The sequence below is a fragment of the Macaca fascicularis genome, chromosome 19 (genome assembly GCF_037993035.2).
Source record: "Macaca fascicularis isolate 582-1 chromosome 19, T2T-MFA8v1.1".
In the NCBI taxonomy this organism is placed as follows: domain Eukaryota; kingdom Metazoa; phylum Chordata; class Mammalia; order Primates; family Cercopithecidae; genus Macaca; species Macaca fascicularis.
In genome coordinates this window covers 43,133,742-43,408,775 of record NC_088393.1, presented here as the reverse complement: position 1 = coordinate 43,408,775, position 275,034 = coordinate 43,133,742, and the positions used below count along the sequence as shown (strand labels likewise).

Here is a 275,034-nt window from a genome sequence, read left to right as displayed (position 1 = left end):
CAGAGCGGCACCGAAGCCAAGTTCTGGACCCCGAACCAAGGGCAGGCCCGGTTCCCAATCACAACCCGCAACTCCTGCGGGCTTCCCACCCGCTGTGTGAACCATCCACCCATTCTCCACCCACGGAAACTGAGATAATAAATACGTATTGTTTTGAACTGTGTAGCCGGGCACTGTGGCTCACGCCTGTAATCCCAGCACTTTGGGAGGCTGAGGCTGGCGGATCACCTGAATTCAGGAGTTCGAGACCAGCCTGGTCACGGTGGCAAAACCCCATCTCTACTAAAAATACAAAAATTAGCCAGGCGTGGTTGCAGGCGCCCGTAATCTCAGCTACTTGGGAGGCTGAGGCAGGAGAATCTCTTGAACCTGGGAGGCGGAGGTTGCAGTGAGCCGAGATCGTGCCACTGCACTCCAGCCTTGATGACAGAGCAAGACTCCGTCTCAAAAAAATAAATAATAAACATTATATGTTATAGCATTCCAACAACAAAAAAAATTGAATGTGTATTTATATGTTTCTAAAATATAAGGACTTTTTTTTTTTTTTCTCTTGAGACACAGTTTCACTCTGTCACCCAGGCTGGAGTGAAACCTTGTCTTGAAAAAAAAAAAAGCCGGGCGCGGTGGCTCAAGCCTGTAATCCCAGCACTTTGGGAGGCCGAGGCGGGCGGATCACAAGGTCAGGAGATCGAGACCACAGTGAAACCCCGTCTCTACTAAAAATACAAAAAATTAGCCGGGCGCGGTTGTGGGCGCCTGTAGTCCCAGCTACTCGGGAGGCTGACGCAGGAGAATGGCGTGAACCCGGGAGGCGGAGCTTGCAGTGAGCCGAGATCGCGCCACTGCACTCCAGCCTGGGAGACAGAGCGAGACTCCGTCTCAAAAAAAAAAAAAAAAAGAAAAAGAAAAAAAAAGAAAAAAAAAGAAAAAAAAAAAAGGCATAAATTTAAAAATATTTGTTTAGCTCAAGATCGAAATAAGATCTCTATATTGAGATCTGTTGGTATGTAAAATCTGTGTATTTATTTATTTATTTGGTTCGATCTCAGCTCACTGCAACCACCGCCTCCCAGGTTCAAGCAACTCTCCTGCCTCAGCCTCCTGAGTAGCTAGGATTATAGGCACCCACCACTACACCGGGCTAATATTTTTGTATTTTTAGTAGAGATGGGATTTCACCATGTTGGCCAGGCTGGTTTTGAACTCCTGACCTCAAGTGATCCGTCTGCCTCAGCTTCCCAAAGTGCTGGGATTACAGGCGTGAGCCACCACGCCCGGTGATTCTGTGTTCTTTAAACCACGTATGTCTGTGCTTTTTTGTTCTAGAAGCTTCATGTAAACCGATACAGAGGAGCAGAGATGACATCCCCAGCTGGCCCTCTATACTGAGTTTGAGCTCATTTGTCCCGCAAGTTGACAAAACCATTCCTAAATGAGACCTGTGCTATGGCAGCAGCAGTTTTTGTTGTTTGGTTTAGAGACAGGGACTCGCTCTGTCGCTCAGGCTGGGATTACAGGTGTGAGCCGCTGTGCCAGCTGCTTCATTGCTTTTGACACGGACATATTTTTCCAGACCTCCTGGCACCTTGGAGTTTAATCCAGGAACTTTGTCCAGGCTGTAACCAAAGACTTTGTGTTGAGATAAGAGAAATTTTATTACTCTCTTGAGTTGAAGCAATTAACTAGATAATGATTACAGCTGTATACACGGAGAACAGAGAAGAGGCGGATGCAGTGAGCCAGAAGCGAGAAGATGATGGTGGGCAGGACCCGGGGAAGGTGCTGGGGAGGAGGAGGAGAAGTGGGTGGAATGAGACCTGGGATTCCCTCCCAGGAATTGGGATTGGAGGGATGGTAGGGAGCAGTGCTGAAGTTCCAGGCAGTTGCCACGCCAGACCCTATCCATGAGTGGCAAACTCAAATGCCTACAGACCAGGCAAGAAATAGGAATAAGTGAAATAGATGGAAGACAGGGGTTGGTGGGGACTTTGGTGAAGTAGAAATGCATGACCCTCTGTCAAGTAGCTTTTGTTGTATTAAAAAACACGGCCAGGTGTGGTGTCCTCACCCCTGTAATTCCCAGCACTTTGGAAGGCTGAGGTGAGTGGATCACTGGAGGCCAGGAGTTTGAGACCAGCCTGGCCAACATAGTGAAACCCCATCTTTATTAATGATACAAAAATTAGCCAGGCATGGTGGCACATGCCTGTAATCCCAGCTGCTCGGGAGGCTGAGGTAGAATTGCTTGAACCTGGGAGGTGGAGGTTGCAGTGAGCCACGGCCGCACCACTGCACTCCAGCCTGGGAAACAGAGTGAAACTGTTTCAAAAACAAAAAAACAAAAAAACAGGCCGGGCACAGTGGCTCGCGCCTGTAATCCCTGCACTACGGGAGGCTGAGGCGGGTGGATCACCTGAGGTCAGGAGTTCGAGACCAATCTGGCCAACATGATGAAACCCTGTCTCTACTAAAAATACAAAAAAAATTAGCCAGGCGTGGTGGCAGGCGCCTGTAATCCCAGTTACTCAAGAGGCCTGAGACAGGAGAATCACTTGAACCCAGGAGGCAGAGGTTGCAGTGAGCAGAGATTGTGCCACTGAACTCCAGCCTGGCAACAAAGCGAGACTCCATTTCAAAAAAAAGAAAAGAAACTTGAGCCCAGCTTACAGCTAGTTTGTACATCATGCCAGTACCACTCAAAAGTGGACAATGGCAGCATTACAACCTCCCTTAGGGATGAACCTGAAGGGCAGTGGTCAGAACTTCATGCAGGTTGGGTGTGGTGGTGCACACCTGTAGTCCCAGCTACCTCGGAGGCTGAGGCGGGAGAATCGCTTCAACCCGGGAGGTGGAGGTTGCAGTGAGCTGAGATTGTGCCACTGAACTCTGCCTGAGCAACAGAGCGAGACTCTTCTCAAAAAAAAAGAATTTCATGCTGCACATTTAGTTGTCCAGTATGCCTGCAGGGAGAAGTGGCCGGAAGTATAGATCCATACTAATTTATGGGCAGTTGCTAATGGTTTGGGTGGATGGTCAAGTACGTGGAAGGAAGAAGACTGAAAGATTAATGACAAGGAAGCCTGGAGAAGTATATGGATGGGCCTCTCAGACTCTGCACAGACTGTGAAGATATTTGTGTCCTATAGGGGTGCCCACCCAAAGGCAGCCACTGCAATGAAAATTCCTTTTTTTTTGAGATGGAATCTTCCTCTGTTGCCCAGGTTGGAGTACAATGGCACAATCTTGGCTCACTGCAACCTCTGCCTCCCAGGTTGAAGTGATTCTCCCAACTCAATCTCCCAAGTAGCTAGGACTACAGGCGCCTGCCACCACACGTGGCTAATTGTTGTATTTTTAGTAGAGACAGGGTTTCATCATGTTGGCCAGGCTGGTCTCAAACTCCTGACCTCAGGCAATCCACCCGCCTCAGCCTCCCAAAGTGCTAGGATTACAGGCGTGAGCCACCGCACCCAGCCAAAAATTTTTGTTTTTTTGAGACAGAGTCTCGCTCTCTCGCCCAGGCTGGAGTGCGGGTGGTACAATCTCGGCTCACTGCAAGCTCCACCTCCCAGGTTCACGCCATTCTCCTGCCTCAGTCTCCCAAGTAGCTGGGACTACAGGCACCTGCCACCACGCCCGGCTAATTTTCTGTATTTTCAGTAGAGATGGGGTTTCACCGTGTTAGCCAGGATGGTCTCCATCTCCTGACCTCATGATTCACCCGCCTCGGTCTCCCAGAGTGCTGGGATTACAGGCGTGAGCCACTGTGCCTGGCCCAACAATTCTTAATGATCAGGCAGACAAGATGACACTTGTGTACATGAGAGTCAGGCTCTTTTCCCAGCCACCCTAATGCTTGCTCAATGAGTCCATGAACAAAGTGGTCATAGTGGCAAAGATGGATGCTATGCATGGGTTCAGCAACATCAGCTTTCCCTTGCCATGGCTGTCCTGGCTACTGTTACTGCTGAGTGCCTAATCTGCCAACACCAGAGACCAACACTGAGCCCCAATATGGCACCATTCCCTGGGGATCAGTCTGCTACCTGGTGGCGAGTTGATTACCTTGGACCTCTTCCGTCATAAAGAGGGCAAAGATTTGTCCTCACTGGAATAGACAGATATCCGGAACATGAACTTCCTTCCCTGCCTTTAATGTGTTTGTTGTCACCACCATCTGCAGACTCAAAGCATGCTCATCCACCATCATGGCATGCCACACAGCATTGCCTCAGAACAAGAAATCCATCTGAGGCTGGGTGCGGTGGCTCACACCTGTAATCCCAGCACTTTGGGAGGCTGAGGTGGGAGCATCACTTGAGACCATGAGTTTGAGACCAGTTTGGGCAACATAGTGAGACCCTGTCTCTACTAAGAATACCAAAAAAATTAAAATTAAGCGAGCATAATGGTACGCACCTGTAGTGTCCCAGTTACTTAAGAAGCTGAGTTGAGAGGATCACTTTGGCCGAGGAGATCAAGGTTTCAGTGAGCTATGATGGTGCCACTGCACCCCAGCCTGAGTGACAGACCAAGACCTTATTAAAAAAAAAAAAAAAAAAAAATCATTTGAAAGTGAAGGAAGTGCAGCAATGGGCTCCTGCCTATGGAATCTTATAGAATCTTACTATCTTCCCCATCACCCAGAAGCAACCGGCCTAACTGAACGGTAGAATGAGTCAGCAATGACTCCATTAAAGTACCAACTGGGAAACAATACCCTGCAAAAATGGGATTGTCTTACAGGACATGGCCTGTGCTTTGCATGAGAGACCTCTCTATCACGTTTCCCCATAGTGAGAATTTATGGGACTGGGAGTCAGGGAGAAAGTGAGTAGAAATGGTTCCTCTCTCTGTTACGCACAATAACTTGAAGAATCGCTTCCCTCCTCAATAGCTTTGAGCTCTGCTAGTTTAGAGATTTTGGTCCGCATGGAGAGGAATGCTTCCACTGAGCACACAATGGATCCAAGAACTGGGAGATAAGACTTCTACCTGAACATTTTGAGGTCCTTGTGTCACTGAACCAACAGGCAAATAAATAAATAAATAAATAAATAAATAAAATAAAGAAAAGAAAAAGAGGCCGAGCACAGTGGCTCACGCCTGTAATCCCAGCACTTTGGGAGGCCGGGGCAGATGGATCACCTGAGGTCAGGAGTTTGAGACCATCCTGGCCAACATGGTGAAACCTCGTCTCTACTAAAATACAAAAAACTAGCCAGGCATAGTGTCATGCACCTGTAGTCCCAGCCACTCAGGAGGCTGAGGCAGGGGAATCACTTGATTCCTGGGTAGGAGGCAGAGATTGTAGTGAGCTGAGATCGTGCCACTGCACTCCAGCCTGGTGACAGAGCAAGACTGTCTCAAAAAAAAAAAAAAAAGAGAAAAGAAAAAGAAAAAGACAATTAAGACAGTCAAAACTATGGTATTAACTTTGTTTTTTGTTTTTGTTTTTTGTTTTTTGAGACCGAGTCTTGCTGTTACCCAGGTTGGAGTGCAACGGCACAGTCTCAGCTCACTGCAACCTCCACCTTCCAGGTTCACGCCATTCTCCTGCCTCAGCCACCCGAGTAGCTGGGACTATAGGCGCCCGCCACCATGCCCAGATAATTTTTTGTATTTTTAGTAAAGACAGGGTTTCACTGTGTTAGCCAGGATGGTCTCCATCTCCTGACCTCGTGATCCGCCCGACTTAGCCTCCTAAAGTGCTGGGATTATAGGCACGAGCCAACGCGCCAGGCCTAACTTTGTTTTTTCTTTTTGTTTGAGATGGAGTCTCGCTCTGTTGCCCAGGCTGGAGTGCAATGGCGTAATCTCCGCTCAGTGCAACCTCCACCTCCCAGGTTCAAGTGATTTTCGTGGTTCAGCCTCCCAAGTATCGGGGATTACAGGCACCCGCTTGGCTAATTTTTGTATTTTTAATAGAGACAGGGTTTTGCCATGTTGGCCAGGCTGGTCTTGAACACCTGACCTCAGGTGATCCACCCGCTTTGGCCTCCCAAAGTGTCGGGATTACAGGCGTGAGCCACTGCGCCCGGCCCCCGTGGTATTAACTTTGTGTTAAGAGAATCTGTGGATACTTGGTATTTTAAGAATCTGTAATATTTAAGGCAAACTGGCCTATTCAAACGACAGGTCAATCTTGTAATTCCATTGTAAAATGTGGAATTCAGTTGGTGACTAAGACTTACTTGAAATCTGTTTATGTACAGTTTATGAATTTTTGATTCATAAAAGTTATTTAAGAATTGAAGAGTCATCTGTTCATCTGGTAAGTCAGCCTACTTTGGCTTTTTTTTTTTTTTTTTTCTGAGACAGAATCTCACTCTGTCACCCAAGCTGGAATATAGTGGTGCAATCTTGGCTCACTGCAGCCTCTGCCTCTTGTTTTCAAACGATTTTTGTGCCTCAGCCTCCCAAGTAGCTGGGATTACAGGCACCCGGGACTACACCTGGCTAATTTTAGTATTTTTAGTAGAGACAGGGTTTTGTCATGTTGACCAGGCTGGTCTTGAACTCCCAGCCTCAAGTGATCCACCTACCTTGGTCTCCCAAAGTGCTAGGATTACAGGCGTGAGCCACCACGCCTGGCCCTACTTGTGGCTCTTAAATGGAAAAACCTAACATTAAATTTACAAGCATAGTTTGAAAGTGTTAAAGGAATTTAATAGTTATAAAACCCCTCTTTAAAAGAGACTGTGGCTGGAAGTGGTGGTTTGGGCGTGTAATCCCAGCACTTTCGAAGGCCAAGGCGGGCAGATCACCTGAGGTCGGGAGTTTGAGACCAGCCTGGCCAACATGGTGTAACCCTGTCTCTACTAAAAAATACAGAAATTAGCCGGGTGTGGTGGCGGGTGCCTGTAATCCCAGCTACTTTGGAGGCTGAGGTACAAAAATTGCCCAAACCTGGGAGGCAGAAGGTTTCAGTGAGCCAAGGTCGTACCACTGTACTCCAAGGTGTGCAACAGAGCAAGACTGTCTAAAATAAATAAATAAATAAATAAATAAGACAGATTGTTAAAAACCTTTTAGAAGCTGGGTGTAGTGGCTCATACCTCTAATTCCACCACTTTGGGAGACAGAGGTGGGAACATTACTTGGAGGAGTTGGAGACCACCCTGGGCAACACTGTAAGACGCTGCCTCAAAAACAAACAAACATTGTCTATTGGCTGGGTGCGGTGGCTCACGCCTGTAATCCCAGCACTTTGAGAGGTCGAGGCTAGCGGATTTCTCATGCTCAGGAGTTCGAGACCAGCCTGGACAACATGGTGAAACCCAGCCTCTACAAAAAAACACAAAAATTAGTTGGGCATGGTGGTATGCACCTGTAAGTCCCAACCACTCAGGAGGCTGAGGCAGGAGGATCGCTGAACCCAGGAGGTCGAGGCTGCAGTGAGCTATGATCACACCACTGTACTCCAGCCTGTGCAACAGAGCAAAACCCTGTCTGAAAAGAAAAAAAAAAAGAAGAAAAAAGAAAACCTTTTAGACTAGGCCAGGATCTTTCCTGGTTGCTAAAACCATTAGGACAACTGTGCCGCACCCCGCTGCCTGCCAGAATTAGAGAGCTATAAATACATACGATGTGTTTCTTAGGGTAACATAGAATACCGTTTCACCCCCAAGGACTTCAGCTTATGTTTCCTAAAAACAAGGTCATTTAACGTCTCAACAAATCTCCGAGAAAGATCCTGCCTTAGCCCTCACATTACAGATACGGAAACAGGCTCGGAGGTGCAATCTCTGGCTGTGTAGACAGAACAGGGAGTTGGAACTCGGCCTTATGCCTTTCCCTCCTCACTCTCACATACCAGCGGGCAGGGAGAGATCCAGGGAGGAGTTGCACTTGCCCCCCCGGAAATCTCCAAAAATCTGCAAAAACGGATTCCCTGGTACCGCTTTCCGCTCCTGTCCCAACAGAAATTCCGAGACCGAAAGGGGTGCGCGTTGCGGCCCGGGGTGAGGGTCTGGACCGCTTCCTCCTAGGTGGACAAATCGAGTAGCGGGACTCCCCCCACCCCACCCCAGCCCCAGCCCCGCCGCGTCCCCAGCTGTCACGCTGCGCGCAGCGGGCGGGGTCTGGAGTTCCTGGACAGGAGAGGGCCATGCGTGTCCTTGGGCGGAGAGGGGAGGTGACTCCGGCGGAAGAGGACGAGGCAGAATGCAGGCCCTGCGGGTGAGGCCCCCACGGGCTGGGCCGGGGCCCCCCACCCAGAAAACCCCGCCCTAATACGCGACTCTCCAAGTACCCCCGCATCTGGGGCCTTGGAACGTGAGCCCCCTTCAGGGCCTGGGACTCCCCGCTAAACAACCTGGGTCCCCTCCCCCACAATCCACTCTTCAGAGACAACTGGGGACCCCCACTCCAGCCCAAAGCCCCGCGTTTGAACTTAACATCTCGGGAACCCTTAACACCGGAAACGGAAACGTAACATCCTGGCCTCACCCAGGGCTTCTCAGGCAGCCTGGACGCTCCCGGGACCTCCATTCCGGTCCCCACGTTCCCGGGACCTGGTTTCCTCCCTTTAATCCAGGAAACCCTCCCCCGACAAAAATCTCAGGTCTTAGACCCCACAGAACAAAGTCCTTCTGGGTCCTCTCCCTTCCAGGACCCTCTAGGCAGCCCGGTCACCTCCAGGTCAGACTCTAGGGCGAGTCCCCTCCTCACCCAGGCTGGCAGTTCGCGGGTAATAAAATCCAAGTTATCACCCTCCTCGCCTTTGGGACGGTCGCTAGGGATGGGGCTGTCCCCACGTCCAGGTCTCAGAGAGCGGGGTCCCCCTTCAGGACACCCCTCCAGGTGCCTCCAATACCCGCCCACCTCCCACCCCACAGGTCTCCCGGGCACTGATCCGCTCCTTCAGCTCCACCGCCCGGAACCGCTTCCAGAACCGAGTGCCCGAGAAACAGAAGCTCTTCCAGGTGGGCGGGGCGGGGCTGGGGGTGGGGGGATCCGACGCGCCGACGCGCAGAGCACGGGGCAGGCGGGGCGCCCTCAAGGGAGCAGCCGGCACCCTTCTCATCAGACACCCCCACATCCAGGAGGACAATGACATCCCGTTGTACCTGAAGGGCGGCTTCGTTGACAACATCCTATACCGAGTGACAATGGCGCTGGGTCTGGGAGGTGAGCGCAGGGCACAACCCGGCCGAGCTGCCGGGGAGGCGGGGCTGGACCCAGGGTAGGAGGCGGCTGGTTTCTGGCCAGGACTGACCAGGATCTGGGTTGGGGGTTGGCGTTTAGGAAGGGGGTGGAGTACTGAGCTGGAGGGAGGGGAGTAATAGGGCTTGGGCTCGTGTCCCAGGATGGGGGCTGGGCTAGTAGTGGGACTGAGGCCCAGGGAGGAGTTGGGGAGGAAGCTCCCAGCCTGATCTAGATCAATGCCAGGGGCCTTTACAATAGGAGTCCAATCTGGGAAGGGAGCTGGAGCCCAAACTAGAGCTGGGGTCCAGGCTGGAACTCCGGAGTCTGAAGAAGGCCTTAAAAGCCCAGGATGTCCAGGGAGGGGATTAGGTCTCATTCTGTCTCCCTCGCTTCCCCTTTCTAGGCTCTGTCTACAGCCTGTACTGCCTTGGCTGGGCCTCCTTCCCCAGGAATTAAGACCAGGAAGCCTGGGGGGCCTGAGGGACTTGAACAAGTGTCAATAAACGCTGGCCTCTGTGTGTGTGTGTATGTGTGTGTCCACCCCTTCCCCGCCAAGCCCATACTCCCACCAGCCAGCGATCTCTGCCTTGTGGACTGCGCACTACTCCCAGCCCTCAGTGCCTCACACTGGACCAGGGCTACTCCTAGGATGTCGCTGCCTCTGGGCCCTCTGCTGGGTACCCCAAACAGCACACATAGGCTGCCCCTCGGGACCCGCGGACATGGGGTGGTGTCCTCAAGTGGGAAGGAAGACACTGACCATGGTCCATGACACAACAGAGGCAGAGGCCTCTGTTGTGGATGGAGAAGCTGCAAGAGGGGCAAACATGGCCTTGGGAGACAGGGCCAGGAGTGGTATTAAGGCCTCCCTCCAGCCCAGACTCTGGAAGCAGAAGCAGAGATCACGGGGCCTTCTGGGTCCTGTCTCAGCCTCCACAGCTCAGGATGAGAAAAAAAATACAGATAAGAAAAAGACAAGGAGATCCACAGATCCAGCCCTGGGGATGAATCTACGACCTCCCCAGTTCCCCAGGACCCAGAGCCCAAGCTCCTCCCTCCTCTCTCAGATCAGATCAGGAGGCAGATCGCATAGAGATCAGCAACCAGGTCATGTTTATTTCCTCCTGGGCCTGGCAGTCTGGGAGCAGAATATAGACAAAGGCACTGGGGCGCCTGGGTCTGGCACGGTCTGGAGCTTGGCCGCCTGGGTGGCAACTATGAAGGGTGTGCCAGGGCGTGCAGGGACTGGAGTCATCCTCCCAGAACCGAGAGAGGGCCCTCTGGGCATGGAGGCATCACAAATGGTAGGCTTGGCACAGATACAGGGGAGAGGTTACGGAGCGGGTGTGTGCAGGGCCTGGTGGGAGTGGGGAGACCCTTGGACAGAGCTTGTTAGAGTGTTCTAGAGTCAAGGGAAACTCCAGGCAGGCATATTGGGCCCTGGATGTTGAGAAGCTGGGTAACAAGTGCTGGGAGAACAAAAGCTGTGGGTCGGCAGGCCCCACAAAGATGTGACTGCAGACAGGATGGGCCCTGGGAGAGACCGAGGCTCCAGGTGACTCCTATAGCGAGGCGGTGAGGGGGTGGGTCTGGGGCTCCAGTTCAGGAATACATAGTCAGCTGCAGCCACTGGGGAGAGGAGGGTGGAGAGTGAGGACAGGGAACCCCAGAGCACCAGCCCCTCTGCCCTCACCCAGGGACTGCTGGCAAAATAGGAGGGAGGGGACTGCAGCTCAGAGCTGGTATGAAGGGCCAAGGGGTGGGGTCCCCCCAGGCACCCGTACCCCAAGATGGGGGTTCTTACCTCCTGGATGTTCACCTGGATTTGTCCAGTGCCATCTTTGTCAAGAGATTTGAAGGCACCTGGAGGAGGAGATGGGGAGATTTAGGGGTAGGGAAGGAAGGAGACTGGTTTTTAGCATAATAACATTACACAAATATATGGGATGACAATAATAGCAGCTGGTACTTCACCGAGTATTTACTGTGTGCCCAGCTGTGGGGAAAAGATAGATCAGCCTGTTACTGTGTTTATATAGAAAGAAGTAGACATGGCCGGGCGCGGTGGCTCAAGCCTGTAATCCCAGCACTTTGGGAGGCCGAGGCGGGCGGATCACAAGGTCAGGAGATCGAGACCACAGTGAAACCCCGTCTCTACTAAAAATACAAAAAATTAGCTGGGCGCGGTGGCGGGCGCCTGTAGTCCTAGCTACTCAGGAGGCTGAGGCAGGAGAATGGCGTGAACCCAGGAGGCGGAGCTTGCAGTGAGCCGAGATCGCGCCACTGCACTCCAGCCTGGGCAACAGCGTGAGACTCCGTCTCAAAAAAAAAAAAAAAAAAAAAAAAAAAAGAAAGAAGTAGACATAAGAGACTCCATTTGGTTCTGTATTTGAGATGCTGTTAATCTGTGACCCTACCCCTAACCCTGTCCTTGCAAGAGATATGTGCCGTGGTGACTCAAGGTTTAACAGATTTCGGGCTGTGCAGGGTGTGCTTTGTTTAACAAGTGCCTGAAGGCAGCTTGCTGGTTAAAAGTCGTCAACATTCGTTAATCTCAAGTATCCAGGGACACATACACTGTGGAAAGTCACAGGGACCTCTTCCTAGGAAAGCTAGGTATTGTCCAAGGTTTCTGCCCCTGTGATAGTCTGAAATAAGGCCTTGTGGGAAGGGAAAGACCTGAGCGTCCCCCAGCCTGACACCCGTGAAGGGTCTGTGCTGAGGAGGACTAGTACAAGAGGAAAGAAGGCCTTTTGGCAGTTGAGATAGAGAAAAGCATCTGTCTCCTGCCCGTCCCTGGGCAATGGAACATCTCGGTGTAAAACCTGATTGTATGTTCTATTTACTGAGAAAGGAGAAAACCTCCTTAGGGCTGAAGGTGGGACGGGGGCTAGCTAGCGGCAATGGTGCTCTTTATGCACTACAAAGGTTTACGGAGATGTTTGCATATGCGTATCAAGGCACAGCACTTTTCCTTAAACTTATGTCACAGAGATCTTTATTCATATGTCTCACTGCTGACCTTCTCCCTATATGATCCTATTATCCTGCCACTTCCCTTTTTCTCAGATGGTAAAGATAATGATCAATAAATACTGAGGGAACTCAGAGACGGTGCCGGCGCGGGTCCTCTGTATGCTGAGCGCCGGTCCCCTGTGCCCACTTTTTCCTTCTCTATACTTTGTCTCTGTGTCTCATTTCTTTTCTCAAGTCTCTCGTTCCACCTAACGAGAAACGCCCACAGGTGTGGAGGGGCAGGCCACCCCTTCACCCAGCTCAGTGTAAAGTGCTTTCCAGGTATTAGCTCATTTAATCCAACTCTGTGAGATAAGTGTCATTTTAAAATGAAGCACAGGCTGGGCATGGTGGTTCACACCTGTAATCCCAACACTTTGGAAGGCCGAGATGGGAGGATCAATTGAGCCCTAATCTGGGCAACAGACACCTCATCTCTGTTTTTTAAAAAAACTAAAAATTAAGAAAAGGAAAAGAAAAAAAAAAAAAAAAATGAGGCAGAGAAGGGAGGGGCCATGCCCTAGGTCACACAGCAAGAAAGTGAAGAAATGAGGATTGGAATCCAAGCTGTTACCCTCCTCAATAATGGCCTCTGTGTACTGATATCACCTCTGCCCAGCCCCAGCCTCCTACTGACATCTATGCTCCATCCTCTCCAGTTCCAAGACTAACAGGCTACTAGAGGGAGGCTCTGCACTCTCTACTTCCTGCCCCTAGAGTCTTACAGGTAGGTCCCCACATCTGCCCTGAAACTTCACTCCATGTTCCCCACCCACAGGGAATCTAGACACAATGACTACACTATCATCACTCAGTTACCACAACCCTCAGGTGTCCACACCCACAGCCTCCTGCACTCCCTGGCTGCCTTTTGTTTTTTTTTTTTTTTTTTGAGACAGAGTCCCACTGTGTTGCCCAGGCTGGAGTGCAGTGGCACAATCTTGGCTCACTGCAACCTCTGCCTCCCAGGTTCAAGTGATTCTCCGGCCTCAGCCTCCTGAGTAGCTGGGACTATAGGCGTGCACCACCACACCCAGCTAATTTTTTTGTATTTTTAGTAGAGACGGGGTTTCACTATTTTGGCCAGGCTGGCCTCAAACTCCTGACATCAGGTGATCTGCCCACCTTGGCCTCCCAAAGTGCTGGGATTACAGGAGTGAGCCACGATGTCTGGCCCTCTTTTTTTTTTTTTTTTTTTTTTGAGACAATGTCTCTGTGGCCCAGGCTGGAGTCCAGTGGCAAGATCATAGCTCACTGCAGCCTCACCCTCCCGGGCTCAAGTGATCCTCCCACCTCAGCCTCCCCAGCAACTGAGACCACAGGCATGTGCCACCACGCCCGGCTACTTTTTTTTTTTTTTTTTTTTGTAGAGATGGGGTCCTACTATGTTGCCTGGGCTGGTCTCAAACGATCCTCCCGACTATTAGCCTTCTTGCTGGTAGATCCAGTGTCTATTTTTTTTTTTTTTTTTTGTAGAGATGGGGTCCTACAATGTTGCCTGGGCTGGTCTCAAACGATCCTCCTGACTATCAGCCTTCTTGCTGGTAGATCCAGTGGCTATTTCCTGGCCCTTCTTATGTGACTTTTGGCCTCATCTCCCCTTTCTGTCCACTTTCTTCAACTCCCTGCTATCTCACATACCTGCTTCTTTTCCTCTGTCACTCTTCATGCATTGTCCTGGCCATGAGATCTTTCTTTCTTTTTTTTCTTTTTTGAGATGGAGTCTCGCTCTTGTCACCCAGGCTGGAGGCTGGAGTGCAATGGCATGATCTCTGCTCATTGCAACCTCCGCTTCCTGGGTTCCAAGCAATTCTCCTTCCCTAAGCTTCCTGAGTAGCTGGGATTACAGGCATGCCCCTACGCCCGGCTAATTTTTGTGTTCTTAGTAGATATGGGGTTTCGCCATGTTGGCCAGGCTGGTCTTGAACTCCTGACCTCAGGTGATACTCCTGCATCGGCCTCCCAAAGTGCTGGGATTATAGGCGTGAGCCACTGTGCCCGGCCTGGAGGCCGAGGGATCTTTCTTTTTTTTTTTTGAGACGGAGTCTCGCTCTGTCACCCAGGCTGGAGTGCAGTGGTGCAATCTCAGCTCACTGCAAGCTCTACCTCCCAGGTTCACGCCATTCTCCTGCCTCAGCCTCCCGAGTAGCTAGGACTACAGTTGCCCACCACCACACCTGGCTAATTTTTTGTATTTTTAGTAGAGATGGGGTTTCACTGTGTTAGCCAGGATGGTCTCGAACTCCTGACCCTCATGATCCGCCCACCTCGGCCTCCCAAAGTGCTGGGATTATAGGCATGAGCCACCGTGCCCGGTAAGGCCAAGGGATCTTTCTAAAGCCAAATCTGACCCTGTCCCTCCCTCTGCCTAGAACCTGCAATGGCTCCCCAATGTCCCTGGTAGAGTCTGAGCACCCCCAAATTTTGCACCCACAATCCTGCATGACCTAATCATGTCCACTGCTCCTAACTTCTCTTACTTAGCTCAGATCTCTGACAGATCCAAGTTCAAATTCCGGCTTTGCAACTTCCTAGCTGGGTGACTATGAGCAAGAGATTTTGCCTCCTTGAACCCTAAGTTCTTCCTCCGTAAAATAAGGACAGTAATTCCTACTTCTCAGCCATGTCTTCAGCATTCAGTACACTAACACTCAGAAGGCCACATGCAATGGCTCATGCCTATAATACCAAGGCTTTGGGAGGCAGAGGTGGGAGGACTGCTGGAGCTCAGGAGCTCAAGACAAGCCTGGGAAACATAGCAAGACCCTGTCTCTACAAAAAATTTTAAAAAATTAGCCAGGCATGGCAGTGTGTGCCTGTACTCCCAGGTATTCGGTAAGCTGAGGCAGGAGGCCTGCTGGAGCCTAGGAGTTGAGGCTGCAGTGAGCTGTGATGGTGCCACTGCACTCCAGCCTGGGCAACAAGAGCAAGACTCTGTCAAAAAGGAAAAAAAAAAGAAAGAAGAGAGAAAGGAAAGGAAAGGAGAGGAGAGGAGAGGAGAGAAAGGAAGAGAAAGGAAGAGAAAAGAAGAGGAAGGCAGGAAGGCAGAAAGAAAAGACAAGAGAAAAGAAAAAAGAAAGAAAAGAAAGCAAGCTAAAAGTACCAGAAGCCCCATCTTCTTTCCCCTTCTAGGCCTTTGCACAGGCTGTTCCCTCCCCCTGCAACAGTATTCCCTACCTGCTCACTAAGTTCTCTCCTCATCCCTCAGGTCCCAATGTTCCCTCTCCAGTGAGCCCTCCCTGACCCCTTGGGCTGCATCAGGTGCCTCCTGGATTGGATTTGCCCTCTAGGCTTCCCCAAGCACAATCTGAGCACACTCTGCTCACTCTTTCCCTCACCAGAGCCCCAGACCCTCAGCCTGTGCTGCCCCCATCACAACCCATCACTCTGCCCTGAGCTTCCCCTCTCAGCCATCACCAGTCTGAACTGTCACTGTCTGGGGACTCGTCTCTCCTCCACTAGACTGTGCGCTCCATGAGGGCAGAAACTGGGGCTGATTCAGTCACCCCTGTGCCCCTAGCATCGCCCACCTCAAAGTCAGGCTTAGAGGAGACTTTGGCCCATAGAGGTCATAGGAATCCCCACCCAGGAAGACAGCTGGGGCATCACTCACGGAACATGGCGTCCAGCCTGACCAAGCAGCTGATGAAGTTGTCAAAATCCATGTTCCCACTTTCATCTGAGTAGCGTCGGATGATCATGTTATAGAGATGCTCATTCAGGTGGAACCCTGAGATGGATTTAGTCCTTCAGGTGTGGGGGCCACATGGCCCAACCCACTCCCATGCCCAGGAGTCAGGCCCAAACCAGCTGAGTAAAGGTTTTCTCACCCATCCCACTCCCAGCCCCACCATGTCCCTGCCAGCCATACCTGCCGCCTCAAAGGCCCCTGGGAGTTCGCTACTGCAAATGGTCCCTGATCGGTCAGTGTCAAACTGTTTGTATATGGCCTGTGGGGACAGAGAGATCGGGTCCAAGTGAGCATTGTAGAGCATGGTATCTCCGTGGCTTGGGGGTCTGGGTGCCAGGGATTTCAGAGGTTGCTACACACCTGCCACCTTTTGATGTTGTTCCACAAGTACTTGAATTCCTCAAAGCCCAGCTTCCCTGTGGTGTCGCTCTGGTGGGAGGGTGTTAAGAAGAGTGACAGCTACACCCAGATGCACGCATCACGTGCACTGTGGACACGACGGTGATACAGCAAGCAGGGGAGCCAGAGCTGAAACTCCAGCTCCCGCTTGGTCCTAGTCGTATCACCTGGTGTGCAGTTTTATTTTTCATTTTATCCATACATATCGTCACTTATATTTCTAAATAAGGATTCTCTTTAAACATAACTAGGCCGGGCGCGGTGGCTCATGCCTGTAATCCCAGCACTTTGGGAAGCCAAGGTGGGTGGATCACAAGGTCAGGAGGTTGAGACCATCCTGGCTAACACAGTGAAACCCCGTCTCTACTAAAAATACAAAAAATTAGCCTGGCGAGGTGGCAGGCGCCTGTAGTCCCAGCTACTCGGGAGGCTGAGGCAGGAGAATGGCATGAGCTCAGGAGGCAGAGCTTGCAGTGAGCTGAGATCACGCCACTGCACTCCAACCTGGGTGACAGAGCGAAACTCCGTCTCAAAAAAGGAACATAACCATGAGGAATTATATTCAACTACTCTAAAGTACACATTCCTTGCCTGAAGAGTTGTTAATTGCTCATTCAGAAAATTCTTGATAGGCCAGGCGCGGTGGCTCCCGCCTGTAATCCCAGCACTTTGGGAGGCTGAAGCAGGTGGTTCACTTGAGGTCAGGAGTTCAAGACCAGCCTGGCCAACATGATGAAATCCCGTCTCTACTAAAAATACAAAAATTGGCCAGGCGTAGTGGCACACACCTGTAATCCCAGCTATTTGGGAGGCTGAGGGAGGAGAATTGCTCAAACGTAGGAGGCGGAGCTTGCAGTGAGCTGAGATGGTACCAATGCACTTCAGCCTGGGAAACAGAGCAAGACTCTGTCTCAAAAAAAAAAAAAAAAAAAAAAAAAAAAGAAAAAAAGAAAAGAAAATTGTGGACAGTAACTCAATTTCATAAATGTTAGGACATGTGAAAAACAAGTGTGTGGCCAGGCATGGTGGCTCATGCCTGTAATCCCAGCACTTTGGGAAGCCAAGGCAGGTGGATCGTTGAGCTCAGGAACATCACTTTCTCACTAAATCTTCGGGACACCAGTTCTACCAGGACTATTTCCAGAGAAAGAAACATATTCAAAGCTGAAAACTCTACCCAATATCATAGTTAAGAGCTAATGTGTACAGACCACATACTATGCGTTATGCACAATGCTAAAACTTTTGCATGTAGCTCCAATTCAGTATCACCATTATCACTCACCCATTTTACAGACAGAGAAACTGAGGCACAGAGAGGTTCAATAACCTGGTTAAGAGGTACAGTTGGGATTGCTTCGCTCTATGCAATATGTCTGTGATTACGTGACATGTATATATGTGTGTGTCTGTACTGCCTTATGTGTTAAATGTGCATAAGGGCAGGCGCAGTGTCTCAAGCCTGTAATCCCAACACTTTGGGAGGCCAAGGCGGGAGGATTGCTTGAGGTCAGGAGTTTGAGACTTGCCAGGTCAATATAGTGAAAGTTTGTCTCCTTATAAACTATTTTTTAAAACAAAAATAAATAAAAATATGCATGCATCAAAGGTCAGCTGATGGCTGGCCCATATACAGATATATGTGTGTTCCTGAGCACACTGCCTCATACACTTTCACGCATGTGGGTGTGCTCTTAGGTGTGTGTGTGTGTACATGTGCATGTGGCTGTTATACATTTAGGTTCCCAAGCCCAAAAGACCTGAGTCCACAGACTGGAGTGACGAAACCTCTGCTCACTGCAACCTCCACCTCCCGGGTTTAAGCTATTCTCCTGCCTCAGCCTCCCAAGTAGCTGAGACTATAGCTGCACACCACCACGCCCGGCTAATTTTTGTATTTTTTAATAGAGATGGGGTTTCACCCTGTTGGCCAGGCTGGTCTCGAACTCCTGACCTCAGGTGATCTGCCCACCTCGGCCTCCCAAAGTGTTGGGATTACAGGCATGAGCCACCACGCCTGACCTTTATCTATAACTTGAGACAAATGACTGCTTCTCTCAGGAAACTGAGCCTCAGTTTCCTCATCTGTAAAATGGAGTATAATAATTGTGCCTGTCCAACAGGGTGGTTGTGAAGGTTCGGTCACTTTATATAATTAAAGTGCCAGCTGTAACAGCTGGCATTGTTATGATTTACTGCCACATGTCTGTAGGTGAGTGTGCTCTGATGAATGCATTTCCACATCTGTGGATATGAAGGCTACACATTGGCTTTCCAAACATACTCTCAAAAAACTCCCTGTGCACCCAGGGCCTCTCCCACACTGCTCCCAAGGATACATCCATCACGGCCACCATGCTGCGACACGTGTCAATGCCAAAACCATCAGTCTTCAGATCAGGGTCTGTGGGCAACAGGTTGAAAGTCAGAGGCCAGAGGCCAAAGCCACTCAGGCCCCTCTGCCTCTAAACCTACCCTATTCCTTGAGCCCGGTCACTTACGTCGTGTCACAACCTTATTGAGAATGTTCATGAGTTCTGTGGCGCTGACCTCCATGTCCTGCAGACGGAAGTTAGGGGCAAGTCAGGCGTGACTGAAGGGTCTGAGAATGTCATGGAGAATGGGAACACTGGGATTGTCACGGTCAAGGGTGTGTGCGCAAGGGCAGCCACAAGGGAAGGGATGGAAGGGTTAGGACGGGGTCAGGGAACCCCAGGTTACTTACATCTCCAGCCAGCTGGGCAAAGAGTCTCCGGAACTGCCGGACCTCCTCACTCTCGTTGGCCTCAATGTTGGAGTAATGTGTGCGTGGGGGCTGCAGAGGGAGGAGAGCTCAGAGCAGGGGGAGGGGAACCCGGCCAGGACGGCTCCCCACACCAAGGCACCCTGGGTGAGAAAGTCAGAGTGGGCTGGGCAGCTTGATGAGAAAAAGAATGAGAGGTGGTAGTGAATGGGTGCGCGTATGTGGGGCATGGCTAAGACCCATGGCGAAGCTGCGGACATGGCACGGGAGGAACTGGCAGAGGAATTTCACAAGAAGGGGAGGAAGGTGGGACTTCTCTACAGGAACAGGAATGGGACCTCGAAGAGGCCTTGGCAGGAGAAGGGGGTCTGGTTGCAGAGTGGGCTTACCGGGGGCTCCGGGTTGTATTGCGCAGCCGCCTCGCTGCGAAGAGATAAGGGGGAGGGGTTAGTGTCGGGGGCGGGGCCTCCAACGGGCAGTACTACAGAACCATCAGCCCCAACGCTCCAGATGTCAGCCGCTATCTTCCTTACTTGGTTGCTGTGCCCTTCATCTGTTCTTGTCCTCATCTGTCCCAATCCACATGGCCCTGGTCGTGCCCCTCTTCTCCCTTCCTCAGGCCAACCCCACCCTTCAGGAGACCCAGAGATCCGTCCCCTGGGAGGCTCCACTCCTGCCAGGCACACCTACCCAGTGGCAGATTCCAGTCATCTCGGCCACCCTCAACCTAAAAATCCCACACAGAATCAAAAACCCCCGCCCCTTGGAGGGCTCACTTCATAGAGGCTCTGCCCCAGCTTCCCAAGGTCTTATCCTCCTTAGGTGCCATCTGCCCAAGACTCTACTCCATGGCCCCCTTCCTAAACACCTGTCTTCCCAACATCCTACCCCAGCCATTGGTCCCCGTCCCTTCAAGGGATCACTGCTCAGTGGCCATGACTAATTAGGCCAACCTGCCCTACCCCTACCAGGGCATTTTTCTCCATTAATCCCGCCAGTTCCCAGCAAGCCCAGCCCATTCTGGGCTATTTCCTCTATCCCATTAGGTCTTGCTTTCTCCTGGGCTCACCTCCTCATTAACCCACCTAAAACCTCTGACCACACTCATAAGTCAAGCCCCGACCGTAAAATGTCACTCAGACGCATTGGCTCCGCCCCTTTAACGTTCATCTCCAGGTTAGCCAATGCAGGCCGGGCCCAGACCCATAAGCCCCACCCTCCAAAACTCCACATCGGTCCCCTCAGGACCACATTGTCCTGGTCCCACACAATCAGACTACTCCCGTATCAAGCCCCGCTCCCAAGGACTGATATCCGCCTCATTGGGGTCCACCCCCTTATAACAGGACTCTCAAACTAGGCCACCCCGGCCTAATTCAGGTACCCAGGTTAGCCTCCAGGTTAATCCTATTATTGTTAGACCACGCCCCTCCCGGACCACGCCCCCTGAGGCACCTCCCATTCACACTTCCAGGCCCCGCCCCTCCGATAGTCGCCGCCTTACCTGATGGCGCTGATGACTCCGCCTAGGATGCGCATGGCAGTTCCACCGCCACCGCCGCCTCCGCCGCCGCCTCCACCACCGCCGCCGCCGCCCCCGGCCCCGCTGATCAGGCCTCCAAGCACATTCCCCAGGCCCCCACCCAGGCCCCCGCCTGCCCCGCCGCCGCCGCCGCCGCCCTTCAAGAACGAGTTAACCAGGAACATGGCTGCGACTCACTGCTGGGGGGAAAAAAGGGGACCAGTGGGTGCTTCGCCCCTGAGCCCACACCCTCCCCTCAAACACGCATTTCCGGCAGCTGGACACGGGAGAAGGGATCTGAGGCCTCCGGATGGGGGTCTGAGTTTGCGAGGGCGGGTTGTCCTCGCAAGGTTTGCAACCTCCTCGGGTCTAAAAGGCACCCGTGGGCTTGAGGGAGCCTGGACTGGGTGCACGCGTTAACGGGAGGGTGTAGGTCTGGTGGGGGTTCTCTTGGTGGGGACCCCAAGTTGGCGTAAGGCGTGCCCGACGTGTCTGGGCGCTAGAATGTGAGATCCAGAGCCCAGACTGAATGTAAAGGTCCTTGGCGGGTCATGGGCGCGGAGCAAACATCCACCGCCTAAAGGGCCCCAGGGCGGGGTTTAGGAAATCCTAAATGTGGGCTTGAGAATTCAGGTATTCCCAGCGGCAGGATTCCAGTGTCACCTCTGGCTTTGTGGGCTCGGGTCTAAGATCGTGGCTGTGAGCCCTGGGTTCCCGGATAATGGGGTCCCTCGCTGGAACTGGGGGCACAGATCTACGATCGTGGTTCAAGACACCCCAAGGAAGAATTCACAGGGTATCTCTGAAACCTATGGGCCTGTATTTTGGATCATGAGACAGAGGGTGGAGAAGTAGGGGACGTCCCCGGGACGGCATGAAAGGGTGTCGAACAGGTCTGAGGGTTCGAATCTGAGACCATGGATCTGGGGGGCTCCTGAGGCCGAGACTTCACGGTTCGCCAGGTCTGGGGGCCGCCAAAGCCGGAATTGCGGGGTGCGGAGGGGGTACGGGCTGGGCGCTTACCACCTCACGCGTCCAAAGGTCTGGGAGTCCGTTCCGCTGCCGCTCCCGGGCCTCCCGCAGCGTCCGGCTCCTGAGGGCGGGGCCGGTGACTCAGGCCGCAACTCTCGGGTCTGACACTGCACCGCGGCCCGGCTGTCTCCCGCGCGGTCCTAGAGCCGAAGCGGACATTGCGCATGCGCACCCCACATCGCCCTGCTAGCGGGACCCGGATTTGGGCCCCGCCCTACACGTTTCCAGCGCCGGAGGTCTTAACCCCGCCCTGACTCGGTAGGCTGGGGTCTTCCCGACACCCCTCAGGTCTGGGTGCAGGCGCCGGGTGATGAGAACTCGGAGGAGACCCACACCCCCCCAGTGTCGTAGTGTGACAGCCCCTAGGGCCTGCCAATATCCTTCCAGGGTGGCAGTTTTCGGTCCGCTCACTAAGGGACTCCGCACGGGCCCTTTCCAGGTGTTGTCGCGACAAACACCTCCTGGAGGCCTGTAGTATGCTTTGGCTCACACGCAGGAGGACAATCGCCCGTGTCTGTGGCGAGGACTGAGGCTGGAGTGCCTTTCCCAGTGCCTGCAGCAGCCCGGATGGCAGTCAAACCGCAGGCAGCGCAGGCGCCGCCTCCCAGGCGAACCTTACCACGTCCCGCCCCAGTCAGGGGCCACATGAATCATTCCTTCCTGGACTGGCCCAAAGGGTGTCCTCAGTATGCTAGTGTCTAAAGAAGGCCCCAGACACAGGAAGATTCCTTTGGCGGCGGCCGGGTTTCTTTATTTACTTAAAAAATATTGTTGTTTTTACGTAATAGAGACGGAGGTCTAGCCATGTTGCTCAGGCTGCTCTTGAACTCCGGGCCTCAAGCCATCTCTGCCCTCAAGCCATCCTCCTGCCTCAGCTTCCCAAAGTACTGGGAGGTACTGGGAATACAGGTATGGGCTACCGGCCTTTTTTTGATTTAATTTAATTTTTAACAATATTGTTTTTACATAGCCTGGTTTTTTTCTTTCTTTTCTTTTTTTTTTTTTTTGAGACAGCATCTTGCTCTGTTGCCCAGGCTGGAGTGCAATGGCGCCATCTTGGCTCACTGCAGTCTCCGCCTCCCAGGTTCAAGCGATTCTCCTGCCTCAACCTCCCGAGTAGCTAGGATTACAGGCGTGCACCACCACGCCCAGCTAATTTTTGTATTTTTGGTAGAGACGGGGTTTCGCCATGTTGACCAGGCTAGTCTCAAACTCCTGATCTTAGGTGATCCACCCGCCTCGGCCTGCCAAAGTGCTGGGATTACAGGCGTGAGCCACAGGTGTCCAGTACTTTTTCAGGACTCCTCAGGGGCAGCTAAATATGGCCCCCAGGCAGGCTGGTTGGCTCTTAGTCCCTACCCTGGAGGCTGGCTAGGCTTGAGTTGAATCCTGGCTATGCCCTGTAATAACTGCACAACCCCAAAACAGTGACTTGATATTCCTGAGCAGCAATTTTCTCATCTGTAAAATGTGATCATGGGTTGCTCCATACCACTAGGCCCCCTATCAAAATTAAATGATATCGGCAGAGCACGGTGGCTCAAGCCTGTAATCCCAGCACTTTGGGAGGCCGAGACTCGTGGATCACGAGGTCAGGAGATTGAGATCATCCTGGCTAACCCAGTGAAACCCCGTCTGTACTAAAAAATTCAAAAAACTAGCCGGGCGAGGTGGCGGGCGCCTGTAGTCCCAGCTACTAGGGAGGCTGAGGCAAGAGAATGGCGTGAATCCGGGAGGCGGAGCTTGCAGTGAGCTGAGATCCGGGCACTGCACTCCAGCCTGGGCGACAGAGCGAGACTCCGTCTCAAAAAAAAAAAAAAAAAAAAAAAATTAAATGATATCTGCAGGAATACTGATTATTAAAAAAAAACTTAAAGCAGTGGCTGGGTGTGATAGTTCATGCCTGTATGCCCTGCACTTTGGGAGGCTGAGGCAGAAGGATCTCTTGAGCTCAGGAGTTCGACTCCAGCCTGGGCAATATAGTGAGAACTTGTCTCTACAAATAATAATAATATAGAAATTAGCTGAGTGTGGTGGCATGTGCCTAGTCCCAGCTACTCTGGAGACAGGTGGGAGGATCACCAGAGCCCAAGAGGCAGAGGTTACAGTGAGCCGAGATCATGCCACTGCACTACAATCTGGGTGACAGAGCGAGACACTGTCTCAAATAAATAAATAGCTGGGCACAGTGACTCACGCCTGAAATCCCAGAATTTTGGGATGCCGAGTTGGGCAGATCACCTGAGGTCAGGAGTTCAAGACAATCTGACTAACATGGAGAAACCCTGTCTCTACTAAAAAATACAAAATTAGCCGGACATGGTGGCACATGCCCGTAATCCCAGTTACTCAGGAGGCTGAGGCAGGAGAATCGCTTGAACCCAGTAGGCAGAGGTTTCAGTGAACCAAGATTGCACCATTGCACTCCAGTCTAGGCAACAAGAGTGAAACTCCATCTCAAATAAATAAATAAATAAATAAATAGGTGATAAATGCTTTGTAAATGCCAGCTATTAGCTCTATGTCTGTGCCCATGCTGCTCCCTCAGCCTGGAGGCCACCTGTATTCCTCAGCTGGTGGACTCTTAGTCATCCTTAAATAATACAAAAACAGGCCGGGTGTGGTGGCTCACGCCTGTAATCCTAGCACTTTGGGAGGCCGAGGCGGGCAGATCACCTGAGGTCAGGAGTTTGAGATCACCCTGGCTAACATGGTGAAATCCCCTGTTTCTACTAAAAATATAAAAAATTAGCTGGGCGTGGTGGCGTGTGCCTGTTATCCCAGCTACTGGGGAGGCTGAGGCAGGAGAACCGCTTGAATCCAGGAGGCAGAGGTTGTAGTGAGTCGAGATCGCGCCATTGCACTCTAGCTTGGGCAACAAGAGCAAAACTGTCTCAAAAAAATAAAAAATAAAAAAAACAGATAACTGTCAAGGACTCCTCCAAGTGCTTGACGTCCATCAGCTCCCTCATTCTCCTAACAGCCCTGTGACATAGATGCTATTTATTATCCCCATTTTACAGAGAAGTAAACCCACTCTGAGGTTAAACCCAGGCAGCCACGCTCCCTAGCCTGTATCCTTAACCACTACCCTTATGCGTTAATAATATAATTAATATAATAGCTCAAATAACAAGATCACAACAGACAAAACTAGTTGCAGCTGATGTTTCCTGAGGCCTTGCTGGGGCCAGGCCAAGGTAACTGCTACACAAGCCTTGTCTGCAAGGCAGGAGAGAGAACGGAGATTCTGAAAGGCAGGGTCACGGAGGGTGGCAGAACCAGATCTGATCCCGGGCTTGGGTGATGACAAATCTTTTGGTGATGACTAATCCAGATTCCCTTCTCACCACACCCCTCCCTGCCAGACTGCTGCAGCTCTCTGCCCTCTCCCGAGGCTCACTTGCTGCCAGCCCTCATGCCCCTGGCCAGGAACTCTCCTGCCACCTTTTTTTTTTCTGGCCTGGTTGTGTAGCTACTCAGGCTGCAGGTGTCACCTCAGGAGTCATCTCTTCCAGAAAGCCCTCCCTGTCTCCACCCAGCCTGAGACTAGGTGGAGCTTCCAGTTATATGCTTTCAAAATGACCTGTACTTTCTCATGGCACTCACTGCCAGTCGTAACCATATTGTCATCTCGTTCTGGCCCCCAACCCCTTATTCCTGGCCAGCCCCAGGTGTTAGGTCTCCATCCTCCTCTCTGTACCACTCATGCCATGGGGTGCCTCCCCTCTATGCACAGCTTAAATCCCATCTCTAGGCTATCAACGCCCAGTTTTTTGTTTTGTTTTGTTTTGTTTTTGAGACGGAATCTTGCTCTGTCACCCAGGCTGGAGTGCAGTGGAGCGATCTTGGCTCACTGCAAGCTCTGCCTCCTGGGTTCACGCCATTCTCCTGCCTCAGCCTCCTGAGTAGCTGGGACTACAGGCATCCGCCACCATGCTGGCTAATTTTTTGTATTTTTAGTAGAGACGGGGTTTCACCATGTTGGCCAGGATGGTCTCGATCGCTTGACCTCGTGATCCACCCGCCTCGGCCTCCCAGAGTGCTGGGATTACAGACATTAGCCAATGCGTCCGGCCCTTAGAGGCATTTTAAGCTTTACATATCCTAAACTGAGCTTCTGACCTTCCTCCAGAACCTGCTCCCTCACCACCTTCCCCACCTAGATTAGTGGCAGCTCTGTCCTTCCAGTGACTTGAGGCCAAACACTCCGGGCTGGTCCTTCACCTCTCTCCTTCACACCCACTCCAGCCTGTCAGCAGATATTATTGGCTCCACCTACAGAAACTAAACTCTTCCCCTCCACGGTCCCCACCCTGGCGCAGCCTCCACCTGGACACCCCACAGCCTTCTCCCTGGTCTCCCTGCTCCCTTCTGTCTGCTCCCCGCTGTCTGCTCCTCTTGTGGAGCCAGAGGAAGCCTGAGACCACCTGAGTCAGGTCAGGGCCCTGCTGCTCAGAGCCCTGCCCTGGCTGCCCCCACTCCAGGAAACAGTCAAAAGTTCTCACAACAGGGCCAGGTGTGGTGGCTCATGCCTGGAATCCCAGCACTTTGGGAGACTGAGGCAGGAGGATCGCTTGAACCCAGGAGTTTGAGACCAGCCTGGGCAACATGGCAAGACCCCATCTCTACAAAAAATACCAAAAACTAGCCAGGTGTGGTGGCATGTGCCTGTAGTCCCAGCTACTCAGGAGTCTGAGGTGGGAGGATCACTTGAGCCCAGGCCCAGGAGGTAGAGGCTGCAGTGAGCCTTGATTGCACCACTGCACGACTGCACTCCATCCAGCCTGGGCAGCAGAGCAAGACTCTGTCTCAAACAACAAAAAAAAAGCGTTCTTATGACAGCCACCAAGTCCCTAGTGATCTTTCCCGTCACCTCCTTGCCCTCATCTCTACTCCCCGGAGAAAGTGAGAAGATGCCTGCCTGGCAGGGTCACCTGCATGTTCCCAGCTGAACACAGACAAAACTCAGCATGGAGGCCCTGCAAGCACAGCAACACCCAAACATTCTATCTCAGGGCAGACATGAAGACATGAGGCCGCCACTCCATTACTAAGACCTTCTCCAGCCCCAGGTCTGGGGAGCAGATCTTTCAAGTCTACACATCTAGTGATCTCTGGAACGTCCTGTCTTTTATCACCCGCTCACACACTGTGTACTTTATTTTTTATTTTATTATTATTATTATTGAGATGGAGTTTCAATTTTGTTGCCCAGGCTGGAGTGCAATGGCATGGTCTTAGCTCACTGCAACCTCCACCTCCTGGGTTCAAGCGATTCTCCTGCCTCAGCCTCCCAAGTAGCTGGGATTACAGGAGTCCGCCACCACACCTGGCTAATTTGTTTGTATTTTTAGTAGAGACAAGGTTTCACCATGTTGGCCAGGCTGGTCTCGAACTCCTGACCTCAGGTGATCCACCCACCTCAGCCTCCCAAAGTGCTTGGATTACAGCACTTTGAGCCACCACTCCCACCCCTGTGTACTTTACGTATTTATCCAGATTTCTGTCTTCTCCACTAGAATGTAAGCTTGCCATGGACCGGGATTTCTCTCTTTTTTTTTTTGGAGATGGAGTTTCACTCTGTTGCCCAGGCTGGAGTGCAGTGGCGCAATCTCGGCTTACTGCAACCTCTACCTCCTGGGTTTAAGCAATTCTCTGCCTCAGCCTCCCGAGTAGCTGGGATTACAGGCGACTGCCACCACACTCAGTTAATTTTTGTATTTTTAGTAGAGATGGGGTTTCACCATCTTGGCCAGGCTTATCTTGAACTCCTGACCTCAGGTGATCCACCCGCTTGGCCTCCCAAAGTGCTGGGATTACAGGTGTGAGCCACCGTGCCCGGCTGGGCCGGGATTTCTATATGTCTTGTTCACTGCTATGTACTTACTCATAGGTATGTATCCAGTTCCTAGAACAGTGGTTGGCACATCATAGGTGCCCAGTAAACGTTTGTTGAATGAATGAATGAATGAATATATTTTGTGTGTATTTTCTCACTGGATTTTCAGCACCAGCAGTGAGACAGTAGGGCAAGCATTACTAATGCCCTCCACCATCTCCTAGGCTCTGTTGAACTCAGGCATAGTTATGTGACTTACTTTGGCCAATAAAACGTAAGTAGAAGTGTTGGATGTAGAACACTTTAAATGCTCCTTGTAGAAGTATTTCAAAACCAGTGCAACCACTGCACTCCAGCCCAGTGGACACAGCAAGACCTTGTGTTTGTGGCCGGCGCAGGGGAAGGCAGTGCAGAATGCTCCATGCTCTGTTTTCTGCTGCCCCGGCCACACTAGGAGCTGAGCAAACCTGGAGGTGCCACATGAAGGAAGAGGGCTGAGCCCTGGCATCGAGGACTTCTGCCCTCAATAGTCACCCAGACCCATAGCTAACTTTGTATGAGCAAAAAATTTTTTTCTTGGCCTGGTGCGGTGGCTCACACCTGTAATTCCAGCACTTTGGGAGGCCAAGGCAGGCAGATCACTAGGTCAGGAAATGGAGACCAGCCTGGCCAATACGGTGAAACCCCATCTCTACTAAAATTACAAAAATTAGCTGGATGTGGTGGTACATGCCTGTAAGCCCAGCTACTGGGGAGGCTGTGGCACGAGAATCACTTGAACCCAGGAGGCAGAGGTTGCAGTGAGCCAAGATTGCAGCACTGGACTCCAGCCTGGTGACAGCAAGACTCCATGTCAAAAAAAGTGAAACAGGGTCTCACTTCATTACCCAGGCTGGAGTGCAGTGGCACAATTATAGCTCACTGCAACCTCAAACTCCTGGGCTCGAGGGATCCTCCTGCCTCAGCCTCCAGAGTAGCTGGGATTACAGGTACACCACCACACCTGAATAATTTTTTTATTTTTTGTGAGGACCAGATCTCACTATGTTGCCCAGGCTGGTCTTGAACTCGTGGCCTCAAGTGATCCTCCCACCTCAGTGCCCCAAAAGTGCTGGGATTACAGGCATGAGTGACCACGCCCAGCCCGTGATTGCTTTATGGCCATGGCTTGCCAAGGCCTCTCACAACCCTCGGAGAAAGAAATTAACATGAGAGGAAGTGGATGTTCAGAGAGAGTCACTTGCCGGAGGCCACACAGTAGATGGCAGAGCATGGCTGATGCCAAGTTGTTATGCGATGACTAATCCGGGTAGCTGTCCGACCTCTGCCTTCCCTTCAGCAGGTCAGCACTGCTCTGTTCCCTCTCCTGTCACCAGGCTTCCTTGCGGCCAGGCTCTTGTACCGGCTGTGACCCTGCAGGATCTCCTCTCCTATTGTTTTTCTTTGGAGTCAATCCCCTGATAAAAATGATTTGCTTGGGCCAGGCGCGGTGGGTGTAATCCCAGCACTTTGGGAGGCCAAGGTGGGTGGATCACTTGAGGTCAGGAGTTCGAGACCAGCCTGGCCAACATGGCAAAACCCCATCTCTACTGAAAATACAGAAAAAAATAACCAGGTGTGGTGGCAGGCACCTGTAATTCCAGCTACTCTGCAGGCTGAGGGAAGAGAATCGCTTGAACCCAGGAGGTGGAGGTTGCAGTGAGCCGAACAAAACAAACAGAAAAAAACAAAACAAAAAAATTATTTGTATGGCCAAACTAGTCAAGCCTCTGAATCTCCCGCTAGGCTCATCTGTGTACTTCCTTGTCAAATCCAGTTTTAGCAAAGAACCCTGCTAAGTCAGTTTAGCAAGAACCCTCTCCCATCTTTGACATCTGATCAGGTTCCTCATCCTCCACCAGCCCCCAAGTGATGTCTGATAACCTGGGCGTGTCTTCAGCAAGAATCCTGTTAGGTTGGTTGAGCCAGAATCCCCCCTTACCCCTGACATTTCGTCTTAGTAACTTTCCATCCACTGCACCCCACCCTGATCCTGGGCTGTGAATTCCTACTTCCCCATGCAGTATTTGGAGTTGAGCCCAACCTGTCTTCCTCACTGCAAGCCCCTGCCACTGTGGCCCCTCTCTCTATCGTAATGGCTCTGAATAAAGCCTTCCTTTCCTGTGCCTTATTTTATTTTATTTATTTATTTGATTTGATTTAATTTAAATTTTTGAGATGGAGTCTCGTTCTGTTGCCTAGGCTAGAGTGCAGTGGCATGATCTCGGCTCACTGCAAACTGCCTCTGGGGTTCAAAAGATTCTCATGCCTCAGCCTCCCCAGTGGCTAGGATTACAGGCGTGGGCTACCACACCCAGCTAATTTTTGTGTTTTTAGTAGAGATGGGGTTTCACTGTTTTGGCCAGGCTGGTCTCGAACTCCTGACCTCAAGTGATCTGCCTGCCTCAACCACCCAAAGTGCTGGGATTACAGGTGGGAGCCACCGTGCCCAGCTCTTCCTGTGCTTTAACAACTGTTGTTGAATAATTTTTTTTTCCTTTTTTTTTTTTTTTGAGACAGGATCATGCTCTGTCATCCAGCCAGACTGGATTGCTGTGGCACAATCTCGGTTCACTGCAACCTAAGCCTCCCGGGTTCAAGTGATTCTCCTGCCTCAGCCTCCCGAGTAACTGGGATTACAGGTGCCTGCCACCACACCTGGCTAATTTTTGTATTTTTAGTAGAGATGGGGTTTCGCTGTGTTGGCCAGGCTGGTCTGGAACTCCTGACCTCGTGATCTGCCTGCCTCAGCCACCGGGGTTCACGCCATTCTTCTGCCTCAGCCTCCCAAGTAGCTGGGACTACAGGTGCCCACCACCATGCCTGGCTAATTTTTTTGTGTTTTTAGTAGAGACAGGGTTTCACCATGTTAGCCCGACTGGTCTTGATCTCCTGACCTTGTGATCCACCCACCTTGGCCTCCCAAAGTGCTGGAATTACAGGCGTGAGCCACCGCTCCTGGCCTAGGAATTTTCATTAATATGCCAGTCCATGATAACCTGTATAAAAGGAACCTCTTGGGCATTACTTTCTGGGTTTTTGGTTTGTTTGTTTTCAGAAACAGGGTCTTGCTCTGTCATCCAGGCTGGAGTGTCGTCGTGTGATCATATATCTCACCACAGCCTCGAATTTCTGGGCTCAAGCTATCTTCCAGCCTCAACCTCCTGAGTAGCTAGGACTGCAGGTGTGTGCCACCATGCCCAGCTAATTAAAAAACTTTTTTTTGTACAGATAAGGTCTCATTATGTTACCTAGACTGGTCTCCTATTCCTGGGCTCAAGAAATCCTCCCCTCTTAGCCTCCCAAAGCAGTGAGATAACATGTGTACCACTGTGCTTGGCCTGAATTTTTAATTTTAAAATATATTTTGTGGGCCGGGCGCGGTGGCTCAAGCCTGTAATCCCAGCACTTTGGGAGGCCGAGACGGGCGGATCACGAGGTCAGGAGATCGAGACCATCCTGGGTAACACAGTGAAACCCCGTCTCTACTAAAAATACAAAAACTGGCCGGGCGCGGTGGCTCACGCCTGTAATCCCAGCACTTTGGGAGGCCGAGGCGGGCGGATCACAAGGTCAGGAGATCGAGACCACGGTGAAACCCCGTCTCTACTAAAAAAAAAAAATACAAAAAATTAGCCGGGCGCGGTTGCGGGCGCCTGTAGTCCCAGCTACTCGGGAGGCTGAGGCAGGAGAATGGCGTCAACCCGGGAGGCGGAGCTTGCAGTGAGCTGAGATCCGGCCACTGCACTCCAGCCTGGGCGACAGAGCGAGACTCCGTCTCAAAAAAAAAAATAAAAAAAAAAAAAAAAAAATAAAAAAATAAAAAAAATAAAAAAAATAAAAATACAAAAACTTAGCCGGGCGAGGTGGCAGGCGCCTGTAGTCCCAGCTACTCGGGAGGCTGAGGCAGGAGAATGGCGTGAACCCGGGAGGTGGAGCTTGCAGTGAGCTGAGATCCGGCCACTGCACTCCAGCCTGGGTGACAGAGCGAGACTCCGTCTCAAAAATAAAATAAAATAAAATAAAATAAATAAATAAATAAAATAAAATATATTTTGTGAGCTGTGCTTAGTAATGCACACCTGTAGTCCTAGCTACTTAAGAGGCTGAGGCAGGAGGATCACTTGAACCTAGGAGTTTGAGACCAGCCTGGGCAACACAGAAAAACTCCATCTTTACACATAATCAAAAAGTTAGCCAGTACTCAGGAGGCTGAGGCATGAGAATCGCTTGAGCCTGGGAAGTTGAGTCTGCAGTGAGCTGTGATTGCGCCACTGCACTCCACTCTGGCTGGGTGACACAGCATGACCCTGTCTTAAAAAAAAAAAAACAAAACAGTCAATTGCTGTCACCTGCAGCCCAGGTGACAGTGCGAGACTCCATATCAAAAAAAAAAAAAAAAAAAAAAAAGAAAGGCTGGGTGCAGTGGCTCACACCTGTAATTCCAGCACTTTGGGAGGCCGAGGCGGGTGGATCACGAGGTCAGGAGATCGAGATCATTCTGGCTAACATAGTGAAACCCCGTCTCTACTAAAAATACAAAAAAATTAGCCGGGTGTGGCAGGGGGTGCATGTAGTCCCAGCTATTCGGGAGGATGAGGCAGAAGAATCACGTGAACCCAGGAGGCAGAGCTTGCAGTGAGCTGAGATTGCGCCACTGCACTCCAGACTGGGTGACAAAGCGAGACTCCATCTCCAAAAGATAATAATAATAATAATAATAATAATAATAATATGCTGAGGTTTATTTTTTATTTTTTATTTTTTTTAGACAGAGTCTTGCTCTGTCACCCAGGCTGGAATGCAATGGCGTGATCTCGGCTCACTGCAACCTCTGCCTCTCAGGTTCAAGCGATTCTCCTGCCTTAGCCTCCTGAGGATTTAGATAATACTTAATGCAGCAGTAGGTAATTGGAATACAGGTGCCTTAGGTGTCTATTACTGCTAGTACATTAACACCAAAATTTAACAATTTAGGCCAGGTGCAGTGGCTCACACCTGTAATCCCAGCATGTTGGGAAGCTGAGGTGGGAAGAGTGCTTAAGGCTGCTCTGACGGCACCTGTGAATGACCACTGCACTACAGGCTGGGCCACAGAACAGACCATTTCTAAAACAAAAAAATCCCCAAACAAGGAGAGGCACAGCAACCAATTAGAAAGGGTCCAGTCAACCTAAGCAGGCATGATAGGGATGGCTCTTCTGCTTGAACAAGGAAAGTCATCTGATATGAAAGTCATCTGATATGAACCAATCTGCTTTTTTTATTTTTCTGTTTCCTTGTTCCTGACGAAGCTACTTTACAAAAACCAACCATTCTGCCATGCCCAGTGCAGCTAGGTGGCATGATGCCCAGTTCATGTATCAATAATAAATGCCAATCATATCTCTAAACTAAATTTGTTGAAAAAAAATTTTTTGGCCGGGCGTGGTGGCTCAAGCCTGTAATCCCAGCACTTTGGGAGGCCGAGACGGGCGAATCACGAGGTCAGGAGATCGAGACCATCCTGGCTAACACGGTGAAACCCCGTCTCTACTAAAAAATACAAAAAAAACTAGCCGGGCGAGGTGGTGGGCCCCTGTAGTCCCAGCTACTCGGGAGGCTGAGGCAGGAGAATGGCGTAAACCCGGGAGGCGGAGCTTGCAGTGAGCTGAGATCCGGCCACTGCACTCCAGCCTGGGCGACAGAGCGAGACTCTGTCTCAAAAAAAAAAAAAAAAAAAAAAAAAAAAAAATTTTTTGAGACAGAGTCTCACTCTGTCACCCAGGCTGGAGTGCAATGGCAGGATCTGGGCTTACTGCAAACTCTGCCTCCTGGGTTCAAGCAATTCTCCTGCCTCAGCCTCCCAAGTAGCTGGGATTACAGGCGCCCACCACCACACTCATGTTATTTTTGTTAGAGATGGGGTTTCGCCATGTTAGCCAGCTGGTCTCCAACTCCTGACCTCAGGTGATCTGCCTGCCTTGGCCTCCCAAAGCGCTGGCTGAAAAAAAAATTTTAATACATGCAATGTTTTTTTTAAATGAATAAACATTTAAAATCCTAAGGTTCTTTTTTTTTTTCTTCGACATGGAATCTCCCTCTGTCACCCAGGCTGGAGTGCAGTGACACTATCTCAGCTTACTGCAACCTCCACCTCCAAGGTTCAAGTGATTCTTCTGCCTCACCCTCCTGAGTAGCTGGGACTACAGGCATGCACCACTATGCCCGGCTAATTTTTGTATTTTTAGTAGAGACGGGGTTTCACTATGTTGGCCAGGCTGGTCTTGAACTCCTGAGCCCATGATCCGCCCGCCTCGGCCTCCCGAAGTGCTGGGATTACAGGCGTGAGCCATGGCACCCAGCCTAAAATTCTAAATTTCTAATGTGGCTAATTTCTACAGATACAACACTCATGAACAAAAGCTCTTTGAGGTCCTCAATAACTTTCAAGAGTGTAAAGAGGTCCTGAGACACAAAAGTTTAAGAGCCGCTTGTCCAGGCTGGGTGTGGTGGCTCACACCTGTAATCCCAGCACTTTGGGAGGCTGAGGCAGGAGGATCAGTTGAGGCCGGGAGTTTGAGACCAGCCTGACCAACATGGTGACACTCTGTCTGTACTAAAAATACAACTTAACTAGGTGTGGTGGCGAACACCTGTAATCTCAGCTATTTGACAGGCTGAAGCAGGAGAATCACTTGAATCAGAAGTTACAGTGGGCCAAGATGACGCCACTGCACTCCAGCCTGGGCAACAGAAAGAGGCTGTCTCAAAAAAAAAAAAAAAAAAAAAAAACACAGAACTGCTCGTCTAAACATCAGCTGTTACTGCAGGACCAGGACACTGAGGTGCAGAATTGCCTTTTGAGTTTAGTAACGAGGAAGGGCTTTTGCAATTATGAAAAAAAAAAAAAAGTTGTTTTTGTGGAGCGGAGAGAGGGAGAAGGAGGAAGTAACATATAACACCAGACCTCTTTTCTGAAGTTTGACTATGGTTTTATAATAGATGGATCAGGCTGACAATGCAATTGACAAAAATTCTCTGCTTTGCTAAACTTTAGTAATGCTTCCAAACCTTCTCCTGGGCCCATGTATTTACTTCCTTGTTTATTTATTTATTTGAGACAGAGTTTCCCTCTTGTTGCCCGGGCTGGATGGAGTGCAGTGGCACGATCTCAATCTCGGCTTACTGCAACTTCTCCCTCCTGGGTTCACGCAATTCTCATGCCTCAGCCTCCTAAATAGCTGGGACAACGCGCCACCACGCCCGGCTAATTTTTGTGTTTCTAGTAGGGATGGTGTTTCATCATGTTGGCTAGGCTGGTCTCAGACTCCTGACCTCAGGTGATCCACCTGCCTCGGCCTCCCAAAGTGCTGGGATTAGAGGCGTGAGCCACCCTGCCTGGCCTGCAGCATTATTTCTTTCCTTTTTTTTTTTTTTTTTTTTTGAGACTGAGTCTTGCTCTGTCACCCAAGCTGGAATGCAGTGTCATGATGTCAGCTCCCTGCAACCTCCTCCTCCAGGGTTCAAGCAATTCTCCTGCCTCAGCCTCCCAAGCAGCTGGGACTACAGGCACATGCTGCCATGTCCAGGTAATTTTTTGTATTTTCGTAGAGATGTGGTTTCACTGGATTACTCAGGCTGGTCTCCAACTCCTGAGCTCAGGCAATCGGCCCGCCTCAGCCTCCCAAAGTGCTGGGATTACAGGCGTGAGCCACGGCGCCCTGCAGCATTCTTTCTAATAAAACTTTTCTTTTTCAAGCTTATGCTGTCCTCAGTAAATTCTTCTTACTGTTAGAAATAAGTTGTCGGTGCCACAGAGAGAGACCAGCACTCAGGAAAAAAGTTTCTTAGCAAGGCAAAGTTTACTTCTGCAGAAGGGTGCTGCCCGGACCTGTACCAAAACCACACCTAACAAAGGAGAGCAGGGGTTTTTAACCCCATTGGCTAGGCTTGGACCTCACAATCTAAGCTGATTCCCATTGGCTATTTCAAATAGAGGCGGGTATGGGTTGCAGCGGCGAGGAGGGGCAGTTTCCCCGGGAAGGACAGTTTCCGCAGGAAGGGCAGTTCACAGAACGAAGGACAAGGAAGTTAGATATTTGAAGAGGAACTCATCCTGTCTAACATTACCAACACTTTAGCTCCCGGGGCTCTGACATCTCGCCCGGCGAAAGAGATTTCTTTTTTTAGATGGAAACGCCTTGTGCTTGAACAGGCTTGGGAGCGGACCAGGAGCCCGGGAAAGGGACCAGTAGAGATGCAGGAGGACAGGAAGGAGGCCCAGCCGGCTCCAGCCACTAAGGGAGCTCGATCGCCTCACTTCCACTGTGGCCAGAAAGTTAGCTTCGGCGCCTCCCCTGGGACGCTGGTTCCCCGCCTCGGATTAAGCTCGGTTGTCTACACCAGATGCCTCGCGCCTGCGCTGTACCGCCCTTAGCGGAGCGCGGAGCCAAATGCCTACATCCCACAATCCCCCGTACCGCCAGGAAGAGCGAGACCTCAGCTTCCAGCTTTGGGCAAGACCAGGCCCAGTTTTCTGGAAAATGCCGTTTGCGTTCCAGGCTGCTTCTGCTGTCTTTGAGACTACGCGTCCCATAATGCACCATGCGCGCAGCGTCTGAACGGTGCGCTGCTGCCCCCTCATGGCAGCTAGGTGGTCATTACCGAGGCTAGGCACGCTAAGGTTGCGGGATCTGGGAGGCTAGCCCAAGTCCTGGGAACTCCTGGGAATTCCCGCCCGACCCCAAACTTTGGGCAGGAAAGGTGGGGTGTTGACGGGAAACGGCGAAAGACTTGCAGACAGGGCCCCTGTGAGGATTAAAGGAAACCAGCCTAGTAACTGCTGGCTGTATACAATCCTTAATAATGTGACACGCCATGCGCTGGTGTCGTGGTGTCGGCCTTTTTTTTTTGAGATGGAATCTCGCTCTGTCACCCAGGCTGGAGTCCAGTGGTGTGAACACAGCTCACTGCAGCTTCTGCCTCCCCAGGCTCAGGTGATCCTACCACCTCGCCTTCCAAGTAGCTGGGACTACAGGTGTGTGCCACCACACCCAGCTAATTTTTTGTTGTATTTTTTGTAGAGATAGGGTTTCTTGCCACGTTGTCCAGGCTGGTCTTAAACTCCTGAACTCAAGTGGTTTGCCCTCCTCGGCCTCCCAAAGTGCTGGGATTATGGGCAGAGCCACCATGCCTGGCTTTTTTTTTTTTTTTTTTGAGACGGAGTCTCACTATCGCCAGGCTGGAGTGCAGTGGCACGATCTCAGCTCACTGCAATCTCCACCTCCCAGGTTCAAGCCATTCTCCTGCTTCAGCCTCCTGAGTAGCTGGGATTACAGGCACATGCCACCACACCCAGCTAACTTTTGTATTTTTAGTAGAGACAGGGTTTCACCATGTTGGCCAGGATGATCTCGATCTCCTGCCTCGACCTCCCAAAATGGTGGGATTACAGGCGTAAGCCACTGTGCTCGGCCTCTTTTTCTTTTTTTTTGGTTTTGAGACAGGGTCTTGCTCTGTCATCCAGGCTGGAATGCAGTGGTGCCATAACTCACTGTAGCGTCGACCTTCTGGGCTCAGGTCATTCTCCCACCTCAGCCTCCCAAGTAGCTGGGACTACAGGCATGCGCCACCATACCTGACTCATTTTTTGTATTTTTGGTATAGATGAAGTTTTGCCATGTTGCCCAGGCTGGTCTCAAACTCCTGGGCTTAAGCGACCTGCCAGCTCAGTCTCTCAAAGTGCTGGGATTACAGGCAAGAGCCACTGTGCCTGGCTGAGTTGTACATCATTTTTAAAGGCAAAGACTATCCCCTCCCTTCCCTTCCCCTTCTTCCTGGTAGCTACAGCAGATGAGGTGGGAATGAGAAGATGGGGGAGTAGCAAGATATAAGGACATGGAGGCTGGCCCCTGATACAGAAGGGTCACTATTTACCCAGTGGGTCCCCAAATCATCAAGTTCTCCAAATCCTTTCCGGGTTTCTAGTGAATTTAATGCACGAGTGTCAAAAATCAATAGCAGAGGAAAAAATGAATAAAATTAAAATGGGGTCAGGAGAAAAGGGCCATGGGCACACACAGGAGGGGCAGTCAGTGGCCGAGTTAGGAGCTGGAGCAGTGGAATTCCTTGGGTGTCATATCTCGTCCAACCCGTAGTCCTCCTCTGGGAAGTCCCCCACCGTCACGACTGCTGGCTTGACAAAGGCGCCATACTTGGCCTGGCATTCGAAGTAGCGTTTCCCATTCACACTGCAGGACAGGATGGGGGTGGGTGTGGTCAGAGGATCCTCACATGGCTCCACTCCAGGTGCTGGCATGGGCAGCTCAGCCAGCAGCATGCATGGACTTACACACAAACGCACGCACAGACACCTGAGTGGGAATTCTTGTTACCTGCCATCATTTTTCCCCAGTGGCTCATCATAGCGGACACCAATCCAGTAGCCAGGCTTGAAATCTGTGAGACCTGCCCACAGAAGAGAAATCCCCATTAAACTTCTGGACATAGAAGAAATCCCATGAAATTTCAGGATCACCCTGGATCCGTGTCGGCCCACGTCTTGGTGAAAACCAATTCTTGCTACCTCCACTGCTACCACTAGAACCATCTCCATCTCCTGTCCAGACTAATATGGTAGCCACTTCGCTGGTGTCCCTGCTCCCGCCCCTGTCCCCCATTCACTGGGTGAAGACACCAGCCAGTGAGGGCTTCATAAAAACCTAAAGTGGATGGCACTGCTGCCTTGCCAGAGGGAGAGGCTTCAGAATAAATCCAACCTGCTGACAGCTTGATCTTGAACTTCTAGCCTCTATTACTGTGAGAAATAACTTTCTTTTAAGTCACCTAGTGAGTGGCACTTTGTTAGCAAACTAATACACAATACTCAGCGACAAAAGACAGCATCCCAATGAAAAAGCAAGCAGAGGAATATACAAGGAACTCAAAGAACTCAACACCCATCCCGCAAAAAAAAAAAAAAAATCCCATTAAAAAGTGGGCAACACGAAGTTGAGGCAGCAGTGAGCCATGATCATGGCCAAAGGATATGAACACACATTCCTCAAAAGATGACACACTGGCCAGGCACGGTGGCTCACGCCTGTAATCCCAGCACTTTAGGAGGCCAAGGAGGGTGGATCACGAGGTCAGGAGATCGAGACCATCCTGGCTAACACGGTGAAACCCCATCTCTACTAAAAATACAAAAAATTAGCCGGGTGTGGTGGCAGGCACCTACAGTCCCAGCTACTCCGTAGGCTGAGGCAGGAAAACCATTTGAACCTGGGAGGCGGAGGTTGCAACGAGCTGAGATCGCACCACTGCACTCCAGCCTGGGCACAAAGCAAGACTACGTCTCAAAAGAAAAAAAAAAAAAAACCCCGACATACTGCTGGGCGCGGTGGCTCATGTTTGTAATCCTAGCCCTTTAGGAGATCCACGAGCCTCAGGTGGATCACTTGAGTCCAGGAGTTTGAGACCAGTCTGGCCAACATGGCAAAACCCTGTCTCTACAAAAAATAAAGAAATTAGCCAGGTGTGGTGGCGCTCGCCTGTAATCCCAGCTACTCGGGAGGCTGAGGCATGAAAATTACTTGAACCCGGGAGGCAGAGGTTGCAGTGAGCTGACAGCACCACTAAACTCCAGCCTGGGTGACGGAGTGGGACTCTGTGTCAAAAAACAAGAAACAAAAGGCAAAGGATCTGAATAGACAATTTCTCCAAAGAAGATACACAAATGGCCATGAAAAGATGCTCAACATCATTAGCCCCCAAAAAAGTGCAAATCAAAACCATAATGATGTTCCCCTTCACACTCAGTGGATGACTATAAGCAAAAGACAGACTAAAGTGCTGGTGAGGATGAGGCCAAGATGGGACTCTTGTGCGCTGCTGGCGGGAATGAAAAATGCTGCAGTGGCTGTGGAAAGCAGTGCGGCAGGTCCTCAAAAAGTCAAGCACAGAGTTACCACGTGGCCCAGGGATTCCATTCCTAGGCACAGATAAATTAAAACAAATGTCCACACAAAAATTTATTTACTTTTTTTGAGATGGAGTCTTGCATGGTCACCCAGGCTGGAGTGGAGTGGCGTGATCTTGGCTCACTGCAACCTCCACCTCCCGGGCTCAAGCGATTCTCCTGCCTCAGCCTTCCGAGTAGCTGGGCTCACAGGCACGTGCCACCACGCCCAGTTAATTTTTGTATTTTTAATAGAGATGGAGTTTCACCATGTTGGCCAGGCTAGTCTCAAACTCCTGACCTCAGGTGATCTGCCAACCTTGACCTCCCAAAGTGCTGGGATTACAGGCATGAGCCACCGCGTCCAGCCACATAGAAATTTATACAAGAATGTTCAGGCCGAGCATGGTGGCTCACGCCTGTAATCCTAGCACTTTGGGAGGCTGAGGCAGGATGATCACTTGAGCAGGAGGAGCTTGGAGACCAGCCTGGGCCACATAGCGAAACCCCATCTCTACAAAAAAACTGCAAACCTTTAGCTGGGGGTGGTGATGAGTGCCTGTAGTCCCAGCTACTCAGGAGGCCGAGGTGGGAGGATGGCTTGAGCCCAAGAGGTTAAGGCTGAAGTGGCCAAGATCACGCCACTGCATTCCAGCCTGGGCAACAGCCACATCCTGTCTCAAATTAGAAAAAAAAAAAAAAAAAAAGAAGAAGAAGATTCATAGCAGCATTATTCATAATAGCCAAAAAGTGGAAATGACCCTAATGTCCACTAACTGGTGACTGGATAAAATGTGGTCTATGCGTTCAATGCAGGACTATTTGGTAACACTGTGGCACTGACACAGACATGCCATGGATGCAACCTGAAAGCATTCTGCTCAGTGGAAGCAGTCAGTCACAGATTGCACGATCCTATTCCTATGAAACATCCGGAATCGGCAAATTAGAGACAGAACGTAAATTAGTGGCTGCAGATGACTGGGGGATGGGTACACACAGGCATAAAGACGGAAATAACAGATAGTGGGGATGCCAGAAGCGGGAGGGTGGTGAGGGTTGAAAAATTACCTATTGGGTACGATGTTCACAATTTGGGTCATGGGTACACTAGAAGCCCAGTCCCCACCCACTAGCAGGCAACACACCCATGTAACAACACCACATGTACCCCCTGAAATCTTTTTTTTTGAGACAGGGTCTCGCTTTGTCACCCAGGCGGCAGTGCAGTGGTGCGATCATTGCTCACTGCAGCCTCACCTCCTCCCACCTCAGCCTCCCAAGTAGCTGGGGTACCTATAGGTGCTCACCACCACACCTGACTAAAGTCTTGTGGGATTTTTTTTTTTTTTTTTTGTAGAGACAGAGTCTCATTATGTTGCCTAGATTGGTCTTAAATTCCTGGGTTTGGCCAGGCGCGGTGGCTCAAGCCTGTAATCCCAGCACTTTGGGAGGCCAAGACGGGCGGATCACGAGGTCAGGAGTTCGAGACCATCCTGGCTAACACGGTGAAACCCCGTCTCTACTAAAAAAAATACAAAAAACTAGCCGGGCGAGGTGGTGGGCGCCTGTAGTCCCGGCTACTCGGGAGGCTGAGGCAGGAGAATGGCGTAAAAACCCGGGAGGCGGAGCTTGCAGTGAGCTGAGATCCGGCCACTGCACTCCACCCTGGGTGACATAGCGAGACTCCGTCTCAAAAAAAAAAAAAAAAAAATTCCTGGGTTCAAGTGATCCTCCTGTCTCAGCCTCCCGAAGTGCTGGAATTACAGGTGTGAGCCACTGCACCCAGCCTTTGTTTTGAGACTGGGTCTTTCTCTGCTGCCCAGGCTGGGGTGCAATGACACAATCATAGCTCACTGTAACCTCCAACTCCCGGGCTCAAGCAAGCCTCCCACCTTGTTCTCCCAAAGTGCTGAGATTACAAGCGTGAGCCATCATGGCTGGCCTGTTCTTTTTTTAAAAAATCCACATTGCGGCCGGGCGCGGTGGCTCAAGCCTGTAATCCCAGCACTTTGGGAGGCCGAGACGGGTGGATCACGAGGTCAGGAGATCGAGACCATCCTGGCTAACACGGTGAAACCCCGTCTCTACTAAAAAAAAAAAATACAAAAAACTAGCCGGGCGAGGTGGCGGGCGCCTGTAGTCCCAGCTACCCGGGAGGCTGAGGCAGGAGAATGGCGTAAACCCGGGAGGCGGAGCTTGCAGTGAGCCGAGATCGCGCCACTGCACTCCAGCCTGGGTGACAGAGCCAGACTCCGTCTCAAAAAAAAAAAAAAAAAAAAAAAAAAAAAAAAATCCACATTGCTCTCCACTGTGACACCACCCTGCCCATGCCCCTGACTTCACTTCTCCCCTCTCCTCCCGCTCCCCTTCCCTGGGTGAACCTCCTACGCTCTGCTCACCCGCACCGGCTACTCCTTCTGGTAGGAACTCTGCCTTCCTTTTCACCTGGCTGCTGCCCCCTTTCCTTCAGATGCTCCCAGGTGCTTCCTCTGGGCTCACACAGCCCCCTGTGTTAGTTCCCCTCACTCCGGCCCTGGTCACGCCGTCCGTTTCCCCACTGCGACTGGCACTGTGCTCCACGCTTCCAAGCGCACAGTCTGCGTGGCTCGGGCCTCTGCTGCCTCCCTCGCTGGACAGATCACTCCACCTGTGCCTCCCACTTCCCTCCACAAACACTGGGCGGTCAGTGTCGGCCGATGGTTCCACCACCTCCAGGGACTGAGATCGTTTCGAACCCCCCCACCCCGCGCCCCAAGGCAGAGCGTGAGGTCTCCGAGGCTCCACTGTGTGCACAACGTCTCCTCCCGGCCTTGCAGCCCGGGACCCCGGGGCCCGCGGACCACGTACCTACATACATGACGGTGCCCCGGCGGGGGGAGTGCCCCGCCGCCCGCACCTCACAGCGGCTGCCCACGGGGATGGAGCTGGCCTGGGCCTTCTCCTCGGCGAGGCGCTGGGCGGCCTCGGCCTCTTGCTGAGCCCGCTCCTCCTCGTTGTAGCGGCCGAGCTTGCTGCGCTTCAGGAAGGAGCGGACCGTGTCTGTGGGCGGAGGGGGCTGGAGTCAGTTAGGGTATCGGCCGGGCCTAACATGATGGCGCTCCACCCACGAAGGGCCCATGTTCATGGAGGAACTCTCTCTTCCAGGTGACAAAGGGCTGTCACCCAAGCCCCAGGTCTCCCACCACAGCCTTAGCCTCTCCCAGGACTCCTAGGGCCTCGCCACAATCAGAAACGGAAGGGGTGCCGCGTGCACCCCTCACCACAGGACCCATGGTCTCTCACCCCTTCAGCACACATCTGCCTTCATCATCCGCCTTCCTTCGGCTCTGAGGCCCCGTCTCCCCCACACTCTGATCCGTCCCAGGTGCCCTCACTGACCGTCACCCTGGCCACTCACATTCCACCTGTGCTGCCCTTCACACCCCATCCGACCTCTCCATGTCTCCTTCTGACCCTGACTGCTGCCCCCAACACCCAGCCCCCACACTTACCCCTCAACTCCCTCCACTTTCCCAGCCCTCCCCCCACCACGTCTGACTGCCCACACCCCCGACACCTCCCGGCCCCCATTCCCACCCCAGACCCCCGCCTGTCCCCACTCCCAGCCTCACCCCTATATCCTCCCAAGCTCTCGGTCCCCACTGCCCACACCACTGGCCTCCCTGCAGTGGCCCTGTCTACCCTGCCCGCCCCCACGCCTGCACATACTCCCTCTGGCCCCCACGCACCTCTCGGCGCCCACCTGCCCGTACCTTGCCTCTGGTCGTAGGCTTCTTGTGAGATCGTGTACTTCTCCACCCGGGACACGTCCTCATACTCACCAAGGCGGGCGCCGCTGTGGTCAATGACCTGTGTGAGAGGAGGGGCTCCGTGGGGATCAGGGTCTGGCCAGGGAAGCCTGGGTGCTGGGTGCAGGGACTTCAGTGTCTCCCATCTGGGAAAAACGCATCTCCCTTCCTCGCCTGTACGGCAGCCTTCTCTCCTCTCCTGAGCCCCGCGGAAGGGAGAAGTAGCTACCTACACTGGCCGCCTCCCCTTCCTCACCCCCATCCAAGCTCCCGGAGACGGCCTCTGTACCCAGAAGTCCCCCACTTGCCGGCATCAACATCACCAAGGGCCCCAAATTCACGGAGTCCAACCAGCAGAGCTCGGGCCTTGCCCACAGCCCTGTGCATGGCGCATCTCCTGCTGGGGCTCTGGGACTCTCCTATGCTGGCCCCAACCACAGGCCCCAGAGCATCTCTTCCTGTTCTGCCCCTCGTATTCATTCACTCATTGGGTTCTGAGCTCCCAGGGGCCCAGCTGGGCCTCATGCTGGGGACTCAGTGCAAACACAGACACACTCTGTCCTCAGGCTGTGCTCATTGTGCAGCGAGAAGGCCAACCACAAAGGAACAGGTACCTGTGAAACACCGGAGGATGGCTATGGAGAAAAATACAACAGAGAAGAGGCTTAAGGAGCGTGGGAGAGCAGGCTTCCCAAAAGAGGGGATGTTTTGAGCCAAGGCCGGAAGGATGAGCATGAATGGCAGGTGCAGATGGCCACAGGTAGAAATGTCCTTCATGCTCTGGAGTGGGGGGTGTGGGTGGGGTGGAGGAAGCCAGAGCGAGAGTGGAAGACACAAGGGACTGCTGTAGACTTTGGGTTTTGTTTTGTTTTTTTTGACGGAGTCTCGCTCTGTCGCCCAGGCTGGAGTGTGGTGGTGCGATCTCAGCTCACTCTGCCTCCCCCTAAGTTCAAGTGATTCTCCTGCCTCAGCCTCCCGGGCAGCTGGGACTACAGGCATGCACCACCACGCCTGGCTAATTTTTGTATTTTTGGTAGAGACGGGGTTTCGCCATGTTGACCAGGCTAGTCTCAAACTCCTGACCTCAAGTGATCTTCCCGCCTCTGCTTCCCAATGTGCTGGGGGGGATTACAGGCATCAGTCACCGACCTGGCCTAGACTTTGGGTTTTATCTGGAGCGAGCTGCCGCCAGGGCACGGCTCTGAGATAAGAGGGCCCTGGCCTGACTCAGGTGGTCCCAGGCTCCCTCTGGCTGAGATGGGGAGCAGGGAGGCCAGGGAAGAAGTTGCCAGGATGGCGAGGTTGGGGGAAGGATGGAGGCTGGACCAAGGTCAGGGAAGTTTTTGTAGATGGAGCCGACAGGATTTGATGAGAGAATGGATGTGGGGGTGAGGGAGAGAGCGGGCCCAAGGAACACCCTGAGGCATTTGGCCTAAGCCACTGGGCTAACATGGCAAAATAGGAATGGGCTTTATTTCCAGATCAAGCATCACTGAGAATTTCTGCTATGTTGAGAATTTTCACAAATTTGAAGTTCTATTATTTTTAAACAATGAATATGGGTGATATTTATTTATTTATTTATTTATTTATTTATTTTTTGAGACAGAGTCTTTGCTCTGTCACCCAAGCTGGGGTGCAGTGGCGCGAACTCAGCTCACTACAAGCTCCGCCTCCTGGGTTTACGCCATTCTCCAACCTCAGCCTCCCGAGTAGCTGGGACTACAGGCGCCCGGCTAGTTTTTTTTGTACTTAGAGACGGGGTTTCACCGTGTTAGCCAGGATGGTCTCGATCTCCTGACCTTGTGATCCGCCCGTCTCGGCCTCCCAAAGTGCTGGGATTACAGGCGTGAGCCACCGCGCCCGGCCCGGGTGATATTTATAAAAAGAATTTTAGAAAACGTAAAAATTCCCCGGTGGCTCCACCTCTGGAACTCCTTCCTTGAGTGGCCTGGGAGGTCTGTGTGTACCTGAACCACCTGGTATGAAACCTGCTCAAAGAAACCACTGCCTATGAGATACCTATGAACACCCGCACCCCTCAGCTTCAGCTGCCCAGGGTGGTCCAAAGGCTCAGTCCTGTGCACCCAGCAGAGGCCTAACCCACAGCTCCAGGCCTCGCCCCCTCATCTGAACTCTCACAGCAGCCCCCTCCTGGTCTTCCTACTCTTCCTGTCCTCCACCATCTGTTCCCCACACACAACCAGAGGGGCACCTGAGCCACGTCAGGGTCCTCCCCGGCTTCCATGCTATTTAACCACAGAAGTGGCCTGTCTTAATCCCCACCATGCTCCCTCCCACCTTGGAGTGTTTGCTGTGCCCCATTCTTAGGGCACCCCTTCTCCATCTTAACTTTTTTTTTTTTTTTTTTTTAAGATAGGATCTCGCTTTATCATCCAAACTGGAGTGCAGTGGCATGATCTCGGCTCACTGCAACTTCCAGCTCCTGGGTTCAAGTGATCCTCCTGCCTCAGCCTCCTGAGTAGCTAGGATTACAGGCAGCTGCCACCACGCCCAGCTGATTTTTGTATTTTTAGTAGAGATGGGGTTTCACCCTCCGTGGGGAAAAGAAAGAGCGATCTGACTGTTACTGTGTCTGTATAGAAAGAAGTAGACATAAGAGACTCCATTTTGTTCTGTATTTGAGATGCTGTTAATCTGTGACCCTACCCCCAACCCTGTCCTTGCTGTGGTGACTCAAGGTTTAACGGATTTTGGGCTGTGCAGGGTGTGCTTTGTTAAACAAGTGCCTGAAGGCAGCTTGCTGGTTAAAAGTCATCACCATTCTCTTAATCTCAAGTACCCAGGGACACATACACTGCGGAAGGTCGCAGGAACCTCTGCCTAGCAAAGCCAGGTATTGTCCAAGGTTTCTCACCATGTGACGGTCTGAAATATGGCCTCGTGGGAAGGGAAAGACCTGATCGTCCCCCAGCCCGACACCCGTGAAGGGTCTGTGCCGAAGAGGACTAGTGTAAGAGGAAAGAAGGTCTCTTGGCAGTTGAGATAGAGAAAAGCATCTGTCTCCTGCCCGTCCCTGGGCAATGAAACATCTCGGTGTAAAACCCGATTGTATGTTCTATTTACTGAGAAAGCAGAAAACCGCCTTACGGCTGAAGGTGGGACTTGCTAGCGCAATGCTGCTCTTTATGCACTAAAAAGGTTTATGGAGATACTTGCATATGCATATCAAGGCACAGCACTTTTCCTTAAACTTATGTCACAGAGATCTTTATTCATATGTCTTACTGCTAACCTTCTCCCTATGATGATCCTCTTATCCTGCCACTTCCCTTTTCTCAGATGGTAAAGATAATGATCAATAAATACTGAGGGAACTCAGAGACCAGTGCTGGTGTGGGTCCTCTGTATGCTTAGCATGGGTCCCCTGGGCCCACTTTTTCCTTCTCTATACTTTATCTCTGTGTCTCATTTCTTTTCTCAAGTCTCTCGTTCCACCTAATGAGAAATGCCCACAGGTGTGGAGGGGCAGGCCACCCCTTCAACCCTCTCTACTAAAGAGAAGTGGTGGCTCACGCCTGTAATCCCAGCATTTCAGGAGGCTGAGGCGGGTGGATCACCTGAGGTCAGGAGTTCGAGACCAGCCTGACTAACATGGTGAAACACCATCTCTAATAAAAATACAAAAATTAGCTGGTCGTAGTGGCGGGCACCTGTAATCCCAGCTACTTAGGAGGCTGAGGCAGGAGAATCGCTTGAACCGGGGAGGCAGCGGTTGCAGTGAGCCGAGATCACACCACTGCACTCTAGCCTGGGGGACAAAGCAAGACTCCATCTCAAAAATAAATAAATTCTACCCTGAAGCTAAGTTTTCTCTTCTGCAAAATGGGGATAATTACATTATCCTTGCGGTCTTACTTTATGGATTCAATTCATCATTCAACAATGATTCACAGGGCTGGGCCAGGTGGCTCACGCCTGTAATCCCAGCACTTTGTGAGGCCAAGGTGGGCGGATCACTTGAGGTCAGGAGTTCAAGACCAGCCTGGCCAATATGGTAAAACCCCGTCTCTACTTAAAATACAAAATTACAAAATTAGCCGGGTGTGGTGGTGCACACCTATAATCCCAGCTACCAGGGCGGCTGAGGCAGGATAATAGCTTGAACCCAGGAGGCAGAGGTTGCAGTGAGCTGAGATCGCACCACTGGATTCCAGCCTGGGGAACAAGGGCCAGAAACTCTGTCTCAAACAAAACAAAACAAAAAACGATTCACGGACTATCCTCCCTGTCCCAGGCACTGTTCCAAGTACTGGGGATACAGCAGTGAATTATAGTGATCAAAATTTCTGCCCTCAGGGCAATCGAATCCGGGGAGGCAGAGAGTAAATAAACCAGATGAGAGAAATCCAGAGTGTGTCAGAGGGGAATCATTGGTAAACACAAAAATCTAAAATAAAGCAAAGAAGGGAAAAAGAATGAGGTGAACATTAACACTGAGGCCAGTGAAGGCTTCGCTAGAATGGTGACACTTTAAGACAGGAAGGAAGGGTGAGGCACGCAGGCATATGACAAAAGAACCATTCAAGTAGAGGATCCAGAGGCAGTGCTCACCTGGGATGTGCAAAGAGCAATGTGGCTGCTACAGACTGAGTGAGGTGGGGAGGGAATAAGGACAGAAAGGGGCCGGGCTTGGTAGTTCACGCCTGTAATCCCAGCACTTTGGTAGGCCAAGGTGAGCTGATCACTCGAGGTCAGGAGTTCCAGACCAGCTTGGCCAACATGGCGAAAACCCGTCTCTACTAAAAATACAAAAATTAGCTGGGTGGGCGCCTGTAATCCCAGCTACTTGGGAGGCTGGGGCATGAGGATCGCTTGAACCCAGGAGGTGAAGGTTGCAGTGAGCCCAGATCGTGCCACTGCACTCCACTCCAGACTGGGCGACAGAGTGAGACACTGGCTCAAAAAAAAAAAAAAAAAAGACAGAAAAGACGTGGTGAGCGGATGCACAAAGTCCTCTGTGTTCTGGCTTATCCCAAGCTGTCCAGCCTGGTCGCTCACTGCGACCTACCTGACATTCTAGGCCTCTGTACCCCCTGCTCCCTCCTTTCCACCTCTTTCTCTTAAGTCACCCTTTCCTCATCCCTCAGCTCAGACATCCCTTCCTCCAGGAAGCCCTCTCTGATTGTCCCAGGTGGTCAGGCACCTCTCCTGGGTGGCCCCAGCCCCCTGGGATTTCCTGATCCCAGCCCAAACCACTCTAGGCTATTCCTGTCTAAAGATGGGTCTGTCACTCCTCAGGCTGCACTGGAGGCTCCACGGGGGCAGGACCTATCTTGCGTATGACTGAGGGCAAAGTCCAGCAAGTGCCTGTTGAATAGCCAAATGAATGGTGGGGCGGGGAAGTGTCCCAGGTAGAGTCCTCACGTGGATGCGGCAGCCGTCATCTACAGGGTAGGAGCCCAGCAGCGCATCCTCTTGATCCAGCTTGCTGTAGAACTTGTCATCAACACCATACAGCTCCAGTTCCATGCAGGAAGCAGGGCTGCCCACCAGCAACTCCAGTTTACACTGCGAGGAGGAGGCAGGGTGAGGAGGAGGAGGCCAGGGGCCCCGCCCCTTGCATCAATGACCATCGCCACGTCCCTGTTCCTCCAAAACACCCCCCAGTCAGGACGCACGGGGCCGCACTCCGGCCCCTAGCCTCTTGCCCCCGCCCTCTGGACCGTCGGATTTTTCGCTGGACCCGCCCCTCGTCTCTTCACTCTCGGGTTCTCTCCGGACCCGCTCCGCCGCGACCGAGTTCCCAGACTCCGCAGCCTGGGATCACCTCCAGGGCCGCCCAGTCGTTCCCCGGTCCCTCCCCGCCTCCCCATTTGGGGAACCCCCCCATTTCTTCTTCGCCCCGCCCCTCCGGACCCCGCCCCTATGGCCACACCTTGAACTCAGCGATGGTGAGGCTGCGGCTGTACCGCTTCTCTGAGCGGAAGGTGTTGAGGGAGCTACTGATGAAAACGGTCACCGTGGGTGCCGACACCCCCGTCACCTCCATCTTGCCGCGCCCTGCCGGGGCCTGCAGCGCGGTCGCTCCGCAGCCGCCACCGCCGCCGCTGCTGGGATATCAGCCCCGCCTCCTGTTCCGGGCCTGACCAATCCGCGCTCTCCTGCCAGGAGCGTCCGCCAATCGCCCCCGTCCCTTCCCCACCGCCAGAAAGAGGGTTCTCCTTATTCCTAGGCTAGCCCAGCCAATCCAGAGAGGCCTTCCATAGTTCACGGTTCTTCCAATAGCGACCGGGAAAGGACCACAGCAAGCGGCGAAGACTGAAGCCGGGAGGGAGGACTGGCAAGAGCTCTCTCAGTGCGCGAAGGGCAACTCGCGCATGCGCGCTGGCCTTCAACCAAGTCAAGCGCCATGGCTTCTTTCCTGGGTGCTCAGCGTTTTGCGGCTTACAGTGCGCATCGTTTTCCTGGCTCTGGCACTCAGATCCATACTATTCTGTAAACTAAGGCGGCGATGCCCAAAAATTGGAAGCAATTACTCTAGGATATCAAAAGATTGACGCAAACCATGAAACCTCTGCGCGGAGAGAGCCGCGCCCAAGGCCGCGGGTAGCCAGCACGTGTGCGCAGCTCCGCCCACTTTTGGCGAAGCACCTAGGCCTGGCCCCTCCCGCGACCTGTAGCGCGGCGGAGCAAGCGCAGAAGGTTGGGCGGGCTGCGCGTCGCCATGGAGCCCGACGGGACCTACGAACCGGGCTTCGTGGGTATTCGCTTCTGCCAGGAATGGTGAGGCGGAGGGAGCGGGTGATGTTAGAAAGGGGGCGAGGAATGGCTCCAGGACTAACCCCTGGCACGTCCCCCTCCCCGTAGTAACAACATGCTGTACCCCAAGGAAGACAAGGAGAACCGCATTCTGCTATACGCGGTGAGCGCTCGGGTCTTCCCCGTCCGGTCCACACAAGTGGCCCCGCCCTGCCCCCTGCCTCTGTGACCGGATTCCCTGTTCGCCCCCCGCTGCACCCCAAGTGATCCTGACTCTCCTGCCCATCACCAAAGACAGTCCTGTCGTCATACCCTCCGGGATCACCCTGCCCTCTCCTCCCAGTCTTATCTGGAATCCCGCCATGACTCCCTTACCCCCACACTCGCCCTCTGGCAGTGCCGGAACTGTGATTACCAGCAGGAGGCCGACAACAGCTGCATCTATGTCAACAAGATCACGCACGAAGTGGAGTGAGTGGCGGGCCCTGAGCTGGGGGCGGGGGTGTTGGCTCTGGAGGCTGGGTCGGAGAGTCATTTTGCACCCCCACGTGCCTGCAGCGAACTGACCCAGATTATCGCCGACGTGTCCCAGGACCCCACGTTGCCGCGGACCGAGGACCACCCGTGCCAAAAGTGAGCGCTCAGCTGGTACTGGGGAGGTAAAGTGAGGCTCGTTCTCACTGGGCGAAGGGAGGAGGGAAGGTTGCCAAGCTTCCAGTGACCGAGCTCCCACCCCCTCAGGTGTGGCCATAAGGAGGCTGTGTTCTTCCAGTCGCACAGTGCCCGGGCCGAGGTAAGTGGCACGAGGGCTTCTTAAGTATCTGGGGCTTATTTGGTCCTTCCCCGGGGCGGGGATATCAATATGGGTGACCCAGCGCTTCTTGGAACTCTGGGCCGGACCCTTACGTATTGGTGAAGTTCTCTTGCCTGTTCTTTTGGGGTGAGGCGCTCCTGGGTCCAAACCCTTCCTAACCATGCATCATTTCTGCCAGGATGCTATGCGCCTGTACTACGTGTGCACAGCCCCACACTGTGGCCACCGCTGGACCGAGTGACCTCCCCTCTCCCCCGAGTGTAATAAACACCAGATTCCATGCGTGAGTTTCCTGTGTTTATTTGCCTCTTGGGGAGGACGCTGGCACACCGTATCAGGCTGCGCGGTGCAGGGCGCGGTGCTGTGCGTAGGTGTCCGGCCGGGAGCTGGTGAAGCCGCAGTCCTCGCACACGTGCAGCTTCTCGCGACGCTCGCGGTAAGCGTAGCTGGCCGGCTGCCCGTGCACCTTAGCAAGGTGAGCTTCCAGGGAGCAGCGCTGCGTAAACGCTTTCCCGCAAGCACTACAGCGGAAGGGCCGGATCCCTGCACAGATGGGCGCAGAGGGGAGGGCTGGACAGAGAGGGCAATGGGCTCTGGACTAAAGCGCCCCTACCCTGCTTTCCAGCCTTGAGCATTTGCGTTCCCTATTCCGAGCTCTTCAGACTCTTCCACCCATGACGCACCATCTGCTACCCTCACCCCGTGCAGACATGGGCCAGACACCTTTGTCCCCACCCTCCCTCACCAGGATGCTCTGTCCCCTGGGGGATGGAGAGGGAGGCCTTCCCTTGCCCTTCGATCTGGAGCCTGAATCGTATAACCGGCATCCGTCTGCACTCTGCATCCCTTGACAGGCCCCTATTTTCCTGCCACCTTACACCCACCCACTGGGGTCCGAGAGACATCATGTCTCGATTCCCCATACCCCACATACACAAACCCCGGACTCTGCACAGCCCAGCACCTCTCTCCATTTCCTTCCATCCCCACCTGGGGCCCAGCAACTTTTCCCTGTCCCTGCCACTGCTCACCAGTGTGAGTCCTCATGTGGCGCTTGAGATCGAAGGCGTCATGAAAGCCCTTGCCACAACAGCGGCACAGGTGGCGGCGCACAGGGCTGTGGCACTTGAGGTGCCTTGTCAGCATGCGCTGCAGAGGGAAGGCCTTAGGGCAGAGCGGGCAGCCCAGCGTCCCTGGGCCCCTGGGAGCAGAGGTCAGGTTGTCCTGTGTGGGCTGCTGGAGGGATGCAAGAGTTATTAGCCCCTCTGGCTGGACCCCACCCACCCTTTGTTACTCTGCAAATGGGTATTTACAGAGTGCCCGGAGCCACCACGGAAGATTAGGAAGGCAGGTGGGAGACAGTGATTAGTGTGTGTACCTGTCACTCTCCAGGGCCTTCCCTCACTATCCCATGGCCCTTACTTTCTCTATACCAATCCCATCTTCTGATGTGACATACACTTTTTTTTTTTTTTTTTTTTTTTTTTTTTTTTTTAAAGACAGAGTCTTGGCCGGGCGCGGTGGCTCAAGCCTGTAATCCCAGCACTTTGGGAGGCCGAGACGGGCGGATCACGAGGTCAGGAGATCGAGACCATCCTGGCTAACACGGTGAAACCCCGTCTCTACTAAAAAATACAAAAAACTAGCCGGGCGCGGTGGCGGGCGCCTGTAGTCCCAACTACTCGGGAGGCTGAGGCAGGAGAATGGCGTGAACCCGGGAGGCGGAGCTTGCAGTGAGCTGAGATCCGGCCACTGCACTCCAGCCTGGGCGGCAGAGCGAGACTCCGTCTCAAAAAAAAAAAAAAAAAAAAAAAAGAAAAAAAAAAAAAAAGACAGAGTCTTGGTGTGTCTCCCAGGCTGGAGTGCAGTGGTACGATCTCAGCTCACTGCAACCTCTGCCTTCCGGGTTCAAGCGATTCTGGTGCTTCAGCCTCCCCATGAGTACACGATTACACGATTATAGGCATGCACCACCATGCCCAGTTAATTTTTGTATTTTTTGTGGAGTTGGGGTTTCACCATGTTGACCAGGCTGGTCTCGAATTCCTGACCTCAAGCAATCCACCTGCCTTGGCCTTGCAAAGTGCTGGGATTACAGGTGTGAGCCACTATGCCCGGTCTACTTTTCTAATTTTACTGGGGTTTTTTTTGTTTGTTTTTGAGATGGAGTCTTGGTCTGTTTCCCAGGCTGGAGTGCAGTGGTGCAATCTCGGCTCACTGCAACCTCTGCCTCCTAGATTCAATTGATTCTCCTGCCTCAGCCTTCTGAGAAGCTGGGATTACAGGCGCGTGCCACCATGCCTGGCTTTTTTTTTTTTTTCTTTAGACAGAATCTCGCTCTGTCACCCAGGCTGGAGTGCAGTGGTGTAATCTCAGTTCACTACAACCGCTGCCTCCCAGGTTCAAGCGATTCTCCTGCCTCGGTCTCCCAAGTAGCTGGGATTACAGGGATGTGCCACCATGTCTGGCTAATTTTTGTAATTTTAGTAAAGATGAGGTTTCAACCTGTTGGCCAGGCTGGTCTCGAACTCATGACCTCAAGTGATCCACCCGCTTCGGCCTCCCAAAGTGCTGGAATTACAGGCTGGCTAATTTTATTGTCTATACCTGCAGCCCCCAACCAGAATATAAGCTCCTTAAAATTGTGGATTTTTGTCTTATTCCCACTGAATATAACGGCCCATCCCTAGAACAGTGCCTGGCTTTCATGAACATACTACATTCCAGCTGGCGCTTTCCTTCCTCCAATGCATGCACAGCTGAAATAGCCCTTATCTCCCATCGCACTCCTGTTGTCCCATGTCCTGACATAAAGCAGTTCATCCACATGTGGGGTTGAATCTTGTTCTGCCCCGCTGGACAGAGAGATCCCTGTGGCTGCCGGCCCTGGTGCCTGGGGTGGGACCTAACGGTAGAGAGCTCACTACTAGGAAAGGAGAGGCATTCCCAACAGAGAGAAGTAGGGGCAGACAGGTCCGGAGGCTGGAGGGCATGTGCAGATGGGCCTGGGGAGCAAGGGACTGTCAGCTTCATTAAGGCTGAGAGCAGGCAGGAGCGAAACAGCTGATTTTGCTGGCCAGCTACACACTCACCGCTGTCCATGGATCCCTGACACTGGACGACTGTTGTGCCGGTGGCCTCCTCAGGCTGCTGCAGTCTGAGGAGAGAAGCCAGATGGTGACGCTTTGCGTCTCTCCTGCCCCTTACCTCCAAGCATGGTGAGGGGCCCACCTGGGATATAGGCATCTCCCCGGAGCTGGTCAGGCAGGTGGCTCCAGTTGGGAGGCTGTGGACGCCGACTCCTGACCAGGAAGGCGCGGGGCATGCCCTCTGGAAGGCTCTCCACACACAGGGGCTGCCTCCACCTGCTGTCAGACCTCAGCCCCAGGATGACTATCCCTGGTGGGAAAGGAGGGGAAGCCGCTGAGGAACCTCATTCTCTTCATGCAAATTTCCTGACTGTCCCTGGGAGTGGACTAAGCTGGCTCGGGTTACTCTTGCCCAGGGACCTGCCCATCTTCTCCCAGGTTTTGGAGGTAACCGTCCAGCTTCTGGGGTGGACAAGCACTAGGACCACCAAGCAGGGCCAGGCAAGGGGAGATGGGCCTGGGGAGCTTTTGGGCATAGGAAGAGGGAACAAGGCTACAGGGGGGTTGAGTGTCTCCCAGGGGTTGAGGGTCTGTTTGCCAGGCAAATCAGTCACCAGGGGACATCCAGCAGCCTGCCTGGTTATTCAAATCACAGCAGCTGTCTGAGGACACTGAAGGGCCCCTCTGCTGTGATTGCCCTGCTCTGTAGGGTGCAGGGAGGACAGCAGATCTGGATAAATCAGGGCAAAATGAGGATCCAGGCTGTGCATCCTCAGGCAGGATGCCCCACCTCTCTGATCTTCAGATTCCCAGGGCTAACATTCAGCCAGAAGCACTGTTCAGGTGTAGCAGGCACTAAAATACTAATTTGTTAATAATCTAGACCCTAGTGACTGCCTGGGACAACACTCTCCCTCCCACAGTCTGGAAAGTAAAAGGGGGTCTCTCTCTCTTTTTTTTTTTTTTTTTTTTTTTTTTTGAGATGGAGTTTCACTCTTGTCACCCACGCTGGAGTGCAGTGTGGCACCATCTTGGCTCACTGGAACCTCCACCTCCCGGGTTCAAATGATTCTCCTGCCTCAGCCTCCCGAGTAACTGGGACTACAGGCATGCACCCCCACGCCCGGCTAATTTTTGTATTTTTGGTAGAGACAGAGTTTCACCATGTTGGCCAGGCTGGTCCTGAACTCCTGACCTCAAGTGGTCCTCCTGCCTCAGCCTCCCAAAGTGCTGGGATTACAGGCATGAGTCACTGCACCTGGCCCAAAGGGAGTCTCTTGACACAGCCAGGGGCTCCCAGGACCCTACCCCGGCACACTGGCCAAGCTCTGTCTACATTTGATTCTTAGCCAAAAGGCCAAGAAGCAATCCAAGCTCTGTCTTTTAAATTTTAATTTTTGTTTTCGAGGCGGAGTCTCGCTCTGTTGCCCAGGCTGGAGTGCAGTGGTGCGATCTCCACTCACTGCAGCCTCTGCCTCCTGGGTTCAAGTGATTTCTGCTGCCTCAGCCTCCCAAGTAGTTGGGACTACAGGTGCGCACCACCCACCCAGCTAATTTTTGTATTTTTAGTAGAGACAGGTTTTAACCATGTTGGCCAGGCTCGTCTCAAACTCCTGACCTCGAGTGATCCACCTGCCTCAGCCTCCCAAAGTGCTGGGATTGCAGGCATGAGCCGCCACACCTGGCCAACTCAACAATTTTCTAAGCTCCAGACCTAGCTTATTGAAAATGATCACGTAAGTCCATGAAGGAGGCACGCCAGTGTCAGCCCAGAATGACCAAGACAGTGAGAGGCAAGTGAGGCAGGGACCCAGCCATGACGGGGTAAAGAGGGGTACTGGGGGACCCGGACAGGCTCCTGATCCAGCCTACCGGAGCAGGGATGGCTTCCTGGATAAGCCCTGAAAGGTTTCAGATGAAAGGGGAGGGTGTGCTAGTCAGAGGGGACATCTGTACAAGGCTTGCTGGTGAGAGTGTTTCTTCATTTCTTCCCATTGCCCAAGAGTCGGTTGTGCCAATTCATTTGGGGAAGCCAGGGTGGCAGTGCTGAGGGTCTGCTGGCCACTCATTGCCACTTGCTCTCTGGAGGACCCAGAGCAAGTGACTTCTTATTGAGCCTTGGTTTCTTCATCTGGAAAATGAGACTAAGGAGTCCCCTCTTCCCAGTTTGTATTGAAGATCCAGGTAGCTTACATGGAGACAATGCTTAGCATGGGGCCTGCCATGTGGCAGACATATAAGCAGTGCTTGGTTAGGAAGGCTTTTTTTTTTTTTTTTTTTTTTTTTTTTTTTTTTGAGACAGGGCCTTGCTTTGTCACCCAGGCTGGAGTGCAGTGGAGTGAACACAGCTCACTGCAGCCTCGAGCTCCTGGGCTCAAGTGATCCTGCCACATCAACCTCCCAAGTAGCTGGGACTACAGGCATGCATCACCACACCTAGCTAATTTTAAAATTTTTTGTAGAGGCAGAGTCTTGCTGTGTTGCCTAGTGCTGGTCTCAAAATCCTGAGCTCAAACTGTCTGCCTGCCTTGGCCTCCCAAAGTGTTGGGATTACAGGAGTGAGCCACCGCATCCCGCTGAGGAACCCCTCCTATGGGCAAGCATCCAGGCCTCAGTTGGGTCATCTGAAAAATGGGGTTTCAGGTGGTGTCTCCATTTTGCGATTGTTGGCTTTCCTGCAGCCCTGACTGGGATGCCTGGCACAGGCCTGAGAGCTCAGGACCCAGGAGCTGTCCTGATGGTATTGCTATGGGGAGGCCAAGGGTAGATGTGGGGGTACAAGCAGGGGGAGAGTTGCAGTGAAAGATGAACTGTTTTCCTTCCAGGGACCCAGTTCTCCAGGAACCCTCTCAGTCCTGTTCTGCCCTGCTCCGTGGCCTAGGAGGTGGACTGGGAGGCGGGGTCACCTGGGCTTCTATGTAGTCTGGCTTCCAGTAGGATTTGGACAATGGGGTGCCCTGCAGGGGGTGAGTAAAGTCAGGGTGTTGATTCTCACTCCCTCCTGTGTGGGAGTCAGGACCACAGCTCCCTCAGCACTACCCTCTCCCTGGGATTTGCCCTTTTGGGTTCTTGTTCCTTCTGTTTGTACCTTGTGGCCTGGGGGTGGTAACAGTTCCCGTGGTGCCAGTCCTGGGGTTCTGCACCAGTCCCGGTGGTTTCCCAGTCCCTGCTGCTCCTTTGCAAACGATCCCTTGGTTAAACTCTTTGGAATATCCCATCTAAGCATGCTGTCATCTTCCTGCTGGGACCCTGTCAACTCCCAAACCGCATGCACACACTCCACCACCGGCAATGGCTTCTTAACCAGGTGGTTTGTCCGAGGAGAAAGTATGGTCCTTCCAGGACAGAGGCTGGCATTTGGAAGAGGGAAGTGGCAGACATGCTGGATCCTCTCTGATTACCAGCCCACTTGCCTTTCTTGCTGAGAGAACCTCTTTGTTTGAGCCGCAACATGCCCAGGACAGGAGAGATGGTCCAAGCACATCAAAGCAATCTCCATTCCTGTTGCCTGGGACTCATCTGACCCCAGATGAAGACTCCCAGGAGACCCCTGGGAGAGATCTGCATTTCTTTTCTGCTGCCCTAGAGGGCGCCCTGCTCTGTGCCTTTGCTCCTGGTTGGACCAGGCCACCCAGCAGCTGGGACCAATAACTTGGGCCTCTGACCCTCATGGAATTACCCTTCCTTCCAATCTGTATCATAGTAGAGCCTTCCGCTCCAAGGAGTAAACGTCTGGAGCCCAAGCTGGAGGGACGTTGGTTACTCTTGATGTCATTGTGCACCTGGCCTCTTCCTCTCCTGCTGTCACCCTCTGTGAGCCCCCTGCACTCCACCTCTAACCTCAGCCTCCCCATAGCAGTACTATCGGGACAGCTACTAGGTCCTGCGCTTCCAGGCCTGTGCCAGGCCCCCCAGTCAGGGCTGCAGGAAAGCCAACAATTGCAAAATGGAGACACCACCTGAGGGTGTGCTGCTGGGTGCCACAGCAGCCGTGTTGCAACCATGAGGCCATAAGCTGGAGACTGAAGCTTGCTCACAGAGGATGATAGAGCAGGAGAGGAAGAGGCCAGGTGCATGATGACATCAAGGGTAACCAACATCCCTCCATCTTGGGCCCTGAAAGCCAGGCGTTTACTCCTTGGAGCGGAGGCTTTACTATGATACAGGTTGGAAGGAAGGGTGATTCCATGAGCGACAGAGGCCCGAGGTGGTCTCCTGGGTGTCCGGGGCATAGGGGGCTGGACACCAAGCTTTGCCCAGGGATGTTGGGCAAGGTTTTGGGCAATGGTGGCCGAACTAGGCAGGTGGGCCTGGGCCTAGGCAGGTGGTCCAAGTTCTGGACCACCTGGACTCCCTGAGGCAAGGAGTCATGAGAAATAAGCAACACTGGACATCACCCCAAACATTAGGAGCAGAGATTTAGAAACAAACCCCAAAAAACAAAACACTGTTCTGGATGTTTCTTGGACTTAAATGTCATGAAGCAACAAGGTCCTGCCTGGTAGGGCCCTGCTCCTCCTCACAACTCATCTCCTGCCCTCCCATTGCTCACTCCATTCGAGCTGTCCTGGCTTTGCCCCTCTTCCTTCCACACAGATCACGTGTGGCTGTCCCTGGGCCCGTGCACTGGCTGTGCTGTCAGCCTGGACATGTTCCTGATATGTCCTCTATCAAGCTTCAGCCCAAATGTCACCTCGGAAAGGCCTTCCCTGACCCTTCACCAGCAATGGATCTCCCCAGCCTACCTAGAATTACGCAGAGCTCTAATTCCTGCATCTGTTTCCCTGTATAGAAGGTAAGTGGCCATGAGGGCAGGTGCAATGCCTGATGTTCCTTCCATTACAGTGCCCGGCACCTGGGTGCGAACTGGCAGGATTTTTTTTTTTTGAGACTTGCTCTGTCACCCAGGCTGGAGTATAATGATGGCGTGATCTCAGCTCACTGCAACCTCTGCCTCCTGGGTTCGAGCGATTCTCCTGCCTCAACCTCCTGAGTAGCTGGGACTACACGTGTGCACCACCACACCCCAGCTAATTTTTGTATTTTTAGTAGAGATGGGGAGATGGGGTTTCGCCACATTGGCCAGACTGATCTTGAACTCCTGACCTCAGGTCATTCGCCCATGTTGGCCTCCCAAAGTGTTTGGATTACAGGCGTAAGCCACTGCGCCCGGCAGAATGTTTTGAACTGCAAGATTGGTCCTGATGTGTGTCATGTCATGGAAACAGAAAACCATGTCCTAGTGTTGAAGGGTCCAGCTCTGCCACCAGGCAAATTTAGGTGAGTCTCAGCTGTGTGAGCCTGGCTGAGCAGGGAAGTGCTCAGAGCATGGTGGGGGAGTGTGGTTTAGGCAAGCCCCTGCTGGCTTCCTTCCTATAGTGACTTGGGACATTGGGAATGTCTGTGTTTACACAAGAGTGGCTTTTTTTTTTTTTTTTTTGAGATGTAGTTTTGCTCGTCACCCAGGCTGGAGTACAATGGTGCAATTCTGGCTCACTGCAATCCCCGCCTCCCAGGTTTAAGCAATTCTCCTTGATTCAGCCACCCAAGTAGCCAGGATTACAGGCGCCCGCCACCACACCTGACTAATTTTTGTATTTTTAGTAGAGACGGGGTTTCACCATGTTGGCCAGGCTGGTCTAGAACTCATGACCTCAGGTGATCCACCCACCTCGGCTTCCCAAAGTGCTGGGATTACAGGCGTGAGCGACCGCACACAGCCAAGAGTGGCTTTTTTAGCAGACACTCCATGTGGCCAGATGCCTGCTGCCTGGGGTAGCTGGTACCAGTGCCGGGAGCTCATGGAATGTAGAACTCCTGAAGGGGAAGCAGTTATCGGTCCCAGCTGCTGGTGGCCTGGGCCTGCTGCCAGGATCATACAGTGGGCAAGCCTGCCTGGGTTTCTTGTTTTACTTTGTTTTGTTTAAAGAGACGGAGTTTTGGCCAGGTGCGGTGGCTCACGCCTGTAATCCCAGCACTTTGGGAGGCCGAGGTGGGTATATCACCCAAGGTCAGGAGTTCGAGACCAGTCTGGCCAACATGGCAAAACCCCATCTCTACTAAAAATACAAAAATCAGCTGGGTATGGTGGTGGGCGCCTGTAATCCCAGCTACTTGGGAGGCTGAGGCAGGAGAATCGCTTGAACCTGGGAGGCAGAGTTTGCAGTGAGCCGAGATCACACCACTGCACTCTAGCCTGGGTGACAGAGCAAGATTCCATCTCAAAAACAAAAATAAATAAAGAAATGGGGTTTCACCAAGTTTCCCAGGCTGGTCTCAAACTCCTGGCCTCAAGCGATCCTCCCACCTCAGCCTCCTGAGTAGCCAGGATTGTAAGTGCAGGCCACCATACCCAGCTTGGGCAAGCCTGTTCATGGGTCTTCAGTTTCCCCTGTTGCAGATGGGGACACCACCACCCTGGACCTTGTGGGATCTACTGTGGCCTTGGCCCAGAGGCCCCGAGTTGTGATGTGGCAAAGCATGGGCTGCTGGGCAAGGTAGGCACATGGTGATCACAGCAGCCCCAGTGAGTTCTCAGGCACTGGCAGGGGTCAGGTAAGAGGGAGGGGCTGGCTCCTCCCTGGGGCACAACTGGGCCCCACTGGGTGAGCACCCCACATTGATCTGTGGCAGCTCTGTGGGCAGTGTGGGAGGACTGGCCCTGATCATGGCTGCAGTTCCTGAACTTCTTGGGAATGCTGGTCCCATGCTCTCCACTGACAGACACAAGTCCTCTGGGCATCACCCTCTACCCTCTCTCCCTGCTTCCACCTGAAGAGGGCTTTGTGGATAGGCCCAAACAGACACCAGGAACCATTCCTCCAAGTTGTCAGTTTATTCGCTTAAAATACCTAAGTCCTTAGAAGCAGCAGGGCTGCGGTGGAGGGGCTGCACCCTCAGTGTCCCCGTGCCTTCCTCCGCACAGCCTGCACCAGCAGCTCCGAGTAGTGTTCCAGCAGGGCCTGCAGGTCTGGGCTGGCCAGAGGGCACAGCGTCGGTGGGGAGGGGGGTCCTGGGCTGGGCAGGGTCTGGGCTGGGGCCACACTGGTCCCCACCAAGCATTCGGCCTCCAGCTGACTGTGGATCCACAGGAAAGTGGAGACCAGCTCAGTCCGTGCCTGCTGCTGCCTGGTGTCCACCTGGCCACTGGAGATCAACTGCAAGGGATGCCAGCCTTGTCAGGGGCCAACAAGGCCAGGCGGTCCCAAGAGACCCCTCAACCCTTTCCCGACTCTGGGGTTTGGCTCACCACACGGTAAAGGTCGAGGGCTTCTTGGAAGGTGGTCTGCAGCCTGTGCAAGATGTTCCCCACCCTGTTCAGCTCAAGGGGGGATGGGGGCAGGGCTTCAGCCGGCACCCAGGGCTCACTCCAGCGGGCAGGGCTGCCCTGGAATAGACCGAGTGCACCTGAGGTAGAGAGGAGGCAATAAGCAAGACGAGCTGCATTCCATTGGTGTGAGCTGCCAGGGTGGCTGGGTGGACTCCATGCTGTCCTTCTGTCTGGAACTCTTCTCTGGGTCCCCAAGGCTCCCTCCCCTTCCCTCCCACAGGTCTCTGCTCCAATGCATCCTCCTCCCTGAAGCCTCTTCTCATCCTCTGGTTTGTAATCCAACCCGTCCCCACCCTGCACTCCCTCGCCCTCCTCTGTCCCTCCTGAGCATATGTCACTTCGTGATACATATGACGGGTTCCGTAAAGGTTTAGTCTGGGCATTGCCCCCAATGAAGATGTCAATCCTCTGTTTTGTCTACCACCATGTCCCATGTCCCAGGGTCTAGCACAAAGCCCAACATGTAATGCTTATTAAATATTTAAGTTAGTGAACGAATAAATGAATGGCACAGTTCCTGTGGGCAGGTCAAGTGTCCATTTTTGAAGCTGAGCCAACTAGCACACAGGATGAACTTAGGGGACAGTCCTTGCTCCAGGGCTGTACTCACCAGAAGTGGGCTCCAGGAGGGAGGCAGTGCCGCCAGGGATGCCAGGCCCGGCCTCTGGAAGCTGGGGGCTACTAGGGTGGGCAGGAAGGCCAGGGGACTCAGGAGCTGGGAGACTTGGGCGAAAGGCAGAGCCATGGAGCCTCAGGGTGCTCTCATCCACGGGGCTAGGGGCTGGGAAGCTCACTGCTGGGATGGTGACGCCAGGCTGGGCATCCACGGGGGGCAGCAGGAGCCCGTTACAGACACTTGACAGGGTCAGTCTCAGGTTGGCCCGGGCCTCGTGGTTGCCCCAGGAATGCAGGGCAGGCTCTTGGCCCTCACTGCCCAAATTGGGTGTTGCTGCAGCGGTGATGGCCTGAAGCTCCTGGCCCAGAGAGGCCAGTTCCCCAACAGACGATGGCCTACGGAGGGGCTGGGCCAGCGTGGCCACGATAGGGCCCTCGCTGTCACCGACGGAGATGCTGCGTGATATCCTGGCATGGGAGCTGGCAGTGGCCTCCATGTAGGAACAGGTGGAGGGGGTGTGGACACCCTGAGCCAGGCCTGGGGTGGACGCAGATGTGGGCGTTGGGAGCTTCCTGTCCGTGGGCAGCACGGAGGAGGCAGGGACACAGGACGCCAGGCTTGTAAGGCAGGGGGCTGTAACGAAAGCAGATGGCACTGACTCCCCCACACAGAGCTGACAGCTAGGGTCCCCCGGCCCCACAGCTCGGCTGGACATCCAGCCGCTTGCCGAGAAACCCAGGGTTGTCCGTCTGGGACGGGGGCACTCACGTGGTGGGCGCCAGGCCTCCAGCGTCTCTTCAGCCTTCCCCGCAGCGAGGACCTGCAGGCACAGCTCTGAGGTGAGGACAAGACCTCGGGGTTCCCAGCCCCGTGCCCTGAGGGAGGTGGCTCTAATACTCACGTGGGTCCCGTCTGGGGAGGCATAGCCAGTATCTGCTCTGGGCTGGCTTCCAACTTGGTCCATGGGCTTGACCTCTGGAGACTTCACAAGGTGCTGGGTTGCCCGGGGAGGGAGGGTGTGGGTGAACCTGTAGGAAGGAGAGGAGGGGGAATGATTCTCATTCAGCCTGCTCCGGGGCAGTCAAGGAGCCAGAGGGTGGGCTGTGCTTGGCCAGCTTCTACCTGGATGCCTTCTGGAGGCTTGAGAGGAACTGCGTGGAGATGCTCAGGCGTGGGTTGAAGAAGTACTCCTCAGCTTCAGAGGCCTCCACGTCTCCCAGAGCTGCGGGGAAGAGCTCTAGGGGAACATCCCGAGGTGACCCTCATAACCCTTCCCGCCAAGCAGCCCCAGCCCCAGGCCAGCCAACAGCCCAGTGGGGCAATCCCCAGAAACCCTTATGTGCAGACACAGGGTACAAGCAGGGGCAGTGGGCGAGGAGGCATCGTGAGGCTCAGGTCAAGAGTGAAGCAGCAGGCCGGGCACGGTGGCTCACAACTATAATCCCAGCACTTTGGGAGGCCAAGGCGGGTGGGTCACCTGAGGCCAGGAGTTCGAGACCAGTCTGGCCAACATGGTGAAACCTCGTCTCTACTAAAAATACAAAAAATCAGCAAGGCTTGGTGGTGTGCGCCAGTAATCCCAGCTACTCAGGAGGCTGAGGCAGGAGAATCGCTTGAACCGGGGAGTTGGAGGTTGCAGTGAGCTGACATTGCGCCACTGCACTCCAGCCTGGGCAACAGAGTGAGACTCCGTCTCAAAAAAAAAAAAAAACGGAGCAGGTGTTCTCCACTCACCCTCGCGGCCCTGCTGGGGAGCCGACTCCAGGGACACCAATGCTGTGCCCAGGCTGCACAGATGGCCTTGGCAGGTGCGGGTGAGGCAGGGTCCTACCTCTGCAGGGGGACTCAGTCAGTGTCTCGAAGTGGTGGCGGAGGAACTTCTCCTGCTCCGGAGTCTGGGGTAGGGAGCTGCTGGGGACGCTGGGTCCCTCGGGCAGGGACAGCTCATCTTCTGTGGGACCTGCGCATCCTGACAGGGAAGGAGGGGAGGGACAAGAGGAGCCAACACCATGAGTCAGAGCAGACGCCACCTGAAATGGAGAAAGCAGGCCCCACCCATCCCTGCCCTGTTGCCTGCAGGCTGAGAAGCAGGGATCCCCATCTTCCAGGCTCAGTGGGCTCCAAGTGCAGGGCCTGTGCTTAAACACTGTGACTGGCCTTAAGCCAGGCCCGAGCAGCGAGTCCCCTGTGTGTCTGGCCCCTGCTTACCTGGAAAATGGGGTAGCAACGTGGCAAACCGAGGGGCGGGATCAGGAGGCGGAGCTGGGGAGTGGACGGCCGCGAAGCTGCACTCCAAGTCGGCCTCTGATTCCCCCGAGTCTGAAGGAGAGAGCTGGGGTCAGGAGCCCACAGCCTGACCATTCAGGTGAGCCAGGGCCAGGGCTATGCTTCCCTGGGCTCAGTTTCCCCATCTGGAGGAGGGATGATAAAAGCACCCACCCACCATTTTATGAATGAGGGAAGTTCCACATCAAGGAGGTGGCAGAGCTGGGCTCTCAACTGTAGGCAGCTGGGCCCAGAATCCTCAGGCAGCAGCAGGGACCACATGTGTCTTCCTCGACAGACTCTGAGCTTCAGTACTGGGTCAAAGTCACCATCGGTGCCCAGAAAGGGGCCTGGCTGAACGCACAGACTGTCACAGGGTCCCTGCCTTTCTTGCACTCACCCTCAGGTGGGCTCTGGTCCTTTGGGCTGTTGGAGGACACCCTGAGGTAGGAGTCGCCCTGCTGGTCTCCAGGCCTGGCCTCCGCCTCCTTCCCACAATACTGGCTGCAGTGCCAGTGGGGGCAGAGAGGGAACAAGGACTTCAGCTGGAGACTCAATAGCCAGCCCCACCTGGAGCCCCTAGGCACCCGTACCCGCTGCTCCTGCAGGAGCACTGCCTCAGCCTCCCCGCCTCCTCCAAATGTCCCCTCCTTCCCCCAGGTCAGGCCCTCCTGTACCCCACCTGAAACCAAGGAACTAAGGCTGGGCTCCTGCCCCATCCAGGCCACAACTGTCCCCACTCCCACAAGCCCACTGGGAAGGCAAAGAACAGTTCTTCCAGGGTGCAGCTATCAGCTGGGGCTTCCTCCAACTAAAGCTCCCTTGGTAGAAAGGACACCCACCTGTCTGTCCCTGTGACTGTCACTTCTGCCTCCAGAGAGTAGAGGATGAGCTCACTGGCCTCAGATGATTCCCTCTGTTGAGGGAGGAAGGAGGGGTGCCCGCGGCCAGCTTCCTGGGGACTCTCTGACTATGGGGAAGACAGCACAGCCACTCTGAAGCAGCCATGGCTGGGGCCACTGTTACGCCAGGAACCATGGCTGGCTGCTGGAGGCTGTGACCCAGGGCCTGTGCCATGCACTCTGCTCACAACCAGCTTGTCCTGGGCTGCCCCTGCGTTATCAGTCCCTTTATAGATGAGGAAGAGGTGTGGCACCAAAAATAGGAGGTCCAACCCTCTACGTGTCTATTTATATGAAGTTCAATAATAGGAAACCCAGTCCTTGGTTAGAGGTCAGAATACTGGTTATCCTGGTGCAGGGACCTGATTGGGAGGGGCAGAAACCTTCTAGGAGGTAGAACACACTCCAGATTTTACCCAGGGTAGTGGACACATATGAATTACACAGATAGTTCATCAACCTGTATACCTAAAATCTGTGCATGTTACTGGATGTATATTATACCCCAATAAAGATGACAAATTATAGGATAGGATAAAAAGGAATTTTGTTTGGAAAATAGTAGAGTAAGAGCTAAAGTTGCACAGGCACCTCTAAGAGCCCAGGCCCTATGCTTAAGCATGGATTCCTGTAAAAGCCCTCTGGGGCAGAAGAGATTGTTATTACCATTTAAAAGTTTTTTTTTAAAAAAGAAAAGAAAACAAAACAAAAAAATTTAAAAAATATTTTTGTAGAGGTGGGATTTTGCTATGTTGCCCAGGCTGGCCTTGAACTCAAGTGATCGTTAAGTAATCCTCCTGCCTTGGCCTCCCCAAATGCTGGGATTAGAGGTGTTAGTCACTGCCCCGGCCCGATTATGACTACTTTTTAGATGACTGAAGCCCAGAGAGGTAAGCCTCTTACTCAAGGTCACACAACAGGAATGGGTAGGGTCAGGGCTCCATCTACCCAAATGTCCCCCACTTGGGTACAAGCCTGCTCTAGCATCCAAGCTCTTAACCCCCAAGTGACTCACTTTCCAACGACTCCCTGTCTGCCCTGGGAAGTCTTGCTGTGCAACAGTCCTGGGGCTCACCCTCCTACCCTTCACCACCTCACGTAATCCTCCCTGCCCCCATGGAGTGGGAGTCAGCCTGAGGTGCCAGGCCCTGGGGCCGTCACAGTGCCAGGGCTACAGACCAGGCTGGGGTGGAAGTGCGTACCTCACTCAGCAGGCTGGCCAGGCTTTGTGGCTCCAGTGAATCCAGAATGGAGTTCTCCAGACTCTCGGGCTTCATGGGGGTAAAGTAGCAATCCAGGTCCTGGGCATCCAGGATGGTCTTGAGGGGCTCTTGGCCAGCCCGCTCTGCCCAACGGCCGTGGGGCTGGTAGCTGCGCTTGGCATGGAAGGCCGAGCCATCTGGCACATCATCGTCCCCTAGCTTGAAGGATATGGGACAGTCAGGCACCCGGCTGAGTGCTCACTCACTGCAGGGAGCGCCACAGACATTTCACACAGCCAATCCGGGCTCCTGGCTTTCAATACCATTCAGAAACAACTTCCAGGTACGTATCTCCAGCATGAACCTTTCTCTTTTTTTTTTTTTTTTTGTTGTTTTTGAGATGAAGTCTTGCTCCGTCTCCTAGGCTGGAGTGCAGTGGTGTGACCTTGGCTCACTGCAACCTCCGCCTCCCAGTTTCAAGCAATTCTCCTGTCTCAGCCTCCAGAGCAGCTGGGATTACAGGTGCCCACCACCACGCCTGGCTAATTTTTCTATTTTTAGTAGAGATGGGGTTTTGCCATTTTGGCCAGGCTGGTCTCAAACTGCTGACCTTAAGTGATCCGCCCTCCTTGGCCCAAAGTGCTGGGATTACAGGCATGAGCCACTGTGCCCAGCCCATTTTGTTGGTTTTTGGTAGAGGTGGACTCTCACTATGTTGCCCAGGCTGGTCTCAAACCCCTGGGCTCAAGCAATCCTGCTTCGGCCTCCCAAAGTGCTGGGAATGCCCAGCTGGGATTCATGAAATTTTCTCTGAAACTTCAGAATTGCACATGCAATTGCTCTACATCTCTGTATGGATGTCTGGTAGGTATTTCAAAGTTAACATGCTGACAACTCAGCTCCTCATTTCCTCCACACAAACCTGCTCCTCCTAAAGCTTCCCCTGTTTCAGTTGTTTTTTCCAGTTGTTCAGGCCCCAACCTTGGGATCATCCTTCATTCACCTCTCTTACTCTGTCTCTTATAATCCACATTGTCTTTCTCTTTTCTTTTTCTTTCTTTTCTTTTTTTTTTTTGATACAGAGTCTCACTCTGTCGCCAGGTTGGAGTGCAGTGGCGCGACGTCGGTTCACTGCAACCTCCGCCTCCTGGGTTCAAGTGATTCTCCTGCCTCAGCCTCCTGAGAAGTTGGGACTACAGGCATGCACCACCATGACCAGCTAATTTTTGTATTTTTAGTAGAGACCGGGTTTTACCATGTCGGCCAGGATGGTCTCAATCTCTTGACCTCGGATTACACCCGCCTCGGCCTCCCAAAGTGCCGGGATTACAGGCATGAGCGACAGCACCGGCCTCTTTTTTTTTTTTTAAGAGACAAGGTCTTGCTCTGCTGTCCAAGCTGGAGTGCAGTAGCACAATCGCTGCAGCCTCCAACTCCTGGGCTGAAGCAATCCTCCTGCCTCAGGCCCCTGAGTAGCTGGGACTATGGATGTGCACCACCATGCCTGGCTATTTTTTTTTTTTGAGACGGAGTCTTGCTCTGTTGCCCAGGCTGGAGTGCAGTGGCGTGATCTTGGCTCACTGCAAGCTCCGCCTCCTGGGTTCATGCCATTCTCCTGCCTCAGCCTCCCGAGTAGCTGGGACTACAGGCACCCACTGCCATGCCTGGCTAATTTTTTGTATTTTTAGTAGAGACAGGGTTTCACCGTATTAGCCAGGATAGTCTTGACCTCCTGACCTCATGATCCGCCCGCCTCAGCCTCCCAAAGTGCTAGGATTACAGGTGTGAGCCACCGTGCCCAGCCATGCCTGGCTATTTTTAATTTTTTGTAGAGATGGGGGTCTCATTATGTTGCCTAAACTGGTCTTGAGCTCCTGGCTTCGTGGCCTTTACATGTATAGGCTGTTATGACTAGAACATTCGTCCCAGTATCTCCCTGCCTCACTTGTTTCAACTCTGATCAAATATCATTTTCCCAATGAGGCCTTTCCTGTTTACTTAAAACTGCCACCCCCCAACACTCCTTATTTTCTCTATTTTTATTTTTTTTATGAGACAAGGTCTTGGCTCTGTTGCCCAGGCTGGAGTGCTGTGGTGCCATCTCAGTTCCCTGCAGCCTCGACTTCCCTGGCCCAAGCAATCTTCCCACTTCAGCCTCCTGAGTAGCCGGGACTACAGGTATGCACCACCACGCTTGGCTAATTTTTAAATTTTTTGTAGAGATGGGGTCTCACTATGTTGCTCAGTCTGGTCTTGAACTCCTGGGCTCAAGCGATCTACCTGCCTTGGCCTCCCAAAGTGCTGGGATCACAGGTGTGAACCACCGTGCTGGGCCCCTGTTCTTATTCTCTTTTTTGAGACAGGATCTCACTCTGTTGCCTAGGCTGGAGTCCAGTGGTGCCATCTCGGTTCCCTACAGCTTCAACCTCCTGGGCTCAAATGATCCTCCCACCTCAGTTTCCTGAGTAGCTGGGACCACAGAGACGCATCAGTGCACCTGGCTGACGTATTTTCCTTCTTGATTCTTTTTTTTTTTTCTTTTGAGACGGAGTCTGGCTCTGTTGCCCAGGCTGGAGTGCAGTGGCCGGATCTCAGCTCACTGCAAGCTCTGCCTCCCGGGTTTACGCCATTCTCCTGCCTCAGCCTCCCGAGTAGCTGGGACTACAGGCGCCCGCCACCTTGCCTGGCTAGTTTTTTGTATGTTTTAGTAGAGACGGGGTTTCACCAGGTTAGCCAGGATGGTCTCGATCTCCTGACCTCGTGATCCACCCGTCTCGGCCTCCCAAAGTGCTGGGATTACAGGCTTGAGCCACCGCGCCCGGCCTCCTTCTTGATTCTTTTCCCTCCATAGCACTTATCAGCACCCAACATACTACGTCACTTACTTATTTAATGGGGACACTGTTCCTCACCCACACAGGCAAGTGAGCCTATGAAGGGAGAGGCTTTTGTTTCCCTTGTTCACTGTTGTGTCCCTGACATCCAGAACAATGCCTGGCACAGGGCACTGATCATGAACAAAGAGCTGTCTCACTGAGCCTGGAAGGATGACAGGGCTTCTCCAGAGAAAAGAGGGACATGGAAAGGAAAAAGGGCTTCCAGAAGGCAGAGCCGGGGAGGCGTTTCCTCTGCCAGCCCCTGAGCAACCCTCTCCCTGAAGACTTACCAGCCGCTTTGCCCACAGTGGCAGCTTGCCGTTGGTTAGCAGGCATCGAGGATCTGGAGAGAGACACACAGAATCCATGAAAAGAGGACAAACATCCCAACAAACAGGCCACACACATAACCGGGCAGTCCCCAAAGAGGCAACACCACACCCCAGAGGTCAGAAGGCTCAACAGCACCAGCTGTCAGGGAAATGCAAACTTAAACCATGGGACACGGTATTTGACTCACAAGACTGACCGAGGTGACAAAGCTTAATACTACCAAAGGATGGCAGGAAAAGTGTGGGGACAACGGAGAGCCTAATGCAACGCAGGGTGGAGCAGTACCGGGTTTGGAGAACTCTGGGGTTCTCTTTTTTTTTCCTGAGACAGAGTCTCGCTCTGTCACCCAGGCTGGAGTGTGGTGGCGCGATCTCGGCTCACTGGAAGCTCCGCCTCCTGGGTTCATGCCATTCTCCTGCCGCAGCCTCCCAAGTAGCTGGGACTACAGGCGCCCACCACCATGCCCGGCTATTTTTTTTTTTTTTTTCTTGAGACGGAGTCTTGCTCTGTCACCCAGGCTGGAGTACAGTGGCATGCTCTCGGCTCACTGCAAGCTCCGCCTCCTGTTCATGCCATTCTCCTGCCTCAGCCTCCCGAGTAGCTGGGACTACAGGCATCCGCCACCACACCTGGCTAATTTTTTGTATTTTCAGTAGAGACGGGGTTTCACCATGTTAGCCAGGATGGTCTCGATCTCCCGACCTTGTGATCCGCCCACCTCAGCCTCCCAAAGTGCTAGGATTACAGGCATGTGCCATTGCACCTGGCTGGGGTTCTCTTTTAAAATAAAGGCCAGGCATACGGACTCAAGCCTGTAATCCCAGCACTTTGAGAGGTTGAGGTGGGAGGATACTTGAGGCCAGGAGTTCAAGACCAGCCTGGGCAACACAGTGAGACCTTTTCTCCACACACACCATGCCCAACACACACATATTTAGTGACTCAGCCAGCGACTCACAGGCTGAGGAGGGAAAATTGCTTGAGCCCAGGAGGTCAAGGCTACAGTGAGCCATGATCATGCTATTGCACTCCAACCTGGGCAACAAAAAAAGTGAAATAAAATAATAAAACAACTTTATAAAAGTAAAAATAACCCCCGGATCCAGCGGTGCTACTCCTCAGACTCTGTCCTGGAGAAATCCTCACATTTCGAGGAGGCCTAGGAGTGGTCTCCATCTCCATAGCCTCATTAAGAGTGATGTGAAATCAAGAAACCTAAATGGCCATCTGCAGGGGAATAACTTAAAATTTTGGAGGCCTCTGCTTTGTATTCACCAATATTCAGGTAGATGAGAGACTGTGCAGAGGAAAAAGATTTCGGACAATATCCGCAACAGAATTCAATTTATTTTTACTTATTCATTTATTTTTTGAGACGGAGTCTTGCTTTGTCACTCAGGCTGGAGTGCAGTGGCACAATCTCAGCTCACTGCAACCTCCACTTCCCAGGTTCAATAATTCTCCTGTCTCAGTTTCCCAAGTAGCTGGGATTACTGGCGCACACCATCACGCCCAGCTAATTTTTGTATTTTAAGCGGAGACGGGGTTTCACCATATTGGCCAGGCTGGTCTCGAACTCCTGACCTCAGGTGATCCACCTGCCTTGGCCTCCCAGGGTGCTGGGATTACAGGCGTGAGTCACCGCACCCAGCCTCAAATACATTTTTGATGCCTGATCAGGTGGTGTGAGTGGATGAAGCTGACTACAGTCTGCCCTCAGAAGTGATCACATGCTCAGATGTGGACAGCTACAGCAATTGGCTCAGAAGTGGGTACACCAGTCATATCGGGAACATGAGTCACACAACCCTAAGACTCTGCTTGAGCTACTATAGGAAAGAGGTGTTCTATTCTCTATGGAGTTTTATAAGCCTGTAGTTGCTGGGGGTATCTTTTCCCCTAGTAAAGGAAGAGTCTGTCCGTCAGCAAAGCCAACATGAAGAAAAGCAGAGCCAAAAGATACAAAAAAAAAAGCTTCCTTTTATCATCTGTCTATCTGGATCCAGCCATGCTGAAAGCTAATCCTCTCCAATTTTCAGGCACCAAAAATTCTCTTCCTGACTTAAGCCTGGTTGCTTTTATACTAAAGAGTCTTGACTGATATGATTATTGAGTTTCTTTCTTTTTCTACAGACAGGGTCTCACTCTATTGTTCAGGCTGGAGTGCAGTGGTGTGATCATAGCTCACTATAACCTGGAATTCCTGGGCTCAAGCAATCTTCCTGCCTCAGCCTTCCAGGTAGCTGGCAATATAGGTGTGCACCACCAGGCCCAGCTAATTTTTTTCTTTTTGTAGGAACGGGGTCTTGGTATGTGCCAGGCTGGTCTCAAACTCCTGGCCTCAAGTGATCCTCCTGCCTCAGCCTCCCATGTAGTTGGGACTACAGATGTGTGCCACTATGCCCAGCTAATTTCTTTTTTTAAATTTTTTTTGCATAGGTGGGCTTTCGCTATGTTACCCAGGCTGGTCTCGATCTCCTGGCCTCAAGTGACCCTCCCATTTCAGCTTCCCAAAGTGCTAAAATTCCAGGTGTGAGCCACCACACTAAGCCTTATTACTGAATGTTATTTATTTTATTTATGTTATTATTATTTTTGAGACAGAGTCTTGCTCTGTCACCCAGGCTGGAGTACAGTGGCACAGTGCCACTGCACAGTGGCTCACTGCAACCTCTGCGTCCCAGGTTCAAGCAGTTTTCCTGTCTCAGCCTCCCTAGTAGCTGTACTACAGTTGCACACGCCACCACGCCTGGCTAATTTTTGTATTTTTAATTGAGACAGGGTTTCACCATATTGGTCAGGCTGGTCTGGAACTCCTGACCTCAGGTGATCCACCCACTTCGGCCTCCCAAAGTGCTGGGATTACAGGTGCGAGCCACCGTGCTTGGTCAACTCCTGAGTTTTAATATGTGCCAGGCCCTGTAAACAAAGTCATGGGCAAAACCCAGCAATGATTCCCTACACTGACATAGTTTAAAATAGGGCCCCTTTTCCAACCTGGATCCAAGCTGTCTTTGGATGGTGTCTTCAGCATCTCTTCTGGCTCACACTCTTCCTCCAGATCATCCTCTGTCTGCTCTCCAGGGCTCAGGGAACGAATCTCACTAGGTGTGGACACATACGTATCCTGCCTAAAACCAGGAATGAGGACGGTAAGGAGAGAATACAGGCAAACGGGCTGGTGGTGGGGACTTGCCTAGGGCCGGGCCCTGTGCTAAGCTCCATGTTAACATATTCTTGGCTGCTGGTCAAGATGGTGCTGGCAAGTCTCTCACTTGACACCGTCTCCCCACTAGAAACACATCACCACAATAGATGAGATTAACAAAGGCCAGACTACAAACGAACACAAACTCTTTCAGGGCTACAGCAATGGGACGGAAAGCCAAGCAGACAGTGGGACTGCAGTCCTGTGCTGGGCTCCCCGTAGGTGGCAGCAATGATGGTGGCTCCTCCCGAGTACAGGAAACTAAAACTCCCTTGGCATGAGGCAGGCACTGAAGCCAGGGCCCTGGTTCATAGCTTAGGGGTGGAGTGGGAGCCTCAAAACCAAGATACCAAGATGATACCTCTAATACCACCTCAGGACCTCAGGACCAGTGGCCCCTGTTAAGGCCTGGTCTCCACAGTGCCCTGGGAGCCACATGGAGCCAATGGCAAAAACAGACACACCCAGCAGCAGGAGAGAAGAAAAACCAAAAAACCTCCCACTCAAAATGAGCAACACCCAAACCAAAACCTCAAATCAAAAACTAGAACATGAGTTATCTGCAAATAAAACTGGCTTTGCTACATAAACACTTGAAAGAAGTATATTTAGAAGATTCAAAGAAGTAAGTGAAGCTACAGCTTTCAGGTGGGAGCAAGAGGACACCGTGGTCCCACTGCAGCCCTCCTCTCAGACCCCCTCCCTACCCACCCTTCCCCTTGGCTGGCCGGTCTGGGACTGCTCTGTTCCCACAGCCACTTGGGGCATCCCCCATCACAGTGCCCAGGCTCGCCAAACACTTTGCTTTTCCACTTCAATACCCTTCTCATGGCCGGATGCAGTGGCTCACATCTGTGATCCAGCACTTTGTGAGGCCAAGGTGGGAGGATCACTTAGGCCCAGGAGTTCAAGACAAGCCTGGGCGACACAGCAAGACTCTGTCTCTATTATTTATGAAAATTAAAAAACCCCACAAAACCTTTTTGTATGTATTACTGTAACTGCATATTCAAAGTCTGTCTCCCCGACCCAGCTGTGAGTGTGCTAAGGGCAGGGCTGTCTTGGCCACTGCTGTGTCCCCAGCATCACTCCATGGGGCCCCAGCAGGGACTCATCCCTCTGGTGGAAGGACAGGGGCTGCCAGGACCTGGGGTGGCTGTTCTGCTTCCTGTCCTTTGTGTGCTGCTGCTGCTCCTGGTGGTCGATCTCCAGCAAGTGCTGCTTCATGCAGTTGGTGATCTCCGGGCCCAGGTGCCAGATGAACACACAGCTGTGGAGGCCAAAGAGAGACATGCAAGGCAGAGGAAGAGTGAGCATGGGAGCTGCTGCCGTGGCTGACCCTGAAGCCACCCTCACCACAGCCTGGACCCCATTCTCCAGATGCTCCTGGAAAACACACCCCTATCCGCTTAGTGCAGGGATGCTGGACTCGCCACATCCACACCCTGGGCCCAGGTCTGGGGCATCTCAGCAAACCAGAGCCTGCTCTGGAGGCCTCAAGACCTGAGGAAGAGGGCTGTGGGGAAGAACAGGGGTAAATCAAAGGGAGTTGACAAAAGGGACTTCGTTGAGCACCACCCATGTGCTAAAGAATATATGGATATCATCTCATTCATTTCTCACCATACAATTTTCTTTTTTTTTTTTTTTGAGAGTCTTGCCCTGTTACCCAGGCTAGGGTGCAGTGGCGCGATCTCCGCTTACTGCAACTTCTGCCTCCCAGGTTCAAGTCATTCTCATGCCTCAGCCTCCTGAGTAGCTGGGACTACAGGCGCCTGCCACCATGCACAGCTAATTTTTGTAGTTTTAGTAGAGACATAATTTCTCTATGTGGACCAGGCTGGTCTTGAACTCCTGACCTCAGGTGATCCACCCGCCTAGGTCTCCCAAAGTGCTGGGATTACAGGCGTGAGCCACCACGCCTGGCCTCATCACACCATTTTTAAGGTAAACGGTGTTGTCTTTTACAGGGAGCAAACTGAGGCTCAGGGTAAATAAGCTGCTCAAGGTGACATGAAAGTAAGTGACAGGCCTGGGATTTGTTTCTTCTTTTTAGGTTTTTATTTTTTTTTTGAGACAGGTCTCACTCTGTCACCCAGGCTGGAGTGCACTGGCGTGATCTGTGCTCCCTGCAACCTCTGCCTACCAGGTTCAAGCCATCTTCCCCCTCCTGAGTAGCTGGGACTACAGTTGTACATGACCACACCCAGCTAATTTTTTGTAGAGATGGGGTTTTGCTATGTTGCCCAGGCTGGTCTTGAACTCCTGAGCTCAAGTGATCCACCCGCCTCAGCCTCCCAAAGTGCTGGGGTTATAGGTGTGAGCCATCATGCCCAGCTTAGAGCTGGGATTTGAACTCAAGGCTAGGTGTGACACCAAGACTCCCACAGTCCAAACTGGGCAGCTCAGAAATGCTTTCTACACAGGCAGGCTGAGAACAGTGCTCATGGTATCTGAGCCACAACTCTTCCAACGGTCCATGTCCTACCTGTCTCCAGATACTGTGATCAAGTGATGACAGTCATAGGTGAACTTCATGCTAGTAATAATTTCTGCAAACAAAGCAAAGAGGCTGCACTTGCCTTCGGAGTCAGAGGCTGGGGGTGGGGGTGGTGGGGCGGTGAGGAGGCCTCCCAAGCAGAGAGGTAGACCCACCTGAATGGCCAAACATCTTGGCAATGCACTCGCCCGAGTAAAAGTCAATCACTGAGATGCTTTTGTCAGAGCAGCTGGTGGCCAGGAATGTGCCTGAGGGGTCCACATGGACCTGCCAGGAAAGGGACCCACATGTCACTCCAGCTGCCTGCTTCTTCCTTATGAGGAGGCCTGGGCCCCTCCCTCCCCCATGGTGGATGTTTAGCACATGGGACCCTGGCAGGGCAGGAGCTCCTGCTCCCATTCAACAGGTGAAGAAATTAACAACCACCTCAGCAGTAACAACAGTAGCCAGGCCCTGAGCTAAGCACTGAACGTGAGCAAACTGAACTCCTCCAGAGAACAAGTCTATGAGCCAAGCTGTCTATGTGCATTTTACAGGGGATGATGAAACAGGCTCAAGAGATGATGCTTGCCCAAGGTCACACAGTCAGCCTGAGGCAGAGCCTGAATCCATAACTGTCCTAGACCAGAGGCTCTGAGAAGGTCCCCCCTTGTCCTGAGTGACCCATGGCTGGTGTGGGCAAGCCAAGAGGGGAGTCCATGCCTCTGATTCTTCCCATTATACCCTGCTGCCACTCAAAATGGAACCCACTTAGATGCCCCGCTTGGGGAAGGGCTCTGTAAATAAAGGAAACGCAGCTAGGGTCACCCTCCCCACCCTCTCGCAAGCATCCTTGTTTAACCACGCCTGAGAAGGTGCTGGCCAGCGCGGTGCACTGAGGAAGGACCAAGGCCACAGGTCTCAGGTGTGGGCCATCACAATAGGTGGCCCATCAGGGCAGCAGACAGACGGGGGTCTCCAACTCCTTACCTTCAGCAAGGACCCTTCGTCACCCTGGGAGCCCTTGTAGCACTTCTTCTGCTTCCCGTTCACAGTGTTGTAGACTCTGGGGAAGTGGGGGTGTGTTGTGACCAACAGGGCCCCGCCTACCCCACCACCTCATCCTCTGGGTCCTGCTGTCCTCCCCTCCCCTGGAAGCCCCCTGCTACCTCTTGTCCCCATCTGATGCCTAGACTGAAACTGAAACCCCATCTCAAGCTGAGGTTGTGTCCTGGGGTACCCACTGAGTTAATGCCCATCTCCCCCACACACTGCAAGCTCAGTGCTTGGCACTGAATGAGAAGGAACTGGAAAAGGGGTACAGAGCCTCTCTGCACTGCTTTGCCCCCTGCACACTCCCTCTCTGCCTCCCCCTGGCTCACTCCTCCACATCCTCCCCAGGCTCAGGTGTCTCTTCCTCCAGGAAGTCCTGCTTGATCCCCAGGTGGGGTCAGGTGTCTCTGCAGGGCCCCTGGGCTCCCCCATCTCTGACCACTCTGTCACTGTCTGTGGCTGTGAGGTGGCCATGTCCCCTCTGCTGGACTGTGAGCTCCATGAAGGAGGGCCTGGGGCTATCCTGGCCACTGCCATGATCCCAGCACCATCCAGCCCAGTTAGGTCCTCAGGGAATACAGGTGAATGAAGGAGTATATATGCCACATCAGCACCTTAGTCGTCCCACACAGGCTCTAGGGAGAGCCAGAAGGAAGCCCTCTGCTGACCTGGAGGCCAGGCCTGGGAGAGCCCAGCTTCTAAGAAATACTTGCTGGTGGCCAGGCGTGGTGGCTCACGCCTGTAATCCCAGCACTTTGGGAGGCTGAGGTGGGCGAATACCTGAGGTCAGGAGTTCGAGACCAGCCTGGCCAACATGGCGAAACCTCGTCTCTACTAAAAATACAAAAATTAGCTAGTCATGGTGGCGGAAGCCTGTAATTCCAGCTACTTGGGAGGCTGAGGCAGGAGAATCACTTGAACCCAAGAGGCAGAGGTTGCAGTGAGCTAAGATGGCACCACTGCACTCCAGCCTGGGCAACAGAGCAAGACTGCCTCAAAAAACGAACAAACAAACAAAAAACCCAAGAAGGAACACCTGCTGGGTCTCTCGATCCCCTCCCAGCTTCTTGGGAACCAGAGGAACAGAGGGAGAAAAACAGACAGCCTAGGACAAGGCAGACCAGGCCAGCTAAGGGTCCAGGGTCACCCCTTACCTCACATTGCGGTCCTGGCAGGCCACAGCCACGTACTTCTGGGTGATGTCAATGTCCATGTCATACAAGGTGGTTTTCTCTGCTACGTGGTGGGTACGGACAAAGTGTAGTCCATCTGAACCCTGGCAGGGCCGGCACGACCTTCACAGAATGCCCCAATAACCCCCCACCCCAGCCCCCAAGGAGGCCATGCCACCCTACCCGCTGGGCACTGCGAAAGTAGATGCTCTTGTCGGCCCCACAGCTGATCATCTGGATGTCTCTGTTGCCTGGGGGAGGAGGACGCTGTGTGTTAGACAGGGCTGGGCCACATGGGCAGGGGACCCTAGCTGGGGAACTCCACTGCAAGAGCCATCAACCAACTGTGCTGGGATCAAGGAAGGCTTCCTGGAAGTGGTGAGGTGGGTGCTGGGTCTGGGTGGGACTCTCAAGATATGAGCTGTGTGTGTGAGGGGGCACAGGTGGAGCTGTGGGCAAGGCAGGCTCTGCAGAGCAAGGGCATATAGAGAAACAAAGGCTGGGGACAAAGAAGGGACACCCTCTCCAGTCTGGGATTGAGATAGGTGACTTCAGCAGCAGAGTAGAGGCAGGACTGTAGCAGGGACCAGTGGAGACAGGCTGGGAGGCTCGTGCCATCAAGATCAATTGCAAGATCCACACGAGCCTTGGGCCAGGCCCCATGCATGTGGCTGGTCTTTCTGAATGCTCACCACCCATCCCACTGGACAAGTGTGAACACAGAGGTTCACAGAGTCCTTGTCCCAAGGCACACAGAGGACGGGGCAGGACTGAACCCAGGCATTCTCTGGTGCCAGGGTCAAAGATGTTAAACACCTCTCTGAACCTGGGCCTCCCCTTTGAGCCTCAGCTTCCTGTCCGTACAAGGGGTATGGTGACAGTCCCTTCCCTGGAGAGTGGTGTGAAGCCCTTGGAACAGGGACTGCCACATGGTAAGCACTAGACACAGTCTTGCTTTTATTATTCTCATTTCTTTTTTTTTGAGGTAGAGTCTTGTTCTGTTGCCCAGGCTGGAGTATAATGCCGTGATCTCGGCTCACTGCAACCTCCACCTCCTAGGTTCAAGCAATTCTCCTGCCTCAGCCTCCCAAGTAGCTGGGATTACAGGCACGTGCCACCACACCTGGTTAATTTTTGCATTTTTAGTAGAGACAGGGCTTCACCATGTTTGTCAGGCTGGTCTTGAACTCCTGATCTTGTGATCTGCCCACCTCAGCCTCCCAAAGATTATAGGCATGAGTCACCGCCCCCTACTGTCTCATTTCTTTATAGAATAACAGTTTGGTGAGGATGAAGCAACAGAACAAATATAAAACTCTTAGAGTCTCGGCACATCAGACATGCTCCTTCATGACAGGACATTTGAGAGGGTCCAGGCCTGACATACAAGTATTAGATGTTGCTCAAGGAGGAGTCGTTGGCTTACAGAAGGGAGTGAGCCCCATATAAGCGAGGAAGCGTAACCTGGGAGGGACCCAGAGAAGGCCTGCAAGCCTCTGGTAATGTTCTGCTTTTTAACCTGCATGTGGTGAATCTAAGTACCGTATTTAACAATATTACGACCACGAGCAATTAGAACAGTCTCTGCTATCAACAATGTCCCAGTTCAAACCTCGCTCCTAAGAACTGTGAAGTGGATACTCGCTGGCTTTTTTTTTTTTTTTTTTTTTTGAGACAGAGTCTTGCTCTGTCACCTAGGCTGGAGTGCAGTGGCACAATTTTGGCTCACTGCAACCTTGGCCTCCCGGGTTCAGGCTATTCTCCTGCCTCAGCCTCCCAAGTAGCTGGGATTACAGGCGTACGCCACCATGCCCAGTTACTTTTTTTTGAATTTTTAGTAGAGACGGGGTTTCATTATGTTGGCCAGGCTGGTCTCAAACTCCTGGCCTCAGGTGATTTGCCCGCCTCAGCCTTCGAAAGTGCTGGGATGACAAGTGTGAGCCACCACACCTGGCCTATAGTCTTCTTCCTCTTTTTTTTTTTTTTTTGAGACAAAGTCTCGCATTGGCTCCCAAGCTGGAGTGCAATCACTGGCACAATCTCAGTTCGCTGCAAGCTCTGCCTCCCAGATTCACGTAATTCTCCTGCCTCAGCCTCCTGAGTAGCTGAGATTACAGGCGCACACCACCATGCCTGGCTAATTTTTTTGTATTTTTAGTAGAGACGGGGTTTCACTATGTTGGCCAGACTAGTCTCAAACTCCTGACCTCATTATCTACCTGCCTTGGCCTCCCAAAGTGCTGAGATTACAGGCGTGAGCCATGGCACCTGGTCATTATTCTTTTTTTTTTTTTTTGAGACGGGGTATCACTCTGTTGCCTAGGCTGGAGTGCAGTTGTATGAACTGAGCTCACTGCAGCCTGCACCTCCCAGGTTCAAGGAATTCTCCCACCTCAGCCACCTGAGTAGCTGGGATTACAGAAACACCACCACATCCAGCAAATTTTTGTATTTTTAGTCGAGACGGGGTTTCACCATGTTGTCTAGGCTGGTCCCGAACTCCTGACCTCAGGTAATCTACCTTCCTCGGCCTCCCAAAGTGTTGGAATTACAGGCGTGAGCCGCTGCACCTGGCTCCAGCCATTATTCTTTATACTATACACAGATACTGTATTCACTTGTTTGGATATATATTTTACAGGAGAGTTGAAGAATGAATCCTTTTTTAGCAGGGTAGCTAGCAAGGCGCAGGGAGCGGGAAGGAAGGGGCTCACCAGCGAACTTGATGGCAGTGATGGAGGAGGAGTGGTCATCCAGCGTCTGCTCCAGGTTGTAGTTCTTCTCCACATTCAGCACATGGATCAGCCGGTCCCGACTGGCTGAGGCCAGCAAGGTCAGCCCTGTGAGAGGAGAGAATAAGACTGGTTCCTGAAGGCTGCGTGGGTGCCCTGGCCTCCCAGAAGGGCAGTGTGACCAAGCTGCCCAGTTCTCGGAGAAGGGGTCTTTGGTTCTTCAACTGTAGCCAATTTGGCCCAAGCCTGGCAAGGGCCACTCCCTCAGCTCTGTGTGGTCTTTCTCAGAGTCCCCACACCCTGGCATTTCACCTCCTCACCACCAGCTCAGGAGGATGAATCTCGATAGGCGCATGGACGCTCCTCCAGGGACATCCACAGCAGACACTCCAGCAGAGCCCAGTGCTCTTGCCTGCTGGGTCCGACTCCTTGGCATGCTGGGTAAAGCCCTGGCAACCTCTCAGCCTCTTCCAAAACCAATGCCCTCTCACCCTCTGAGGTCTGGCTACTTGGGCCTTGTTCAGGTCCTATTGACTGCCTGTGGCCAGACTCCCATCTGCCACCAGCCTTCCCTACTCTGGTCACTTGCTATGTCTGAGGCCTAACAACATGATCTGAGGCAGAGGGGAGATCAGGAGAGGCGAACCGAGTGAAGAGATGTTTAAAGACAAGTTGGTAGGGCACACAGCATGGGGGATGGGAGATCGAAAGAAGAGCACGGGCAAAATCACATCAAGATATAACTCCACCATCTCCATAACTCCCAAAGTGCCGGGATTACAGGCATGAGCCACCGTGCCTAGCCGAGAAAAAATCTTGAGGAGCCGGGCGCGGTGGTTCACACTTGTAATCCCAGCATTTTGGGAGGCCAAAGTGGGTGGATCACCTGAGGTTAGGAGTTCGAGACCAGCCTGGCTAATATGGTGAAACCCCGTCTCTACTAAAAATACAAAAATTAGCCGGTGTGGAGGGGGCGTGCCTGTAATCCCAGCTACTCTCGAGAGGCTGAGGCAGGAGAATCACTTGAACCTGGGAGGCGGAAGTTGCAGTGAGCCAAGATCATGCCATTGCTCTCCAGCCTGGGTGACAGAGCAAGACTCTTGTCCCCCCCAAAAAAAAGCCGGGTGTGGTTGCTCATGCCTGTAATCCCAGCACTTTGGGAGGCCAAGGCAGGCAGATCACCTGAGGTCAGGAGTTTGAGACCAGCCTGGCCAACATGGTGCTGAAACCCCATCTCTACTAAAAATACAAAAATTGGCCAGGCATGGTGGCAGGTGCTTGTAATCCCAGCTACTTGGGAGACTGAGGCATGAGAATCACTTGAACCGGGAGGTGGAGGTTGCAGTCAGCAGAGATGGCGCCACTCCCCTCTAGCCTGGACAGAGTCCATCTCAAAAAAAAAAAAAAAAAAATGAGGAATTTGGGTGAAGCCTATAGGGTATTCATTATAATATTCTCCCAATATTTCTATAGGCTTCAAACTTTTTGAAAATAATGCCTAACAATCAATCTATCTTCTTCAGTAGAAGATGAGCTCATTCACAATTCACTCATTCACACATCCACCCCTTTGGCTTGGGTGCTGGCACCAGCAGCAGGCAAGTCAAGCTGAGTCCTGCCGGCAAGTGTCTTGTGTTCTGGAGTTCCAGCCACTCTGGTCTCAGGGTCCAGCTACAGGGGCCCTTACCGAACACAAGACTCCCAGCTGTCATCCACAGACACTAACTACCCCTTTCTGTGGCCTTGCCGGGGGGTTGCCTCCCTGCCAGACCCCCATTCCACTCCTGCTGTGGGCTCACCTGTCTCTGGCTTGGAGTACTCCAGGCACAGCACCTCAGCATCATGGGCCTCCACCTTGACCAGCTCGTCCATGAAGTGCAGCTCGTGGATCCTGGGAGACACACACCGCCCGCTGAAGCCCCAGACCCCAGCCCCATGCACTCTGCCACTTCTAGAACAGGTCAGAATGGCCAGGCCGGCAACATGAGAACCCCTTATCATGGCTAAATACTCTAGAGATGTACAATCACTTTTCTCATTTAGAAACCTGCCATCGTAAAGGGAGCTGTGTTGAGACAGGGAGCACCTCAGCAGGCAGCAGTCCCTTGTGGTGCATGCGCCAGAACATAGCCCCAGGGATCTAGGACAGTCCTCTAGGGTGACAGGCGTTTACACAGGGCTGCATCAGAGGTGGTTCCTGGGGTGGGGCAGGGGCCAGGGATTAGGGGCCAGAGGTCATAGTCCAGGATAGGAGCTATGGATGAGAACATCTGATTCCAGTCTCATTGTTAAGAGTTTCAAATCTAGACCTTCCTCATTCTCCTCAAATGAAATCAGTCATCAAGTCATCCCAGCTTCTCCATTCTACCTGCGTGATCTTAGTCCAGACACCTTGTGCCAATAACATCACTTACATCAGAGGGTCAGTGAGAGGATTAAATCAGTTAACGCAGTGCTCAGGCCTGCGTCCAGCAAGGGGGAAGAGCACTATCCCCATGTTAGCTCTTGGTACCGTTGTGCCCCTCTGGACAGTGCCATGTCAATGTGAGCAGCTCACTGACACACTGAGCTGGCCTCATACAGTGACTGGTATCAAAACAGGTGCCAATATTTAAATATTATAGAATTTCACAGAAAAAAAATCAGCACTTTCTGCTCTTCTTGACAACAGGAAGATGTGATAACTTGTAGCCTACTCTCCTGGGGCTGCCTGGTGGCTGCTGCCCCTTTATGTCCCCTCTAGCTCCCCCCAACTCTCTTCCATTCCCTAGTGGCTCCAGCACCCAAGTGGTCAGAGCAGTCATTTGTCATCTTAAACCTGGTCCCAGAGACAGGGCCTATGTCCCACTAGCACCTACTGGGTTGGTAACATCTTGCCAAACTTCAACAGGGCACATAAGCAGCCTGAACTCTCAGCTACCCCACCCTCCTAGCCCCTCTCCCAGGGCCACCAGGACCTTCCTCCAGCTGGCATCTTTGCTGACAGTTCAGCATTGGTACCATGTGGCTGGTGAAAGTGTTACTCTGCCCTAGAGTCATGTGAGCTTGCCTGTGCACTCTGTAGGCAAAGTCTGCACACCCTAGCTGCTGAGGTCCTGGTAGTCACCCTGCTCTCAGCCCTTCTGGAAGCCTCTTCCGAGCTTAAGTTCCCAATGGGGGCTGTTTATGGGATTACTATTCACAGCCCCTCATTCCCAATGGGCAGCAGGAGGTGCCAAGCCCAGGGCTCCTGCCCACTGCCCTGAGAATCCGAGCTGGAGCTGGGAGGTGTACACTGGACACTGCCAGGGCCCACTTGCCTCAAATTTCCACTTCGGTCGCCTGAAGCCAAATGCTGGCCATCAGGACTGACCTGCATGACCCGCACCCCGGCTTTCACGTCCATGGGCGTCCCATTCTCACTCCCCCGGTCTGGGAAGTGTGACATGTCCTGCAGGTGCTGGATGTCATTCTCCACATACACGACCTTCAGCAGGGTCTGCAGGAAGGACAGGGCTGAGGTCAGCACCACAAGCAGCTCAGAAGCACCTCTGAAATCGTGTCCCTCCATAGCCAGTCTCTTCTTCGTTAGTAATACAACCCTAATTTTAAGCTGGGAGTTTCACCAATCAGAATAATTATTTCCTTGCCTCCCCTGCAGCTAGATAAGAATATGTGAATAAATTCTGAACAATTAAACATAAAGCAAGCACGTATTCTTCTGCTGTCTTTTCTCCATCCTGCAGCCTGGAACTCGGATATGATAGCAGGAGTCCCCACAGCCACACTGGGTCATGAGGACATAGCCTACTCCCTCAAATGACAGAGTAGAGAGCTGGAAGGCCCTTGGATCCCTAAGGGCTTCCTGCAGAACGTCTAAACTGGTTACCTCCAGACTACTTTTATGAATCAGAAACCTAACTTTTACCTCTTGAGTTTTTCTATTGTGTGCAGTCAAAAACAGCATGTATATCACAGGTACAGAGGAGATGATAGTAGCACTGGGTGGGGAATGAGGGGAGTAATAAAAGTGTACCTGTGGGGCACCTGCTACAGCCTCCTGCATCAAGGGTCTTTTTAGTTCCAATCGCACTGGCCTCTTTCAGGTTTTCCAATTCACCCAGCTGTTTTCCACTCCAGGGCCTTCATACAGGCTATTCCCTAAGTATAGACTCTCTCCCCTTCCCTCTTTACTCTTCCCAATCTCAACTTAGCTGTCCCTTCCATGGGAAACTGCTCTGGATGTCCCAGGTAAGTTCACATGCTGCTGCTCTATGTCCTACTAGCACCCTGCACATTTTCCTTCATGGTGCTTGTTGCACTTGTGATTGTGCTTAAAGTGGATGGTTGTCAGTTCACTGCCTGCCCTCACTAGATTGTGTGTGCCACAGGGCAGAAAAGTCTTAGTCGCTCTTGTGTCCCTAGCATGTAGCAAAGCACGTAGCCTGGACCTTAATAAGTGTCTGCAGAATAAATGAATGCATGACTCAGGTCTCAGCTCCCCAGAGACGCCCTCTCACTGGCCTCACAATACTAACCAAAATTTCTTCAGCAAACTCTTCTTCCCAGCCTCCCATCATGGCTCTCGCCAGCATTCTGCCTGCACCCCGCTGAGGCCTCACTGTGTGGCAGCCAATGGACAGGGGGAGCCCCGGAATGACCTGGCTCATTAGGTGCTCTCCCAGGGAATTCCATCTGAAGACTTAGGAAGCAATTTCACCTCTGCTGGGTGTGTTGGGCTGCTGGGAGTGGCCATATCCACACATCTGCAGAGCAGGAGCCAACTGGCAAAGAATCAGAGAGGATAGACTGTGCCACCTCAGAGAGGGAGCAGGAGAAAGAGAAACAAGAGGAAGCGATGCAGAGAGGGACTTGCCTTGGTTGCCGGCTCTTGCCCTAGTGGAACCTAACATTTCGGGTCCATCAGACTCCTTCCTGCCCCTACATTCAAGCTTACAGTATTGTTCCTCCTGAAAGATGGTTCACAAAGGAAGCCACTCACATTGCTGAAGATGTTTTTCTGCCAGTGAGAATCAGGGCTGCTGTCCAAGTTCCAGAAGCGAATGGTGTTGTCTGAAGAACAAGTCAGAAAGGATCCTGACGGCAAACAAGCTCTCTGGTCTTCAAACTCAGGATACACCTACAGTTCCCAGAGGACAAGGCAAAGGATGACTCAATGACAGCACTATGACTTACTGTTGCATTTTCATGGGGAAAAAAAAAAGTAAGTTAAAGATAAACAGGTATCCTGCAATACTTTCTATGCTAAAAATAAACAAGGGAAAAAAAAGGATACAAAATGTTACCATATGTCTATGTCCCACCTTCAGCCTAGGCCTTAATACATACCCTCAAATAAACTTTCAAGGGAAATGTGGAACTCAAACATCACTAAACACAAAAGAAAACAATGTACCATGAGCAAGAAGTAGCACAAGCAACAGAGTCTAGCAAGACTTCAAATACTGAAATTATTAAATCAAGGGAAGTGGTGCATGCCTGTAGTCCCAACTACTTGGGAGGCTGAGGCAGGAGGATTACTTGAGACCAGCAGTTCAAGTCCAGTCTGGCCAACATATGAGACTGTGTCTCCAAACAAACAGACAGACAAACCAAAAACAAAATAAAAAACCCAAATTGAAATTATCAGACAGAATACAAAATAACTATGATCAATATGTTTGACGAACTAAAAGATAATTTTGACAAGATTAAAAGTATGCAGCCAACCAGAAATTATAAAGATTAACCAAGCAGGGCTGAAAAAGAACCAAACAGAACTGCTTCTAGAAATGAATAATAAAAACATATTGGCCAGGCGCAGTGACTCATGCCTGTAATCCCAGCACTTTGGGAGGCCGAGGCGGGCAGATCCCCTGAGGTCAGGAGGTCGAGACCAGCTCTCCAGACGCTAGCTTCCCCAGCGTCTCTACTAAACCCCATCTCTACTAAAAATACAAAATTAGCTGGGCATGGTGGTGCATGCCTGTAATCCCAGCTACTCGGGAGGCTGAGGCAGGAGAATTGCTTGAAACTGGGAGGTGGAGGTTGCAGTGAACCGAGATCGTGCCATTGTACTCCAGCCTGGGCAACAAGAGTGAAGCTCCGTCTCAAAAAAATAAAAATAAAAAAATAAAAAATAGGCCAGGCACGGTGGCTCATGCCTGTAATCCCAGCACTTTGGGAGGCCAAGGTGGACAGATCACGAGGTCAGGAGATCAAGACCATCCTGACTTAACACGGTGAAACTCTGTCTCTACTAAAAAAAAAAAAATACAAAAAATTAGCTGGGCGTGGTGGCGGGCGCCTGTAGTCCCAGCTACTCAGGAGGCTGAGGCAGGAGAATGTTGTGAACCCAGGAGGCGAAGCTTGCAGTGAGTCAAGATCATGCCACTGCACTCCAGCCTGGGCAGCAGAGCGAGACTCCGTCTCAAAAACAAACACATAAATAAATAAAAATAAAAACATATTAAAAACCAAAGATTAGCTCTCTGGTCTCGCCTGCAGAAGCGAGATGACGAAGGGAACGTCATCGTTTGGAAAGCGTCGCAATAAGACGCACACATTGTGCCGCCGCTGTGGCTCTAAGGCCTACCACCTTCAGAAGTCGACCTGTGGCAAATGTGGCTACCCTGCCAAGTGCAAGAGAAAGTATAACTGGAGGCCGGGCGCGGTGGCTCAAGCCTGTAATCCCAGCACTCTGGGAGGCCGAGGCGGGCGGATCACGAGGTCAGGAGATCGAGACCATCCTGGCTAACACGGTGAAACCCCGTCTCTACTAAAAAAAATACAAAAAACTAGCCGGGCGAGGTGGCGGGCGCCTGTAGTCCCAGCTATTCGGGAGGCTGAGGCAGGAGAATGGCGTAAACCCGGGAGGCGGAGCTTGCAGTGAGCTGAGATCCGGCCACTGCACTCCAGCCCGGGCGACAGAGCGAGACTCCGTCTCAAAAAAAAAAAAAAAAAAAAAAAAAAAAAAAAAAAAAAGAAAGTATAACTGGAGTGCCAAGGCTAAAAGACGAAATACCACCGGAACTGGTCGAATGAGGCACCTAAAAATTGTATACCGCAGATTCAGGCATGGATTCCGTGAAGGAACAACAACTAAACCCAAGAGGGCAGCTGTTGCAGCATCTAGTTCATCTTAAGAATGTCAACGATTAGTCATGCAATAAATGTTCTGGTTTTAAAAAATACAAAAAACAAAACAAAACAAAAAAACCCCCAAAAATTAGATATAATTGAGGAGAAAATTAAGTGAACTGAAAGACAGAACTAAAGATGTTTAGAATGAAGCTGAGAAGGACAAAGAGCCACCATATAAAGAGATCTCAAAATATGGAAGATTGAGAACTGGGAAGACGATAGTAGCGGCATTAATTTTTTTAATTTCCCAAAATCTCGACATAAGAAAAACATCAACCAGATGGCAAAACCCAAACCTACAGACAACATTTATAGCAAAACTCAGTGACAAAATACTCCCATAACCCCCAAAATACAAGTGAGTGGGACAAACCACCACTAGTCACAAGACCTACATATCAGCATGCATGTGGGAGACAGAGAAGCAATGAGGCATCTGACAGACCCAGCAACAGGATAATTCCAAAGTAGCCAACATGTGTTCACTGGAAAGCACACTGGGCCAAACCGGACAGCAGCTGAAACTGGGAGGGTTTCATCCGCCCCAGCAGCAGTTGAGTGTAAGGGGTAAGGCCTAAAGGGACTGGAGAAGATCCTGTGAACTCTCAAAACTGAGCTGCCAGGGCTCCCTTTCAGGACAAAGCCCCACACTGAAGAGAAACTGCTGAGAATAGAAACAAAACTGATCAATCACAACAGGGACAGGAGAAATAAAGTAAACAAGAGATTCAGATTAAAGGAGAGACATAACAGATAAAGAGGACCACAAAAAGGAACTATCAGAAAGCAGGCTGCCATATTTTAACACAGAAAAATAACAGAAGCCTATAATCCCAGCACTTTGGGAGGCTGAGGCAGGAGGATTGCTTGAGCCCAAGTTTGAGACAAGCCTGGGCAGCATAGTGAGACCCATCTCTATCAAAACTAAAAAATTAGCCGGGCATGGTAGTGCATGCCTGTGGTCCCAGCTACTCGGGAGGCTGAGGCAGGAGGATTGCTTGTGCCTACGAGGTTGAGGCTTCAGTGAGCTGTGATCATGCCACTGCACTCCAGCCTAGGCAAGAGTGAGACTCTTTCTCGAAAACAAACAAAACAAAACAAAACAAAACAAAACATGCCACTCCACCCCCATTAAAAAACAGAAGACAGAGTTCTCTCTTGTGAAGTTGGAAAATCTGTCCTGAAGCACACCAAATTCTTTTTTTTTTTTTTTTTTTTTTTTTTGAGACGGAGTCTCACTCTGTCGCCCAGGCTGGAGTGCAGTGGCTGGATCTCAGCTCACTGCAAGCTTCGCCTCCCGGGTTCACGCCATTCTCCTGCCTCAGCCTCCCGAGTAGCTGGGACTACAGGCGTCCGCCACATCGCCCGGCTAGTTTTTTTGTATTTTTTTTTTTAGTAAAGACGGGGTTTCACCATGTTAGCCAGGATGGTCTCGATCTCCTGACCTCGTGATCCACCCGTCTTGGCCTCCCAAAGTGCTGGGATTACAGGCTTGAGCCACCGCGCCCGGCCAAGCACACCAAATTCTAATATTTCAGAAAAACTGGTATCACGTAAAAATGAACAACAGGAAAGGACCAAGGTCAAATCCAACAGTCACTCTTAAAAAGGAAGAAGAAGAAGAAGAAAAAAAAGCACATCAGAAACATATTTTCACAAAAAAGATAAAAACTATAACTTACTTTTTTTTTTTTTTTTTACAGAGTCTTGCCCTGTCGTCCAGGCTGGAGTGCAATGGCACGATCTTGGCTCACTGCAACCTCCACCTCCTGGGTTCAAGCAATTCTCCTGCCTCAGCCCCCCAGGTAGCTGGGATTACAGGCGCCGACCATCACACCCAGCTAATTTTTTGTATTTTTAGTAGAGACCGGGTTTTGCCATGTTGGCCAGGCTGGTCTCAAACTCCTGACCTCAGGTGATCCACCTGCCTCAGCCTCCCAAAGTGTTGGGATTACCGGCATGAGCCACCATGCCTGGCCTACTATTTCAAAAGAAGGTAAAAGATATTTAAAAAATGATCCAAGTGCCGGGCGCGGTGGCTCAAGCCTGTAATCCCAGCACTTTGGGAGGCTGAGGCGGGCGGATCACAAGGTCAGGAGTTCGAGACCATGGTGAAACCCCGTCTCTACTAAAAATACAAAAAAAAAATTAGCCGGGTGCAGTGGCGGGCGCCTGTAGTCCCAGCTACTCGGGAGGCTGAGGCAGGAGAATGGCAGGAACCCGGGAGGCGGAGCTTGCAGTGAGGGAGCTTGCAGTGAGCCGAGATCGCGCCACTGCACTCCAGCCAGGGGAACAGAGCGAGACTCCGTCTCAAAAAAAAAAAAAAAAAAAAAAAAAAAAAAGATCCAAGATATGAAAAACAACCTAGAAAAACTCAGAAACAAAGTGATGTAACTTAAAGAAAGAACTAGGTCAGCCGCAGTGGCTCACGCCTGTAATCCCTGCACTTTGGGAGGCCGAGGTGGGCAGATCACTTGAGGTGAGGAGTTCGAGACCAACCTGGCCAGCATGGCAAAATCCTGTCTCCATTAAAAAAACAAAAATTAGCCAGGCGTGGTGGTGCATCTGGAATTCCAGCTACTCAGGAATCTGAGGCAGGAGAATCGTCTGAACCTGGGAGCTTGAGGTTGCAGTGAGCGGAGATCACGTCACTGCACTCCAGCCTGGGCGACAGAGTGAGATTCCATTTCAAAAAAAAAAAAAACTTGTACTTATACGTTCATAGCAGTGGTATTCACAACAGCCATAAGGTAGAAACAACCCAAGTGGCCGTCAACTGATAACAGAGAACAAAATGTGTTCTATCCATACAATGAAATACTATTCCGCCATAAAAAGGAATGAAGTACTGACACATGCTACAACATGGATAAATCTTGAAAACATTATGCTAAGTGAAAGCCAGGCACAAAAGCCCACATATTCTATGTTTTCACTTATAAAAATTATTCAGGTCAGGCATAGTGGCTCACACCTGTAATCCCTGCACTATGGGAGGCTGAGGTGGGTGGATCACCTGAGCTCAGGAGTTCAAAACCAGCCTGGGCAACATGGTGAAACCCTGTCTCTACTAAAATACAAAAAATTCATCAGGCATGGTGGCATGTGCCTGTAATCCCAGCTACTCTAGAGACTGAGGCATGGGAATTGCTTAACTCGGGAGGTGGAGGTTGCAGTGAGCCGAGATTGTGCCTCTGCATTCTAGTCTGGTGACAGAGCGGGACTCCATCAAAAAAAAAAAAAAAAAAAAAAAAAAGAAAGAAAGAAAGAAAGAGGAAAAGAAAGGAAAGAGCCGGGCACGATGGCTCACGCCTGTAATCCCTGCACTTTGGGAGGCCGAGGTGGGCGGATCACAAGGTCAAGAGATTGAGACCTGGCTAACACGGTGAAACCTCATCTCTACTAAAAATACAAAAAATTAGCTGGGCGTGGTGGCGGGCACCTGTAGTCCCAGCTACTCAGGAGTCTGAGGCCAGAGAATGGTGTCAACCTGGGAGGCGGAGCGTGCAGTAAGCTGAGATTGTGCCACTGCACCACTCTGGCCTGGGTGACAGAGCGAGCAAGACTCACTCTCAAAAGAAAGGAAGGAAGGAAAGGAAAGAAAAGAAAAGGGAAAAGATTCAGAACAGGTAAATCCACAGACAGAAGCAGATTAGTCATCTCCATCGATGGGGGGAGTGGGGAATGGGGAGGACTGCTTAACAGATACAGGATTTTTTTGGGTGGGTGGGTGATGAAAATGTTCTGAAACTAGAGAGTAACGATGGCTGCATGACACTGTAAGTGTACTAAGTGCCACCAAATGGTAACTTTAAAATAGCTGAAATGGTAAATTTCATGTCATGTATATTTTACCACTATATATATATAATTCCCCATTCCAAAATAAACAGGGGTCAAAAGGGAGAGACTATAGTATGCAACGGCTACATATTCAGATCCTGTAAATATAGTATAACTATTTTAAAAATTGGAGAGAGTAGAGAGAACATATGCAATACAATTGTTTTAACTGTCTTCAGAACTGAAGAGCTGTCCGTTCTCAGACTTTTGCATGTAAATGTGGGAAAAAGCGAATGAGTTAATGGGGATATTCTAATTCCATCATCCCCTGTGTCCTTAAGAACTAGGCTTCTGGAAGCATCAACCCAATAGCTATGAGTATCCCTAACACTCAACTTGTGATTCTGAAATCCCAATTTGTACTAAAAAAATACAACTGGCCTTTTCTTTCTCTTTTTTCTTTTCTTTTTTTTTTGTGATAGGGTTTCACTCTGTCACCCAGATTGGTGTACAGTGGCTTGATCTCAGCTTAATGCAACCTCTGCTTCCCAGGTTCAAGCGATTCTCATGCCTCAGCCTCCCGAGTAGCTGGGACTACAGGCGCCCGCCACCATGCCTGGCTAATTTTTTGTATTTAATGGAGACAAGGTTTCACCATGTTGACCAGGTTGGTCTCAAACTCCTGGGGTCAGGTAATTCCCCTGCCTCAGCCTTCCAAAGTGCTGGGATTACAGGCATGAGCCACTGCACCCAGCCCAAAAAACTAAACATGGTCTTTTCAAGAAATGGTTGATTCCTGATATGGGACAGGAAAGGTACAAGATGAGACTGGAACATATTGGCATCCCAGGCAGCAAGGTGGCTATCAAGAAATACTAGGGTCATGTCCAAAGGACTCAGGAGCCAATGTTAAGAGGCTCTCACTGGCGAAAGATGGGATGATATGAGCTCCAATAAAGTTAATAATTATAATAGATTAAAACATATCTGATATATTTAAATATATATGAGTTTATAATGATATTAAATAAAACTAGTTACCTTTAGAGGATAGGGAACCAATTCATTATCTTGAAAACTGGTAAATAAAGGGAAAGAATCAAGTATTTCTCCTGCCTTTCCTATATGAAGTATAGCACTGGGTGACCAAATGGCAGATGAGAGCAAATATCTCTTCATGTAAGTAGTCCAACTAATAAAAATAAATTATAGAATTAGAATATCACCATATTGCAACCCTCAATAAATGGGTCCAGGCATTGAGCATCAATAGCTGCTAACAGGCCAGGCACAGTGGCTTACACCTGTAATCCCAGCACTTTGGGAGGCCGAGGCGGGCAGATCACTTGAGGTCAGAAGTTTGAAACCAGCCTGGCCAACATGGTGAAACCCCATCTCTACTAAAAATACAAAAATTAGCCAGGCGTGGTGGCGGCTGCCTGTAATACCAGCTACTTGGGAGGCTGAGGCAGAAGAATCGCTTGAACCTGGGAGGTGGAGGATGCTGTGAGCCGAGATTACACCATTGCACTCCAGCCTGGGCGACAAGAGTGAAACTCCATCTCAAAAAAAAAAAAAAAAAAAAAAAAAAAAGCAGAGAGAGAATAGGGTAGAAGCAGTATTGGCTGACAATTTTCTTTTTTTTTTTTTTTTTTTTTTTAGACGGAGTCTCGCTCTGTCGCCCAAACTGGAGTGCAGTGGCTGGATCTCAGCTCACTGCAAGCCCCGCCTCCCAGGCTTACGCCATTCTCCTGCCTCAGCCTCCCGAGTAGCTGGGACTACAGGCGCCCGCCACCTCGCCCGGCTAGTTTTTTGTATTTTTCAGTAGAGATGGGGTTCCACCGGGTTAGCCAGGATGGTCTCGATCTCCTGACCTCGTGATCCGCCCGTCTCAGCCTCCCAAAGTGCTGGGATTACAGGCTTGAGCCACCGCGCCCGACCTGGCTGACAATTTTCTAGAACTGATGAAAAGATCTATCCACAGATACTGCTGCTGAACAGCTATATACATAAACAGTAAGGAGATGCAAAGAAAATCAACTGAAGACACATAATAAAATTGATAACAGTGAGGGTGAGAGGGAGCAGAACTGGGGGCAGGGAAGTCATCAATGTAGACTATAGCCTTATCTATAATATTTCACCTATTTTCCCAAATTTTTAAAAATTTCATATATAAATTTTAAGTTACTAAAAAACATTCTTTGAATGGAAAAAAAGTGCTGTCAACAAAAACGTCAGCCCCATGAAGGCAGACAGACTCAACCAGAGTCATACGGCTGAATGCTGCCTATTCAAAAGGACAAAGTTCTTTGTCACGGTCCTGAATCTGGCCACTGAAAACACAATTCCTCTAGGACAAACATTTCCAGTAAGAAATTTTCAGCCCCCCTGCCATAGCCCCTGTCGAGTAGCTGCAACTATAGGCACGCCTGGCTAATTTTCAATTATTTTTTGTAAAGCCGGGGTTTCCTCATGTTGCCCAGGCTGATCTCGAATCCCTGGACTCAAGTGATCTGCCCACTTCGATTTCCCAAAGTGCTGGGACTACAGGCATGAGTCACCGTGCCTGGCTAACTTTAGAGAATTTTTTAAAACCCACAAACTCACTCTCAGAAAATAAAAACTTCAAAACCTTTTTTTTTTCTAGACAGGGTCTCACTCTGTTACTCAGGCTGGAGTATGGTGGCACAATCACAGCTCACCGTAGCCTTGACATCCTAGACTCAAGTGATCTTCCTGCCTCCGCCTCTCGAGTAGCTGAGACCACACGTGTGTGCCACCATGCCTGGCTAATTTTTAAAAATTATTTGTAGAGGCCGGGCGCGGTGGCTCAAGCCTGTAATCCCAGCACTTTGGGAGGCCGAGACGGGCGGATCACGAGGTCAGGAGTTCGAGACCATCCTGGCTAACACGGTGAAACCCCGTCTCTACTAAAAAATACAAAAAACTAGCCGGGCGAGGTGGCGGGCGCCTGTAGTCCCGGCTACTCGGGAGGCTGAGGCAGGAGAATGGCGTAAAAACCCGGGAGGCAGAGCTTGCAGTGAGCTGAGATCCGGCCACTGCACTCCAGCCTGGGCGACACAGCGAGACTCCGTCTCAAAAAAAAAAAAAAAAAAAAAAAAAATTATTTGTAGAGATAGGGTCTTGCGTTGCCCAGGCTCGTCTGAAACTCCTGGGCTCAAGTGATCCTCCCGCCTCAGACTCCCAAAGTGTTGGGATTACAGGCGTGAGCCACCATGCCCCGTCTTCAACTCTTTTTTTTAAAAAAGCAGTGAAATACAGAAACAATCTCCACAGCAAAGCTTTCTGCAGAGTGCACGTTCCTGCCGCAGGGCCTCTGTGCTTGTGGTTCTCCCCAGCAGTTGCAGGTCTCACTCCCCAATTTCCTGCAGGTCTCTGCTTAAATGTCCTCAGGAAGGTCTTCCCTGACCCCTCTCCTCTCTAGAATACCACCTGGATTCCCCTTCCCCTTCCCCGCCTCGTTTTTCTTCAGAGGGTTACTGCTGCTTGGCGTGTTATTCACTGATAATGTTTCCAGGTTTCCTTTCCCATCCAAATATGAGCTCTTAAGGGCAGGGTTTTTGTGTCTGTGTCCTCAGCACCTAGGACAGGGCCTGACGCATAGGAGGGAGTCAATGAGTATCTTCTGAAGGAACTACTGAATGGGTTCCCAAACTGTGGGGAACTGTACAGAGGCTGAACAGGGGCAGAGGGAGGGAGGGGGGGCTCACCTCCACGTTCCAAACGTAGGAGCTGTGGAAGAGCTCTGACCACACCTTGCCCACTCTGTTGATGTCCTTGACATCCCAGATGTAGATGCTGTGGTCCTTATACACGCAGGACAGCCACTGGTGGATGGGGTCGAAGGTCAGTGCCACTGTATCTGGGTAGACTACTTCTGCCTTCCTGTGGAAGAGGAAGCTAACAAGGCCACATGGGTAATCAATCACCATCAATGTCACTGAGTAGTGACAGCCACCTCTAGTGACAGTGGAGCTGCCTCCCCAGCAATGCCATGCCTCATGGTATTTGTGGCCATCCATCTCTCCTGCTCCAATTCTACTTCTCCCTCTTCCCTCTTCCTCTGCTTTGCTTCTCATGTAGAGGATACAAACCGGAAACTTTTGCCTGGCCCTGAGAGCAAATGAGTTTTTGATTCCTGTGAACATTTCTCTCCCATCATTTCACCCAACTCAAGCTCCTGCTCTCTCTGAGCATACAAAGATAATAGGCATGTATCTTAGGTCCCACCTCTTCTTGGCCTCACCAACGCATGATCAAAAAGCCTCTTTGCCCTAAGGAGGCTGGGGAGCTGTCTCATGGCCTGGGTCTCCCTATGAAGGCTACAGTTTACTGAGCATTTACACTGTTCCAGGCCGAGAATTTTACCTGCAATAAATTCTCACAACCATGATAAGAGGCAGGCACTATATTTTACATATGAGAAAACGGAAGCACAGGGAGGTATAGTCACCTTCCCAAGGTCACACAGCACAACAGAAGGCAGCAGAATTGTGAGCCCAGCTACTATAACACAACACTGCCTGTGGGTTGCTCACTCCCTCCTTTCCTTCATGACACCCAGTTCCCCTGTTCAGGTCCTGTCATGGAAAAGGCACCCAGGAGCTAGTATCCAGAAATCCACAAAGAGGCAGCCCTAGGCACCCGGCACCCCCTGGTTAGGTAGCCCCCGATTCCATAAAACAGACTTGCAACAAAGGAGAAGACAAGCCACAGCCTAGCACTTCCATCCACTCTCGACACAGCAGCAGAGGGACCTAACATGTAAGGCCTGGTCATTTACCCCAATGCCCGAAACCCCCAAGCAACTGCCCACTGACCTAAGGATAGACTACAGGCGCCCCACACTGGCCTCATCTCCCACCATCCTCCCCGGGCACACTGGGCTCTGGCCACACAATCCCTCACTATTCCTGCAACATGACAAGCCCAGTGTACTGTCACCTCAGTTGCTGGGACCGAGCTCTCCACACAGCAGCTCCTTCTCACCAGACACCCAATCAGCACAGCCCACCCCGGCACTCTCCTTCCTGAGTCCTTGCTGTGTTCCCCAAAGCACTGATGCCTATCTGAAATTACCTTCTTTGTGTACTTGCTTATCATCGAGCCCCCCTGCTACACTGCACAGAGGCAGAGATTTTGCTGCTTCACTATAGGTGTATCCTGCTTCCAGCCCAGGGCTGGCACTTAGCAGCTGCTTAGTAGGGGTCAGCCATGTGGATGCAAACACTCCACCACATTCACAGCTGCTCTGCACTGTTCTTCACCATGCTGACCGCTATCTGAGATGATACTGTTTATTCGTTTGTTTTCTCACTGACTGTTTCTTCCCCTACCCAGCCTCACTTCTCACTGTGAAGCTTGCCTTGGAAGGCAAGGACTTTTCTGCTTTGTAACGCCCAGGGCTGAGAGTCATGATGAGTATTTGTGGGATGGACAGATATATGGATCTGGAAGCATGGATGAATGCCAGTGGCGAGACTCTGGGTGGGCCCCTCCCGTTCCGTTCCCTCTCCCTGCAGGGCAGTACCTGGGCTCCAGGCCCTGTGCCACATCTACCCCAAGGTAGTGTGGCTTGGGCAGGTTGGCGAGGTAGTGCAGGCTGTGGGCCTGGAAGATGCGGACTATCCCATCTGTGCAGCCACAGAAGATGAGCTCCTGGCTGACACAGAGGCAGGAAGACAGGGAGACCTGTAGGGGCAAAAGGGACCCCAGTGGATTTGGTGCTTCACGTGGCCTGGCCCAGGGACATGGGGACTGACAGAGCAGCCTTAGGCCTCCAGAGAAGACTTATAGTTCCTTGGGTCTAAGACACCCATTTTAGCATATTTTAAGATTTCTGAAATCAAGGTATAGTATACTGCTGCTATTGAAATACATGTGTCCCCAGGTAGACAGAGACATGAACGGAGACAGAGATGTCACTGCCGTCCACAGAGAAACGTAGCTATGTATGAAGAATACCTGTTCAGCAGACTGCAATTTCAGGTAAGTCACTTGTAGTAACAGGGTTGAATGTTAAGCTTAAATTTTTTTTTTTTTGAGATGGAGTTTTTTTTTTTGGTCGTCGCCCAGGCTGGAGTACAATGGTGCGATCTTGGCTCACTGCAACTTTCACCTCCCGGGTTCAAGCGATTCTCTTGCCTCAGCCTCCAGAGTAGCTGGGATTACAGGCGCCTGCCACCACATCCGGCTAATTTTTTTGTATTTTGAGATGGGATTTCACCATGTCGGTCAGGCTGGTCTTGAACTCCTGACCTCAGGTGATCCACCCACCTCGGTCTCCCAAAGTGCTGGGATTACAGATATGAGCCACTGCGCCTGGCCTTTAGGCTTAAATTTTATTCCCTTTTGCTTACAAACAACTTCATAATGACTATACTCCAAAGCAGTACAGAAAAAAGTTATAAGGCCGGGCGCGGTGGCTCAAGCCTGTAATCCCAGCACTTTGGGAGGCCGAGACAGGTGGATCACGAGGTCAGGAGATCGAGACCATCCTGGCTAACACGGTGAAACCCCGTCTCTACTAAGAAATACAAAAAACTAGCCGGGCGAGGTGGCGGGCGCCTGTAGTCCCAGCTACTCGGGAGGCTGAGGCCGGAGAATGGCGTGAACCCGGGAGGCGGAGCTTGCAGTGAGCTGAGATCCGGCCACTGCACTCCAGCCTGGGCAACAGAGCCAGACTCCGTCTCAAAAAAAAAAAAAAGAAAAAAGAAAAAAGTTATAGTATCTAGAAAGGACTGTCTATCCTACTAGGAAGTGCTAGACCTCTAGATGCAGTTTAAGGAGTTTTTCCAAATCTAGAGGGACTTAATTTATGAGTCATTTAGTGTTTAGGAACTAAACATCTATCTATTGAAAGCTTTTCACTTGCTTGAAAAAGAGAAAATGATGTTTAACCAACTAGGACAAATATAAAACTTGGAACTCTTTCACATGCCATTAACCTCAAAGGTGATCTCTGGAGTGAGTTACAAAGGCAAGCAAGGAACAGGAGAGAAAACCACAACGCTCTGGCTGATAGCCAAATGGGCAACTGATTCCAGATGGGAAAATAGCTTGGACACAAACTTTCAGATACTAAAGGAAAGAAGCTCTGCAATGTATCGATAGATCATGCTTTAGTTTAAAAGTTTATGGCAGGGCACAGTGGGAGGCCAATACCGGTGGATCACTAAAGGTCAGGAGTTTGAGACCAGCCTGGTCAACATGGTAAAACCCTGTCTCTACTAAAAATACAAAAATTAGCTGTGCGTTGTGGCAGGCGCCTGTAATCCCAGCTACTTGGGAGGCTGAGGCAGGAGAATCGCTTGAACCTGGGAGGCGGAACTTGCAGTAAGCCGAGACTACACCACTGCACTCCAGCCTGGGCAATAGAGTAAGACTCCATCTCAAAAAAAAAAAATTAAAAATAAATAAAAGTTCATGCATTTTGTGTAGTCTTTTTTGATTGAAAAGTTATTAAATCAATGATACCTCTGAGTTTTTAAAAATGCAATCCTCTACCAGCCAGAGTGCTCAAAGGAGAAGAGAAATGTGAAGTAGATCAAATAGTAATGGGAAAAAAACTGTCACCTTGAGCCCATTTCAGGTTACCAAGCACGGTGCTCACTGCCTATATTATCTCACGTGACTTCTTTATCAGCTCTGTGGGGAGGGCAGCAGTACTCCCATTTTACAGATGTGGAACCTGAAGCTCAGAGAGGGGGTGTCATTCACCATTAGTCACATAAGCAGAACCTGTGTGGTCAATACTGATGAACACCCCTGCAGACACATATCATGAGAAAGAGCCTGTCCAACTGATGGCAGAGAGGGAGGTGGTACCTTCAGGTTGATCCACTTCTCCAGCACTCTCTTCTCATTGAATTGGCAGAGGAGGCCCGAGTAGGACACACAGAAGGTACTGCCTGCCATCCGGCCCCGACCGCAGGCCACACCACAGAAGATATTGTTGTGTAGCTCGCCCAGGATGCCTGAGCGCCCTACAAGGGGCACTGTGCTCGTCACCTGGAGACACAGAGGGCATAGTGAGATACTGTCCACACAGCTGAGCCCCCAACAGGGCCACGATGGGTCCTGCATGACCAGATGATAGGACACAACGAAACAGGAGAACTCCAAGAAGCTCTTCCAAATGGAGGAGAAGGAAAGAAAACACTAGAACCCTGCCACTCTGGACAGGGGGGCTGGAAGCAGCAGTCCAAGAATGAGAGCTGGTCCCAGGGTCAGGGGGTTCCTGGCAGGGCCTGTGCATCAGCCCCCTGAGAGTAGGCCCAGAAGCAGCAGCTGGGCCCCTGAGAGGTCAAATGGCCCGAGACCGCTGCCCTCAAATCCCAGGGAGAAACAGGAGGCCATGCTGCCACAGATGGTGACTCCCTCAGGGCCTGGTTAAAGGGCCAGGGACAGAAACTCACCTTTGTCTCAGTGGAGACTTCCAAGAACCAGAACCTCACATGTCGGTTCCCAACAGTGACAAAATAGCTGCTGTCCTCTGAGAAGGAGAGGGCGATGACTCTACAAGATACCTTGTTGGAGGCCACTACGATGTCTTTCTGGAAGAATAAGTGCAAAGCTCGTGCCAGCACTCATTCCACTGGACTGCCTGGGCCTCCCTGCTCGTCCCCACTCCAAGTCTGTCTTCCTGGGACCCTCCAGGGAGCTGCTGTATGGGGAAACTTATGTGGGGCAACCTGCTCATTCCTCACCACAGAGGAGGGGACAGAGGCTTGGAATGGTCCCCCCAGGAGAGTATGTTCCAGAGCTCTCCCAAGGGTCTAAGCTCTGCAGCCCACACATGGTATTGGGGACAGTCATGGCTGGGATGTAAGGACAACACAACCTATGGCTGTCACAGATGGGGCTCCTGCTCTGGGCCCTGCCCTGAGCCCTTCACAGGATAACCCATGAAATTCCCTCAATAGCCCCATGAGGGAGGCGCCTCTCCCCAACCCTCCTAGGCTCAGAGGGGAAGATGTCATGTGCTCAAGGTCACATAGTGGGTTATGGGCAGAGCCAGGACTTGGTACCCACTTCTGCCAGCTCCACAGCCGTTCCAAAGCCCAGTCTTCCAGTGCTTATCAACTCATTAAAGTCTTACAACTCAACAAGATAAGTAACACTATATCCATCTAACAGAGGAGGAAACAGACTCACAGAGATGTTAAGTCACTTGGCTAAGGTCACAGCTGGTCATTATAAAAATATTTATAATTCTTCCAGCTGGGCACCTATCTTGTGACTTACAGTAAGGGATCAGCATGTCGCAGGTGCTCAATAGCTGTCATGTGTTGGGTGAGTGAGCACTTTACTGCGTCCTCTCATGTAGCTCTCCCAGTGCCCAAGACACAGGATGCTCTGGCAGCTGGCTGCCTGCCACAGGCCCGCTGGTCTTACCTTCCAGTCCCAGACGTTGAGCACCATGTCATGTTGGTAGCCCATGGACACGATGTGCTTCATATTGGGTGAGAAGGCCACACAGGCCACACCATACTTGTGGCCTAGCATCTCCGCCACCTGATTCTTCTCCTCCACATCCCAGATGCGCACAGCAGGCCTATGCCCATTCTAGGGAAGGTGGGGTCATTACTGCTGCTGGGCTCTGTACCAGGCAGGGCTAGAGGGGTTGTCAAGGCCGAAGATTGCATTGCCATAGGGTGTGCCCAAAAGCCATCTCCCCCATCTGCTACGGGGCTGTTCTGGCCCAGGAAGGAGCTATTCCAGGGACTCCCAGGCCTGCTGGGAGCATAAGGAATGGCTCCTGAGGCCCCCCAACCCCCACTCCCACTCAATCGTGATCATGACTCACCTCCCCTGTCACTATGTACTTCCCGTCAGGGGAGAAGGCCAGAGCACTCAGAGACTTCCTGGGGATAAAGAAAAGAGCTGGTCACTGGTTCCGCTAAGGGTGGCCAGTCAGACCCCATCCTGGTGGCTCTGATAGGACTCTGCCCTCTCCTGCCTCCCAAGCCTCAGAAGAGGCCAGGGGAGGTGAGCTCAAGCAGCTCCCACAGAGCCAGTACTGCTGGCGTGCCCAGCACAGCACACAGAGAAATGGGGGTAAATGCAAAGCCCCTTCAACCCTGAGATACCAAACCCAAATGGGGCAGACATTGTATGGGGACCCTGCTTTCTTCTCTCTCTGCCGCAGTGGCTACCCTAAGACCCCACCCACCCTATAACACTGAGAAATAGAGATGCAGGAAATGGTACAGGCCTGGCCTAACTAAAGGGGTGGTGCTGATGGGAGGATCCTGGCAGACATCACATCAAGGTAGCCTGCAGCATGTGCTCCACTGATAAATACTCAAGATATTCTGGAAAATCCATAAACAGCCAAAATGTTTCTGATACTCCTAGCTAGCCTGCACAAGGACTTGAATGAACAGGCTAGCTGACAGGTTTCTGGCAGCAAGATTCACCATTCTGAGATTGTATGGTTTCCTTCTTCTCCCCGCTCTCTTTTAATCTTGTTTTTACCTTTGTTCCTTAACAATAATTGTCTCCCTACGTGAGATGGTAAATTGGCGTGCAGATAACTAAGTAAATGTCACTAAGTGAGACTTTGGCAACTTCATGGAATATTCATCAAGTCAACCTGCTTCCCAGGCTTCCCGTGGTTCCTTACAGCAGCAAACAGGGCAAATTGCGTCCTGGATATCCACTTGTCTCTCTTTCCTCACTGACATAATCCCAGTTTCATGCTTGCAGCTATGCAGGTATAGCTACATGACTCAGTCTGGCCAAGGAGAAGTAAACTGACATGATGTGTGCCCCGCTTCCCACCAGTTCCCCTCCTGAAATAAGCACAGAACAGCCAGAACTCCATCTTGGGCCATAAAGTGACTTCAAGACCAGAAGCCTCACAATAAATGGGGTGGAACAGAAGGAGAGAGGAATGGAGGCTGGGTGCGGTGCCTCATGCCTGTAATCCCAGCACTTTCAGAGACAGAGGTGGGAGGTTCACTTGAGGTCAGGAGTTCACGATCAGCCTGGCCAACATGATGAAACCCCATCTCTACTAAAAATACAAAAAAATAGGCCGGGCATGGTGGCTCAGGCCTGTGATCCCAGCACTTTGGGAGGCCAAGGCGGGCAGATCACAAGTTCAGGAGATCAAGACCATCCTGGCTAACACGGTGAAACCCTGTCTCTACTAAAAAGTACAAAAAAATTAGCTGGGCTTGGTGGTGGGTGCCTACAGTCCCAGCTACTCGGGAGGCTGAGGCAGGAGAATGGCTGAACCCTGGAAGTGGAGCTTGCAGTGAGCAGAGATCACGCCACTGCACTCCACACTGGGAGAGACAGCGAGACTCCATCTCAAAAAACAAACAAACAAACAAACAAACAAAAAATAGCCAGGTGTGGCGTTGGGCGCCTGTAATCCCAGCTACTCGGGAGGCTGAGGCAGAAGAATCGTTTGAACCCGGGAGGCGGAGGTTGCAGTAAGCCAAGATCGCACCACTGCACTCCAGTCTGGGCAACAGAGCAAGACTCCGTCTTGGAAAAAAAAAAGAAGTAGGGCAGGGTGCGGTGGCTCATGCCTGTAATCCCAACACTTTGGGAGGCCGAGGCGGGTGGATGACGAGGTCAGGAGATTAAGACCACCCTGGCTAACATGGTGAAACCCTGTCTCTACTAAAAATACAAAAACAAAATTAGCCGGGAGAGGTAACAGGCACCTGTAGTCCCAGCTACTCGGGAGGCTGAGGCGGGAGAATGGCGTGAACCCGGGAGGCGGAGCTTGCAGTGAGCTGAGATGGCGCCACTGCACTCCAGCCTGGGTGACAGAACGAGACTCCATCTCAAAAAAAGAGAGAGAGAGAAAAAAAAGTGGGGTCCCTGGTGTTCAGAGACACAGCCCCTGGGCTGCCCACCTCCGGACTTAAGATGTGCAGGAGGAGCATGCCCTTGGGTTTTAAGCTACGCTGTGGAGGGGTTTCTGTTGTCTGTAGCCACCTCTAACCTGTCTCATGCCCCGACCTTGTGCCTGGCCCTCTAGCAAATGCTGTGTGGCCATCACTGCACTGATTCCTCACACATGCTTCATGGAGTCAGGGCTCTCATGAACCAACTTTGCAGATGAGGTGACTGCAACACAGGGAAGTCCCATGCTACGGTTAACTAACCAGAAAGGACAGAGCCCTGACCTCTAAGCCAGTAGTTCTCAGTCTTGGCTGTACATTATAATTCCCTGGGGAGCATCTGAAAAGTGTCAAAGTCTAAGATAAGTTGAGTGAAACTTTGGTGAGGAACAGGATAATATTTGCACAGTCTCAGAAAAGATTTCCCCAGGATACTTGCTAATCACAAAGGTGAAGAGAGAGGCTTTGAAGTGGAGGAATCTGGAAGGCAACACCTTGGCCAAATGCTCCCAGTGAACACCACCAGTCACGGGAGACCTCCTGAGAGGAGGCACTGGGAAGAACACAGCACCCCTTCTGGTCTGTTCCTGTCAAAGATGCAGAACCTGAGTCTGCCCTTGAGGAAGCATAGAATAAACCCAAGATACCTCATCTACAATCCTCAAAAGTGTCAAGATCAGCCAGGCGCAGTGGCTCATGCCTGTAATCTCAGCACTTTGGGAGGCCGAGGTGGGCAGATCACAAGGTCAGGAGTTCGAGACTAGCCTGGCCAACATAGTGAAATCCCATCTCTACTTAAAAAAAAACAAAAAACAAAAAACAAAAATTAGCCAAGAGTGGTGGTGCGCACCTGTAGTCCCAGCTACTCAGGAGGCTGAGGCAAGAGAATCGCTTGAACCCAGGAGGTGGAGGCTGCAGCGAGCTGAGATCACTCCATTGCACTCCAGGCGGGTGACAGTGTGAGACTTTGTCTTAGAAAAAAAAAAAGTGTCAAGATTCTGAAAGTCAAGAAAAGACAGAAGAGCCACGTCAGCCTGAAGGAGACTGAGGGGACAACTCAATGCAATGTGTGATTCCAGACAGAACCCTTTGGCCATAAAGGACATTCATGGGACAAAGGCTGACTCCTGAATGGAGCCCTCTGGGGAGTGAATGGGAGTGATATACCAATTTTCATTTCTTGATTTTGCTGGATATATTACAGTTTAGAAGGACTGTCTTTTTTTTTTTTTTTTTTTGTAGGAAATACATACTGAAGTATTTATTTTATTTTATTTATTTTTTTTTTTTTTGAGACAGAGTCTTGCTCTGTCACCCAGGCTGGAGTGCAATGGCGTGATCTTGGCTCAATGCAACCTCTACCTCCCGGGTTCAAGCGATTCTCATGCCTCAGTCTCCCAAGCAGCTGGGATTACAGGCACCTGCCACCATGCCCAGCTAAATTTTGTAGTTTTAGTAGAGATGGGGTTTCACCATGTTGTCCAGACTGGTCTCAAACTCGTGACCTCAGGTGATCCACCTGCCTCGGCCTCCCAAAGTGTATTTATTTTATTTTACTTTATTTTTCTTGAGACGAAGTCTCGCTCTGTTGCCCAGGCTGGAGTGCAGTGGCGCAATCTTGGTTCACTGCAACCTCCGCCTCCCGGGCTCAAGCAATTCTCCTGCCTCAGCTTCCCGAGTAGCTGGGATTACAGGCGCCTGACACTAGGCACAGCTAATTTTTGTATTTTTAGTAGAGACAGGGTTTTGCCATGTTGCCCAGGCTGGTCTCAAACTCCTGACCTCAAGTGATCCTCCTGCCTCTGAGGCCTCCCACAGTGCTGAGATTATAGATGTGAGTCACCGTGCCTGGCCTGAAGTATTTAGAGATATAGAGGCATCATGTCTACAACTGATTCTCAGATAGTTCAGAACAAATTAATATGTATATAGACAAAAAATGATAAAGCAAATGTGGTAAAATGCTAACATTTGGCCAAGTGCAGTGGCTCGCTCACGCCTGTAATCAGCCTTTGGGAGGCTGAGGCAGGCGGACTATCTGAGCTCAGGAGTTTGAGACCACCTTGGGCAACATGGTGAACCCCGTCTCCACTAACACACAAAAAATTAGTTAGGCATGGTGGTGCATGCCTGTGGTCCCAGCTACCTGGGAGGCTGAGGCATGAGAATCACTTGAACCCAGGAGGTGGAGGTTGCAGTGAGCTGAGCCTGGGTGACAGAGCAAAACTCTGTGTTCCAAAAAAAAAAAAGCTAACATTTGGGAAATATGTGAAAGGTACATAGGTATATATGAGCTCTTTGTACTATTCTAAGTCTGAAATTATTTCAATATAAAAAGTCTCAAAATTGCCAATGCCCAAGTTTCATCCCAGATCAATTGATTTGGCTTTCTCTTGTGGTGAGGCATAGGGACCAGGTGATTCTGATATGCAGTTGGAAAGAAAACCCCCACACTGGCCACACCACCTCCTAATGCACACCCACTGGTGGCCCAGGGTGGGCACCTGCATGCCATCTACTACAAATCCAGGCCACCCACACCACTGCCTACAGGGATTAGGAAGGCAACACAGGTGTGAGGAACTGGCCACATCGGGCCTGACAAATGTCACTAAGCTCAGTCCATCACTGCCACAGGGGAATTTGGGCCCCAGAGGCCAGAATTTCTCACTTCTCCAAACAAGAGGGACATGTGGATTTTTGTGTTAAAAAACTTGAAATGGGCCAGGCGTGGTGGCTCAAGCCTATAATCCCAGCACTTTGGGAGGCCGAGATGGGCGGATCACGAGGTCAGGAGATCGAGACCATCCTGGCTAACACGGTGAAACCTCCATCTCTACTAAAAAATACAAAAAGCTAGCCGGGCGAGGTGGCGGGCACCTGTAGTCCCAGCTACTCGGGAGGTGAGGCAGGAGAATGGTGTAAACCCGGGAGGCAGAGCTTGCAGTGAGCTGAGTTCTGGCCACTGCACTCCAGCCTGGGCAACAGAGCGAGACTCCGTCTCAAAAAAAAAAAAAAAAAAAAAATTGAAATGTTGTCCACTCATCCAACCTTTAAAACACACTGTATTGGGCAAGTTTGTGTGACTCTGATTTGTAGCTGCTGCCTTACGAATGCTCTCCCAATTACCAGCAGCTATTTTATTTTCAGAGGAGACCAAGGCTCTGAAAGAAGTGTCTCACCTGAGATTCCACAGTGAATAGATGCTTGAGCCAGGAATAGAACCCAGCTCTGCCCTTATCACCAGTAACAGAACCCACAGTTAGGAGCAAAAGGTCCAAAAAGCCACTTTCAAGAGGGAATGCACTTCTGCCAGATAACAAGAACCTGCCGTAGCTTAAGGACCGTATCTTAGGGACCATAAGGGCAGGAGAAAACCCACTCCTTATCCATTCATCTGGAGAACTGGGCCAAAGGAGCAGAGCCTCAGCTATGCCAAGGAGGGACACGGTATGCCTTTCAAAGGTCACAGCCCTATTGGGACCACATCCCAGGGCAACACAGTGATCAGTTAGCCCCAAGGCAGAGGAGCGGGTCCTCCCCCAATAACAGCTGAAAGGATCTTTCTAAAACCCAAATCATATTCAGTCTTTCTCTTAGGAAATAGCCATCAATGTGCCAGACACTGCTGTTTGGTGCTGGGGACACAGAAATGAACTCAGAGAAAGTCCCTGCTCTCAGAGTGCTCACACCGAGGAATGGAGACCCACAGTGAAAACCATCAATGAGGAAATTGGACAGCATATCAGAGATGGGAGCAAATTTTGTGGAGAAAAGCAAAGCGGGGAATAGAGCTGCTGGAGGGCTGGGGGTGAAAAGCACATCCCTGGCCTGTGGCGCCCTCCTGTGGCTGCTCTCTGCACTCAGCATGCTCTGCAGCCCCTCTCCAAGGCTGCAAGGACTACGGGATGTGGCTTCTGCCTATTCCAGTCTCATCTCCCCTGCTCCCTTTCTCCAGGCACCGGATCCCTGGCTGCTTCTAAAGCACCGAGATTCTTACCACTGCAGAGCCTTTGCCCTTGCTGTCCCCCCTGCCTGAAGCGCTCTCCCTACAGCTTCTTATGGGTCACACTCTCACTTCCTTCAGGTCTCAGAGTCAAGGCAGCATTCCCTGAGCCTTCTGATAAGGCTTTCCTCCTATTCTCTGCCCACAAACCTGCCCGAAGACATCCCCCATCATTTCCTCCACAGCACTGATCATGATCAGCCAGTAATTTGCTGACGGGTTTACTGTCTGTCTCACTCTAGCCAGCAGAGATTCTCCTCTCCTGTGGTCACTGCTGTGTCCCTAGCACATGGAACAGCATCCAACACAGGCAAATGCTGCTGAGCCAACAGGTGAGTGAATGAGTGAGCACCTACCCATGAGTACCTCCAGGCTATGCGGGGGAGGGGAGGTGTGCCAAGCCCCTGGTTCCACCCCTGCCCCCAGGCCCAGGGCTCAGCCTACCTGGCAGTGTTAAAGATGTGCTGCTGTTTGTTCTCCTTGGGGTCCAAAATCACCACCACACAGCTGGGGAGAAAGAGGAAAATGTGCCTCAACTTCGGGGAGTGTTGGGGTCCTGGGATGATTCTATTCCCACCAGAAAAGCCCACAAATAAACAAGCTCCCTCTGCACAGAGATTCTCTCTGGTCTCCTCCTCCTCCCATTCCTCCAGGTGTTTACACTGAGAATTCTAGGGCACTTTAACATTACTATGTTCTTAAATAGAAACCAGCACTTCCTCTGAGGTAATGTCTGTCAGGCCCTAGGCTAATAAAGACCTTAGGCTGGCTACAATCCCAGCACTTTGTGAGTAGGGGGTGGGGGGATCACTTGAGCTCAGGAATTTGAGACCAGCCTGGGCAACAGAGTGAGATCTCCTCTCTACTAAAAAAAATTAGCTGGCTGTGGTGGCATGTGCTTGTAGTCCCAGCTACGTGGGAGGTGGAGATGGGAAGGTCGCTTGAGCACAAGAGGTTGGGGCTGTAGTGAGCTGTTATTCACACTATTGCATTCTAGCCTGGGCAACACAGCCAGACTCTGTCTCAAAAAAACAAAACAAAACAAAAAACAAAACAAAAAAAAGAGAGAGAGAGATGTAATTGTTTTAAATCCTCACAACTGCCAGGTCAGGTCAGGACTCTTTAGGCCCATTTATAGATAAGGAAACAAACCCATAGAGGGGACGTCCTTAGCACAGTGTCAGGCTACATAAGTATTTATGGAATGAACAGTTGTAGCGTCTTCTTCAGTCTTCTCAACTATGCAAGCAGAGAGGGTCACGAGCTCTGTTTTACAGAGGCAGAGGAAGAGGCTCAGAGAGCAGCATACATGGCAGAGCTGGGACACAAATCCAGGTTACCTGACACCACAGCGTGGAGTTTAATCACCTGTCTTTCCCAGATCGCTGTCACCTCCCCCCTGTAGTCATAATAAAGGCTTTCATTGCACTCACTACATGCCAGGAACTGTTCTAGACAGAGAGGGGGCTATGGAATCCTCTCCACAGCTCTCAGAAGCAGGCCCCATTATCCACATTCTACAGGTGAAAAAGATGAGGCTCAGAGTGATTTACAGATGGCTTCAGGCTCCAAGCTCCAAATTCCCTAGCAATGATTGGACATCGAGGCCCTTATCTGCTTACCCTGCCAGGTAGGCCACATGGCCTGTGCCAGGATCACAGGTTAGGCCACTGCTGTTCTGGGCTGTGATGCCAAGCACCTTCTCGAGTGACACCTGCAAAGAAAAAGCCCAAGTCAGAGGCACCTGCCCCAGCTGGCACCACATGGTGCAGCTGCCTTGGCCACCCATTCAGATCCTGCTGCATTCAACACCCACTCACTGAGCTTCTGTGGCCATGCCATCCACCAGCAGCTAACACTTGTTCTCTCAACATTCCTTTGACAAATACGACGCTAGGTGAAGAGCACAGAGTGGTGAGGAAGAGACAAATCCCTGCCCTCGTGGGGCTCATGTCCTACTGGTGATGGGTATGTAGGACATAGAAAAGAAGCAGAACAAATATGTGAAACAGATGCCAAGTAATGACGGGTGCAAGAGAGAAGAAAGTAGATAAGGAGGTCAGGAGTGCAGGGGAAGGGGGAGAATGCCATGGTGAGAAGGTGACCTGTGTATAAGCTTCTAAGTACTTTTTTTTGTTTATTTGTTTTTTGAGATAGAGTCTTGCTCTGTCACCAGGCTGGAGTCCGTGGTGAGATCTTGGCTCATTGCAACCTCTGCCTTCCGGGTTCAAGCGATTCTCCTGCCTCAGCCTCCTGAGTAGCTAGGATTATAGGCGCAGGCCACCATGCCCAGCTAATTTTTGTTTTAGTAGAGATGGTGTTTCACCATGTTGGCCAGGCTGGCCTCAAACTCCTGACCTCAGGTGATCCACCCACCTCAGCCTCCCAAAGTGCTAGGATTATAGGCAAGAGCCACTGTTCCCAGCCTCTTAGTACTTTTATATGTATAAAAGACTTGAATCCCCACAACAAGCCAAGTAGAAGGCACTATTATCACCCCTGTTTTACAGGTAAGAAGTCTGATGCCCAAGATCCTACATCTGCGAATGGCAATGTTGATATAGAAACCCAGGCAGTCTGGCTGCAAAGTCCGCACTTTGGGCTGTACAGGAGAGACACAGTGGTGACCAAAGGTAGACAGTTTCCCCACGTCAGATTCATAGTCCCGAAAGTTGAGAGATTTCAACAAGTAAAAAAACACATGAACAGTAATATTTAAAATTTAAACAAGGCTGGGTGTGGTGGCTCAGTCAGGAGTTTGAGACCATCCTGGCCAAAATGTCAAAACCCTGTCTCTACTAAAAATACAAAAAAATTAGTCAGGTGTGGTGGCCCATGCCTGTAATCCCAGGTACTCAAGAGGCTGAGGCAGGAAGATCGCTTGAACCCAGGAGGCGGAGGTGTCAGTGAGCTGAGATGGCACCACTGCACTTCAGCCTGGGCGACAGAGTGAGACTCTGTCAAAAAAAAAAAAAAAAAAAGAAGGCCGGGTGCAGTGGCTCAAGCCTGTAATCCCAGCACTTTGGGAGGCCGAGACGGGCGGATCACGAGGTCAGGAGATCGAGACCATCCTGGCTAACACGGTGAAACCCCGTCTCTACTAAAAAATACAAAAAACTAGCCGGGCGAGGTGGCGAGCACCTGTAGTCCCAGCTACTCAGGAGGCTGAGGCAGGAGAATCGCTCGAACCCGGGAGGTGGAGCTTGCAGTGAGCTGAGATCTAGCCACTGCACTCCAGCCTGGGTGACAGAACGAGACTCCGTCTCAAAAAAAAAGAAAAAGAAAAAAAAAAAGGAACCAAACAGATGAGGAAACAGAGGCCAAGAGGGGTTACCCATCCAGGAAGGGGTAGCGCCAGGATTCCAACATAAACAACCAAGCCATGGCACTCATGTTGTCTTATCTGTCGATCAGCATTACTGGGCATTGGTATGAATGGTCATTTTTAGACTAGGTCTTTGCAAGACAGATCAACTCCGTACTGCCAAACAAGAAAAATAAATATTACCCCAAATACACAGTTATAGTATCAGTATCAGCTAACATGAATAGAGTACTTGCCATGTGCCAGTGTTGTTCTGAGTGCCTAGGATATGTGACCTCATTTAATCCTCACAAATACCCTATGAAAGATTTCTACATCATTCTCATTTTACAGATAAGAAAACTGAGGCACAGATAAGTTCATAACTTGGCGGGGCACAATAGCTCACTCCTGTAATCCTAGTACTTTGGGAGACTAAGTCAGGCAGATCGTTTGAGCTCAGGAATTCAAGACCAGCCTGGCCAACATGGCGAGACCCTCTGTCTCTACCAAAAAACAAAACAAAATTAGTCAGGTATGGTGGCATGCACCTGTAGTCCCAGCTACTCAGGAGACTTGAGGTGGGAAGATCACCTGAGCCCATGGAGGCTGAGACTGCAGTGAGTCGAGATCACTCCACTGCACTACAGCCTGGATGACAGAGTAAGACCCCATCTCAAAAAAAAAAAAAAAAAAAAAGAAAAAAGAAAAAGCAAAGTTCATAAACTACCAGGAAGAACAGGACTAAAGTTTAAGCTCAGGCTGCCTGGGTCCAACCATACCAGTCTGTTCTCTTAGCCACCTTGCTATAATGCCTCTCTGAATTTGATATTGTTATATGTAGTTTAATAGCTCAAAAGGCACTTTCAGGAACATATAAGATAAAGGCTATGACGTATAGGGTGCTGGGTGAGAGATGAAGGTGGGTGTCTGCTTTAGAATGGGGTTCAAGAAGGCCTTTCCAGATAGCGACATTCAGGCTGAGACTTGAAGGATGGGAAGGAGCCAGCCAGGTAGATTGCAGCAAAAAGCCCAGGCTAAGGAGGCAGAAAAGAATATGGAGCCTCAGGAAAACCAAAAGCAGGCCAGTGTGACTGAACGTTGGTGACAGGGAGGACATGGGAGGTACAGCCAGAGCCCTATAGCCAGGAGTGGGGAGTATAATCACAGTGCAGGAGAAAGTCACGGGGCAGGAACAAGCTCCACCAGCAGCTACCAGGTATCCTCCCTTTATCTGGACTCTGTGCCAAGAAGATCACAAGTAAAATTTCACTTCTTTCCAATGCAATAGTATAATTTTTTTTTTTTTTTTTTTTGAGACAGTCTTACTCTGTCGCCTAGGCTGGAGTGCAGTGGCGTGACCTCAGCTCACTGCAACCTCCGCCTCCTGGGTTCAAGGGATTTCTCCCGCCTCAGCCTCCTGAGTAGCTGGGATTAAAGGAGCGTGCTAGCTCGGCTAATTTTTGTACTTTTTGTAAAGACGGGGTTTCACCATGTTGGCCAGGCTGGTCTTGAATTGATCTCAGGTGAACAGCCCACCTTGGCATCCCAAAGTGCTGGGATTACAGGCGTGAGCCACCGTGCCCTACCAATACTATAGTTCTTATCATCTCCATTTTATAAAAACAGATTTTGTGCCTACAGAGCTGGAAAACAATTTTTTTTAATTGCCGCTGTGCTAATGGAATTCCTTCTACCTACTGTGAAATCATTTCCTTCTGTGTTTCTGTCTCAAAATTTAGGGAACTGTTCTGTGCGCCCTCCTCCCCAGGCAGCACTGCGGAGATTTTATAAATAACTTCTTACGTCTTTGTCATAGTTTTGAATGACAATATGGATTAAGAATCCCCACCTTGGTGAGGAAAAAGGATAGAGACCGCAGAAGGTGAGAGAAGGCGAGGTAGAAGCGAGGAAGAGTTGGGGCAGGTAACACTCTGGACTAAACCCTCGAAGGGACCTTAATGACCCAGCGGGGGCCAGGGCAGTGAGGCTGCAGTGAGCTATGATCGTGACGTCTAAAGGCGATAGAACGGGGGTTAAAGTATAGGAGGACTAGGCTGTGATTTGCAGAAGCAAAATGCATTCCCCAGTGGTGGGAACCAGGGAGGAACCCAGGAATTACTCCAACGCTGAGGGTGGAGCCGGGAATGCAACGAGGAGAGGGAAAGTGGGAGGGGCCATGGCTAAAGGGGCGGGACTTAGGGGACGAAGCCAGGCAGGGAACAGCCTGAGGGGACTGGCCAGGGACTGAGAGTCGGGGCCACAGTTCTCAGGACGGGACTAGGGGAAACCCAGGAGGCCTGGAACTGGGGTAGACATGACGAGCAGCTTCTCACCCGGTTCTGCACCGTCTCCTCGGAGGCCGTCGAGAGTCGCGTCCGCCGCCGGAGGCAGAGCGGTGGGGCGGGCGGCGGGGAGGACTGACCCCTCCGCGCCGGAACTCCCGCCATGACAGAGGGCAGCTTCTCCCCTGCATCGTTCCGCGCACAGCCTCCGGACCCTACGGCCGCCATCGTCACGCCGGAGCCGGGCGACCGTTACATCCCTTAACCGCCGCCGCCGCCGCCACCGCCACAACCCACTGAAACAGCGAACAGCCGCGGGAAAGCCGGCGCCGCCGCCTATTGGACACCACAGGCCCGGCCTGGCCAACCGCAGGGCTGCCGGGCGGCGCTTAGGGCCAATGGGAGCGAAGAGGCGGAGCGAGTGCCTGGCTGGGCGGCTAGTGTACTGGATGCCTGATCAAGAGTCGTGGGGTCTTTCATCCAGACTCCGTTTTCATTATTCGCTGAAACATACAGGTTTTAACTTTTACGAGGCTAAGGCCCCAGCTGCCTCACCTCGGTTTTTGCCGCCACCCAGAGGAACTATATGCGCTCCGACGGTCGCCCGGATATAGGCGTAGGGTGGAGCCGTAAGAGATTGACTGGCCAGTTGATTTGGTTGGCGCAGGCTCAGAAACGACGTGACGCCGCCCCTCTCCCCAACACGTGATGAAAGTCGGGGTGGAGAAGGGCAGGCTTTGCGCAGGCGTACAGTTCTCGCTATAGCCAATTCGCTACGTGACGAGGGCGTGACTGTGGCACTGGAGGGGCGCCTAATAGCCAGGCGCTCTCAGCGCTCTCCCCGGCACGTGACGAGTCTCCACGGACGTCATGTGAGGCAGGCGGCGAGCGCGCGGGCGGGGCGGGGTTCGGCGGCGCTCCACGAGAACCAAAGTGCAGCTGCTGACCCGGCAAAACTCAACGGGGCTGGACAGCCATGCCTAAGTACTGCAGGGCGCCGAACTGCTCCAACACTGCGGGCAGCTTGGGCGCAGACAACCGCCCTGTGAGCTTCTACAAGTGAGCGCAGCGCGGGGCGGGGCTTGAGGGAGGCGGGACCCTGGGAGGGGCGGGGCCCGAGCTTTAGTGAAGCTGTGCGGGCCTTCTGGTCTCGCTTGAGGGTGTTAGGAAGTGGGGTTAAAACGTGAGGAGATGGCCTTCCCGGCAGTGTCCACTGCACCTGCAAAGGTGCTGGCGTGGGAAACATCAGGAGTAGACGATTAACTACAGGTAGCGAACGAAGCGAGACGAAGAGGGAAACGGATGTAAAAAGTGAAGTCGGTGCAGGCTCTGTAAGAGCCTACAGATGCCCACTTGCCCTCCCCACGCATTTGAGCCATCTGAAACTCAGAGCATCCGAAACTGAGCTTGTGATCGCGTCTCCCCCAAAACCTTCCAGTCTGTCCTTAGTAGTTCCCTGATTGCAGCCAGAGGGAGCCTGTGAACACCTGAGTCAGATCAGCTCCCTCCTCTGCCCAGATCCCTTCCCTGACTCCCACCTCACTGTAAAAAATAAAGTGAGGCTGCAGCAGGTAGAAAGCAGGCCTGCAAAGTCCTACAGAGCTGGTTCCCTGATACCAGTGTGACTTCATCTCTTTCCTCCTGCCCTTCACTCCAGTAACACTGGCCTACTTCATGTTCCTGTAGCATAGCAGGCATGTTACTGCCCTGCTATCTTTGCCTGGGCCATTCCCTCTGATTTCAAAGTTCTTGCCTTTATTACTACCACCCTATGGACAACTGTAACTGACACCGAAACACACACACGGTTCTCTCTGTCTTCTGCTTTATTTTTCCCTTTAACACATCACTGTCTGCATATCGCATTTTCGATGTATGCATTCCTTATCTCCCCCACTAGAATGTCACCTCAATCAAGCCAGAGGTTTTGTCTTTCTTGTTTCCTCTTGTTTGTGTCTCCAACCTCTAGAACAGTGCCTGGCACATAGTAGGTGCTTAGTAAAGATCTGTTGGGTGGATTTGATGAATGCATTTCAGATGGGCTCTCCAGGAAAGCCAGCAGTCCATGTCTCATGGATCCTTTGAGGGACCCTGGTATAGGGCCAAAGGGATTCGGGGGAACTTTAAGCCTGTATATGACTCTGGCAACTGTTGATTAATTCAGCAACTTTTTGAGTATTTCTTGGAGAAGCAAGTAAGCCCCTGCTGGACACAAAGAACCCTGACAGATCTTGTTTCTGCCATGACAGAGCTCATGGATAGGTGAGGGTCAAACATTGAGGAATTGAGTACGTGACCTGCGAGTTACCCATAATCCTTCCTTTTCATCCACCGCTAGTCCATTAACCTGCCCTTTGGCTCTACCCTCAAGACATGTCTCCATCCTGCAACAACCACAACAAAATCTCTAAAACCTTGACAAGACAGTTATGAACACGAATGAGAAAGTCCCAAATAAATCATTAAGAAATAAGGAAAGATAGGCTGGGCGTGGTGGCTCACACCTGTAATCCCAGCACTTTGGGAAGTCGAGGCAGGAGGATTGCTTGAGCCCAGCAATTCGAGACCAGCCTGGGCAACATGGCAAAACCCCATCTCTACAAAATGTAAAAATTAGCCGGACATGGTGGTGCACGCCTGTAGTTCCAGCTACACGGGACATTGAGGTAGAGAATCACTGGAGCCCAGGAGGCTAAGGCTGTAGTGAGCTGTGATCACGCTGCTGTACTCTAGCCTTGGCAACTGTGTGAGACCTTGTCTCAAAATAAATAAATAAGAAATAAGGAAAACACATTCCCAGACTACTACTCATTACATCCACTGTCGTCACATAGTCCAGGCTGCCGTCATCTTTTTTTTTTTTTTTTTTTGAGACAGGGTCTTGCTCTGCCACCCAGGCTGGAGTGCAGTGATATGATCTCGGCTCACTGCAACCTCTGCCTCCCAGGTTCAAGCGATTCTCCTATCTTAGCCTCCCGAGTAGCCGGGACCACAGGTGCACACCACCACACCCAGCCAATTCTTTGTACTTTTAGTAGAGGTGGAGTTTCACCATGTTGGCCAGGTGGGTCTCGAACTCCTGACCACAGGTGATCCACCCACCTTGGCCTCCCGAAGTACTGGGATTACAGGCATGAGCAACCATGCCCAGCCCCTGTTTCCACTCTTACCTCACTCATAACAACAACAATAGAGTATTTACCTTATGCCAACCACTGTTCTAAGTGCTTTGTAGGTAATAATAAGGGGGAATGATGACGACTGTATACAGCAGCCAGATGACTGTATGAAAATCACTTCATGTCTTCGGCCAGGCACGGTGGCTCAAGTCTGTAATCCCAGCACTTTGGGAGGCCGAGACGGGCGGATCACGAGGTCAGGAGATCGAGACCAGCCTGGCTAACACGGTGAAACCCCGTCTCTACTAAAAATACAAAAAACTAGCCGGGCAAGGTGGTGGGCACCTGTAGTCCCAGCTATTTGGGAGGCTGAGGCAGGAGAATGGCGTAAACCTGGGAGGCAGAGCTTGTAGTGAGCTGAGATCCGGCCACTGCACTCCAGCCTGGGTGACAGAGCGAGACTCTGTCTCAAAAAAAAAAAAAAAGGAAAATCACTTCATGTCTTCATTGGCACCCAATAGTGACTAACCCATTTACACCTCAGGGCCTACCCCTGAGTCAGTCATGCAGAAGCCACTCAGTTAAGAGTTAGATGAAAAGCAGTTTCCAAAAGAGGCTTAGGAGAGGGCATGGATGCCAGGTGAGAGATAAGATGAGACACGTTGAGGGAAGTGGCTGCCAGGAAATAACTTGAAATCCTGCTTGGCAGCCAAAGGGAACACTCATTAGTTCACTCTCTGTCTCTCTCTTTTTTGAAACATGATCTTGCTTTGTCACCCAGACTGGAATACGGTGGTGCGATCATGGCTCACTGCAGCTTCAACCTCCCAGGCTCAAGCAGTCCTCCCATCTCAGCCTCCTTTTTTTTTTTTTTCTTCACGTTTCATTTTATTTTTATGCTAGTCAAGCATGGTTGTGTGGGGAGACAATGTTAATCAGCTTAGCAATAACCCACAACACTCAGACCAGCTCCATTTCAGCCTCCTGAGTAGCTGGGACTATAGGCATGTGCCACCATGCCTGGCTAGCCTTCATTAGCTCTGTCTTAGGCCCTTTGAGGGACAGTGGCAATGGGGTCATCTCTTATGGGGGACCTATCATTTAGAATTATATCTGCTTGGTAGTAACAAAGTCCTGCAATAAGAGTTGATTAAACAAATTATGGGGTCTATAGGAATCAGTGTGGTTAAGTTATGCTGCACGAACAAACTTCTCAAATCTCAGTGGCTTACTACAACAAAGGTGTTTTTTTGTTGTTGTTTTGTTGTTGTTTTTTTAAGAAGGGATCTCTATCACCTGGGCTAGAGTGCAGCACCATCATGGTTCACTGCAGCCTCAAACTCCTGGGCTCAAGCAGTCCTCCCGCCTCAGCCTCCTGAGTAGCTGGGACTACAGGCAGACACCACCTTGTCAGGCAAATTTCTCTAATTTTTGTAGAAATGAAGTCCCACTGAGCTGGGTGCGGTGGCTCACGCCTGTAATCCCAGCACTTTGGAAAGCCGAGGCGAGTGGATCACCTGAGGTCAGGAGTTCGAGACCAGCCTGGCCAACATGGTGAAACCCCATTTATACTAAAAATACAAAAATTAGCCAGGTGTGGTGGCACGCGCCTGTAATCCCAGCTACTCAGGAGGCTGAGATGGAAGAATCGCGTGAACTTGGGAGGCGGAGGTTGCAGTGAGCCAAGATCGTGGCAGTGAGCCAAGATCATGCCACTGCACTCCAGGCTGGGTGACAGAGCGACTCCGTCTCAAAAAAAAAAAAAAAAAAAAAAGCCCCATTTCTACTAAAAATACAAAAAATTAGCCGAGTGTGGTGGTAGGTGCCTGTAATCCCAGCTACTCGGGAGGCTGAGGCAGGAGAATCGCTTGAACCTGGGAGGCAGAGGTTGCAGTGAGCCGAGATCGTGCCACTGCACTCCAGCCTAGGCAACAAGCGCGAAACTCCGTCTCGAAAAAAAAAAATGAAGTCTCACTGTGTTGCGCAGGCTGGAACTCCTGGGCTCAATCAGTCCTCCTGCTTTGGCCTCCCAGAGTGCTGGGATTACAGGCATGAATCACTACACCTGGCCCAAAGGTGTTTTTCTTGCTCACACTATGTCCTTTGCAGGTCATTTGTGGTCCTACTCTACAGTATCTTAATTGGGGTCTCAGGCTGAAGAAACTGTCCCTATTTGGAATATTGCTGTTCTTGCGGGAGGAGGAAAAGAGAAAGTGGAGTGAATCATCCGGTGGCTCTTGGTCAATTTTATATTTAGAAGAGGCCCATATCACTTTCACTGGCATTCTTTGACTGGAGCAAGTATATAGCAAGCCTCAAGTCAATGGAGTGGGCATGTGAAATCCTCATGTGGAGGGAGGCAGCAGACATTCTGAACAGTAATACAGTCTATTACAGGGTTTATTTTCCCTCATATAGACCAAGTACAGAGGTTGGCAAACCAGCACTGGAATAGTAGTTCCACAGTCATCAGAAATGAGGGTCCTATCTCTCTCTCTTTCTTTCTTTTTTTTGAAAGTCTCATTCTATCACCCAAGCTAGAATGCAGTGGCACGGTCTCAGCTCACTGCAACTTCCACATCCCGGGTTCGAGGGATTCTCATGCCTTAGCCACCCAAGTAGCTGGAATTACAGAATTACAAGTGCGTGCCACCATACCCAGCTAATTTTTGCATTTTTAGTAGAGACAGGGTTTTGCCATGTTGACCAGGCTGGTCTCAAACACCTGACCTCAAATGATCCTCCCACCTTGGCCTCCAAAGTGTTGGAATTACAGGTGTGAGCTACCGTGCCTGGCCTATTTCTGCTCTGTCATCCTTAGCCTGTGGCTTCCATTCAAGGTGGCTGCCAGTGCCCCAGCCACCTTTGCTACCATTCCTTATAGGAGGAAAAGGGAAGGGAGAAAGAGCAAAAAGCGTTCAGGTCTAAACTGAATCAACTCCCTTTATAAGGCCTTCCAGAAACCCCATTCAATGGCACCTTTTCATCACTGGTCACCCCCAACTGGAAAAGAGGCTGGGAATTGTGGTCTTTTAGCTGGGCATTTAATCAGCCTGAATAAATTTTGAGTTACGTTAGTAAGAAAGAAAAAAAGGACTTCTAGCAGTATATGCCACCCCATGCTCTGGACAAGATGACCAGCAAGACTAAAATAGTTTATACAAAGGGGAACATGGGGGTATAACTCAGTGGTAGAGCATTTGACTGCATTGAAAGGGGAACACTTGCTGTCTGCTTAAGGTAGTTTTTTAGAAAGCAATATTGCCCATTATAAATGCTGCTATCCAGAGGAACAAGAGAAAGACCAATTAAGGAGATGTTTCTTAGGATATTGACTTTCTTCCTTTCCTCTTTGAGCTGCTGAATCCCGTTAAAGCATTCATTGGCCAGAAGGTAGTCACATGGCCCCACCCAGCTGCAAAGGATCCTGGGAAATGTAGTCTTTTAGCAGGACACATTATGGCCCAAAGAAAGTTGGAGTTATGTTAGTAAGGAAATGGCAGACAGTAGATATGAGTAGTCCATTGGCAGATTCTGCCTGGGAGATGGTGGCAATAAGAATGGGGAATGCTGTTGCAATAGATCTCGTGTTTGTGTCCAGGAAGAATGGGGCCACTGAGAACATTGGGATCTTAGAGGGAAGCTGACTGCAGCAGCCAGACTCCCTGGCTGTGTGCCCTGGGGTTCTGCTCTCTGGGTGCCAGTGCTCTTCTCTGAGTCAGCCTTTCTGTGCTCTTTCGCCAGCTGCCTGCCCCCTCCACCTCCATCTGCCTTTGTCTGAGAAGTCTTGGCTCTCCCCATCTCCGTTCATCCCATCCACCTCCTCCCCACTGGTAGCCTCTTTAGTTTCTTGTGTGTCCTTCCTATGTGTATTAGTCTATTCTCACACTGCTATAAACAACTATCTGAGACTGGGTAATTCATAAAGGAAAGAGGTTTAATGGACTCACCATTCTGAATGGCTGGGGAGGCCTCAGGAAACTTACAATCATGGTGGAAGGCAAAGGGGAAGCAAACATCTTACATGGGGGCAGGAGAGAAAGAGAGCAAGAGGGGAACTGCCACTTTTAAACCATCAGATCTCATGAGAACTCACTCAGTATCATGGGAACAGCATGGGGGAAACATCCCCCATGACCAGTCACCTCCCATCATGTCCCTCCCTTGACACATGGGGATTACAATTCAAGATGAGATTTGGATGGGGACACAGAGCCAAACCACATCACCATGGTTTCTTTATACGAATACCAGCAAATGTGAAAGACATTCTTATTTCCTTTTTTATTACACTAATAGTTTCCCATACTGCTTGTTACAAACTTGGTGGCTTAAAACAAGACAAATTATTTTCTAACAGTTCTGGAGGCCAGGAGTCCAAATCAGCTTTCCTGGGCCAAAACCAAGGTGTCAGCAGGGCTGTACTCCACCGGAGGTTCTGGGGGAGAGTCTCTTCTTTGCCTGTTCCGGTTCCTGGTGGCTGCAGGCAGTCCTTGGCTTGTGGCCACATCTCTCCAGGCTCTGCCTCCATGGTTGCATTGCCCTCTCTTCTTTTCTGTGGTAATATCTTCTCCTCCCTCTTATGAGGATACTTGTGGCATTTAGGGCCAACCCGGATGACCCAGGATAATCTCCTCATCTCAAGATCCTTTTTTTTTTTTTTTTTTTTTTTTGAGACGGAGTCTTGCTGTGTCGCCCAGGCTGGAGTGCAGTGGCGCGATCTCGGCTCACTGCAAGCTCCGCCTCCTGGGTTCACGCCATTCTCCCGCCTCAGCCTCCGAGTAGCTGGGACTACAGGCGCCCGCCACCACGCCCGGCTAGTTTTTTGTATTTTTAGTAGAGACGGGGTTTCACCATGTTAGCCAGGATGGTCTCGATCTCCTGACCTCGTGATCCACCCGCCTCGGCCTCCCAAAGTGCTGGGATCACAGGCTTGAGCCACTGCGCCCGGCCAAGATCCTTAACTTAGTCACATCTTTTGTCATATAAGGTAATATTCAGGCCTGGCATGGTGGTTCATGCCTGTAATTTCAGCACGTTGGGAGGCCAAGGTGGGAGGATTGCTTGAGCCCAGGGATTTGAGACCAGCCTGGGCAACAAGGCAAAACCTCATCTCTAAAAAATATATAGAAATTAGCCGGGCACGTGGCACATGCCTGTAGTCCCAGCTACTTGGGAGCCTGAGGTGGGAGGATTGCCTGATCCTGGGGAGTTTGATGCCGCAGGAACCGAGATCACGCCACTGCACTCCAACCTGGGTGACAGAGCAAAACCCTGTCTCTAAATAAATAAATAAAGTAATAAAGTAATAGTCACAGTTTCCAGGAATTAGGACATGGATAGCTTTTGGGGGCTACCACAATGACTAAAAGCTGAGATAGTCTATTTAGAACCTTCCTTTTTTTCACATAATATGTGCCTGACAATAGTATGTCAGTTCACAGAGTGCCTCTACATTCTGTTTTATAGCTGCATCGTATTCTTTTGTGTGGATGTGCCTATGTTTATTTACCCTATCTCCTGTAGGAATTTTGTCCCTGATTCTCTAGTACTCATTAGTCTTTCTTTTCTTTTTTTTTTTTTTTTTTTTTTTTTGAGACGGAGTCTTGCTCTGTAGCCCGGGCTGGAGTGCAGTGGCCGGATCTCAGCTCACTGCAAGCTCCGCCTCCCGGGTTTGTGCCATTCTCCTGCCTCAGCCTCCTGAGTAGCTGGGACTACAGGCGCCCGCCACCTCGCCCGGCTAGTTTTTTGTATTTTTAGTAGAGACGGGGTTTCACCGTGTTAGCCAGGATGGTCTCGATCTCCTGACCTCGTGATCCGCCCGTCTCGGCCTCCCAAAGTGCTGGGATTACAGGCTTGAGCCACCGCGCCCGGCCTAGTCTTTCTTTTCAACAAAGAGAGAGCAGGGGTGGAGTGCAGTGGCTCCTGCCTATAATCGCAGCACTTTGGGAGGCCAAGGTGGGAGGATCACTTCAGCCCAGGAGTTCGAGACCAGTCTGGACAACACAGTGAGACCTCTCTCTATCTAAAAAGAATTTTTAAATTAGCCAGGTGTGGTAGCACATGCCTGTGGTCCCAGGTACTCAGGAGGCTGAAGTGGGAGGATCACTTGGGCCTAGCAGTTCAGGGATACAGTGAGCTGTGATCATGCCACTGCACTTTAGCTTGGGCAACAGAGCAAGACCCTGTCTCAAAAAAAAAAGAAAGGAAGGAAAGAAAGGAAGGAAGGAAAGGAAAGGGAAGGGAAGAGGGAAAGGAAGGGAAGGGAAGGGAAGAGGAGGAAAGGGGAGGGAAGGGAAGGGGAGGGGAAGGGAGGGGAAGGGGGGGAGAGGGGAGGGGGAGGGGAGGGGAGGGAAGAAGGGCAGGGCCTCAGGCTCATAGCCCTCAGTAGGTAATGACATCTGATGTTTTTATGGTTAGCTTTTGTTTATGGAATTGATACTGATTTTCCATTTTCAATTGTGGTATAAAGTTTCTCTTTTAAGTATCTTTGTTTAATACTTAAGATTGGTTAGTTTTAAGAAAAGTATGAAATCAGTAATATCACAGATATGGAAAACATTGTGAAGATGGGATGTGCATGAGATGTGTCTTAGTTATCTAATGCTATATAACAAACGATCCCCAAATTTAGCAGCTTGAAATAAACATTTACAGTCTCACAGTTTCTGGCAGCTGCTAAGGACAAACTGGCCAGCACTTGATCATGTGGCCACCCCTGGCTGCAAATAAGACTGGAAAAGGAGGTCTTTATTATGGGTAGCCTTGAGCCCAGGTCTAAATAGAGAGTGTGTTAACATCTAAGAGGGCAAGAGCAGATGCTGGGAACAAGTGGCACCAGGAAACCGGAGAAGTGGGGCATCTTTAGAGGGTCCCTCATCAGATAATCCCCACCCACAACCACTGAGAAAGCTTATTTTTTAAAACTTAAAACAATTTTTTTTTTTTTTTTTTGAGATGGAGTCTTGCTCTGTCGCCCAGGTTGGAGTGCAGTGGTGTGATCTCGGCTAACTGCAACCTCCACCTCCCAGGTTCAAGTAATTCTCCTGCCTCAGTCTCCCAAGTAGCTGGGATTACAGGGACACGCCACTAGGCCTGGCTAATTTTTGTAATTTTAGTAGAGACGGGGGTTTCACCATGTTGGCCAGGCTGGTCTTGAACTTGAATTCAAAATCACTTGAGGTCTGACCACAAGTGGTCTGCCTACCTCGGCCTCCCAAAGTGCTGGGATTACAGGCATGAGCCACTGTGTCTGGCCTATTAAAATTATTTTTAATTGTGGCAAAATACACATAAAATCTACCATCTTGATCATTTTTAAGTGTACAATTCACTAATGTTAAGTATATTCGCACTGTTATATAACCAATCTCCAGAACTTTTTCCTCTCCTAAAACACTCTATCCCCATTGGACAATTCCCTCTTTCCCTCTCCACCAAGCTTTTGGCAACCACCATTCCATTGTCTGCCTCTAGGAATTTGACTGTTCTGCCTCATATGAGTGGAATCGTCAGTATTTGACTGGCTTTTTTCACTTACCCTAATGGCCCTTAGAATTCATCTGTGTTGTTGCATGTGTCAGATCAAGACTAAATAAAATTCCAGGCCGGGTGCAGTGGCTCACACCGGTAATCCCAGCACTTTGGGAGGCCAAGGCGGGTGGATCACCTAAGGACACGAGTTCCAGACCAGCCTGGCCAACATGATGAAACCCTGTCTCTACTAAAAATACAAGAATAGCCAGGTACGGTGGCAGGCGCCTGTAATCCCAGCTACTCTGGAGGCTGAGGCAGGAGAGTTGCTTGAACCCAGGGGGCGGAGGTTGCAGGGGCAAGATCACGCCACTGCATTCCATCCTGGGCGACAGAGTGAGATTCCATCGCCAAAATAAATAAATGAATAAATAAATAAGCAAGCCAGCTGGGCATGGTGGCGGGAGCCTGTAATCCCAGCTACCCAGGAGGCTGAGGCAGGAGAATCACTTGAACCCAGGAGGCAGAGGTTGCAGTGTGCCAATGTTGCGCCGTGGCACTCCAGCCTGGGTGACAGAGTGAGACTCCATCTCCAAAAAAAAAAGACTAAATGAAATTCCATTGTATGTATATGCAACATTTTTCTTATCCATGTATCTGTTGATAGACACTTCCACCTTTTGGCTGTTGTGATTTATGCTGCTATGTTTCTGTCCGTCTGTTTGTTTGTTTGTTTTTGAGACAGCGTGTCACTCTTTTGCCCAGGCTACAGTGCCGTAATGTGATCATGGCTCACTGTAGCCTTAACCTCCTGGGCTCAAGCATTCCTCCCACCTCAGCTTCCTGAGTAGCTGGGCCTCTAGGCACACGCCACCACATCTGGCTAATTTTTGTATTTTTTGTAGAGACAAGATTTCACCTGTTGTCCAGGCTGGTCTTGAACACCTGGACTCGAGCGATCCGCCTTGCCTCAGCCTCCCAAAGTGCTGGGATTAAAGGCATGAGCCACCACGCCAGGCCTGATTTATGTTGCTACGAACGCAGGTGTGCAAATATCTCTCTGAGACCCTGTTTTCAGTTCTTTCGGGTATATAAGCAGAAGTGGATTGCTGGGTCATATGGTAATTCTATTTTTCAATGTTTGAGGAACTGCCATATTGTTTTCCACAGTGGAAATGCAAAATGCACCATTTTGCATTCCCAGCAGTGTACCAGAGTTCCAGCAGTTTCTCAACATCCTGACATACACTTTTCTTCTCCTCCTCTTCCTTCCCCTCCTGCCCCCTCCCGCTTCCCCTCCTCCTCCATCTCCCAGGCTGGAATGCGGTAGTATGATCATAGCTCACTGCAGCATTCAAACTCCAGAGCTTAAGCAGTCCTCCCACATTGCCTCCTAAGTAGATAGGACTATAGATGCACATCGCCACACCCAGCTAATTTAAAAAATATTTTTTTGTAGAGACAAGGTCTTGCTACATTGCCCAGGATGGTCTTGGACTACTGCCTTCAGGAGTTCCTCCCGCCTCAGCCTCCCAAAGTGCTGGGATTACAGACATGAGCCACCATGCCCGGCCTCTTTGTTGTTGTTGTTCAGTAGGAGCTGTTCTGGTGTTTGTCAGATGGTATTTCATCAGGGTTCTGATACTGCATTTTCCTAATGATTAGCGATGTCAAGTATCTTTTCATGTGCTTATTGGCCATTTGTATGTCTTTGGAGAAATGTCTGTTCAAGTCCTTTCCCCATTTTTGAATCAGGTTATTTGTGTTTTATTGTTGTTGTTGAGTTGTTTTAAGACTTGTTAGTGGGTGTTTTCAAGCATACACAAAAGTAGAGCCCTCGAGATCTATCACTGTGTCACTAGTTATCAACACTTTACCAATCTTCTTTACTGCCCTGCCCACACCTCTAAGTTTTTGTCCTGCCCTATTTTAAAGTAAATCCCAGACATCAGATCTTTTATCCATAATTATTTCAGACTGATTTTCTAACAGAAGACTGTTTCAGAAGTATAAACCAATACAGTTATCACACCTAGCAAAATGAATTTTTTTTTTTTTTTTTTTTGAGACAGGGTCTGGCTCTGTCACCCAGGCTGGAGTATGGTGGTGCAATCTCAGCTCACTGCAACCTCTGCCTCCCAGGCTCAGGTGTCCCTCCTACTTCAGCCTCCCGAGTAGCTGGAACCACAGGCATGTACCACCATACATGGCTAATTTTTTTTTTTTTTTTGTAGAGTTGAGGTCTCCCTATGTTGCCCAGGCTGGTCTCAAACTCCTGGGCTCAAGCGATCCTCCTACCTCGTCATCCTCCCAAAATGCTGGGATTACAGGCGTAAACCGCCATGCCCGACTGGTTTCTTATAATTATCTTATACTCAGTTCATGTTCAGTTTTCCCCAATTGTCTTAAAATGTCTTTTTACTGAATTGTTTGTTGTAGGCGAGGTCCACATCCTGCTTTTGTGCTGATGTTTCTTAAATCTCTCTTAATCCAGAAACCCCACACCCCCATGTTATACATTTGTAGAAGAAACATTTTCACTTGGCTGCACGAACTCCCACATCGTAAATGTCTGATTTTATAAACTGCTCCAACAAGTTGATGTGGAAGAACAAATTGGGAGTGGAGGGGCGGGGCTGTGGGCAGGTAGAACAGGAAGGAGGCTAGAAGGAGGGGCAGTGGAGGGGGCAGAGGTGGGCTGATGTTGGGTGTTTAAAAGGTGGAGCTTTCAAATTAATAATAATAATAAAAAAGGCCAGGCATGGTGGCTCATGCCTATAATCCCAGCACTTTAGGAGGCCAAGGTGGGTGGATCACCTGAGGTCAGGAGTTCGAGACAGCCCGGCCAACATGATGCAACCTCATCTCTATTAAAAATACAAAAATTAACCGGGCGTGGTGGCGTGCGCCTGTAGTCCCAGCTACTCAGGAGGCTGAGGCAGGAGAATCGCTTGAACCCAGGTGGCGGAGGTTGTAGTGAGCCAAGATTGTGCCATTGCACTCCAGCCTGGGTGACAAGTGCAAAACCCCGTCTCACAAAATAATATTACTAAAAGACGAAGCTGAAGAAAGGGTTGTAGTTGTGTGTATGAGATAGAGAAAGCCTGGGCACAAGACTGGTCTACTTCCTGGCCCTAGGGAGGCACAGGCTTGGAGCCCAGAGACCTCCAGGGTGGGTATCCTCTGGGAGGGATGAGTCTGAACCTTGTAACACTGACCCCGCCCCCCAACCACCCATGCAGGTTCCCACTGAAGGATGGTCCCCGGCTGCAGGCCTGGCTGCGGCACATGGGCCGTGAGCACTGGGTGCCCAGCTGCCACCAGCACTTGTGCAGTGAGCACTTCACGCCCTCCTGCTTCCAGTGGCGCTGGGGTGTGCGCTACCTGCGGCCTGATGCAGTGCCCTCCATCTTCTCCCAGGCACCACCTGCCAAGGTGAGCACCAGGAGGTCCTGCTGCTGGAATCCGAACCCCAGACCTCCCCTCCTAAGGGAAGTCCCTCCTTGAGTCTGACCTTTGGCCCTCCCCTCCTGACGACACTTCCTCCCTGAGGTCTGGCCTTACCTAGGCAAGTCCCCCTTGGAAACAGACCCTCAATCCTTTTCCTCCTGAGTTGAAGTCTGGCTGTGGCACCCCTGCACCCTGTGCCTTGTCTTCCAGAGTCAGCAGAGGACTCGACGCACCCAGAAGCCAGTCTCGCCACCACCTCCCCTGCAGGAGAAAACACCCCTGCCCCAGGGCCCTGCCATCCCAGCCTCTGACCCAGTGCGCCTAGTGGTGCTGGACCCCACATCGGGGAGCCCCGAGACTGCGGCCACCATGCTCCTGACCCCCCTGGCCCCTGCGGCCACTCCTGAGGGGTCACAACCTGAAGTCCCTGCCCAACAGGCCCAGACTGGGCTGGGCTCAGTGCTGGGAGCACTGCAACGCCGGGTGCAGAGGCTACAACGGTGCCAGGAGCAGCACCAGGCGCAGCTGCAGGCGCTGGAACGGCTGGCACAGCAGCTGCATGGGGAGAGCCTGCTGGCACGGGCGTGCCGGGGTCTGCAGCGCCTGGTGAGTGGCACCCCAGCCTGGCAGCCCCATCCATGGGTGCTCGCCTGGCCTGCAGTGTGTTTTCATTTTGTCTAGGATCCCCTATTCAAAAATCAGAACATTCACCCGTGTTTCCAAATTTCTGGCTTGCCCAGGCTCAGTGGCTCACGCCTGTCATCCCAACACTTTGGGAGGCCAAGGCAGGAGGATTGCTGGAGGCCAGGAGTTCGAGACCAGCCTGGACAACATAACAAGACACTGTCTCTACAGAAAATTAAAACAAATTTCTAGGTTTTCTTGAAAAACAAAATTAACCTGGCAATGCCAAGCAACTATTGGTTGGAGCTGAGTAATGATTGTTCCATTTACTAATACTAAATACTTAACATTTGAGAAGCTCTTACTGTCTGCCAGACACAGAGTTATAACATAGTGAGTTGAAAACTCACCGTGATGCTTTGAGCTGGAGCTACAAGGTTGTTTTTCTTTTCTTTTCTATTCTTTTTTTTTTTTTTTTTTTTTTTTTTTGAGACGGAGTCTTGCTCTGTTGCTCAGGCTGGAATGCAGTGGCAGTGGCGTGATCTCTGCTCACTGCAAGCTCCACCTCCCAGGTTCAAGCGATTCTCCTGCCTTAGCCTCACAAGTAGCTGGGACTACAGGTGCCCACCACCATACCCAGCTAATTTTTTGTATTTTTGTTACAGACGGAGTTTCACCATATTAGCCAGAATGGTCTCGACGTGCTCACCTCGTGATCCACCTGCCTTGGCATCCCAAAATGCTGGGATTACAGGCATGAGCCACCGTGCCTGACCGCTACAAGGTTAATTTTTTAAAAATGCAGTGGCTAACGTCTATAATCCTAGCACTTTGGGAGGCCAAGGTGGGCAGATTGCTTGAACCTAGGAGTTCAAGACCAGCCTAGACAACATGGTGAGACTGTGTCTCACTGAAACACAAAAATTAACGTGGTGGGCACCTGTGGTCCCAGCTACTTGGGAGCCTGAGGCAGGAAGATCCCTTGAGCCCAGGAGGCAGAGACTGCAGTGAGCCAAGATCGCACCACTGCACTGTAGCCCGGGTAACCAAGCAAGACCTTGTCTCAGAAAACAAACAGAAAAAAACAAAAAAAAAAACGCAACCAAGCAAAAAACTCACTATAGTCTGGGTGCGGTGGCTTGTGCCCGTAATCCCAGAACTTTGGGAGGCCAAGGCAGGCAGATTGCTTGAGTTCAGGAGTTTGAGACCAGCCTGGGTGACATAGAGAAACCCTGTCTCTACTAAAAATACAAAAATTAGTTGGGCATGGTGGCGTGTGCCTGTAATCCCAGCTGCTCGGGAGGCTGAGGGCGGAGAATTGCTTGAACCCGGGAGGCAGAGGTTGCAGTGAGCCAAGACTGTGCCATTGCACTCCAGCCTGGGCGACAAGAGCAAGACTCCATCTCAAAAACCAAACAAACAAAAACCTCATTATAATCTTAATACTGCTGTTGTCTCCATCTTCCAGATGAAAAAATGGAGGCACAGAGCAGTCCAGTAGTGCACCCACAGTCAGGCAGCCAATACATTTCAGGGCCAGGATTCAAACCCAGGTATCTGGCTGCAGAAGAGGCCTGTGAGAGCTTCCTGCCTGGCCCCTATAGAGCTGGAGTTTGCAATCTCTGTAATAGTGTCCTCCAGGCCCTATTTAATCCCTTTTGCCTCTATATTTTACTGCTGGGTGTGTGTGTGTGTGTGTGTGTGTATGTGTGTGTGTGTGTATATGTGTGTGTGTGTGTATATGTGTGTGTGTGTGTATGTGTGTGTGTGTGTGTAGGGGAGGAAGTCGAGGAAGGGTGTTATGTCTGTGTGTGGGGGCGGGAGGGAGGAAGTTGAGGAAGGGTCTTATGTCTCTGAAAATCGCAGTTTGACCAAGGCTTTCTCCTGTCTAAAACCCCAGGGCCAAGCTTGAGGTCCCCAGCCTAGCCCCCATGGCTTTCAGAGCCCTGCCTGGATGAGAGAGGTGCCCACACAGAGCTCTGAATGCTAGACTCACTGAAAGGGCTCAGGAAGGAGCCCCCACAGTACCTCTGGAGTTAAGGAGTGTCAGATTTTTTTTTTTTTTGAGACGGAGTCTCACTCTGTTGCCCAGGCTGGAGTGGAGTGGCGCGATCTCGGCTCACTGCAACCCCTGCCTCTCTGGTTCAAGCAATTCTCCTGTCTCAGCCTCCCAGGCAACTGGGATTACAGGCATGTGCCACCATGTCCAGCTAAGTTTTGTATTTTTAGTAGAGATGGGGTTTTGCCATGTTGGCCAGGCTGGTCCTGAGCTCCTGACCTTAGGTAATCAGCCCACCTTGGGCTCCTATAGTGCTGGGATTACAGGCATGAGCCACCACGCCCAGCCAGGCGTCTCAGATTGATAGTCAGTGGTTTGGACATGACCCACAGATATACTTTGTTTGGCCTCCGCAGTGCTTTAAAATAATTTCTAATGGCCGGGTGCAGTAGCTCACGCCTATAATCCCAGCACTTTGGGAGGCCAAGGCAGGTAGATCACTTGAGCCCAGGGGACTGGGCAACATGGTGAAACCCTGTCTCTACAAGAAATACAAAAAATTAGCCAAGTGTTGCACCTATAGTTCTAGCTATTCCAGAGGCTGAAGTGGGAGTATTGCTTGAGCCCAGAAGGTCAAGGCTTCAATGAGCTGTGATTGTGCTACTGCACTCCAGCTTGGGTGACACTGTGAGACTCTGTCTCAAAAAAAAAAAAAAAGTCTGGTCTTTCCCGAAGGCTCTGCAGATCTAGCAGCACTGGGCTTGGATTCTCAGGTGATAGCAGTCGGCTGGAGCTACAGTGTAGCTGCCTCTGGGGGCTTAAAGTTTGAGACTGTGGCCTGGGGCACAGAGGGACAGTGGGGCAGGGACAGAGCTCAGACTCAGGCCTGGGGCTCTTTGTGGAGCCTGCCAGAGCCCCTGAGCTGACTGCCTCTCTCTGCCTCCTCTCCCATCATTCCAATCTCTGTCTCCTACTCATCTATCCCTACCTTGCAATCTCCTCCCTTTCTAACATTCATTGTCTTTCTCCCCATCATCTCCGTCCCCTACCTGTTTCCCCACCTCCTGATGTCTCTCTTCGTCTGTGTATTTTCTGTCTCCCCCACATCTCTGTGTGTACGTCTGTCTGCCTGCACATCTCTTTTCTCTACATGTGTCTGTGTCTGTCCCCCCGCATTTCTCTTCCCATTTCCCCACCCTTCTTTCCTTTCCCATGAATGTCTCTCTGGCCCTCACATCTGCTTTCCTGTCTCCTCATATCTCTGCCCACATCTCTCTCTCTTTCCTGACACGCCCCACTCCCACCTTTGCCTCCCTGTTCCTCACCATGTCTGTCTGTCTCTCCCACAACTTGCTCCATAATGTTCCCATCTCTACCACTTCTTTGCATTAGACAACGGCCCAGACCCTTGGATCTGAGGAATCCCAAACGTTCACCATCATCTGTGGAGGGCCTGACATAGCAGTGGTCCTTGCCCAGGGCCCTGCACCTGCCACAGTGGATGCCAAGCCGGAGCTCCTGGACACTCGAACCCCCAGTGCATAAGGATCAAGACAGACAATGTTGAGGGACAGAAGATAGAAGATGGAGGAGGAAAGACATTACACATGGGCTTGGCCCCAGCCCCACCACCCACGCCTGGGTAGTAGCAGTGCCTCCCTCAAGGACCTGGGTTCTAGCACCCCACTCCTAGGGATCTCTTGAACCTTAGGGGTGACCTAGGGCCAAGTCTGTCATCAGCCCCCAATCCCCTGGGTACCAGGCTTCTGTCACCCCCAGCTCAGATCTTTGCAAATCAGTACGACAACCTCAGAGCAGAGCAAGGGTTGTTTGTTTGGGAGAATCATACCTGGTTCTTAGGAGCCCCATGCTTTTTGCCAAGCCTGGTACTGAGTTGACGATACCATGGTGAACACAGCTGGGAAAATCCCTGCTCTCATGGTGCTCATTCTACTTGAGTAGACAATGAACTAGTGAACAAATAAACGAGAACACTGCAAACGCGAGCGATGAGTGCTATAAAGACAACAAAAATTCGGTTTGGGCTTGTGGGAGGGCCCTCTAAGGCCATGTTTTAGCAGAAACCTGGGTAATGAGAAGGGGCTGGCCTGGAGGGTTACAGGCTCAGGTTCCAGAGGATGAACAACCCCTGCAGAGAGGGCCTCCCGTCTGGGAGGCAGTGTTGCTATGGAGAAAACCATAGTAGGGAAGGGAGATGTAGCAGGATGAGCCGCAGACAAAACTCAGACACCGAATTAAAGAAGAAAGCCGTTTATTCGGCCGGGAGCGTCAGCAGATTCGCGTCTTAAAAGCAGAGCTCCCCGAGAAAGAAATTCTTGGCCTTTTTAAAGGCTTACAACTTTAAGGGGTCCATGTGAAAGGGTCGTGATAAATCGAGCAAGCGTGGGAAATGTGACTGGGGGCTACATGCATCAGCTAACAACAAAAAGTTTTACAATGCTTTTTTCATACAGTGTCTGGAATTTACAGATAAAACAAGCAGTTTAGGTCAGGGGTTGATGTTACTATTACTTTTTTTTAACTCCTAGGGCCAGATGGTGGTGCCAAGGTTGTCTGGCTATTTATCTTACTTTTGTTTTTTTTCCAACTTTTTGCCTTCTCTTTTTCCTCCTGTCTTGTGAACTAGGCAAGGTGGGGGGAGGAGGGCAGCAGGAGTAGTAGTGGTCTCCTTCCTTAGATGAAGGGGTGCGGTTTTAGAGCAGAGAAGGTGAAAAGGCACCAACAAGTAAGATCCTAAAACAGGGCAGAGAGGGAGCCATGTAGGGATTTGGAGGAAGAACATTCTAGGCATCACAAAGAGCCAGTGCAGGCCAGGCACTGTGGCTCACACCTGTAATCCCAGCACTTTGGGAAGCTGAGGCAGGCAGATCACCTGAGGTCAGGAGTTCGAGACCATCCTGGCCAACATGGCGAAACCCCGTCTCTACTAAAAATATAAAAATTAGCTGGGCGTGGTGGTACAGGCATGTAATCCCAGCTACCCAGGAGGCTGAGGCAGGAAAATCACTTGAACCCGGAAGACAGATGTTGCAGTGAGCAGAGATCATGCCACTACATTCCAGCCTGGGGAACAGAGTGAGACTCCATCTAAAATAAATAAATAAATAAATAAATAATTTAAAAAAGAAAACAAAGCAGAGCCAGTGCAGTGGTCCTGGGGTGGGGAGGAGCAAGGAGGCCACTGTGGCTGGGGTGGAGTGAACAAAAGAGGGTGAGAGGAGGTGAGTGCAGAGATGATAGGGCGGGTTTATATAGGGCCTTGTGGGCTGTGGCTGAGAGCCTTGGCTTCTACCTGGAGTGAGGTGCAGCAGGCAGATCCCTCTGAGGGAAGGAGGGCCCCAAAACGACAGGTCTTCATGGGTCACTGTGGCTGCATGTTGGAGGAGGAAGGGGACAGCAGGTAAGAGATTGCTGCCATAGTGTCGGTGGCAGATGATGAAGGATGGACCAGGGTGAGGGCCCAAGGTAGTGGTGGGGAGAGTGAGATTCTGGAAATCTTTTGGAGATGGAGCTACTGGGCCTTTGCATTAGAAGGATGAGGTATTCCAGGCTGTCACCCAGCCCCATCCAGGCTACAGTTCCAGGTGGGAAGCCAAGCCATGACAATGGGGCCAGGACCCTGGGCTGGCTTCAGGAGGCCTCCGTAGGGTAGATACAGGTTCCGAGAGAGTTGGAGGGGTTGATCGGCATGTAGCATGGTGATTAAGAAAGCTGGGCACGGTGACTCATGCCTGTAATCGCAGCACTTTGGGTGGTTGGGGCAGGAGGATCCCTTGAGGTCAGGAGTTCAAGACCAGCCTGGGCAACATGGCAAGGCCCTGTCTCTTTAAAAAATTATCCAGAAGTGGTGGCATGCACCTGTGGTCTCAGCTACTCAGGAGGTTGAGGTGGGAGGATGGCTTGAGCCCAGGAGTTTGACACTGCAGTGAGCCAAAATTGCAACACTGCACTGTAGCCTGGGTGACAGAGTGAGACCCTCTCTAGGAAAAAATAAAAATAAAAAACAGACTTTACAGACTGTCTGGTTTCAAATGTTCGCTCCATCACCTACTCATGTACTTTTGGGCAAGCGGCTTAACCTCTGTGGGCCCCAGTGTGTGAGCCTTGCATTAAAATGGTAAGGATGAGATGATCATGATAGGAGTCTCTAGAAAATCACTTCTCTGAGGCACCCATTATGAATGGTGAGCTTGGAGAAGGGGTCCGGTCTAGGGTCCTAGAGAGAGAGAACATTCGTTGTCACCACGCCGGGAGACCACTGCCCTCACCGGCCTGGTTTGCAGGCGTGGCGGAAGGGGATGGGTAAGATCTGTACCCGCTCTCTCAGCCCTCTCTTTCGCCCTTGTATCTGCTTATCTCGCTCCTTTCCGTAGCCATCTCTTCCTCTCCCTGTACTCAGAGGCTCTCCCCTTTGCGTCGCCGCCTCTGGCCCCTCCATCAATGCGAGCGCCTCCCGATCCCTCCTCCTGGTCCCTCCTCCCCTCGCCGGTAAGGGGGCAGCAAGCGCATGCGCAGTCGTGCCCCTCCCTCTCCGCCCCCACCCCCCGTCGGCGCCTGGGCCTCGTCCCCTTCTCTCTGTCTCCCTCGCCTGCCCCATCACGTCCCCTGACACCGACACCCCATTGCTCCCACAGTCTCCCCAGTCTCCACTTTGGTCCCCAGCGCTGTCCGCCCGAGGTAAGATGGGGAGGGGGCGGCCCGCGGAGAAGGGGAGGGGCGAAGCATCCTGCATCCCGAGATAAACAAACCGGGGAGGGGGCGGCTGAGATTGAGGGGCCTGACGCGGGAGGAGAAGAATGGGGGGCTGGGCCTGGGGGAGGTGGCAGGCGCTGGGCGCACACACCGGGGCCCTCTGTGGGTAACGGGGGTCCCTATGGTTGCCCAAGATCCAGTTGCACGGAGGCCACTCGGGGCCCTGGAAGCTCCTAGGGGCTTGGACCCTGGAGCCTGCGGGGCACCCTCTCCAGCTGACCTCTGCCTCCAGGATTTGCCTGAAAGCTGCCCCCAACTCTGCACCTGCCCCCCGAGGGCCACCAAGGACCATGACTAAGACAGATCCTGCCCCGATGGCCCCGCCGCCCCGAGGAGAGGAGGAAGAAGAGGAGGAGGAGGATGAGCCCGTCCCCGAGGCCCCCAGCCCCACCCAGGAGCGCCGACAGAAGCCTGTTGTGCACCCCTCGGCACCTGCCCCCCTCCCTAAGGACTACGGTAACACTGTCCCCACCCTGGAATCTAGCCTGGAGCGTTGGGTGGCTGGGAAGGGTGGGCTGTGCTCTGCTGGTGGTGATGGTGGGAGAATTTCTGGGGAATTTGAAGGTGGTCCAGAGGAATCTTGGCTGCAGAGCACCCCTTGTTCATTCACTCATTCACCCATTGAAGAATGGAATTGTAATACTCCTAGTCGTTGATTCATGACACATCATTCCATCATTTAGTCTTTCAACAATCATTTATTGAAAGCGTCTGTGGACCTGGCTCTATGCTAGGGGCTGGGGCCACAGCAGGGGGCAAGAGAGAACCAGTCTTTACCCTGAGACAACTCACAGGCCTCAGTAACAGCCACACAAATAGGTATTAAACCATAATGTAATTTAGTTCACATTTAGGTTTATATGCAAGAAAGAAAAATATAATGTAATATAAATATGTAATTACAAGACATTATGAAAATTGTATTTACCAAAAACAAGCTGCTGCAAGAGTTTTTTAAGACATGGTTTCCCTGAGGAGGTTATATTTGAGAAGACTGGAGGGTGAGTTGGGGTTAACTAAGAGAGGGGTCAGGGGAAAGGGGTCCCAGGAGAGGTAACTGCTGGGTAAAGGATCTGAGGTAGGAGGGTATGGAGCTGAGAGGAGGGCCTCTTGGAGAAACTGAAAGTGTCTAATCATTGACCAAGCGATATTTATCGAGTGCTGCTACTCTGTGACAAGCCTTATGCTGGGTGCTGGAGATTTAATCCCAAGTGATCCAGGAATGATCCTCCCTTGCAGGAGAGAAGGAGAGACTAAATAAGTGAACAGATAAATAAATCAGAAATCAGATAAATTCAGATTGGAGTGAGTGCTATGAAAGAAAGAAAAGGTGGGCCAGGTGTGGTGGTTCACGCCTGTAATCCCAGTATTTTGGGAGGCCGAGGGCAGTGGATCACCTGAGGTCAGGAGTTTGAGACCAGCCTGGCCAACATAGTAAAACCCCATCTCTACTAGAAATACAAAAATTAGCTGGGCATAGTGGCGTACGTCTATAATCCCAGCCACTCGTGAGGCCGAGGCCATAGAATCGCTTGAACCTGGGAGGCAGAGGTTGCAGTGAGCCAAGATCGAGCCACTACACTCCAGCCTGGGTGACAGAGTGAGACTATCAAAAAAAGAAAGGAAGGAAGGAAGGGAGGGAGGGAGGGAGGGAGGGAAGGAAAGGTGGGGATATGATCATGACTAGGGGGCAGCTACCTGCAGGGGTAGTCAGGGCTGGTCTTTCTGAGTAGGTGACATTTAGTTTGGGACCCGGAGCATGGGGAGGAATCAGCCAGAAGAGAGCTGGAAAAAGAGTGTTCCAGGCAGAGAGCAGCAAGTGCAAAGGCCCTGAGGCAGAATTGAACTTGGAACAGAAAGATCCTGGAGCTGCATTCAGGGAATGATCAAGGTTGAGGTGAGAGGTTGGCATAGGTCAGATCTGGAAAGGCCTTCAAGGCTACAGTGAGGACTTTGGTTATATTCTAAGTGGGATGGGGGAGAAGAGTAGCAAGGTGAGGGTGTTTAAAAGCAGAGGAGTGGCAGGTCTGATTTACAGTTTGAAAGCTCCCTCTGGGTACTGGGTAGAAGGGGATGGAGCGCAGCCAGAGTTGAATGTAGAAGGGGAATTTGGAAGATATGCAGGCTGGGAATCCCCAGCAGCTGTGAGGTTCAGAAACCAGGTTCAGAGAGTTAGCGTTGCCAGGATACAGCAGGAGAGATGGCATCCATGGACATGTCACCCACTAGAGGTAGATCAGGGAGACTACAAGTTGACTTCAGTCTAAGAAAAATAAGAAAGTTGGCCAGGCACGGTGGTTCTGGCTTATAATCCTAGCACTCTGGGAGGCCGAGGTGGGAGGATCGCTTGAGGCCAGGAGTTCAAGATCAGCCTGGGCAATGGAGCAAGACCCCATCTCTACAGAAAATTTAGAAATTAACCAGGCATGGTGAGTACCTGTAGTCCCAGCTACTCCAGAGGCTGAGGTGGGGGGATCACTTGAGCCTGAGAATTCGATGCTGCAGCAAGCTAGGATTGCACCACAGCACTCTAGCTTGGGTGACACAGTGAGACCCTGTCTCAAAAAAAAGAAAAAAGAAAAAGAAAGTTATCTGGGGCCTGAGGTGTTGCAGGGGGCGGGCTGTACTTCAGAAAACTGGAAAATCTCCTTTGGAAATGCGGCTGGAGGTGGCTGGGGTCTGTGACTCAGTGGGAGGTCGGAGGGTATAGGCTGAGCCCTCCAAGCAGTCTTGCTTGCAGAACGGGAGAGGGTTTTGTCCCAGAATGTGAAGGAATCTGGAAATGTGGTCAAGGACAGGGAAAAGGCTAAGGTGGACTCCAAGAGGAAATCCAAGTATATCTGTTAAATCTGTACATTAATTCAACAGAGATTGACTGAGCACTTACTGTGTGCCATGTGCTGTGCCTGGCCTTAGGGATAAAGGAGTGAATGGGGCAGAATGGAATCGTAGCATTTAGATCCTAGTGAGGGAAGAAGAAAGGAAATGGAGAAGGGAGAAAGAGAAGGAGTAAACATGTTAAGTAGTGATATGAGCTATGATATAAATAAATAAATAAATAAATAAATAAATAAATAAAGGGCTGGGCATGGTGGCTCACACCAGTAATTTCAGTGCTTTGGGAAGCCAAGGTGGGAGGATCGCTTGAGCCCAGGAGTTTGAGACCAGCCTAGGCAGCATAGCAAGACCCTGTTACTACAAAAAAAAAAAAAAAAAAAAAATAGTGGGCATGGTGGTATGTACTGTAGTCCCAGCTACCAGGGAGGCTGAGGCAGGAGGATCACTTGAACCCAGGAGTTCAAGGCTGTAGCAAGCTATGATCACACCATTGCATTCCAACAAGAACCTATCTTTTTTTTTTTTTTTTTTTTTTGAGACGGACTCCAGGCTGGAGTGCAATGGCACGATCTTGGCTCACTGCAACCTCTGCCTTCCTGATTCAAGTGATTCTGCTGCCTCAGCCTCCTGAGTAGCTGGGATTATCGGTGCCCACCACCACGCCCAGCTAATTTTTATATTTTTAGTAGAGATGGAGTTTCACCATGTTGGTCTGGCTGGTCTCAAACTGCTGACCTCGTGATCTGCCCGCCTTGGCCTTCCAAAGTGCTGGGATTACAGGCATGAGCCACCATGCCCAGCTAAGACCCTATCTCTTAAAAAAAAAAAGAAAAGAAAGAGTAGGAGATGAGAAGGGCGGGTGCCGATTTAGACAGTGTGGTTTGGGGAGGCCTCTCTGAGGAGATGACATTTGAGCAAAGATCTATAAAGCTTTGAGAAGATGTGTGGGAAGTCTATTCCGAGTGAGAAAAACAGCAAGTGCCAAGACCCTGAGACAGGAATTTGCTTGGCACGTGGGAGGGACAGAGGGAGCCCAGTGTGGGAAATGAGGGAAGGGGAATAAGTGAGGGGAGAGGGCTGAGAACTGAGGGGCTGGATGTGCAGAGCCCTGAGGGCCATGGGGAAGACTTTGGTCTGTTCTCTGGATGGGATGGGAGCTGGAGGAGGGTTCTAAGCCAAGCAGGGCTATGATGTGACTGCAGTTCTAAAAGAAGCATGCCAACTGATTCCTGGAGACACCTTCTATGTGGCGCTTCTCTGGGCTGTGTATAATCTGATCATTCATGTACTCGTTCATTCACCACGCACTGAGTTCCTGCCACGTGCCAGGGCCCTGTGCTGGATGCTGACGTCACAGAGAGCAGTACTCCTTAGAGTTGAGTGGGAGGAGACAGAAGTGCCTCTGGGCACCACCCTTGCTGGCCACAGGTTGATTCCTGCTCATAGATACATTTTATTTTATTTTTATTTTATTTATTTATTTATTTATTTTTGAGAAGGAGTCTCGCTCTGTCGCCCAGGCTGGAGTGCAGTGGCCGGATCTCCTGCCTCAGCCTCCTGAGTAGCTGGGATTACAGGCGCCCACTACCATGCCTGGCTAATTTTTGTATTTTTGGTAGAGTCAGGGTTTCACCATGTTGGACCAGGCTGGTCCCGAACTCCTGACCTCAGGTGATCCGCCTGCCTTCGCCTCCCAAAGTGCTGGGATTACAGGCGTGAGCCACCGCGCCCAGCCTCTATTTTTATTTTTTATATTTCTAGAGACAGGGTCTTGCTCTGTTGCCTAGGCTGGCGTGCAGTGGCACGATCATGGCTCACTGCAGCCTTGAACTCCTGGACTCAAGCAATCCTCCTGTCTCAATCTCCTTGAGTAGCTCCAATGCACACCACCACACATGGCTAATTTTAAAACTTTTTATAAAGACAGAGGTCTTGCTATGTTGCCCAGGCTGGTCTCAAACTTATGGGCTCGAGCAATCCTCCTGCCTCGGCCTCCCAAAGCATTGGGATTACAGATGTGAGTCACTGTGCCCAGTCATGGATACATTTTATGTGGGCTACATGGTATTTGAAACAATTGGGAGAGTTTTATTAAAAACCAGGACTTCTGGCTTTATTTATTTTTGCTCTGGGGATTCAGCCAAACTTCACTCATACTCTCACAGGGCAACAGTGGGTGAGGTCAGTAGCAGTCCCCCTGGACATGCAGACTCCAAGGTACTGCACTCTGTCCGGCTTTTGTTTCAGGGGGTGGAGTTTCTGCTATATGGGAATTGCCTGATCTTCCAATTTTTCAAGACACACTGGGCATCCAGATTTTTATGTGAACCCACCTGAGTTTGAAACCTCATGCTGGCCACACAGAAAATGCCTGTGGGTTGACTGTGGCCCATGTGCCACCAGCTTGAGATCCCGCATTAGAGGCTCTAAGAGGCAAAGCTCCCCTACTGAGGCTGGAAGGAGGGGGTCAGTTGCGTGGGGTGACCTTGGACCTCTTGCCACCCCAGCTTTCACCTTCTTCGATCCCAATGACCCGGCGTGCCAGGAGATCCTGTTTGACCCTCAGACCACCATCCCCGAGCTGTTTGCCATTGTGCGCCAGTGGGTGCCCCAAGTCCAGCACAAGATAGATGTCATCGGCAATGAGGTAAGAACACTGGGGAAACCAGGGAGAGAGGGGATGCGGTTCCCCACATGTGTGGGTGACCCTCCCTGCTCCCCTGGTACTCACAGATTCTGCGCCGAGGCTGCCATGTGAACGATCGTGACGGGCTGACCGACATGACACTGCTCCACTATGCGTGCAAGGCTGGGGCCCACGGAGTCGGTGAGGGCCCCCACCCCCAAGTCATGAGCCCCAAAGCCTAGGCCCCCAGACCCAACACACTCAAAACCACCCAGAACTCAGGCCCCATCTGGAACCCGAAGCCTCAGATCCCAAAGTATAGTCCCTGAGGCGCAGGGCCCTCCCCGTACACTGGGCCCATGCTCTGGAATGGGGGTTCCAAGCTGATCCCGCCTATCGCGCAGGGGACCCCGCGGCAGCCGTGCGCCTCTCGCAGCAGCTGCTGGCGCTGGGCGCAGATGTGACCCTGCGCAGCCGCTGGACCAACATGAACGCGCTTCACTACGCGGCCTATTTTGATGTGCCCGACCTCGTGCGTGTGCTGCTGAAGGGCGCGCGGCCACGAGGTGAGGAGGAGAGCCCTGGCTGGGAGGAGCAAGGACCTGGGTGAGGGATGCAGAGACCCAGGTGAGGGCCAGGCTGCGAGGGAAAGGAGGATGGCGATCTGAGGAGACAGCGGGAGGTTGGAGGCGTGGGAGAGGGGGCTCAGTGGACTACCACTCTAGGGAGGGGTGGGGCCGCGAAGGGAGAGTGGGGCTCCGAGGTGGGGGCGGGGCTCTGCGTCGGAGGCTCTGGGACCTGCAAGTCAAGAGATGAGCCCCGAGGTAGGAGGAGGGCTGGGGTCCCACAGGTGCTCACCCGGAACCCCTCCTCTTGCCCACTTCCAGTGGTGAACTCCACGTGCAGTGACTTCAACCACGGCTCAGCCCTGCACATCGCTGCTTCCAGCCTGTGCCTGGGCGCCGCCAAATGTTTGCTGGAGCACGGCGCCAACCCTGCACTGAGGGTACTGCCACCCTTGCCCAGAACCCGTTACCCTCCTGCTCCCGTCCTCCCCCACTTCCCTCCAGCAGGTCTCTGCGTTTCCCGTGACTTCCCAGATACTACAAATGTCTGTACATTCAGCAAATGCAGTAACAGCTGAAATTTGCCTAGTGTTCATTACATGTCAGGTGAAGTCTATTATAAGCCTTGTTTTACAATGGGGAAACTGAGGCAGAGATTAAGGGATCTGCCCAGGGTCATCCAGCCTACCCCGTGGCAGTGCATAACAGCATTTCAAGGACATGAGGAAAGTAATGCTAGGCCCTCTGTGAATGAGAGGGTTGGTCCCCTCCTAAGCCCTCAGTATGATCTTTGATTTCCAACCCATGCATTACCAGGCTCCATCCACAATGCTAATTACTCTGCAGCTGTCCAGGCACTAGTATCTTGGGGGAACATGGCCTGTGCCCCTGAGACCCTGCCTCTCCCCATTCCCCACTGGCCCAGAGTTCGACTCCTGACTATATACCACAGGAGCCCACTCTCACTCTCTCTCTCTCTCTTTTTTTTTTTTTTTTTTTTTTGAGATGGAGCCTGGCTCTGTCATCCAGGCGGGAGTGCAGTGGTACAATCTCAGCTCACTGCAACCTCTGCCTACCAGGTTCAAACGATTCTCCTGCCTCAGCCTCCTGAGTAGGTGGAATTATAGGCACGCGCCACCACACCTGGCTAATTTTTGTATTTTTGGTAGAGATGGAATTTCACCATGTTGGTCAGGCTGGTTTCGAACTCCTGACCTCAGGTGATCTGCCTACCTCGGCCTCACAGAGTGCTAGGATTACAGGCATGAGCCACTGCACCCGGCCCACAGGAACCCATTCTTAATGTACATCTCCCACATGTCCTCATTACAGGCTTGGGGTCTCCAGAGATTGCTTCCCTGGGGGCGTAACCTGCAGCACTGAAGTGTGGCCCTCATTCCTACTGCCTACACCCCCAGGCCCACCCTCAATTACTTGACACACCCCCAGCCCTGGGTCTCAGGGGTGGGTTTCCCTGGGGATGTGGTCTGCACCTTTCTGCCCTGCCCCTTCTTTTTTTTTTTTTTTTTTTTTTTGAGATGGAGTCTCGCTCTATCACCCAGGCTGGAGTGCAGTAGCATGATCTCAGCTCACTGCAACCTCTGCTTCCCAGGTTCAAGGGATTCTCCTGCCTCAGCCTCCTGAGTAGCTGGGATTACAGGCACACGCCACCACACCCGGCTAATTTTTGTATTTTTGGTAGAGACAAGGTTTCACCATGTTGACCAGGCTGGTCTTGAACTCCTGACCTCAAGCGATCTGCCTGCCTCGGACTCACAATGTACTGGGATTATGGGCGTGAGCCATGTTACCCGGCTTGCCCTGCCCCTTCTTATTCCCAGGTTGGCCCAGGGTATGACCTAGTCCTAACCCTGCATCACCCAGACTGGTGGTCTCTAGGGTCAGGGCCTCCATGGGGGTGTGGCCTCTGCCACTGAGTCCCCGCCCCCTCTTCCCATTGGCCTCCAGAATCGAAAAGGACAGGTGCCGGCGGAGGTGGTCCCAGATCCTATGGACATGTCCCTGGACAAGGCAGAGGCGGCGCTGGTGGCCAAGGAGCTGCGGACGCTTCTGGAAGAGGCGGTGCCACTATCTTGCGCCCTCCCCAAGGTCACGCTACCCAACTATGACAACGTCCCAGGCAATCTCATGCTTAGCGCACTGGGCTTGCGCCTGGGAGACCGCGTGCTGCTGGATGGCCAGAAGGTCAGGGGCTGGGGTGTGTGTTGGCGTGGTGGGTGGGGTGGGACTTAGCCCCTTAATCCCTTGGAACTGTATCCTTGGGCAGAGTGCAGTCTGTCCCCTTTGTCTGCTTGCTGTCCTAACTATCCACCCAGTATTTGATTTCGTCTCAGTTGTTCCGTGGTGTCTCCTTTGAGCCTCACCTTGTGCTGAGCTCTCCATCCTGGGGGGGAAACAACTCATCATCTGACAGTGACGGCCGAGAGCGGTCATGGCTGCCATGGGGAGGGGTGAGCAGAGTGATCTGCGCAGCTCTGTGCACCTGTGGCTCCCCCTGGGTCTTGTGGTCCTCGATCAGGCCCCTTCGCTCTCAGAGGCAAGTCTGGCTAGGAAAGTCCAGGCCAGAGTGATTGGAGTGTGATGGGGAATGCACCCAAATTGCAGATGTGGAGGAGCAAGCCAGGGAAAAAAAGGGAGAAAGGAGTCTCAGCTAGGGGGAGCGGGTATCACAGCCCAGAGGGCAGAGAGAATCTTCATTTATCCAGGGACTCCAACTTCATTTCCTGGTGTCCCTCAGGCTCCATACGGGACCCCAGTCTGTCCTTAGGGAGGGAGGGCTGTGTCTGCCCCTGCCCTGCTCTCATGGAGTTCCACTTGTAATGAAGCAGAGACAGTCAAGAAAGTAAACCTATGGTTGAGATAATTTCTGGGTTGGGCATGGTGGTTTACACCTGTAACCCCGGCATTTTGGGAGGCTGAGGTGGGAGGATCACTTGAGGCCAGGAGTTGTTAGAGACCAGCCTGGGCAACATAGCGAGATCCCGCCTCTACTGAAAATAAATAAATAAATAAATAAATAAATAAATAAATAAATAAAGTTCTGGTAGCAACAAGGGCTGTGAACACCATTACATGTTTGGATTTAGTAAATTGTCCCTGGCTGAATGCTGGGGTGGTTTTAGCTGGGGTGTTCTGAGAAGGCTTCTCTAAGGAGGTGATGTCCAAACTAAGACAGGAAAGAGCTTCCTCTGCAAAGGTAAGGAAGCAGAGGATACAGTAGGTATGGAGACACAGAGGCAGGAAGGGGCAGTGTGATGAGGGAGTTATGGGAAGCGGGGGGAGGTGGAGAGGTCAGCAAGGCTGGGTCACAGCAGACCTGTAGGCTACCGGAAGGAGTTTGATTTTTGCTTTTGTTTTTTTGAGACGGGTCTCGCTCTGTCACCCAGGCTGGAGTGCAGTGGCGCGATCTTGGCTCACAGCAACCTCTGCCTCCCAGATTCAAGCCGTTCTCATGTCTTAGCCTCCCGAGTAGCTGGGATTACAAGTGTGTGCCAACAAGCCTGGCTAATTTTTTATTTTTATTTTTAGTAGCAGTGGGTTTCGCCATGTTGGCCAGGCTGGTCTCAAACTCCTGCCCTCAAGCGATCCACCCACCTTGGCTCCCAAAGTACTGGGATTACAGGCATAAGCCACTGCGCCCGGCCCCATCCAGAAAGCATTCTGATGTACACGATCTAATTGTATCCATTGCACAATTCTGAAAGTTTGGGTTGACTCTTCCCATTTTGTAAGCCAGACTATAAAAGCCTCCAACAGGTGAAAATCTTTATCTGGAGACATGGAATACCAATCACTGCCCCTTAGAGAAGCAGCATAGCACAGCGTCATGGGCTCAGGCCCAGGGACTTGCCCAGGTAAATCTCAGCTTTGCAACTTCCCAGCTGTGGGACCTGGAGCCAGTGATTCCGCCTCTCTGGGCCTCAATGTCTTCATCTGTAAATGGAGATAATAATAGTACCCACGTTGGGGGGCTGGTTGAGGTTTAAATTAATTAAAATGCGTAAGGCCATTAGAACAGAGTCCAGTGCATACTAAATGCTCTTTGTGTGTGCCAGGCACTGTTCTAGTCCCTCCACCAACCCTCTAAGATCAGCACTAATTAATTAGCCCATGATATGGACAAGGAACTGAGACATGGAGAGATGAATGAGCCTCCCATAATGATGATAACCACACTCACTAAAGGCTCACTGCAGTTAAGCAACTTTACATGTATTAAAAATGTTTCCGCCGAATGCAGTGGCTCATGCCCATAGTCCCAGCACTTTGGGAGGCAGAGGCAGAAGGATCGCTTGAGCTCAGGAGTTCAAGACCAGCCTGGGCAACATAGTGAGACCTCATCTCTACTAAAAATGAAAAAATTAACCAGGCATGGTGGCGCACACCTGTAGTCCTAGCTACTCAGGAGGCTGAAGTGAGAGGATCGCTTGTGCCCAGGAGTTTGAGGCTGCACTGTGCTGAGATCATGCCACTGCACCCCCAGCCTGGGCGACAAAGCGAGACCCTGTCTCAAAAAAAAAAAAAAAGTTTCCATCAGACAATCACACCATGAGGTATCTTACTATCTCTATTTTACAGATGAAACTGAGGTTCAAGAAGTCCCCTGACCAAAGTTACAGCATGATAATAGCTAATAGACTGGGCAGAGTGGCTTCACACCTGTAATCCCAGCACTTTGGGAGGCCAAGATGGGGAGGATTGCTTGAGGCCAGGAGTTTAATACCAACCTGGGGGGCAACATGGGGATACTCCATTTCTTTTTTTTTTTTTTTTTTGAGATGGAGTCTCGCTCTGTCGCCCAGGCTGGAGTGCAGTGGCGCAATCTCGGCTCACGGCAAGCTCCGCCTCCCGGGTTCACGCCATTCTCCTGCCTCAGCCTCCCTTGTAGCTGGGACTACAGGTGCCCACCACCGCACCCGGCTAGTTTTTTGTATTTTTAGTAGAGACAGGGTTTCACCGTGTTAGCCAGGATGGTCTCGATCTCCTGACCTCGTGATCCGCCCGTCTCGGCCTCCCAAAGTGCTGGGATTACAGGCGTGAGCCACTGCGCCCAGCAAAAAACCATTTTTCAATAACGAATACTTGCTGATCCTTTACTTAATGCCAAGCCTGTTCCGAGGGTTTTAATTTCTCTATGACAGCCCTGTCCAACAGAGCTTTCTGTAATGGTAGAAATATTCTGTGTCTGTGCTGTTCAGTAAAGTAAGCTACAAGCCACATGTGACAATTGAGCACTTGAAATATGACTAGTGTGACTGGGGAAATGCACTTTTAGTTTAAATTTATTGATTTTTATTTTTATTTATGTTTTTTCTTGAGACAGAGTCTTGCTCTGTTGCCCAGGCCGGAGTGCAATGGCGCTATCTGGTCTCACTGCAACACTCCGGAGTTCAAGCAATTCTCCTACCTCAGCCTCCCGAGTAGCTGGGATTACAGGCGTGCGCCATCATGCCCAGCTAATTTTTGTGTTTTTAGTAGAGATGGGGTTTCACCATGTTGGCCAGGCTGGTCTTGAAGTCCTGACCTCAGGTGATCCTCGCACATCGGCCTCCCAAAGTGCTGAGATTACAGGTGTGAGCCATTGCGCCCAGACTAAATTTATTTATTTTTAAATTAAAAAATTATCTGAGTCTTGTTCCTAAGGTATGCATTTATTTATTTTTGAGACAGGGTCTTGCTCTGTTGCCCAAGCTGAAGTGCAGTGGCACAATCATAGCTCACTGCACCCTTGAACTCCTGGGCTCAAGTGATCCTCCCACGTCAGCCTCCCAATAACTGGGACTACAGGCTTGAACTACTGCACCTGGCTACCTTTTTTCTTTCTTTTATAGAGAATAGGGTCTTGCTGCCTTTGTATTTTGGAACAGATTAAGATGAGAGGGTCCCGCCATTTTCACCCAGGCTGGTCTGAAACTCCTGGCCTCAAGTAATCCTCCAGCCTTGGCCTCCCAGTGTTGGGATTACAGGCATGAGCCACCGCAGCCTGTTTAAGTTTAAATTGTTGGCCAGGCACAGTGGCTCATGCCTGTAATCCCAGCACTTTGGGAGACTGAGGCAGGTGGATCACCTGAGGTCAGGAGTTCCAGACCAGCCTGACCAATATGGTGAAACCCCGTCTCTACTAAAAATACAAAAATTAGCCAGGCATGGTGGCGTGCACCTGTAGTCCCAGCTACTTGGGAGGCTGAGATGGGAGAATTGCTTGAACCCAGGAAGTGGAGTTTGCAGTGAGCCAAGGTCTTGCCACTGCACTCCAGCCTGGCAACAGAGCGAGACTCCGTCTGAAATAATAATAATAATAATAATAAATAAATTTAAATTGTCCTATGTGGCTAGTCACTATTCACTATATGAGACAGGGCAACTCTTTAACAATCCTATAAGGTGAGTATATTTGTTCCCATTTCACAGCAAAGGAAGTTGAGGCACAGAGAGGTTAACTCATGTAGCCAGCAAATGGTGATGTGTGACCTGGGGTTTGGGCCCAGGGTGGCCTTATGCACCCTACCTTGCTGCCTGTGTGCGAGCACTCCACGTTGGCCTCCCAGCATTCCTTCCTCAGCCATCGCCTCCCTTCTCTCCCCAGACGGGCACACTGCGGTTCTGTGGGACCACGGAGTTTGCCAGCGGCCAGTGGGTGGGCGTGGAGCTGGACGAGCCTGAGGGCAAGAATGATGGCAGCGTTGGGGGCGTTCGGTACTTCATCTGCCCCCCCAAGCAGGGTTAGTCTCACCTGGGGCCCAAGAGGGGTGCGGCCGGGGGTCCACTCAGCAGTTCTGATGCTGCTGACTGGGAAACAGGGGATGGGGGATGGGGGCTGAGGGCAAAGGCTTGGACAACACCAGGCTCGAACTCTGTACTCGTAGGTCTCTTTGCCTCCGTGTCCAAGATCTCCAAGGCAGTGGACGCACCCCCCTCCTCTGTCACCTCTACGCCCCGGACCCCCCGGATGGACTTCTCCCGTGTCACCGGCAAAGGCCGCAGGGAACACAAAGGTCAGAGAGGGGATCCCTGCGGTGGGAAGAGCCAGTTTGGGGATGTTGTGGGAGTAGCTCAGCTTCTGTGACTCAGTTTCTCCTCAGGCCCAAACTCCAGTTTTGGAAGACAAGCTCTGAGTTCCTGACTTCTGTGACTCAGTTTCCCCTTTGGCTCAGTACTGGTCCCCCCTAGTTCTTAGAAGGACCTGTGGGTTCCCTGCCCTCTGTGACTTAGTTTCCTCTCAGGCCCAAAGGTCTCCCCCAGTTTTAGGGAAGAATCTGTGGAGATACTGGCTTTGGTCATTTGATTTACTTTTTTTTTTTTTGAGACAAGAGTCTTGCCCTGTTGCCCAGGCTGGAGTGTGGTGGCGCGATCTTGGCTCACTGCAACCTCTGCCTCCCGGGTTTAAGCGATTCTCGTGCCTCAGCCTCCCAAGTAGCTGGGATTACAGGTGCCCACCACCACATCCGGCTAATGTTTGTATTTTTTTTGTAGAGACAGGGTTTTGCCATGTTGGCCAGGCTGGTCTCAAACTCCTGACCTTAAGTGATCCGCCTGCCTCAGCCTCTCAAAGTGCTAGGATTACACGCCTGCACCACTGCACCCAGCCTGATTTACTCTCAGACCCAAATTCTCCCTTCTTTTTTTTTTTTTTTTTGAGATGGGGTCTCACTCCGTCGCCCAGGCTGGAATGTGGTGGCGCAATCTCGGCTCACTGCAAGCTCCGCCTCCCAGGTTCATGCCATTCTGCCTCAGCCTCCCAAGTAGCTGGGACTTCAGGCGCCTGCCACCGTGCCCGGCTAATTTTTTGTATTTTTAGTAGAGATGGGGTTTCACTGTGGTCTCGATCTCCTGACCTCATGATCCGCCTGCCTCGGCCTCCCAAAGTGCTGGGATTACAGGCATGAGTCACTGCGCCCGGCCTCTCCCTTCATTTTAAAAGGACAGTTTCTGGGTTCCTGACTTCTGACTCAGCTTTTCCTAATCCAACATATCCTCAGCTTTGAGAAAGGATTTTGGGGTTCTTCAGGTTCTCTGACTTGGTTTCCTTTCAGGCCTAAAGCCCCTTCCTAATTCTCTGGCATCTGGGATTCAGTTTCACTTCAAACCAAGAACAGGGTTTCTACCTTGGGGTTTTCCAGGTGGCATGGGGTCCCCAAAGCTGGCATCACCCCCCTACGCACCTCCTGCACCTTCTTCCCTTAGGCAAGAAGAAGACCCCATCATCCCCATCCCTGGGCAGCTTGCAGCAGCGGGATGGGGCCAAGGCTGAGGTTGGAGACCAGGTCCTTGTCGCGGGCCAGAAGCAGGGAATTGTGCGCTTCTATGGGAAGACAGACTTTGCCCCAGGTGAGGATGGGGACTCTGGGCCAGGGGCCAGGCAGGGTCTTGAGAAATCCTGACACCCTTGTGCTGCAGGTTACTGGTATGGCATTGAGCTGGACCAGCCCACAGGCAAGCATGATGGCTCTGTCTTCGGCGTCCGGTACTTCACTTGCCCCCCGAGGCATGGGGTCTTCGCACCAGCATCCCGTATTCAGAGGTGAGCCTAAACTTCTAGCCCCAACCCAGGGTACCACCTGGAGCCCTGATCCCCCGTCAGATGGCCTCCTCCTCCCAGACCAGCAGGACAGTGTGGACACCCCCCAGCCCCCAGTCAGACTCTGGCCTCTTGTGGCTCTGACCTCTCCCCCATCCCTGTGTCTCCTCAGGATTGGCGGATCCACTGATCCCCCTGGGGACAGTGTTGGAGCCAAAAAAGTGCATCAAGTGACAAGTGAGTTGGGAGATGATATGTGGGGAGTGTAAGTTTGGGGATGGGAGGAAGGGTCCTGGGTTCTCAGGTATATACTGGTGACAGTCTCTGGTATTTAATGGGGGATACAGGGTCCAGGAAAATGATGAGACAAGGTCCCCAAAAAGATAGGTGCTGAAGGGTATGAGGAAGTTAGCAACAAGGCTCTTTGGGGACATGAGGTTGAGCAGATACTGGGGAAAGGGATAGTCACTGGGGGACATGGTGGGAATTATGGACAAGGGGCCCAGATGGGTATTGGGAATGTGAGATCCAGGTAGGGGCTGGAGACATGGGGAGGTATTAATGAGAAGGAGTATGAATGAGTATTGAGGACACAGGTGGTCTGTCATCCCCTCACTTGACATCCTGACCTCTTCTTCAGTGACGCAGCCCAAACGCACCTTCACCACAGTCCGGACCCCAAAGGACATTGCATCAGAGAACTCCATTTCCAGGTGTGTGGCCAACCCCTATCCCCTCTCCTATGCGACATTCAGGGAGAGGGATCCACAAGGCAGTTGGACCCAGAGATCTGGAGCTCTGGTCAGGGCTGGAAAGAGAGGTTAGGAAAACTTGTAACTTGTTAGCATACCCAGAAACAGTCTTTAGGGTGTAGGGCCCCGCACTGAATTCTAGTGACTTCCACTTTCGGGGGGGGCAGTAAAGGAAGCAGAACACCCTTCCCTCCACACGAGCCTCAGAATAACAGCTACAGACCAGGCGGGGTGGCTCACGCCTGTAATCCCAGCACTTTGGGAGGCTGAGGCAGCTGGATCACCTGAGGTCAGGAGTTCAAGACCAGCCTGGTCAACATGGTAAAACCCCGTCTCTACCAAAAACACAAAAATTAGCCGGACACGATGGTGCACACCTGTAGTCCCAGCTACTCGGGAGGCTGAGGCAGGAGAATTGCCTGAACCTGGGAGGCAGAGGTTGCAGTGAGCCGAGATCATGCCACAGCACTCCAGCCTGGGTGACAGGGAGACTCCGTCTCAGAAAACAAACAAACAAACAAACAAACAAACAAACAAACCATAGCCAGAGAGGTACAGGCAAAATCCAGAAAGTCCTGATAGCAAACACTGGGGGAAAGGCTGGGGGTGATGGGTGCAGATGTCCCCGCTGCCTGCCTAAGGGTGTGACCCTGTGATTCTCCTTTCCAGGTTGCTGTTCTGCTGCTGGTTCCCCTGGATGCTGAGGGCAGAGATGCAGTCTTAGAGGCCCTGGACACCTGACAAAGAGACAGAGTCCCCACTAGCATCTCCTGACACCCGAAGAGCCCTGAGTCACCCTGAGATAGAGATTCCCAGTAACACATCCAGAGTAGAGACCCCTGTTAGCCAGCCCTCGATCATTGAGGCCCCATTATTAACAGATAGCCCCATAATAACCCCCAAATACAGACCCCATTTCACCCAGAAAGAGATTCCCTGAGTAGCACCTTCAGGCTAGTCCCTATCCCCAACCCCGCAGAGCAGATTCCCAGATTAACAGATTTCCACATCACCCCTAATGATGGTGACCCTCTCCACATAACGCATTACAACAGAACATTCTTGAATCACCCAACCCTGGATCAGAAACTTCCCCATTAACAAACACTCCCCACTAAGTCCTCTTGAAATAAACATAGGTCACACCCCCAAAGCAAAAGAGTAACAGACGTTCATGTCATTGTTCCCCATTTAACATCAGTCCCCTCAAGATGTCGTGACCCCATGGTCACCCTGAAGCCCTTACACTCCAACCCCTCAATCAGAGACTGCCTTCATTAACAAAGACCCTTGTTCTTACCCCTCAAGAGAAACCCACCATAACCAGCCCACTGTCACCCCTAATTTACAGACACCAAAACAGTCCTGGAAGTGCTAATTACAGGACCCCCAAGTCTTCCTACCCTCTGCACCCTCAAGAAACCCCCAGTGCCTTGTACGAAGCCCACCCCACATGGCCCACAGCTCCTGTGCTGGCCAGGCTCCCAGAAAATTATCTATTTTTTAAGTAACGACTTCCCCCTTTGGGGAACCCCAAAATTTGGAGGCCCCATTCTAGGACTCTGGGGATCCCAAACCCTAGAGTACACACATCCCAAACTCCCCTGTGCCCTCAAGTCCTACAGCCCCTAGAAGACCCCAATGCCCTAACTCCTAGGACCACCGAATCATGGAATCCCCAAATCCCCAGGGAATCCCAAATTTGAAAATCCAATCCCAAGCCACCAGGAAACCCAATCATGAGGTCGCTGTGCCTGGTATGGAGGAGACTGCAGTCAGGATATGCATTCCAGGCTCCCAGGCACCTCAAGCCCTATTGACAGGCACCAGGAAACCCCACACAGGAATTCCCATCCCTGGAAACTGGAGAATTTCAATGCCCTGAGTCCACGGATTTCAAGACACCAAATTCCAAGATCCCCAGCCCTAAGGGGACCCCAAATCCTAAAGCCTCCATCTCTAGTAAATGGAAGGCCCCAAGGCCCTGAGGGGATCCCAAATCCTGGAACCCCGATTTCAACCTACGTTCTAGTCACTGGCCTCAAAGGACCCCACAGCACCTGGGCCCGACCAACAGCCCGAGGGAGAACCTGAAGGCCCAGGGAGTCTAGGGCAGACCTGGGGCCCCAACCACCAAGGACAGCTCACGACTGCCCCTTCACTGCATGTCCCCAAACTCAGCATGACTCCTGTCCTCTTCAATAAAGACGTTTCTATGGCCTCTCTGTGTCGGGTCATTGGGGGTTTCCCTTGTTGGGAGAAGACGGGAAAGGAAGTGCTTCCTTCAGTCTCGCCTCCCTGCGGTGTGGGCACCGGCTGGCGCTGGCCGCGGGAAGTCCTTCTAGCAGCCTCTCGTATCTTCCCGCGGCTGTCACGGCTGCAGCCCCCGTCCCGCCCATCCGGGTCCACTCGGCCGATGGCCCGGTTCGGTTCTTAAGTTCTGATTGGCCAGTGCCAGACGACGATGCCCCGCCCACGCCCTCCTGCCAATGGCTCAGAGACAAGGAGGCGCGGCCTATCCCTGGGAGAGGATGAAGTGGGAGGGCGAATACTGAGTAAGAGCGCCGATTGGGTGGAAGGCGGGCCCTTGAGGCCTCTGGGAGCTCCCATTGGCCTGCGAGCTCAGCGTCTGTAATGTGGGGCGGAAATGGCTGGGAGGGGGATGGGGATGTTGAATTTGGAAATTGGAGGGGACGCTGGTGGACGGTCAGTTTTGGGGAGTGCTGGGGGTGGAGATGGGTGTCAAGAGGGCTGAAAGTGGGGATCCGGGGGAGCCCAGAGTAGGAGTCCGAGGAGGCTCAGAGCTTGGAGTCCTAAAAGGCTCGGAGTCGGGGGTCTGAAGGATTCAGGGAGGGAAGAAGGTTTGGGAGTCAGCCTCAGAGCTAAAGATCCCAGGGTGCTGGAGTGAAGGGGCACTTAGGAAGGGAAATCCGAGGGGCGTCCAAATGGGAGGATCCGAGGAGGCTGAGGGTGGACATGTCTGAGGAGGCTCAGATTGGGGTTACAGGGGTGCACAGAATGGGATTCGGTGGGGGGCGGGGGTCGCTGAGTGTTGATAGCCGGGCTCACAGTTGCAGGTCTGAAGCGAGGTCTTAAGGTGTTTAAAGGGGTTCTGGGGTGCAACCCTGGGGGCTATATGTAGAGCTTTTGAGAAAGGCTCCCTGTGTGTGGGGCCAGACGATGTTCTCTGTGGGAGGATTGAGAGGGCATATGTGTAGTTTGATGGGCCCTTAGTAAACAGAGTAATGGGGGATTATTCTTGGGGTTCATTGTTTCCGGGCATGGAGCCTAGGGGCTCTCTGTGTGGCTTGTAAGATGCTGAAGACTCAGCTTTTAGAGACCAAGTGAGTTTCAGAAGAGGGCTGAGGTGAGGCCTGGCCTGTGATGGCGTGGAAGGCTGCGTTGTGGTGTTAGGGTGGGAGGCCTAGTGACTTCAGCGTGTCCTCCCCTCCCTACAGGATTAGGTGCAAGGAGTTGGTGGTGATGGAGGAGCAGGACGCCAGAGTCCCGGCCCTGGAACCATTCAGAGTGGAGCAGGTTGTCAGAACTCGGGGTGCAGAGGGTGAAGGAGGCAGGCTGACTCCTGAGTTCTTGGGTTGGGACTGCCCCCTTCCTCCAAATTCATTCTTACTGTCAGAGTCCATTCTGGAATGGCACTGGTCCCTTGACTTCAGACCCTGACCTGTCTGAGGACATCCTGAGCCTGTCTCCAGGCATAGGGGTTGCTCTGTGATGATATGTCCTCTGTGTGGGTTGAAGGGCCACATCTTCAAGGAGGTCTGTCTATCCTAGGCACCACCTGTAATCTACTATGTCCCAGACTTCATCTCCAAAGAAGAGGAGGAGTATTTGCTTCGACAGGTGACCTCAGTGCCCTTCTGGTCTGTTTCCCCACTCTTCCCATATTCCTCCCCAATGCCCATCCTCTGTATGAAAGCCCACAAGGCTGCAGTGAAGACCCTGACAAAAGGAACAAGGAAGTTACAGAGCTCATACTGCCTCTACTGAGATAGCCCAATCCTGCTAGCTTAGAGAATAGGGGGTTATAAACATAGGCTGAGATAGCCCAGTTCAGATCATTGAGATTGGGGAGTAAATAATTTAGTGTTCAGATTTCTGTGCGGAGATAGCCCAGTAAACTCTTTCCTGTGCTAAAATAGCTCAGCATAGACCCAGAGCCTTAGGAATAAGGTTACCAAACACAGACCATCTATGCTGAGATGGCCCAGTCTGCATTCCGTTCTTAAGGTTTGGGGAAAGAAGAATTTACAAAGCTCAGAGTTCCTGCCCTTTGCAGCCCCAGAGCCTAAGTTACAAAGCACAGATCTTCCCTGTGTTGGAGTAACCCACTGATCTTGAGTCCAGGAAAAAAATTTAGCTACAGAACACAGACTTCTTTTGCTGAGATAGCCCATTCCAGACCTTTGCGTTCTTGGCATTGAAAAATCTACATATTATAGAATTCCTGGGCTGAAATAGCCCAGTATAGCTCCATAACCATGAAGGGAATGAGTAGATTATCAACTAGAGCATAGACTTGTTGGACTGAGATAGCCCATTCTAGACCATTAGGATCTTGGCAGTGGAAGATTTTCAAAGTACTTTCTTTGCTGTGCTGAGATAGCCCAGCTTTGCATATTCCCTTCCCCAGGCAATAGGAACAAGGAGGCTGCAGAACTCAAACTGTCCTCAGAGAGCCCAGGAATCAGGAATTTTTGTTTGTTTGTTTTTTGAGACAATCTTGCTCTGTCGCCCAGGCTGGACTGCAGTGGTGTGATCTCAGTTCACTGTAGCCTCCACCTCCTGGGTTCAGCCAATTCTTGTGTCTCAGTCTCCTGAGTAGCTTGGATTGCAGACGTGTGTCACCATACTGCCTCCCAGGTTCAAGCAATTTTCCTGCCTCAGCCTCCCAAGTAGCTGGGATTACAGGTGCGTGCCACCATGCCCAGCTAAATTTTGTATTTTTTTTTTTTTTTTGAGACGGAGTCTTGCTCCGTCGCCCAGGCTGGAGTGCAGTGGCGCGATCTGGGCTCACTGCAAGCTCTGCCTCCCAGGTTCACGCCATTCTCCTGCCTCAGCCTCCTGAGTAGCTGGGACTACAGGCGCCCGCCACCTCGCCCGGCTAGTTTTTTGTATTCTTTTTAGTAGAGACGGGGTTTCACTGTGTTAGCCAGGAAGGTCTCGATCTCCTGACCTCGTGATCTGCCCATCTCGGCCTCCCAAAGTGCTGGGATTACAGGCTTGAGCCACCGCGCCCAGCCTAAATTTTGTATTTTTAGTAGAGACGGGGTTTCCCCATGTTGGCCAGGCTAGTCTCGAACTCCTGACCTCAAGTGATCTGCCCGTCTCGGCCTCCCAAAGTGCTGGGATTACAGGCGTGAGCCACCGGGTTTGGCATGGAATCAGGAAATTAGAATGCAGACTATTGGCTGGGCTGAAAAAGCCCTGTCCAGCCCCAGCACTCTTGAGTAGATTGTGAGACCCACAACTCTCAGACCATGGTTGTGCAGCCCTGATTGCTACATCCTGGTAGACATGGATGGGCTTTGAGGCCAAAGGCATTCCCAGGAAAGAAGGCAAATCACAAAATCCTAGGAACCCACTGCCCCAGGAAATGGTCCCACAGACACTGAGATGACCCATTTCCACCCCAGAGGTAAAGGCCCTTATGTTGACTGACCTAGGTGGGAGAATCATAGAGGGGTGATCCTGAGAAAGGAGTGACCCCCTTCCCACCTCCTAGGTTTTTAATGCCCCAAAGCCAAAGTGGACCCAGCTCTCTGGGAGAAAGTTACAGAACTGGGGTAAGTATCCCTGGCTTGGGGCATGAGTGATTCTGGGATGTAGGCTGGGGCAGGGGACTCAGGTCCAATAGACTTAAGACATCAGAGGGTCCCTGACAGCTCAAGGAGCCCCAAGAGCCAGGAGGATTTTAAAGGGGTCAGTGGAGGTCCTGAGGGATTAGCGATTTCCTGATGAGTTGGGAGTATCTGAAAGGGGCCCGTGGTCTGGAGAAGTGAGTAAACCTCTGAAGGACCCAGTGGCTATCTCCAAAGGGTCAGGGGTCCCTGAGGGGATCAGGGTGCTTCCAGCCATTGTGGAATCCCTAATGGGGGATCTGTTGCTATGGGGGAGCCCTCAGGACCCCATTGCCTTCCCCAGGTGGGCTTCCCCATCCCCGGGGGATGGTTCCTGAGCGGCTGCCCCCATGGCTCCAGCGCTACGTGGACAAAGTGTCTGACCTCAGCCTCTTTGGAGGCCTCCCAGCTAACCATGTCCTTGTGAACCAGTATCTGCCTGGGGAGGGCATCATGGTAACCACACACCCTCAGCCCGTGTCCCCCCACTCAGACATCTGAGCCATGCTGGGGCAGAGGACCCTGTACCCATCCTCACTCATTAGGCAGCCACATCTCCCAAGCAGGCATTCACCTGCCTGTCCCTGGCTTGGGAGGGACAAGCCCTCATGGGGCTTGGGAGCCCCGCGTTGACCCAGCGGGTGGGGGTTGTGGACTCCTGCCCTGCCAGCCCTGGTGCCCACTCCCCAGCCCCACGAGGACGGACCACTGTACTACCCAACTGTCAGCACCATCAGCCTGGGCTCCCACACTGTGCTGGACTTCTACGAGCCGCGGCGGCCGGAGGATGATGACCCTACAGAAGAGGTGGGCCCCCAGACACTGCCCCAACCGCTTGTAGGCACTTCAAGAACTAAATTCCAAGATGACCTGGTCCCACGTGCCTTTGGGGTACTCCTGGCACCCAGATACCTTCCCTTGTACCCTCATGGGGTGTACCCTCATGGGGTATACCCACTTCCTCCCAGACACCCAGCCCATCTGCTTACAGGGTGCCCTACGTGCCATGATTTCCACAGGCTCCCCGATGCCCCCACCTGCTGAGTGGATGCCCCTGACTCCCTAGCAGACACTGATATCCTCAGATACCCCACTGCCATTAACTCAGGGGGGCCTCACCTCCTCCCAGATGCCCTATCTGCCCCTGCTTAGGGTGCCCCAGATGTCCTGCTACTCTAGGAATGTGATTTGGAGTGCAGGACACCCCCAGATTCTCCTTGGCCCCTGACACATGATTTCTCTGAGTGATGCATTTCTAGCACCCCAGTGTTCACAGAAACACCCCTGAACACCCTGACCCACTCCTTCTTGGGGCTTGCCCTCAAGCCCTGCATGCTCCTGGATGCTCTGATACTCCCTCAGCTGTGCAGTTGTCCTCTCATGTCCTGATATCCTTGGGGACCCCCACTGCCTCTAACCTCTGCCTCACTCTGCCTCACCTGGTTCTGGCTTCAGCCATGCTCTCTCAGCCCAGCTCTGCCTGCATTTCCTGGGGACTGCTGATTTCTGGGTCCCAGCCCCAGCCCCAGCCCCTTGGAGATCCCAGCTGCAGCTCCCACGGTCCGCTGACCCTTTGACGCCCCCATCTGCCGCCTAGATCCTGCCCCCTCCCGAGGGACTGCAGAGCCCTCGCCCTCCCTTCCTGGCAGCCCCAGCCCAGGCCCCAGCAATTTTCACTCCTGAACCACCAAAGCCTCCATCATTGTGAGCGCACTTGCTCTTCAGCCTTTGCTGGGGACTCGCTGACCCCCGGAGCCTGCCGACCTCTCGCCCACCCCCCGACTTCTTGAGCCCCGCTGACCCTCAACCCACCCTGCAGCCTCGGCCTCCGCCCCGGCCCACCACCTCGCTACTGCTGGAACCGCGCAGCCTGCTGGTGCTCCGCGGCCCCGCCTACACGCGCCTCCTCCACGGCATCGCCGCCGCCCGCGAAGACGCGCTGGACGCCGCCTCCCTGCCGCCCAACGCGGCCGCCTGCCCGTCGGCGCGGCCCGGAGCCTGCCTGGTGCGCGGCACCCGGGTCTCGCTGACCATCCGCCGCGTGCCCCGCGTGCTGCGCGCCGGCCTTCTGTTGGGCAAGTGACCGCCAGGGCCGGGACCCCTCGGATTCCCGGGTTCCTGCCCTCTTGGGGCTGCCGTGACTGCGACCTTGGAACCGTGGGCAGAGGGGGCTCCCCTGGTTTATTTATTTTCCCAGTAATTTTGTGTGAGCTACAGAAGACCCCATACCAAATAAACAAAAAATCTTTCCTTGGTCTTAGATTTTTATTTTTTAGGGAGCCAGATGCTTGGGTTCCTGAGGGGCGTGGCGTCTAGGGTCTTAAACGAATGGGGTAGGCCCTAGAGGTCAGATGTCTGGGTCCCCAGTGGGGCAGAATCCATGGCTCTTGAGGAGGTGGGGGAAGGGTTCTATCTGGAACCCTCTTGGATGGCCTGAAGTGATGCTGGGAGATTTAGCTACTGGCCTGCTAGGGAGGAAGGAGTTAAGTGGCTCTTCTGTCACCTGAGCTGGGCATCAAATGGCCGGGTCCAGGTTCCTCTTGGAAGGGGCGGAGCCAGACCTGTCCTGGGCCTCTCCTGCAGCCTCAGGCCCCTGTGACTACAGCGTAGGAGCTCTGGGACACCCTTGTCTAGGGAAGAGGTCTTACTGGCTGCCCTCACCTGACTTTGTGTCCCCAGGCCCCCAGCCATGGCCCTGTCCCTGCCTCTGGGCCCTAGACTTGGCTCAGAGCCCTTCAACCACCCCCCGGGAGCACCTAGGGAGCCGGACATTGTTGGATGCACCGTCTGCCCCGCATCCGGAGAGGAGGGCACGAGGTGGGGGCCTGGGCTTTGGAAGCTTGTTTGCAAGAGGGTAGGCGTGGTGGCAGGGGCCATATGAGGGTAGGAGGTGCCATGGCTGTGATCACCTGGGGACACAGGAGAGGCCGCCGGGGTTGGGGTGAGGGTAGGCTGAAAAGTGAGGTGTTGAGACTCACCCAGTCACCGCCCCCTGCCTCCTAGCCCAGAGCAGGCCCAGACCCTGAGGCAGGACTCCTTGGACCCTCCTGAGCACTTCCAGGGTGGGCCAGGGGGCAATGAGCCTGCTGCTCAGCCCCCAAGATGGTCAACACCCTCTTCCTACAAGGACCCAGCTGGGGGCAAACACTGTGAGGTGAGTTGAGGTGACCCAGACCCCTTATGCCAGCCCTACCTCCTCTCTGTCCTCCGGAGTTTGGCCTCCACAGTGAGGACTGGGTGATGATTCTGGAAAGGTGTTGGGTGTCTGTAGGGGGAGGGACCCTCTGGAAAAGTGTTTCAATATCTGACCAACCAGGGAGACGTATTTTCTTTTTTTTTTTTTCTTTTTTGAGATGGAACCTCTCTGTTGCCTAGGCTGGAATGCAGTGGTGAGATCTCTGCTCACTGCAACCTCCGCCTCCCAGGTCCCACTGATTCTCCTGCCTCAGCCACCCAAGTAGCTGGGATTACAGGCGCATGCCACCGCACCTGGCTAATTTTTTGTATTTTTATTTTTTTTATTTTATTTTATTTATTTATTTTTTTTGAGACGGAGTCTCGCTCTGTCGCCCAGGCTGGAGTGCTGTGGCCGGATCTCAGCTCACTGCAAGCTCCGCCTCCCGGGTTCACGCCATTCTCCTGCCTCAGCCTCCTGAGTAGCTGGGACTACAGGCGCCCACCACCTCGCCCGGCTAGTTTTTTGTATTTTTTTAGTAGAGACGGGGTTTCACCGTGTTAGCCAGGATGGTCTCGATCTCCCGACCTCGTGATCCGCCCGTCTCGGCCTCCCAAAGTGCTGGGATTACAGGCTTGAGCCACCGCGCCCGGCAATTTTTTGTATTTTTAGTAGAGATGGGGTTTCAACTTGTCGGCCAGGCTAGTCTCAAACTCCCGACCTCAGGTGATCCGCCCGCCTCAGCCTCCCAAAGTGCTGGGATTACAGGCGTGAGCCATCGTGCCCAGCCATATTTCTTTTTTATTAAAAAAAGAAAAAAAAATAGAGACGATGTCTCACCATGTTGCCCAGGCTGGTCTTGAACTCCTGATCCTCCGGCCTCGGCCTCCCAAAATGCTGGGGTTATAGGTGTGAACCACTGCACCTGGCTGAGAAGCATTTCATCATTGCACCTGATGTAGCCCCATTCTTCCGAGAATGGGTACCCCGGGGGGGTACCCAGCCCCGCTCCCTGTCCAGAGCCCCCGGGCCTCAAACATCCAAGTTTCCAGGAGCTATAAAACCTGGAGACCTTGAACTAGATGTCTCTCCTCAGGCCTGGCACCACTGGGAAGGCCCCCCAGTGGGAGCGACCCTGGTGCAGACAGACCTGGAGATGGACTGCCGCAGAGAAGTTTCCAGAAGCTTACAGAACGGGGTGGGGATGGGAGCAGGGGTGATATCTTGATTGGCCCACTGGTCCTGACCTGGCTCCTGTGTTCCCCAGCACCCCATCTCTGGCCTGGAGGTACTAGAGGCTGAGCAGGACAGCCTGCACCTGTGCCTGCTGGGGCTGGGCCGCCGGCTGCAGGACCTGGAGCAAGGCCCGGGGCGCTGGGCATTGGCCCAGAGTGGGATGGTGCAGCTGCAGGTAGGCAGGAGAGGCCAGGATGTGGGGGTGTGCAGGGCCCCAGCAGTGGGTGCCAGCTTTCCGGGATGGGAAATGGGTTGAGTGCATGTTCCAGGCCTGTGCGGAGGGGGTAACTCTAGGTTTTGGGTCTCTGGTGTGTGTGTGGGATGATGTCCAACCATGTGTCCTCAGGCCTTCCAGGCGGACCTACGAGGGGCAGCTGAGCGCGTGGAGGCGCTGCTAGCGTTTGGTGAGGGGCTGGCACAGCGGAGTGAGCCCAGGGCCTGGGCAGCCCTGGAGCAGATCCTGCGGGCCCTGGGAGCTTACCGAGACTCCATCTTCCGGCGGCTCTGGCAGCTGCAGGCCCAGCTGGTCAGCTACAGCCTGGTAGGGCCCATCCTGATACCCCTCACCCAAACCAGGCCCCAACCTCATAGCCTCCATGACCTCTGTCCTTTGACCCAGGTGTTCGAGGAGGCCAACACGCTGGACCAGGACTTGGAATTCGAGGGAGACTTGGACTGGCCAGCACGTGGTGGGGTCTGGGGGCCCTGGGCACCCAGTAGCCTCCCCACTTCCGCAGAGTTGGAGTGGGATCCGGCGGGGGACATTGGGGGTCTTGGGCCCTTGGGACAAAAGACAGCCTGGACACTAGGAGTGCCCTGTGAGCTGTGTGGCCACAGGGGCCCCCAGGGCAGGGGACAAGTCCTCGAGGTGAGAGCAGACCCCCCCCGAGGGACCTCCTGCCAGGCACCCTGGGGACATCTCTGTGCACCTTCTAGCAGGGTCCTGCCCTTCCAAGGAGGTGTCAGTGGCTCTGTCTCCCCCTCCATCTCTGTCTCTCAGTGTCTCCTTCTATCTCACTGTTTCGCTCTCTCTTGTCTCTTTCTACATCCTCAAGCCCGATCTCAAATTCACTCCTGAGGCCCCCAGATGATGCCCCATTCACCTCCTGACTGTCCCGGTCTCTCCTGGTGCTGCCTGTTCAGGGAGGCCTGCCCTGACCTCCAAACATGAGCACTCCTAGTTTCTTACTTTATTTCCTAACAGCACTCACCACAGCTTGACTTTGTATATTTACTTATTTTTAAAAATTTTTATTTATTTTTTGAGACAGAGTCTCACTCTGTTGCCCAGGCTGGAGTATAGTGGTGTGATCTTGGCTTGCTGCAACCTCTGCTTCCCAGGTTCAAGCGATTCTCCTACCTTGGCCTCCCTAGTAGCTGGGATTACAGGTGTGCACCACCATTCCTGGCTAATTTTTGTATTTTTAGTAGAGATGGCGTTTCATCATGTTGGCCAGGCTGGTCTTGAACTCCTGACCTCAGGTGATCCACCCGCCTCGGCCTCCCAAAGTGCTAGGATTACAGGCATGAACCACCGCACCAGGCCGCAGTTACTTATTACGTTTTTTTTTTTTGAGACGAAGTCTCACTCTTTCGCCCAGGCTGGAGTGCAGTGGCCGGATCTCAGCTCACTGCAAGCTCCGCCTCCCAGGTTTACACCATTCTCCTGCCTCAGCCTCCCGAGTAGCTGGGACTACAGGCGCCCGCCACCTCGCCCAGCTAGTTTTTTGTATTTTTTAGTAGAGACGGGGTTTCACCGTGTTAGCCAGGATGGTCTCAATCTCCTGACCTCATGGTCCGCCCGTCTCGGCCTCCCAAAGTGCTGGGATTACAGGCTTGAGCCACCGCGCCTGGCCTACTTATTAATTTATGGTCTGTCTCTCTCCTGTCAAATATAAGCTCCACGGAGGCCAGGAATTTGCCTATTTCCATCCCCACTGTGTCCTCAGCTCCTAGAACAGTTCCTGGCTTGTAATAGAAACTCATTACATATTTATTGAATGAATGAATAAATAATGTCTCTCCTCTCTTGGTTTCTTTGGCTCTGCCCATGTCTGTCTGTCCTGTGAGATCTCTCTGTTCCCCCAGAATCTCATCTCTATGATACCTCCTATCCTGGCCCTCCCCCAACCACATTTCTGTTTGTTGCTGGTTCTCCAGGAACCACACACCTCTCACTCCCGACAGGACATGCTGGAGTCTGGCCTCAGCTACCGGAAACACTTAGCAGGTCACCAAAGACGCTCCCTACTCCGGAAGCCTCAGGTGAGCCAGTTCTCAAACAGGTGTAGCACTCAGGAATCTTGATGGCGAGTGACAGAAACCCAAGAAATGAAAAGGCACAAAAAAGGGAACGCTATTAAAAAAAAAAAAAAAAGTAACGGAAAGGTCCAGGCACTGTTGAATTCAGAGCCTGAAATAACACCAGGGCCAGGCTGGGCACAGTGGCTCACACTTGTAATTCCAGCACTTTGGGAGGCCGAGGCAGGCGGATCACCTGAGGTCTGGAGTTCGAGACCAGCCTGGCCAACGTGGTGAAACCCCATGTTTACTAAAACTATAAAAATTAGCCGAGCGGGGCCGGGCGCGGTGGCTCAAGCCTGTAATCCCAGCACTTTGGGAGGCCGAGACGGGCGGATCACAAGGTCAGGAGATCGAGACCATCCTGGCTAACATGGTGAAACCCCGTCTCTACTAAAAAAATACAAAAAACTAGCCGGGCGAGGTGGTGGACGCCTGTAGTCCCAGCTACTTGGGAGGCTGAGGCAGGAGAATGGCGTGAACCCGGGAGGTGGAGCTTGCAGTGAGCTGAGATCCAGCCACTGCACTCCAGCTTGGGTGACAGAGCAAGACTCCGTCTCAAAAAAAAAAAAAAAAAAAAAAAAAAAAATTAGCCGAGCATGATGGCACATGCCTGTAATCCCAGCTACTCGGGAGGCTGAGGCAGGAGAATCACTTGAGCCCGGGAGGCAGAGGTTGTGGTGAGCTGAGATCACACCACTGCACTCCAGTCTGGGCGACATAGTGAGACCTTATCTCAATAAATAAATAAATAAATAAAAATTAAAAAAGAAATAACACCAAGGCTCAGTCCCTCCCTTTCTTGGGCTCTAAGTCCCCAAGGTGGCTTCCTTCTCAGCAAAATGGGTGCACCAGTGGCTACACGGTCACTCCCACTGGTTTACCCACCCCAGGGGAGGGAGCGTGCCTCTGACCCTACTGACAGCTGCCAAAGTCCCAGGGCTGACTCCCACTCACCAGCTGAGGTCATGGGCTGCACCTTGAATAAACCAGAGTGCTCGGATTGGCCAGGTCTGGGTCACACCAATCATGGAAGTTGGGCAGGTGGGTGTCAGCTTCACCTGAACCTGAAGGTCTGGGAGTGGAAGGCGTGACAGCCTCCCACCTCCAATTGAGGCACTGTTACCAGAAAAAGAGGGGTTGTCCTGGATGAAGGACAGACACAACCAGACATCCACTACGCTTGAAGATATTCCAAGTCCATGTGGGGTCCTGGGGATGAGGAGGTGCCAGGAAAGGAGGAGAAATAAGACCAGTCCTGTAGGTCTACAGTAGTAGGGTAAAGGCGACACGAAGTGTCACTTCTGGCTGGGCACTGTGGCTCACACCTGTGATCCCAACACTTTGGGAGGTCAAGGCAGGAGGCTTGCTTGAGGCCACATAGTGAGAACCGCCCCCACCCCTCATCTCTACAAATCATTAAACAAAAGTAAATGGTTGTAGTGGCATGTGCCTGTGGTCCCAGCTATTAGGGAGGCTGAGGTAAGAGGATCACCTGAGCCCAGGAGGCTGGGGCTGCCATGAGTCGTGATTGTGAAACCGCACTCCAGCCCGGGTGACTGAGCGAGACCCTGTCTCAAAAAATAATGTGTCAGCCAGGCGTGGTGGTTCATGCCTGTAATCCTAGCACTTTGGGAGGCCGAGGCAGGCGGATCACTTGAGGTCAGGAGTTTGAGACCAGCCTGGCCAACATGGTGAAACCCCATCTCTACTAAAAACACAAAAATGAGCCGGGAGTGGTGCCACCTGTAGTCCCAGCTACTCAGGAGGCTGAGGCAGGAGAATCACTTGAACCCGGGAGGCGGAAGTTGCAGTGAGCTGAGATTGAGCCATTGAACTCCAGCGTGGGTGACAAGAGACTCCGTCTCAAAATAAATAAAGTGTCATTTCTATCCACTCTGCTGCTGGCTGCTCTCCCTCCTTAGGACAAGAAGAGGCAAGCATCTCCCCATCTCCAGGACATGAGGCTGGAGGGGAATCCCGGGTGAGGTGCCTGAGAGATGGGACTAGGGTGTGGGGGACAGAGTTCCTAGCGGCAGCCCACCTGTATGTTTAACACTGCATTTCCCTTCACAGGGCCCCCGATCCTGCATTCAGGCGGCCCCTGACCTTCCTGCTTATCCTCTTCCTCCTCTTCCTCCTCCTGGTGGGTGCCATGTTTCTCCTGCCCGTGTCAGGAGGCCCCTGCTGCTCTAACGCCCGAATACCCAGGACACCCTACCTGGTGCTCAGCTATGTCAATGGTCTTCCCCCAGTCTGATGTGTGTAATAAATGGTCACTGTCAAAGGATGTGTGAGGATACTAGGTGCCTGCGTACCCGGAATCTAGGATGTGGTCTGGATATGTCTGGATGGACCCTTTTGCCTTGAGGACAGAACACACAGAACCGCATCAGCCCATCTTGGGTGGGGCTGCTCCAGACTCTGACACAGTCAAGCACCAGTTCTTAATTCAGGCGTGGCAGGGGACTCTGGACGTGAGCTCAGGAAGGGAGAAAGCCAATACTGGGTGAGTTACTAGTTGCTGCTCTGGGCACCTGGGGTGTCATCCCATTGCTGGTTGCACCCTAGGGACAAAGAAGTTGTGGCTTTTTTTTTTTTTTTTTTTTTTTTTTTGAGATAAGAGTTTCACTCTTGCCTAGGCTGGAGTGCAATGGTACAATTTCAGTTCACTGCAAACTCCGCCGCCAGGATTCAAGTGATTCTCCTGCCTTAGACTCCAGAGTAGCTGAGATTATAGGCATGTGCCACCACATCAGGCTAGTTTTTTTTTTTTTTGAGACAGGGTCTCGCTCTGTCACCCAGACTTAAGTGCAAAGGCATGATATCGGCTCATTGCAACCTCTGCCTCCTGGGTTCAAGAGATTCTCTGGCCTTACCCTCCCAAGTAGCTGGTACTACAGGCATGTGCCACCACACCTGGCTAATGTTTGTATTTTTACAAATCCTTTGAACCTGGGAGGCGGAGCTTGCAGTGAGCCGAAATCGTGTCACTGCACTCCAGCCTGGGTGACAGAGCAAGACTCTGTCTCAAAATAAATAAATTAAAAAAAAAAAAAAAAAGCAAGCAACTTCATTTGGAGAGACAGCAAACCAAGAAGATGGCAGACTAGTGTCCTAAAGAACCATCTCAAGTTGGTATAAGTTTTAGGTTTCTTTTTATGCTAGAGAAGGGTGTTGAGGTTAGGTGACCAATGACTGTAGACATCTGGATGCCAGCAAGAGTCCAGAAGAAAACTTCTTTGACTATGTAGGTCAGGTCACCATATTCTTGTAAATCTCTAGTATAACATTGTTACTTGTGTGTACAGTTTCCTGATCTCCTGGTGGCGTGGTTAGTTTTGGGAAAGGGACAGTTTTTTTTTTTTTTGAGACGGAGTCTCGCTCTGTCACCCAGGCTGGAGTGCAGTGGCCGGATCTCAGCTCACTGCAAGCTCCGCCTCCCGGGTTTACGCCATTCTCCGGCCTCAGCCTCCCGAGTAGCTGGGACTACAGGCGCCCGCCACCTCGCCCGGCTAGTTTTTTGTATTTCTTAATAGAGACGGGGTTTCACCATGTTAGCCAGGATGGTCTCGATCTCCTGACCTCGTGATCCGCCCGTCTCGGCCTCCCAAAGTGCTGGGATTACAGGCTTGAGCCACCGCGCCCGGCCGGGACAGTTATTTTTTTAAAGTTGAGCTATAAACTAAATTCCTCCTATAATTAACTGGTCTACACACAAAGCTAAGCAGAAGCTTTTAACCTAAAGGATGTTACTGCAGGGCATCAGAGGCAAAATGCAGTCAGTCATGCTAAGCCTCCCACCACTGTGACACACACACCCCATCAATTTAGCAGCCAACAGTAGAGTCATTGTTCTTCTGTAGTTCCAACCAAAGTCCCAAGGCTGGCTCCTCTGGCTTCTGTCACATGCTCCACCTTTGCTGGGGGCTGCAGTCAGCCCCACCTAAACCATGTGGACTGAAAATGGCAGAAGGGTGGGTCTCCAAAGAGTATCAAGTTGTTGCTACTAGAAGAGGGGAACAGACACTGATGGGGTGGGGGAAGCTGCAGATTCTGGGAGAGACTCCAGGTTCAGGGAAAAGTCACCATGCAAACCAGATTTGTCCTGTTTCAAAGGCCAGGTTGAGACTCTGGCATCAACCAAAGAGGAGGCATGGTCCCCCTGAGATCACCAGCAAATAGGGGGAGCAGTCTTGGCAATATTGCCCCAATAGGCCCGGTAATGGAGCACATCTGTGTCATTCGTTCATTTAACAAATATTAACTGTCTGCTATGAGTCAGGTCCTGGTCAAGGAGCAGAGACAAGACAGTGAACAAGACGGTGCCTCTGGAGCTAGCTGACATTCTACTTGGGGAAATTGACAATAACTAAAAGAAATAAGTGAAATATGTAGTGGTCACAGGGTGGTAAGTGATGAGGAGAAAAATAAAGTGAGCAAGAGGCGGGGGGGCACAACTGAAACAATGTGGTTGAAGAAGGCATCAGGGAGTCAGTAGAATGGAGCCACTATGTTAAAATTTCGCCATGAGAGCAGATTGTAGTGAGGAAACAGGCCATGGGGACTCAGAATAGTGCTGTCCAATAGAAATGGAATGTGAGGCCGGGCATGGTGGCTCATGCCTGTAATCCCAACACTTTGGGAGGCCAAGGCAGGTGGATCACTTGAGGTCAGGAGTTCAAGACCAGCCTGGTCAACATGAAGAAACCCCGTCTCTACTAAAGATACAAAAATTAGCCGGGCATGGTGGCAGGTGCCTGTAATCCCACCTACTCGGGAGGCTGAGGCAGGAGAATCACTTGAACCCAGGAGGCGGAAGTTGTAGTGAGCCAAGACCACGCCACTACACTCCAGCCTGGGTGACAGAATGAGACTCTGTCTCAAAAAAAAAAAAAAAAAAAGAAAAAGAATAGAATGTGAGCCACAAATGTAGTTACAAATTTTCTAGCAGTCACATTAAAACAGTAAAAATGGATTAATTTTAATAATTTATATTCTATTTAACCTGTCTAAAATATTATCACTTCAATATGTAGTCAATACAAAAATAATGAGATCTTTTACAATCTGTTTTTCTTACTAAGTCTTTGAAATCTAGTGTGTATTTCACACTTACAGCACATCTTAATTCAGACGCCAAATTTTTAACAGATAAAATGCAATACAGTCCTACTAAAACAATGAAGTCGTGTAATAAAAAATATTTTACATTCAAAATACTTTCACATTACATTTACATTTAAATTACTTCAATTTTAAAATTTAGGCTGAGCATAGCAGCGCAAGCCCTATGTTGCCCAGGCTGGTCTCGAACTCCCAGGCTTAAGTGATCGGCCCACCTCAGCCTCCCCAAGTGCTGGGAAACCTTTTAAAACTAGAACAAACTGCCATATGCCCTTACCCAGATTCACCAGTGGTTAACACTTTGCTTCATGTGATTTACCATCCATACCCTTGCTAATATATTTATATCAGTGCATATGTTTTGGAACCATTTGAGAGTAAGCTGCAGACACGAGGCCTTTTTACTCCTACATTCTTCAGCGTGTATGTCTTAAGAACAAGGCCATTCTCTCACACAATTACAGTAGTTATCAAAATCAGAAAATTTAACAACTCAGTTCCATTTTTAACTCAATCTGTAGTCTAAATGACTCTAATCCCTGTATGTCTTTTATAATGATTTTCTTAGATCAGGGGATTTCTTGTTTAACAGATGGGTCAAGGGATTGAGAAACATTGACCCTGTGCCTTAGCAGAGTAAAAAACAGAACAGCAGCCCAGGGCTGCTTCACGCATATAATCCCAGCAATCTGGGAGGCCAGGGCAGGCGGATCATTTCAAGAGTTCGAGACTAGCCTGGCCAACGTGGTTGAAACCCCATGTCTACTAAAAATACAAAAAAAATTTAAAAAATAAAAAAATAGCTGGGAATGGTGGCGGGTGCCTATAATCCCAGCTACTCACCAGGGGTGGGTGGGGGGCAGGCGCTGAGGCAGGAGGAGTGCTTGAACCTGGGAGGCGGAAGTTGCAATGAGCCAAGATTGCGCCACTGCACTCCAACCTGGGCAACACAGTGAGGCTTTGTCTCAAAAAAGCAAACAAAAAAGCAGAGCAGCAGACGCACACAGAGGGTCAGCAGAGAACTGGGCACTGGTCCATGCTTGACACATAAGCATCCTCGGAGCCAAGGACTCGGGTGATGGTTTATCTGGGATGTGATCCCAGGAAGCGCGAGTGGGGAAGAGACAGGGCAGGCGGAAAGCCAAAAACAGTGCTCACACCACTGTGGGCAACTGGGGGTCCATCCCACAGGGTACCTCTGAGGAACCCTGCAGAACACATGTTCCACCAGAGGACAGGTGCTCATCCAGTGACTGCTGCCCCCTACAGGCTGAGGGTTGCCTCTGAGGACATTAACCCACCTCCCAGGACTCTCAGGAAGCCCTCAGGCAGAGCAAAAAGAGATGCAGGGGCTCAGGGTAGGAGGCTGCAACCTCCTGAGAACCTGCTTCTGCAGCTGCAAGTGAACCCAAGAGGGCAGGAGGGCCATGGGTGGGGGTCAGGCCTCATCATCTGCTGTCACAACAGGGTTTTTGGGGGGTTTTTTTTGAGATAGAGTCTCACTCTCGTCAGGCCTCATCATCTGTTGTCACAACAGGGTTTTTTGGGGGTTTTCTTTGAGATAGAGTCTCACTCTTGTTGCCCAGACTGGCGTGGTGGTGCATGCCTGTAATCCCAGCTACTCAGGAGGCGGAGGCAGGAGAATTGCTTGAACCTGCGAGGCAGAGGTTGCAGTGAGCAGAGATCGCACCATTGCACTTCAGCCTGGGCAACAAGAGTGAAACTCTGTCTCAAAAATAAATACAATAAAATAAAATAAAGAATAAAAATATTAGCTGGGTGTGGTGGTGCACGCCTGTAGTCTCAGCTACTCAGAAGGCTGAGGTGGGAGGATCACTTGAGCCTGGGAAGCTTAGGCTGCAGTGAGCTGTGCCACTGTACTCCACCCTGGGTGACAGAGACCCTGTCTAAAAAAAAAAAGTTAGATCACTCACCTGTGATCACATACTCAGTAAGTATGGGAGCTGGGATTCAAACCCTGCCTTCCCATTCCCGGGTCCGTGCTCTTAGCCATTGCTCACCTGTACAGCTCCTCCCTCAAATCAGGCATTCCTCCATCCTCTCCACCGGGCAAATCTCACTCATCTGTAACACCCAGGTTAACATGTCTTCCCTTCCGACCCAGGATGCCTGGCCCCACTGGAAACTTGATCCCTGCCTGCAGCCCTGCCAGGAGCTCCAATCCTGGGGCTTGTCAGGGTTCAAGATCATGGAGCCAGGAGTGAGGGGGTGGCAGGAGATACAGCTGGAGATGTAATTAGGGGGGCTGGATGGGTAGGACCCCATTGGTCTTTGGCTTTTACTTTGAGATGGAGCCAGGAAACAACATGATCACCCTGATGGAAGCAATTGAGGCTGAGAGAGATGAATGAGGTGGCTGAGGTCCCATGGTGAGGACAAACCTGAGACAAAGCTGAAGTAGAAGCCACGAGCAAGTAAACCCACAGCCTTGTGCCTGGGGCACGCCAGGCCCCAGCTGAGACCCTGCATTTCTTCCTTTTGCCCCCTCCAGGCCTTTCCCCACACTGGTCTTTTTTTTTATTTTTATTTATTTATTTTTTTTTGAGACGTAGTCTCACTCTGTTGCCCAGGCTGGAGTACAATGGTGTGATCTTGGCTCATTGCAACCTGTACCTCCAGGGTTCAAGCGATTCTCCTGCCTTAGCCTCCTGAGTAGCTGGGATTACTGGTGCCCACTACCACGCCTGGCTAATTTTTGTATTTTTAGTAGAGACGGGGTTTCACCATATTGGCCAGGCTGGTCATGAACTCCTGACCTTGCGATCTGCCCACGTTGGCCTCCAAAAGTGCTGGGATTACAGGCGTGAGCCACCGCGCCCAGCCTTGGTCTTCGTGCCTAGAAGCCTATCCTGGCAATTAATTCTTCAAATTCCAATTCTACTTTATAACCATTTGGGCATGTGGCTCCCCCACTAGGATTAGGACAGCGACTGTTTCTCTTCCATCCATCCTCCCTTTGGTCTGAGGTCTATGCTCCTTACCTGTGGTCCTCCTCCCCACAGCTACATCCACAAGAACTCATTTCCACTTACTTAACTGACATGGGTGCAAATACAGCTCAGTGATGCAAACTGCATCCCTCCACAGAATGTCTAGGGCAGGCCCATATGGGGACACAGGAGGGAGTATACCTGTGATCTATGGGGTTCATCTCCCCTCCCCTGCCCCAGGCCTTGTCGTTCATTGTAGCTGAGGCTGGACCCTTCAGCTGTGTTTGAGAAATTTCCAGGTCTGAGACCCCCACTACTGCCTCAGAGGCTTTGAGCCAGTTCTCAGCTCCACCATTTCCTGTCCCACACAAAGATGTTAAACAACTTGCCCTCCATTAGGGAGCCAACTGGGGTATCTTTGGGGGTTAAGCCAGGATGAACCCCCTCCACAAATCTGCCCAGGGGAGAGAACTATGCTGCTTCAATCAATGTGCCAGTCTAGAGGACTCCGGAGGGAGTCAGATTCCCACACCTATTACCTCCCAGATGGTCCCTTCCAGGTGTCTGTGTGTGTGTGCGGTGGTGGTGGTGGGGGGGGGGGGGGTGTTTCAAAAATCCTCAAATATATAAAAGCTTTAAGACCACCAACAGGAAAGTAGACATATCCCCAATTTTATTCCCTTTGTCCAACATTCTGAGAGGGAAGGGGCAAATGAGTCAACGTTGCCCCTCAAAACCATCAAGTAGGGCCCTTTAGTTGATCAACCAGGGTGACAGACCGCTAGCCCCTTCCTCGTGGTCCTGGCTTGTCACAATTAATGGGGGAAAGTTTTCCCAAAGGGGATTCCGGGCTTCTCACCGCTTGATCAGGGAACCTTCCCAATACTTTCTCAGCAAAAAGTCTGCACTTCTCAGAGTTAAATATAGGAGAGGGGAGACTCGAGGAGCCAGAGGTGGGTGTGTTCTCAGGGGTCAAGAGAAGGGTGTCTCAGGCTCTCCCTGTCCAGCAGGGGGCGTCCTGGCTCCCCGTACCTTCGGGCAAGTAGCTCTCGGCTTGACACTGTCCAGCCCGCCGGCGTCCCAGGCCGCCCCAAGCCCTCATACGGGAGGAGCGCCGACCTGTCTCCAAGCACCGGAAAAGGTGGGCCTCTCTTGCCGTCCATCATGAGGCTCTCTAGGCCCCCTGCGTCGCCAAGGGGCAGTCTCTGACATCCCCAATTCGTCGAGCTAGTCTCTCGAGATCTCTCACCTTAGGCGGGTTCCCCAGGCCCCCCACGCAGTCAGGCGAGCCTCCTGGCTCCACCACGCCATCGAGCGAGTTCGGCTCTTCGCCAGTCACCGTCCGTCGGGCCGGGTCTCCGGTGCCCCCGTGCTGTCGTGGGGGTTCCTTGGACCGTCGCCGTCGTCAGGCTGGGAACCCACGCCGCCAGGCTCCTCGGTCGGGGCCCGCGGGCGTACGAAGGCGCCCATGGCGGTGGCGTGGCCCGAGCGTAGCAGCTGCAGCTGGCGCCGCCCGCGGCGGTACAGGTACTCTATGCGCAGCACGTCGGAGCGCGGCAGGCCCGCGTGCTGCCGGAACTCGGCCCGCACTCGCGCCTCGGCGCCCGGTTTCCCGCGTCCGGCACGCAGCAGATCGCGGTACAGGCTCAGAACCTGCCTCTGCAGCCGGCTGTGCCGGCTCATGACCGCGGCTAGGCAGAGACGCTCAGCGAACTCCCTGCTAACCGCCGAGCCGCCACACAGCGAGCCAAGGCCAAAGGGCAAAGCCACAGCCACTTCCGCCCTGCGCTTCCCTTGGCCCCCAACTCCCGCCTCCCGCCATCCGGCGCTGCCGCGTCTGATTGGCTGTCGTTGCTGTTGCACCACAGCGGGCTGGGAGAAGTGGGCGGAGTCTCTGGTCGCGGCCTCCCCTGTAGGGAACACGTGTTCTTGAAGGGACAGCAGTTCTGGGGATCCTGGCACCTGCGTGTCGTAGGAGGAGGTCGCTATGTGTTCGGACTCCTAGGTCTTGGGTCGGAGGGAACAGAGAGTCCTGACCTAACTCCTGCGTTCTGGGAGAAGAGGAAGCTAGGGTTTGTTTTTTTGTTTGTTTTTTTTGTGACGGGGTCTCACTCTGTCGCCCAGGCTGGAGTGCAGTGGCACGATCTTGGCTCACTGCAGCCTCGAACTCCTGGGCCCAAGCGATCCTCCCACCTCAACTTCCCGAGTAGCTGGAACCACAGGTGCGCGCAACCGCGCCCCCTATTTTATTATTATTATTATTTGCAGAGATGGGGTCTCGCTATGTTGCCCAGGATGGCCTCGAACTCCTGGGCTCAAACGATTCTCAGCCTCCCAAAGTGTTGGGATTCCAGGCGTGAGCCACTGCGGCCTGCTACGGGTTCGGACTTTGGGTCCCAACGGCGTGGAGCACTGGGAGAGACACTGGGCACAAGCGTGCTCTTGCCGTCAGTTACTGATTGAAACCATCTCGGGAATCTCCGTGCGTTCCCTCGTCCGGGGCAGGTCTGTGTCTGGGGTCCCAGCCCTAGGCACGTGCAGAGGGACGAGGCCCCGTAGGGAAATGGCTCTCGGCCGGTTGGACAGGCTTCTCCGTGCTAGGGGAAGACAAGCAGAGGGGGTGTGGGCGCCAAGCCCCCAGAGGCAGCGTGTGGCTCTAGGAGCTGGGTTGGTCGCGCCCTCTGCAGGTGGGAGTCGGGGCACTGGGCAGCGGTGTTTGGGTCCTCACGGACTGTTAAAGCCGGGAGTCTGGGACGCCCTGAACAGTGGACTAGACTGGCAGCCCGTTGTCCTCCCAGGAGCTTCAGGTCGTAGGCCGCAATGCCGTTGTTGTCCCCGCGGGCCGCTTGGAGGCGTCCTGGTAGCGCCAGGGAGGCCCGCAAGGACACAGCATCCTCAGGCCCCACCAGCACCGGAGCTTGGGGGACCGCTCGGTGACAACCCCAGACCCCTCCACCCAGCGTGCAACTGCGGCTCACACACTTGGGCCGGCAGCCAGCTGGGGGTCCGTTCCTCTTCAGAGAGGAGAAGCTGGTCAGGGGCGGAGATTAGGCTTGGAGTTTCGGAGTCAAGGGAGAATCAGAAACCACTGTGAATCCTGCCTGTCGGGTGTATGTATGTCTATCAAAAATACATGTCCTAGAGGCCGGGCGCGGTGGCTCAAGCCTGTAATCCCAGCACTTTGGGAGGCCGAGACGGGCGGATCACTAGGTCAGGAGATCGAGACCATCCTGGCGAACACGGTGAAACCCCGTCTCTACTAAAAAATACAAAAAACTAGCCGGGCGAGGCGGCGGGCGCCTGTAGTCCCAGCTACTCGGGAGGCTGAGGCAGGAGAATGGCGTAAACCCGGGGGGCGGAGCTTGCAGTGAGCTGAGATCCGGCCACTGCACTCCAGCCCGGGCGACAGAGCCAGACTCCGTCTCAAAAAAAAAAAAAAAAAAAAATACATATCCTAGAACAAGCGCGGTGGCTAACACCTGTAATTCCAGCAGTTTCGGAGACTGAGGCGGGCAGACCACCCGAGGTCAGTAGTTCAACACCAGCCTGATCAACATGGTGAAACTTCTGCCTTTAGGTTCAAGTGATTCTCGTACCTCAGCCTCCCCAGTAGCTGGAATTATAGGTGCACACCAGCACATTGGGCTAATTTTTTGTATTTTTAGTAGAGACGGAGTTTCACCATATTGGTGAAACTACAGCCTTGATCTCCTGGGCTCAAGCAATCCTCTCACCTCAACATGTCCAGTAGTTAGGATTACATGAACATCCCACCACACCTGGATAATTCTTCTTTTATTGTTTTTTATAGAGACAAAGTCTCACTATGTTGCCCAGGCTTCACTCTGGAATTTTAAATATTTATTTTTTGTTTTGTTTTTAGAGACAGAGTCTCGCTATGTTGCCCAGATTGGTCTTGAACTCCGGCCTCATCCTTCCGAGTAGCTGGGATAATAGGGATGAGCCACCATGCTGGCTTGTACTCTGGAATTTAAACATCTATGTTTTTCCTGTCAAGTGACCCTTAATCTCCAAGACAACCTGTCAATCAGCCTAGGGGACTTTCTTTTTTTTTTTTTTTTTTTTTTTTTGAGACGGAGTCTCGCTCTGCCGCCCAGGCTGGAGTGCAGTGGCCGGATCTCAGCTCACTGCAAGCTCCGCCTCCCGGGTTCACGCCATTCTCCTGCCTCAGCCTCCTGAGGAGCTGGGACTACAGGCGCCCGCCACGTCGCCGGCTAGTTTTTTGTATTTTTTTAGTAGAGATGGGGTTTCACCGTGTTAGCCAGGATGGTCTCGATCTCCTGACCTCATGATCCGCCCGTCTCAGCCTCCCAAAGTGCTGGGATTACAGGCTTGAGCCACCGCACCCGGCAATGAGGGACTTTCTTTACCTTCCAGTGGACTCAAGGAGCTGCAAAACCTCAAAGGGAATACTATTGCCTCTTGCCCAGGGCCTGTCAATGGTTTTCTGATTACAGTCTCTCAGTTTGTCTTTGGGGAACTGGCCCACTCTCATTCTGGAGGGTTTCTTTTTTTTTTTTTTTTTTTTGAGACGGAGTCTCGCTGTGTCTCCCAGGCTGGAGTGCAGTGGCGTGATCTCGGCTCACTGCAAGCTCCGCCTCCTGGGTTCACGCCATTCTCCTGCCTCAGCCTCCCAAGTAGCTGAGACTACAGGCGCCCGCCACCACGCCCGGCTAGTTTTTTTTGTATTTTTAGTAGAGACGGGGTTTCACCATGTTAGCCAGGATAGTCTCGATCTCCTGACCTCTTGATCCACCCGCCTCGGCCTCCCAAAGTGCTGGGATTACAGGCTTGAGCCACCGCGCCCGGCCTCTAGAGGGTTTCCTAGGTGATATCCCTGCCCTCTGACTCTGGCTCCAGCTCTGGTACACGGCCCAGCCCTGGCTACTTAGAGACAAATCAGAACATCCCATCCCCTGACCCCTGTAATTGTTTAGGGATGGGCAAATGACCTCCACTGGGACAATGAGCATCAGCCCTGGGACTTCTGTTGAAACTGTCAAGAAAGAAGTGCTGTCTCCCGGCTGGGACTGCTAGACTGTATATCATCAACCTGGAGCGGTGGCAGATCACTCTGCCCGCAGACAGAGAGCTGGTTTGAAAATGAGGCTGTGGCAGTCTCAGATACCCGTTCTCCATTCCTTTCCTAGAAATAGCATTTTTTTCTTTCTTTTTTTGATACGGAGTCTCGCTCTGTCACCCAGGCTGGAGTGCAGTGGCGTGATCTCCGTTCACTACATCTGCCTCCCAGGTTCAAGTGATTCTCCTGCCTCAGCCTCCCGAGTAGCTGGGACTACAGGGATGTGCCACCACATCCAGCTAATTTTTGTATTTTCAGTAGAGATGAGGTTTCGCCATATTGGCCAGGCTAGTCTAGAACCCCTGACCTCAAGTGATCCGCCCACTTCAGCCTCCCAAAGTGCTGGGATTATAGGCGTGAGCCACTGTGTCTGGCCTTTTTTCTTTTTCTTTTTCTTTTCTTTCTTTTTTTGAGATAGGGTCTTGCTCTGTTGCCCAGGCTGGAGTGCAGGGGCATGCTCGTGACTCACTGCAGCCTCAAATTCCCGGGGTCAAGCGATCTTCCCACCTCAGTCACCTAGGACTATAGGCGCTCCACACCATGCCTGGCTAATTTTTGCATTTCTTGTGGAAACAAGATTTCACTATGTTGCCCAGGATGTTCTCAAATTCCTAGGCTCAAGTGATCCTCCCACCTCGGCTTCCCAGAGTGCTGGGATTACAGGCATGAGCCACCACACTTGGCCCAATTAGAATCGTTAGCTGCACACATGGCCACTTAGCTAAAGATATATCTTCCAGCCCCCTTTGCAACCAGATGGGGCCCTTCCATAAAGTTTGGCCACTGGGAAGTGAATGGATGTGATGTGTGCCATTTCTGGGTTTTGTCCTTAAAGGGAGGAGGCCTGGTCTCTTTGTCCCCTCTTTTCTCCTTCCAACTTGCAGGAATGTAGCTGTGGTGAGGAACAGATGAGGGCAATACCACAGGGGAGGCAGAGCCACATGACAGATGGAGCCTGTGTTGGAGGAGGCAAGCTGGTTATACTTGGACTGCCTGTCAGAGATAATTAGGCTTCTATCACGTTTAAGCCACTGTAGGCTGAGCGTATTGGCTCACGCCTGTAATCCTAGCACATTGGGAGGCTGAAGTGGGAGGATTGCTTGCACCCAGGAGTTCAGGACCAGCCGGGGCAACACAACAAGACCTTTTCTCTACAAAAAAAAAAAAAAAAAAAAAAAAAAAAATTGGCCCGGCATGGTGGCACATAATTGTAGTCCTAGCTACTTGGGAGGCTGAGGTGTCAGGATTGCTTGAGCCCAGGAGGTCAAGGCTGTAGTGGCTATGATCACGCCACTGCATTCCAGCCTGGGTAACAGAGTGAGACCCTGTCTCTGAAAACAAACAAAAAGCTTAAGCCACTGTAATTTTGAGCTTTTGCTCCACCATATGGACCTGGAGCCTAACTACTATAGAAGCTAACACAGAAAAAGGAAAAGGCAAGGATGAAAGATGGAAAGAAACTAAGTTCTTAGCAACATCGTTTGAGTCCTTGAACCAGCCAGACCTGTAGGCCTCATCTTTACAGGTAAGCAAAAGTAGACAAATTCTCTTCTGTATTTAAGACAGCTGGCATCATTTTCTGTCATTTACAACTGAAAATGCTAACTGATATACTGGTGATTCAGGGTATACCTTATGATGAGGTTTGGGAGACTCATCCTCACCTCCCAGGCCTGGAGATCCCTCTCACCAGAAGGTAGCATTGTGGAAGCAGCCACAGTGGTCCTGGGACACACAGTCTGTGCCATCAATGGTGAGGCCACGCTCATAGCTCTCATAGCATCAGGAAGAACAGTGAGCGGGGTTGGCAGGCAGGACACACCCCCAATCATAGGTCTGTGCACAGATGCTATAATGGCCTTGGGGTGGGCAGGTCTGTGCTGTAGGCAGTTGGCAAAGATAAATGCCTAAGGCTCAAATTTCTTTTCTTCTTCCTTTTCCTTTTCCTCTTCGTCTTCTTCTTCTTCCTCTCCCTCTCCCTCTTCCTCGTCTTCATCTTCTTGTTCTTTCTTTCTCCTTCTTTTTTTTTTTTTTCTGAGATGGAGTCTCCCTCTGTCCCCCAGGCTCGAGTGCAGTGGTGTGATCTCCATTCACTGCAACCTCCGCCGCCAGATTCAAGCAATTCTCTACCCTCAGCCTCTCGAGTAGCTGGGACTACAGGTGTGTGCCACCACACCCAGCTAATTTTTGTATTTTTAGCAAAGACAGGGCTTCACTATGTTGGCCAGGCTGGTCTCAAACTCCTGACCTCAGGTGATCCACCCACCTCAGCCTCCCAAAGTGCTGGGATTACAGGCATGAGCCACCACGCCTGGCCTCGAATTCCCCTTTCCAATCTCATTGCCTCTGCCCCTAGTCAGCCTGGCTTCCCATTGGTATTTCCCCACCTCCACACCTTTGCAGCTGCAGCTCCCTTTCCCTTGGATCCCCTTCCCACACATTCTCCTCCACCAATTCCACCTATGCCAGGAATTCTTCCTGGACTCCCACCAGGGGAGGGGGCTCTTCCAGGCAACCCATAATCTTCCCTGCCTGCATCCCAGACCAAGCCAGAGCACTTATGGCAATGCTCGGGGCCCTTCCAGGGCATCGCAGGGTTCCCAGGCTCCTGGCTGGCTGCAGTATGGGCTGTGAGAGTGTCACAGAGACCACAGTGCTGGCCACTGGGATGACATGCATCCTGCAGGCATATCCTAAGGAAGGGCTCGGGGCTGATGAGGGCCACACAATGGTCAAAGGGGCCATCCGGCACCTGTAGGAGGCCACACAGTTTAGGAGACTTGAAGATCTGGGCAAATTATGTGGGCAGCTGACATGAAAGACATGGTTGGGCTGGGTCAGTGGGCAGTGGATAGTGACCAGGCCCTTGGACCAGGATGTAGTATCCAGAGGCAGGTCAAGTAGGCCAATACTGCCTCCAAAGGACCCACGGAGCCCCACCAGCTGGCCTGAGAATGCAGAAGGCACCATGAGCTTCCCCAGGTATACATGAGATGCAGCCCACAGGCCATGTGCACCATGGCATGGTGACCCTCCAAGGCAGCCAACCCCAGCCTCCCGGCAGTGCCCAAGGCAGCCAGCAGTGCTCACCATCCACCTGCAGGGGAGGTAACGGGTCAGCACTGGGGCTGAGGAGGCTGAACCTGCTCCCATGCCTCCCCGAAACCCAGAGGTCCCTCCCCATTGTGACACAGAGGAGAATGAGACTTTGGACAAGGGACTTAGCCTTTCTGAACTTCACTTTCTGTGTTTGTAACATGGAAGGACAAAAGTACCTACTTCGGGCCGGGTGCGGTGGCTCACGCATATAATCCCAGCACTTTGGGAGGTTGAGGCGTGTGGGTCACTTGAGGCCAGGAGTTTGAGACCATCCTGGCCAACATAGTGAAACCCCATCTCTACTAAAAACTCAAAAATTAGCCAGGTGTGGTGGTACAGGCCTGTAGTCCCAGCTGCTCAGGAGGCTGAGGCAGAAGAATCGCTTGAACCTGGGAGGTGGAGGTTGCAGTGAGCCAAGATGGTGCCCCTGCACTGCCTGGGGTGACAGAGTGAGACTCCATCTCAGAAAAAAAAAAAAAAAAAAAAAAAGTACCTACTTCATAGGGCTGTTGGGAGAATTAGGTGAATTGACAAAAAGTGCTTAGAACAATGCTAGGCATATGGTAAGTGCTTCATGACCCCTGCTAAGATCGGCCAATCCCAACCAACCCACAGACACATGAGTTAGGAAGCTGCCTGGGGTTAAGTCACTAAGATTTTAAGGTTGTTTGTTATGCAGCATTAGCTGACTGATACAGTTGCAATAAGGATTAGATGAGATGATTCATGAAAATTGCTCAGAACAGTGCTGAGCACATGAAAAGCACTAAATAAAACACTAAATTGGCTGGGCATGGTGGCTCACATCTGTAATCCCAGCACTTTGGGAGGCTGAGGCAGGAGGATCCCTTGAGCCCAGAAGTTTGAGACCAGCCTGAGCAACATACTGGAACCCCATCTCTACAAAAATTCGCAAGGATGGTGGGGCATGCCTGTAGTCATAGCTACTCCAGAAGCTGAAGTGGGGGGATCACTTAAGCCCAGGAATTTGAGGCTGCAGTGAACTGTGATCACATGACTACACTCCAGCCTGGGTGACAGAGTAAGATCCTGTCTCCAAAAACAAAACAAAACAAAACAAAAACCAACCAAACAAAAAACGTCGCAGCCAGTCACTAGCATGTTGTTAATATGTGTCCAACTCTAGCTGAGGAAAGAAATGACTTACCAAAGTATCAATTCCACCTCTCTTTATTGCTTAAATGACCACTTAACTCTGCTTTGTAACCATCAAGAGTCTAGATTACCATCATTCATTTCCCAACCCCACTAATAACCTCTTATCTTTTTTGTTTTTTTGAGACAGAGCCTTGCTCTGTTGCCCAGGCTGGAATGCAGTGGCACAATCTCGGCTCACTGCAACCTCCACCTCCTAGGTTCAAGCAGTTCTCTGCCTCAGCCTCCCAAGTAGCTGGGGTTACAGGCACACGCCACGACACCTTGCTAATTTTCGTATTTTTGGTAGATACGGGGTTTCACCATCTTGGCCAGTCTGGTCTTGAATTCCTGACCTCATGATCCACCTGCCTCAGCCTCTCAAAGTGCTGGGATTACAGGCTTGAGCCACCACACCCGGTCATAACCCCTTATCTTGTCTCTACTCAGTCATGCCTGTCCTTCCTACACTCCATCCCCACCATCTAGCTAACTCTGCTAAACACCCTTTTTTTCCCCTTTTCTCTCTTTTTTCTTATTTTTTTAGATAGACTCTTGCTGTATTGCCCAGGCTGGAGTGCAGTGGCACGATCTCGGCTCACTGCAGCCTCCACTTCCTGGGCTTAAGCAATTCTCCTGCTTCAGCCTCCTGAATAGCTGGGACTACAGGCATGTACCACCACTCCAGGCTAATTTTTGTATTTTTAATAGAGACAGGGCTTCACCATGTTGGCTAGACTGGTCTCGAACTTCTGACCTTAAGTGAGTCCTGCACGTTGGTCTCCCAAATTGCTGGGATTACAGGCATGAGCCACAGCGTCTGGCCTAAACACCCTTATCTTTTAAATATATACACTTTTTAATTTAATTTTATTTTTTTTAGAGATGAGGTCTAACTCTGTTGCCCAGGCTGGAGTGCAGTGGTGGCGCCACCATAGCTCACTGCAGCCTCGATCTCCTGGGTTTAAGGATCTTCCTACCTCAGTCTCTTGAGCAGCTGGGAACACAGGCGCGCACCACCACGCCCCCTAATTTTTAATTTTTTTTGAGCCCGGGAATGGTGCGGGCCAGCAAGTCCAGGGAGAGCACAGGAGCGGAGGGGAGTGGGGGCGCAGGGGCAGGGTACCAGATTGGTGCCCAGCGGTTGGTGTCCGCCTGCAAGGAAGCAGCCGCATTCGGCTGCGGGCACTCAGAGGCGCCGCTCAGCGGGAAGGCCTGGCCACACACTCAGCGCTCCCGGCAGGGCTGTAACCCGCGCATGTGGCCAGGCAGCGCGCAGCTCAGCGCCAACGCACTGGGCACCGCAACGCTGAGGCGGGCCGCGGGGGTGGGGGGTGGTGGGAGGGTCAGGGACAGAGGGCACAGAGACAAGAGAGAGGCAGGGGAGATATAGCCAGGGTCGGATGGGGGAGGCAGAGATGGAGGATGCCGGAGGAGAGCAGCACGGGGCTGCCCGGGGAAGAAACAACGAGGAACCAAGAGAAGGGGAACGGAAACGGGGAAGGGGCGGGATTGAGGGAGGTCCAGAACGAGAGACATGCAGAGAGCCAGCGGCACGGAGGAGACATAGAGACACTGAAAAAGAGACACAAAAGACAGAAAGACCTTGTTAATCAGGCCAGGCGCGTTGGTTCATGCCTGTAATCCCAGCAATTTAAGAGGCTGAGGAGGGAGAGGTGCTTGCGCCCAAGGGTTCGAGACCAGCTTGGGCAACATAGTGAGACCCCTGTCTCTATAAAAATTGTTAAAGAAGGCCGGGCGCGGTGGCTCAAGCCTGTAATCCCAGCACTTTGGGAGGCCGAGACGGGCGGATCACGAGGTCAGGAGATCGAGACCATCCTGGCTAACACGGTGAAACTCCATCTCTACTAAAAAATACAAAAAACTAGCCGGGCGAGGTGGCGGGCGCCTATAGTCCCAGCTACTCGGGAGGCTGAGGCAGGAGACTGGCGTAAACTCGGGAGGTGGAGCTTACAGTGAGCTGAGATCCCGCCACTGCACTCCAGCCTGGGCAAGAGAGCAAGACTCTGTCTCAAAAAAAAAAAAAAATTGTTGGCCGGGCGCGGTGGCTCAAGCCTGTAATCCCAGCACTTTGGGAGGCCGAGACGGGCAGATCACGAGGTCAGGAGATCGAGACCATCCTGGCTAACACGGTGAAACCCCGTCTCTACTTAAAAATACAAAAAACTAGCCGGGCAAGGTGGCGGGCGCCTGTAGTCCCAGCTACTCCGGAGGCTGAGGCAGGAGAATGGCGTGAACCCGGGAGGCGGAGCTTGCAGTGAGCCGAGATCCGGCCATTGCACTCCAGCCTGGGCGGCAGAGCGAGACTCCGTCTCAAAAAAAAAAAAAAATTGTTAAAAAATTTAAAAAGACCTTGTTAATCAAACCGGACCAATCAAATCAAGTCAGACCCCTGTCGGTCTGACCACATCTAATCTGGTCCTAACTCTTCTGCAGTACCCACCCTTCCTCGCCTGGCCCCACTGCCCAGGCCTGAACTTCTGTTGGTCCTGACGCGACCGTCCCCTGGTGGCCCAAGTCAGAGCTCTTCAGAGCTTACCCCTCTCTCTGGAAAGCACACTGGCGACAGAAGTCAGTGTCCTCCACGGCTGCAGGCAGATGCCCAGAGCCCTGCAAGCCACAGTGTAGGCAGCCACGGCCCAGTATATGGTTCAGTGGGCACTGTGATGGTGGCACACAGTGGGCCAGGCACTTGCTGAGGAATGGGCCTGGTCACAGTGCTGCGTAGCCGGGCTCCAGGGGATCCACCGCCACTGCCAGCCACACTCATGCCCATTCCTGGTGAATAGGGCATGCACGGCTGTCTGGCAAAATCTAGGGCAGAGGGGCCCACAGACCTGGCTGCAACCTGGCAACTTAGCAACCTTCTGGGCATTGGGCAAGGATGTAATAGGGTCACCGGGGCCAGAGTCCACACAGATAGGGTTCATATGGCCATGGCAGGATCACAAGTGCCAGGCTGTCCCAGTCATAGCAAAAGGCCACAGTCTGGGGCCATGTAGAGCTGGCAGCCCCAAAGTTGGGTGTGGAGGTGGTGGCCATAAGAAAAGGGCAGCGATTCCCAAATTCCATCTACCTACACAGAGGGCATGCAGGCAGGTTGAACAGCAGAAGGAGATGGTCACTGAGTAGTGAGGGAGTCAGCAGAAAGGATCCGAGAGGGGTCAAGGAGAACCTTAGTGGCTGGTTAATGGGGGGAGTCATTAGGGATCATAGGAAGATTTGGTGGGAGGTGAGCTGGGGGCTTGATGAGGGGTCAGTATAGGATTCAAAGGGGCATCCATGGCAGAGTGGTTGGATAGCCAGAGTTGATGAGAGGTCCGTGGAAGTTCAATGAGGGGCAGTAAGAGAATGGATAAGAGTCAGTGAAGAGGGGCCAGTGGCGGGGGGCAATGGGAGGGTCTAGAAAAGGGCAATGGAGGAAGGGATGGACAACTCCATGGATCACTGAGGACCGAGGCTTAGTGGTTTTGGGTGACAACAGGGCCTCCCCTGGAGAATAAATGGGGGTGGAGTCAGAAGGGTTGTCAGTGACTGACAAATGCTGCTGGGTTTGTGGATGGCAGTTCAAGGTTAATGGGAAACGTCCTACTGGGAAGGATGCCTCTCTGATCAATGAGGGCCTAGTGAGACTTGGACAGTGCTCTAGGAGAAGGTGTGCCAATGAATGAATGGGACACTCTATAGAAAACTCAACAGGGTGAGAACATGAGTCAAAGAGAGGCTCAATTAGAGGGATAATAGAAAAGTCGGGGAATGCAGTGCAGGAGTTAGTCATATCCAGTATAGGAAGCTCAGTAGAGAATCAGTAGATGGCAGGGGTGGGGGCTTGATGGGCAGGTCCACAGGGGGTAAATGAGGACATTAATGGGCCAGTCAGTGGATCACTGAGAAGATCAACAGACTGCTTGGAAAGCATCAGTGTGGGAGGTCGGGACAGTGGCAGGTGGGGTCAATCAGGCAGTAAATGGGATTAATGGGCAAATCTATATAACAGTAGTAGGATTGGTCAGGTATGGTGGCTCACGCCTCTAATCCCAGCACTTTGGGAGGCCAAGGCAGGAGGATCATTTGAGCCCAGGAGTTCAAGACCAGCCTGGGCAGCATAGCGAGACCCTCTGTCTACAAAAAATTTAAAAAATTAGCCAGGTGTGGTGGCGTGTGCTTATAGTCCCTGCTACTCAGGAGGCTGAGGTGAGAGGATCGCTTGAGCCTAGGAGGCTGAGGCTGCAGTGAGCCGGGATCATGCCACTGGACTCCAGCCTGGACAACAGAGAGACTCTGTCTCAAAAACCAAACAAAGGTAGTAGGATCAGCTGGGGGAGGGCAATGGATGACTCAATGAATTAATTAATGGAATGTCCACTGACAGGGAGGGTCAGTGGGGAGATGAGGGCTGAGCCTGTGGGTTGAGGGGATTCAGTTAGGGAGTTAAAAGGATGACCATTGAGGACTCAGAGTCAATAGGAGGGTAAGTGGAATCTCAATGGTGGTTAATAATGATAAGTAGATGCCCGGCATGGTGGCTCATGCCTGTAATCCCAGCACTTTGGGAGGCCGAAGCAGGTGGATCACTTGACATCAGGAGTTAGAGATCAACCTGGGCTATATGGTGAAACTCCATCTCTACTGAAAATACAAAAATTAGCCAGGTGTGGTGGCACATGCCTGTAGTCCCAGCTACTCGGGAGGCTGAGGCAGGAGAATCACTTGAACCCGGGAGGTGGAGGTTGCAGCGAGCCGAGATCACACCATTGCACTCCAGTCTGGGCAGCAGAGTGAGACTCTGTCTCAAAAATAATGACAAGTGGAGAGTTGTGAGGAGGGGTCAACAAGCAAGTCAAGGGGAAGGGGGTAAGTAGCCACTGGTGCCTAGTGAGCAGGGCCACTAGGAAGTTGGAGTGGACATCTTTAAGGGCCATGGGCAGAGCTACTAGAGGGGGCATCAGTAGGAAAAGAAGAGTCATCGTGGGTGACTGGGGAGTAGACGGGACAGTGAGAAAGAGTAGGCCTTTGGAGCCTCACCTGGCTGTGGTTGAGGTCTTTCGGGCTCATGTCCTCGGGCCACAGGCTGAGAGGGTCAGGGCCTTGGGGCAGCTGTGTAGCCACAGAAGTGGGAGCAGTCCAGGCCCAAGGGCTCAAGGTTGGTATGGGCTGCGCCACAGAGACGCGCCAGGCGGTGGACACAAGAGATGAGGAATTCATAGTGAGCTCCTCCAAATGTGTGGAAACAGATGGCTCCCATGGCAGTGCAGACCACTGATTCCTCCAGGACAATGGGGCTGGACGGGGACTGGGTTGACAGGCAGCTGTGCCAGCTACCTGTGGAGGCCTCTCAGTGACCTTGGCACTTCTCAGGCTAGCGCTGGGACACCCTGGTTCCCAGGGTAGGCTTTGCAATTAGCGGAACAGGGTGGCTGCAGTGCACTGGGGCTGATGAGGTCGGCACATGTGGCTGGACATGCAGAGCCACGTGCAACAAAGCAGGAGTATTCGGGGCACTGGGGACTGGGGCTGGGACACAAGGTGGGAAAAGAAGTGGTGGGGTCACAGGACTCAGGGCAGCGTTCAAGGTGGGGGGCTGTCAGAGGGAGAAGGATCAGGGACCCATGAAGTCAAGGTCCCCAGTCCCCTCTTTCTCAGGATCCAGAAGTCACGTCCCAATCTCTCTCTCTCTGTCTGTCTGTGTCTCTCTCTCTCTCTCTCTCTCTCTGTGTGTGTGTGTGTGTGTGTGTGAGAGAGAGAGAGAGAGAGAGAGAGAGACTCGCTCTGTTGCCCAGGCTGGAGTGCAATGGCGTGATCTCGGCTCACTGCAACCTCTGCCTCCTGAGTTCAAGCAATTCTCCAGTCTCAGCCTCCTGAATAGCTGGGATTACAGGCACACACCACCACGTCTAATTTTTGTATTTTTAATAGAGACAGCATTTCACCATGTTGACCAGGCTGGTCTTGAACTCCTGACCTCAAGTGATCCACCTGCCTTGGCCTCCCAAAGTGCTGGTATTACAGGCATGAGCCACCGTGCCCGGCTTCATGCCCCAATCTTTGACTCCACTTCTGTGACCACACAACTGCACCAAAGCCACACCCATGGACACCTCAGAATTGACAGCCCAGGACTCTATCTGTGATGCCACATACCTCCCCTCTAGGACTGCCAACAGGGACGTGGGTCACAGCTTCTCCTAGCCAGCAGGAACAGGAGGAGGAAGGGACCTTGATGAGGATGGTCTGGCCAGGCTGGGGAGGAATGGGGATTGGGGGTGGTGTGGGGATGCTGAGGTGGTCATGGAGGGGGGATGCAGCTAGGGGTTCTGAGATAAGACCCGTATAAGGACAAGTCCGGGGGATCAGTGGGACGACCCAAGGGAGACTCTTAACAAAGACCGGAGAGAATGCTTGCAGGGAAGTACTGGCCATTGCAGAAGCAGGAACAGGGACACAGTCACCCCCGGCCGGGAGGACTCCATCCTTACACTTGTAGCCCTCAGCATGGGGAGTGGGGGGCCCTACCACCTCTTGCACACCTGGGTTCACACACAAGCTGTGGTGGCTGTGCCAGGAACATAGCCTGGCTTTAGAGAGGTGGCTTGAGAGGCCCAGGCAAGCCAGGGGCCCACCCTCTATTCAACCAGCACCCCCAGACGGCATCCTCCCAGGAGCCCTGCCCCTTGGATTAATTAGAGCAGCAATAATAACAACCAGCACTGATTGGGCAGTGCCTGCATACCATGCAGTGTGCTAACTACTTTCATGTGCCCTGGATATGGCAAACATAGCTTCCTTGCTCTTTTCTTGGAGGGGTCTTGCCTACTGTTCCCAGCCTCTGCTGACAGGGAGCCATGTGGTCCCACCCAGCATCATGGGTCTGTGGGGGAACCTGTCAGGGATCTCTAGTAATGAATGCCTTTTTTGCTCTCCCCACCCTCTTTTTTTTTTTTTTTTTTTTTTTTTTTTTTTTTTTTTTTTTGAGATGGAGTCTTGCTCTGTCGCCCAGGCTGGAGTGCAGTGGCTCGATCCTAGCTCACTACAACCTCCTCCTCCTGGGTTCATGCAATTCTTCTGCCTCAGCCTCCCGAGTAACTGGGATTACAGGTGCACACCACGACGCCCAGCTGTTGTTGTTGTTGTTGTTTTGCATTTTTACTAGAGATGGGATCTCACCATGTTTGCCAGGCTGGTCTCGAACTCCTGGCCTTAGGTGATCCACCTGCCTCAGCCTCCCAAAGTACTGGGATTACAGGAGTGAGCCACCATGCCTGTCCCTCACCCTTCTAATAATAATAATACTTACACCTCCTTTTTGGCAGCTGCCCATACTTTCAGCATGTGCACTGAAGGGATTCCACATCCAAGATCCAGTGATGTGTATAGGACCCGGGGCTGCCTAATCAGCTTATTTCTCACTCCTCTGGGCCCCAATCATTGGCCAGGCAAAGCCTATCAGAGGCAACCCTGGGAAGTTTGCAGGAACCAATGGCAAAGGGTGTTAAATTTTCTCCAGGGGCTGCACATAGTGGCTCATATCTGTAATCCCAGCACTTTGGGAGACTGAGGTAGGTAGATCGCTTGAGCCCAGGAGTTCAAGACAAGCCTGGGCAACATGGCAAAAGCCCATCATTACAAAAAATACAAAAATTATCTGCACATGGTGGCATGTGCCTGTAGTCCCAGCTACTTGGGAGGCAAGGATGGGAGGATCACCTGAGCCCAGGAGGTTGAGGCTGCAGTGAGCTGAGATCACACCATTGCACTCCAGCCTAGGCAACAGAGCAAGACTCTCTCTCAAAAAGAAAAGAAAAGAGAAAAAAGAAAAGAAAAGAAAAGAATCCTTCCTGATAGAGTGGCCACATTGGGTTCACATAACCCTACCTCTTGCCATAGATGGTTAGGTCAGAGCTGGACAAAAAGTGTGTGTGTTGGGGGGTGCGAGTTGTCACCAATCTATAGCAAAAGGCAAGACAGATTCCCTCCACGAGCACTTCAACCTAGAGGCAAAAAGAGATGTGGGGAGTGGAGGATGGAGACCCGAAAAGGGTAAGTCAGGGTGGGGCCAGGAATCCATGAGGCACATGGAAGAGACATAGATATAGAGACTCCAAGTTGGTGAGAATCTGTTAAATCCATGAACAAATGTTCAGATGCCAGCTATGCCATGTTTTGGGTACACGACATCGGGCACATTCCTTAACCATCCATGCCTTGGTTTCTTTCATCCATAAAATGTAAATGGGAGGATTGATTGAGGGAGAACAGGGCTTAGAACCGAGAGAGTACTCAGTAAAGGTCAGCCATTCTTTTATATTATTATTGGAACTATTTTTCCATGATTGTAGTGGTGCCATAGCGTAAGAGGGTAGAGGTAGGATTCTGAAACCAGGTGGAAAGGCCAGTTCTGCTGCTTACTGTCTGTGGGATCTGGGGAATTACTTAGCTTCTCTGTGCCTCAGTTTCCTCAACTGTAGAGGGCAGACAACAATTGTCCTATTTCATAGGGCAGTTTGAGGATAGAGGGAGCTAAATTAAGGCAGGTAAAACAGAGGTTCCCTGAAGGTTTTGTTGAAACACTGGTTTCTGATTCAGTAATTCTAGGGCAGGGCAAGAGTTTGCATTTTCCTTCCCTTCCTTTCCTTCCTTCCTTCCTTCCTTCCTTCCTTCCTTCCTTCCTTCCTTCCTTCCTTCCTTCCTCCCTTCCTCCCTTCCTCCCTTCCTCCCTTCCTCCCTTCCTCCCTCCTCCCTTCCTCCCTTCCTCCCTCCCTTCTCTCTCATTCTGTCGCCCAGGCTGGAGTGCGGTGGCGCAATCTCAACTCACTGCAACCTCTGCTTCTTGGGTTCAAGCAATTCTTCTGCCTCAGCCTCCTGAGTAGCTGGGATTACAGGCACCCACCATCACCATGCCTGGCTAATTTTTGCCTTTCTAGTAGGGACAGGGTTTTGCCATGTTGTCCAGGCCGGTCTCAAACTCCTGGCCTCTTGTGATCTACCTGCCTTGGCCTCGCAGAGTGCTAGGATCACAACGTGAGCCACTGTGCCTGGCCTTTTTTTTTTTTTTGAAACAGGGTCTCATTTTGTCACCCAGGCTGGAGTGCAGTAGTGCCATAATAACTCACTGCAGCCTCCAAATCCTGGGCTCCAGTGATCCTCCCTACTCAGCCTCCAGAGCTGTAGTTGGGACCACAGGCACATGCCACCACACCTGGCTAATTGTTTAACTTTTTTGCAGAGACAGGGTCTTGCCATGTTGCCCAGGCTGGTCTTGAACTCCTGGGTTCAAGCAATTCCCAAAGTGTTGGGATTACAGGCGTGAGCCACTGCACCTGGCCAGATTTTGCGTTTTCAATAAGCTCTGGGTGTTGCTAATGCTGCTGGGGGCTTTAAGAACTGCTGTCTTCAAATAGCACCTGATGTAGGTTGTGTGCCCTGTCAGTGTTAGCTAAGAAAGAAAATCAAATCTGTCTTCCCCACAGGAATCCGTGCAGGACTTGGCTAGGCACGGTGGCTCACACCTGTAATCCCAGCACTTTGGGAGGCTGAGGCAGGCAGATCACCTGAGGTCAGGAGTTTGAGACCAGCCTGGCCACCATGGTGAAACCCCATCTCTACTAAAAATATAAGAAATAGCCAGACATGGGACGTGGTGGTGAGTGCCTGTAGTCCCAGCTACTCAGGAGGCTGAGGCTGGAGAATCGCTTGAATCCAGGAGGTGGAAGTTGCAGTGAGCCGAGATTGCGCCATTGCACTCCAGACTGGGTGACAGAGCAAGACTCTGTTGGATGCTCTATCTCCAGCCTATGCCCAGAACTTTGTAGGTCCTCAATCCATACCTGTGGAGTCACTACACACCAGACCCAGTCCTCCTGTGGGCCCCGCCTCAGCTGGCTCTATCCGCTCTTGAATGGAGACTCATGGCAGAGGTCCAGGTCCTCCAGGACAGCACACTGGTACCAGCCATCAGCTCACAGGCAGGCATGGGGCACTTTGTGGTCCCCAGGGGTGCGGTCCACTTCAGCCACACAGGCCTGGAAGAAGGGCTCTCTGGTGACAGGTGTGTGTGACAGGGTGCCAGTGGGTCCCTGGCTAGGCAAGAGGCTGCAGACACTGGACCACATCGTGTCTGTGCCAGGGTCCTCGGTGGTCACTGGATAGCCTGACCATGGGCAAGGATGCGGCGGGGTGCAGGGCTCGGGCCTCGGCAGCTGCCAAGTCATCCACCTGCCATCTTACCTTTGCAGTTGCCATGGAGGCCACGGAGAACCAGAGGTCAGAGGCAGTGTGCCAGGACTGGGGCGGGAAGAGTGGAGGGGGATCAGATGCATGTGAGAAGGAACATGGGAGTGAGGTATGAAGAGACATGGAACTGTAGGAGAGAGGAGAGCCGGGGCAAGGGGGTTGTAAGCAACACTCAGGATGGGCATTGTGGAGTACCCCCAGGACCAGGGCAGGAAGTCAGGGGAGGGGCGTGGAGACCAACGGAGGAGGAGAGAGAGTAGTAGAGTGGGCAGGGTGGTGTGGGGGAGAGACAGAGATTAGCATTAGGGACAGGGGAGGGATCTAGGGCCGGGGAGGAGTCTGGAGGGGCTATTCTGAGAGGAAGGGCTGGTGGTGAGGGAGGAGCAGGCAGGGAAGGGGTTTGGGGAGGAGCCAATGGCAGCTACTGGGGAGAGGGGTCACTTCCAGATCTAAGAGGAGGAGAAAGAACGGGGAGATGAAGACTTGGGGCAGGAGAGAGCGGTGGGGCGTGCTGGCGTGGTGAAGCGAGGGAGGTGGGGAGTCAGGGAGACACAGCGAGACTGGGTTGCATGAAGCAGGAGGTGCGGCCAGCAGGGGACTGGCTTTAATCAGAGCAGGGCTGGCACTTTAGAATGGGTAAAAGTCCAATGTGGACCTTGAGGACCGGGCACGGCAGCTCATGGCTATAATCCCAGTACTTTGGGAGGCTGTGGTCAGGAGTTTGAGACCAGCCTGGCCAATATGGTGAAACACCATCTCTACTAAAAATATAAAGCTTAAGTGGGTGTGGTGGTGCACACCTGTAATCTCAGCTACTCAGGAGGCTGAAGCAGGAGAATTGCTTGAACCCAGTAGGCGGAGGTTGCAGTGAGCCGAGATCGCGCCATTGCACTCCAGTCTGGGTGACAGAGTGAGACTCTGTCCAGGAAAAAAAAAAAGAAATAAGGAAAAGGAAAGAGGGAAAGGCAAGGAGAGAGATACAGAAGTGCAGATGGGAGAAGGGAGAAGAGTGGAAATTAGGGTGTTGGCAAGGGGAAGGGAAGGAGGGCATCAGAGAGCCACACACAGAGATCCTGTCCACCAGAACAGAGCCACGAAGGTGCTAAAAAAGGTAAATGACAGGACAAGGGGTCTCTTGACTGTCCCTGTTTACCGAAGTCCACACCAAAGTAGTGGCCATGCAGACACAGCAGCAGCACGTGGCGGAGGCTGGGCAGTCCCAGGTCTCTCTCCAGCACCACCTCGAAGGGCCGCACACGCTACAGGCAGCCCAAAACTGTGCAGGCACCCAGGAGGCCAAACGTGGTGCTCCCGAAGGCACGGTCATGGAGCTGCCTGAGGCTATGCAGAGGCCTGGAGCCTCCTAGGGGATGTGACAGGGTTTGCAAGCCACCAACATCGGCAGGCAGCAGCACCAGATGGTGGGCAAGTGGCTGCCATGGGCCCACCCTCCATGCCAGGGGCGCTAGGATCTGTCATCTGGTGCCTGCCAGGGGTGGGGCTGGAGAGTTCAGCTTAGACAGAACTGAAGCTTGAACCTCAGATCAGTAAAGCCCAGGTGGCTAACCATGTTTCAGAGGCACTGATGGGTCTCTGGGATGGGTGAGAGCTTGGGGGCTGGGCCACAATCAGGTTCTGAGTCCCTGAAGAGATAAGGGCTGAAGGGCTGGGCCATAATCAGGGCTGAGATTGGGGAAGCGTATAAGCTGGGGGCTGGCTTTAATCAGAGTAGCGCTGACACTTTAGGAGGGGGAATGGTCCAGGTCAAATCTGGACCATGACTCGGGAGAGGGTGAGGCTGGCATCATGGGAAGTACAAGGTCTCAGGGATTAAATGGTGCAGTGAGGGTCTGCCATCCTGGGATAGGCAACAGCTGAGGAGCTGAACTCCAGTCGGGAGTGGAGCCAGGCTCCCCAGATGAACAAACCTGGATGAGCATGGGGCAGGGTCCAGCACCCAGACACACCTCCACCACTCAGTCTTGGAAACAGGGACTTGGTGCCAGCAACTCATGACACAGCTGGAAGGGCCCCACGGCATCCAGGAGGATGCCACAGATGTGAACAAAGTGGGCCAGAGTGCTAGTGGTTGGCAGGGTGGCACAGGGTGGTGGTCATGATGGCATCTTGCCAGAAGCATTTGGACACCCAGACAGCCCACCAAGCAGCCACAGACCCAAGCTAATGTGTCCTCAGGCAGCTTGGTGCTTGCCTCAACTCTGGGCACCCAGGGACCCCCCAGTGTAGTCAGCACCTGACTCCAATAGTCAGCGGGACCTAGCCCCGCCCCTATTGCTGCTGGTAGCGTCAGTGTCGCATGGATCCTGGGGTGTAGGTCCCACACGGGCCAAAGGGGCAGCTGGCCATGGTGTCCCAGCCCCGGCAGAAGATGAGTGCACTGTTACCTGGAGCCTGGAAGTGCAGATTCGTGCAGTCACCATTCACCTGTGGGGAGAGGGCAGGTCAAGCTAGAACTTGGGGGCCCAGTGTCAGTACCAAGGATGCCTGGATTCCTGCTCTTAGCAGGGGTTCCGGGGGGGAGGTGCTGTTGAGGGGCTAGGGGTCTGTCCACAACACCTAGAAATGCTTGGACTAGCCGGGTGCGGTGGCTCACGCCTGTAATCCCAGCTCTTTGGGAGGCCAAGGCGGGCGGATCACAAGGTCAGGAGATCGAGACCATCCTGGCTAACAGGGTGAAACCCCGTCTCTACGAAAAATACAAAAAATTAGCCAGGTGTGGCGGGCGCCTGTAGTCCCAACTACTTGGGAGGCTGAGGCAAGAGAATGGCATGAACTCAGGAGGTGGAACTTGCAGTGAGCCGAGATGGCGCCACTGCACTCCAGCCTGGGCAAAAGAGCAAGACTCCATCTCAAAAAAAAAAAAAAAAAAAAAAAAAAGAAAAGAAAAGAAAAAAAAAGAAAAAGAAATGCTTAGACTGCTGTTCATGATCCTGACCACTTTTTCAACAAATCTTGAGAGATGAGAATTATGGATTCTGGAGGTTGGGGCCATAGTATTCCTCAATTGGAATTAATATAGTATATGTGCAAAATAGGCTGGGTGCAGTGGGTGATGCTTTAATCTCAGCAATTCGGAAGGCCAAGGTGGGCCAGTTGCTTGAATCCTGGAGTTCGAGACCAGCTTGGGCAACACAGTAAGACCCTGCCTCTACAAAAAACGAACATACGTATAGACTTGCACCTGTAGTCCCAGCTACTAGAGAGGCTACAGGGGCAAGAGGCGAGAGGATTGTTTAAGTCCCAGTGGTTGAGGCTGCAGTGAGCCGTGATCCCACCACTGCATTCCAGCCTGGGCAACAGAGTGAGACTCCGTCTCAAATACACACACATACACACACACACACACACACACACACACACACATAAAATAGAACAGTTCTCAGCATATAGTTGGTGCTCAATAAATATTTGTCGATCTAATACATGAATGAATAAATGAATGAGGTTCATAGGTGATGCTGGGCTATAAGCATTCCAAGGATGCTGGACTTTCTAAGTAATGGCAGGGGATCCAGGGTGTTGTGAGGACTGGTACTGGGCAGGGGGTGGGCCCACAGCAGCTACAAATGCCTGAACTGCTGTCCGTGGTTCTGATCGTTGTTGTCCACAGCAGTTGTGGTTGGCATCTAGGATTTGGGGGCGTGTGAGGGTTTGTCAGCATTGGGGTTTGGAACTTTAGAAATCCTGGATCCTATATGGGGGTACCCAGGACCTGGACTGAGAGTGTGGTCTGAAATTCAGTTAACGTACTTAAAGAAGCACTTCAAATAGTGCCTGGAACACAGTAGATAATATATGGCTGTTGAATGAGGAAATGAAATTCTTCGGTCAGAACTGGGTGCCAGGATCCCAGAGTCTGACATCTCTGATATACTGGGGCTTGCCCTCGAGATTCTAGGATTTTTTTTTTTTTTGACTGAGTCTTGCTCTGTTGCCCAGCTGGAGTGCAGTGGCACAATCTCGGCTCACTGCAATCTCCATATCCTGGGTTCAAGCGATTCTTCTGCCTCAGCCTCCCTAGTATCTAGCATTACAGGCACCGGCCACCACACCCAACTAATTTTTGTATTTTTAGTAGAGATGGGGTTTCATCATGTTAGTCAGGCTGGTCTCGAACTCCTGACCTCAGGTGATCCGCCTGCCTCGGCCTTCTAAAGTGCTGAGATTACAGGTATAAGTCACCATGCCCCGCAGGATCCTGTGTCTTAAAAAAGGAAGAAGCAGGGCTGGGCACAGTGGCTCACGCCTGTAATCCCAGCACTTTGAGAGGCTGAGGTGGGTTGGATCACAAGGTCAGGAGATCGAGACCATCCTGGCTAACTCGGTGAAACCCTGTCTCTACTAAAAACACAAAAAATTAGCTGGGCGTGGTGGTGGGCACCTGTAGTCCCAGCTACTCGGGAGGCTGAGGCAGGAGAATGGTGTGAACCTGGGAGGCGGAGCTTGCAGTGAGCCGAGGTTGTGCCACTGCACTCCAGCCTGGGTGACAGAGTGAGACTCCGTCTCAAAAAAAAAAAAAAAAAAAAAAAAAAGGAAGAAGCGGACTGCGTCACAGGCACAACTATGTCTGCAGGGTAGTGGTAACCCCCAGTGGGCCTGTCTGTGGGGGTCTCTGGACAGGATAAGCCACATGGCTCATAGTGGCTGTTTTGGGGGCACTCAATAGCTGCCGGGGCAGGAGTGGGGATGGAGACAGACAGGAAGGAGAGGGTATTTACATCAGGACTCCCAGGTCTGGTTTCCGAGACCCAAGAATTTGGCCACCCCTATAATGCAGATGTCCCTGATCTCAACTTCCAGGAATCCCTAGCAATATCCTCACCCTCTAGAATGGAGCTCTCCAGGCAACAGACGCAGCAATCCCCGTCTCACAGAGTAAAGAAGTCCCTGTGCTCAGAAACCGGAAGTCCACTCCCCAGAACGTAAAAGTTTGGCTCAGGCGTAGTGGCTCACATCTGTAATCCCAGCATTTTGGGAGGCCAAGGTGGGAGGATCACTTGAGCTCAGGAATTAGAGACCAGCTTGGGCAACATAGGGAGACCTCATCTTTACAAAAAATAAAAATAAAAAATTATCTGGGCATAGTGGCACCCGCCTGTGGTCCCAAGATACTTGGGAAGCTGAGGAGGGAGGATGGCTTGAGTCTGGGAGGTTGAGGCTGCAGTGAGCTATGATAGTACCACTGCACTCCAGCCTTGGCAACAGAGTGATGCCCTGTCTAAATAAATGAATAAATAAATAAATAAGTCTGGCTCTGGGACTCAGAGCGCTCACCCCAGATACTGGAGTAGTTACCACCTAGAATGGACCTAGGTGTTCTAGTCTCTAGAACCTGAGAACCCAGCAGCCCCAGCCCTATAGCCAAGTTGTCCCCATGCCCAGGACCCAGAAGCTCTGGCCCCAGACCCAAAGACCCCTGTCTCCGGGCCCTAGAATTGTTTTCCCCGCACCCCTCAACTCAGCAGTTCTGCCCCCAGGACCCAGAGGCTGTCCCAGGGACCCTACACCCTTGCCCCAGGAATCAGTCTCCAGAACTAAGGAGTGTCACTCCTAAGTCCCAGAATCCCCTTTTCCCAGCAGCCTATAACCCTTTCCCTTGAAGGGCCACTCACGGCAGCCAGCCCAGAAGCTCGAGGGCTCAGTGCTGACACTGAGGCCTGACAAGGTGCACACAGACAAGGAAGCACACCCAAAGCGCAGGCAGGGAGCTGGGGAAGGGGCATATCCAGGCACGGCGCTGGCCACGAAGGGTGTAGGTGTCATACTTGGTGGCAGTGGCTAAGGGGCCCTTTTGGGGCTACAGGGACAGCACAGGGCCCCCAGTCTCCTGTGGGGACTAAGGCTTGGCTCAGGGCATCGGGTGGCTGCGGGGCCCAAATGCACAAAGACCAGTGGGTCTGGACTGCCCATGTCATGGTCCCGTCTGACTGAAGTCACTGCACAGTCTGCCTTGTGTGAGTGGCAACCTGCAGCCACGTGCAGTGACGTGTGTGCTGCCGTTGTAAAAGAGATTCAGTGTGGGTGGTTCTTGCACCAGACCTGCCTCTGCCCATGGTTCTGAGGTGCGGAAGTACAACCACAGCCATCTGTCGCCCAGGATAACTGACAGCCCCAGCTGCTGTGGGTTCACCTGCAGGGGTGACCAAGAGCTGGGGTCTCCAGAGGGGCTGAATTCCTGAGCATCTGGGGAGGGGTGGAGGATAAGGAGGTTGAGGGGGTTGGATCCTGGGATATTGAGAGTAGGGCCTTTGCAGATCTAGGATGCCCCACCCTCGTCTACTAACCAAGAATCTTTCTTCTTCTTCTTCTTCTTCTTCTTCTTCTTTTTTTTTTTTTTTTTTTTGAGACAGAGTCTCGCTCTGCCGCCCAGGCTAGAGTGCAGTGGCGCCATCGCGGCTCACTGCAAGCTCTGCCTCCCGGATTCATGCCATTCTTCTGCATCAGCCTGCGGAGTAGCTGGGACTACAGGCGCCTGCCACCACGCCTGGCTAATTTTTTGTATTTTTAGTAGAGACGGGGATTCACCGTGTTAGCCAGGATGATCTCAATCTCCTGACCTGGTGATCCACCCACCTCGGCCTCCCAAAGTGCTGGGATTACAGGCGTGAGCCACCGCGCCCAGCTAACCAAGAGTCTTTCTCTGTGTGTGTGTGTGTGTGTGTTTGTGTGTGTGTAAGTAGAGAAGGGGTTTTGCCATGTTGCCCAGGCTGGTCTGGAACTTCTGAGCTCAGGCAATCTGCCCACCTTGGCCTCCTAAAGTGCTGGGATTGTAGGCATGAGCCACCATGCCTGGCCTCTAACCGGGAATCTTTTTTTTTTTCTTTTTTGGAGACAGAGTCTTGCTCTGTCTCCCAGGCTGGAGTGCAGTGGCGAGATCTTGGCTCCCTGCGACCTCCGCCTCCCAGGTTCAAGCTATTCTCCTGCCTCAGTCTCCTGAGTAGCTGAGATTACAGGCGTGCACCACCACGCCAAGCTAATGTTTGTATTTTTAGTAGAGATGGGGTTTCACCATGTTGGTCAGGCTGGTTTCGATCTCCTGACCTTGTGATCAGCCCGCCTGGGCCTCCCAAAGTGCTGGGATATAGGCGTGAGCCACTGTGCCTGGCCTTTTTTTTTTTTAACTGGGAATCTTGATTCTAACATCCAGATTTGTCCTAACACAATACGTGCAAGTCCTCTTCTCAGGAATCTAGATGAGTACTCCTACCAAGGAGCCAGGTGTGCCCACCTCATCCAGTAAACAGGAGAGCCTTCAGACAGGACCCAAGGGCTTCCCCCATTACCAAGAGCCTCCACCTGTGCTTCCAGATCAAGGGGTACCTTCTTTCTCCCAGTCCATGATTTCCTTCTTTTGCCTCACTTAGTGGTTCCCAGCCCACATTTCTCCTGCGTTCACCGCCCCCACCCTGGTCCAATCCCCGTCATTTCCTGCCGGGACTACTGCAGCAGCCTCCTCACTGTTCCTCCAGGCCTCATTCCTTCACAAACCCTGTAATCTGTTCTCAACTGGCAGCCACAGGGATCTTGTTAGTGTCTGATAAAGTTTGGCTATTGGTCTCTGCCCAAATCTTGGCCGGGTGTGGTGGCTCACTCCTGTAATCCCAGCACTTTGGGAGGCTGAGGCAGGTGGATCACCTGAGGTCAGGAGTTCAAGACCAGCCTGGCCAACATAGTGAAACCCCGTGTCTACTAAAAACATAAAAATTACCCGAGTGTGGTGGCACATGCCTGTAGTCCCAGCTACTTGGGAGGCTGAGGCAGGACAATTGCTTGAATCTGGGAGGCAGAGGTTGCAGTGAACCAAGATCTCACCATTGCACTCCAGCCTGGGCAACAGAGCAAGACTCAGTCTCAAAAAAAAAAAAAAAAAAAAAAAAAAATCTAAAATTCCAATTAATTAAGGAAGGAATACAGGAGTGTCAGTCCTTGGAAAAGAGGGATCATGTTGGTGAGAGTATAAATCTGGGCCGGGCGCGGTGGCTCATGCCTGTAATCCCAGCACTTTGGGAGGCCGAGGCAGGCGGATCACAAGGTCAGGAGATCGAGACCACGGTGAAACCCCGTCTCTACTAAAAATACAAAAAATTAGCCGGGCGAGGTGGCGGGCGCCTGTAGTCCCAGCTACTCGGGAGGCTGAGGCAGGAGAATGGCGTGACCCCGGGAGGCGGAGCTTGCAGTGAGTCGAGATCGCGCCACTGCACTCCAGCCTGGGTGACAGAGCGAGACTCTGTCTCAAAAAAAAAAAAAAAAAAAGACAATATAAATCTGGAGCCCTGAGAATCTGAAGGTTCTGGATACCTGGGGTGGGGGCTGCTGGATGCTGGGGAGCCTTAAGAGCACTGGGGAACGTCCTGACCCCTGAGTGGCAGGGTGAGCTCCCAGGTGGTGTGGAGGCAGGTATGCAGCATCATGGCTTCATGTATCGGGTCCTAGCTTCGCATATTTTCTGTGCTTTCCATATATTAGCTCATGTAATCCTCACTACTGCCCTATGAATCAGATCTTTTCATCATTCTCATTTCACATATGAAGAAATTGAGGCCCAGAGAGGTTAAATAATTTATCCAAGGTCACATAGATATCAAGTGCCAAACTGGAATTTGAACCCAGGACACCTGGCTCTAGAGTCCATTGTTTTTCTATAGCGGTGCTGAGGGGTGGCCTAGTGTGGTAAGCCACGTCTCATGAACACAGGCCTCCATAACAGCTGTTTTAGCACTGACTGTGTGGTTGGGTTAAATACTAAAAGCTGATAGAGGCTGGGAGCGGTGGCTCACGCCTGTAAGCCCAGCACTTTCGGAGGCTGAGGCAGGAGGATTATCTGAGATCGGGAGTTCGAGACCAGCCTGGCTAATATGGTGAAGCCCCGTCTCTACTAAAAATACAAAAAAAAAATTGGCCAGGCATGGTGGCGCACACCTGTGATCCCAGCTACTTGGGAGACTGAACCTGGGAGGAGGAGGTTGCAGTGAGTTGAGATGGTGCCACTGTGCAACAGAGTGAGACTCCATCTCAAAAAAAAAAAAAAAAAAAAAGTGCTGGTAGAGCCAGGGCCCTCATACAAAGGCTGGAATGTAACAAAAGGCCACCAAGAGTTTTGGCCAGGCCTTTCCTGGGCCTTGAGGCATGACAAGATCACGAAGGAATTCTTTCTTTTTTTCTTTTTTTTTTTTTTTTTTTTTTTGAGATGGAGTTTCACTCTAGTTGCCCAGGCTGGAGTGCAATGGCATGATTTCAGCTCACCACAACCTCCACCTCCCAGGTTCAACTGATTCTCTTGCCTCAGCCTCCCGAGTAGCTGGGATTACAGGTATGCACCACCATGCCCAGCTAATTTTGTATTTTTAATAGAGATGGGGTTTCTCCATGTTGGTCAGGCTGGTCTCAAACTCCCAGCCTCAGGTGATCTGCCTGCCTTGGCCTCCCAAAGTGCTGGGATTACAGGCGTGAGCCACCATGCCCGGCCTCACGAATGAATTCTTAACAGGACCTGTTTAAGATTAAACAAGTTTTACTGGGGATCTGAAGGAACTCCCCAGACCTTCACAAATAAGCTTTATTGGAGACTAAAGGAACTCCCCAAGCCTCCATGATTTAGCAGAAGACAAGATAAGGATAATCACCCCAGCACCTGGACCCATTTAGATGAAGTAAATTTACTCACCTAAGTGTGCATTCATCTAAAGACATAAGTGATTAATTTCTCCTAATATAGCCTAGAAGGTATATAAGCTCTGGAAAACTTTATAATTTTGAGTTGATCTGGGGATAATTTCCAGGCCTTCTTCCTGTAATCAGTTACAGAAATAAAAACTCTCTTCTTTCCCAGTTTATCTGCATCTCATTATTAGGCTGTGAGAATAAGCAGCCCAACCCTCGTTTTGGTCCGGGAACACTAGTACATCATAACCTTCATCAGGTCCCCCCAACCAGCAACCCGGATTAAACATATTCTAGCCCCCACAACCTTCTAACCAGAGCCGTGCTCCTAAACCTTCCTGGAGGAGAGATTTGGGACATGCTAGTGGCTGCGTGTGGTCCTAGGATATGTTCACAGCTCAGGGAATTTGGAAGCTTCAGATGCCTGTGTCAGGAAATGAGAAACACAGCAAACACCCCCTCATATGACACTTACCACGATTTGGACTCTGTTCCAAGTGCTTTTCCTGTGTTAACTCATTCTCACCTCACAGGAACCTGCTGAGGGAAGAGCCAGAGAGCCACAATCCCTTGTCTACCATCCACAAATGCAAACAACAACAACAACAACAAAAAGACCTGAAGATTGAAGATGTTTTCTGTGTTTGACGTTAAAACTCAATTATCAGCGAAAGCTAACCTGAACTCACGTGTGGCTGCTACAGTCTTAATTTATCCGGCTTTGTATGACTATTCAGACATTTCACTGCAGAGATATTAATGTTTGTGATTATGTAACACACACTGGGAGTGTTATATAATATGTGGCATTTGCCTGGTGTGACCATTCTAAATTCCAAAATCTGAAATGCACCTGGCCCCAGACATTTTAGATAAGGGAATTTGGACCTGTATAATTGCTTCTTTTTTTTTTTTAGAGTCTCACTGTGTCCCCCAGGCTGGAGTTCAGTGGCGCGATCTCAGCTCACTGCAACTTCTGCCTCCCGGGTTCAAGTGATTCTCCTGCCTCAGCCTCCCCAGTAGCTGGGATTACAGGCGCCCACCACCACGCCCTGTTAATCTTTGTATTTTTAGTAGGGATGGGGTTTCACCATGTTGTCCAGGCTGATCTCGAACTCCTGACCTCAGGAGGGACAGAGAAGGATGGGGTCTCCTAAGATCCCATACATTGTGATTCTTATCTGGATAGAGCCATACTCATGCTTGACAGCAGTGACGGTTAATACCAAAGATGCACCCCGTGACAAAGCGCATGGGCTGCCTCCCTACAGGACAGGGGACTCACAGTTGGGAGGCAGGGAGGCTGCTGAGGAAGGACTGTGGGCATCAGCTCAGCATGTAGGTGCAGACCCCAGGCATGGGGAACAAGTGGCTGTTGAAAATCTAGATGTATACTGGCCAGGCATGATGGCTCACGTCTGTGATCCCAGTACTTTAGGAGGCTGAGGTGAGCAGATGGCTTAAGGTCAGGAGTTTGAGACCAGCCTGGCCAACATGGTGACACCCTGTCTATAAAAATGCAGAAATTAGCCAGGCGTGGTGGTGCACACCTGTAATCCCAGGTACTCGGGAGGTTGAGGCAAGAGAATTGCTTGAGCCTGGGAGGCAGAGGCTTCAGGGAGCTGAGACTGCGACATTGTACTCCAGTGGGGGTGACAGCAAGACCCTGTCATTTTTGTTTTTTTTTTAGACAGAGTCTTGCTCTGTCACCCATGCTGGAGTTCAGTGGCGCAATCTCAGCTCACTGCAATCTCCGCCTCCCAGGTTCAAGCAATTCTCCTGCCTCAGCCTCCCGAGTAGCTGGGATTACAGGCACCCACCACCATGCCTGGCTAATTTTTTTGTATTTTTAGTAGAGATGGGGTTTTACCATTGTTGGCCAGGCTGGTCTCAAACTCCTAACCTTGTGATCCGGCCGCCTCGGCCTCCTAAAGTGCTGGAATTACAGATGTGAGCCACCGCTTCAGGCCCGACCCTGTCTTTAAAAAAAAAAAAAAAAAAAAAAAAAAAAAAAGTCAGGCCGGGCGCCGTGGCTCATGCCTGTAATTCCAGCACTTTGGGAGGCCGAAGTGGGTGGATCACCTGAGGTCGGGAGTTCAAGACCAGCCTGACCAACATGGAGAAACCCCATCTCTACTAAAAATTCAAAATTAGCCGGGTGTAATGGCACATGCCTGTAATCCTAGCTACTCAGGAGGCTGAGGAGGGGGAATTGCTTGAACCCGGGAGGCAGAGGTTGCAATGAGCCAAGATCGCGCCATTGCACTCCAGCGTAGGCAACAAGAGCAAAACTCCATCTCAAAAGAAAGAAAGGAAGGAAGGAAGGAAGAGAAGGAAGGAAGGGGAAAGAAAAGAAAGAAAAGAGAAAGAAGAAAGAAAAGAAAGAGAAAGGGAAGGAAGGGAAGGAAAGAAAGGAAAGAAAAGAAAGGAAGAAAGAAAGTCTAGATGTATGGTAGCCCAGAGGCTCAGCTGGTGCCCCCTGTGATGGCCCCCTGCCCTTTGCTACAGACAAGTTCTAATTTTGCCACAGCCAGGGTCTTTAAGCTTGGTTTAGTCACTGTCACCACCTTGAGCCCCAGCTTGACCACGAGACAGTTTTGACCCAGACACAGATACTGTCTCGGTTTTGGACATGGTTGTAGACAATGGTTCAGCTATGGGTTTGGTAGGTGGTACAGGTGAGGGTTCAGCCACAACCAGAGCTGCAGGAGATGGTTCTTTTACAGTCACAAGTCCAGGCACTGGTGCGGCTGCAGCTACAGGTTCAGGGCAGTGTTCATTTACAGTCACTTGTGCAAGCCCCAGATGAGCCACGGCCACAGATTCAGGCTCAGGTCCCACCAGGACCACAGGCACAAGCCCTGGTTCAGCTTCAGGTGCATTGTTTGGTCCTGATGCAGCCACTGCCATGGTCTTAGACATGAAGATGGACACTGTTTTGGAGTCCTGCCATCTTGGAACTGGACGAGGTCTCAGACTCACATGTGACCTGAGGGGTGGGCACACATTTAGACTTTTTTCATTTATCTATTTTTTTATATTTTAAATTACTTTTTTGTTTTTTTCTTTTTTCTTCTGCTTTTTTCTTTTGAGACAGGGTCTGGCTCTGTTGCCCAGGCTGGGGTGAAGTGGTGTGATCTCAGCTCACTGCAATCTTCACCTCCTGAACTCAACCCATCTTCCTACCTCAGCCTCCTAAATAGCTGGGACTACAGGTGCATGCCACCTGGCTAACTTTTGTATTTCTTGTAAAGTCAGGGTTTTGCCATTTTGCCCATGATGGTCTCCAACTCTTGAGCTCAAGCAATCTGCCCATCTCTGCCTTCCAAAGTGCTAGAATTACAAGTGTGAGCCACTGTGCCTGGCCACACATTTAAGCCTGTGCTTCACAAGCTGACATGTGGTCCCATCAGAGCATGTATGGCCCTCACAGGAGACCTGGAACTGGAGTGGCATCACCAGGGAAGACTCTAGGAGGGGATGGGACTCTATGGAAGGGCTCACTTCCTCCTCAGTCAGAATATCTGGAGATGAGATGGGGGAAGGATGCAATAGAATTGGATCCTGGAATTTAGCCTCATATCAAATCTGCCTTGATACCCCAGGCCTCCAGGGTCCCTGGCCCTGGAGACTCAACATGCAGAAGCTATCAGTGTTCTCAATTTAAAATAAACTGGGTCTGTATGTATCAGCAGAAAGAAGAGTGGGACTGAGGGACAAAATGATCAGTCTGGGTGTAGAATAGGTCTGCAGGGAGCTCGAGAGCACAGGCTGCATCTGAAGACAGCCAGATTCAATTATGAGAGCATCTCTATGCCAGTGCAAATGTACCATGCATTGATTCTGGCCATCGAGGACTTCAACCTGCCACATTAAGCAGACTTGAGAGTAGAATGTCTGTGTGTGTGTGTGTGTGTGTGTGTGTGTGTGTGTGTGTGTGCGCGCTGTGGGGAACTGGAGACATATATTCCTTCCTTCTTCCCAGGAAGGGATGTTATTTGTTCATTGTTATCAGTGCATGAAGCTAGCCACCTACAAAGTGAACCTTTATTTATTTTTATTTTTATTTTTTTTGAGACAGAGTCTCGCTCTGTCACCTGGGTGGAATGCAGTGGTGTGATCTCAGCTCACTGCGAACTCCACCTCCTGCGTTCAAGAGATTCTCATGCCTCAGCCTCCTAAGTAGGTGGGATTACAGACATGCACCACCACACCTGGCTAATTTTTGTATTTTTAGTAGGAATGAGGTTTTGCCATGGTGTCCAGGTTGGTCTCGAACTCTGACCTCCGGTGATCTGCCCACCTCAACCTTCCAAAGCGCTCAGATTACAGGCATGAGCCACTGTGCTTGACCCCAAAGTGAACTTTTAAGAATAATATTGTGTTCTGTAGAGCTTTGCATATTTTCTACCACAATGGAATACAGAAAAAAAAAGATGGAATATAGTTTTCATATGGACTGAACTTGAGTGTTAGCTCCCTGAGGGCAGGGATGTTGTCTGTGTTGTTCACTGTTGCATCTGCAGTGCCTAGAACAGGCCTAGCCTGAAGAAAATGAAAAAAAAAAAATTGTTGCAAAATAATACTGGCAAATATTTACTGCATGCCAGACATTGTGCTATTAAGTCATTTTTTAAAATGCTGGCAGGGTGCAATGGCTCACGCCTATACTCCAAGCACTTTCTGAGGTCAAGACAGGAGGATCACTCAAGCCCAGGAGTCCGAGACCAGCCTGGGCAAGATGGTGAGGCCCCATCTCTCCTTTTTTTTTTTTTTTTTTTTAAATTAAAAAAAAAAAAAAAAAAAGTCTGGGTGTCGTGGCTCATGCCTGTAATCCCAGCACTCTGGGAGGCCGAGGTGGGCAGATCACCTGAGGTGAGGAGTTCAGTGCCATCCTGGCCAACATGGTGAAACCCCATTTCTACTAAAAATACAAAAAATAGGTGGGTGTGGTGGCGTGTACCTGTAGTCCCAGATACTTGGGAGGCTGAGGCAGGAGAATCACTTCAACCTGGGAGGTGGAGTTGCAGTGAGCCGAGATCTTGCCATTGTACTCCAGCCTGGGCAGCAAGAATGAAACTCCGTCTCAAATAAATAAATAAAAATAGGCCGGGCGCGGTGGCTCACGCCTGTAATCCCAGCACTTTGGGAGGCCGAGGTGGGCGGATCACAAGGTCAGGAGATCGAGACCACGGTGAAACCCCGTCTCTACTAAAAATACAAAAAATTAGCCGGGCGCAGTGGCGGGCGCCTGTAGTCCCAGCTACTCAGGAGGCTGAGGCAGGAGAATGGCGTAAACCCAGGAGGCGGAGCTTGCAGTGAGCCGAGATCGCGCCACTGCACTCCAGCCTGGGCGACAGAGCGAGACTCCGTCTCAAAAAACAAACAAACAAAAAATAATAAATAAATAAATAAATAAAAATAAGGCCACGCGTGGTGGCTCATGCCTGTAATCCTAGCACTTTGGGAGGCCGAGGCAGGTGGATTACTTGAGGTCAGGAGTTCAAGACCAGCCTGGCCAACATGATGAAACTCCATCTCTACTGAGAATACAGAAATTAGCCAGGACTGGTGGCAGGCACCTGTAGTTCCAGCTACTAGAGAAGCTGAGATGGAAGATTGCTTGAATCCGGGAGGTGGAGGTTGCAGTGAGCCAAGGTTATGCCACTGCACTACAGCCTGGGCGACGAGTGAGACTCCGTATCAAAAATAATAATAAAATAAATAAATAAAAATAAAAAATTAGAGCCAGGCATGGTGGCTCATGCCTGTAATCCAAGCATGTTGGGAGGCCAAGGTGGGTGGATTGCTTAAGCCCAGGAGTTGAGACTAGCCTGGCAACGTAGCAAGACCCCATCTCTATTTCTATTAAATAATAATAGGAATACTAAATAATTTAATTTAAAATGCCCCAAGAACCCTGTGATGTTCATACTATCATCCACCTTTAATAGAGGGGAAGTAGATGGTCAGAGAAATGAAGTGACTTGTGCAGAATCACACAGTTTGGAGCAGGATTTGCATCCAGGACTCTTGGCTCCAGAGTCCAGCTCTGAGCTGTTATGAATAAATAAGTTGAAGTCATTGTCTCCATTTCTAAGAAACCCAGCCTCGGCCGGTCGCGGTGACTGACGCCTGTAATCCCAGCACTTTGGGAGGCCGAGGCGGGCGGATCACGAGGTCAAGAGATCAAGACCATCCTGGCTAACATGGTGAAACCTCATCTCTACGAAAACTACAAAAAACTAGCCGGGCGAGGTGGCGTGCGCCTGTAGTCCCAGCTACTCCGGAGGCTGAGGCAGGAGAATGGCGTGAACCCGGGAGGCGGAGCTTGCAGTGAGCCAAGATCCCGCCATTGCACTCCAGCCTGGGCGACAGAGCGAGACTCCGTCTCAAAAAAAAAAAAAAAGAAAAGAAAAGAAAGAAAGAAACCCAGCTTTTCTCTCTGAAAACTGCCTCACTTTTCTCTCATCTCCCTGGTGTCCTGCTGTTTCTGAGGACTAGAAGAGGCTGAATGGGATTTCAGGGTTACAGGAAAAGACCAGGTCCCTCGGCACAGTGTGTTCAGAACCGTGGTCAGCGTCCAGTCTCGCTGCGTCTGCGCGGAGCGCGGCGCCCTCTGAGACAACACGCCTGTTTCCCAGCAGCCCAAGCAGGCTTGGGGTTCAAAGCTGACACCTGTTCAGGGTGTGGCCTTGGGCAGTGGTTTCACGCCTTAAACCTTCAACTGACTTCTCTGTGAAATGAGGATAACAAAAAGACCCATCTCCAGGATGACTGTAAGGAGAACATTATATAATGTATGTACATTATTTATAAAAGCACTTGCCACTTAGTACATAAGTCTAGACTAGTTTATGAGTATTTGTAAGGTGGTACAAAACACAAAACAAAACTAAACTAAACTAAACTAAAAAGGTGGTTAAAAGCTTGCACTGTGGACCCAGACAGAACTGGGTTCAAATCCAGACTCTGCCACTTTCTAGCTATGTGAGCTTGGCAAGAGACTTGAGCTCTGGCCTTGGCCCCTCTCCCCAGGGAAAAGCAATCATTACAATATTATTATAGGCCGGGGGTGGTAGTTCTCGCCTATAATCCCAACACTCTCAGAGGCTGAGGTGGGTAAATTGCTTGATCCCAGGAATTTTAAGCCAGCCCGGGCAACATAGCAAGACCCTGTCTGTACAAAAAATAAAAATTAGCCAGGCATGGTGGTGCACGCCTGTAGTCCCAGGTACTTGGGAGGCTGAGGCTAGAGGATCATTTGAGCCCAGAGGTCAAGTCTGTAGTGAACCATGGTTGTGCCACTGCACAGCAGCCTGGGTGAAAAAGAAGGACCCTGTCTCAAACAAAACAAAATAAAATGGCCAGGGACAGTGGCTCACACCTATAATCCCAGCACTTTGGGAGGCTGAGGTGGGCAGATCATCTGAGGTCAGGAGTTCGAGACCAGCCTGGCCAATATGGTGAAACCCTGTCTGTACTAAAAAAAAATACAAAAATATTAGCTAGGCATGGCGGTGATGCGCGTCTGTAATCCCAGCTACTTAGGAGGCTGAGGCACGAGAATCGCTTGAACCTGGGAGACGGAGGTTGCAGTGAGCCTAGATCACACCACTGCATTCCAGCCTAGGCAACAGAGCGAGACTCTGTCTTAAAAACAAAAACAAAAACAAAACAAAATAAAAAACAGTCTGGGTGCAGTGGCTCATGCCTCTCAAATTCCAGCACTTTGGGAGACCAAGGTGGGCGGATCACCTGAGGTCAGGAGTTCGAGATCAGCCTGGACAACATGGTGAAACCCCATCCCCACTAAAAATACAAAAATTAACCTACCGTGTTGGTGGGCGCCTGTAATCCAAGCTACTGGGGAGACTGAAGTGGGAGAATTGCTTGAACCTGGGAGGCGGAGGTTGCAGTGAGCTGAGATAGCACCACTGAACTCTAACCTGGGTGACAGAGGGAGACTGCTTCTCAGAAAAAACAAAACAAAACAAAACAAAAAAACCCCACAATATTATTAGACAGTCAACCTCAAAGACAAGCGGGAAGGAAAAAAAAATGCACAGAGTTACGCACTCAGTACTAGCTATTATTATTTTATCCCTTCTCCCACCCCACTGTTCACATTTTACACTAATAAAAAGGTGTGACCTTGGGCAATAATTTCCTCTCTGAGCCCAGTGCCTGGCATATGATGTGGTGCATATTTTACAAATTACAACCATTATTATTCCTTCCACAAATGTTTGCTGAGAGCTGGGCACTGTCACAGGTGCTGGAGATTCAATAGTGCACAAAACCTTTTTTGTAATAATCTGACCTTGGGTGGGCGTGGTGGCTCACGCCTGTAATCCCAGCACTTTGGAAGGCCGAGGCGGGCGGATCACGAGGTCAGGAGATCGAGACCATCCTGGCTAACGCGGTGAAACCCCGTCTTTACTAAAAATACAAAAAATTAGCCAGGCGTGGTGGCGGGTGCTTGTAATCCCAGCTACTTGGGAGGCTGAGGCAGGAGAACGGCGTGAACCCGGAAGGCAGAGTTTGCAGTGAGCTGAGATCACGCCACTGCACTCCAGCCTGGGCGACAGAGCGAGATTCTGTCTCAAAAAAAAAAAAAAAAAAAAAAAAAAAAAAGAATCTGACTTCGTGAAGCTATGTGGGGTGATAGAAGTGTTCTAATAGCTTCATTTAAGTGAGGGTTACACAGGTGAACATATGTGAAAATTCATTCAGGTTGGAAACTTTAAATTGTGTAGTTAATTGTGTATCTTAAAACTTACAACAGGCCAGGCCAGGCACAGTGGCTCACCCTGTATCCCAGCACTTTGTGAGGCTGAGGCAGGTGAATCACCTGAGCTCAGGAGTTCTAGACCAGCCTGACTAACATGGTGAAGCCCCATCTCTACTAAATACAAAAAATTAGCTGGGCATGGTGACACATGCCTATAACCCCAGCTACTTGGGAGGCTGAGGCAGAAGAATCGCTTGAACCCGGGAGGCGGAGGTTGCAGTGAGCCAAGATTACACCATTGCACTCCAGCCTGGGCAACAAGAGCGAAACTCCATCACAAAACAACAAACAAACAAACAAAAACTTGACAACAGGCTCACACCTGAAATTCCAGCACTTTGGGAGGCTGAGGCGGGAGGATCCCTTGAGCCCAGGAGTTCAAAATCAGCCTGGGCAACATAGGGAGACTGCCTCAGTTTTTTTTTTTTTTTTTTTTTTTTTTTTTTTTTTAGGTTGTTAAACAGTTAAAAAAAAATCATTGCCCTTAAGGAATGTATGTGTTGTAGAGAGATCATAGAAAACATAATTATACAGAAAGTGATATAGTCTGTAAAAAAATTCTGGGAAAGGGCTAGGTAATGTTGGGAGTGGGGGATTACAATTTTAGTTTATTTTTGAGGTGGAGTCTCACTCTGTCGCCTAGGCTCAAATGCAGTGGCAACATCTCTACTCACTGCAGCCTCCACCTTCTAGGTTCAGGTGATTCTCCTGCCTCAGCCTCCCAAGTAGCTGGAATTATAGGCATGCGCCACCATGCCTGGTTAATTTTTTTGTTGTTGTTGAGATGGAGTCTCACTCTGTTACCCAGGCTGGAGTGCAGTGGCGCGATGTCGGCTCACTGCAAGCTCTGCCGCCCGGGTTCACACCATTCTTCTGCCTCAGCCTCCCGAGTAGCTGGGACTACAGGTGCCCGCCACCACGCCTGACTAATTTTTTGTATTTTTAGTAGAGACAGGGTTTCACCATGTTAGCCGGGATGGTCTCAATCTCCTGACCTTATGATCTGCCTGCCTCGGCCTCCCAAAGTGCTGGGATTACAGGCGTGAGCCACTGTGCCCGGCCGGCTAATTTTTATATTTTTTGGTAGAGATGAGGTTTCTCCGTGTTGACCAGGCTGGTCTTGAACTCCTGACCTTGTCAAGTGATTCACCCACTTCGTCATCCCAAAGTGGTGGGATTACAGGCGTGAATCACCATGTCTGGCCTGGGGATTGCAATTTTAAATTGTGCAGTCAGGTTGGCCTCATTGAGGAGGTGACATTTGAGCAAAGGCTTGAAGGAGGTGAGAGAGTGATCCACCAGGATGTCATGGGGACAGCCAGTGCAAAGGGCCTGGGGTAGGAAGAAGAAAGTAAGGTGGCCAGTGCGGCTGGTGTACAGACAGTGAAGCAGGGGAGAGAGATGAGATGAGCAGGGTGCTGGGAACACATCATGTAGGAACTCGTAAACCACTGTAAGGACTGCTTTTGCTGGGAGATGGGATAATTGCCTAGGAGATTTTGAGTGGAGGAGGGACAGACTTATATTTTAAAACTACCTCTCTGGTCTAGGCGCAGTGGCTAACACCTGTAATCCCAGCACTTTAGGAAGCTGTGGCAGGTAGATCACCTAAGGTCAGGAGCTCAAGACTAGCCTGGCCAACATGGTGATACCCCGTCTCTAGTAAAAATACAAAAATTGGGGGTCGGGTGGGGTGCAAAGCAAAACAAAACAAAACAACAACAACAAAAACCACCAAACAATAACAACAAAAACAAAACCAAACCAAAAAAAAAAAAAAAATACTACCTCTCTGGTTGTTATGTAAGCAATGGAATGTAGTGTTATGATTTGCTCCAACCCTAATATCCACGAATCCCATTGCTGGTTCACCTCCCGAAACCCTTGGGCCCCCAGGGCTGCTCATCTGCAGCCGGCTGCCCCACGGCCTGGGTCCCGAAGCTTGCTTCCTGGGCGATGCTGAAGCTAAACATGCCCATGGGGGCCCCTCTCCTCTCCAGGTGGTGCACTGCGCTGCACCTACGCCCCTAAGCCACCTCAGTCCAGGCGAAGCCCTGAGCCGGGACCAGCCTTTAGTCAGAATGCTGCTCATGACGCGGCTCGGGGCCAGCAGGGACAGGGCGCCAGTGCAGGCCGGGTAGTGGCTGGCAGTCCAGGAGCACCGGGGCAGGTGCAAATTCCACGTTGGAGAAGTTTGGCTGCGCCATGCTTGCGAGGCTGCGGCTGAACGCGCCCACCAGGGCATGAGCGCGAAGGAGGGATTGTAGGTGTCAACTCCCGCGGCCCACGGCGGCCTCGAGGAAAAACACCTGCATGTCGGCTGAAGAGCGCAACGCCAGAGGGTGCACTGGTCCACTGCAGAGCGCAGCATCGTGCCAGGGCGCAGAGCCCACGCCCCGTCGGCGTCGCAGCACCAGAAGCTCAGGCTACCCAGACCACTACCCTCTGGGAACACGCGGTCTCGGCGCCCGGGACGCGCAGGTGCTAAGTGGGGCACCGTGTGGAGACCACTCCAGGGATCATGGGGCGGCGGTTTTCCGAACGCGTGGCCACAGGCCTTGCTTCTCGCTTGCAGACAATTGAGGCCAGCCAGCAGCGCGACGGGATGGGCAGCCACGACACGGGTGCTGGATAGGTCTCCTGCTCTCTGCAACTGCAGCGCGTCTGGAAGCCTTCAAGGCTCAGGAGATGGGGCCAGCGGGCAGGGTGGTCTACGCAGTCCAGTAGAACAGGCATAGGGGGCGTGAGGCGCCTCAAGAGCGTGGGCCCAGCGCCCGCCACCACCGCAAACTCCTTGTGCAGGTCGCCGGGCGGCAGCGACGGAGCCACCATCGAGTAGGGAGTGTCCAGCAGGTGGCGCCGCAGAGCCAGCGCCGAGTCCAGGGAGGCGCGCCCACGCGCTTTCACCACCTCCACTCCCTCGGGCCACGACGTCGCTGCTTGCACAGCGCCGCCTGCTGCGAGCCCCGCAGCTCCTCTGCGCCGGGCGGGCGCACCCACACCGTCGTGCCTGGCTGCAGGCGCGGGGCGCTCGGGGAGAGTGGCGCCTACGCAGGGAGAGCTGTCACCAGCAGCGCCGTCGGGGGCCCCGTGGGCGGTGGCGACATATATAGCTGGAAGTCGGGCTTCTCAGCGCCCCCGTTTTCCAAGAAAGCCGTGATGAAGCGGCAGCCCTGGAAACATAAGACGCAGACGTCCGTCGGGCTTGAGGGAACCAGGAGCCCAGAGGAGGCAGTCAAGAATAATCCGGTGGATTCGGAAGCTAAATGCGTCAGATTCTAATTCTGACTCTGCCACTTTCTCTCCCTCTCTCCCTCCCTCCTTCTCTCCCTCCCTCTCTCCGTCCCTTCCTTCCTTTTCTTTTTCTATTTTAGAGAGGAGACTCACTCTGTTGCCCAAGCTGGTCTCCCAGGCTCATGCGATCCTCCCACCTTGGCCTCCCAAAGTGCTGGGATTACTTACAGTCGTGAGCCACCTTGCCCAGCCGACTCGGCCGCTTTCTAGCCAAGTGAATTTGAGCAAGTCACCTCATTTCTTGGGGCCTCAGCTGCTGCATCTGTAAAGGGGGTATTGGTGCATACTTCACAGAACAATGGGGAGCTTGATGTCAAAGCCATGGCATGAAGTCATCTATATCAGTATTAGCTTGAAGTTACTGCTTTTGCACCATCTGTCCCCAAAGCCCTGCCCAGCCTCCTCAGAACCAGTTTTGCCAATCCCCTGACACACAGTCTGCTCAAATAGCCCCTTGTCCCAGCTAGCCAGGGCCCTGTCCCAATAAGTTCCACTGTGGCCAATCCCCTGTCACAGAGCCATGCCAAACAGCCTCCCAACCTGAGCCAGCACAACCAGCCCCTCCCCACCCCACACTCTGCTGCAAATCCAGACCAACTGACCAGCTTTCTGCATTCCCTCTGGGGCACTCACCCTGTAGGAAACCCAAGACACCGAGGCACAGCTGGGGGTAGAGGGAGATAGACCGGTTAGTGTGGTTCCTCCTGCCAGCCTTCCCTCCAGGCCTCCCACTGCAGTGGCAGTAGGGGGCACAAGGGAGACCTCAGAGAAGGGCTCGGCCTCAGAGCCCGGGGCCTGGGGGTCACCTGCCAGAGCAGGGCTGAGGCCAGCCACATTGCAGGGGCATTTATAGTCCTAGGTGCCTGGGCCTGGCCCTCAGCACCCACCCTGGGTCTGCACACAGATGTGCCCATTAGTACTGGCTCCAGCCTGACCTGGTGCCGCTGATCATACAGAGGCCTAAATATAGGGGTGCTGGGTGGGGAAAAGAGGGCAGATGGAGGGACAGAGAAAGGAAAGACAAATATGGGGAGGTGGGGACAGAGATTGGCATGGAGAGTAAAAGTGGGAGAGGGAAAGATACACAAAAGTTACGGTGAAGGCCAGGCACAGTGGCTCAGGCCTGTAATCCCAGCACTTAGGAAGGCAGAGGCGAGTGGATCATCTGAGGTCAGAAGTTTGAGACCAGCCTGGCCAACATAGTAAAGCCCCGTCTCTACTAAGGACCCAAAAATTAGCCGGGCGTAGTAACTGTCATCCCAGTTACTCCAGCTACTCTGGAGGGTGAGGCAGGAGAATTGCTTGAACCGGGGAGGTGGAGGTTTCGGTGAGCTGAGATCACGCCATTGCACTCCAGCCTGAGCGAAACTCCGTTTAAAAAAAAATTAAAAAATTGAGAAAAAAAGGTTATGGTGAGATGAAGAGATGGACGAGGGGAGAGGGAGATAGGGTAAGGAATGGAGAGGGAGAGAAGGAAAAAGACCAGCTAAGGCTCCAGCGGACCGCTGGTAGACATGGCCACTTCCCACTTACCCCCAGCAACACGAACGTTAAAGCAGTTCATCAGAAGGCAGCAAGTTCTTCTCCTTTACAGAAGGATTTTCCAAACAATTCAGCAAGTTCCAAATGATTCTGATCGCAAATACCTGAAGGATTGGGCAAGGGAAGAATTCAAGAGGATACAATTCGGATGATGATTACTCAAGGTAATATGCAGCTCAAGGAGTTAGAAAAAACACTTGCTTTAGCAAAATCTTAACTATAGCATTATTCTGAAGGATTTTCAAAAGTCTCCATGTGTTTTGTTGCATTTAGGATTAACAATGGACAACACAAAGCCCAGTCTTACTATTTGTATGTACAATATTTGGTGATAGAGAGCAAAGGAAAACACATCAAAACAGTTGCCTTAACACTGAAAAACATACCCTGCATTTTGAAAATGTTTATGGATGGCTCAGCAGTTTTTAAAAGAAGCAAAAACCACTAACAAATGGACAGTTTGCACATGAAAAGATGCCGGACACAATCATTAGGGAAGTGTAAATCTTTTTCTTTTTTTGAATTGGAGTCTCACTGTTTCGCCCAGGCTGGAGTGCAGTGGCTCAATCTCAGCTTACTGCAAGCTCCACCTCCCGGGTCCACCCCATTCTCCTGCCTCAGCCCCCCAAGTAGCTGGGACTACAGGCGCCCACCACCGTGCCCCGTTAATTTTTTGTATTTTTAGTAGAGATGGGGTTTCACTGTGTTAGCCAGGATGGTCTCGATCTCCAGACCTCGTGATCCACCCGCCTCGGCCTCCCAAAGTGCTGGGATTACAAGGGTGAGCCACCGCGTCCGGCCGGGAAGCATAAATCTAAACTACTATGAGGCCAGGTGCAATGGCTCACGCTTGTAATCCCAATACTTTAAGAGGCCAAGGTAGGTGGATCACTTGAGGTCAGGAGTTAGAGACCAGCCTGACCAACATGGTGAAACCTCATCTCTACTAAAAATGCAAAAATTAACCGGGTGTGGTGGTGCATGCCTGTAGTCCCAGCTACTCCGGAGGCTGAGGCAGGAGAATCACTTGAACCCAGGAAGTGGAGGTTGCAGTGAGCTGTGATTGTACCTACTGCACTCTAGTCTGGATGACAGAGTGAGACTCTGTCTCAAACAAACAAACAAACAAAAAACTATGAGATATCACTTCACATTCACTAGAATGGCTGTAATTAAAAAGAGAAATAATAACAAGTGTTGGTGAAGATGTGCAGAAATTGGAACCCTCATACATTGTTGGTGGGAATGTAAAATGGTGCAGCCACTTCAGGAAACAGACTGGCAGTTCCTCAAAAGATGAAACACAGCTGCTGCATGATTTAGCAATTCTACCCCAGGCCCATAACCATTATTTGGCACTAAAAAGAAACGAAGGACTGATATACTGATATATGCTAAACGTGGATAAACCTTGAAAACGTTAAGTGAAAGAAGCCAGTCACAAAAGATCACATGATGATTCCATTCATATGAAGTGTCCAGAATAGGCAGAAAGATTAGTGGTTGCCTAGGCTGGCTGTAGGTGGAATGGATTAACTGTTAATGGGTGCAGGGTTTCTTTTTTTTTTTTTTTTGAGATGGAGTCTCATTCTGTCGTCCAGGCTGGAGTGCAGTGGTGCAGTCTAGGTTCACTGCAAGCTCCACCTCCTGGGTTCACGCCATTCTCCTGCCTCAGCCTCCCGAGTAGCTGGGACGACAGATGCCCACCACCACACCGGGCTAATTTTTTATATTTTTAGTAGAGACGGGGTTTCACCATGTTAGCCAGGATGGTCTCGATCTCCTGACCTTGTGATCCACCCGCCTCGGCCTCCCAAAGTGCTGGGATTACAGGCATGAATGATCGAGCCCAGCCGGGTGTAGGGTTTCTTTTCAGGGTGATGAAAATATCCTACAGTTAGCCTGTGGTGTTAGGTTGCATAACTCTGAATATACCCAAATCCATTGAATTGTGTCTCAATAAAGCTGAAAAAAAAAAAAAAAAAAAAAAAGACCAAAGACAGACAAGAAAGCAATTTATTCCGAGAAAGCCTTTTTTGTTTTTTTAAGACGGAGTTTCGCTCTTGTTGACCAGGCTGGAATGCAATGGTGAAATCTCAGCTCACCTCAACCTCTGCCTCCCGGCTTCAGACGATTCTCCTGCCTCAGCCTCCTGAGCAGCTGGAATTACAGGCATGCACCACCATGCCTCGCTAATTTTGTAGTTTTAGAAGAGATTGGGTTTCTCCATATTGGTCAGGCTGGTCTCGAACTCCTGACCTCAGGTGATCCACCCACCTTGGCCTCCCAAAGTTCTGGGATTACGGGTGTGAGCCACCGTGCCTGGCCCCCTTTTTTTTTTTTTTAATGGAATCTTGCTCTGTTGCCCAGGTTGGAATGCAGTGGCGTGATCTTGGCTCACTGCAACCTCTGTCTCCCAGGTTCAAGCAATTCTCCTGCCTCAGTTTTCCGAGTAGCTGAGACTACAGGTGGGTGCCACTATGCCCATCTAATTTTTGTATTTTGAGTAGAGACAGGGTGTCACATGTTGGCCAGGCTGGTCTCGAGCTCGTGACTTCAGGTGATCCACCCTCCTCCTCAGTCTCCCAAAGTGCTGCGATTACAGGTGTGAGCCAGCGCACCCAGCATCGGAGGAAGCCCTTTGAATATTGGGGAAGTGGTTGCATTTGGAGAGAGTGAGGGATCTAAGTTTCTCAGACAGAATAAGGGACTGAAGGCACAAGCTGAAGAAGCTGAGACCTGAAGACCATCTTAAGACAAGAGGGGCACAGCTGGGTGTGGTGGCACACACCTGCAGTCCCAGCTACTAGGGAGGCTGAGGTGGAAGGATCGCTTGACCCAGGGAGATCAAGGCTGCAGTGAGCTGAGATAGTGCCACTGGACTCTGGCCTGGGTCACAGAGTGAGGCCCAGTCTCCAAAAATAAAAAAGGTCAGGCATGGTGGTTCATGCCTGTAATCCTAGCACTTTGGGAGGTCAAGGCAGGTGGATCATGAGGTCAGGGGATCGAGACCACCCTGGCTAAGAAGGTGAAACGCCGTCTCTACTAAAAAGACAAAAAAATGGCCGGGCGCGGTGGCTCAAGCCTGTAATCCCAGCACTTTGGGAGGCCGAGACGGGCGGATCACGAGGTCAGGAGATCGAGACCATCTGGCTAACACGGTGAAACCCCGTCTCTATTAAGAAATACAAAAAACTAGCCGGGCGAGGTGGCGGGCGCCTGTAGTCCCAGCTACTTGGGAGGCTGAGGCCGGAGAATGGCGTGAACCTGAGAGGAGGAGCTTGCAGTGAGCTGAGATCCGGCCACTGCACTCCAGCCTGGGTGACAGAGCGAGACTCCGTCTCAAAAAAAAAAAAAAAAAAAAAAAAAGACAAAAAAATTAGCTGGGCTTGGCAGCAGCTGCCTGTAGTCCCAGCTACTTGGGAGGCTGAGGCAGGACAATTGCTTGAACCTGGCAGAGGCTGCAGTGAGCTGAGATTGTGCCACTGCACTCCAGCCTGGGTGACAGAGCGATACTCTGTCTAAAAAATAAAAATAAAAATAAATTAAAAAATTAGAAAAGAGGCGGCGGGCCCGGTGGGGAGAGGGGCAGGACTCCTGAGCCTGCTGAGAGACAAGTTTTCAGCCTCTTTTGAACTTGAGGATCCTAGGAAGGGGGCTGGGAACCTGTGTTCTGACGACGGAGGGGAGTGGAGATGGGGCTTCTGTGCCTGAGGAAGGAGGGGACTGCAGACCTGAACTCCTGAGTTTGGGGAAGGAGGAAGCTAGAGGCCTGGGCTCCTGGATTGTGGAAGTGACCAGAGGCAGAGGTAGGAGACGGCACCAGATGCCTGGATGTGGAGGTCTGGAGGGTTTGAGGACAGAGGTTCCCGTGGGAAAACAACGGCCTGTACATCACTTTCTTCTTCCCAGAACCTCCTTTCAGCTTCCCAGAAGCTGAGAACAATGGAGCTACAGCCTTCCAGGAGGATCTCAGAGAGGAGGGCAAGGCTGGATCTCTAGAAATTGAGAAGCAAGGGACCCTGCGTACAGTTTCCAACTGCCTCTCCCCCAGATGCTAGGAGGTGCACTCAGGCTTCCTTCTCCCCCAGAACATTACCTTTGGTGGGGGGAATAAGGGGAGCATTCAAGAAGGAACCCATGTTCTTTTTTTTTTTTTTCTCTTGAGACAGAGTCTCACTCTGTCACCCAGGCTGGAGTGCAATGGGGCGATCTCAGCTCACTATAACCTCCGCCTCCTGGGTTCAAGCAATGCTCCTGCCTCAGCCTCCTGAGTATCTGGGATTACAGGCACGTGCTACCACGCCCAGCTAATTTTTGTATTTTTAGTAGAGACAAGGTTTCACCATGTTGGCCAGGCTGATCTCGAACTCCTGATCTCAAGTGATCTCTCCAACTTGGCCTCCCAAAGTGTAGGGATTACAGGCGTGAGCCATCACGCACAGCCGGAACCCACTTTCCTTCAATAGCTTCATATGTCACTTGCTTAAGATCCTCCTTCATCACAAGCAGAGGATGTGGTTAGTGTTTCCTTCCAGCCTGAGGTGGGGAACAAACATATGTGCTAGAAACAGAGCTGGGGAAGAGGGATGGCGTGGGAAGGGCTGGGATGCTAGAGGCTGAGGAGCTCAGACTGTCCCAGGAACCCTCGGGAGCCATGGGGGTGTCTATGCAGAGGAGGGTTTGGCTTTAGGAAGATCCTGGACCAGAGAAGAGACTGAGGCCAGGAGCCCAGTGCAAGGACCCAGATGGGGCTAGCCCAGGATGGGGCCAGGGCAGGGAGTAAGGGGAGGTGGGAGACATTCAGGAGGCTAAATGGGGGTTGCTCTCCCAGACAGGACCTAGGAGGAGGCATGGGTCCAGGAAGAAGCTGAGGTGGGTGTGGGATCCAGTGGGTGTGTGCGGCCCCAGGGGATGTCCAAGAAGAGGGGTCTGGGAAGCTGAGGTAAGCCAGGTCTGGGCTTAGGAGAGATACTGGGGTTGAGGATGGAAATATGGAGGTTGTAACATGGTGAGTTGACTCAGGCCTATAAACTCAACACTTTGGGAGGCTGAGGCGGGTAGATCAGGAGTTTGAGATCAGCTTGGCCAACATGGTGAAACCCCGTCGCTACTAAAAATACAAAAATTAGCCAGGCATGATGGCACACGTCTGTAGTCCCACCTACTCGGGAGGCCGAGGCAGGAGAATCGCTTGAACCAGGGAGGCGGAGGTTGTGGTGAGCAGAGATCTCACCATTGCAATCCAGCCTGGATAACAGAGTCAGACTCCGTCTCAAAAAATAAAAAAAGGAAAAGAAATATGAAGGTTGTCAACAGAGAAGAAAAACAGGTGTTAGGGGTCGATGTCCCCGAATGTGAGTAAAGAAGCAGGAAGGGGCTCATTCCCAGCTCCCCGGGGCCAAAGCAGTTAGGGGGAAGCTGAAGAGGAAGTTCCCAAGGAACTGCTGTTTTACCCAGAGGGCTGGGGAGAGTGAAGTGACCCCCACGGGGTCCATGGAGTTGAAGCCAGAACATACCCAGAAGAAAGTCCTTTGAAATCTCACATTTTATACTCAAAATTCTTGCCAATTTTGTATTCACCTCCATCAGTCTACCCATGTGAGTTTTCATATAAAAAGATTTTCAAGTACTTACCAGTGAGTGACATTCTGTAACCTACCCTTCTGCATCCCCCGTCACCCACAGTACAAATTTGCAAGTGAAAATGAGGCTCTGGGTTCATCCTGTGGTTTTGGGGTCTCCCAGCCCATCTCCTGCATTGGGATGTCTGTTACCCAAGCAGTTAAGGTTCTGGTAAACCTGGCCACGCTGGCCTCTCCTCCTCAGTATCACCGACACTCCCAGCCCCTTCCACAGGAAGCCGAGTCCCCCATCTTCTCCCTGGCCACGTGCCCCCATCCACCCTCTCCATGGCAGCTAGATGGATCTTTCTTTCTTTTTTTTTTCTGAGACGGAGTTTCGCTCTTGCTGCCTAAGCTGGAGTGCAATGGTGCAATCTCGGCTCACCGCAACCTCCGCCTCCCGGAAGTGATTCTCCTGCCTCAGCCTCCCAAGTAGCTGGGATTACAGGTATGTGCCACCACGCCCAGCTAATTTTGTATTTTTAGTACAGACAGGGTTTCTCCACGTTGGTCAGGCTGGTATCCAACTCCCGACCTCAGGTGGTCCGCCCGTCTTGGCCTCCCAAAGTGCTGGGATTACAGGTGTGAGCCACTCCACCCGGTTGCCAGATGGATTTTTTTTTTTTTTTTTTTTTTTTTTTGAGACGGAGTCTCGCACTCTCGCCCAGGCTGGAGTGCTGTGGCGTGATCTTGGCTCACTGCAAGCTCCGCCCCCGGGGTTCACGCCATTCTCCTGCCTCAGCCTCCCGAGTAGCTGGGACTACAGGCGCCCGCCACCACACCCGGCTAATTTTTTTTTTTTTTTTTTTGTATTTTTAGTAGAAACAGGGTTTCACCACGTTAGCCAGGATGGTCTCGATCTCCTGACCTCGTGATCCGCCCGCCTCGGCCTCCCAAAGTGCTGGGACCACAGGCTTGAGCCACCGCGCCCGGCTCAGATGGATTTTTCTAAAGTGCAAGCCTGACCCTGTCCCTCCACCTTATCACCCTCCACCCTCCATGGCCCCACAGTGCCCTTCTCCCATGGTGCTCCGGCCACACTGAATTCTGGCTCATTCTTCGAGCTTGCAGTCCTTTCCCTTCCTCTTCCTCTGTTGGCTTTTTTTTTTTTTTTTTTTTTTAAGACGGAGTCTTGCTCTGTCACCCAGGAGAGAGTGTGGTGGCGGGATCTGGGCTCACTGCAACCTCCGCCTTCCGGGTTCAAGCGATTCTCCTGCCTCAGCCTCCCAAGTAGCTGGGATTACTGCCACCACGTCTGGGTAATTTTTTGTAGTTTTAGTAGAGACGGGTTTTCGCCATGTTTGCCAGGCTGGTTTTGAACTCTTGACCTCAGATGATTCACCCGCTTCATCCTCCCAAAGTGTTGGGATTACAGGCATGAGCCACTGCGCCTGGCCCTCTCTTGGCTTTTGTAATAATTTTAAGATACTGACAGCAGGGCATTAAAACAAGCATAGGGTCCTTCTAAGTTTGGGGCATGGTGCAACCCCACAGTCACACTGCCATAAAGTTAGCCCTGCCTCAGGACATTTGGACTGTCTCCCCACCTCCCATCCCAGGCCCAGTCAGAAACCTCAGAAGGTTTTTGGCCTTTTGGCTAAGATCAAGCCTCCCAGGTAGCTGGGATTATAGGTGCCTGCCATCACACCCGGCTAATTTTTGTATTTTTAGTAGAGATGGGGTTTCACCATGTTGGCCAGACTGGTTGCAAACTCCTGATCTCAAGTGACCCACCTGCCTCGGCTTCCCAAAGTATTGGGATTACAGGCGTGAGCCACTGCTCCCAGCCTTGAACTAGAACTCTGAGGGCAAGGGCTAGGGCTGTGTTGGTCACCACAATGTTCCCAGTGTCACTCCGCACAGGTCAGGACAACAGGAAGCACTGATACCTCTCCTTGCTTTTGCGAGGTACAAGGTCCTCCCCATCAGGGAGGACCCAAAGGCAGGAGGCAAGCCCAGGTTCCACCCTGAACAGAATGCTTTTTGGGAGCACCTTTTATCTGATTCTCTCACATATGTGCCCATGCAAAGAGCTACAAAAACGTGGCATTAGCCTCAGCCTTGCAGGAGATCACAGGTGTCCCCAGATACTCAGGGTCTTTGTCAGATTTAGCCACCCCAAGACACACGGGTTGGATCTGGCAGTACATAGACAGGGGAGAATCCTGGCATTGGGACTAAAGTCACTTCAAGAAAATGCTCCAGCAGCCAGAGCTTTGGTCTAAAAACTGCAGGGTCAAAGGCAGATGAGGAATTGACAGTAGAAGTAGTCGTACTCCCTGAGCTCAGGAAATTGATGGACTTAGCTGGGCAGTTGGATAAGCTAATTATTATTATTTGTAGAGATGGGATATGGCTATGTTGCCTGGGAGGCCACAGCATTTTGGAGGAAGTTAAAGTCCCTAAGGAATTGCTGTTTTATCCAGAGGGCTGGGGAGAGTGAAGTGCGCCTCAGGGGGTCCACGGAATTGAGAGGCTGGTCTTGAACTCCTGGGCTCAAGCAATCCTCCCTGAGGGTGGCCTCTCAAAGCACTGGGATTACAGTCATGAGCCACTGTGCCTGGCTGACAGGTAACTTTTTTTTTTTTTTTTTTGAGACAGGAGTCTCGCTCTGTCGCCCAGGCTGGAGTGCAGTGGCGTGATCTCGGCTCACTGTAAGCTCTGCCTCCCGGGTTCACGCCATTCTCCTGCCTCAGCCTCCCCAGTAGCTGGGACTACAGGCACCCACCAGCACGCCTGGCTAATTTTTTTTGTATTTTTAGTAGAGACGAGGTTTCACCGTGTTAGCCAGGATGGTCTCAATCTCCTGACCTCGTGATCCGCCCACCTCGGCCTCCCAAAGTGCTGGGATTACAGGCGTGAGCCACCAGTCCCGGTGACAAGCAACATTTTGACTTTAAATCCTAGATACACGTGATGGTGTGTATGTGTTTTTGCAGGGGGGTGGGGTGGTCCAGGCATGCTGTGGGGGAACATGGGGGACCCATGCTAGAGGGACCAGCCTGCCCTCCTCCCATCCTTCCTGCTTCCAAATTTGTAATAAGCTACTACCAAGTGTGTGTCCCCCTTCCAGCCCTGCATTTCCTGTGTCCACATTCCCCCTGACCACCCACGGCCACTGCCTCTCAGCCTCCATCCACTGTCTGCCTGCTACTTGAGCCTGGAAAAGGTCCGTCATTCCCATGCTACACAGAAGTCAGCTCCCCCATCTAAGGGGTGGGGCTGTGGATATCAGAGCCCAGTGTCTCACAACTCTTCTTCTTGTCTCTCTGCAATCTTTCTGGAGAACTGGGTAGCGTACAGTAGGGTACACTTTCTGCTGCGTGGGGGGCGGGGGCTCTGGTAAGGTCGTCTCAAATCTCTCTTCAACCACTTTAGGCGCCAACTTGGTCCCGATCACCCTTCTGCTTGGACTATTGCAGTATCCTCCTACCCGCCAGAGCTTCCTTGAGATCAGAGACTGCTACTCTCATTAGACCTCAAAAACCTTCAATGGGCCAGGCAGAGTGGCTCATGCCACCTGTAATCCCAACACTTTGAGAGGACGAGGCAGGTAGATCACGAGGTCAGGAGTTCGAGACCAGCCTGGCGAACATGGTGAAGCAGTCTCTACTAAAAATACAAAAATTAGCTGGGCGTGGTGGCGGGGCACCTGTAATCCCCGCTACTCGGGAGGCTGAGGCAGAATCACTTGAACCCAGGTAGCAGAGGTTGCAGTGAGCCAAGATTGTGCCACTGCACTCCAGCCTAGGCGACAATGAGACTCCGTGTAAAAAAACAACAAACCCCAAAAAACCCTTCAACAGCTTCTCATGCCACTTAAGAGGACAATCCAGACTCCTCCCAGCAGCCTATGGGGTCCTGCGTCATTGGCTCCCTTCCTGCTCTCCAGCCTCAACCCAAGGTCACTCTCTTCCCTTCCCTCCTCTACTTCCCTTAGCACAGGCTGTTCCATTTGCATGGAATACCCTTCCCACCCCTTTCGTGGTTAACTCCAACCTGCACATCCTTCAAGTCTCAGCCAGGCCTCCCCTCCTCCAGGAAGCCTCCTCAATCTCTCTTGCTGGGTCAGGGCCCCTGGTTACAGGGTCGCGCACTTCTGTATGTGTCTCCTGCATGGCGCCCCTTGGTCACCTCAGATGCTTACACTTGCTGGTGTGATTATTTAACATCTATGGTCAGATCTGTAATCCCAGCACTGTGGGAGGCCAAGGCAGGAGAACCACTTGAGGTCAGGAGTTCAAGACCAGTCTGCAAACATAGTGAGACCCCCATCTCTACAAAAATACAAAAATTAGCTGGGTATGGTGGCACATGCCCATAATCCCAGCTACTTGGGAGGCTGAGGTGGGAGGATCACTTGAGCCTGGGAGGTGGAGGCTGCAGTGAGCCATGATCGCGCCACTGCACTACAGCCTAGGCGACATCGAGACTCTGTCTTAAAAAAACAAAACAAACAAACAAACAAAAACCAAAAAAAACTCAGAAACCATTTGTCACCACCAAATGCTGAGCCCTGCGAAGGCAGCACCTGTGCTGTATTTGTTCAGCAATGAATCCCCAGCGCACCGCACACAGCAAGGATTGCTCACATTTAAAAATGAGGGTTTAGGGCCGGGCGCGGTGGCTCACACCTGTAATCCCAGCACTTTGGGAGGCTGAGGCGGGTGGATCACGAGGTTAAGAGATCAAGACCATCCTGGCCAACACGGAGAAATAAAAAAATTAGTCGGGCGTGGTGACCGGCGCCTGTAATCCCAGCTACTCGAGAGGCTGAGGCAGAAGAATCGCTTGAACCCAGGAGACGGGGGTTGCAGTGAGCGGAGATCGCGCCATTGCACTCCACTCCGGGTGCGACAGGAGCAAGACTTCGTCTCAAAAAAAAAAAAAAAAAAAAAAAAAAAAAAAAAAAAAAAAGGATTTAGGAACAGTGCCCTCTGGCTCCCCCTCATGGGAGCAACTGGTAATTGTAGACAGCCCTAGGCCCCCACGACTCTCCTCCCTCCCTAAGCTCCTTTTCTTTCTTTCTTTCTTTTCATTTTATTTTACTTTATTTTTTTGAGACGGAGTCTCGCTCTGTCGCCCAGGCTGGAGTGCAGTGGCTGGATCTCGGCTCACTGCAAGCTCCATCTCCCGAGTTTACGCCATTCTCCTGCCTCAGCCTCCGGAGTAGCTGGGACTGCAGGTGCCCACCACCTCGCCCGGCTAGTTTTTTGTATTTTTTAGTAGAGGTGGGGTTTCACCGTGTTAGTCAGGATGGTCTCGATCTCCTGACCTCGTGATCCGCCCGTCTCGGCCTCCCAAAGTGCTGGGATTACAGGCTTGAGCCACCGCGCCCGGCCTCCTTTTCTATTTTTTTGGAGACAGGGTGTCGCTCTATGGCCTGGGCAAGAGTGCAGTGGCGCAATCCTAGCTCACTGCAGCCTCGAACTCCTGGGCTCAAGTGATCCTCCTGCCTTAGCCTCCCGAGTAGCTGGGACCACAGGCTCGAGCCACCATGTCCCCGCTCCTAGGCCCCTTTCTCCAAGACTCATGCCCTCACTCTTCTTGATGACCTCACCTGACTTCAGCTGTCCAAGGCTAACGAACAAGAAGAAGGACCTCATGATGCTGCTGGGGCCTTGGGGAGTGAGGGGTGGTCAGACCAGGTACCCCAGGACTCAGGCTGGCCCCACGACTCATGGCATAGTATGTTCAAGGCCTAGATCCCCCAGAAAAGCTGTGGCAGAATCTAGGATGTGTGATCGCGTGAGGTCACGGTCATGTGCCCCAGGTCATGAGTAGGGCCAGTTCATCTTGGGCTCTCTTTACCATGCCCTCACGCCAGTGTCCCTCCAGGTGACAGACCCCAGGTTCCCTCCACACTCCTGCCTCTGGGGACATCACTAGTGAAGCCCTGAGTTCAGGGGATGCTATTCTTCTTACTGCCAACCCCATTCCTGGATCTCCAAGGATGCTCAACATCTCCTAGGCCAGGGTTTGGTTCTACAAACCTCCAGGCTTGGTGTGCCATGGGGCCTAGGGCAGCCCAAGACAGAGTAAGGGCCCGCCCTGCAGAGACATCAGGCTGAAAGTTCCAGATCAACCCAGACTCCAGGCCCACAGGTTGACAGGGGCTGCACCCTCTAGCTACACTTTCTTACCCCCCGCTCTCAAATCAGCTGCATCTGCTGTCTGCCCCAACTGACCCCCTAACACTGATCTCCGGGGGGTCACCACAGCCTTTATTTATATCATTGCACACAAGTCTCTTGGGTCTGAATTGCTTGGTCTTCTTCCCCCTGCCCCTCTCCCTGCTGTTCCTGTTTAGTCTTTGTTGGGTTTTTCTTTGCATCACCCTTAAATATGGAAAGTCCCTAGCCAGGGGCAGTGGCTCACACCTGTAATCCCAGCAATCCAGGAGGCTGAGGAGGGAGGATCACTTGAGGCCAGTTTGGGATCAGCCTGGGCAATATAGCGAGACCCCATCTCTTTAAAAAAAAAAAGTCCCATAGTGGGGACTTGGAACCACCCCCCACAAGAGGTCATCTTAACCCCAGCAGTGTCAGTTCCTGTCTCTGCTGACAAAGCCCTCATTTCTGTTCCCAGCTTCAGCCTCAGACCAGGGTTCCTGCAGCCTCCTGAATGCCACACCCTGGACATCCTCAGGGCCCCTACATCTACCAAGTTCCCCACCAGGCATATCATCTTTCCCAAACCTGCTCCTCCTCCCTGGTCCTATATCAAGGCAGTCCCCACCATCTCCCTGCCCCACCCCACGGCCCCGCAGCTCCATAACCCACTGCCTCAGCTTCCCACAGCTTCCCGAGTGTCTCTATCAACCCACTCCCTTTTCTTGTCCCCCAGCTCAGCTGATCCAACGTTGTCGTCACGCACCCAGGTCCCTGCCCCAGCCTCCCCTGGAGCTCCCAGCTTCAGTCTTCCCCTTGGGTCCACCCTCCTCAGAGCACTAGAAGGATCTTCCTAAAGCCCCAATCTGACCCCATCCCTCCCTTGCATACAACCCTCCATGGCTCCCCAGTACCATCAGGCCACAGTCTGAGCTCCTCAGCCTGGAGGACCTAGACCCTGCTCAACCCTCCTGCCTCACCTCTACCATAGCACCCCCAGTGCCCAGGGCACACCACCACCTTGCTTGTGCTGTGCCCTCTGCCTGAAAGAGCTTTCCTTCTGCTTTTTGCCCAGTTATCTCCTTCAAATGTCATTCTCAGATCACATGTGTCCTCCTCCAGGAAGCCCTCCCTGACCACACCTGGGGCTGAGCAGGGTACCTCTTCTGGACTGTCACAATCCCCCAGGCTTCCCTCATCCCCACATCCCTGGTCACTCTGGGCTGTCACTGTCTGGGGATGTGTCTGTCTCCCATTTGACTTTAGGCCCCTGCGGGCAGGGCTCAGGCCTGTCTGGATCACCACAGCATTCCCCAACCCAGGGCATGCCCAGAGCGAACACACAGGGAACATCTATTGTCTGAATGGATCGCCATCCTCAGCCTCCCCCAGCGTCCTCAGACTGAACTGGGCAGGGTGGGGTGGGGGATGTCTCTCCCCAAAGGAGGCATTCCCCAGCTCCAGACCCCTGCTCCGTCCCCCAACCCCCATAGACAGAGACGAGGGCAAGGGTCTAGGCCCAAGCTTAGAAAAATAGGACTTTCTTGTTGTGCCCTGTGTCCCCGACACCCTCCCCATCAGAGTTTTAAAAACCATGAGCAATTTGGTGAGTCTGAGGCCAGGTCCCACAGGGTGTCCGGGTCCTGCTGTCCGTGGGGCCAGAGAAGCCTTAGAGGGGGGGCGCCTGGCTAGGGTCCCACAGGTTCGTGGCCGGGCCCCCAGGGCTCGCAGTCCAGCTGGACCACGGTGTGGGCCCTGAGCGCCGCCGGCTCAGGGGCGGGCGGGGCGGGTGTGGGCGGGGGGCCCAGGGCGCCATTGGTCTGGGAGCAAACGCTGCTGACAGGCGCGGGAGTCTTGGCCTTGCCGGGGGGCTGGCCGCCGTGCACCTTGTAGCGCATCAGCAGCACGAAGATGAAGACCAGTACCGAGGCTACGATGACGCCGCCCAGCGCGATGATCATCGTGCCGCCCAGGAAGGGAGCGTGCGGCGCCCCGCATGGCCGCAGCGCGGGTTCGGTGGAGAAGCGGGCGCAGCCCACAGGCCGTGTGGCTGTGAGCCCCGTGGCGCTGTCCTCGTACACGGCGAGCACGCACAGGTCGTAGGCCCGGCCCGACGCCAGGTCCGTCAGCAGGAACGAGCGGCTGTCCGCCGGGATCATCCTGCAGGGCAGGCAAGTGGGGGTCAGGTCTCAGGCTGCCCAGCCCCCATCCTGTGCTTCCCTCACCAAACTCCCCGCGGGGCTAGGCTTCCCACCAGTCTACTGCCTCATTTCATTCTACCCAGTGAGCTCCCTCTCACCACCACCCCATTTTCCTTTGGTCTGACATCCGATTCAGCCACCTGACTGATATCCCTCCAGTGTTGGCCAATTTCACTCTAGCCCATCCTCTCACATATCCTCATAGCCTGCTGCCCAATTTCACTCTAGTCCCACCGCCCAGTTTAACAGCTCACCACATGAGTTCTTCTAATCCATCCTGTTTCTTTTCTTTTTTTCTGTTTTCTTAGAAATAGGGTCTTGCTTTGTTGTCCAAGCTGGAGTGCAGTGGCATGATCATGGCTCACTGCAGCCTCTAACTCCTGGACTCAAGTCATCCTCCTGCCTCAGCCTCCTGAGTAGCTGGAACTACAGGCATGCACTACCATGCCCAGCTAATTTAAAAAAATTTTTTTGTAGAGATGGGTTCTTGCTATATTGCCCAGGCTGGTCTCAAACTCCTGGCCTCAAATTCCTGGCTTCAAAGCAGTCCAGCCTCCTGCCTTGGCCTCCTTAAGTATTGGGATTACAGGCGTGAGCCACCACACCTTGCCAGTTTCATTTTATACCCAACTGCCCAATTTTCCTTTTGCACTGCCCATGCAATTTCCCTCCAGTCTGCAGCCCAGCTCTGCTCTAGCCTCCCTGCCCAATTTTGCCCCAATCCTCTGCCTGATTTCACTCTGGCCCCACTGCCAGTCATCTCTCCAGTTCACCACCCAGTTCTGCTTTAACCCTGTCCAATTTCCCTCTAATTTAATCCTTTTGTCTTCTAGCCACCCCCCATCCAATTTCCCTCCCATTGTACCTCCCAGTCTCCTCCAGACTCTTGCCAATTTCCCTCTGGTTCCCCTATTTCCTGCAGCCTATGCCAAATTTCCCTTTTCCAGCTGCCTGATTTTCCTCTAGTGTACAGCTAGGATTCTCTCCAATCGAACCACCTGATCTCCCTGTACCCCTACTGACCGATTTCCTTGTAACCTGCCAATAAATGTCCCCCTAGCCCTATTGCCTTATTATTATGACTGTATCAATAGCCTATTTTCCAATGAGTCCTGTCGTCTGATTCCCTTTTCATTAAACTAATGTGCCTCCATCACTGCTGCTTTCTTTTTCTCCCTGTTGCCTTATTTCTTCCCAGCTCTGTCACCTGCTTCTCTTTTATCTCTGTTGGCAGGTTTCTATTTATCTTTTTCTTTGTTGTTTCCATTTAATCCTTACCACCCAATTTCACTATAGTTTCTTTTGTAGCTAGGCACGCTGTTGGAGAGTTGACTTGTCTTGTCACCTGTTTTATTCCTAGGCTATTCTAATGAGAGAGGTACAGGGAACTCCGTGGTTGCCTGGGGCAGGGTGACTGTCTAGGAGAGCATTCATTCCATTCCCCACCTGGCAAGGTGGCCAGGACTTGTGTGACTTTTTCTTTTTTTGAGATGGAGTCTCACTCTGTCACCCAGCCTGGAGTGCAGTGGCGCAGCCTCGGCTCACTGCAACCTCTGCCTCCCAGGTTCAAGCGATTCTCCTGCCTCAGCCTCCTGAGTAGCTGGGACTACAGGCGCATGCCACCACGCTCAGCTAATTTAGTAGAGATGGGGTTTCACTGTGTTAGCCAGGATGGTCTCGAACTCCTGACCCGGTGATCCACCCGCCTCGGCCTCCCAAAGTGCTGGGATTACAGGCGTGAGTCACCGCGCCCGGCCGACCTGTGTGATTTTCAGGGGCAGGGCTTTCATGGAATCTTCCATGTCTGAGAAACGGAGTAGAATGAGCTCAGTGGGTTGCCAGGACTGAAATGGAAATCATGTGGCCTTTTCTTGAGGTGTTGGCCCCAAGGGAGGGAAAGGACATCCAGGTACTAGGTCCCCAAGTATCTGGGTCCCCAGGGCACAGACCTCAGCCCTGGGGAGGTCCAGTCTTTACAGCCAGGCCTTGGGACTGCACCCTTGGCCCAGCCTGGTCGTGAGGACAGGGACTCACCCACAGCCGCAGTCCATCCATGCAAGGTTGAACTTTGGTAAGAGGTGTCAATAGCACCTGGGTCCACAGCCACCACTGCTGACCACGTGTGGTCACCGCAGATGTGCTGAGTGCTCTCCAGCTTGGAGGGACAAGTTGGACTGAGCCACCTCTTGGAGTATGTAAACCCCAGGTTCTGTGTTTGCAACAACAGAAGAGAGAAGAAAATCCCCCCCAAGTGTGGCAAATTGGGTATTTCTGTTTACCTGGCAAAAGGAACTTGAACTAGGTTTGATTTGATTTAGAAAATAAAAAATCTATGCCGGGTGCGGTGGTTCACACCTGTAATCCCAGCACTTTGGGAGGCTGAGGCAGGGATCATCTGAGATCAGGACTTCGAGACCAGCCTGGCCAACATGGTGAAACCCCATCTCTACTAAAAATAAAATGTGAACATTAGCTGGGTGTGGTGGTGCATGCCTGTAATCCCAGCTACTAGGGAGGCTGAGGCACGAGAATTGCTTGAACCCGGGAAGCGGAGGTTGTAGTGAGAGACTGCACCACTGCACTCCAGCCTGGGTGACAAAGTGAGACCCTGTCTCAAAAAAAAATCTGGGCCGGGCGCGGTGGCTCACACCTGTAATCCCAGCACTTTGGGAGGCCGAGGTGGGCGGATCACGAGGTCAGGAGATCGAGACCATCCTGGCTAACACGGTGAAACCCCGTCTCTACTAAAAATACAAAAAAATTAGCTGGGCGTGGTGGCGGGCATCTGTAGTCCCAGCTACTTGGGAGGCTGAGGCAGGAGAATGGCGTGAACCCGGGAGGCGGAGCTTGCAGTGAGCCGAGATCACGCCACTGCACTCCAGCCTGGGCGACCAAACAAGACTCCGTCTCAAAAAAAAAAAAGAAAAAAAAAAGAAAAAAAAAAAGTCTGGATGTCACTATATTAGAACTTGAAACATGGAATAGTTCACACCACACACACCCGAAGCCCAGTCTCTATCGAACCTCCTCCCTGCAATTTTCATTCTAACCTCTGGTCTGATTTCTTTTCTAACAGAGCTGCTTATTTCATTTTTTCTGGGCTCCCTGTGCTTTCCTGTTTGATCTCCTTTTCTTCCTGCAGCCCAGCTAGTATCTAGTCCTGTCATCTGGAAAACCTGGTGTTTCTCTCTTTATCTTTACAACTTAAATTTATTTTTATCCCCTTATCTCCCCCACCCACCCTTGCCCATTAACATTTTATTCTTCTGCCCTGATTACTTTCTCCTCCTGCTGCCTGGTTTCCTTTTTATGTTTGCTACTACTATTTATTCTTGCTGCCTAATTTCTTTTTACCCATGCAGCCTGATTTCTTTTATCCTTATTGCTTGATCTTTTTTAGCCCTGTAGCCTGATTTAACATTTGCTGTCTCATTTACTTCGTCCTTCTTGTCTGACTTCTTTTTATCACTGCTGTCAGATTTCATTGACCCTTTCTGCCAGATTCTTGTTATCCTTGCTGCCTGATTTCTTTTACTTTTGCTGCCTGATTTCTTTTACTTTTGCTGCCTGATTTCTTTTGGAACCTTCCAACACCATTTATCAGTTGTGCTTCAGTGTAGGGTTTTAGTAGGTGTACCCTCAACCCTCCCCCTTGCCTCACTCCCCCACCCAAGCTACCCCAGTGCCTGGACCCTGCACCTGTAGACGAGGATGTCATCAGCTGAGCTGTTGTACTGGATCTGGTACATGCGGATGCCCGGGATAGGCCGCTGATCCGGCCACTGGACGAGAGCAGCTGTGGCCCCGTGCTCAGTCACCTGGACGCCACGGTCGGTAGAGGGCCCAGTGTCGGCTGCCTTGGCAGAGGCAGAGGCAGCGGAGGGTGGGGTGAGAGCATCAGGATCCCCGTCCCGCGGGGGGTCACAGCTGGTGCTGTTGGCTAGCTGAGGAGGCGGTGGGGGGCCCACAGTCAGCTCCACAGCAGCTGTGGCCTCACCAGCTGCATTGGCCGCGATGCAAGTGAAGATGCCACCATCACCCGGCTCGGTGACCAGCAGCTCCAGCGTCCCATTGGGGAAGGCGCGGGCACGGCTCGAGTTGCCCAGCAGCCGGCCCTGGGGTGACACCCAACGCACACGGGGCTCTGGGTCCCCCACTGCCCGGCAGCGCAGGGCAGCTGGCCGACCTGCGGGCACTGCCAGGGGTGGCGAGCGGTGAGTCACCACGGGTGGCTCGCAGACAAACTCCTCCTCGCCCACCGCCCAGAAGTAGCGGCCGCCCAGAGCGGGTGGGGATGCACAGGCCTCGAGGTCATCCTCCCGCGCCAGGCGACGCAGCCACACCAGCTCGCAGTTGCAGTGCAGTGGGTTCCCGCCAAAGGCCAGCACCAGGGCAGAGGCGGGAGAGCCCCGGGGCCTGGCAAGCAGGGGCAGGCGGGAGAAGAGCGGGTCAGGTGGGATTGTGGTCAGGCGGTTGGAGGTCATGTCCAGCCGGGCCAGCTTGTGCAGGCGGGAAAAGGCGCCGGCGGGCACGGAAGCCAGCAGGTTGTGGTCAAGGCCCAATGTGTTGACATTGCCCAGGCGGCCCAGGGCCTCCCAGGGCAGCTGTTCGAGGTTGTTGTAGGAGAGATCGAGGTCCTCCAGCGTCTCGGCACAGTCATCCAGGGCGCTGGCTGCCAGCGCTGCCAGCTGGTTGTTGCTGAGGATGAGGTGGCGCAAGTTGACCAGGCCACGCAGCTGGCCCTCGCCCAGTGAGGTCAGCCGGTTGCCATCCAGGTGCAGCGCACGCAGGGCCCGTAGGTCGGCGAAGGCGCCAGCGGCCACGTGGCGGATGGTATTCCGAGACAGGCTCAGATGCAGCAGGCCCGTCATGTTGGCCAGGTCACGGCGGCGCACGGAGGCGATGAAGTTGTCTGCCAGGCGCAGTTCGGCTGCCCGACGGTCCAGCGAGGGTGGCACGAACAGGAGGCCCGCCCCTGGGCACAGCACGCTTAGGGGCAGCGATTGTGTCTGGCAGCGGCAGCGGCGGGGACACAGGCTCGGTGTGGCTGACTGGGGTGGAGATGAGGCGGGGGCCAGCGGCAGCAGGCACAGGAGCAACGGGAGGATGGCCATCGCGGGCAGGAGTGTCCTGTGGGGAAGAGGGGAGGCGTGAGGGCAGAAGAGGGGTTCTACAGCAGATGGGGGTGGTCTGAGACCAGGAGAGAAGGTCACAGTGGGCTGAGGGCAGAAGGGCTGGTCAAAGACCGTCAGATGTGACCAAAAGCCAGAGGAAGGCCAGGCGCAGTAGCTCACACCTGTAATCCCAGCATTTGGGGAGGTTGAGGCAGGAGGATGGCTTGAGGCCAGGAGTTCAAGACCAGCCTGGGCAACAAAGTGAGACCGTGTATCTATTATACAAAAGTTCTCAAAAATTAGCTGGGGTTGGCTGGGAGCGGTGGCTCACGCCTGTAATCCCAGCACTTTGGGAGGCCGAAGTGGGCGGATCACGAGGTCAGGAGATCAAGACCCTCCTGGCTAACACAGTGAAACCCCGTCTGTACTAAAAATACAAAAAAGTAGCCGGGCATGGTGGCAGGCACTTGTAGTCCCAGCTACTTGGGAGGCTGAGGCAGGAGAATGATGTGAACCTGGGAGGCGGAGCTTGCAGTGAGCTGAGATTGCGCCACTGCACTCCAGCCTGGGCGACAGAATGAGACTCTGTCTCAAAAAAAAAAATAATTAGCTGGGCATAGTGGCGCCCACCTGTAGCCCTAGCTATGTGGGACGCTGAGGTGGGAGGATCAGTTTAAGCCCAAGAGTTTGAGGTTGCAGCGAGCTATGACTGTGCCACCACACTCCAGCCTGGGCAACAGAGCGAGACTCTGTCTCTCCAAAAGAAAAAAGAAAAAAAATGGTCAGAGAAATGACAGCTGGTTTGGGTGAGTGGCAGGAAAACCAGAGGGCTTTAGACATGGTCAGAGATGGTCAAAGCTGGCCATGGGGAGACGGAGCAGCCAGGGTGGCAGGAATGATTAGAAGTGGTCAGATATGACCAGAGAAGAGAAGGGGTTAGAGATGGTCAGGAAGATGAGTGGTGGACAAAGAGAAGGGAGGGCATGGGTTGGGCTCAGATCTGGGGGAGATGACCATGTCAGAGACACGTGGTCAGAAACGGCCCAAAGCCAGCAAGGCGGTCAGAGAGGAGGAAAAGGACAGACGTGGCAGAGTCAGTGGGAGTCCAGGACAGCTGCTCAGGAGGATGGTGCGGGAAGAGGTCATCGGAGAGAGGAAAGGCAGCAGAGATGTTTGAGATGATCAGAGGGAATCGGCCAGTGAGAGAGAGAGGAGAGGTGGCCAGAGATGGTCAGAGGGCATCAGTGAATGAGAAAGAGAGGAGAGGCGGCCAGAGATGGTCAGAAAGCATCAGCGCTGAGAGTGAGAGAGAGGAGAGGTGGCCAGAGACGATCAGAGGGTATCAGCGAGCGAGAGAGAGGAGAGGTGGCCAGAGATGGTAAGAGGGTTGCAGACTGGGAGTTAGGGTCAGGGGTGGGAAGAGGGCAAGAGCAGTGGGAGAGATGGCTAGAGAAAGGGAAAGGTGGCCAGAGGAAGCTGGAGAGGAGAGATGGACAGAGGCGGCTGGAGAGAAGAGTGGTGGACAGCAATGTCAAAGATGGATGGGGACGGTCACAGACCCAGGCTTAGATTCAGGGGTGGAGAAAGAGCAAGACAGCTGGTGAATGATGATTAGAGAGGCACAGTGGACACAGATGTCAGCAATGGTCACTAAGAAGCAGCAGGCAGAGGCGACTGGAGAGAGGACCTGTGGACAGAGGTGTCACAAAGATGATCAGAGAGAGAAAAGGGGAACAGAGATGGCCATTGAGAGGACAGGTGGAGAAAGGAGACCAGAGAGAGGAGTGGTGGACAAGAGAGGTGGTGGAGATGGTAGGACAGACAGCGAGAGGCTGTAAAGGTTGCAGGGGTCAGAGACCTGGAGGTACCATGAACTAGGGCAGGGGAGGTCAGAGAGGGGCAGGGCTGGCCAGTGTCCAGAGAGTGTTTGGAGCAGAGCAGGAGCTGAAGGCAGACCCACAGGGAAATGTCTTTTTTCTGGAGAAACCCCAAGAGTGCCAAAGGGTGCCTGGTACTGTAACCCGCAGCCACAACACTCCTCCCAGCCCCTGCCCACCTGGAGGTTTCAGCAGCCTTACCTGAGCTAGAAGCTGCCCCAGGGAGCAGAGTTCTAGCTCCAGGGGAGTCAGAGGTCAGGACTCTGGAGGGAGCATCTGGTCATGCCTTTCCTGTCCCCAAGGCTTCTGTAGAGGGACTGTGTCCTGACTAGGCTCAAATCTGTGGCAATGGAGTCTCCAGACTTTAATACTCAGGGTCCCAGACCCCAAAATATCGGGCCTCTGGGGTCCAGTTTTAGGGGTCCAGTTTGGGTTGTTCAGGGTCAGGGTCTCCCAGGTCCAGTCTTGGGATGCTAAGCAGCCAAACGGTGGGGTTTAGAGTCCGAGATCCGACCCCGGGGTGGTGCATTCAGATATTGGGGTGCTGAGTCAAGATTAGGAGGTCTCAAGTCCCAGATTTCAGCATTCAGGTCTGCAGCAAGGACTTCAGGCCCAAACTCGGGTTCAGGCCCCTTGGAATCCCACAGTCCAGATCTTGGAATTTGAGGCCTGAATCCCAGGGTTCAGGTCCCCAAGAGTGGGTTCCAGGGTACAGTACTGGAAATCCAGCCCCAGATTTCAAGGTCCCAGGCGCAGAATTGAGAGTTCAGCTCCAGGCTTGAGGTTTTATATGTCAAATATTGGGGTTCTGCGCCAAATATTGGGGTCTGTGTTCCAAATTGTGGGGTTCCGGCTGCAAATGTTGAGGTCCCAGTGACCGATGTTGAGATTCCAGCTCCATATATTGGGGTTCAGGCTCCAGATCTTGGGGTTCCACGGCCGGATCTGGGGGTGCTGGTCCCAGATCAGGGTTCCAGGCTCGGGTTTCCGGAACTCCCGGTTCAATCTCGGGGTGCAGGCCCCCGAGGTGGAGGTTAGGGCGCGGGGTCCGGGGCGGCAGCGTCCCGGCTGGCTTCCTGGGCTGCGGCGGAGGCTGACTCGGAGGGAGGGGACCGCCTGCGGTGGGGAGGGGGTCGACCGGGCAGCCCCAGGGCCGGGTGGGGCGAGGCCTGGGAGCGGAGGGACGGACAGACAGACTGGGACACGCGGGATGGAGGCACCGCAGCGCAGGCAGGGGCGCAGGGGGGAGGGGCCGCGCTCAGAGACCCCTCCCCCGCCAGGGCCGGGGCGGGGGCCGGACGGGGGCCGGGCTGGAGGGCCGGGTCCGGGCGCTCCCGCGGCCTCCTCGCCGGGAACCCAGGGCCGCGCGCGCACCCGCGCTTAAAGGCGCAGGCTCCGCGCGCACCCGCGCTTAAAGGCGTAGGCACCCGCCCCTTCTCTCAAAGACGCACCCCGGCCCCACCTCCCATGGAGTCGCCCTGGCGCTGCTGGGAACGAGAATCCCTGGATATGGAGAGACTGTGAGACAGAGAGACAGAGAAGAACAGAGATACAGAGAGGCAGACAAAAAGATGGGCAGGCTTAGATTGATGGACAGAGAGGAGTAACTGGAAAGAGGCAGAGGGAGAGATTGAAACACACATATTCGAGACATGGAAATGCACAGAGACAGCGAGACACAGAGAGAGATGGAGTGACAAGAGATAAGGACAAGTCAGAGAAAGAAACAGATAGAGACGTGCGTGCGCGCGCACACACAGACACACACACACACTCACACGCTCTAAGACGCAGCACCTGGGCTGTAAGAATGGTATGTGTGTATGTGCATTCAGTAACCATTCATAGCCTTGAGTGTAGCGCTTCATTCCAGAGCCACTGGCCCCCCAGACCTGTTTCTTTCTGCCCCCCCTATCTCAGCACCACCTCCCTGGAATGTCCTTTCCACGGGTGGAGTTTCCTTACCTGCCCATGCCCAGCAACAGGCTTGATCTTTCAGGCCAGAGGGGCTCCTTCCCAAGGCTCCTTTCTCTGGCTGCAAGAGGGAAAACTTGTGCGATCTGGGATTAGAGAAAGACCTCAAGACACACTGACAGCCGGGCGCGGTGGCTCACGCCTGTAATCCTGGCTCTTTGGGAGGCCGAGGTGGGCGGATCACTTGAGGTCAGGCGTTGGAGACCAGCCTGGCCAACATGGAGAAACCCTGTCTCTACTAAAAATACAAAAATTAGCCTGATGTGGTGGCGGCACCTGTAATCCCAGCTACTTGGGAGGCTGAGGCAGGAGAATCGCTCCAACCCGGGAGGTGGAGATTATAGTGATCCAAGATCACGCCACTGCACTCCAGCCTGGGGGACAGAGCGAGGCTCTGTCTCTAAATAAATAAATAAAATAAAAATAAAAATAATAATTACCTGGGCGTGGTGTCACATGCCTGTAATCTCAGCTACTCAGGAGCCTGAGGCAAGAGAATTGCTGGAACCTGAGAGGCGCAGGTTGCAGTGAGCCGGGATCACACCGCTGCACTCCAGCATGGGCAACAGAGTGAGACTCTGTCTCAAAAAGAAAAGAAAAGAAAGACACATTGACCAAATATGCTCGAGATGGGGGAGAAGATAGGAAATGGGGTAGAGACGGGGGCTGGCCAGATTGACCCTATAATGTGTCTACTGTCTTCCTCTCCCCTTCCCACTCAGGTTCACCGCCCCACAGAAGACCCTGGATGGAACTGACTCTGCAGGAATGGGGTCTGCCTGTCCTGATGCTTGGGAGAGAACGGAGGAGGGAAGGCTGGGTTCGGGTCACAGGCTCTCCTGGCAGATGTGTCACAGAAAGCTGGCTGTGAGTGACCATCTACAAGCCTGGCCTGGGAACTTGGTTATAGCAACATGGGGGACATGATATTTTAGGAACCTGATCCAAAGGGGACATGACCTTGGCCTGGGTGGTCTGAAGGGGACGTGGCCTTACTCTGGGGAACCTGAGTGGTCCTGGAAGCCACCCCAGGATCTCCCATCTGAATGGAGGAGTAAAGTGACCTTGGGAGGAGTTTATGGGTCCTTCTACCCTGGCAGCTCTGCTGAAGGTTTCAGAATAGGCTCTTGACTCCTTTCACTTATATATTGAAAAATTGGAGCTAAAATTAACTCAGCCCCAGGGCCCGCCTTTCCAGATCATTAGCAAAGTTCATCAGTGCTCCTGGCCAAGCACAGCGGCTACTGGTCACTCAGACACTCAGAAAAAGGATGCAGAAGCTTCAGGGCTGCTACAGAGGTGGCGGAGACAGAGGGAAAGACATAGAGTTAAACCCAAGAGCAGGACTGGGATTAGAATTCAGTGGGATTAGAATTCAGGCACGGTGGCTCACGCCTGTAATCCCAGCACTTTGGGAGGCCGAGGTGGGCAGATCACCCAAGGTCAGGAGTTCGAGACCAGCCTGGCTAACATGGTAAAACCTTGTTTCTACTAAAAATACAAAAATGCAAAAAAAAAAAAAAAAAAAAAAAAAAAAAATTAGCCAGGCGTGGTGGCAGGTGCCTGTAATCCCAGCTACTTGGGAGGCTGAGGCAGGAGAATCACTTGAACCTGGGAGGCGGAGGTTTCAGTGAGCTGAGATTGCGCCATTGCACTCCAGCTTGGGCAACAAGAGTGAAACTCCATCTCAAAAAAAAAAAAAAAGAATTCAGTAGAACTGATTGATTTGGGGGGTGATCCTGGGAAACAGGGGCAAGGGAGAGGGAAGAGGGAAGCAGAGGAGACAGACAGCTAACAGAGGACACACTGATGAGGAATGGGTCACTTCCCTGGGCAACTGGGGCTCAGTTGTGCTGGTGAACTTGAAGGAATCTTCTGGAACACATTAGAATTGTTCCCCTACTCTCCCAGCAAGTTCAGAGAGACGGAAGCATTTATCCTTCAATTCTTAACCCCCTTGGGGGATGGTTATCCCTGTGGGAGGAGGCAGTGGTACTGAGAGCCATCTGGGGTTTTTTTGTTTGTTTTTTGAGATAGGGTCTGGCTCTGTAGCCCAGGCTGGAATGCAGTGGTGTGATCACAGCTCACTGCAACTCAAGCAATCCTCCTGCCTCAGCCTCCTGAGTCGCCAGGACCACAGAAGGGTGTGCCACCATGCCCAGCCAATATTTTGATTTTCTGTAGAGATGAGGCCTCCCTATGTTGCCAAGGCTGGTCTCGAACTCCTGGGTTCAAGTGATCCTCCCCACTTGGCCTCCCAAAGTGCTGGAATTCCAGGCATGAGCCCCCACACCCACATGAGAGCCATCTGAAATCTGAGGTAGAAAAGCAGAGAGGGGCCAAGCATAGTGGCTCACATCTGTAATCCCAGCACTTTGGGAGGCCGAGGCAGGTGGATCACTTGACATCAGAAGTTCAAGACCAGCCTGGCCAACATGGTGAAACCCTGTCTCTACTAAAAAAATACAAAAATTAGCTGGGCCTGGTGGCGGGCACCTGTAATCCCAGCTACTCAGGAGGCTGAGGCAGGAGAATCACTTGAACCTGGGAGACAGAGGTTACAGTGAGCTGAGACTGAACCACTGCACTCCAGCCTGGGTGACAGAGTGAGACTCTGTCAAAAAAAAAAAAGAAAAGAAAGAAAAGCAGAGAGGGATGCCTTGCCTTGCAGGAGCTAGGCCAGGTGTCCTTGCAGTGCAGCCCACCAGGATCACCTGGGGGCACCATAGATCTCCAGGTCCCAACCTCAGAGTTTCTGGTTCAGTGGGTCTGAGGTGGGACCCAAGCATTTGCATTTTTAACAAGTGATGCCAATGTGACATTTCAAAGACCACACTGTTTTTTTTTGAGACAGGGTCTTGCTTTGTCACCCAGGCTGGAGTATATTGGTGCAATCATAACTGACTGCAACCTCAAATTCCTGGACTCAAGCAATCCTCCCATCTCAGGCTCCAGAGTAACTGGGACTACAGGCATGCGTCACCACATCCAGCTAATTTTTAAAATTTCTTATAGAGACAAGGTCTCAATATACTGCCCAGGCTGGTTTGAACTCTTTGCCTCAGGCAGTCCTCCCTCCCCGGCCTCCCAAAGTGTTGTGATTACAGGCGTGAGCTACTATACCTAGTCAGGGACCACATTTTGAGAACAGCTGGGCTAAACCAGGGCTATCTGCACTGCACATGGGACTGTCTACCACAACAGCTATGCTAAAACCTGGTGGGTTGAAGGGATATAGCACCCCACATGTGTACCGAAGAGACAAACGTATTTAGAGATATAAAGAGGAATTCAGTCTACAAGGGACTTAAACAATGCAACAAGCAAAAAACAAATAACCCTACTTTATTATTATTAGTTATTTATCTATTTATTTATTTTTTGAGACGGAGTTTCACTCTGTTGCCCAGGCTGGAGTGCAGTGGCGTGATCTTGGCTTACTGCAAGCTCCGCCTCCCGGGTTCATGCCATTCTCCGGCCTCAGCCTCCCAAGTTCCTGGAACTACAGGCCCCCACCACCATGCCTGGCTAATTTTTTTTTTTTGGATTTTTATTAGAGACGGGGTTTTACCGTGTTAGCCAGGATGGTCTCAATCTCCTGACCTCGTGATCCGCCTGCCTCGGCCTCCCAAAGTGCTGGGATTACAGGCGTAAGCATCTGCACCCGGCCTATTTATTTACTCTTTTGAGACAGAGTCTTACTTTGTTGCCCAGGCTGGAGTGCAGTGGCACAATCTCGGCTCACTCCAACCTCTGCTTCCTGGGTTCAAGCGATTCTCCTGCCTCAGCCTCCTGAGTAGCTGGGATAACAGGCGCCCACCACCAGACCCCACTAATTTTTGTATTTTTAGTAGAGATGGGGTTTCACCATGTTGGCCAGGCTGGTCTCGAACTCCTGACCTCAGGTGATCCACCCACCTCAACCTCCCAAAGTGCTGGGATTACAGGCGTGAGCCACTGTGCCTGGCCATTTTTAAAAAAATTTTTAGTACAGATGGGGTTTCACTGTATTGGCCAGACTGGTCTCAAACTCCTGACCTCAGTTGATCCGCCCACCTCAGCCTGGGATTACAGTGCTAGGATTACAGGCGTGAACCACTGCGCCTGGCCATTTTTTTTTTTTTTCTTTAAAAGAAAGGGTCTTGGCAGGGCGCGGTGGCTCAAGCCTGTAATCCCAGCACTTTGGGAGGCCGAGACGGGTGGATCACGAGGTCAGGAGATTGAGACCATCCTGGCAAACACCGTGAAACCCCGTCTCTACTAAAATATACAAAAAACTAGCCGGGCGAGGTGGCGGGCGCCTGTAGTCCCAGCTACTCGGGAGGCTGAGGCAGGAGAATGGCGTAAACCCGGGAGGCGGAGCTTGCAGTGAGCTGAGATCCGGCCACTGCACTCCAGCCCGGGCTACAGAGCGAGACTCCGTCTCAAAAAAAAAAAAAAAAAAAAAAAAGAAAGGGTCTTGCTTTGTCACTGAGGCTGCCATGCAGTGGCACGATCATAGCTCCCTGCAGCCTCGAACTCCTGGGCTCAAGGGATCCTCCCACCTCAGCCTCTCAAGTAGCTGGGACCACAGGAGCATGCCACCATTCCAGGCTAATTGTCTTATTTTTCATGGAGACAGGAGTCTCGCTATGTTGCCCAGGTTGGTCTCAAACTCCTGGACCCAAGCAATCTCCCCACCTCGGCCTCCCAAAGTGTTGGGATTACAGGCGTGAGCCACTGCACCCAGCTGGGACTACATTTGAGGAGAAGGTCACCTGGACATAAAGGAACAGGCCTATTTAGGCAAGAAAATAATCCCTGGGTGGAGATCCCAGTGCAAATCAGGAATTTAAAGACTCCACCTCTTGACACAAACCACTGCTGATTCAAGTGCTAATCAGAAATCTGATCTCTGTGAACAGAAACCTGCACTGATTCATGTGCTAACTATAAATCTATGTTGATTGTCAACTTTGTCCTGAAGCAGGTCTAAGTCACAAATTTGGGCAGGAACAAGTGCTGATAATCAGCGACTCAAAGAGATTCACATGTTAATGACCATCTTGACTTGATTCATGTGCTAATTACAATTTTAGGATAACTGAATAGGGTGATCAGATATTCCTGTGAAGAAGAGCACAGACTTGGAAGCCCGATAGCCTGGTTCAAATCCCAGCTCTGCCATTGACATGTTGAATGACTTTGAGCAAGTGATTTGCTTTTCTGGACTTCGGCTTCACTCCTAGAAAGGAGGGCTGATAAAACCTCGAATGGTAGCTGGGAGGATTGAATGGGCTAAGACATCTGAAGCTCAGGGAGCGGTACATGGCCTAGGAAGTGCCTACCGTGTAAGTCTTAGGTGTAACAGTAGCCTGATTATCATATGCAGCCAACAGGTGCTGCTCTGTCATTCAATCCTCATAGCGGGCCCCACCTCGAATTTCTTCATTGCTACTGCCCTTTCTTGGGCCAGCTCCAAGGGCCTTACCCTCTGGAAAATCTTCCCAGAGGTTCCCAGGGCGACCCTCAGCATCCCCAGCATCGTCCCCGCCCCTACCTCTCTGGGTATCATTCCCAAACCGGAGCATGATCGCTCAGCCACCACGTGGGGGCAGCAACGTATCGCTCAGCCGCTGCGCGCGCGGCGCATTGTGGGGTGCATAGTCTCGCGAGGGGGTTGAGCGGTGGTTCCAGCCTGGGAGACGAACTACATTTCCCAGAAGGCCACGCGACACCCTCTGCCTCACCTTGCTCCAATGTGGAGGCAGAGGCCGCACCCATTCCTAGCGCGCCTCCGGAACGGCGCGGGGGATTGTGGGGTGTAGGGACTGGGCGCTGCTCCCGAAAGGGCGGTGCTGCGCAGGCGCGGGAGGCGCTGAGCCAGCCCGGCCTCAGAACGTGGGTGGGGACCAAGTCCGGGTCCAGGACATGGAGCTGCAACCTCCGGAGCTGCAGAGAAGGCAGCCGCGGGAGCAAGAGCGAGATCGACTATTGACTGCCCTGCAGCCACCCCGGCGCCTTCTCACTCTCTTGCATCTCAACGTCCTTGTCAGCTCTGGAGCCCGTTCAAGGCGCTCCGATCTTGGGGGAAGAAAACACACACAATTCCCCTACTTTTTTCTCTTTTCACATCAGTCCCCCTTTTAAAGCCTTATTATGGTAATGTTCAGTCGTACACAGAAATAGAATAATGATCGTCTAAATATCCATCACCCAGCTTCAACAATTACCAACATATGGCCAATCTTGTTTTATTTATTCCACCTCCCCCAGAATAAGTTTAAAGCAAATCCCAGACAGCATATGATTTCATCCATTATGTATCTCTAAAATATCAGGTTCTTAAAAGAAATTACTATAACGCTTTTATCACACCTAAAAAACTAACAAATCCTTAGTGGTGTCTTAACATTCTTCCTGTCTCCACATTTCCCTAAGTGTCATAGAAATGTCTTTAAACTGTTGGCTTGTTCAAATTAGAATCCAAACAGGGTGCCTGCATTGTATTTGTTAATGTTACCTTTTCAAGTCTTTTGTTTTATAACTGTTCCCTCTCCCTCTCATTCATCTCAGTCTAATTTTTAAATTTTTTTAAATTTTATACTTTTTTTTTTTTTTTTTTAAGATGGAGTCTCGCTTTTGTCACCCAGGCTGGAGTGCAATGGCATGATCTTGGCTTACTGCAACCTCCATCTCCCGGGTTCAAGTGATTCTCCTGCCTCAGCCTCCTGAGTAGCTGGGATTACAGGCATGCACCACTACACCAGGGTTTCACCATGTTGGCCAGGCTGGTCTCGAACTCCTGACCTTGTGTGATTCTCTGGCCTTGACCTTGCAAAGTGCTAGGATTACAGGCGTGAGCCACCGCACCTGGCCAAAATTTTATACTTTTTTTTTTTTCTTTCTTAATAGAGACAGGGTCTCATTATGTTGCCCAGGCTGGTCTCAAACTCGAGCTCAAGCTATCCTCCTGCCTCGGCCTCCCAAAGTGTGATTTTTTTTTTTTTTTTTTTTTTTTTTTACAAATTTTAATTTTTTCCTTTCTTTTTGACATTATCCACCTGTAAATAATCTCTTCTCAGTCTGATTTGACTGGTTTCCCCTCTTGGTGTCCTTTAATATGTTCTGCCATCCCCTGTATATCTTGCAAACTGGGTAGATCTAGAGGCTGAGTCAGATTCACATTCAATTTAGGGTTAAGTATACTTTAGGGATAATATTAAGATCTATCACAAGGGACATAATGTGTGGTTGCCTTTTTTTATGCTGCTAGTATCTGGTGTTGATTTTCAGTTTTGTTAGCCAGATCTCTCTATTGGCGTTAAAACCACAGGCAAACTTCAGGAAGGGAGTGTTCATATACTCTCTCTCCATTCCTCTCCCTCTGCTTCTCAAAAGTGAAACTTTTTATTGCCAAAGCTCATCCTCGTTGCTAAATTCAAGAGGCAAGTCTCCACCTTCAACTCACTGTCCCCGCAACAGCAGCCACCATTCAAGGCCTGTCCTGTGCTGTCCAGTATGGTAGCCACTAGCCGCACAGGTGGCTAGTGAAGACAAGTAAGTCCTAATTGCGATGTGTTGCAAATATAAAATATACACAGGAATTTCAAAGACAGTATGAAAAAAAGAATGTAGGCCAGGCGGGGCAGTTCATGCCTGTGATCCTAACACTTTGGGAGGCCAAGGTGAGTGGATCATTTGAGGTCAGGAGTTCGAGAGTAGCCTGGCCAAAATGGTGAAACCCCGACTCTGCTGAAAATACAAAAATTAGCTGGGCATGATGGCATGTGCCTGTAATCCCAGCTACTCAGGAGGTTGAGGTAGGAGAATAACTTGAACCCGGGAGGCAGAGGTTGCAATGAGCTGAGATCATGCCACTGCGCTCCAGCCTGGGCTACAGAGAAACTTGGTCTCAAATAAAAAGAAAAAAAGAATGTAAAGTAGCTCATTAGTCATTTATAAAATACTGATAGGCCGGGCGCGGTGGCTCAAGCCTATAATACCAGCACTTTGGGAGGCTGAGACGGGCGGATCACGAGGTCAGGAGATAGAGACCATCCTGGCTGACACGGTGAAACCCCGTCTCTACTGAAAAATACAAAAAAACTAGCCGGGTGAGGTGGCGGGCGCCTGTAGTCCCAGCTACTCGGGAGGCTGAGGCAGGAGAATGGCGTAAACCCGGGAGGCAGAGCTTGCAGTGAGCCGAGATCCAGCCACTGCACTTCAGCCTGGGTGACAGAGCGAGATTCCATCTTGGAAAAAAAAAAAAAAGATAACATGTTGAAATAGTATTTTGGATATGTTTATATAAATATTGTCTATTTATTATTATTATTATTATTATTATTATTTTGAGATGGAGTTTCACTCTTGTTGCCCAGGCTGGAGTGCAATGGCACGATCTCGGTTCACCGCAACCTCCGCCTCCTGGGTTCAAGTGATTCTCCTGCCTCAGCCTCCCGAGTACTGGGCATGTACCACCACGCCCAGCTAATTTTTTGTATTTTTAATAGAGATGGGGTTTCTCCATGTTGATCAGGCTGGTCTCAAACTCCCAACCTCAGGTGATCTGCCTGGCTTGGCCTCCCAAAGTGCTGATTATAGGCGTGAGCCACTGTGCCTGGCATATCTATTAATTATTAGCAAAATAATTAAATTCAAGTGAAATATTTTATTACTTTCACTTGTGGTTGGGCCCAGTGGCTCACAACTGTAATCCTAGCACTTTGGGAGTCTCAGACAGGAGGATTGCTTGAGTCTAGGAATTTGACACCAGCCTGGACAGCATAGTGAGACCCCATATCTACAAAAAAAATCTTTAAAAAATTAGCCAGGTGTGATGGTGCACCCTGTAGTCCCAGCTACTCAGAAGGGTGAAGTAGGATGATCACTTGAGCCCAGGAGATTGAGGCTACAGTGAGCCGTGATTGCACCACTGCACTGCAGCGTGGGTGAGACAAGACCCTGTCTCAGAAAAAAAAAAAAAGGTGTTTTTCCAGACCAGTGGTTTTCAAAGTGTGACCCCTGCCAGCAGCATTAGCATCACATGACAATTTGTCAGAAATGCAAATTCTCTGTTGTTCTAGGCCTACTGAACCAGAATCTCTGAGGGACCCAGCAGCCTGCATGTTAACAAGCCAACCATGCCTGTCTTTTTTTTTTTTTTTTTTGAGTCTTACTCTGTCACCCAGGCTGGAGTGCAGTAGTGCGATCTCTGCTTACTGCAACCTCCACCTCCTGGGTTCAAGTAATCCTCCTTTCTCAGCCTCCTGAGTAGCTGGGATTACAGGTGCCTGCCACCACGCCTGGTTAATTTTTGTATTTTTAGTAGAGATGGGGTTTCACCATGTTGGCCAGGGTGGTCTCAAACTCCCAACCTCAAATGATCCGCCCACCTCAGCCTCCCAAAGTGCTGGGATTACAGGCGTGAGCCATCAAGCCCCAGAAATATTATAATTAAGCATAATCAGGCTGCACTTCGGTCCACTTCCTTGTTGCTAAAAGTCAGGTGGTACTAGATACTCACCATTTGCACCCCCATTGTTCCTATAGATAGGATTTTCTTTCTTTCTTTCCTTCTTTCTTTCCTTCTTTCTTTCTCTCTCTCTTCCTTCCTTCCTTCCTTCCTTCCTTCCTTCCTTCCTTCCTTCCTTCCTTCCTTCCTTTCTTTCTTTCTTTCTCTTTCTTTCTTTCTTTCTGTCTCTCTCTCTCTCTCTCTCTCTCTCTCTCTCTTTCTTTCTAGACAAAGTTTTGCTCTTGTCACCTAGGCAGGAGTGCAGTGGCATGATGTCGGCTCACTACAACCTCCCCCTCCTGGGTTCAAGTGATTCTCCTGCCTTAGCCTCCTGAGTAGCTGAAATTACAGGCGTCTGCCACCATGCCCAGCTAATTTTTGTATTTTTAGTAGGGATCTGGTACCACCATGTTGTCCAGGCTGGTCTCAAACTCCTGACCTCAGGTGATCCACCTTCCTCGGCCTCCCAAAGTGCTGGGATTACAGGGGTGAGCCACTGTGCCCGGCCTATAGATAGGATTTCTGACGTTAGGGTCGTAAGATCGTTTAATTGACTTGCATCTCCATTGTTCCCACAGACAGAATCTCTGACATTAGAATCTTAAGATTTTTTTTAAAAAAGATCACTTAAGTTGTTTTTCAGACCCCCAAATTCCAGCAACCAGTGTGAAGACCCCCACAGAGGATTGCGAGTGGTATGAGAATACTGCTTCTTCCTCTCCATGTCCCGAAACTTCACCCTGCAGTCTTCCACCAACGATATCCACACTTTTTCTCACTCCAAAATCCTTAAAAATCCTTGCCCCGCGCAGTGGCTCACACTTGTAATCCCAGTACTTTGGGAGGCCGAGGCGGACGTATCACGAGGTTATCCTGACTAACATGGTGAAACCCCGTCTCTACTAAAAATACAAAAAAATTAGCCAGGCATGGTGGCGGGCACCTGTGGTCCCAGCTGCTCGGGAGACTGAGGCAGGAGAATGGTGTGAACCCAGGAGGAGGAGCTTGCAGTGAGCCAAGATTGCCCCACTGCACTCCTGCCTGGGCAACAGAGTGAGACTCCGTCTCAAAAAAAAAAAAAAATATATATATACACACACACACACACACACACACACACACACACACACACATATATGTATGTATCCTTGCCCCAGATTCCTGAGGGAGATGAATTTGAGCTTCTCTCCTATGTTTTTATTTGTTGACCCTACAACTAATCCTCTTTCTCAGCTGCAACTGGCTGACTTGATTTGCTGTATGCATCGGGTAATGGACAAACCGGTTGCACAAACTCCTGCTTGTGGCTCCCTTGGCCCTCCATCCTGTGACCACAGCAACTTCTCTATCCTCGTATCATCTCCCCATCATCCCTGCTCTTTTTGCCCCAGCCATGTCAACCTTCTCCCTGTTCCTCAGGCACTCCCAGCTCTTTCCTGCCTTGGGTCTTTGTGATGGCCATTACTCTTCTGAGAATACAGTTCTCCCAGATCTTTGCAGGGCAGGCTCCCTCTTTTCCTTCTCTTTTGCTCTGATGCCTTCACCTCAGAGCTGCCATTGTGCCACCCCAATGAAAGCCCAAATTCCCTGTACCCACATTCACACAGCAGCCACCTTTCATTCTCTGCATGGCACATCCCGCATCCTATTCTTCCTCTTCATTGGAATTTGCAGCCTGGGCATGGTGGCTCATGCCTGTAATCCCAGCACTCTGGGAGGCCAAGGTGGGAGGATCACTTAAGGCCAGGAGTTGGAGACCAGCCTGGGCAACATAGTGAAATCCTGTCTCTACAATAAATAAATAAATAAATAAATAAATAAATAAATAAATAAAATAGAAATAGCTGGGTGTGGTGGCCTGTGCCTGTGGTCCCAGCTACTCAGGAGGCTAAGGCAGGAGGATCACTTGAGCCTAGGAGTTAGAGGCTGCAGTGAGCTATGATTGAACCACTGCACTCCAACCTGGGTAACTGAACAAAACTGTCTATAATAAATAAACAAACAAACAACAACAGCAACAAAAACACAGAGGGACATGAACACCTGGAGATGGAGATTGTTAAGTAGGGAAGGAGGAGCTGAGGGGCCCAGCGGGAGTCAGTGAAGAAACTGGAAATTAGCAGCAGAGGGAAGCTGCCTCCACTGTAGTCTGGAGGAACAAAGGGAGGAGGTGGTGTCACCAGAGCCCAGAGATAAGGTTTTCTAGTAGAAGCTGGGAACACAGTGGGATTGTCTGGCTGGCAGGAGCTGGGGCTCTGGAGGAGGCACAACCACCAGGAGAAGGAGGAGAATCACCCTTGGGGAGTGGAATGACCCTGGCTGCTTGTTCTGATCCTCCAGCCTCCTGCCTGAGCTTCCCATTGGTCGAATCCCAGCTGGAGGGAAGACTGGATATAGCAGCCTACGATGCAGGAAAAAAGGGGAGGGCAAGGAACAAATCCGGGGACACATATGGCTCAGGGCAGTGCAGCACAGGTTCCCCAGTGCCTCAGGACTCCCGCCGCACCTGCTCACCTGTTCACCTGCACCAGGCCCAACTCACTGTTTACATTAAACATCTGGATGCTGTAGGATTAGAGTGAGGGTTGAGTTTGCAAACCCAGTGTTTCAGTTGTCTATTGCTGTGCAACAAATTATCCCCAAGTTAAGTGGCTTAAAACAACTATTTTAGTTTCCCTCTGAGTTTTTGGGTCAGGAATTTAGGAAGGGCTCAGCAGGGTGGTTCTTGCTTGGTGTTACTCATGTGGTGAAGTCAGATGTTGGAGGGAGCTGGAGTCATGTGAAAGTTCAACCAGGCTGATGTCCAAGGTAGCTGATGTCCAAGGTGGCTGATGTACATGGTTGGCAATGTCACTGGCTGCTGGTTTCAAGCTCAGCTGGGCTGTTGACTAGAGCTAGAACTGGCTGAGCAATCCTCCTGCCTTGGCCTCCCAAAGTGCTGGGATTACAGGTGTGAGCCACCACGCCCAGCTGCATATTGTATTTATTCATTTATTTTCCCATTTATTCATGCACTCATTCATTCTTTTGCCAGCTATTTCTAGAGATCCTGCCACGTGCCAGGTTCTAGGTGCTGTGGATAGAGCCTGGTGACAAGATAGTAACATCATGAAGCTCACATAATTTAAAGTGTGTTTCAGAGTAAGAACAATCTTGTTGGGTAATGTACCAGAATGACTGGCCGAAGACAGAGCAGAAGAGCAAGAATACATTATAGAACAGAAGCATAATGTCCCAGCAGTTGGATTTCTGTCTTAGCCATTTGAGGTACAAATATTAATTTGGAGATTGATAAATGAAAATAAATTCCAGATGGACTAGAGTAAAATGTGGGAAGAGGCTGGGTGTGGTGGCTCACACCTGTAATTCCAGCACTTTGGGAAGCCAAGGCAAGAGGATCCCTTGAGCTCAGGAGTTCAAGACCAGCCTGGGCAACCTGGTGAAACCCTGTCTCTAAAAAAGAAAATATGAAAATTAGCAGGGTGTGGTGGTGCATGCTTGTAGTCCCAGCTGCTCGGGGGGCTGGGGCAGAAAGATCTCTTGTGCCCAGGAGATTACAGCGAGCTGTGATCTGTCACAGCACTCCAGTCCTGGGTGACAGGGTGAGACTGCGTCTCTTAAAAAAAATTTTTTTTAAAGGAAAACAAAAATAGTTAACATCCTTAAGGTAATGAAAACAGTAATAAATTTAATATGAGAATCCAATCAACCAAAAGAGAAATGGGCAAATGACAGGAAAAGACAATTCACAAAATAAATACAAATAGCCAAAAGTGATCAAAGCCAAGTTTACCCCCAGTAATAACTGAACTTGAAGTACTGAAGCCCTCCTCTTTGCCTGTCAAATCAGCAAAGATATTAGAAATCTGGTTCCCTATAGCCAAGGAGAGCACAGGGGCATGGGAGACACCACTCCCATTGCTGGCTGCAAACGAGGATGACCTTTTTGAAGAAGAACTGGGCAGCCTGCACCCAAAGCCTGAAAATGTGCACATCTGTTGATCCACTATTTCTACTTCTAGGAATTTACTTTCTGGAAGTACACCAGCAAGTGGGAAAAGATTTCACTACAAGGATTTTTATGATGCCAAAAATTATTTAAGTATATTTTTCAGACAGGGTCTCACTCTGTCACCCAGGCTGGAGTGCAGTGGTGCAATCTCCGCTTACTGCAACCTCCACTTCCCAGGTTCAAGGAATTCTCCCACTTCAGCCTCCCGAGTAGCTGGGATTACAGGTGTGCACCACCATGCCCAGCTAATTTTTCTATTTTTGGTAGAGACTAGGTTTCACCATGTTGACCAGGCTGGTTTTGAACTCCTGACCTCAGATGATCCATCCACCTCGTAATTTTTTTTATTTCATGTATGTAGAGATGGGGGTCTTGTTATATTGCCCAGGCTGGTCTTGAACTCCTGGCCTCATGTGATTCTTCCACTGAACCCAGCCTTAAGACTGGTGTTTCTAGAGAGATTCGGGAATATGAGAAATGGATCATGTTTCACGAGCACCATTTGCTAGACAAGATATAGGAATGGTAGGATATGAACCCTGAAACAGAACTCAATATAATAGTGGCTTAAGCAAAGTCGAACTTTATTTCTCTCTCACAAATAGGCCAGACATAAAGAATGCAGAATTGGTGTGAAGGCTTCATGGCGTCAGAGATCCAGGTGGCTTCCACTTTTGTGCTACTATCCCTGGGAGTGCACTGGCCTGAAAGATCCAGGATGGCTCCCAGTGGGGGGAAAGATGAAAAGGGAAACAGATTCGCCTCCACAGCTCTTTCTAAATACAAGTGAACTGAGAAATGAAATCTAAGCTTTAATGCTTAATTTATTCTGGGCTGGGCGTGGTGGTTCAAGCCTGTAATCCCAGGACTTTGGGAGGCCGAGGTGGGCAGATCATGAGGTCAAGAGATCGAGACCGTCCTGGCCAACATGGTGAAACCCAGTCTCTACTAAAAATACAAAAATTAGCTGGGTGTGGTGGCGCACGCCTGTAGTCCCAGCTACTCGGGAGGCTGAGGCAGGAGAATTGCTTCAACCCGGGAGGCAGAGGTTGCAGTGAGCCGAGATTGTGCCATTACACTCTAGCCCGGCGACAGAGCAAGACTCCGTCTCAAAAAAAAAAAAAAAAAAAAAAAAAAAAAAGGCAGGGTGAGGTGGCTCACGCCTGTAATCCCAGCACTTTGGGAGGCTGAGGCGAGTGGATCACCTGAGGTCAGGAGTTTGAGACCAGCCTAGCCAACATGGCAAAACCCCGTCTCCATTAAAAATACAAAAATAGCCGGGCGCGGTGGCTCACGCCTGTAATCCCAGCACTTTGGGAGGCCGAGGCGGGCGGATCACAAGGTCAGGAGATCGAGACCACGGTGAAACCCCGTCTCTACTAAAAATACAAAAAATTAGCCGGGCGCGGTTGTGGGCGCCTGTAGTCCCAGCTACTCGGGAGGCTGAGGCAGGAGAATGGCGTGAACCCGGGAGGCGGAGCTTGCAGTGAGCCGAGATCGCGCCACTGCACTCCAGCCTGGGCGACAGAGCGAGACTCCATCTCAAAAAAAAAAAAAAAAAAAAAAAAAAAACAACAACAAAAATAAGCCGGACATAGTGATGCGTGCCTGTAATCCCAGCTACTAGCAGGGCTGAGGCAGGAGGATTGTTTGAACCTGGGAGGCGGAGGTTGCAGTGAGCCAAGATCACACCATTGCATTCCAGCCTGGGCAACAGAGTGATATTCTGTCTCAAAAAACAAAAAACAAAACCAAACCAAAAAATTTATTCTGCCCTGGCCAGGTGTGGTGACTCACACCTGCAATTCCAGCACTTTGGGAGGCTGAGGCAGGTGGCTCACTTGAGTCAAGGGCTTTGAGACCAGCCTGGCCAACATGGCGAAATCCCGTCTCTACTAAAACTACAAAAATTAGACGGGTGTGGTGGCACACGCCTATAACCCCAGCTACTGGGGAGACTGAGGCAGAAGAATCACTTGAACCCGCGAGTGAGAGGTTGCAGTGAGCCAAGATCGCGCCACTGTACTCCAGCCTGGGCAACAGAGTGAAAAAAAAGAAAAAAAAAATAAAAGAAAAAACATAATTTATTCTGCCCTAAGGACTGTGAGATCATCTCTTTGGTTACTTTCCAGAGCAAAAAGGTGGTGTACAACAGTGAGGTCAGGTCATATTTGAGCAGTTGAAGGAAACATAGCTGTTCATTCCAAGTTAATAAAAATTATTTGCAAAAATGTGCCAGATGCAAATTTGCATATAGAGTATGGTCAGGATGCAAATTTGCATATACAGGATGGTCAGAATACATACAAATATGCCCAGTAAAAGACAAGAAATATAATGAAACACTAATAGAAGCTGTCTCTTAGAGGTAGGTGAATTTTCTTTTTTTTTTTTTTGTATTTTGCTGCTTTTTCAAATTTTTTATAATGAGCAAGCATTATTAGTTAGGTCTTTTTTTTGAGACGGAGTCTCTCTGTTGCCCAGGTTGGAGTGCAATGGCACGATCTTGACTCATTGCAACCTCTGCCTCCCATGTTCAAGTGATTCTCCTGCCTCAGCCTCCCAAGTAGCTGGGACTACAGGTGTGCACCACCACGCTCGGCTAATTTTTGTATAGTTTTTTTTTTTTTAGACAGGGTCTCACTCTGTCACCCAGATTGGAGTGCAGTGGCACAAACACGGCTCACTGCAGCCTCAACCTCTTGGGCTCAAGGGATCCTCCTGCCTCAGCCTCCTGTGTAGCTGATATCTCAGGTGCACATCACCATGCCTATGCCTAGCTAATTTTTAAATTTTTCTGTAGAGACAGGGTCTCACTATGTTGCTCAGGCTGGTCTTGACCTTGTGGGCTTAAGTGACCCTCCTGCCTCAGCCTCCCAAAGTGCTAGGATCACAGGCATGAGCCACCATGCCTGGCTAGATCTTTTAAACTTTATCTGTTGTGACATACAGAATGCCTATAGATGAAGGCAAATGCACAGCACAGTGAATCATTGAGTAAAATTATTCAGGCATCTATTTCCACATGAAGAAAGCAGTCAGAAGTGGGCGGATCAGCTGAGCTCAGGAGTACAAGACCAGCGTGGGCAATGTGACAAAACCCCATCTCTACCAAAAATACAAAAAATTAGCTGGGCATGGTAGTGTGCGCCTGTAGTCCCAGCAACTTGGAAAGCTGAGGTGGGAGGATCCCTTGAGCCCGGGAGGTCTAGGCTGCAGTGAGCTGAAATTGTGCCATTGCACTCCAGCCTGGGTGACAGAGGGGGACTCTGTCTTAAAAATAAATAAATAAATAAATAAATAAATACATAAATAAATGTCATTGATGTATTCTAGAACATTCATCTTTTGTTCCTTTTTATTCACAAAGTGTACTGTTCCCTGAAAGGCAACCACCATGTTGGTTCTGATGGAACACTTCTGATTTTCTTAATAATGTTGCTACCTATTGGCGGGGCGAGGTGACTCACGCCTGTTACTCCAGCACTTGGGGAGGCTCAAGAGGATCCCTTGAGCACAGAAGTTCAAGATCAGCCTGGGCAACATAGTGACAACCTCATCTCTACAAAAAATAAAAATTACCCAGGAGTGGTGGCATGCACCTGTATACCAGCTACTTGGGAGGCTGAGGGGAGGATTGCTGGAACCTGGGAGTTTGAGGCTGCAGTGATTGTGCCATGGCACTCCAGCCTGGGTGACAGAGCCAGACCCTGTCTCCAGTAATAATAATAACACTAATAATAATAATGTTGCCATTGCCGGGCGCGGTGGCTCACGCCTGTAATCCCAGCTCTCAGGGAGGCAGAGGCGGGAGGATAGCTTGAGCCCAGGAGTTCGAGACCTGCCTGGGTAATATAGCGAGACCCCGTTCTCCACAAAAAGGAAAAAAAAAAAAAAAAAAAAGACAAAAATAATGTTGCCACCTAGGTATGCTTCCTAAAACAGTGTAGCCTAATTTGGACTTTTTTTTTTTTTTTTTTTGAGACGGAGTCTCGCTCAGTTGCCCAGGCTGGAGTGCAGTGGCGCAATCTCGGCTCACTGCAAGCTCCGCCTCCCGGGTTCATGCCATTCTCCTGCCTCAGCCTCCCAAGTAGCTGGGACTACAAGCGCTCGCCTCCACGCCGGGCTAATTTTTTGTATTTTTAGTAGAGACAGGGTTTCACCGTGTTAGCCAGGATGGTCTCGATTTCCTGACCTCGTGATCCGCCCATTTCGGCCTCCCAAAGTGCTGGGATTACAGGCGTGAGCCACCGCGCCCGGCCATTTGGACTATTTTTTAACTCTATGTAAGGAGGAACCATATTGTATATACTGTTGTATGTGGCTTTTTTTTTTTTTTTTTTTTTTTTTGAGATGGAGTCTCGCTCTGTCGCCCAGGCTGGAGCGCAGTGGTGCAAACTTAACTCACTGCAAGCTCCGCCTCCCGGGTTCATGCCATTCTCCTGCGTCAGCCTCCCGAGTAGCTGGGACTACAGGCGCCCGCCCCCACGCCCGGCTAATTTTTTGTATTTTCAGTAGAGACGGGGTTTCACCGTGTTAGCCAGGCTGGTCTTGAACTCCTGACCTCGTGATCCACCCGCCTCGGCCTCCCAAAGTGCTGGGATTACAGGCGTGAGCCACCGCGCCCGTCCACGGCTTCTTTCTTCTTCCACTCAACATTATCTTTGAAGGCCGGGCGCGGTGGCTCAAGCCTGTAATCCCAGCACTTTGGGAGGCCGAGACGGGCGGATCACGAGGTCAGGAGATCGAGACCATCCTGGCTAACACGGTGAAACCCCGTCTCTACTAAAAAATACAAAAAACTAGCCGGGCGAGGTGGCCGGCGCCTGTAGTCCCAGCTACTCGGGAGGCTGAGGCAGGAGAATGGCGTAAACCCGGGAGGCGGAGCTTGCAGTGAGCCGAGATCGCGCCACTGCACTCCAGCCTGGGTGACAGAGCCAGACTCCGTCTCAAAAAAAAAAAAAACAACAAAAAAAAAACATTATCTTTGAGAGATAAGTCCATGCTGTGGCAAATGGATCTAGGGTATGTATTCCCACGGTTACATGGTAGTCCATTGTGTTATATGCCCCAAGGTATGTATCCTTTCTCCTGCGATGGGCATTTGGGTTGTTTCCTTTGAAAGGCCTTACAAATAGGGTGACAATCCTTACACAAGGCTCCTGGCATCTGTTGCACCCATCTCTCTCAGATACAGATAGGGGCGGAAGTTCTGGGTCCCTGGGAAAGAAAGTGCCAAACTGTTTTTCAAAGTGGTTCAACTCTTCTGCCTCCTTCAGAGGTGTATGAGATTTTCTGTTGCTGCACATTTCACCACATCTGATAGTGTCGCATTTTGAAAGTTTTGACATTTCTAGGGGTAGAGGGAAAGGTGTGGAGTGATTTTGCGCTACCAGTTTTGTTTGTTTTTTTGAGATGGAGTCTCACTCTAGTCACCCACGCTGGAGTGCAGTGGTGCAATCTTGGCTCACCGCACCCTTTGCCTACCAGGTTCAGGAGATTCTCTTGCCTCAGCCTCGTAACTGGGATTACAGGCATGTGCCACCATGCCCGGGTATTTTTGTATTTTTAGTAGAGACGGGGTTTTGCCATGTTGGTCAGGATGGTCTTGAACTACTGACCTCAGGTGATCCTTCCACCTCAGCCTCCCAAAGTGCTGGGATTACAGGTGTGAGCCATCGCACGGGGCCCTGCATTGTTCTAATGTTCGTTCTCCTTCTGAGGATGAGCACCTTTTCACAGTTTTATTGCCATTTAGAGTTCCTCTTTTCTAAAATGCTTGCTGGAAGTGGCTCATGCCTGCAATCTCCGAAATTTGGGAGGCCAAGGCCAGAGGACACCTTGAGCCCAGGAATTTGAGACCAGCCTGGGCAAGACCCTGTTTCTAGGCCGGGCGCGGTGGCTCACGTCTGTAATCCCAGCACTTTGGGAGGCCAAGGCGGGTGGACCACGAGGTCAGGAGATCGAGACCATCCAGGCTTACATGGTGAAACCCCGTCTCTACGAAAAATACAAAAAATTAGCTGGGCGTGGTGGCAGGCGCCTGTCGTCCCAGCTACTCAGGAGGCTGAGGCAGGAGAATGGTGTGAACTCGGGAGGCAGAGCTTGCATGGGCCGAGATTGCGCCACTGCACTCCAGCCTGGGAGACAGCGAGACTCTGTCTCAAAAAAAAAAAAAAAAAAAAGACCCTGTTTCTAAAAAAATTAAAAATTAGCAGGGCACAGTAGCCCATACTTAATGGTCTTAGTTACTCAGGAGGCTGAGGTGGGAGGATGGCTTAGGCCAGGGAGGTCGAGGCTGCAGTGAGCTAGCATTATGTCACTCTACTCCAGCTTAGGTGACAGAGTGAGACCCTGTTTCAAATAAATAAATTAATTGGCCAGACGCAGTGGCTCATGCTTGTAATCCTAGCACTTCGGGAGGCCAAGACAGGCCAATTGCCTGAGCTCAGGAGTTTGAGAACAGCCTGGTCAACATGGCGAAACCCTGTCTCTACTAAAAATACAAAGATTAACCAGGTGTGGTGGCGCGTGCCTGTAATCCCAGCTACTCAGGACACTGAGGCAGCAGAATCGCTTGAATCTGGGAGGCGGAGGTTGCAATGAGCCAAGATTGCGCCACTTCATTCCAGCTTGGGTGACAGAGTGAGACTGTCTCCAAAAAATAAAATTAATTAATTAATTAATTAAGTGTCTACTTGAGAGTTTGACAATTTTTCTTCTGGGGGTTGCTGTTTGTTTTTAAGGAGTTACTTATGTTTGCAGGATATGTTTAGATTCATTGTATTGTGTGTTACAAATTTCTTCTCCTACTCTGTAACCATTTTCTAATGGTTATCTTTTTTTTTTAATAAAAAATCTCAAACATACACAAAAGTAGAGAGAATCATATAATGAATTCCCATAGACTTATTGCCAGCTTTGATAATTGTCAATTCATGGCTAATCTTATTCCCTCTCTACCTGAACCTATTTCTTTATTGGATTGCTTTTAACACATTCCAAACGTCTTATTATTTTACCTCCCAAATTTGTAGGAAGTACATATCTCTAAGTAATAATGACCTTTTAAAGTATGGATCTAAATATACAGCCACATTATCATTCTAAGATATCTTTTGGTGAATGTTACTTCTTTTTTTTTGGGAGACAGGGTCTCGCTCCGTCACCCAGGCTGGAGTGTAGTAGCGTGATCTGGGCTCACTGTAGCCTCGACCTCCAGGGCTCAAGTGGTCTTCCCACCTCAGCCGCCTGAGTAGCTCAGACCACAGGTGTGTGCCATTACACTCAGCTAATTTTAAATTTTTTTTGTAGAGAGACTGTCTCTCTGTGTTGCCCAGGCCGGTCTACAACTCCTGACCTCAAGCAATCCTCCTGCCTCGGCCCCCCAGAGTGCTGGGATTACAGGCATAAGCCACTGTGGCAAGTTCTTTTTTTTTTTTTTCCTTGAGACAGAGTCTTGCTCTGTCCTTGTTGCCCAGGCTGGAGTGCAATGGCCCAATCAAATCATGACTCACTGTAGCCTCAACCCGCTGGGCTCAAGTGATCCTCCCATCTCAGCCTCCCACGTAGCTGGAACTACCAGCATGCAGCACCACACTCGGCTACTGTGTTTGTTTGTTTGTTTGTTTCGTAGACAGGGTCTTGCTATGTTGCCCAGACTGATCTCGATCTCCTGGCCACAATTGGGGTTCCCGATTCAGCCCCGCAAAGTGCTAGGATTATAGGCATGAGCCACCATGCCTGGCCATGACTGCATTTATGTTATGGATGAACCACAATTGATGAAACCATCAAGCATTTCTTGGATTCTACTTAAAAAGCCTTTAAAATGTTAGCTGTTGTGGTGAAAGTGGGTGCCCACAGCCAGAATAAGGGCCACATTCCAGCCAGCAGGAAGAGCAGAAAAGGAGAGAGCATACTCTTTGACTTCAGGGACACAATCTAGAAGTTGCCCGCATCATTTCTTCCCCCGTTCCATTGGCCAGAAAACAGATACATGGCCCCACCAGGCTCCAAAGAGGATGAGAGACAGTCTTGGCTAGGGAATCTGATGCCCAATTACAAATTCTGTTTCAATAGAGGAAGGGGTGGCCGAGCAAGGGGGCTCACACCTGTAATCCCAGTGGATTGCCTGAGCTCAGGAGTTTGAGACCAGCCTGGGCAAAGTGGTGAAACACTATCTCTACAAAAAAATTTTAAAAATTAGCCGGCATGGTGGTGCCTGCCGGTAGTCTCTGCTACTTGCAGGGCTGAGGTGGGAGAATTGTTTAAGCCTGGGAAGTCGAGGCTGCAGTGAACTATGTTCCTGCTACTACACTACAGCCTCGGTGGCAGAGGGAGACCACATCTCTAAAAAAATAAAAATAAAAATTAGAATGCCGGGCACGGTGGCTCATGCCTGTAATCTCAGCACTTTGGGAGGCCGAGGCTGGCAAATCACCTGAGGTCAGGAATTAGAGACCAGCCTGACCAATATGATGAAACCCTGTCTCTACTAAAAATACAAAAACTAGCTGGGCATGGTGGCGCATGCCTGTAACCCCAGCTACCCAGGAAGCTGAAGAAGGAGAATCGCTTGAACCCAGGAGGCAGAGGTTACAGTGAACCAAGATTGCACCATTGCACTCCAGCCTGGGTGACGAGAGCAAAACTCCATCTCAAAAAAAAAAAAAAAAAAAAAATCCAGACATAGTGGCTCACACCTATAGAAGAAGAAAGGAAGAAAAAAATATTGGTGGGGCCAGGTGCAGTGACTCACATCTGTAATTCCAGGGCTTTGGGAGAATGAGGCAGGAGGATCGCTTGAGGCCAGGAATTCAAGACCAGCCTGGGCAACATAGCGAAACATCATCACTACGAAAAATATAAAAATTAGCTGGGCGTGGTGGTGCGCACCTATAGTCCCAGCTACTTGGGAGGCTGAAGTGGGAGGATCACTTGAGCCCAATAAGTTGATGCTGTAGTGAGCCATGATTGTACCACCGCACTCCAGCCTGGGTAACAGAGCAAGACCCTGTCTCCAATAAGAAAATAAGTAAAAATAGTTCATTCCTTTTTATTGCTGAGTAGTAGCCCACCATGTCGATTACCACAGCTTGTTTATCCATTCATCCACTGAAGAACATTCGGTTGTTTCCAGTTTGGGGCAATTATGAACAAAGCCACTATTCATATATTGTACTAGTTCTTGTACACACTCACGTTTTCACTTCTCTTTGGTAAATGCCTAGGAGTGGGAGTGTTGGGTTGCATGGTGTGTATATGTTTAAATTTCTTAGAAACTGTCGAACTTCCCCCAGTGTGTGATGCAAATAAGGTCTTCACAGAAGGTCCCAGGTCGCTTTAGCAGTGGAGCTGAGGCGTTTGCTCCCCATGGCAGGAGTAGGATCTGATCTGTGTAGCTCTGGGACTGATTTCTTGGCCGTCCTAGAGATTCAGTGGGTTCCCTAATATCGTTGAACACATCACACATCTCCTTCTTTTTTTTTTTTTTTTTTGAGACAGAATCTCAGTCTGCCATCCAGGCTGGAGTGCAGTGGCACAATCTCGGCTCACGGCAAGCTCTGCCTCCCGGGTTCACGCCATTCTCCTGCCTCAGCCTCCCAAGTAGCTGGGACTACAGGTGCCCACCACCACGCCCGGCTAATTGTTTTGTATTTTTAGTAGAGACAGGGTTTCACTGTGTTAGCCAGGATGATCTCAATCTCTTGACCTCGTGATTCACCCGCCTCAGCCTCCCAAAGTGCTGGGATTACAGGCGTGAGCCACCGTGCCGAGCCTCTTTTCTTTTCCTGTTTTTTTCTTTTCTTTCTTTTTGTTTCTCTTTCTTTCTTTTTTCTTTTCTTTCCTTCTGTCTTTCTCTCTCTCTCTCTCTCTCTGTCTCCCTCCCTTCTTTCCTCCTTCCTTTTTTCTTTCTCTTGAGACAGGGTCTCCTTCTGTCACCCAGGCTGGAGGACAGTGGTGCCATGATAGCTCACTGCAACCTCCAATCCCTGGATTCAGGCAATCTTCTTGCTTCAGCCTCCTGAGGAGCTGGGACCACAAGTGTGCTCCACCATGCCTAGCTAATTTAAAACAATTTTGGGGGCCAGGCATGGTGGCTCATGCCTGTAATCTCAGAAATTTAGGAGGCCAAGGTGGGAGGATCGTTTGAGGCCAGGAGTGTGAGACCAGCCTGGCCAACATGGCGAAACCCTGTCCCTACTAAAAAAAATACAAAAATTAGCTTTTTTGTATTTGTATAAAATACAAAAATACAAAAAAAACAAAAAAATACAAAAATGATGGCTTATGCCTGTAATCCCAGCTACTCCAGAGGCTGAGGCAGGAGAATCACTTGAATCTGGGACGTGGAGGCTACAGTGAACTGAGATCGAGCCACTGCACTCCAGCCTGGGTGACAGAGCGAGACTCCATCTCAAAAAAAAAAAAAGAAAAATTGGGCCGGGCATGGTGGCTCACGCCTATAATCTCAACATTTTGTGAGGCTGAGGTGGGTGGATCACTTGAGGTCAGGAGTTCGAAACCAGCCTGACCAACATGGTGAAAGCCCATCTGTATGAAAAATAGAAAAATTAGGACAGCGAATGGCTCACGCCTGTAATCCCAGCACTTTGGGGGGCTGAGGGTGGTTCACCAGAGATCAGGAATTTGAGACCAGCCAGACCAACATGGTGAAAGCCCGCCTCTACTAAAAATACAAAAAAATTAGCTGGGTGTGGTGGTGGGCGCCTGTAATTCCAGCTACTCAGGAGGCTGAGGCATGAAAATTGCTTGAACCCAGGAGGCGGAGGTTGCAGTGAGCTGAGATAGTGCCACTACTCTCCAGCCTGGGTGACAGAATGCGACTTTGTCTCAAAAAAAAAAAGAACAATTTTTGTAATATGGTATCTTGCTATGTTGCTCAGGCTGATCTTGAACTTCTGGCCTCAGGTGATCCTCTCACCTTAGTCCCCTGAGGCACTGGGATGACAGGTGTGAGCTACTGCAGAATGTTTAAAGGAAACAACCAACTATTTTCCAAAGCAGTTGCTCTATTTTGCATTTCCACCGGCAATGTCTGAGATTTCCAACTGCTCCACATTTCTGCTGACACTCGATAGGGTCAGTCTTTTTAATTTTAGTCATTTGAGTGGGTGTGCAGTGACATTTCATTGAGGTTTCGTTTGTATTTCCCTAATGACTAATAGTGTTGAGCACTTTTTCACAGGCTTCCTGGCCATTCACATTTCTTCTTCTTCTTTTTTTTTTTCTCTCTTTTTGAGATGGAGTCTCACTTTTGTCATCCAGGCTGGAGTGCAATGGCGCAATCTTGGTTCACTACAACCTCTCCCTCCTGGGTTCAAGCGATTCTCCTGCCTCAGCCTCCCAGGTAGCTGGGATTACAGATGCCTGCCACCGTGCTTGGCTAATTTCTGTATTTTTAGTAGAGATGGGGTTCCACCATGTTGGCCATACTGGTCTTGAACTGATCTCAGGTGATCTGCCCGCCTTGGCCTCCCAAAATGCTGGGATTACAGGCGTGAGCCACTGCGCTGGCCTCTTCTTCTTCTTCTTCTTTTTTTTTTTAATGGAGTCTTGCTCTGTCGCCCAGGCTGGAGCGCAGCGGTGCAATCTTGGCTCACTGTAACCTCTGTCTCCTGGATTCAAGGGATTCTCCTGCTTCAGCTTCCAGAGTAGACAAAATTGCAGGAACCTGCCACCGCACCCAGATAATTTTTGTGTTTTTAATAGAGATATGCTTTCACCATATTTGCCAAGCTGGTCTCGGACTCCTTACCTCAGGTGATCTGCCCACCTTGGCCTCCCAAAGTGCTGGGATTATAGGAGTGAACCATCATGCCCGGCCTTCACATCTCGTCTTGAGTGAAGTGTCTGTTCAAATCTTTTGGCCATTTAAAAAATTAGGCTATTTGTCTGCTTTTTAAATTTAATTAATTAATTAATTAATTAATTATTTTCTCTTTTGAGACAGGGTCTCACTCTGTGGCCCAGGTTGGACTGCCGTGGCGCAATCAAAGCTCACTGTAGCTTCTGCCTCCCCAGGCTCAGGTGATCCTTCCACCTTAGCCTCCCGAGTAGCTAGGACTACAGGTGGGTGCCACCATGCTGGGCTAACTTTTGTATTTTTTGAAGAGATGGGATTTTGCCCTGTTGCTCAGGCTGGTCTCGAACTTCTGGGCTCAAGCAATTCACCTGCCTTGGCTTCCCAAAGTGCTGGGATTTACAGGCTTGAGCCGTCACGCCTGGCCCCCAGGCTGGTCTTGAAATCCCGAGGTCAAGTAATATGCCTGCCTTGGTGTCCCAAAGTGTTGGCATGACAAGCATGAGCCACCATGCCTGGCCTATTTTTAAAAATAGAGTTAGAGCTGTGAACGGTGGCTCACGCCTGTAATCGCAGTACTTTGGGAGGCCGAGGCAGGCGGATCATCTGAGGTTGCAAGTTCGAGACCAGCCTGACCAACATGGAGAAACCCTGTCTCTACTAAAAATACAAAATTAGCCAGGCATGGAGGTGCATGCCTGTAACCCCAGCTACTTGGGAGGCTGAGGCAGGAGAATTGCTTGAACCCGGGAGGTAGAGGTTGCAGTGAGCAGAGATCGCGCCACTGCACTCCAGCCTGGGCAACAAGAGTGAAACTCCGTCTCAAAAATAAATAAATAAATAAAAGAATTAGAGACAGGGTCTTGTTATGTTGCCAGGCTGGTTTTGAACTCCTAGCCTCAAGTGATCCTTCTGCCTTGGTCTCTATTAATCTGATGTTTTATAAAGCGTCCAGCTGCTTTGAGGAGGACAGGTTGTGGAGGGGCCAGTGTGGAAGCTGGAGAGTGGGGAGGGACTGTAGCTTCCACAGAAGTGAGCTGGTCACAGGCCGACACACTGCCTGGTTTCGGGAAAGTCAGCGCCGGCTTCCCCAGCTCTTGGCCTGCTGCCTGGAGAGGCTGAGACACTCATCTCTTGCTCGTGTGTGGAGGCCCTCAGCTCAGCTTCCAGGAGTCTGGCACTGTCTCAGGGCAGCGCCTCGTCGCTTGGTGCCCTGAATCTCAGCTTCTTTCTTCATCCAAAGAGGGAGGGTTTTTTATTTCATTTGGTTTTATTTTGAGACGGAGTCTTGTTCTGTTGCCCAGGCTTGAGCGCAGTGATGCGATCTCAGCTCACTGCAACCTCTGCCTCCCAGGTTCAAGCGATTCTCCTGCCTCAGCCTCCTGAGTAGCTGGAATTACAGACGTGTACCACCATGGCTGGCTAATTTTTGTATTTTTTAGTAAGGACGGAGTTTCACCATGTTGGCCAGGCTGCTCTCAACCTCCTGACCTCAAGTGATCCACTCTCCTCAGTCTCCCAAAGTGCTGGGATTACAGGTGTGAACTACTATGTCCAGTCAAAGAGAGAGTTTTATCCGTCCTGTAGCCCAGAGGCCAGCCCAGACCTGCCACCTGTGGTCTGCATCAGCACAGTTGTATTGGTTGCTAAAACGTCGAAATACTGCACTTCTGGTTAGTAAAGAGCCCACATAGCCCAGAGATGTCTGCTACCACCAAGTCCACTCCTTGGGGACCCCTTGGACTTTCCCACATCTCAGCAACTAAAGGTGGGGCTCTAGGACCCTGACTCCAGCCCCTATGGCCACATCTGTGTGACTGGATGGTGCTTGGGGAATATCTTCTGGGGACAGCCCAGGCCTGACTGAAGTGGGGAAGATGAGACTAGGAGGATGATGCTCAAGGATTGAGGGAGGAATTTTTTTTTTTTTTTTTTGAGACAAAATCTCACTCTTGTCATCCAGGCTGGAGTGCAATGGCGCGATCTCGGCTCACTGCAACCTCTGCCTCCCGGATTCAAGCAATTCTCCTGCCTCAGCCTCCCGAGTAGCTGGGATTACAGGCGCCTGCCACCATGTCCAGCTAATTTTTGTATTTTTAGTAGAGACAGGGTTTCACCATTGTTGGCCAGGCTGGTCTTGAACTCCTGACCTCGTGATCCGCCTGCCTCGGCCTCCCAAAGTGCTGGGATTACAGGCGTGAGCCACCGCACCTGGCCGAGGGAGGATTTTTATCAAAGTGAGCCCAGGACTCGAGACTTTTAGCAGTGGAACATATCCAAGTCGCACAGTACTGAAGTGTGTTCGCAGCAGTGAATCCATAGGGGTCTGTAGCAACCTCAATCTTTGCCTCCTCAAAAATGAATTTTTTTTTTTTTGAGACGGAGTCTGACTCTGTCATCCAGGCTGGAGTGTGCAGTGGCGTGATCTCGGTTCATGCAAGCTCTGCCTCCTGGGTTCATGCCATTTTCCTGCCTCAGCCTCCCAGGTAGCTGGGATTACAGGTGCCTACCACCACGCCTGGCTAATTTTTTGTAGTTTTAGTAGAGATGAGGTTTCACCGTATTAGCCAGGATGGTCTCCATCTCCTGACCTCGTGATCTGCCCACCTCGGCCTCCCAGAGTGCTGGAATTACAGGCGTGAGCCACTGTGCCGGCCTTCAAAAATGAATTTGACCAAGGGGCATAAGGCAGAGTGAGAAACCAAGGTAAGTTTTAGAGCAGGAGTGAAAGTTTATTATTGTTTATTTATTTATTTATTTTGAGACTGAGTTTCGCTCTTGTTGCCCAGGCTGGAGTGCAATGGCACGATCTCTGCTCACTGCAACCTCCGCCTCCCAGGTTCAAGCTATTGTTCAAGCGATTCTCCTGCCTCAGCCTCCTGAGTAGCTGGAATTACAGGCATGTGCCACCACGCCAGGCTAATTTTGTATTTTTTAGTAGAGATGGGGTTTCTCGATATTGGTCAGGCTGGTCTTGAACTGCTGACCTCAGGTGATCCGCCCACCTCGGTCTCCCAAAGTATTGGATTACAGTTGTGATCCACCGCTCCTGGCCCTTTATTATTAATGTTATTATTATCGTCATTATTATTATTTTGAGACAGCGTCTTGCTCTGTCGCTCAGGCTGGAGTGCAGTGGCGCAATCTCAGCTCACTGTAACCTCCGCCTCCCGGGTGTAAGCTATTGTTTTGACTCAGCCTCCTGAGTAGCTGGGACTACAGGCACCCACCACCACACCCAGCTAATTTTTTGTATTTTCAGTAGAGATGGGGTTTCACCGTGTTAGCCAGGATGGTCTCGATCTCCCGACCTCGTGATCCGCCTGCCTCGGCCTCCCAAAGTGCTGGGATTACAAGCGTGAGCCACCGTGACCAGCCTAATTTTTGTATTTTTAGTAGAGACGGGGTTTCACCATGTTGGCCAGGCTGGTTTTGAACTCAACCAGGCGTTATGCTAATAGACCTCACAATATCCTCACAAATATCCCAGCAGCCTGGCCTCCCTGCTCCAGTCCCTGCCTCCACAGTCTGCTCCGCACCTGCAGCCGGAGGGAACCGTGAACCCCTGAGTCAGGTCAGGGCCCTCTTGGCTCAGAGCCCTGCTCTGGTCTCCGACTGCCCCCTCGCCCACGCTGCTCCATCACCTTGGGTGGCCTGGTGTGCCCGGGAGGACGTACAGGGTCTGTTCCCTCCATGCTCGCTCTGGACACAATGGGAGAGGCTTGGGTTTTTCAGGGACGGGACTCGGACAGGCCTGAACAGTGGTGACTGTGGCCTGAGCTGGGACCTGACCCTCCTCCAGGCTCCAAATATCCTCCCCTCCCCTCCCCCATGGGCCACTGGGCATCTGCCCTGTGACCAGAATCCAGTTTCCCCTTTTTTCTCCTGGTCCCAGGCCCAAGGAGCGGTGGATGTGACGTGTGGATGGGGGAGGGAGGCTTCCTGCAGCTGTCTCATCTCCCAGCACCCTAACCTCAGGTTCCTCCTGCCCCAGCCCCAGGCTCCAGCTGGGGGCTAGAAGTCCCCGTCTCCTTGGGGTGGCCTCCCTCGGGCCTTGCTCCGAGCCACTTCCTCATTCAGCAGGAGAGCCAGCCACCTGCCTCTCCCCAAGCCGCCAGCCACGCCTCTGTGTCTGTGCCACTGCCTTCCTCTCACCTTCTTTCTCAGCTTTGCCGCTGTTTTCTCCTTTCCCATCTTTCATCTTTCCCCCCTACCCCAACTCTCCCCTAGTCAAAAACCCGCTTTTGGGTCTTGGGTTCCATTTCCACCTTGATTTGCTGTGCAGCCTTAGGCAAGTGTCTCTACCTCTCTGAACAATGGGGATGATAACAGCATGTGCCCCAGAAGGGCATTGCGGGGACTGAATGATTTAATGCTTGGGACAGAGTGCCTGCCATGTCATTAGTGCCCACATGCTGATGGCTCTTTTAATATCCTTTAAACAGCACAAGGTTCTGATGATTAAATGATAATCATCATAGCTGATGCTTTAAAAAAACTAATGAGTGTCAGACCCTGTTCTAGGAAGTTTAATTCATTTAATCCCCACAAGTGTAAAAAGTAGGTCCCGTTTTACTCCCAGTTTTACAGATGAAGAAACTGAGGCTCAGGAAGGTTGGGGCTGGGTGCTGTGGCTCACACTTGCAATCCTAGCACTTTGGGATGCCGAGGTGGGTGGATCACCTGAGGTCAGGAGTTTGAGACCAGCTGGGCAACATGGTGAAACCCTGTCTCTACTTAAAAAAAAAAAAAAAAATTTATATATATATAAATTAGCTGGGCGTGGTGGCAGACGCCTATAATCACAGCTACTTGGGAGGCTGAGGCAGGAGAATCACTTGAACCCGGGAGGCAGAGCTTGCAGTGAGCCGAGACCGTGCCATTGCACTCCAGCCTAGGCAAAGAGAGGAAAACTGCATCTCAAAAAAAAAAAAAAAAAAAGATGGAGTGACTTGCTCGAGGTTCCCCAGCCAGGTAGAGGCAGAGCTGGTTTCAATCAGCCAGAGGAAGGTCATGACACTGACCCTCCTGTTAAGACGATGTCTGACCCCTGATGGGGATGGAAATGAAGTTTGTACCTCGTGTACCCCTTGCCCTTCACGTCCAGTTGTTGGGGGGCTGTGGCATGGCCCCTGGGTGTCTGGGCCTGATTCTTTCTTGGGTGTTGTTTCTGTCTCTCCTCCCCTGTCCCCTCCTCCCTCTTGCCACCACCCGCCTCAGACTTCCTCCTTCACTTGCTTGGACGCTGCGCCACATCCCACGGGCCCTTACACTGTGGTGTCCAGCAGCATCCGGCTTCATGGGGGGCCTTGAACCCTGCAGCAGGCTCCTGCTCCTGCCTCTCCTGCTGGCTGTAGGTGGTGAGTTGGGGGCTTCCGCACCTGCCTCCCGGGTCCCTGGGCTCAGCTTGGGGCAGGGCAGGGAGCGGGGTGAAACGAGAGAACGAAAAGTGGGTGTTGGGATGGGAGCAGGTCCCCAGCCTCCCAAAGCCTGGGGGTTTCTCCCAGAGCCGGAGCTCCCAAGTTTCGTCGTCCGCTACAAGCAGCGGGGAAGAGACATCTAAGGGTGTTGCCACAGGACACATTGTGCAGAAGTAACACACGTAGTCCAGTGGCCCAGACGCCAGCCCCCTGAGTCCCGCCAGACACACTCTCCCCCTTGCTAACCTCCTGGCTGTTGTCAGGATCCACCCTCCCCAGCTTCTAAACTTGCCTCCTCGACCCCCATCATAACTCTGTGCCTCAGTTTACCTTCTTTTTCCTCCTTAGGTCTCCGTCCTGTCCAGGCCCAGGCCCAGAGCGGTAGGCCTAGACCCAGCGGTCCCCTCTCCCTTCCTCCCAAAGACCTCCCTGCTTCCGTCCCTCCCTCACCCTTTCCAAACCTCCCCGCCCCTGACCCCCCCCCACAGTTCCCAGCGCACACTGACTTCCCCGACCCCTGTGCTGCAGATTGCAGTTGCTCTACGGTGAGCCCGGGCGTGCTGGCAGGGATCGTGCTGGGGGACTTGGTGCTGACAGTGCTCATCGCCCTGGCTGTGTACTTCCTGGGCCGGCTGGTCCCTCGGGGGCGAGGGGCTGCGGAGGGTGAGTGGGGCTAGCAGGGGACATCCTGAGGACTTGCCTAGATGGGGGTGGGCAGCTGGGTAAGCTCCCAGATCTCAAACACCCAAAGGGATGGTAATGGAGGTGCTGATTTGGAAATGACAAAACACGCTCAACTCACCACTCTGCCTGTGTCTGCACCTCACAACACCCCTCACCTCCAGCAGCGACCCGGAAACAGCGTATCACTGAGACGGAGTCGCCTTATCAGGTGAGAAAACCAGACTGTCCTCCTCACATTTCACTCCTGTCTGGGGATACCTGCCCAATACTCCTTCATGCCATCAGAGGGACTTCAAAGCCACTCTCCCTGAAGCACCCCCAAACCTTGAGGGCACATGGGACATCTGTCCAAAACTGACAAGCTTATGGTCAACTTAAAATGTGTGAAGAGGGGCTGGGCACAGTGACTCAAGCCTGTAATCCCAGCACTTTGGGAGGCTGAGGCGGGTGGATCACTTGAGGTCAGGAGTTCGAGACCAACATAGTGAGACCCTGTCTCTACTAAAAATACAAAATTAGCTGGGCCTGGTAACGCATGCCTGTAATCCCAGATACTTGGGAGGCTGAGGCAGGAGAATCCTTTGACCCGGGAGGCGGAGGTTGCAGTGAGCCAAGATCACGCAATTGCACTCCAGCCTGGGCAACAAGGGGGAAACTCTGTCTGGAAAAAAAAAAAAAAAAAAAAAAAGGGTGTCTTTACCTTTGTACGGGCAAGCACAGACCTTGCCAGAAGTCAGGCCAGGAATTTGCTGGAAGAAACCCAGCCCTAGGACGACTGATTTCTGGGAGATGCTCTCAGTAGGGCAGAGAATATCATTCAGCCCTACCTTGGTAACTCTAAAGGGAGGAGTCCTACAATTTCTTTTTGGGGTTTGAGGACCCTGCATCTCTTTGAGAAACTAAGAAAATCTAGAATCCTCAGAAAAATCCACACAAAAAATACAGAATTGTGTATATAATCTGAGAGCAGTGTAAGTGTTTTTTATAATTTAAAAAAAGTTTTTTTGGCCAGGCATGGTGACGCACACCTGTAATCCCAGCACTTTGGGAGGCTGAGGCAGGTGGATCATGAGGTCAGGAGTTCAAGACCAGCCTGGCCAAGATGGTGAAATCCCATCTCTACTAAAAATACAAAAATTAGCCAGGCATGGTGTCAGGCACTTGTAATTCTAGCTTCTTGGGAGGCTGAGGCAAGAGAATCGCTTGAATCCGGGGGTTGGAGGTTGCAGTGAGCCAAGATTATGCCACTGCACTCTAGCCTGGGAGACAGTGAGACTCCGTCTCAAAAAGAAAAAAAAAAAAAAGAAAAGAAAAGAGGGGTCTCACTATGTTGCCCAGGCTGGTCTCAAACTCCTGGTCTCAAGTGATCCTCCCAGCTCAGCCTCCAAAAATCTTGGGATTACAGGCACAAGCAAACGTGCTGGTTGCGTATTCTTGAAGCTCTTCGTTCTTTCTTTTCTTTAATTTTTTTTTTTTTTTCTTGAGATGGAGTCTCACTCTGTAACCCAGGCTGGAGTGCAATGGCGTTGTCTCAGCTCACTGCAACCTCCACCTCCCAGGTTCAATCAATTCTCCTGCCTCAGCCTCTCGAGTAGCTGGAACCACAGGCACATGCCACCACACCCAGCTAATTTTTGTATTTTTAGTAGAGATGGGGTTTCACTATGTTGGCCAGGCTGGTCTCAATCTCCTGACCTCGTAATCTGCCCACCTTGGCCTCCCAAAGTGCTGGGATTATAGGCATGAGCCACCGCACCCAACCTTATTTATTTATTTATTTTTTAAAGTAGAGATAGGGGCCAGGCGCGGTGGCTCACGCCTGTAATCCCAGCACTTTGGGAGGCCGAGGCGGGCGGATCACAAGGTCAGGAGATCGAGACCACGGTGAAACCCTGTCTCTACAAAAAATACAAAAAATTAGCCGGGCGCGGTGACGGGCGCCTGTAGTCCCAGCTACTCGGGAGGCTGAGGCAGGAGAATGGCAGGAACCCGGGAGGCGGAGCTTGCTGTGAGCCGAGATCGCGCCACTGCACTCCAGCCGGGGAACAGAGCGAGACTCTGTCTCAAAAAATAAATAAATAAATAAATAAATAAATAAATAAATAAATAAATAAAGTAGAGATAGGTTCTCACTATGTTGCCCAGGCTGGTCTCAAACTCCTGGGCTCAAGAGATCCTGTTACCTCGGTCTCCCAAAGTGCTGGGATTATAGGCATGAGTCACCATGCCTGGCTGAAACTCTTTTTAAAAACTATGGTGTATACAAGAGAATCTAGTCATCTATCCTCCTCTCTGTCAATGTTCCTTTTTAACCCTTTAGGGGGTCATGAGATCCTCTAAGACCTCTCCCCTGAAAATGCATGCCCAGACTAGTCATTATATATAATTTTAGGGTTTCTGTGTGAGGCTTGCCCCTGAGGGCCACATAGATCCTCTCCCCACCCCAAGTGTGAACCCCGCTGTGTGGATTCTGATGTATTATCTGCAACCAGCTTTGCCTATTCACCTCACTTGTGGATAAAGTTTCTTTGTGAAGTCTAAGAATCTCAGGTTTGGCTCTGTGATATCCAGAAGACCGAGGGGCCTTTCCAGTTACTGGTGGCAGTGAAATTTTAGGGCAAAGCGTTACGCTTTGTATTCATGTATTCATTCCCTCTGTGGACGTGTCCAGCACCTATAAGTGCTCGATGCTGGGGACACAGTGACAGAGTTTATGTCATAGTTAAGACAAACTTGAAGCAAATGAACTAATACAATAATTTTGGGAGGCGCAGTAAAGGAAGTAAACAGGCTTTTGTGACAGTGACTGGAGTGTGGGGGGAAGAAACTACAGAGGGGAAATTGAGAAATGCCTCTCTGAGGAGGTGACGTGAACTGAGACTTGAAGGGAGAGGAGATCTAGGGGAACAGAGTTTCAGGTGGAGGGAACAGCACATGCAGGGGCCCTGAGGCCAGGGCGCACTGATGAGGCAGAGGAGAAGGGGGGAACATTGAACGCGCTTGAATAAAACCCAGATCTCTTCCATGGCTATAAAGCTGAAGAAGCTGCCGGGGCCTTGTAGGCCACTGGGAGAAGGCTGAAGGCTGGATTTTATTTGGTGGGTCCCTTCCACTGATGGTCCCCATCCTTTTAGGAGCTCCAGGGTCAGAGGTCGGATGTCTACAGCGACCTCAACACACAGAGGCCATATTACAAATGAGCCCGAATCATGACAGTCAGCAACCTGATACCTGGATCCAGCCATTCCTGAAGCCCACCCCGCACCTCATTCCAACTCCTACCGTGATACAGAACCACAGAGTACCGTCCCTGAGAGACCAGACCTCTCCCCAATACTGCCCTCAAATAAACGTGAAGCACAAAAACATTATGCCAGTCCTTAGGCTGATGGGATGGGGGACATGTGGGGGTCCCGAGGGGGCCTTGGATCCAGAAACAGTTCATGGGAGGGAGGCTTTGGGAACGCTGGGGTTCTTTGAGGAAGAATACGACTACAGGTGTTTCAATTGTTTTATTACAATCCAAAAGGGGGGGGGGCGTTCCTGTGGCACCACACATCATCCAGGATGAGAGGGTCGGAAGTCAAAGGTCCAAGGTGCAGGAGGGTCAGCCCCTGCCCGGCATGTTGATGTAGACTTTGCCATCTTCTGGGGGTAGGGAAAGAAAGCATGAAGCCTGACCACCCACATCTCCACTTCCCTGGGGACCCCCTGCTTCAGGGGTTTCCTCAGGGGTTCCCCCGGGCACCTCCTCCAGGGTTTCCCCAGCACCTCCTCCAGGGCTTCCCCAAGGGCCCCCTCCCTGGGACCCCCTCCCTAGGGACACCGTGCACCCTCCAGGCCCCGCCCATCCCTGCCCTTACCTTGGGCGGGGCTGCGGCGTGGGCGTGCGCACAGGAACACCGCCCCCACGATGAGCAGCGACGCCACCGCATCCGCTGCCACGAGGCCTGCCAGGAGCGGCAGAGAGAGGGACCCACATCCGGAACAGGAGCCTGGAGAGCGGGGGCCGGAACAGGGAGACAGTCAGGCTCTGCGTCCTGGGGCTATGCTTTGGTCACAGGGAGACAGGAAGTCCCCTGTGAGGGGTGGGTCCCAGGTTCCCTAGGGTTGCGCTTGGGGAATGAAACAGGAGATAGAGATGCGGAGAGGCTGGGTGTCCCAGGACCCTCGGGGCTGTGCAGCGGGCACACGGGGGACTCCTGAACAGAGGCTGGGGGTCGCCGATTCTGGGACTTGGAGAAGGACACGGATTGTCTGATTTGGGGACGGGAGGTGGGATGGTGACCTGGAGAGCAACTGGGGTGTTCTGGGAGCCTCTGGCCAAGCTTCTGGGATGGAAGTGACACCTGAAGTGCCAGGGTAAAAAGCAAGGAGTGATCTCTCACCTGGGGTCGTCTGAGCTGCAGCCACTGTGGAAAGAGAAAGAAGGTAGATGAGGATGGAGAGAAGGTCCACAGAACAGAATGCTCAGTCCGTCGCGGTGGCTTATGCCTGTCATCCTAGCACTTTGGGAGGCGGAGGCAGAAAGATCACTTGAGCCCAGGAGTTCGAGACCAGCCTAGACAACATAGTGAGACCCCCATCTCTGCAAGAAATACAAAAATTAGCTGAAGGTGTTGGTTCGCACCTGTAATCCCAGTTACTCGGGAGGCTGAGGTGGGAGGATCACCTGAGCCCAGGAAGTCAAGACTGCAGTAAGCCATGATTGCGCCACTGCACTCCAGCTTGGACAACAGAGCAAGACCCCATCTCAAAACAAACAAACCAAAAAATATGGTGTACGGAAGGAAAGGTAGTGTCCTGAGAAGTAATCTCCATGTTGGAGAGATGGAACAGGGCCACATGGGAAGGGGACTCCCAGAGACATGGAGAGTGACAAGAAATTGGAATTGGCAGCAGAGACCCAGCCACGAGAAGGGGATGCTAACAGGCAGCCCCTCCAGAACTCCCTGCCTCACCTCCTTCCGCCCCCAAGGACCCAGGCTCTGAAGCCAAATGGATCTCCCAGAAGGGAAGGGGTGCAGGGAAAAGAACCCCACTTTCAGCACCCGTCCCTACAGACGTCACCCAAGCACCCATTTCACAAACACTCTGCCTACCATCCCCTGTAACCACTGGCTTCACCTGGGAGCAAAAGCAGGAAGAGGATGTGACCCAGATGGATCATGGTGGGCTGGGGTCTGGCAGGGGTCTGGTAGAGGACTGTGGTCCAGAGAAGTCCTGAGGAACTGTGGGGGAGCAGAGAAGTAGCAATAGCGGATGTCACCCTGCTGGTGTCAAGGCCATCTGCTTCCTGTGTCTGTTGAGGGGGTGTCTCCGTTATTGCCTTTGGTGAACTGACTCAGGGGGAGGGTCAGAGAGACCAGGGAGGCTGCTGGCCTGGCCAAGTGGGAATGACAGGTGGCCAGCGGTGCAGGCTAGGGAGATCTGGAAATATTTTGGAGGTACGGCCAACAAAATTTGCTGATGAAATGGATGTGGGTGTGTTTGAGAGGGATCCTAGACAGCCAAGCCTTCTGGAGTGAAAAGCTGAGAAGATGGGAGTGTCTGCTGGCAGAGATGAAAGGTGGGGAAGTGGGTTTGCGGGGAAAGTGACGAGGTTTGGGCACACGGAGTTGGAAATGCCTGATAATCTCCCTGTGGAGATGCTGAATGACCTCACTGCATTTAGGAGTTCAGGGGATAAGGCTGGTCTGGAGATGTAAATTTGGGGGTTGATGGCTTATGGATGCTACTTAAAGCCACAAGACTGGGTGAGATCACCAAGGAAGTGAGTGCAGACAGGATTCTGCCTCCATCCCAACACACACTGAATGGGGGAAGAGGAGGAACTCTGCCAGGGAAATGGAGAAAGAGGGAGTAAGGGAGGGGACACCGGAGAGCTTGGCATCTTGAAAGCAGGGGAGAGACCACCGTGGTGGCTCATGCCTGTAATCCCAGCACTTTGGCAGGCCAAGGCAGGAGGATCACCTGAGGTCAGGAGTTCAAGCCAACATGGTGAAACCCCATCTCTACAAAAATACAAAAATTACCCAGGCATGGTGTCAGGCTCCTGTAATCCCAGCTACTTGGGAGACTGAAGCAGGTGGAGGTTGCACTGAGCTGAGATCTCGCCACTTTGCCACTGCACTCCAGCCTAGGTGACAGAGTGAGGCCCTGTCTCCAAAACAAGAAAGAAAAAGAAAAAGAATAAGAAAAGAAAAGCAAGCAAGCAAACAAGCAGGGGAGAAATAGGGCCAACGTGGTCAGTGCTGTGAAAGGTCACCAAGTGAAACTGACAGTGGCCTCCCACTGGAATGTCAGCTCCAGGGCTGGGAATTCCTGTCTACTTAGTTCACAGTACCCAGCAAAATGCCTCCTCTGCTGCAATGAATTATTTTAAATGATGGATGAGTAAATGAAACCAGACCTCTGAAAAGGGTGATGTAGGGGAGAGGAAGAAATTGAGCCACACCCTATACCCTTACCCACAGGCCCTTTCTCTGGGAGTCTAGACCCCCAGTCCTCCCCTCCCTCTGGACCCAGTAATATTCTCCCTGCCCCCACCCCTATCTCCATTCCCACTCCTACCCCTACCTCCATGGGCAGGACCCAGGAGACAAAGCCTCCAGCACCCCCTTGGACAGACTCAGAAATCCAGGCCCCAACCAGGCACCACGGCTCAAGCCTGTAATCCCAGCACTTTGGGAGGTCAAGGCAGGTGGGTCACCTGAGGTCAGGAGTTCGAGACCAGCCTGGCCAAATGGTGAAACCCCGTCTGTCCTAAAAATACAAAAATTAGTCAGGCGTGGTGTCCGGCGCCTGTAGTGTCAGCTACTCGGGAGGCTGAGGCGAGAGAATCACTAGAAAAGAAATCCAGGCCCCCCAGTATCCCCCTCCTCTTGGAGCCCAGTACCCTAGGCTCCTTCAGACCAAAGATCTGGACCCCAGCTCCCTCCTTCCCCAGGGACCTAGTAGTCCGCCTCCCAAGTCCACCCTGCCCATTCAGGGACTGCGTTCGCCGGAGCGCGACCCGGGGACTCCCAGGCTTGTGGGCGGGCCCTGCCCAGGACTGGGCGGTGCCAGAACCCCTAGTTTAAAAACTCGCGGGTACCGGACCTAAGATCGGGGACCCGGCGGCGGCTCCGCGGGGGAAACAGCGAGGCTGGCGCAGCGCCGAGGCCGCGGCCCTGGGGGCCCGCAATCCACGCCAAGGAATCCCCGAGGTAACGGGTGCGGGTAGGGCACGCTCGGCCCGCTAAGAGAGTGAGGGACTGAGGATCGAAAGACTCCCGAGGCCCTGAGGGACGGAGCTGGAGCGTCAGTCCTGTGTCCCGAGAGTGAGGGTCCTAGGTGTTTGGAGGAGGAGGGGATCGTGGATCGTGACGGAGGGGCGGCTGGGATCTCGGACTTCTGGGTCCTGGGGGTGCAGGGGTCTGCGGACCTAGGATCGCGGTGCCCCGAGGGTGAAAGGGCTGGGAGGTTGGACCCCTGGGTCCTTGGAGGTGCTAAGGGTTGCTGGCAGCCGAGACTCCTAACCCTAGAAGGAGGGACTGGGCTGAGCGCTGGGGGGCGTGGTTGCTTAAAATCGGCGCGGGTCTCAGTGGGGAAGGGTCCGGAGCCTGGCCTCAGGGGTCTACGCTGGCGGTGACCCTGCCTCTGCCCCGCCCTGGGATTTCCGGATCGCCACCCGTGCGGGGCTGAGCAGGAATTCCCCTTGCGCGGGGATTCCACGAGCGCCACGCTCGGCCGCGCACCTCGCCTCGGAGCAGGACACCTGGGGCACAGGCCTAGGGGGAAGGGGAGGATGGAAGATTCCCTTGCGTGAGCGCCGTGGCGTCATTGCGCCGCGTCCGGGCGGTTTCCGAGCCGCCTCCTCCCGCCCCCGCCCCCAGCAATCCCCGCTTAACCCTTCCTCCGCCGGAACCCAGGCTCAAGGGTGAGGGTTGTCTTTCTGGGTCGTGAGAAGGAGTTTGGCAACCGGGGCTCCCAGGTCCTCGAGAGGAACGAACTGAGGGTACAGACTCCTGGGGCCTGAA

At 51.7% G+C, this 275,034-nt stretch overlaps 15 protein-coding genes, 3 long non-coding RNA genes and 1 pseudogene across 67 annotated transcripts in view; 10 read left to right on the top strand and 9 right to left on the bottom strand.

Annotated features, from left to right (window-relative positions):
• The window catches only part of LOC141409085 (uncharacterized), a 13,362-nt gene extending 4,457 nt beyond the window's left edge, over positions 1-8,905 (bottom strand). The window contains exons 1-2 of the long non-coding RNA XR_012427503.1: positions 8,677-8,905; positions 4,423-4,541 (exon numbers count right to left, since the gene is read on the bottom strand). This is a non-coding gene — a long non-coding RNA (uncharacterized lncRNA). The remainder of the gene's footprint in view (positions 1-4,422; positions 4,542-8,676) is intronic.
• Positions 8,130-9,669, top strand: COX7A1 (cytochrome c oxidase subunit 7A1). The gene is made up of 4 exons (XM_005588943.4): positions 8,130-8,184; positions 8,844-8,930; positions 9,051-9,135; positions 9,557-9,669. The coding sequence occupies exons 1-4, from the start codon at positions 8,170-8,172 to the stop codon at positions 9,607-9,609; spliced, it is 240 nt and encodes a 79-aa protein (XP_005589000.1). The 5' UTR covers positions 8,130-8,169; the 3' UTR covers positions 9,610-9,669.
• Positions 9,670-10,243: 574 nt separating this feature from the next.
• CAPNS1 (calpain small subunit 1) lies at positions 10,244-21,638 on the bottom strand. Of its 2 annotated transcripts, none has more exons than XM_045379688.2 (11): positions 21,547-21,638; positions 20,506-20,723; positions 19,391-19,424; positions 18,984-19,073; positions 18,760-18,817; positions 18,598-18,662; positions 16,220-16,288; positions 16,040-16,118; positions 15,782-15,898; positions 10,958-11,016; positions 10,244-10,782 (listed from the first exon to the last, which is right to left on the bottom strand). In XM_045379688.2, exons 2-11 carry the CDS (start codon positions 20,706-20,708, stop codon positions 10,756-10,758), a joined length of 801 nt encoding a protein of 266 aa, XP_045235623.1. In that variant the 5' UTR covers positions 20,709-20,723; positions 21,547-21,638; the 3' UTR covers positions 10,244-10,755. The 2 variants fall into 2 exon arrangements, with proteins under 2 accessions (XP_045235623.1, XP_045235624.1); XM_045379689.2 differs by having other exon boundaries at positions 20,506-20,720.
• Positions 21,639-37,390: 15,752 nt separating this feature from the next.
• On the bottom strand, positions 37,391-49,215 carry TBCB (tubulin folding cofactor B). Its single transcript, XM_015440939.3, has 6 exons — positions 49,068-49,215; positions 48,557-48,700; positions 43,133-43,229; positions 42,228-42,419; positions 37,813-37,885; positions 37,391-37,668 (listed from the first exon to the last, which is right to left on the bottom strand). Exons 1-6 carry the CDS (start codon positions 49,179-49,181, stop codon positions 37,554-37,556), a joined length of 735 nt encoding a protein of 244 aa, XP_015296425.1. The 5' UTR covers positions 49,182-49,215; the 3' UTR covers positions 37,391-37,553.
• A 622-nt stretch (positions 49,216-49,837) lies between these two features.
• POLR2I (RNA polymerase II subunit I) lies at positions 49,838-50,992 on the top strand. Of its 4 annotated transcripts, none has more exons than XR_012427490.1 (6): positions 49,838-49,915; positions 50,000-50,054; positions 50,289-50,362; positions 50,450-50,550; positions 50,633-50,684; positions 50,884-50,992. XR_012427490.1 is itself a non-coding variant. In XM_005588935.5 (6 exons), exons 1-6 carry the CDS (start codon positions 49,857-49,859, stop codon positions 50,944-50,946), a joined length of 378 nt encoding a protein of 125 aa, XP_005588992.1. In that variant the 5' UTR covers positions 49,838-49,856; the 3' UTR covers positions 50,947-50,992. The 4 variants fall into 4 exon arrangements, 2 of the variants coding, with proteins under 2 accessions (XP_005588992.1, XP_015297077.3); XR_001487178.4 differs by having other exon boundaries at positions 50,235-50,362; XM_005588935.5 differs by having other exon boundaries at positions 50,450-50,524.
• OVOL3 (ovo like zinc finger 3) lies at positions 50,990-54,030 on the bottom strand. Its single transcript, XM_045379687.2, has 4 exons — positions 53,937-54,030; positions 53,798-53,862; positions 51,737-51,941; positions 50,990-51,248 (listed from the first exon to the last, which is right to left on the bottom strand). The coding sequence occupies exons 1-4, from the start codon at positions 54,028-54,030 to the stop codon at positions 51,040-51,042; spliced, it is 573 nt and encodes a 190-aa protein (XP_045235622.1). The 3' UTR covers positions 50,990-51,039.
• A 4,909-nt stretch (positions 54,031-58,939) lies between these two features.
• Positions 58,940-61,639, top strand: LOC141409086 (uncharacterized). Its single transcript, XR_012427504.1, has 2 exons — positions 58,940-59,074; positions 60,195-61,639. It is a non-coding gene; the product is annotated as an uncharacterized lncRNA (long non-coding RNA).
• On the bottom strand, positions 60,615-112,664 carry WDR62 (WD repeat domain 62). Of its 14 annotated transcripts, none has more exons than XR_012427479.1 (32): positions 112,402-112,664; positions 108,384-108,475; positions 107,206-107,268; positions 100,700-100,757; positions 100,288-100,458; positions 99,309-99,446; positions 98,719-98,901; positions 96,422-96,582; positions 94,602-94,791; positions 84,944-85,081; positions 83,262-83,440; positions 81,762-81,853; positions 79,945-80,070; positions 77,414-77,481; positions 77,213-77,334; positions 75,996-76,071; positions 75,182-75,293; positions 75,015-75,078; positions 73,674-73,796; positions 72,316-72,449; positions 69,276-69,328; positions 66,110-66,328; positions 64,848-64,975; positions 64,184-64,509; positions 63,949-64,059; positions 63,475-63,709; positions 62,863-62,977; positions 62,642-62,768; positions 62,509-62,560; positions 61,735-62,373; positions 61,044-61,201; positions 60,615-60,951 (listed from the first exon to the last, which is right to left on the bottom strand). XR_012427479.1 is itself a non-coding variant. In XM_005588930.5 (32 exons), the coding sequence occupies exons 1-32, from the start codon at positions 112,576-112,578 to the stop codon at positions 60,691-60,693; spliced, it is 4,572 nt and encodes a 1,523-aa protein (XP_005588987.3). In that variant the 5' UTR covers positions 112,579-112,664; the 3' UTR covers positions 60,615-60,690. The 14 variants fall into 14 exon arrangements, 9 of the variants coding, with proteins under 9 accessions (XP_005588987.3, XP_005588988.3, XP_015297071.3 ...); XR_012427478.1 differs by having other exon boundaries at positions 63,572-63,709; XR_012427480.1 differs by having other exon boundaries at positions 62,863-62,962; positions 63,572-63,709.
• A 474-nt stretch (positions 112,665-113,138) lies between these two features.
• Positions 113,139-131,019, top strand: THAP8 (THAP domain containing 8). 3 transcript variants are annotated; one of them, XM_065535452.2, is made up of 5 exons: positions 113,139-113,409; positions 123,848-123,986; positions 126,185-126,377; positions 126,603-126,998; positions 130,408-131,019. In XM_065535452.2, exons 2-5 carry the CDS (start codon positions 123,943-123,945, stop codon positions 130,558-130,560), a joined length of 786 nt encoding a protein of 261 aa, XP_065391524.1. In that variant the 5' UTR covers positions 113,139-113,409; positions 123,848-123,942; the 3' UTR covers positions 130,561-131,019. The 3 variants fall into 3 exon arrangements, with proteins under 3 accessions (XP_065391524.1, XP_005588990.3, XP_073879370.1); XM_005588933.5 differs by lacking the exon at positions 123,848-123,986; XM_074023269.1 differs by lacking the exons at positions 123,848-123,986; positions 126,603-126,998.
• Positions 131,020-133,585: 2,566 nt separating this feature from the next.
• On the top strand, positions 133,586-151,330 carry CLIP3 (CAP-Gly domain containing linker protein 3). 2 transcript variants are annotated; one of them, XM_005588929.4, is made up of 14 exons: positions 133,586-133,713; positions 134,021-134,244; positions 139,134-139,273; positions 139,360-139,453; positions 139,657-139,818; positions 140,140-140,258; positions 141,787-142,023; positions 146,426-146,561; positions 146,706-146,834; positions 148,024-148,167; positions 148,237-148,360; positions 148,530-148,594; positions 148,998-149,070; positions 149,779-151,330. In XM_005588929.4, exons 2-14 carry the CDS (start codon positions 134,079-134,081, stop codon positions 149,831-149,833), a joined length of 1,644 nt encoding a protein of 547 aa, XP_005588986.3. In that variant the 5' UTR covers positions 133,586-133,713; positions 134,021-134,078; the 3' UTR covers positions 149,834-151,330. The 2 variants fall into 2 exon arrangements, with proteins under 2 accessions (XP_005588986.3, XP_065391506.1); XM_065535434.2 differs by having other exon boundaries at positions 133,923-134,244.
• Positions 143,593-146,498, bottom strand: LOC135968476 (uncharacterized). The gene is made up of 2 exons (XR_010583330.2): positions 146,348-146,498; positions 143,593-143,772 (listed from the first exon to the last, which is right to left on the bottom strand). It is a non-coding gene; the product is annotated as an uncharacterized lncRNA (long non-coding RNA).
• Positions 151,331-151,734: 404 nt separating the features above from the next.
• ALKBH6 (alkB homolog 6) lies at positions 151,735-157,217 on the top strand. 18 transcript variants are annotated; one of them, XR_012427489.1, is made up of 7 exons: positions 151,735-151,815; positions 152,568-152,646; positions 152,902-152,990; positions 154,853-154,913; positions 155,272-155,423; positions 155,696-155,774; positions 156,787-156,843. XR_012427489.1 is itself a non-coding variant. In XM_005588928.5 (7 exons), the coding sequence occupies exons 1-6, from the start codon at positions 151,757-151,759 to the stop codon at positions 155,756-155,758; spliced, it is 483 nt and encodes a 160-aa protein (XP_005588985.2). In that variant the 5' UTR covers positions 151,735-151,756; the 3' UTR covers positions 155,759-155,774; positions 156,787-157,217. The 18 variants fall into 18 exon arrangements, 17 of the variants coding, with proteins under 17 accessions (XP_005588985.2, XP_015297070.2, XP_005588984.2 ...); XM_005588928.5 differs by having other exon boundaries at positions 152,902-152,970; positions 156,787-157,217; XM_015441584.4 differs by having other exon boundaries at positions 152,902-152,970; positions 156,693-157,217.
• Positions 157,218-157,524: 307 nt separating this feature from the next.
• On the top strand, positions 157,525-163,966 carry SYNE4 (spectrin repeat containing nuclear envelope family member 4). 5 transcript variants are annotated; one of them, XM_015441580.4, is made up of 8 exons: positions 157,525-157,784; positions 157,971-158,121; positions 159,410-159,553; positions 159,725-159,919; positions 159,998-160,246; positions 161,566-161,643; positions 163,605-163,663; positions 163,756-163,966. In XM_015441580.4, exons 1-8 carry the CDS (start codon positions 157,657-157,659, stop codon positions 163,937-163,939), a joined length of 1,188 nt encoding a protein of 395 aa, XP_015297066.2. In that variant the 5' UTR covers positions 157,525-157,656; the 3' UTR covers positions 163,940-163,966. The 5 variants fall into 5 exon arrangements, with proteins under 5 accessions (XP_015297066.2, XP_015297065.2, XP_065391508.1 ...); XM_015441579.4 differs by having other exon boundaries at positions 161,539-161,643; XM_065535436.2 differs by lacking the exon at positions 159,410-159,553 and having other exon boundaries at positions 161,539-161,643.
• Positions 163,967-170,415: 6,449 nt separating this feature from the next.
• On the bottom strand, positions 170,416-171,527 carry SDHAF1 (succinate dehydrogenase complex assembly factor 1). The gene has a single exon (XM_005588924.5). It carries the CDS (start codon positions 171,438-171,440, stop codon positions 171,093-171,095), a length of 348 nt encoding a protein of 115 aa, XP_005588981.1. The 5' UTR covers positions 171,441-171,527; the 3' UTR covers positions 170,416-171,092.
• A 41,076-nt stretch (positions 171,528-212,603) lies between these two features.
• On the top strand, positions 212,604-213,012 carry LOC141409084 (LYR motif-containing protein 2 pseudogene; annotated as a pseudogene).
• Positions 213,013-225,933: 12,921 nt separating this feature from the next.
• On the bottom strand, positions 225,934-234,988 carry LRFN3 (leucine rich repeat and fibronectin type III domain containing 3). The gene is made up of 3 exons (XM_005588922.5): positions 233,802-234,988; positions 230,309-231,739; positions 225,934-226,568 (listed from the first exon to the last, which is right to left on the bottom strand). The coding sequence occupies exons 2-3, from the start codon at positions 231,721-231,723 to the stop codon at positions 226,097-226,099; spliced, it is 1,887 nt and encodes a 628-aa protein (XP_005588979.3). The 5' UTR covers positions 231,724-231,739; positions 233,802-234,988; the 3' UTR covers positions 225,934-226,096.
• A 31,149-nt stretch (positions 234,989-266,137) lies between these two features.
• On the top strand, positions 266,138-270,379 carry TYROBP (transmembrane immune signaling adaptor TYROBP). Of its 2 annotated transcripts, none has more exons than XM_005588918.4 (5): positions 266,138-266,269; positions 266,678-266,710; positions 266,858-266,992; positions 267,178-267,221; positions 270,148-270,379. In XM_005588918.4, the coding sequence occupies exons 1-5, from the start codon at positions 266,209-266,211 to the stop codon at positions 270,211-270,213; spliced, it is 339 nt and encodes a 112-aa protein (XP_005588975.2). In that variant the 5' UTR covers positions 266,138-266,208; the 3' UTR covers positions 270,214-270,379. The 2 variants fall into 2 exon arrangements, with proteins under 2 accessions (XP_005588975.2, XP_005588974.2); XM_005588917.4 differs by having other exon boundaries at positions 267,175-267,221.
• A 131-nt stretch (positions 270,380-270,510) lies between these two features.
• HCST (hematopoietic cell signal transducer) lies at positions 270,511-274,813 on the bottom strand. 4 transcript variants are annotated; one of them, XM_065536489.2, is made up of 6 exons: positions 274,115-274,813; positions 273,049-273,172; positions 272,141-272,244; positions 271,402-271,425; positions 270,877-271,008; positions 270,511-270,661 (listed from the first exon to the last, which is right to left on the bottom strand). In XM_065536489.2, exons 2-6 carry the CDS (start codon positions 273,054-273,056, stop codon positions 270,621-270,623), a joined length of 309 nt encoding a protein of 102 aa, XP_065392561.1. In that variant the 5' UTR covers positions 273,057-273,172; positions 274,115-274,813; the 3' UTR covers positions 270,511-270,620. The 4 variants fall into 4 exon arrangements, with proteins under 4 accessions (XP_065392561.1, XP_065392566.1, XP_065392567.1 ...); XM_065536494.2 differs by having other exon boundaries at positions 270,511-270,658; XM_065536495.2 differs by lacking the exon at positions 273,049-273,172.
• NFKBID (NFKB inhibitor delta) overlaps positions 272,418-275,034 on the top strand; it is a 14,702-nt gene continuing 12,085 nt past the window's right edge. For 2 of the 5 annotated variants that reach the window (XM_005588914.5, XM_074023232.1), the window contains exon 1: positions 274,123-274,221. Coding sequence is in view for 1 of the 5 variants with exons in the window: in XM_015441731.4 (XP_015297217.3) it covers positions 272,483-272,582 (100 nt within the window). In the remaining 4 variants the exon portion in view is untranslated. Of the gene's footprint in view, positions 272,583-274,122; positions 274,222-274,910; positions 275,013-275,034 lie in introns of those variants that run through there. The other 3 variants (XM_065536487.2, XM_065536485.2, XM_015441731.4) reach the window with 2 other exon arrangements.

What these genes read in the sequence shown, in the direction of transcription:
- COX7A1 (XM_005588943.4), top strand. An exon ending in AGAAACAGAAGCTCTTCCAG is followed by an intron (nt 8,931 to 9,050) that starts GTGGGCGGGGCG and finishes CCCCACATCCAG; the next exon opens with GAGGACAATGACATCCCGTT. An exon ending in AATGGCGCTGGGTCTGGGAG is followed by an intron (nt 9,136 to 9,556) that starts GTGAGCGCAGGG and finishes TCCCCTTTCTAG; the next exon opens with GCTCTGTCTACAGCCTGTAC.
- CAPNS1 (XM_045379688.2), bottom strand. Translation starts at nt 20,708, where the DNA reads ATGTTCCTGGTTAACTCGTTCTTGAAGGGCGGCGGCGGCGGCGGCGGG. An exon ending in TTGCCCAGCTGGCTGGAGAT is followed by an intron (nt 18,818 to 18,983) that starts GTAAGTAACCTG and finishes TTCCGTCTGCAG; the next exon opens with GACATGGAGGTCAGCGCCAC. An exon ending in CAGGCTGGACGCCATGTTCC is followed by an intron (nt 11,017 to 15,781) that starts GTGAGTGATGCC and finishes CTCCTCCTCCAG; the next exon opens with GTGCCTTCAAATCTCTTGAC.
- TBCB (XM_015440939.3), bottom strand. Translation starts at nt 49,181, where the DNA reads ATGGAGGTGACGGGGGTGTCGGCACCCACGGTGACCGTTTTCATCAGT. An exon ending in TCACCATCGCTGAGTTCAAG is followed by an intron (nt 48,701 to 49,067) that starts GTGTGGCCATAG and finishes TCCTCCTCGCAG; the next exon opens with TGTAAACTGGAGTTGCTGGT. An exon ending in AGCCTACGACCAGAGGCAAG is followed by an intron (nt 42,420 to 43,132) that starts GTACGGGCAGGT and finishes CTCCGCCCACAG; the next exon opens with ACACGGTCCGCTCCTTCCTG.
- POLR2I (XM_015441591.4), top strand. Translation starts at nt 49,857, where the DNA reads ATGGAGCCCGACGGGACCTACGAACCGGGCTTCGTGGGTATTCGCTTC. An exon ending in GAGGACCACCCGTGCCAAAA is followed by an intron (nt 50,525 to 50,632) that starts GTGAGCGCTCAG and finishes CCACCCCCTCAG; the next exon opens with GTGTGGCCATAAGGAGGCTG. An exon ending in CGCACAGTGCCCGGGCCGAG is followed by an intron (nt 50,685 to 50,883) that starts GTAAGTGGCACG and finishes CATTTCTGCCAG; the next exon opens with GATGCTATGCGCCTGTACTA.
- OVOL3 (XM_045379687.2), bottom strand. Translation starts at nt 54,030, where the DNA reads ATGCCCCGCGCCTTCCTGGTCAGGAGTCGGCGTCCACAGCCTCCCAAC. An exon ending in GGGAGATGCCTATATCCCAG is followed by an intron (nt 53,863 to 53,936) that starts GTGGGCCCCTCA and finishes TTCTCTCCTCAG; the next exon opens with ACTGCAGCAGCCTGAGGAGG. An exon ending in TCAGGGATCCATGGACAGCG is followed by an intron (nt 51,942 to 53,797) that starts GTGAGTGTGTAG and finishes GCATCCCTCCAG; the next exon opens with CAGCCCACACAGGACAACCT.
- WDR62 (XM_005588930.5), bottom strand. Translation starts at nt 112,578, where the DNA reads ATGGCGGCCGTAGGGTCCGGAGGCTGTGCGCGGAACGATGCAGGGGAG. An exon ending in AGAAAAACATCTTCAGCAAT is followed by an intron (nt 83,441 to 84,943) that starts GTGAGTGGCTTC and finishes TCCTTCCTGCAG; the next exon opens with ACCCTGCTGAAGGTCGTGTA. An exon ending in CCTCCCCAGACGGGACCCAC is followed by an intron (nt 62,561 to 62,641) that starts GTGAGTATTAGA and finishes CTGTGCCTGCAG; the next exon opens with GTCCTCGCTGCGGGGAAGGC.
- THAP8 (XM_005588933.5), top strand. Translation starts at nt 113,327, where the DNA reads ATGCCTAAGTACTGCAGGGCGCCGAACTGCTCCAACACTGCGGGCAGC. An exon ending in CCCAGGCACCACCTGCCAAG is followed by an intron (nt 126,378 to 126,602) that starts GTGAGCACCAGG and finishes CTTGTCTTCCAG; the next exon opens with AGTCAGCAGAGGACTCGACG. An exon ending in GCCGGGGTCTGCAGCGCCTG is followed by an intron (nt 126,999 to 130,407) that starts GTGAGTGGCACC and finishes TCTTTGCATTAG; the next exon opens with ACAACGGCCCAGACCCTTGG.
- CLIP3 (XM_005588929.4), top strand. Translation starts at nt 134,079, where the DNA reads ATGACTAAGACAGATCCTGCCCCGATGGCCCCGCCGCCCCGAGGAGAG. An exon ending in TAGATGTCATCGGCAATGAG is followed by an intron (nt 139,274 to 139,359) that starts GTAAGAACACTG and finishes TGGTACTCACAG; the next exon opens with ATTCTGCGCCGAGGCTGCCA. An exon ending in AGGCCGCAGGGAACACAAAG is followed by an intron (nt 146,835 to 148,023) that starts GTCAGAGAGGGG and finishes TTCTTCCCTTAG; the next exon opens with GCAAGAAGAAGACCCCATCA.
- ALKBH6 (XM_005588927.5), top strand. Translation starts at nt 151,757, where the DNA reads ATGGCTGGGAGGGGGATGGGGATGTTGAATTTGGAAATTGGAGGGGAC. An exon ending in GGAGGGGACGCTGGTGGACG is followed by an intron (nt 151,816 to 152,567) that starts GTCAGTTTTGGG and finishes CCCTCCCTACAG; the next exon opens with GATTAGGTGCAAGGAGTTGG. An exon ending in ATGATGACCCTACAGAAGAG is followed by an intron (nt 155,775 to 156,786) that starts GTGGGCCCCCAG and finishes CCCACCCTGCAG; the next exon opens with CCTCGGCCTCCGCCCCGGCC.
- SYNE4 (XM_015441579.4), top strand. Translation starts at nt 157,657, where the DNA reads ATGGCCCTGTCCCTGCCTCTGGGCCCTAGACTTGGCTCAGAGCCCTTC. An exon ending in AGCTGGTCAGCTACAGCCTG is followed by an intron (nt 159,920 to 159,997) that starts GTAGGGCCCATC and finishes CCTTTGACCCAG; the next exon opens with GTGTTCGAGGAGGCCAACAC. An exon ending in GCAGGGGACAAGTCCTCGAG is followed by an intron (nt 160,247 to 161,538) that starts GTGAGAGCAGAC and finishes CTGGTTCTCCAG; the next exon opens with GAACCACACACCTCTCACTC.
- SDHAF1 (XM_005588924.5), bottom strand. Translation starts at nt 171,440, where the DNA reads ATGAGCCGGCACAGCCGGCTGCAGAGGCAGGTTCTGAGCCTGTACCGC.
- LRFN3 (XM_005588922.5), bottom strand. Translation starts at nt 231,723, where the DNA reads ATGGCCATCCTCCCGTTGCTCCTGTGCCTGCTGCCGCTGGCCCCCGCC. An exon ending in GATGACATCCTCGTCTACAG is followed by an intron (nt 226,569 to 230,308) that starts GTGCAGGGTCCA and finishes CCTGCCCTGCAG; the next exon opens with GATGATCCCGGCGGACAGCC.
- TYROBP (XM_005588917.4), top strand. Translation starts at nt 266,209, where the DNA reads ATGGGGGGCCTTGAACCCTGCAGCAGGCTCCTGCTCCTGCCTCTCCTG. An exon ending in TCTCCTGCTGGCTGTAGGTG is followed by an intron (nt 266,270 to 266,677) that starts GTGAGTTGGGGG and finishes TTTCCTCCTTAG; the next exon opens with GTCTCCGTCCTGTCCAGGCC. An exon ending in GGGGCGAGGGGCTGCGGAGG is followed by an intron (nt 266,993 to 267,174) that starts GTGAGTGGGGCT and finishes CCTCACCTCCAG; the next exon opens with CAGCGACCCGGAAACAGCGT.
- HCST (XM_065536489.2), bottom strand. An exon ending in CTTCCTGCTTTTGCTCCCAG is followed by an intron (nt 271,426 to 272,140) that starts GTGAAGCCAGTG and finishes CTCTTTCCACAG; the next exon opens with TGGCTGCAGCTCAGACGACC. An exon ending in ACGCCGCAGCCCCGCCCAAG is followed by an intron (nt 270,662 to 270,876) that starts GTAAGGGCAGGG and finishes CCCTACCCCCAG; the next exon opens with AAGATGGCAAAGTCTACATC.